Raw genomic sequence first — 269,206 nt, 5'->3', positions numbered from 1 at the left:
TGGTTAAGTGTCTGACTTTGGCTCAGGTCATGATCTCACAGTTTGTGAATTCGAGCCCTTTGTTGGGCTGTGTGCTGACAGCTCAGAACCTGGAGCCTGCTTCAGATTCTATGTCTCCCTCTCTCTCTACCCTTCTCCCACTTGCACTCTGTCTCTCTCTCTGTCTCTCAAAAATAAATAAACATTAAAAAGAATTAATAAAAATAAGGCATTTTAGAATCACCAAAACATGTTGAGGAGTGACAAAATGTCTAGCGATAAATGTATGTAGTATGTATACAAGTATACACGTACATGTATTTATATTAATATGAAATTAACTTGAGGGATGTTAAATAATAACACGAGGATGTTTATCCAATATTATCAATAGTCTCTTCTAAGTAGTGCAATTTAAGATGATTTTACCTTCTTTGTATTTTTCTGTATATTTAACACTTTTATTTACAGTAAAGATGTAGCATGTTTTCAAAAGTAGTAAACTTTATTTGTTAAAAAGAGGGATGATATTTATGGAAAATTGCCTAACACATAGGCATTTCCATTTAAAATTTGATTTTATATCCTATGTATATGTTTTAGGAGGTCTGTAAGGCCCCTAAAATTAGAAATAGTCCTTTAATTTACCTGTCACACTTAGCATAAAATCTGAGCTCCTTCCCAGAAACCCCTGCCTCACCCCTGCCTACAGTGCTGATGTGAGCCCTTCCAACTGTTCTGACCTCTCTCCAGTAGGCACACATGAACCCGTTCAGTCCTTGAACACCCAACCCCTTGTCCCCCATGACTCCGTCACATGGGCCTCCAACATTTAGCTACATGCTTAATAAATGAGGCCACCCCTGACTGCTTGATCTAAAGTAGTCTTCCCTCATTCTTCTTCATCACCTCGCTCTGTTTTGTTTCCTTCAGAGTATTAATTACCATATGAAAACCACTTCAGTTACATGTTTGTCCTCTTGTTTATAGACTGCCTTTTGCCACTACAATGGAAACCCCATGCGAGCAGGATCCCTGGCTATCACAGTAACTCCCCTCTCTGCTGTGCTCAGTCACTGACTGGCATTGGTAGCAGCTCAAGGGGTGACAGTCTTGGTGTGAACGTGGTTGTGGGACCAGAAGGGTGGATGCAGCCTCTTGACAGCTGATAGAAGAAACATCTTCACAACACGCATTGCCTTTTTCACTTTCAAAGGCAGTGGGAGACTTATCACATATTACTCAGGGCCTTCTTTTTGAAGACCCATGGGGAAAAAAATTCCCTCAAGAATCAATCCTGGGAGGAGTTGTGCTTTACTTGGGCAATTGGTTTGTGTATTTAACTAATTAAATAATTAAGAAAATTAATTAAGTAATTGACGATGTGATCTGAGTTCTCTGTTTTTGTAAATGTGTGCCTGAAACTTGGAACTGGACTTGTAGTCTATTTTTTGGCAAATGCACAGGAACGCCTATAAATATTTATGTATATTACTTGAACACATATTGGTTTTGGATCAATTTTACTCATGGGTTAATCTTATTTTTCCTACCTACCCTAATCCTTTTGCCCCATGTTCAACTTACTCATTTTTACGTTCTCTTCTTGTACTGCACACATTTTAATAGATCACATTATATGTTTTGAAATACAGTGTGGGTATAAGTGAATTAGTTGTTGTTTTGTTGTTTAATGCTAAGGCTGGTAACAGGGAGCCATGATTTAGCCTCAACCTTCAGCTTTACACCCACCCCACTCTCCTCTGTCACTCTGCCCTGATGCTCACCGCTTTCTTCTTGATCTTCCACTGGAGTCTACCACATTTTATTACCAAGATTTGCTTGTGAATCTTGCCTGCCTTAGAGAAGAGTATTTTGATGTAGCCCTATCAATTTAGCCATTGCAAAAAAGTAAAATCACTATGAATTACCAAGTGTCATGCTCAGCCAAACTTTCTGCCTTATTCCCTCTCCCACACCCTCTACTGCTAATGGTGGGAAACATTCACCATCCACTTCATTCATTTCCATATGGCTTGTAATTTTTATGGGTATGATTTTTTTTATCATTGGAGGGAAAAATAATAAAGAGAGATGAAATTCTGTATATGGGTTATCCTCTAAGAAGTTTTAGCCTTTGCCTCTCAACCATCATTATAATGGAGTTTTAGAGTATTAGCTAAGATGTATGCATACAACAGAGAGTACAAAAAAAAAAAAGCTAGTAATTTTTTAGTCTAGAGCTGAGAATAGAGGATCATAGTATGGACAAAATATCCCCCTACTCTGAGGTCCTATGTACACTAAATCAATGAGGACAACCAAATCAGAAAGAAAACCAAAAAGGCAAGAATGTCCTTATTGAAAGTGGAGTGAGTCCCATTACTAAACAGCAAAATCTGTTAATTACTGGAGAGTAAATGCATTTGACCACTGCAACTTTAAGGGAGAATTAAGAGAATCTGATATGTGGACCATTCAAGATTCATGTGAAATCAAGAGAACGAGCAGACATCTTATTTAGAATGATTGATGGCCCCTGCTGTGATGAGCAAGTGTGAAAAACATATGCCTCCTGGTTTTATGTGTTTTGCCTGCCAGATGGTGCCTAACCCTACCCCACCCCTGAACCTTCCCTTACTCCCACCCATGCCAATCTCTGCCGTATCCCAACCTCTCTCCCTAGTCATCCCCAGTCCCTGTAACCTAATCCCCCCTGCAGAAGTGGGGGTGGGAGAAAGGGCTGCGTGAGGCTCAGGTATGAAGTACAGATGTCTGTTTTGCATATTATTGGACAAAATTAAAAGCTTAAATTAGACTGATTTGTTTCCTAGGCTATATGTCAACAGCATCTAAATGTCACATACCTGTCTGTCTCTCTAGCAGGTAATCTTTCTCTCTTCATTGCCAAGACAGTTCCTAGAACATAGTAGGTATGTAATAAATGTTTACAAATGAATGAATAGCTAAATAAATAAATACAGGATCAACAAAGAAGGGAATGAAGTGAATTTGGCATCATCTGATCTCTGTAAATCCAGGCTTCCTCCCAGTGTTGAGTCCTCTGTGTAGTAGGCTGCTGTAGAATTTGCTAGAGAGTCACATCAACCTTCTCATTTTGTTATTTAGGAATTATATACCATTGTCCCTTCTCAGACAGCTGTGATATCACTGACTTCACTCTAGTCTTCCCGTACTGCTCCTCTTTTTCAAAAGATACCCCAGTGGAATCGGCGTCACATTTGCAATCACTTTCCATTACTCAGATTATAATTCATCTGGTTTTATAGGCCAAGCTCTCTTCAGGCTATGTTTTCTTTCACTGGGAATGAAATCCTCTCTTACATATAAATGTATACTTTTACTATGAAAGTAATGTAACTACATTACCAAGAAATCCAGAAAACAGGGATGAAGGGAGAAAAAAAAAAATCACTCCTAAGACTAACTCTCTAATACAACCACCATTAGGATTTTGGTAAATTTCCAATAATGTTCCCTATATGTTTGTTTTTACATAATTTCATATGGTTTCATTCAGTATACATACAACTATATTTCCTGACTTTTCTAACTGGTCAGGAAAGTCGAAACAACACTAATGACTTAGCCCAAAGGATTAATATAAGAAACTAGGTAAACAGGTATTGGAGCACTGAAGACACATAAAGGAGACTCTGAAATAAAACAGACATGGTCAGTGCAAGAAGCAGCTACTACCCCTAGGGCTGGAGGAACGAAGAGAAGGGGTCAAGGTAATCAGAACCTAGAAGCTTGGGGGAGGGGCAGCAGAATTGGGACACAAACCTCAGGGAGGGCACCCCACAAGGGCTCCGCTCATAGTTCTGAAGGGAGGGATGATGGGGCGTGGGCAAACAGAAACTAGAGCCAACTACTGGTGAAATCAACTGCCACTGTCCAGAGTGCAGGGCCACTGGTGGGGTAACTGATGAGACAGGAAGCACTAGGGAAGCCTCCTGCCCTTCTCCCCACTCTTGCCTTCATGCTCCCTCCAGGGCCCCCTATTGGGATCCAATAGGGAGCCAGCAGGCATAGCAGAAATGAGATTGTAAAGTTCTGTCTCCCAGCACCACGGAGCAAAGTGGGTTCCCAGATAGGAGACAGTAGCTTAGTAAGGAACCCATACCTTCAAAGGCTTTATTTTGGGTGTGACTACACAGCCTATATCTTAAATGGTTGCACCGTCTTTCACACGGTGGTTGTACCTCATTCACTTAATCATTTCCTTATTCCTGAACATTCCAGTTTATGGCCAAGATTTTGCTTTCGAAAGTATAAAGATGCAATGGATATGGCCAAGATTTTGCTTTTGAAAGTAAAGATGCAATGGAAATCGTGCATTTGGTTTTCCATTCTCTTAGGATAAGTTCTCAAAAGACTAATACTCTGTGTCAAAGGACAGGATAAAAGCGTTGTGACTCTAAGGCACATTGGCAAAATGCTTTTCAAGCCGGTCGTCTCAGTTTGTGCTGCTACCTCCAGAATGTAAAAATACGAGTAGCGGTACAAATGGCTATTGCCTACCACATCCACAGACGGTGCCCTCATTCCATTCAAGACATCGCCTTCGCTCCTGATTTTATGAACAAATAAACAAACGCTTTCTCATGTAGCTTATAGCAATTAAGATCCATGTCAACCCTTTTGCTAACATTCTAAGCTAGAATATATAGTGATTTGATATGCAAACTTTTCGGTATGGCTCAAAGGCTACCTTTTTGGTTTAGGCAACTCGGTTGAAGAAACTCCTTTCTTCCTTCTCTCTTCACCTTTAATTGTTTTTTTGAGCTCCTGCACCCCAGGAGCTTAGCCCTCTATAAGAACAGAAACTATTAGGAGGAGTCCTACCAACGTCTTGGCCCCATCTCTCTGAAAGCCGTGGGAGTAAGCAGTGAAAGCCGGGATCCATTCAGTTGGTGAGTCCTGAAGACAAAAAATAAAGAGCTTGATGTAAATACAAAACTCATGACAGACTATACGCAAAAGCCACTTTACCTTTTCCAAAGCATTTTGAGTCTTTACCATAATAGTATACATTGACGACACAATGATGTGTTGTTTGATTCTATACCTTTATAATATTCTTGGAATAAATTAGCAGGTCAAAAAATGTTTTTGGGTCTCATTGTTTTGAATTGGAAGACCTTGTATATAAATACAGACACACGCTGTATATCTACACACATATTGTAGTGTACCTACAACCAAATCTGTACATTCATTTGTAAATTTGTATTCACAAGCTCTTCCTCAGAGAGCTAGATTCTGGTAATAGATGACCATTTCCACTTCCTTTAATTAACTTTAATAAGACAGATTTCATGTAGCAGTTTGTTCTACTAAATCTAAGTCATCTCCTCTCAGCGCCCAAATTTATGACCCCTAATTTCAGCGCACCTCCTACTTATCAAAACCAGGAAAATGATGGCACGTATCTCACAGTGACTTACGGTGTGCGGTAAAGGTATTTTCTTTGTTTCATCCCTTGGCCCTGCAAGGTCCGTGGAAGTCTGTTGGGTGCTTTTCTTTTCTCTCAAAGGTGTGGAAGGGAAGTGGAGAAGACAGGCAGCAGCCTCAATGTGGCCCGTGGACCTTCCTCCGTGTGAGGTGTTGCAGGGTGTGGGGTACAACTGTGACTGCCTTATGGTCGTTCCCAATTTACATGTTAGACAACAGCAGAGCCAGAGAGTGGGGAGAGGAGACCATGTTTGTGGCCAGCATCAGGTTTCAGGGCTGCTGACCTTATCCCTGAAAGACAAATAAATAGAAGGAGCCACATTTGGAGCTAATTTTGAAGGACGGTCCCGATACTGCAAATACGTGGTTGAGAGGAAAAGCAGGTAGTGGGAGAAAATAGAAGCTAATTCACAGGCAAGCACCTGGAAAGGCCTGGAAAATGTGACACATGTAAAAGCAGGGTGCCTGAGAGGTGAGTGGGAGGGCGGAGGGGCAAAGCAGGGGTGACAGAAGAATTTGGGAGAGAGGTTAACACCGTTCCTCTGTTGACAAAGGACTCATTCTAGTGACATGCTTTGTTGTCAAAAACATTGTCATCAGAAGTAAGAAATGACATAAGGAACCTAAGAATGCACTTTGGGATGACAGCAAAGAGAGGATTATTAAGGAAAAGAAAAATCTACAACGCTTAGGAAAATAGAATCGAAGGAGTTGAGATGTGTTGAGTGTTTGGATAGTAAATGTAATGGAAGTGTTTGCTGTTATTGTTAGCAGCAGCGTCACATGGGCCAGTTGAGGAAAAGGCCGGAGGAAGGGGAAGGGTTCAGAGGGAGGACAGAGGATGGACAGCGGGAGGAAAAGCGTCCAAGTACGCATCTGTCTTAGGTCTCATGGGGTTCCAGGCCACAGGGTAAGTTGATAAGAAAGTTGGCCAAATATGTGCAAGTTCTGAAAATAGTTTTGGCAGTGGGCCCGGGCAGTCCTGAGCTGGTCCTCTGCCCGGATCTCTGGAAGAAGTGGGTCAGAGCCTACGGATCTTTTCAGATCACCTACTCCAGTCAATGCTAAAAAGATAATCGATCCAACTGGCCTTCTACAGTTTCATCCATTCTATCACCCAGCCCCTTCTTCCTGCCGCCTCCCTCCTTTTAACTTGGGACACAAACTTTTGTTCTACAGTTGAAGATAAAACATCTTCACATGTGAATCCTGAGAGTAGTAGCATCTTGCCTGAAACTTATGTTCACTGGGTGTAATGAATCCATCAGTAGCTGTGATCCATTCCTTTTTTTTTTTAATGTTTATTTATTTTTGAGAGACAGAGAGAGCACAAGCAGAGGAGAGGCACAGAGAGGGGGACAGAGGATTCAAAGCAGGCTCCCCAACATGGGGCTCAAATTCACAAACCATGAAATCATGAACTGAGCCAAAGTTGGACAGTCAATTGACTGAATCACCCAGGTGCCCTTAGCTGTAATCCATTCTTATTGGAACCTCAGAAGAATGGTAAAAAGCTTGGGCTTTGGTGTCAGACTTGCAGGAGCGCCTGGGTGGCTCAGTTGGTTAAGCAGCCGGCCCTTGATTTTGGCTCAGGTCATGATCTCACAGTTCATGAGATGGAGCCCGATAGCGGGCTCCGCACGGACAGTGTGGAGCCTGCTTGGGATTCTCTCTCTCTTTCTCTCTCTACCCTCACCTCATTTTCTCTCTCTCTCTCTCAAAATAGATAAACTTAAAAAAAAAAAAACAGACTTGGATTTAATTCCCATAACTGCCAATTGCCTGTTAAGTGACCTTGTGCATGTTGCTTAATCTTCATGAGTCTCAGTTTCCTCATCCATAAGATGGGGACAACAATAACACTCTTGGGATTGCTGCAAGGATTAAATCATCTATTATGTGTAAAGGAGCCAGCACAGGCTACAATTCCATACATACATAGGTGCAGCTGTTGCTATTATTATTCATATGGTGAGTGGTTTGGAAGGCAGGATGGCGCTGGCCACAAGAAGAGGAAAGGGGGGAGGAAAGGAATAAAGGCACTGGATTGGCATGAGGCTGGTCTGTGCAACTTCAGCTTTGTACAACTGCATCCTTGGATATAAACTCAACTTTGGTCATTCAGCTCTGTGATGCCCACCAATGTTGCTCATGTATCTCCTGAACATAATTTCATTTCATTTATTTTTTTTAAGTTTATTTATTTATGTTGAGAGGGGTGGAGGGGCGGAGAGGAGGAGAGAACCCCAAGCAGGCTCCAAGCTGTCAGTGCAGAGCCTGACGCGGGGCTCGAACCCACAAACCGTGATATCGTGACCTGAGCCGAAACCGAGTTGGACACTTAACCAAATGAGCCACCCAGGTGCTCCGAACATAATTTCACTTTAAAAGGGTTTTGCCCCAGAGGCATCCTCAACTGAGGCATGAGGCCTGGAGAAGGTAAGGTGTCAGAGTTTAACTCCTGGGCCTGCTCACTTCAGTCTCAAACTTCAAAAGGTCTGTGAGGTTTCTGAAGAAATGGAATTTTAGACTATTCGTGGCGTAAATACTGCACCTCGGAGGACCTTCAAGTCATTTGCAAACTTTTAAGCTAGCAGGCCCATTCCCACATCACAGGTTGGCACCGATTCCCAAGGCACCCGGCATCTCCTATGTGCTCCCGGACTGCATCCTAAAGGTTCTGCCTCAGTCCATCTTGCTGGCCCCTTCCCCTCCCCAGCTGGTCCTGATTGTCCCAGGTCACGGCCCTAGACCTGTTTCCTGCTCCTTTGACCTGTGGTCCCACACTGTTTCCATCAGGCTGACCCCTGGCTTCCTTCCTTCGATCCATTTTTCTTTTGTCCCTTTCTCACAGGGCTTCACGGCTGCTCTGAGCCGGGCTTCACCCTCTCCCTGGTAGGTGCTCTCATGCCAGAGTGCCTGGCCCCCAGGGTCACTCTGCCTTCAGCAACAGACCCCAGACCCACATCTCCTCTTATCCTGTGAGAAATTAGTTTTGAGCCCCTTGAAAGAACGGGCTGCCATGAAGACTTTAGAATTTGGTCATCACTGAAAAGCTAAATGTGCATCATGTAGCTAGAAAGGCCGCGTGTGCTTGAGAAATGATTTTCTCTAGGTGTGCACATGGTGAGCACCAGACCTCGCTCATGTGTAATTAGAGAACAGCAATACATAGTAGAGCTTTGCATGTACGGGAGTCAGCCCAATATTCAGAGAGAAAATAATTGTAATTGATTGATTACAAAAGGGCAACATAAAGATGATTTTAATGACTTTCTATCAGGTGACATGGTGTTCCAGCCAGGCCTTGTAATTACTTTCCAGACACCCTGTCCACATCCCAGCATATGTGGTCTTTTCTGAACCTGTCCACTTTTACAGATGAGAATGGTGAAGCACAGAGGTTCAATGCGTGCCCAAGGTCACGGTTTGTAAATGTTGGAGTTGGAATTTGAACCTAGATAATCTGGCTCCAGATTTCATGCTTCCAACCCCTACATTATGTTACCTCTCAAAAAAAAAATTTCATTCAAACATCTTGTAATAGTAATTATTTTTATTGATTTGCTTGCTTTATGTGATTCTACAAGGTGGGTGTGAGTTTGCTGGACAGGTGGTGCTGCCTTATTCAAAGCAGTGACTGACTGTTTTCAAATGCTAGAAGAATGAAACATTAAGGAGCCAGAAATGCAAGGGAGTGAATTAAGGCAGGCTGAGTATTTGCAAGCTAAGGACATTATGCCAAATATTTGATGGTTCAGAGTTCTAACCTCTTACCCATGTTTGGGCAGCTAGATATAGAAAAACCTAGAATTATCTGTCCCTGGCTTACCAGAACCTTCAATTACTGGATTTTTTTTTCTTTACCTGGTCTTTTCACAAAGACGTCACTATCAACAAAATACTCTGAGCAGGCTGTTTATTTGTTTGTTTGTTTACTTATTTCTTTTTAGAGCAACTTTTAGTGGCTGCCTTGAGTTTATATAATTTGGCCCCAGTCTCCTCCATCCAAATGATCTTTAGCATGAGGACCATGAGATGCTCCCCCAGCTTCCATTTTGTCCTTTGGACCATGTTTACTTAAAAACATGAAAAAGCATTGGTTCTGAAATTTTGTCCTTTGGACCATGTTTACTTAAAAACTGAAAAAGCATTGGTTCTGAAAAAGAGTTGATAATGTGTTCCCTGAATTTCTGGTTGAATACAATCTTTAGTATTGGTCACAATTTATTTTATTTTATCAATACAATTGAAGAGAAAAATATTCTGTGTACTTTATATTGAGTGTTATACGGACACAGGTGCATGTGTGTCACCTTTGTGAAGCTGTTTAATAACACAGGTTAGGGGCACTCAGCTAAATGGTGTATAAGGTCAACTGAATTCTAACAGCATCTTGAGTCCCCAGTAGTGTAAGACCTGGCTGAGCTGGATGATATGAGTGAATCAAAACTATGTAAGATGTAACCGTACACATGATGACAACATAGGTGACCACAACATAAGGCAAATTAATCAATTGCAACACCATGGGGTTCAGAGAAATATTCTCACTCAGAAATGGCAATTCCCTGCCAATGTCCTGCTGCACCCTTTTCCCAGATCCACAGCTGACAACATCGATCAGTCACAGTACTCTTTCCACTGAGCCCAGAATTAGCCTTAAGAAATAATAATGCCTAGGGGGCACCTGGGTGGCTCAGTTGGTTAAACGTTCACCTCTTGATCTCTACTCAGGTCATGATCTCATGATTCATGGGATCAAGCCCCAAGGTCGGCTCTGTGCTGACAGTGCGGAGCCTGCTTGGGATTCTCTCTGTCTCTCTCTCTCTGCCCCTCCCCACCCACGCACGCTCTCTCTCTCTCTCTCTCTCAGAATATTTTTTTTTAAAAAGAAACAATACTGCCTATAATAATATCTCTCTCCTTCCCTTGTATTTCCTTCTTGAATGGGAAAGAAAGGAGTAGACTCCAGCTACCAAGTGGGGCATACGCATAGGTCGTGCCTGTAAAAACAAACATAAACTGTCACATGTGTCACAGCAATGGAGAAGATTGAGAGTTTTGGTGGGGTGGGGCTGTTTTTAAGTATGCAAGTTTTCATAATATTCACTTAAAAAATTCTTGTGGCTTCCTTCGCATACTTTTGGAACTTTATTAGTAGTAAGAAATTATTGCACTTCTCACAACTTATTCCAACATACCAGGCTGTCGGGGCACCTCCACTGAGAACAGCTGCCGTGGAGGTTTCAACTCCAAAGTCTGCTCCAGACCAAGGTGAAAGAACAAGCTAACCACCTTAACACATCGCGACGTGACTATAACCCAGTCCAAGGCAAATTATCCCTTCCCTCCACGTTCCTGAATAGCTGTGCATGTTCCTCCTACACTTGGATGCTTACAATTCTTGGTTCCCAAGGCGGTTATGACAAGTAAGAGGGAACACATTGGCTTTTTCCTTTTTGGACACCCTTCCTCCACCCCCCAAAAATATGAGTAAGGCCGGTGTGGCCGTCCTCGCTAGCAGCTTCCCATGGCCTTATGCTGAGCCAGTCTTGGCGACGTCTCAGAGCACTTCCCTACCTCCCCCAGGGGAAAAGTTCGCTCCATAAGGGATCAGTGAAAAGTGAGATACTTCACTGAAGCTTCCCAAGGGTTGGGTCTGCTTCATCTCCACCATGTAGCACAAAGCCTGGCCCACAGCAAGTGCTCGGGAAAGATGTTGGAACAAGTGAATTCACTGATGAATGAAAAATCACTGAAGTTCCCATTGCACATCTCTGTTCCCCTCCCAGCTCTTCTCTTCAGCCACAGGGGACCTCGGCCTGCTCTCCTTCCTTCCCCTTCAAAGATTGGAGCCAGCCTTTCCTGCTTATAGGAGTCCCCTCTATTCCCCTCTTCTGCCCACCATCTAACACAGCTCTTTCCTGCTCCTCCACCCCCACACCCACCACTTTGCTCTGCAAAGGGCCCCCTCGAAGGGGCCTCCATCTTTCAAAAGCAGCCAGAAAATTGTAAAGGACAAAACACTCCCCACGCAACAACTAACATTTTCCTGTTGTGTATTTGTCATGTTTCTGTTCCCCCAGAGGAGTAATCTCTTTACAGGCAAGGGACAGTGCCTTTTACTTGTAATTCTAGTGGTCCATGGGGGGAGGGTGTTAGGGGAGGGTGACTATTACTGTCATACTCTGCACATGGAGGGTTCTTTCATGAGAGCTTTGTGGCTCTCAGAACACCACCACAGCCACCTTAGGGATATCGATACTGTGTAAAAACATGAGCGTGTTGGCAATTAGAGGGAATTAAGTTCCCACCTTATTTTCCAGTACACAGAAGGCCTCTTAAGAGAAGTGGGGTGTTATGGACTTAGTGTAAAGAGAACATGAGTTTCCTTTTCGTAAGACCTTAATCTAATGAGTATAAACACATTAATTTAGGCAGGCTTTGTCAAAGTTCCCCAATTCTGTCCAGTCACATGCAAAGAGGAATACAAAATTCCTATTTTGTTAGCTCTTTTATCCTTTTCTCTGACCTCTTCCCAGCCTCCCCTGCCCCTGTGTCCTTCCCTGCCCTCCCCCCCCCATATACACGCACACGCAGAAACAGAGGAAAGGTGTGTTAAAGTTGTCAGAGAATTTAACGCAGTCAAAATTGTAAGATTTATGGTTGAAAAGTCTATTTTTCTGTAACAATTTTCTACTTAAAAAGCCAGTTCCAAAGCTCAGCTTCTTTTCAAATGCACTTTGTGTGGTAATATCGCATATCTCCATTCCATTCCTTGGAACTTAATTTTTATTTGATTTTATTGACGCTGCTCGATTGGAATGTGTATCGCTTGAGCCCCCACGGAGAACTGAGCAGGTGTGAGTAAAGCAAAACATCTTTTGTTAATAGAAGTACACCCTGGGAGTTCATGGAGACGCTGTAATTCCGATTGCTTTTATGAAAATTCTGTAAATTCCCATGTTGTGAATTTCAAACAGAGCTTGGGAGACCAACAGTCTTTAATACGAGCCAAAGATATGGTTATTTCTATGACTGAAATAAATGTTCTGCTTTCTTTTTGCCAAAAAAGAAATTCAGGTATTTAATTAGAATGTTTAAACTGTAGAAAATCATATTAACTTTTGAGTTTGGCTCTCATAGCTAGAAAATGGAGATCTTGCTGTGATCGCCCTACCGAAAGGTGACTTTGGGTTTCCTGAGTAACTTCTGAAGCATGAAGGATCACTCATCCCACCTTCATTCGAGTCCAGAATGACTTTGCAACAGCATTGCCCATTTCCAGACTAAGTCGTATCTAATTTAGAGACCAAGGGAATGGGAACCGGTCCCTCAAACCTCTCAGCTTAAGAGGGTGATGTATTAACTCTCTGCATCCAGCCTTCCTGGATCAGCTGCTACAGGGAATCTAAGGGTGAGGCCAAGCCCAACTTTCTTCCTGGTTTGGGGCCAGACACATATGGTGTTGCACTCTCCCAAGCTGGAAGGAAAGACGTAAGCTTGGTATATTACAAAATTGCATGTGTCATTAGAAAAAGATGTCAGAACGCTTTATTTAAAACTTTGTTTTCTCAGGTTGTATTGCCCAAGTGTATCTTGGCATAGACAGCTTAGCTTCAAAAATTCCAAGATGTATAAAGAGTTTCACCTAGCTGAAGCTATTATATTTGGTTATTTGCCACTAACACCTTTTCCCCCCTTCATTCTTGCAGAGGAGTGAAGTGATGACTGAATTTCTACTAAAAATTTTGTTCTCTTCTCCTTGCAGCCATGGGGTCTATTCTTGACAGGATCATTTATCTGCTCCAAAAAGAGGAATGTGGAGTTCACAATGGTGTGGGACTTCTGGGGATTTCTTGGATAAGGCCATTAGAGTCAAAGCTGTCACCATTCCAGGACAACTTTTAGAAGAATTATCTAGCAGCCTGCCCCGGTAAACTTGCCAAATTGCTCGTACTTGGCTAGAAACCACGGGTACTTGAAGGCCTTTCTTTTCCCCTGTAGAGCAATAGAGTATCACTCAACAGGAGCTAAGCATACTCATGTGATGTCTCTGGGAGTTTTTCAGGCTGTGCATAAACCCCTGCAAAGGACCTGCTTCAAATGACATCTTCACGTCCACTTAGTCCCACTAAAACAAAGGCCACCTACAGAGAAACAGGTGTGCCTTTTGAAAGCATATGCCCTCCTGGTCTCCTATGCTCCTTGACAACTGGGTGGAGAAGTAACAAGGACTTAGATTATTTTTTTTCTCCAAACTTCTCCACCAGGCGTTTAGGGGGCATGGCTCTTCTTAAGTATAAAGATTTTGAGAGATTTGAGGATGCTCCCCTACGGCCTACAGACTTCTCTGAAAAACACGGTCTTTATGGGCAGGGGTGGAGTCTAATGTCCCAGGAAGTTCCCAGGCCTTGCCAATTACCTCAGCGCAAAGAAATTGAACTGGGCTGGATTGAGTGTTGTCACGTCTGTCCCCAGAAACCTGCTTCACTTCCAAACTACATTACCTCAGCCTTTCAAAGTTACCACAGGCAATGTTGGAATTTAATTTTGCTCCCCTTGGCCACGGTGCATAAGAACATTTGCTAGTTCCTGCCCATATCTTCTCTCATGTACTGCCCGTGATGGCTGCCCCACTACCTTTCCCAGTCCAGACAAGCCACGGGAAGGAAAAATCAGGGCCCTGGGAAGTTCAGTGACGGGTGTGCTGAGACTCTGGGAAGGAATCAGGGAGCAGGGACGTTAAGAGGACATTCACATGGAACAGGAAAGTCAAGATTGTGACCGGTGCTGCCTTCTATCCAGCAAAGGAAGAGATTAGTTATGACTTCTCATTTCTCTGGTACCTCAACTGTAGGAAAGAGCCCACCTAACCACCCAGATCCCATTCTAGTAGGAGTTGGTGTTCTTCCACTGTGTAACACCCTTCCAGCTCATGCCTGTCTCCCACTGACTGCAGAAATGCTGGGCTTAAATGTTTTTAAATTTTTATTTTTTTATTTTTTATTTTTAGAGAAAGAGAGCGCAAGTGGGAGAGGGTCAGAGAGGGAGAGAGAGGATCCCAAGCAGGCTCCATGCTCAGCACGAAGCCTGACATGAGGCTCTGTCACATGAATGGTGAGATCATGACCTGAGCTGAAATCAATAGTTAGATGCTTCACTGACTGAGCCACCCAGGCACTCCTGAGTTGAAATGTTTTAAAGTAACATGGTAAACAGATTCACATTTATGCCTAATCATCCTGCAGTAAAGTAATGATTATGTGTGTTAGGGACATTGCATGTGAGGTTTTTTTTTTTTTTTTTTTTCAATTACAACACTATGGCCTGTTCATGGAGGCTCAGACTTCATAGTTCTGGAAAACAATTGGATCCTTATTCTCATTTACCATCCAGGTGCCTGAATTTCTAGATAATAAAACCTAAACCAGTAGTTCTCCAATATTGACATGCAGAAGAATATTAAAGTTTTACAGTGTTTGCTAAAATGCAGATTCCTAGGCCTCACCACCAGAAGCTCAGACTTTCTGGGCACCAACCCTGGGTCACAGCCAAACATCATCCCTGGTGACTCAAGAATCACCTCCAATAAATCTGAGTCCCAGTCTTTCCTGTTACATCCTTTGTCTTTTTCATTTGCCTCATCATTTAACTGTATTGAGCCGAAATTGGCAACCTCCATGTTCCTACTTTGTTACATTATCTGTGTTTCTACACCCTAATATTTCTTCAGGAAAGTGCCCTCCAGCTCTGAGCAAAGTCTCTAGGGGCTTCTTTAGTCTTCCCCCACTTCCTACATGATGGGGACAGGGATCTCTCACTCCTAGTACCTAGTGAGTGGTTCTAGGATAAGGGACTTCCCAGGGATGGGAATGGGGTTGCTTGTAGGGGCTCAGCTTCCAGATGGCTATTCCCTGGGCTGTTTCTTTGCCTTGGGTCAATTAATTCTTTTTTCCCCAAGAATTCTTGGGTTTGTCCTATGGCTTTGATTTCCACTGTACCCACCTGTTTCTTGGGATCAAGGTTTCCTTCCTCCTCTGGCTCCTAAGCCTTGGGATCAGCCATAAATACCCTCCTACTCTCCAACTCCTGAAGTAAGCCACAATCCTTTAATCCTTTTGAAGTTGGAAACAGCTGGAAACAGGCTGAGGGTAAAAACGGCAAACAGAGACCCATGGATATTAAGTCCAAAGCGTCCCAGGGCACTTTTCTCCATCAGGCTTCTCGGCACGTCACTGGAGCTGAGGCCCTGATGTTAACCTGCACGTTCCTCGTTCACTGGGGGAGGGAGGCCCTCCCCACCCCCTTCGGCTCCAGTCCCAAGGCTGATGGTCCTCAGCACTGCTGGTCTCTCTGTTCAACGGTCCGTCTTCCTATTCCAGTTTATTTATTCATTTCATGCCCCGCCCCTGTCCCACCTCTCCAGGAGAGAAGGACATTGGGACAATGCCTATGATAGATTTCAGGATTCCCAAAGAACCTCAGAAAGATCCTTCATGTTTTAGAAAAACTGTCAGACTGTTTTTCCAGGATCTACTAAAAAAAAATAAAAATAAAATAATAATAATAATAAGGCTATACTCTCTTCCTCTCAGGAGCCAAGGCTGGTATGAAAGCAGGAAAAACACAGGAGTTTTGGGGCTGGCATCTGTAAGGGGCAAAAAGTGGCCGGAGTGACAGCGCTTGAGTGTAGGGGGCTGGGAAGCTTTGGTGTTTGTCCAGCATGCTCCTCCTTCCTTCATACTTCAGGTAACAAAAACTTCCTCACAGCTGCTCCTGCTTGATTCGTGCCCACGCCCGGGAGAGTTCGGCCTGCCTGATTCAGGGGTCACCACAAGCCCTCAGGCAGAAGCCCCAGCTCCAGAGGTAGCCATAGCAGAAGCAAGGGCAGCCTTTGGAAAGGCTGTGCAGGTTCCAGAGGGGAAGGCCTGGGTTCAAATCCCAATTTACCACTTACGTGACGGTAGGCAGGTATTTTAACGTTTCTGTGCCTTGGTTTCCTCATCTGTAGAAGTGAGGTAGTAAAAACTGTGGATTAGGTGGCTTAATCCACAAAAAGCGTTCAGAACATGCCAGAATATGTTAGACACTGTCTAAGCAGAAAGCCTTACTATTATCATTTTGCCACTATCTACCTCGCTGCTGTGCTTATGTCTCAGTCCTCCAAAGGATCCCCAACACTTGAATTCAAACTCATCCCCAGGCTCTTTCAGATGGTCAAAAGCAACATATTTCTTAGTAATTGCTTTGTAATTTTTCTAAAACTGGATACAATTTCTTTTTTTAGTTAAGTTTATTTATTTATTTTGAGGGAGAGACAAAGACAGAGAGGCAGAAGGAGAGGGAGAGAGAGACAGAGAGAGAGAGAGAGAGAATCCCAAGCAGGTTCTGCACTGTGAGCACAGAGCCTGATGTGGGGCTCAAACTCATGGAAATGTGGGCTCATGTCCTGAGCCGAAATCAAGAGTCAGGCATTTAACCAACTGAGCCACTCAGGAGCCCGGAAATGCATACAATTTCTTTCTTTCTTCTTCTTCTTTTTTTTTTAATGTTTATTTTTGAGAGAGAGAGAGGGAGAGAGACAGAGAGTGTGAGTGGGGGAGGAGCAGAGTGAGAGGGGGACACAAATCCGAAGCAGGCTCCAGGCTCTGACCTGTCAGCACAGAGCCCTGATGCGGGGCTCGAACTCACAGACTGAAAGATCATGACCTGAGCCGAAGCCGAACGCTCAACCGACTGAGCCACCCAGGCGCCCTGCCCTCCATGCTTTTTAAACTATTTTTTATTTTTTTTTTAAGTTTATTTATTTTGGGGAGAGAGAGGGAGAGAGAGAGCGACAGAGTGCAAGCAGGGTAGGGGTAGAGACAGAGGGAGACACAGAATCCAAAGCAGGTTCCAGGCTCCGAGCTGTCAGCACATAGCCTGATGCGGGGCTCGAACCCACGGACTACTGCAAGATCATGACCTGAGCTGAAGTCGGACGCTTAACCGACTGAGCCACCCAGGCGCCCCGCGTAAGATTTCTTAACACCATTTTGGTCACATTGGATAAGCTACCATGCAAATTGACTTCCGTGCAACTGAACAATAGGAAATAGCAGGACCAGGAAATTGCGTTGGTTCATGATCTTTGTCTGGGCAAGGGGTACTGCTATAGCAGCAACAGAATGATAACCTTCACCAGAAGAGGAAAAACAAAACAGCTTGACTGCCACACCAGCACTAGGAACCTATAAACTGTATTTTTAGGAAGATAAACATGGCTGGTCTCCGGGGCACCCTTCCCAGAGAAGTGAAGACCCACCCGTGTGGCTATCACTTTGGGGGAGGTAGAAGTGCTTTGCATACCCCTTTTGGCGGCCCACAACCCCTGCCCACCTGCTCTGTGGCTGCCCAGCCAGCTCTGTTCTAATGGAAATGTTCCCAGCACTGGCTCTCTTGCTCCATGTGGCATTTTCTAGACTCCCCCAGAGCTGCCCAACTGGGCTCCAGGGGCTATTGTTCCAAGTACCAATTTTTGTTTTTATTCTGCTCTGGTTACAAAATCGCATAGTTTGGAGTGGCCTGCTCCAGCCTGATTTCTTCAGGAACTCAGTTACTTCAGTACACCATTTTGCACAGCATAGTTTTGTAAGGAAACACATAACACATTAGAGCAGAAACCACTGTATTGTTATCATTACCTTGAAGACACATTTCAACACTGACTTTCAATGTGTCTATATTATCTTTGTAAATGGATTGCAAGTCCTTACTTTATTTCTTGAAATTATCAAAAGGAAAACTTAGATGGTCATTTGCCTGGAAATGAGATGGTGTTCTAAAATACCTTTTATCCTAGGCAGCACTGAGTCTATGTTGACTCGTTTCTAAGTTCAATTGGCATACCATCTAGACTTCAGTGTCTGAGCTACATAGTAATCATATTTTTATGAAACTGTTTTTATTTTATTTTTATGTCCTATTTGTCCGCTGTCATTCTTTCTCCCTCCTTCTTTCTTTCCTTGTTTTTCTTGGAGAGGAGGGCTTACCTTACTAAAGCCTGTTTCTTAGTGACTATTTTGTTTTTGGTGTTGTCAGTGTGATCCATCATGCTAAGGGGTTATTTTCTATTCCTTGAAAAAGAAATGATATGAACTTAGATGGACATCTGTCTGTCAATATTTCACATATAAGGCCTTAGTTACCTTGTCATGTGATGTGAGTCATTTGCCCTTAATGATGATATCAAATCAGAAAAGTTTAGCTGGTGTTCATGTAGAATATACCTCTTGCTACAAAACATATTCAGATTAAATCCCTTCTATCACATTTACTGAACACTTATTTTCTTTACACACGTTAGTTAATTTAAAGATCATGATAATATTGAACAAATGAGTAGCCAGTGTTGGTTTAATGCTACGTGCCAAGTATTCTTCTAAGCATTTCAGTGATATTAACTCGTTCAACCCTCAATTCACCCCCTTAAAAATGAATACCTTTATCATGCTTATTCTGCAGGAAAGGAAACTGAGGCACAGAAAGGCCAATGTGAAGTGGTATGTGGTGAATGAAGGTCATTGTGAGGCGGTTACGTGGTGAAGCCAACATTGAAAGCTAGGCAATGAGACTCAAGAGCCTGCAGGATAAGTGTGCCTGGCCCTCACCACCACGATCCTGTCCCAGCAAGGAAAGAACTATCATCCCCATTACACAGTCAAAGAAACCAATGCTTGGAGAGACAAAATACCCCATCCGAAGTCACAGATGTTCAGTGGTAGAACAGAGATTTGAACTAAACACGTAAGTACTTGGCCACTTCAGTCCTTCCTGAATTCCCATGCTTCTCTGTTATCTCAGACTCCAATACTGCATTAGATCCCCTTATCTCTTGAATATTTTTGAGACTTCAGGTGGAAAGGCCTCAGTGCCTTTCATTTATGACTCTCGAATTTGCATATATACCATTTATTTCTAAAGTGTATGCAGAAATAAGAATATCTGGTTTAAACAGGAAGTCTTTAGCAAAAAGGAATCAATTCAAAAGAACTCTCAAAAAAGTTCTCAAATGTGCAAATAACTTTTTTTTCCCTTTAAAAAACCTTCTGAATTAACTTGGCAGAAGACTGCACGAACCTGATAGCTTTGAGATTCCTCCCAACTTCTCTTTAGAATTCCCTCAAAGATAAACATGAAGATTAGAAGTGGAAACTAAGTCTAAGAAGACCATATGCAAAAGACAAGCCTGATTCTCCACTACCACTCCAAGGGTTGTATTGAGGAGCACATTTTTGGATAGAAAGTCACACGCCCCACAGCCAGAGCCAGAATAGGACAGATGCTCCCCAAGGAGACTGGACAAGCTTCTGGCTCACCATTCTGTTGTTGTGATACACCAGCTTGGCATTAGCAAGCAAAACAGATACACTCTCCAAATGTTGAACTGGGAAAAGCCACACTTCTGCCTTCCACCTACCAGTGTCTCCTTTTTATTTTCATCAATTTTTTCGGCTGTTCATCTATGACCAGAGTGGTGGTAAAAGGTGGGGTGGAGAGAAGGGACCAAGGGGCAGGACGTATGGGAGATACAGTTTCAGCTCCCACTGGAAGAAGCCATTTTCAGATAAAGGGGCCTGGTTTTCTGAGAAGAAAAGGGGATAGGGTTAGGCTGCTAAAACCTGACTGGAGTCCGGGAGACGTGCCTTAGATGAGTACTAGACTTTATAAACTGAGCTGGGTTCTACACATTAATTATATTCTCCGACCTGGGCCAGTGTCCAGGCCCCTGTTCCCGGGCCAGTACATCCTTCTCCGGGCACTGTGAGCTGAACCCTTCTCCAGAGTTGACAGGAACTGCCTCATGCCCAAGTGCAGGGGAAGATAAGCCCTTACCCCAGAGATGATGTTCAGCCAGTGACTGGCAGTACGCAAAAGGCTAGAGCCTTGTTCTAGGTGGGACAATGCTGTGTGGCAATGCTGCCCAAGGGTTCAAGTTGAGACTAGACTTCAGTTGAACCCATGGATTCACCTTGCTTCTTCCTCAGCCCCAGCATGGGTCCCTTCCCACCTTGTAGGCCATGTGTCTCCTGCAGGAGTTGTCACTAAATCACTGCACAACAGTCCCCATCTCAGTCTCTGTTTCTAAGGGACACAAAACCTCAATCTACTAAACTAATTAATAGTAGTTCTAGGTACACTGAATATCTTGTAAGTAAAGGTGATACAAAAACCCTTACATGGGTAGTTTTTTCTTGTTTTATAGAATTCAATTCAAAAAAAAAAAATGCAGAGCCAGTATATTTTGTGGCTCTTGAAATGCATTGCCAAATTATTTTTGATGAGGTTTGTCCCAATTGTACTACCTCCAGCAATGTTTCAGAGTGGAATTAACAACAAAAACAGCCAGCCCTGGAAACCAGGATTATTCCAAACTATAAAGGTTATCTTACTGCTGCTGTTATTTGTGTATCTCAGATTGCCAATGGGGTTGAATATCTCCCCGTATTTGTTTACTAATGGTTGATCTTCCTTAGGGGAATTTCGAATCTAAGAAGAAAATTCCATGCCAGCTTTCCACAAGTTTTGATGCTACGAGATTAATGTCATTGTGTGTGAGGGCTTTTCAGTTCCGTGTAAGACAATTCCAAGTTTAGAAACTGGGCAAAATCATCAGGACTGTTTTTCCTGTGTAGAAAGGTTAAAGTAAAGCAGATGTGAAACTGGCCTCAAATCTTTTTCTCATGCGGTATTATTTGTCAGGGATGTTAACTCTTGAAACTACACACAAAAGAATACTGAAGAAATAATTTGATGGTCATTAAAATTACCTTTCATGTCATTTTATTAATAAAACATACTTAATAGCATAAGCATAATTATAGTGAATGACCTCATTGGCCTTACTCTCTCAGCTTCCATGGCAAACCTTCTTGTTTTCCTTGTCCTGTGTCACCCCTTTTCTTCTTTTCCAGTGCCCTGAATGTGGGTGTTCCCACATTTTTCTGTTTTGGGGCCTTTTGTTGTCCCCGCTTTACATTTTCCCTTGGTGGTTTATTTACAGTGCGAAACTAAACTACCTGAGGTGATTTTTTCCAGACCTTTCCATGCCACTCATGAGTGTGAAATGCCTGAGGGTTCCCCACAAATTCAGCAGTGCTCCCACACAGACAGATAACCTCACAATAAGGACACACTCTCATCAGAAAGTGCTGCTCGCTAGGAAATGCCACAGAGATGAAATGAATGTTTCTACACAATTCCTACACCACCACCTGACCACTGACCTGGTGCGTAAAGACAGCTTGTTCTGTATGGGTCCCATGCTTGTTATGGGCATAAAATGAAAGTTGTTGGACAAATTAGGCCCAAAACTATATGTTTCTAGCCTGTGTCAGAACTGTAAATTACTATTTACAGCCAATATCTAAAACCTGGGACATTTTATATCCAATTTCTAGCATATCTTTTAAAAAAGGCTGATTCGAAGGGGCACATGTACCCCAATGTTTATAGGAGCACTATCATCAATAGCCAAATTATGGAAAGAGCCCAAATGTCCGTTGACTGATGAATGAATAAAGAAGATGTGGTGTGTGTGTGTATATATATATATATATATATATATATATATATATATATATATATATATAATGGAATATTACTCGGGGATGAAAAAGAATGAAATCTTGCCATTTGCAACAACGTGGATGGAAATGGAGAGTATTATGCTAAGCAAAATCAGTCAGTCAGAGAAAGACAGATATCATATGATTTCACTCATATGTTGAATTTGAGAAATTCAACAGATGAACATAGGGGAAGGGAAGGAAAAATAAGATAAAAACAGAGAGGGAGGTGAATCATAAGAGACTCTTAAATACAGAGAACAAATGAGGATTGATGGGGGGGTGGGTTAAATGGGTGACGGGCATTATGGAGGGCACTTTTTGGGATGAGCCTTGGGTGTTACATGTAAGAGATGACTCACTGGGTTCTGCTTCTGAAGCCAAGACTACACTGTATGTTAACTAACTTGAAAAAAATAAACCAGATATAACAACATTGGCTCAAAATTCCTACATGAGAAGAGTCTATAAAAGCCTGGTAATGGCTCCCCCGCTTTAAAATTTTTTTTTATGTTTCTTTATTTGAGAGACAGAGAGAGAGAGAGAGAGAGCGCACATGAGTGGGGAAGGGGCAGAGAAAGAGGGAGACACAGAATCCGAAGCAGGCTCCAGGCTCTGAGCTGTCAGCACAGAGCCCAATGTGGGGCTTGGACCCATGATCTGTGAGATCATGACCTGAGCCGAAGTCGGATGCACAACCGACTGAGCCACCCAGGCATCCCATGACTCCCCTGCTCTAAATGAAGCATGGACCTCCAGTTTACCACAGTCCCCTTGGCACCCCATTGCCTTAAACCTCCTCTTATTTCTTTGCCTCTTTTCTTGATACCCTTCTCTCCCTCCCTCCACTTCTATATATGCTCTTTCCTCGCCCGAGATTCTCTCTGCACATGCACCTATCAACTTACTCCTCTGTGTGGCACATCCTATTCAGTTTTAGAACTCTATTTGATGTCGCCTCTTCTGTATACCTTTTCCTGACTGTCCACTAGCACCACTACCTAGTTAATCATTAGCTCCTGTCCATTTATTCTGTGACATGTAAAAACCCAAATGTATTTATCTATAAATACAGGGCAAGCAAGTCATATCGAGAAACCAGCATGCAACACTCTGCGAGGGGCTGCATGTATACAATAAAATATATATATATATATATATATATATATATATATATATATAATCCAGGAAGCATGGAGTGCAGTTTGCAGAAACTGCTTGGGTAAAGCATTGAGGAGGGTGTTGTGCAGAATAGAGGCAAGGCTACTCCATTTTGAAGAAAGCTTTCTAGAGTAAGTAAGTGGCTTACTTGATCTGACATTTGAAGGACAAGGAGGAATTAGCTTAGCTAATAAGTTGAGGAAAAGTGAATTTTAGGAAAGGAAGGCATAATCTGAGAAGACACAGAAGCATAAAATACACAGTGTAGACAGGGAATTGCAACTAGCTTTCTATTGCCACAGATAAAAAAAAAAGTTCATTCCCTGACGTAGCAAAATATGAGGCAAGAATCGTTTTAACTTACTCCCTTTATTTGAGCCACAGTTTCCTTTCACTCCATTTAAAAAAATTTTTTTTTAACATTTATTTATTTTTGAGACAGAGAGAGACAGAGCATGAACGGGGGAGGGTCAGAGAGAGAGGAAGACACAGAATCTGAAACAGGCTCCAGGCTCTGAGCAGTCAGCACAGAGCCCGACGTGGGGCTCGAACCCACGGACAGTGAGATTGTGACCTGAGCGAAAGTCGGACGCTTAACCGACTGAGCCACCCAGGCGCCCCTTCACTCCATTTTAAATGGTAGAATTAATTAAATATCACAACTAAAATAAATAAAAGCAGCTGTATTTTAGGAGAAAATGTTAATTTTAACTTGAGGCCTACATTTTTCTTCTTAGTTGTGTGATTTTATGTGCATATCGGGCCTGCACTTGAGCTTTCTTTGGAAACAAGAGTTTGGAAGCAAGAACGCAACATAGGCCATTTTTAACATCAAGGCTATCATGCTACTTTGTTTTCATAGCCAGAAATATAAAAATTAAAGAAATATGTTTCACAAATAGAATCAATGAAAATTGGGTAAGGGCATGCAAGGCCTGCTCACTTATTTTGGGTAAAATAAGAATATTTTATCTAAAAGTTTTCCAAATTATTTTCTGGAAGTTAGAGCTAGATCAAATTTGATTCCCCAAATCTCCTCCTGGGGATCGTTTGGCAAAGACAGTATGTTAGTGAGTAAAAATTTCCTTTTAAACTTCCAAATGGAATTTTCTGCCACAATATCAGGAAAATATTACCTGAATTTATCTTGTAGGCAGACTAAATGACATTTTACATTTTTCTTTGAAATCACTTTGAAGAATTAAGTCAGAAAAGAGGAGAACATTCTTTTAACAATTTACTCTCCTATAGCTGGATTTTGGTTATAACTGCCTAAAGTATACTTAAAACACATTAATATTGGTGTTTACCTCTTAAAATGTCAGGTTCTATATACAAAATTCCAAATATATCTGCCAAATATGCCAAGCACCAATGAAAGTTATTACTTTCGAATGTTTTAAGTAATTGGTAGTTTCCTTGATGTTCTAAAAATAAGGCCCCTACATCCTTCAGCCAAATATATTTCCTTTTGATAACTAATAAACTTCAGGATGGAACATAAGAACTTTGCCATGAGCATTCAAATCATCATAAAGTAAAACATACACTCTAGTACTTTTCATGGGGTTGACCACCTTGATAGCGATATGAATAATTCTCATAGATTGCTGGGCATAGTTTTAGGTGCTTAGCAGTGAATAATTCTGATTTTTCCCCCCTAAGGAATTCCTCACTGTGAGTCCTGTGTTACTGGAGTAGGATCAATGCACATTCCTGTCAATTTTTTTAAAGCTCACTTGTTCAGAAGAATTTTGACAGACCTTCAAAGATATTATTAGGTTTAGTTGTATTCCAAAAGGTTTGAGAAACAGTTTTTTCTTCCATACCACCTTGAACCATAAGTCATGCATCCACACATGGTACAGCCCAGAGTTCTTAGGGGCAGTCACAAGATCCATGAACTAATGGTAAGAAAAGGCAATGATTTTTGATCTTTGGCAAAGTTCAATGTGTGATATTATCAGGAAAGACATTCTAAGGCCTGACTATAGAAAGGAACATTCTGGAAAAGTTTCAAAATATCCTCTCAGATAAACATTTGGCAGCATTCAGAAAGCATAATTCTCAGAGAATTTCTCCAGCATTGTGTAGTTTGGTCCTCGAGTGATTAAAAGGGGTGATTTAGGAACACTGCGTGGTTTAGTTGGTTAAGTGTCTGACTCTTGATTTTAGCTCAGGTCATGATCTCATGGTTTGTGAGATTGAGTCCTGTGTTGGGCTCTGTGCTGACAGTGTGGAGCCTGCTTGGGATTCTCTCTCTCCCTCTCTCTCTCTCTCTCTGCCCCTCCCCTGCTCATGCTATCTTTCTCGTTCTCAAAATAAATAAATAAACATTTTTTTTTAAATAAAAGGGCTAATTTATATAAAGTCTTCATGGTTATTACAATTTGTTCTTAAAATGTTCTAGTATTACTTAATATTACATGCTGCAGAGTTGCGCTCTAAAAAAAAAAAAAAGGCACCCATATAGAAATACGGTTTGTATGAATTTCATTTAAATGTCATTAAAGCTGAGACAGGTGCTATATGGTTCCTTTGAGTTGTGTTGTTAGACATAAAACACACTGAGGAAGTTACACGTTTATTTGCAATAAACCTAGATTTAGCCTTGATATATAAGTGAGCCTCATCAGATCTCTGTTTTGGTGGACATCTTCAGCTCTCTTATACAAAAAAAATTTTTTTAATGAAGAGTGTTTTCAAGACTGCCTAACTGATTCAGAAAAGTAAAGTGTTGCTGATAGCAGAAGATGACTTCCTAGTCTCCCCTCATACCTGAGCCCAATAAACAAAATATTTGTTCATTCTGTGCATACATTTATGTCAACGACCTAAAACATGCCATCTTTTAATGGAGACTGAGGTAAGATTTAAAATATTTTCACGATTCTCTGATTTCTTCTTTGCTGTTGGAATAAACTCCATTGTCAAACAATACAGAGATACATAAAGAGAAGAGTCATTCCCATAGTGTCCTTACAAACCCATCTCTCTGATGTAAATCAAGCTATATATCCACCCTATTCTTCATGCTCCCACAAACATATAGTCATATTTATGTTAACACACAAACATGTAGGGTTTTTATTTTATAATAGTATTCTTTGCACATTTTTTTGCAACTTACTTTATCACTTAATGGCTGGTCCAGCCACACAGACATATAATTCATTTTAAGGAACACCGAAAACAGATTCTGATTTGATTTGCATCAAGATGTATTAAAGTGGGGAAAGAATTTTTAATTATATTATGTTTTTATTTAGTAACATGGCATAAGTTTTCATTTATTGAGATTTTATGTCTTTCAAGAGAAAAAGTTCTTCATATAGTTATAATTTTTATAATTTTCATTATGATATTTGTTAATTTCATTTTTGTTTTTGTTTTTGCTATCGTGAAAAGGTGGGTTTTATTTTTCATTTGTATTTAACTGGTTATCACTAGTATGGTGAATTGTATTAGTGATCATTATCTACTCCCTCTATGGTAAGAGGATTATACTCCATGCTTGTTGAATTTAATTTGCAATACCTTCTTAGAGAGGAAGCATACTTCCTTTCCCAATTGGGCTGGCCATATGACTTCCTTTGGCCAATGAATATGAGTGAATATGACATAAACACACCCAAACAGGAGCTCTAAATTCAATTGTGAGATTTCACTTAGCCTTTTGAGTTTCTGCTTTTTGACATAGAAATGAGCAGGTAGGAGCTGCTCCTTCAGCCTAGCTCCTGGAATGAGAATATTTGTGAAGCAGACCTGCAACCAACCCATAGCTTAGAGAAGAATATCAGCCAATTGTCAAGAACTTGAAAGGTCTCATATTTTACCCCACTTTGAAGCTAAGGACTTAACTTGCCAGTTTCATGGATACTGAAGGAAGAACTTACTCCTGGGTCAGAGACAAAACTATCACAACAAAAGCAGCATCGAGAATGTCAACATGATTGTGTGGCTTTCCTGAGTTTCTGTTCCCACACTGGTGATGTGAAGGGGCTCAGATGGATACCTGAACAAAGAGTAGGTTGCATTACAGGAGAGGAACATGGAACTTGAAACCCCATCGTTTCATAGCAAGCAGTGATCAAGCTTGCTCTTTGTCCTAGAGGTAGAAATTATGTCCTCCCTCAAGGTTGCTCATTGCAAACACACCTGAGAAATGGCTGGGTAAAAAAATGATTAGGGTCTTAAAGGCTTAGCAGACCCAACAGGACATGTAGAAACATGAGACTCATGAAACAGTGTCTACCAACACCAACCCTCAGCCCCCAGGTAATGAAATTGAGAAATAAATGTTTGCTATTGAGAAATAAATGAAATTGAGAAATAAAACTGCCATATTAGGCTTGTTTTGTTACACAGCAAAGTTAACCAACACAAAAAGTACAGAGACAAGGCACTGATGTTTGTATATTTGTCTTATATCCTGCCACCTTACCTAATTCTCCTACTTAAAAAATAATTTACTAAAGTCTCTTGGATTTTCTAGGTATAATATCTTCTGCAAGTAAAGTGATTTCTCCCTTTTTTCATCCAGTGTTTATACTGATTATTATTGATTATTTTGTTTTCTTACCTTCCATATTAGCCTAAATCTCCAAAATAGTTTTGAATAACAATAATAGTAAATATGCCATTAATTAAGATATTGTCTCTTAGTTCCAGACCTACCCTTTGATATTTCACTTCTGATGCCAGAACCAGAACTCTGCAAACCATGTTTTTGCTTCTCATAGTGCTCCATGGTAAACTGCTGACAGGGATACTGCTGGGAGATCCCAGGCTGCAGAAGGAAGACTTGTTCTTTCCTATTTTTTTCTGGGGGATTCTTATTTGTTCCCAGTTCTCATGAGTGTCATCTCACCAATGCCTCTTCATCTTGGCAGCAGCATTTCCATCCAATAGCAGTAGGAGAATTCCATAAATGGTTTTCCAGTATGTACAGAAGCCATCCCATTGCACTCCCCTTCCCTTACTCAGAGATGCCAGGGGTCTGAGTTTCATTTTCACAAGGGCCCTTCTCTAAACTTCTAAGTTTTAATAAATCCAATCTCTCTTCTTGATCCCACCCAATCATAGGATGGTGGCTACTTTCTGCAATTACTACCTCTGTGATTCCAAGTTCTCTCTCTTTTTTTAAACTTTTTTTACTTTGTGAATAATTTGACACTTAGTGAATAATTCCTTATGTTAAATTCTCTCTGCTAAAATAACTGGTGTGATTTCTTCCTTCTGATTGACCCCTGATTGTTAAGTAGGTAGGTATTCCTATTTATTTTCTGATTTTAATGATGATAACTTTAACCATTCACTTTTTAGTATGTGGTTGCTGGGTTTTGGTTAACTGCTGTTGAAGTTTGTCAAATGTGTTTATTATATATTGACAAATACATTTTTTCTTTGTTAATGTACTAAGCTAGGTATTTTTCATAATGTTGAATCACCTTTACATTTATGGAATAAATAGCTAATAGTTAACACTTTTGTAGCACTACATATGCTCTAAGAACTACATATATATTAATTCACTTAATAAACCTACTTGATTATGGCTTATAATGACATTGCCAAATCTGATTGCCAAATGTTTATTTAGAACTTATATTCATAGCTGAAATTGAATAATAGAATTTTATATCATGTATTGCTTTACTTGTTTCCTACTATCTTATTGTCTCTATTAAACTCAAAGATCCTTGAATATCAGTGCTTTACCAATATTTTTCTCCTACTCAGTCAATATCACAATACCTTGTAAGACCATATGATTGATAATTATTGACATAAGGTATGGGCACCTGGTTTGCTCAGTCAGTTAAGCGTCCCATTTCAGGTCAGGTTGTGATCTCATGGTTTGTGGGTTTGGGTCCCACTTTGGGTTCTGTTCTGGCAGCTCAGAGCCTGGAGTCAGCTTTGGATTCTGTGTCTCCCTCTCTCTCTGCTCCTCCCCCACTCATACTCTATCTTTCTCTCTCACAAAAATAAACAAACATTAAGAAAAATGTAATAGATCTTAAAGTAAGTCTACTTTTTGAAAAATTAGCATTTATTCTGTAATAAGTTTTAATTTTACATCTTCAATATAAGAAATTAAAATATATAACAATAGATACATTTAATATTATTTCAACTAGATCTCTCAGGGCCTATGTGTTCATTTCAGAACGCTGAAATTTTGTAAATTGTTGCTGATGCTCTCTCCTTAAACATGCTTTCATAGAGTTTTTAAATTTTCCAACCCTTAATTAATAGCAATAATTACTTTTGCATATTTTCGGGGTACTGTGTTACGTTTTGTAAGGTAGATTGTCTCAGCATTATTTCTTTTCTCAGAAGATTAAAGACAAATTAGTAAAATATATGCATCAAGGATTCTTAATGTATGAAACCGTTTTCAACAAAATACTTTTTGTTTAGGTTAAAATTGGATTTCCATGGTTTGAGGCTTCAGGGCTTCTCCCACTTTGCTCCCATAGATTGATGACTTGAACTAGTCATTAAAGTTTATCATGTTGCCCTTTTAAGGTACTAGCTAAAGGATTTGGCAACTATTTTCTATGATTTAGCTTTACTTGATTTTTTTCCTTCAAAGCATCTGTGAATATGTCTTTGTGATTAAGTTAAAAGACAAGCCATGCTATGTTTTATTTGCGTCTTTTTTTTTACATTAAAAATTTTTTTAATATTTATTTTTGAGAGAGAGAGAGCATGAGTGGGGGAGGAGCAGAGAGAGAGAGGGAGACATAGAATCTGAAACAGGTACCACGCTCTGAACTGTCAGCACAGAGCCCCATGTGGGGCCTGAACTCAGGAACAACAAGATCATGACCTAGGCTGAAGTCAGATGCTTAACCAACTGAGCCACCCAGGTACCCCAATTTGTGTCTTTTTTAAATTGCATTTTAAGGATCTTCTATGTGCACAGCACAATACTGGGAGATAGATAAGTACAAATGTATTCTGTACCACCAAGGATCTTGAAATTTAAGGGAGTGACCAAATGCTGACTCAAATTTTATATTCAAATAATAGTGTAGGGCAAACGTTTTTCAATCCCAATAGCAATAGGAAAAACAACATATCAAAATTAGACAAGCATGTTGCTGAGGTGGCACTCTGAGGGTCTTTTCCCTATTTGTTTTTGTTTTAATTCTAGGTTCTAATTTTATGTGATTTGGTAGGTAATGATTGGGGATTTATAATCATAGTCATGAAGAATCTTTTTCTCACATTGTCATGTCATGTTTGGGAGCAGTAATGTAAATGATTGTAATCAGAATTTTTGTTACTACTATTTTCTCTTTTTACCTTCCCTACTATTCTAAATTTTTGCGTTCTAATTTTGATTATAAGGAATGATTATTATGTATCCTTTTACTAAAATGCAGTTTTCTAAAGCTTGGACTGGACTTATTTGAGAAAATACTCTATTTTAATGTATTATGTAGCCTGAAAATGGCCTCAAATACTTCTTGTCAGTTTAATTCAGTTTAATTTGTTCAATTCAGTTTAATTATTTACCTCAGCTTCTTTGGTATGTGTGTGTGTATGTGTTTATGTGGATCATATCCCTGATGATGGCAAAAACCTACACACAGTTCTGAAAACCACAGATACAGGGAACTATTTTGATGATATTCATCTAATTTTAAAAGTAAATTATGGCAGAGAACTATAGTTTGATCGTATTAAGTATAGTCTACATTACTATCCTATATTTTTATCTCAGCTTTTCATTTACTTCTAAATATGAGATCCTTCTTTTCAAAGGTTTTCTGGGATTATGATTTAAAGACAAGGAAGTAAGAAATACATATAGTTTATAGGGTGTTAAGTGACAGACATAGGAATCTACTTCAGGAAATTAAAATGGCAACTTGGGGGAATTAGTTTTTCTTTTAAATTAGGTTTATTAAGATATATAAATTGTCTCATTCACATCAATTACATGATATTTAAAAATACTAGAAAGCTTATAGTTTAAAATTTCACACTACTGACTCAGAGGTTTGTTCAAAGTTTTTCACCAACTGTCTGGAATGCCAACCAGACGATAAAGCATAAAATATACTAGCTATTTTTAATATGGTGTTAGCAGCCCCTTTATTATATTGCTTATTATACAGTTATTTTGTTTTTCTGATGTTTTTTGTTTTTTTAATTGATTTTTGTTGCTTGGTTCTTTAAAAAATGTTGATGCTATTTTCATAGAGAAAAAAAAAAAAAAAAAAGCATAGACCAAAGGAAGAAAGTGATGTTGAGCAAATGTTAATGGAAAATTACTTTCTTGGTTTTAAAATTGAAGTTGACACCTTTGAGTTGTCAGGATTTTTGGGGGGGGGTGTGTATTAGTTAATTCAAAATCTCTAAGATTTTAGGAAAATAATTGAAATCAGGAGATGGTCTTGAATGTGAAAAGACAAAAGATGGGGGAAAAAGTGTAAAGAGTAGAAAGGAGAAACTTTGGCAAATGTCTTTGTTCCACAGCAACATCTTTTCTGTTTTGAAAATAAGTCTTTGCAGGTGCGTTTCCTATCTTATTTTCCTGCTCAAGGAAGAATGTTGATCACTTTCTGAATTTACCAGCAATTGGTGTGTGCTGAGGGCTCATTTATTTCTTACAAAATGTCGCTAACCCATTCCTGTCCTCTTAAATTTAAAACAGCTGCTACCCACTGGCAGGATCTAAATCTTAAAAGAGACAGACAGAATTCCACATTCTCTGTACGCCTGTATTACACTATTGTTAATAATAATCTCTGTCCGTCAAGGTGACAAGGGCACAATGTGCGTCTACGCACATAATTTCTTTGTACGTATATAAAAAGCTAAGGCTTTTATTTTGTTAATAAAAACTCATGATTTAATTAAAAAAGAAACCTCTGACTGTTGCTGCCATTGGAAGCACTATAATTTAGTTTGCTTAAAACACTGCATCATTCAATTGCTGTTTCCTTTCTCTACAGTTATATTTTTTTTAATATTCTCTGTGAACTAGAATAGCTGATTTACTGAGCAAAAATAGCAGAAGGGTCCAAGCTAAATGTTAAAAGGTAAAGAAAATTTGGAAAAAGGGACATATTTTTAATTTTAAATTTATAAATTTATAATTTTATTTTCAGAATACATTTCATCATTTAGAATTTAAACTCTTCTCAACATTTATTTTGCAAAGAAGACAGTTCCAACGTTTCCAATGAATGCTTCACTGTTTAAAATATGAATTTTGACATAATCATAAATACCTGGATTTTCAAAGATAACACTGCTTTTTCTTGTTCATTTTTTTTACTTGCTTTTACATTGTTACCTTACCAAAAAAGAAATACTTTTGTGTTTTTCTCTTAGATTTTTCCTGCAGCACAACTTCAATTTCCATAAACATAGATTCATCTGTTTTGAAAAATGCTAAAGCTTATTTTCATGCATAATATAAATCACTGAAAGAGACAGTAAAGAATTCAAAAGGTACTTCATGTTCTACCAGAGTGAAATCCAAATCATTCTTCTCCACAGTGGATTCATGGCTTCCTGCAAGATAAGATCTCGTCCTGGTAAGGACTTCATCTCTAAAGAAAAGAGAACGTGATTTCTCAAGGGAACTCCAGTATCATAATTCATAAAATCAAATATATCAATAAGCACAGCTCTTCTTTTAAAATAGTCATCCAAGTCTCTGGAAACTAGAGTCTAGTGCATTGATGTTAAATTGTAATATGCTATAACAATGTAAATATGTAAAAGAGAACACAGTTAATTATTAAAAAGTTTTCATTCTCATGAATAAAATTAAAATGCCCAGTAATCCTTAATTAATACATTTAGAATCCCCTCCTTAGTGATGAGAATTAACTTTGCAATTTAATTTGACACTTTGCAGTGTGAAAAAGAAAGATAAAAAATAAGCCTCTTGGGAAAGGGAGGAAAATTTCCAGTCTCTAACTAACCAATCCAATTTAATCAGGTCTCTCTCCCCACCTCTTTCTTTCTCTGTCTTTTTTTTCCCCCTGAAATAATTGATATTTCTACCCCCAGTCTCTCCCAGTCCTCTCTCTCTCTCTCTCTCTCTCTCTCTCTCTATATATATATATATATATGTATATATACAGAACTAACTTTAAAGATCTGAGGTTTGGATTTATTTCATCTTAAAGTATTTGCCTGGATTTGTTGCCAGTCAACATGGTAGTCCAGAATCTTAAAAAGATTAAAAAAATATATAGACTATGTTAAAGGAGATACATGACACTCTAGATATACGAAACCATGAACCAAATACAGCAAAAATTTCCAAATGTTGAATACTTTTTACAGTGCCCATCTGATCTTGCTATATATTATTCATGTATTCACCAAAAATGTATTGCAAATCTATAATCCATGATGGCACAGGGCCCAGGATTCAGTCCCTGCCTAGAGAAGTTCATAATTTAGTAAAAGAGTCAGATAGGTAAACAAATAAGTTTCAGTATTAGATGGCAAATTCTTATATAAACAGTTATATGGTACTGTGGGGAGAAACATGAAGACTTCCCAGAGGAGGTGACATCTGACCCAGGGCAGAACAGAAGGATAAGCAGAAGGTGGGAAATTTATCCTTGGCAGAGAGAAGCTCCATATGCAAAGAAGTGGGTAATGGGGAATGAGGGGATATAAATGAATAAAGTTATCTGAAGGACAGAGTCCATGGTGACAGAGGAAGTTGGGGAGAGAGAAATGAATTAGAGCCAATCCATGAAAGCCTTTGTATGCCTGAGGAGATACTACTTTAGATTGTAGGCAAAGGACTGTAAGCAGAGAAATGACATAATCAGCTCTAAGATTATCAGAAGTCAGACTCCCTGAGAAATAGTCACAGAAGCCCTGAGATGTGCATGCAGCAACTCATATAGGGAATAGTTTTGGGAACAGTACTTCTAAGAGAGTAAGGGGAAGGAGGGCTGGGAAGAGGGGAAGTTGGGCCTTAAAGCAGATGCATCAGAGGCTGTAGCTGATCCCTTGTAGCTCTTGAGCCACAATGGCTGTTCAGAGTTGTCCTACCTTGAAGCCAGGCCACTAGGCCTCTTACCCACACTGAGAATGACTGGATGTGGGCTGTCTCCAGAGATAAGGGGTAGCCTTGGGCATGGCTGATTCCCGCAGATGGGAGAATGCCTGGAGAGGGACACAGCTGTGAACTATCACCAACCAACACGTCCAGAAGCTGGAACAAATGTCTCCATCCAGGGATCTGAAGAGGAGGGGGGATCTGAGCAATGTGTCACAGAAGCCACTGCAGAGGTTTTACGTTTTTGTTGGTGGTGGTGGTGGTGGTGGAGGTTTATTTTTTTAGCCTAAATCTGACCATACTGAGAAGGATGATCTCAAGTGAGGAAAGATTAGTTAGAAAGAGATCAGATGGGATTTTGTGGGGAAAAAAAAAAAAAAAAGATGACAAAGATGATGCCAAAGGTACTATGGTAATTCAGTTGGGGAAAGATAATTGTAACATAAATGGTGCTTGAACAACTGGCTATTAATATGGGAAAAGAAAAAGAAACTCAACCCTTGCTTCACACTATACAACAATCTAATTCTAAATGGATCATATTCTTAAATGTGAAAGCTAAGCTACAAAACCTGTGGAAGAAATCAAAAGAGAAATTCTTTGTGACCTTGGGTGAGTCCAACCTTTCTTAGATAGAACACTAGAAAATAAACAACAAAGGAACTGAAAGATTGACAATGCCAAATGTTGGTGAGAATGTGAAGGAACTAGAACTTTCATACATTACTGATGAGAATGTAAATTTGTACAGCCACCTTGCACAGCAGTTTAAAATTTTCTTACAAAGTTAAGGATATACTAACCACAAAATCCAGTCCCACTACAAGGTATTTGTCCAAGATAAAAGAAAACGTAAGAGTTGTATTCCAAAGCTTATAGGTGTTTAATCTATAATAGACAAAACTGGAAACAACTCAAATGTGTGTCAATGGGTGAATGGATAACATAGATTATAATATATCCAGAATATTGTATAATATACAGCAATAAAAAAGGGTTTGAACTACTGATACAACAATGTGGGTAAATCTCATAGACATTTCACTAGGTAAAAGATGCCAGACACAAAACACTATATTATTCTATTTATATGAATCTATTTATATAAAGGCAAAAGAAACACTGGTACTAGGGACCAGAGGAGGGGAAGGGACTGACCACAAAGTAGCAAAAGGGAACTTCCTGGGTGATGAGAATATTCCATAATATATGTGTTTTAAAATTGTTTGGTGGGAACATGGCTTTATTTATTGGTTAAAATTCATTGAATTATATATTTGTTATTTGTGAAAATTTTAAAGTTTATTTATTTATTTATTTATTTATTTATTTATTTATTTATTTTGAGAGAGAGTATGTGTGCGCACATGCAAGTGGGGGAGGGGCAGAGAGAAAGAGAGAGAGAGAGAGAAAGAGAGAATCTCAAGAAGCTCTGCACCGTCAGCAGTGTGGAGCCCAATTCGGGGTTCGAACCCACAAACTGCAAGGTCATGAACTGAGTCAAAATCCAGAGTCAGACACTTAACTGACTGAACCACCAGGTGCCCCCATCCTGTTTCTCCTGACATCACCTCTCTGCTTTGTATTCACTCTAAAGCATAGCTTTGTAGTTCTAATCAGATAATAATTAGAGCATGAGAACTTACATATGGCAATAAACTATTGTTTAAATATAAGGTATTTTCCTGCACATATATCAGTTTTTGTCAATCCACAATTTTGTTCCCTGATATCTGAGTCAAAAGAGCTATCACATTTCTTTAATTTTTCTAAATTAAATCCAACCTGACTTAGTTTCCACACTAGAGAGGTCAAAAATGCTATCATCTATCTATCTATCTATCTATCTATCTATCTATCTATCTATCATCTATCTATCTATCATCTATCTATCTTTCCTGGCTCCTATTCCTCCTCTTAGGGTTGTACATAAACCCAGAAATAATGGGGAAGAGCCTCAGCCCTTCAGTGCCTGGTAACTTCCAGTCCTGGTCATCCTGGCCCAAGGGTTTTCGTCATCCATTCACAGATATGAAGCCTCACGCCTCTGGATCACATTTAGCCTCAGGAACATCTGTATAGAATGCTAGGCTGGCATCTAGCTTCCCTGGCACACATACTCCCTAGGGCCCTGTGTACACGTGAGCCTCGGACAGAATCTACAACTGGTGTGAACCCCCTCTCAACAGCCCCCTTCCCCGGCCCCCAGCTGACAGTCTTCTCTCACCTTTGCAGTTGTTCTCCAAGTATGGATCCTGGACCAGCAGCAGCACCTGAGCACTGCTTTTTCATTTCAAAGTTTGTCAGGCCACTCTAATGTGCAGCCAAGGTTGAGAATCATTGTTCTAGATTTAAGAACAATGGTGATGACAGAGATATTGAGACTATGCATAATATAAATACATCTTAAGTATTTAAATGATTGAAATCTAGGAAAAGTAGGTTTTAAGTGAATTTAGAAATTAACACTTCAGTCTGTTAATTAGCTGAGAAAAGCTTCTTGGAAAAAGTGGGATTTGAGGAGTACAGGCTGCAGGATATTCTGGAGCTTCTCCTTCTTGCATGCTGGGGGATTACTGGAGCTAGGGTGCCATCTTGGACTGTGAGATGATTTTGGGAATGTAGGTCATGTATGACTGAGCAACAAGATGGAAAGAGCCTGAGTCCCTGGATAGGTGACATGGGCAAACTGGACCTAAATCACCTATGTCCAGACATTTTTATACAGGAGAGAAATAAACCAATCTAGTTCAAGCCTGTTATCTTGTGGCATTTTTTTTTTTGTTTTTTGTTTTGTGATTTGCAACCAATGTCAATAGCAGTACCCACCACATGTCTAGGCAAGAGAATCTCACCAAAATAACAGACTAATGAAATACTCACATTCTATATAGCCTCAGAGTTTACTTTAAAGTGTAATGTAAAAGTGACCGTGACTACCATTTGTGGTATAGAACAACACACGAACCTGATAATTAACACTCACTTCCCTCCTCCCATGTGTCACAAGAGAACTGAGAAGCCAAGGAAAGCAAGTTGCAGGCTAAGTGCGTGTTCTGCAAATCAGTCAGTACAACAGTCGCATATGCCTGGCCGTACTGTGAACTCTATTGCCTATTTTGCCCTCTATTTCTCTGAAGTATTTTTCTCTTTTGTTTAAATACCAAAAAGCAGTATCCTAATGCATAAAATACCAAAAAGCAATATCCCTAATGCACAAAAACACTTCTTCTCTAGAAGACATATATAAACATTGTGAAAAATCTATTTCTAAAGGAAAATGTGACTATTGACAATCATTTAGAGCATTACTGAATTTCTGGGCAAAGCTGTTCATTTTGCAGGTTTTATGATCTTTCTTAAGCTAGAGACTTAAATGATCAAGCCCTTCACTTTCAAGGTTCGTCATAAACTCAAGTGCCTTCAGGGGTAGGTTAAATAGTCCCCAAGGTGGGGTTATGGGAAAATGGGGAACATCTGCACCTCTGAACCAGGCAGCTTCACTCCAGTGATGAATGCCCTGGGTGACTGGGCAGCCGACATCATCAGAGCTTCTGACTTTTTGGAAGAAGTCAAATGCCTGCTTTTAAAATATGTCATCTCCTGGGGTGCCTGGGTGGCTCAGTCGGTCGAGCGTCCGACTTTGCCTCAGGTCATGATCTCCCAGGTCGTGAGTTCGAGTCCTGCGTCCAGCTCTGTGTTGACAGCTCAGAACCTGGAGCCTGCCTCGGATTCCATGTCTCTCTCTCTCTCTCTCTGCCCCTCCCCCACTCACACTCTGTCTCTCTCAAAAATAAATGAACGTTAAAAAATTAAAAAAAAAATAAGATGTGTTATCTTCTTTCTGATAGTCCACTCAAAAATGTAAAAACACAAATCAAACACCTCTGTGAGCTGAGTACCATTTCCAATTTAATTGGAGTTTTCAAAATCAGATTTTAAAATATTACTCTGATTTGGCCTTAGTATAATTGTTTTAATTGGTTAAAAACTGCGTGACCCCAACATAAAGGGCAAATAATAAATGACAATTTGTCAAGTGGAGAAGAGACATGTTGAGTTAATTGCCCAGGGGTACTATCATGTACCTTACAGCCAGATAGGACTTAACCAGGATAAAACTCAGAGATGGAGGTGGCTTTGTTTTCCCAGGCCAATGAGGTCTTGGGGACAACCACAAATTTTGGTGTCAACAGTGATGACTTTTGTCTCCTAGGTTACTCCTACCTGTCACTCTGCCCTGGAGACGAAATATCTTCTCCAACTGAATTCAAGAAGTCTGTCAAATGTTTTTTTATGTGCCAGGAACTGCATGGGGCGCTAAGGACACAAAGTGGAGTAAATCATGCTCTGTCTTCAAAGAATTCACAGCTTTGTGGGGGAGAAAGAAGCATAAAGAGTTTTAATACAACACACTATTTGTTATCAAATTGAAGATGCCATCAATTACAGGAGGCACCATTTGCTTTTGCACCTCTAAGAAAAAAATGAATTGTTGTAAAGATTAAAGGTTTTACAGAGAGTGCTGAGCCTTAGATCTAAGCAAGTGCTCAGTGAAGGTTGGCTATTATTACTAGCAGAGATAGTTAATGGTAGAACTTGAACTTGAAGAACGAGTAGGTCTTTTCTAAGAGATAAGGGAGAAAATAGATTCCAGGGAGGAAGAACAGTATATACAAAGACCCAGAGGTCTGTTTCTGGAATATTCTGCCTGTTGTGCTGTAGTAGGTGAGGTTTTTTTTTTCCCTTGAGGAATTGTAAATATTTTTGACACCCTCTCCTTTCTCCTGCATCTTTCACCCTTGCCCTCCAATCCCAACACATTCACAAAAAAAAGGCAGTTTGCTTCTTTCAACTTCATACTCAAAAGCATGCACCTGGCCCTGTACTCAATCATGAACTTGGCTCCTGGGAGCAATGACACTAGTTACTTGTCTTCCATTTCCCTCCATACTCCCCCATCCCACCCTCTTGTGGTTGGGGGAAGCCTTTGTCCAACATCTTTTGTTTAAAAGGATTAATTGCCAGCTCCCAGTGCCTGTCAGTTTCTTTTAGGGAACTTTATGCAAATAAGGCTCCAGGTGGCCTGCCCTGATTTCCCAGAGTTCCCCTGGGGCAACACTCTATTAGGACCTTCACTACAAATAACATTTATTAAGCCCACTGAAGTCTCTTAAGAAGTTACTGGACTTGAGCAAAAGTACTCAGTTAATAACAGAGTTGCTCCTGTTCAGTGTTCTGCTGTGATACGCTGCATCGTTGTTCAAAATGTTTTTCCTTTTAAAGGATTTTTCTTCTCAGTATTATTTCTATTAACACAGTGTCCCCTTTTCAATATTTATTTATTTATTTATTTATTATCTATTTTTTTTATTTTTTTTCAGAGAGAAAGAGCATGAGCGGGGGTGGGGCAGAGAGAGAGTGAGACACAGAATCTGAACCAGGCTCCAGGTTCTGAGCTATTAGCACAGAGCCTGACGTGGGGCTTGAACTCACGAACTGTGAGATCATGACCTGAGCTGAAGTCGGACACTTAACTGACTGAGCCACCCAGGCACTCTGACACAGTCCCCCCTTTTAAGAAAACAACTAGCATCTTGAATAAGAAAACCAGCCAGTCTTTAAATTTGAGTTCATCAATGCATTCATTCCTCCTTCCACACATAGTTCTTGAGTGCCTACTTAGGGTGTTCAGCTACAAGTTTAGAGGATTTGAGGTTGAACAAGACCAACATTGTCCCTCCTCTCACAGAGCTTACAGTCTAGCAGAGAAGGAAAATTAAAATCATTTTCAAGGCCAAGAGCAGAGACAGCTTAGGGAAAGCCTCTCAGGGGGAGTTCCTGAGAAGAAGAGACCAAAAGGTGGGGAGAATTAGCTAAATAAAGGGATGGGGGAAGACAGCTGATAAAATGAGACACGAAATACTTTGCAAACTGTGTGACAGCAGACGTGTGAAAGACTGTGTGGTTATTAATCACACGCTCCTCCATAGCTCTCCAATCTTTGTCTCAGGTCTCCATTCCACTAAGCTCCTTATCTCTGCTCCTTGCTCTGAACAATCTCTCTTTTATTCTGTGTAACTCTTGGTTTGTGGATGTTTATTCTATTGTTATTAGGACCCTTTTGGGCTTGCACTGGAGACAGGAGCATTTCTGGATACAAGAGTGACCTGATTATTATCTTGGCTGCCTGGAAAGAGACATCTCAGACCAGATCTTGGAGCTGAGACAGATGCAAGGGTGTGGCAGAATGGGATTTGGTGTCTCTTGATCTTAATTCTGAAGGATGAAATATGCATGGAAGTTAGGCAAGAGGTGGCTTGTAATAGTGTTTTTCAAACTTTTTTTGATTGAGACCCATAGTAGGAAATACATTGGCACAGCAACTCAGGATACACACGCATTACTGAAACAAGAGTTTCCCAAAGTATATGCTTTGGGGAAAATTACCCTCATTATGTGTGATACAATCTGATATTTTATACTTTGGATTCTGATTAGTGTTTTGCAGGATGGCAATCTATTAATGGTTATAAAATCAACTTACTGGGTTATGATGGGTGCCTTAAACAATGAAATAGAAGCATCCATGCAAAGACAGGCTGGGGAATAATGAAAAAGATACCTATGGAATCAGTCTTTAGGAGCTAGAATTTAGTTTTTGGACTTTCTGAGTCTCTGTTCCCTTTTTTTTTTTAAAGTTCATTTATTTATTTTTGAGAGGGAGAGTGCAAGCTGGAGAGGGGCAGAGAGAGAGAAGAAGATACAGAATCTGAAGCAGGCTCCAGGCTCCAAGCTGTCAACATAGAGCCTGACATGGGGCTTGAAACCATGAACCGTGGATGAGCCCAAGTCGGATGCTCAACCAACTGAGCCACCCAGGCACCACCCCCTGAGTTTCTGTTTCTTGTATTGTTACATGAAAGTTCATACGGATCGATGGTTATGGCTGTGGATTCTGGAGAATGGATTCAAATCTTGACTTTGCTACTTAGGGGCTGTGTGATGTAAGATACTTGACGTAGTATCCTGTACCCTGTTTGCCTTGTGTGTAAAATGGGAATAATAACAGCATTTATCTCATCCATTTGTAAGGATTAAGTGAGATAATGCAGTGCCGGGTATATATAAACACTCAAATAGTAGCTATTATATTTCGACCTTTTATTTTCCCCTAGTATTAAAGTCCAGCTTTTCTCAGTCTGTAGTGTAGGACCAAGGGAAGTGTTATGAAGTAGAGTGTTCTGGGAGCTAGCTTGCTAGGAGCAGCAGATATCAAAGAGAAAGAGCCATCAGGGGAAATTGAAACCCCAAGGGCCAGAGCAGAGGCCCTTAGTCCCTCTGGTCCAGGGCTTGAATGTCCAGGGCTTTATTTTCTTGAAGAAATACGTTCTTCTTACAGCTCCTCTCTCTAATATCAACACACTTTTGACCCTAGCTCCTGGCTTCTTATTTAGGTCAGATTCCAGTTTGTCACAGAAACTTGACTAAATCTGGATGTGTATTTCCTCACAAATTTTTACTTGATGTTCCCTGAGGTTCCTCTTTGTTTGGGTGCCCTTTCTGCTTGTCAGTCTTTACTTAGCCACATTACTTCTTTCCTGCATCTAGAAATATCGGAAGTTTTTGTGTTTGCTTTTGCTTTAAATCTTGAGGTAGCAAGAGAAAAAATAAAAACCAAAAACGAATAAGATGGGGAAAAAAAAAAAGAATGCATCCTGTTAAACCATCTTACAGAAGCAAAAGTATTCTATGTTAAAAACACGGAATGAATTTGATGTATACTTCTTATCCATTTCCACTCCAAAAAATGAGAGATGACATTTACTTGTGAAACACTCCCATAGACACATCTGGAATCTCAAAAGAGAATTCCAGCTTTTGGTATGATATACATAAAACATTTTATAAGTATGTTAACAATGAAATTTACAATTTCTTAAAATTGTTGTTTTGCAAAGAAAAATATCAGTATCATTATTTTGAAAATATGTAGCATTTTTCAAAACTGCTTATTTTTCTATAACTCTGCTCCCGGGGGGGGGGGGGATTTAGTGTTGTAATGATCATGTACAGACTTTACAAACTTTTTACGTTATTTGATAATACTTAAAACCCTGCATAAAAATATAGTAAGAGGTACAAATATTATCCACATCAGAAACTTTTCAAAAATTTCGATTTCTCCTGAATACACATTTTTTTTAACCAGCTCAGATATCAAGAGTTAAAGGCTAATAATATTCTCCTGTAATCTCTCCTTTCTGTGAAAATACTACAGTATTTTCAATGAGAGTTTCAAAGTTTTATTTACACTGGAGCTGCCTGGCAAAATCCCATGCCTGATCTAGCCATTTGTCTTGATTCCAAGTAAGTATTTAAGAGATCCTTGCTATCTACAATATTTCCACCTTGGCGTTTACTTCCAAGGCCTGTTTTTCCCATCCTTTATTTTTCTCCCAGGACAAATGTGTCTGAGCCACTTTTAACCATGTTTATTGTTTTTCCCGCTTATGAGAGCAATGTAAGAATCCTACAAGCCAGAGATAATCTGTTAATACACTGTTGTTAGTTCCTCGGGCATTTAGTTTTTCTTCTACTGAGTCATCTTTTAAGCATAACTGGTCCTTTCTAAGAGCAGAAATAAAAGCATTGACCCGGGGCACTGGAAGGTACGGTCACATGAGTGGGAGGCTGTGGAAAGTTTACACCCGCCAAGAAGTGTACATATGTTTACACGGAACCACCGTTTGTTACATTTAATAACGGTGAACGGTAATCCATAACTAGTTACACAGAGGCCAAACGGGTTACCCAGTAAGAAAGACACACTAAAACCTCTAAGGCGGCTCCGGGACAAGGCGGGGTAGGCGGGCGCGCTCTGGAACCAGCAGCCGGAGCCGGAGCCGGAAGGGCGGACTCGGAGGGGCGGGTCTAGCCATCGCGGGCGGGGCCTACCCAAGGCAGGTCCGGTTGGGGCGGAGCCGGGTGCGGAGCCGGGTGGGAGCTGGGCACGGCGGGAGAGCTGACTCCTCCCTCTCGAGGAGTCGCAGGCACCTGGTGAGGAGCTAACGACTGTTTCCACACGTGGAGAACTTTTAATGAACACGTGAGGGAAGGAGGCAATGTCTGCGGAAAGTCTACCTCACAACTCTGGCGTCCGACTCCAACCCCCAGGGCGACAGCTAGTTCGATGTGTTCCTGGGGTGGGGGTGGGGTGGTCTACGCCCCTTTCCATTAGTGTCCCCTGCCCTCGGCCACAGGTTTTCTGAGAAGCTTTCTCAAGCAGTCCCCGCCCCAGGAGGCGGCCACACAGGCCACTTGCGCCTGCGCCTGCTCCCGGCGCCACACCGCGGGGGCGGAGCCGCCGAGGAAAGGGGCGTCTCTCCCGCCGTCGCGCGCAGGGCGGAGCCGTGGGGGCGGTGCGGCCGGGCGCCCAGAGACCTGACCTTCCCGAACGCCGGGTCCCGTGACGTCACCTCGCCGTGACGCGCACGCTGTAGGAAAACTGTAAGTTTCTAAGGATTCCTGCAGCTCCCTGGGCCTGCGGGGCTCGCTCTGTTGCTCGCATTCCCGGTGTCGGTGGTGGCTGTGGGCGTTTGATCATTGGGCGATTGGGGAGCCGCCGAACGGACAGGTGCCCGCCCGGAGCGGGAGTGCACCTTCTGCAACGGGCGGGACCGAGAGTGCGGGGAGGCGAGGCCGCGCCCCGCAGGACAGGCCCTCACTTCTCCCCTGGGGCAGAGAGGGCTCAAGGAGCCTGCGACCGAGGACAGGGATGGAGGAGGGTCCACATGGGAGCGACCCCCTTTTTTTCCTTCTTTGATGAAGGGACTTAGATTCCCCTCAGCCCTGGAGTTTGACATGTGAAGTATGGTATGGAGGGTTTCTTCAGGGACTCCACATCTGGGCTTCTTTGGGGATTCTGCAAGTGACCAAATCGCTGAGCACCGGTTATAAAGATAACCACCTGCTGCCTCAGTTTCCTTTTTGTGTAAAATGGAGGTAAAGCAGCCCCTGGCCTAATTGGCATTCGTACAGAACCGGGGACGTTGTGAGAGCACGTGAGGTAACACAAGCATGTAAACTTGGTAGCTGAAAGCTTAGAAAGGCAGTCCTTATTCTGAGAACGTGGTGGCCAATGGCCATTTAACAAAGGTCTGGTAGGTAGGGATCTTTCACAGTTTTGCCTCCTTAACCCCCTGGCGCCCACTGATCATGGACAACACTTGAGTCTGATGGGCGATCTGAACTGTTGTCACTGAACTTAGTGGAACAGGGGTCAAGAAATGACTGGTATCCTTATCACAATGTTCTTGACAATGGACAAATGAGATCCCCTTGTCTGGGTTTTTCAGAGAAAGCTTTCAGCTTGCTTGAACTAGTGCATTATACTCGACACGGGTATACTCAGTTTTAGAGTTGTTGTGTCCACTTGGAATATCTGATGGTCATACTTGAATTTGAAAGTTTTGGCTTGCCAAGGGTTAGTTAGCACGTTATTGATGAGTTAGTACTGTAATACTTCTCAAGTTCAGGGATAAGAATTTGTTAGGACCTTTGAAGGGAATACTGTTGTACACATCACAGGGTGTATTTATTCCAGAGATGGAGAGATCACATTTCTGTAAATCCAGTTTAACCTCCTTTGAGAAGCCTTAGAATTAGAGAGCAGGGGTTTTAGTCTTTGTTCTACCACTTAATAACTTTGTGTCCAAGGACAGCTCACCCCAACTTGGGATTTTCTTTTCCTGTCTCAAATGGGAGATGATGGTGTATTTACTGTTGCTTTCTCAAGGAACCAATGAGAGGGTAAGTGTAAGGATGAAAGGGTTTCTAAGTGTGGTTATTGTTATTAAGAAACCTCCGTAGGTCCCCTAGCCTGGATAAGAGGTGTGTTCGTTCAGAAGTCAGGTTCTGAGTCAGCACTAGAAATACAGCAGCAAGCAACTATCCTGCGAGCTGGTGGAGCTCATTTTCCAGGGGGGGAATGGGCTACAAAGAATAAGAACACAGTATTATTTCAGACAGTGATTAAGTAGAGTGAGGTGAAGGAAGGTAAGAGAATGGCAGTGGGGGAACAGAGCAGGTGTAGATAGGGTCTGTCAGGGAAAGCCTTCCGAAAGAGGTGACCGTCGAATCCATGAAACCGAGAGGAAGAGCGTGAGGTAAGAACATTTCCGGCAGGGATCATAAGAGCAGTAAACACATGGACTCACTGTATTTGAGGTAGTCTTGTAAACACTAAATTTTTACAGCGAACTTACGAGGTAGGTACTATTATCTCCCATTTTTGTGGATGAAGAAACTGACACCCAGAAAGGCGTGCTCGAGGTCGTACAGCTTAAACGTATGGAATTTGGGCAGTTTGACGCGGAGTCCATGCTCCACGTGGCAGTCCTGCCGTGCCTCTCAGCAGGGGCAGCGGAGGAACAATGCTGGGAGGTGGACGCTAGCCTGAGGTGGCCAAGGCGTGGCAAGATGAGTGTACAGATCGCAGCAAGGAAAGGGGGAAAGTGGTGGCAGGCGGTGTTGGAGGACCAGGCTGGGTTTTGGGGGCCCTTGTAGGCTATGCTGGTGTTACTCTAGGTGTGATAGGGAACCACTGGGAGGTTTGTATCAAGGAAGTAGCATCTGATGTTAGTTTTCTTGGCTGGAGGACTAGCCGTAAGGTCAGGGAGTGGGGCCACTTGACCATGGGGAGGTAGGAGGGTGTCGTTCTGTGCTGGAGGAGAGATGCTGGTGTCTTGGCCTGGGAAAGTGGTTGTAGAGATGATAGTACGTGCTCGAATTCATGATATGCTTTTGAGGGTAGAGCTGCTGGTGTGGGCTTACATCTGGCGTGTGAGGAAAAGGGCGAAGTCATGACCTCCTCGGTTTCAGGCTGGGAGAACAGTGGTGCTGTTGAGGGAGCAGGGAGAAAGGGCTTGGCCGCAAAGGTCATGAATTCTGTCTTGGACAACTTTCAGATGCCTCGTAGACCCAGTAGTACCAGAGCTAGTAGTAATAGGAAGCACTATGTAGCCGTAAACTGTACTGGGCAGGGTTTTAAGCACTTTCACGTGTATTAATTAATTTCATCCTCGTAACAGTTATACGTGCTAGAGATCATTATGATCCCCATTTTACAAATGAGAGGACAGAGGCACAGGTTAGTTAAAAGTGGCTGGCCTAAAATCACCCAGCCTGCAAGTGACGGAGCCAGGATTCAAAACCAAGCAGTCTCTGGCTTCGGATCCACACAGTTAATGTCTGTAACCACCTATAAGTTGACTGGTTGAGTAGGTAGTTACAGACATTAACTGTACGTTTGATTTACGCATTTGGAACTTAGTGGAATGGTCAGAGCTGGATACTCAGCATTTACATTTCTGAAAAGAAAGCCTACTTTTGTGCCTCATCTAAGCCTTGGTTGGCGATGGAGTAAAGAACGCAGGCAGTTGGGCCATGCTGACTAGACTTTCGTTACTTTGCTCGGTTCATACGGCCAATATTCAGGATCCCCTTTCCATGAGGTTCCATGAGGGTGAGGTCTGTATGTTTTTTACTTCTCTGTCTCTGGTTCCTAATCCAGTGCCTGCCATGTAGTAGCTGTTAGGGATGACTTTATATGTAAGACATTTGATTAAGTTTTGGGAGTTCAGAGATGAATAAATCATAGCACTCTCCTTGGAGGAGCAGAGTGTGAGGAAAAACCTGTGGGAATAAAACCAGAGTAGACTAAATGCATAAATACATATTGATTATTTCATTCTGGCCTTCTGCAGCCCCCCCCATCCCCCACCCCATATACTTGAGGGATGGGGCATGAAGAGGGTCAAAGGAGCAAAAGAATGCCTTAGCAATTGCATGGTGAATTTGAGGCTCCTCTTCCACAAAAGAATTACTCATAATCTTGCATATTTTACTATATTTGCATTAGTTTTATTTGGCAACGGTGTAATTTTTACCAAATGAAATAAATTCTGATATTTTAGTATCATTGTGGAGTGATGAGTTTTTCCAGTTCTATTACCTCAGTGTTGACAGGACTCACTAGTGAAATAAGGGAGTTGGCTTGAGATGTTGCAGCTTGCATAATAGAGGGTGATGCAGGGGCTGTGTGAGGTATTTAGGCAGGTTTCCACTGGTTTCAGTGTATCACGCCAAAGTTCCACATATTGGAGTAAGTTTCAGTTTCTCTGCTGATGATCTCTTTAACACTGAGATATGTATATATATACATATACATACGTATATATATATATTTTTGTCATAGAAAGGGGATCTGGTGGTGTATGTCATAGGTGGAATTATAGATTACATCTCATATCTGGAATGTAGTAGAACCTAGAAACTAGAACAATATGCACAAAAATAAGTGTCTTCTGTAGATCTCTGTAAGGGTATACTATAACTTCAATACATTTGTCACAGTTTTATTACTTCCTATCAGGAGTTTTTGAAATTTGAACCATTCAAGATTATATAAAATTGCACCATGGTAGATTTTGGATTAATTTCAGAGTTTTTTCTTACAGTATATAAAATTATATCTTGTTTAGCTTTTTTAGCTTTCCATGGGAGAGTTGATCTGGATAACCCGGTTCACCATCACTCTAAACATCTAATTTTTTTTTTTTAATATTTATTTATTTTTGAGAGAGAGACAGAATGTGAGTGTGTTAGGGGCAGAGAAAGAGAGAGAGAGAGAGAGAGAGAGAGAGAGGAAGACACAGAATCCAAAGCAGTCTCCAGGCTCCGAGCTGTCAGCACAGAGCAGGGCTCAAACTTGTGGACCGTGAGATCATGACCTGAGCCGAAGTCGGACGCTCAACTGCCTGGGCTACCCAGGCGCCCCTTCACTCTAAACATCTAAACAGGAACCCTCCACAAATACAGATGTGCCATCTTGTTTTGCAAATTTTAAATCTGCTATTGTTGCTTCCCTAAATTTAATGGAGTTGAAATGATTAGTATTCCTTTATACCACAATCACAGCTGGCTTCCCCAGGAATATCAGATATGCATAAATGGTACAAAGTATCTTGAAGGGCCTGCTGATTGTTCAGCCTTAGTCACTTTTTAAGTTTAAACTTAGCGAGGGCAGGTTGATGGTTATTTAATTGTGCTAGATTGTGGTAAGTCTTCCTGTTTGCAGACAGAAGCCCCTCTTTCTAAATCTGACCATCCTCGATAACTTATACAATCCAGATTCTTAAAAAAAAACAAACTATATTTACATGAGCAAATTTAGAAACTACTACTTTATGTTAAGAGTACACATTTAAATATATGGAAATTGTTTCTTCTAGAAAATTATGTCTAGGCCAGTGATGATATGTAGTGGCCATTAAATATAATTTCTAAAATTCTACTTCTTGTAGTTTCTTTTATTCCTGCATACTACCTTCAACTTATATATGTATGTACATGTGTGTATATATTTATATTTTCTGTATTTGCAGTAAAAGCTGAATATTAGTTGTGTCCTTTTACTTAGCATTGTAAATGATTGAATATATTTAAATAATATAAACAATTGTCACTTAATTTTTTTAATTTTAGTTTTATTGTTTAAAATTTTTTATTTTAGAGAGCAGGGGAGAGGGACAGAGAGAGAGATAGAGAGAGACAGAGAGACAGAGAGACAGAGAGACAGAGAGAGAATCCCAAGTGTGCTCCATGCTGCTGCAGGGCTTGATTCCACAATTTTGGGATCGTGACCTGAGCCGAAATCAAGAGTCAGAGGCTCAACCGACTCAGTCACCCAGGTGACCCACGTGTCACTTAATTTTGATTCATTTGACACGTGGTTACTTACAGATTAATTGAGGCTTGATTTTTTTCACATAAACAATAATTATTATTAGTAAGTCTTGGTAGAGACTAAGCTTTAGTGACGGGTTAACCAAATTGCTTTTGCAAAAGAACATGCAAGGAGAAAATTTTAGAGGGGATTAAGCAAAAACAGAATGTTAGTGGAAGGGATAATTTAACCATAACAACCTGCCATACTAGAATTCTTAAGATGTTACTATCCTATAGATAGCATTTTTTTATTTGGTTCTATATTGCAAAAGTGTTAGTTTTAAGCTGCATTCTAGGCCACCAATCTATAGTGAGATAAATACTGGAATATATGCAACTATGAATTTAGCTCAGTGGATCTCAACTGGGGATGATTTTGTTCCTTCCCCCAACCTCACTCTTGGGACATTTGGCAATGTCTAGAGACATTTTTGGTTGTCACAACTGTGTGTGAGGTCATGGTACCTGTCATATAGTAATGGAGGCCAGGGATGCTCTTAAATATCCTACAAGGCACAGGACAACCCCAACAGTAAAGAATTATCCATTTCAAAATGTCAGTACTGCTGCTGAGAAATCCTGCAAGATATAACTTTTTTCTTTCTTTCTTTTTTTCTTTTTTTTTTTTTTTTTGGTGTTTTAGAGATTGAGGTGGTAGTTGCAAGTGGCAAGCACCTTACTTGAACAAAAGATTGTGTTCAACTGCTTTTAGTTTGTTGGAGAACTGAGCTAATTTGGTTCATTTATTGCAAGGAAAAGAATTTTTGTAGCTGATGGCTTTGTATTTTTTTTTTGTTTTGATTGCCAGTATGTCTAATGTTTTTGGTTTGTTTTCAGCCATGATTTTTTTTCTTGATAAAATTAATTTTGGCATTATGCAATCCTGGGTTGTATCAGATTTGCTAGTATGAGTCTCCTTCATATTTTGAATTAACTATCTCAGTTACGTGGTTGTTTATTCACTTCAAAAATCCTTTCACATTCATTTTGATTTGCGATTTTCATGAACACCCCATGAAATGTGCAGAGCATGCATTACCCTTACTATTTGCCAGATGAGGGAACAGATCAAATGATTTGCTGTATACATTACAGCAAGTTAGGAATGAAAGCAAATTTAGGACTCTCAGAGGTTTTGATGCTTAGGACATTTTTAAAGTTACTAGTTGTTGTTTTCTCATTTGATTTTCCTGGCTGTCCTTTGAAAACTGGTAACTTAAGGTCACCCAACTCATAATGTAGTTTTGACCATTTCCAGTGACCTATGCTGCTTCTCCAGGTATTCTCTAATAAGTATATTTGACAGTTTCTGGATAAATTCACCAAATCCATGCTTAACCTAAGTAGGTTTCTTAACACTATAAGGGAGGAAAATTTCTCCATCCTCTTTGGTTCTCATTCTGGGCCTAAGTATTAAACTGATATGACAGATTGATAGTCGAAAAACATACAAATTTTATTCAACTTACTTGTACATGGGAACCTTAGATGAAGACCTAAAGTAGTAGCCGGGACAGGAAGCTTTTATACATTTTAGACAAAGAAACAATAAATTTGTGAAGAATTGACAAGACCAGAGGAGTTTGGGCCAGGGGTAGTAAATGGTGAAGAAGTAACTAGGAAGATAAGGATTAGTTGAATAGGATTTCTTTGTATAGGTTTCTCCACCTCCAGTTCTCCCCCACCCCTCCCACCACCATCTCTGCTGATAAGAATACTTTTCACATGGGAGTTTTATCTTTTGCTTTCAGGAGGGAAAAAGGAGAGTCATAACGTCCTTGCACCTGCTGTTTCTTAAATATCTTTGATTCAAAATAATCAGAATATCAAAATGGCGTATGTGGGGGGGGGAGCATTCTGGTGTCCTGCAACACCTGTCAGATGTTCATGTTGTCACTTGAATGAATAGGTAATTCAGTGTTTGTAATCCTGTGATTGGACTTGAGTGGAAACTTCGCTGAATTTTGATAAACCATAAGGTAGTGCTACTTGCTATTTAGAATTTATTGTTCGAGCAGTCTGAGTCCAAAAGCAGACTGAAGAGATGGCTCTCAGCTGTATTTGAGTATATTTGGGTGAGGCAGCCTACTCGGCATGATTCATTTTGCCTTTCTGATGAGTGATGTATATTTGGGATAGTACCTCCGTTGGTTCTAATTTTTAAATTAGAAACCTATTATTCTCTTTAGCCAGTGCCATCTTCTATGTCACATTTGAGGCTGTTTCTCTTAACTTTTTCAAAAAGACTATATACTCAAATATTTGATGAGCTTTCATGTTTGAAGATTATTTGATGATATTCAATTCTTGATGTAAGTTTCAGTAATCAAAAAAATTTTTTTAATATCCAGAAGTGGAATTGGTGGGGCATACGGTAGTTTTATTTTTATGTTTTCTTAAGGAATCTCCATACTGTTTTCTATAGTGGCTGCACAAATTTACAGTCCCAGCAACAATGCACAAGAGTTCCCTTTTCTTCACAGCTTTGCCAATATTTATTATCTCTTGTCTTTTTGATGATAGCCATTCTAACAGGTGTGAGGTGATATCTCATTGTGGTTTTGCTTTGCATTTCTCTAACAATTAGTGAGACTGAGCACCTTTTCATGTTCCTGTTGGCCATCTGTATGTCTTCTGTGGAAAAATGTTTGTTCAGTTACTCTGCCCATTTTTAAAATCAGATTGTTTTAATGAAGGGCAGTTGGCACACAGTGTTTAATTAGCTTCAGGTGTAACAGCATAGTGCTTCTGCAACCCTATACATCGTGCTGTGCTTACCACAGTTGTCACTATACAAAGCTACTACAATACCTTGACTATATTCCTCATGCTGTACCTTTTATCCATGGGACTTACTCATTCTATAACCAGAAGCCTGTACCTCCCATTCCTTTCCCCCAATCTCCCATCCTTCTGGCAACCACCAGTTTGTTCTCTGTATTTGTGCATCTATAATTGGAAATTTTAATGTTTCGTATAATACATCCACTGGCTGAATGTGGACAATTGATAGAGTGAAATTGTGGGTCTTGGATTAAGAAGGAAAGGAAAAAGACCTTCGTCCGTGCAATTGTGTATTGGGCAACAAGGACTATAATTATATTGAAAAGGTGAAGATTTTCAATTTTCCGTAAAACTGAATTGTCCTGACAAAATATTTTTCTTATCTCCATGAAGAAAAATGCCATATCCAAGTGGACATAATATTGTATTACTGAGGGGAGAGACCACCACTGACGTGTAACTGAAGCCGGGCTGGATTCCATACTTGCTAAGCAAGGGAGAGCTCTATGTGCAGAATATAATCCTCCAAACAGGCAGAGATGTACGTAGATAGGGTTTTGAGGAAGCATGGAGTTGTAGGATTGGCATATTTTCAGTGAGACAGTTTAAGGATTGGCCAACTTGAAACTTGGGGTTTAGGGTCTGGCTGGTGCTGAGGAGCAAGTGTCCTGAAGCAAGGCAGTTGCCGCTCGGCTGACTTCCTCAGCTGAGTACTTACGTGGAAATGTTGAGTAGAGTTGAAGGGTTGATACATTGGGGCATATTTACAACCGGTTCTGTGATTACTTGTTCCCAGCTTGGGACAAGAGCCAAAGAATAATCTTTTCCTTTCTCGAAGCTGGAGAATAGGTACTTTTTATTTTCCACATTTGTGTCAAACATTTGTTAGCAATCGCGCTAATATACACTTTGATTTTGCTTTCCTTCTGAAACTTGTAAAAAAAGAAATGAGTGCAGTGAATGTAATTTGTTTCCTATCTACCAGTCTCAGGATTATATGTTATTTGGGACCCAGGCTGCTTCAAGGATTATTTTGATATATAGTTAAAAAGGTAATATGTTATTTATGGAAATACTTGACTATTTTAAATACTGTGGTGATAGCTGTTACTTTTATGTCTGTTTTTCTCTCTTGTGGGAATGTGTCGTATCATATGCCTGCCACAGTAGTCTTGATGGACGCTGAATTATAGATCTACAAGTTTGTTGTTTTGCTGTTGTTAGAGATACATGTAGAGGTGATTACTTTTTGAAAGTTAACTGGCAAATTCTTCTTATCAACATTTAGGAGATTTAATGGTTATATCATGTGTCTTATATAAGGTAGGCTGAATGATTTTAGTGTCTGTGAATCATTTTACCACAATTATATCATAGTATCATTTTTACAAAGTATTTTGGTTTAATTTTTATTTAGAATATTTTAATTTTTGGAATGAAATAAAGAGCTGTTTATGACAATTGGCTGGAACTGTGATATTTTTCTAAACTGATGTCTCACAGTAGTATTTTAGCTTTAAAAATGTTTTCCTTTGAGGTTTTAAAATAAACTCAGAGGGCATTCTTTATCCTAGAAGTTAGAAAAAGCAAAAGGAGTTTTTGATATACTTTCTATTTTGTGTTGAAGTTTTATTTAAAATAGCCTGTGTACTGTATTTACATGGAAAAACGTCATAATATTTTAAAAAAAGAATGGGTACTGCCACGTTTATATGCAGCCCTTATTTCCTTTCTTAACCTACAGCTGTTATCATACCTCACTGCCTTCCAGATGAGTATTATCCAGTGATAAAGCTACATTTATGATTTAGATAAAGCATTTTTGTGTGAAAGCTCTTTGAAAATGTGAAGCCTGATTCTTGTTTTTACCTATAGCACAAGTTTTTGACTTGCTATGATAGTTAATCTTAAGAGCTTAATCTCAACCCATTATTAAACTTAACATCATGTTGTTTATGAAGAGCTATTGTTTAATTGGTAAATGATACTCAAACATTTTTAGCCTCAGCATTTAAATTTTCTAAATCTATACTAAATAGGTAATTAAATTTCCTAGGAAAAAAGGTGTCTTTGATGCCTAAGCATGGTTACACTTTTGTTTCTATGTATGAAATAATGGATTTGAAATGTGGTTTTTCTCTGTGCATATAAGCCCACCTCTGGGAATAGGTGGGCTTATATTGCCTAGTGATATGATCAAAAATAGATTCCTAGGTAGTTGATAGTAAAATGGAAAAAACTGCTAATATAAATGGATATAAAATGGTATTTCGTAGTTTTAATTTGCATTTCTTTGATTACTGCTGAGGCTGAGCTTCTCTTCATTTACTTGTTAGCCATACAAATTTCACCTACAGTTTTCAGATTTAGCAAATAAAAATACAGGAAACCCTGTTAGATTTGAGTATTAGATTAACAACAAATACATTTTTCGTGTAAGTATATACCCTTGCATTAGTTGGGATATACATATACCAATTTTTTTATTGCTTATCTTTAATTCAAATATGATGGGGCATTCTGTATTTTATCTGACAACTTTACTTCTCTAAATTGTCTGCTTCTGTCTCTTACAAAATTCTTAATTGCATTTCCTGTCTTTGTTGTTATCTTCAAGAGTTCTTGGCATACACTGGATATTAATCCCTTGGTTTTTTTGGTTTTTTTGTTTTTTGTTTTTGTTAGAAGTTGCAAACATATTCTCCCATACTTTTGCCTGTTAGTTTTGTAGAGTTTTTTTTGTTGAATAACAAGTCCTTAATTTTGATGGAGTCAATTCTGTCAGTTCCATCTGAATTTTCCCATATTGTTTATATTTTTGAGATCTTAAGAAATCTTTCATCACTCCAAGGTCACAAATGTATTACCCTACTTTTCATTTCAACAGCTTCCTAGTTTTACCTTTCATATTTAGATCTTTAACACATTTGGTGTTTATTTTAAGGGAAGAGTATCAGGAGATGAAGTGAGAGAGGTAGTGGAAGGAGCAGATTGCATAAGGATGGTAGGCCATTGTGAGGACTTTGGTTTTTATGCTCAGTGAAATAGGAAGCCAGTGGAGGTTTTGAACAGAGGGTGCCACTCTCTGAACTCTGAAATATGCTTTAACAAAAATTCTCTGATGACAATTGAGAATAGATTGTATGAGGTATGGCAGAGACTATTGATTCTTCCTCAGTATCTAGGATATCCTTTTCTCTGTTAGTATTGGAACCCGTCTTAGAGACTGTATCTTCCTACTTCTTCTGACTATAGGAGATATCTGTGTGTTTAGGTTGGGGCCAGTTAAATGTGAGCAAAAGTGGTATGTGCAACTTCTTCAAGGTGAGGTGCTTGTCCTGTTCATCTCCCTACGCTGCCTCCACCTTCCTGTTGACTGGAAAGCTGCATCAACTAGAATGGTAACAACCACCTTGAACCCAGAGATAGGCAGCCTGTGATGAGGATGGCAGAGCCATCCCTCGTCAGCCTAGGTCCCCATATGACCTTGTGGAACAGAACCAACTACTACTCATCCTCCCCTAAGCACTTGCCTATCTCTTTACTGTTTCCAGGAAGAGAATAAACTTTCTTGTTTCAGTCACTGTATTTGTTGTCATTTTATCACAACAGCTTTCTTCATACCCAATTTAATGCCAAAATTGGTACCTGAAGTGAGGTGTTGCCATAATAAATAGCTAAAGTACATGGCACTGGCTGAGTGGTTGGTCAGCAGACGGTTAGGCACCATGTCATAGGCTGGAAAACTGGTGACCCCTGTTACGCTATGGCAAAAGCTTGGTGAAACTGTCACCTCTGATAACTTGGAAGGCAGTCAGTGTGTCTACCATTTTGTACCCCCAGGGAAGTGATTGGAAAGACTCCTAATGTGAGGCTGCTAACATAGGTTGACCAGCTGCTTTAGCAAGGAACTGCAAGAGGGTGTCAAGTAAGAGAACAATTAGCTAGTTTGCAGTTAGAGCTGGGAGGGGGTATGATTTCACTAAAGGAAGTTCTGTACGCCCATGGCCTATGCTTTGAATTAACTGAAAGGACAGTAATATGGGGTGTTGCAGGGTTGGAAAGATGGTTTCTTCTTCCCAAACAGCGAGAGGTTAGATTTGTTCTTAGGAGACTTCATTAGATTTTCTTGGCCAGAGAAAGGTGGAAGCCAGGCTAGGCAAGGATCAAATGAAGGATTTATCTTCCCACCTGAACCAGTCAATTAAGTTAGGTAAAGCTCCAGTTACAAATACAGAGTTTCAGTTCCCTAGAGCAACAAAAGTTTATTTCTTACTCATAACATGTCTGTGGCTCTGTTCCACCATCCTCTGTCACTCCAAGCCAAAGGAATAGGTTTTTGGGGACATTGCTGTTCTGTTTCCGAGGGAGAGGAGACTTGCAAAACCGCTGCTTGGAAGTAACAGGTGTTACTTTTGTTCATATTTTATTGGCCAAAGCTAATCGGGTGGCTGAGCCTGAAATCAGTCAGGCAGGAAGAACATTTTAAGTCACATGGCTTGCACTGATGTGAATGGGGTGTGGTGGTGTAATCATCCTGTCCTGTGAATCAGATGACCTCAAATTAGCTAACCTTAAATTGAGGGACAGAGGGATGGATCTGCCTCAGAGGTCAGCTAATCAAAAAGGGCAGAATTGACAAACTTAGCATCTACCACCAGATTAAATCTTTAGTTGTCCTTACTTTCACGTGGCACTGACTGAAGACAAGAAGACGTGGAGGATTTTGAGACGATTATGTTGCCACAAGTTTAGCTTGCCAAAACTTGTGATGGTTTCGCATTGTTTGACAACTAAAGCCGTCTTTGACCCCCAAATATGTACCCCCCGGGAAATAGGCTATTAGCTCTTTCCTGCCTCATTGGAGCACATACTCTCTTGTGTTCACTTCATAGATTGCCAGAAGGGATAATGGAAAAAGATATCTTCCAGAGACAAAGCCAGGCTTCAACAGACAAATGAACAAATGAGTCTCTCTCCCCACCAGGCACACAGAACCTGAGTTAAACCAAGGAACTTGGTTCCCTGGTAGAGTCGGGGGATTCGTTGCCATTCCTGTCCAGTAGTATTTTGTCATTGGTAAGAATACCTATTTGCCATTCTTTTCAAAATGACTTAATTGCATTAATCTTACTTGTATTCCATTGTATATTGGGTGTGATGGTGGTGGTAGAGAACAAAGTTATTTCTCTATTAGTTTGTGGGTCACTGGATTGGGACAGAGACACATTGATATCTGTTGAAGAGGTTGTGTATCACCCAGAGGTCTTAGGCTTTGAGCTGAATCCAGTAACTGGTTGGGACTTCAGGTTATCCCTTTAGAAAAGGAGAGGAATGTTTCAGAGTGGGAAGAAGGATGCACTCCGACCTCTGATATTTTGCTGGCACATAGTTCCTACACAGAAACTGTATTCCTTAGGCTTCTTGTAGCCAGATGAGACCACATATCTAAGTTTGGGCCAGTGGATGGGAGTGGAAGTGATGTGTGCAACTTCTAAGCCACATTTATATTAAACATGTGCTGTATGTCGTAGTCTTTTTTCCCCTGTCCCCATGGGCGAGGTGTAGGTGAGCCAGCTTCCATCATACAGACAAGGGCAGTGCCCCAGAGGAGTGACAGGACAGAAGAGAAGGACCCTCAGGAGGAACCTGCCCACCTTGCTGGGACCACTTGTCTGTCTCAGGCCTACTGCACAAGACAGAAGTAAACTCTGGTTTGAGCCACTACGTTCTTGGTTTTATTGTAGTAGTGTAGCCTATATCTTGGTTAATACAGATGGCAGTGATGGAAACAGGAAACAGGAAAATTAGAATCATTTTTAGTGATTTTTTTTCAGGTGAGGCTTTTCATTTATATATTCTTTCTGTGAAAGTTTATCTTTCAAACTGTCTAACAAAGAGTTTAGAAATAAAGAAACTCCTTTGAACATTGTGATTTCCTTTATATTTCGGAGGCGTATTTACATATTCATGTAAAAATCCTGACATTTTCACATGATACCAATTTTCTTTGTTGCTGTAGAGTTCTTACACTTGCACAGTTATTATTACATAACATTTGGTTTTACCATCCTATACTTTTATTACTGTTTGATGGGCAGCAGCAAGCAAGGACCTGCTGAGACGGGAGACTGCATTTGCAGCATCTCTGGTCCGCTTGGGTGGGGCTTTTATAGCAGCAATCTCCAGTGTGGTTGTGGGAGGGAAGAAGTAGGTTCTTAGATTGGTTTAGGAGAAGGACAAGCCAGCAAGAAAGTTAAGTTTAGGCAAGGGAGTGGGCAAAGCTGGATGATCAGATCTTAGGTTTATAGTGGATAGGAAGTGAAGCCTGGAGCATGGCTAATGGATCAGGAAAAAAATAGAGAGGGCATGAGGAAAAACTGGAATCTTCAACGTATTAAGATCAAGTGAGATTTATTTATTCATTGATTCAATAAATATTGAGTATTTATCTTCCAGACACTGTTCTCTGTGGCATGGCTACTAAGATCAAAACAGTGATCAAAACGAAGCACCTGCCCTACTAGAGCTTACTTCTACAGGGGAGATAGATAATACACATGAATATATGAAAATGTTAAAAAGAAAAATGAGGAAGGGTAAGGGGGTAGAGAGTGATTTAGATGCTATTTTAGATGATGTGAACAAGAAAAGGCTCTTGGAAGAGATGATCTCTGAGCAGAGACTGGAATGCAGTTAGGATACAGCAATGTGAAGAGCATCCCAGGGTATGCAAATAGTATGGCAGACAGAGCCCTGGCCCAGAGCTTGCCTGAGGAGTGGCCAGGTAACTGGGGAGCGTGAGTGAGGAGGAGTTGTAATTACTGAGGGCCATGATACTTTAGGGCTGCGGTAGGATTTGGGATTTTATTCAAGTGTCATGGGAAACCCATTAGAAAGTTGGAATCAGAGAAGTGACGTGATCTATTTTACTTTCCTGAAGGCTCATATTGGCTGCTTTGTGGAGGATTGATTGGCAACGGCAGGTAAAGAATCTAGAGAGCTAGATGGGCAAGCGACTATAGCCTATAAGTAGCATATTGGAGTTTAAGATGTCAGCAGTTGAATGCTTCTGGGTGAAGGATCCCCTTGCCGCTCTTATAAGCAGACACACCCACTCCACAATAGGCATTATTTTCAGTGGATACAGGTCTGACCCCGACCCTTGGCTTATGCCGCACCCTTTCCTGTTTTTGACTCTGCCCCTCACCAGCTTCATTATTCATTCTTCCTTTGGGTCCTCACTTGTCTTTCAGATGTGATGCACAGTGTTATGTTGTCTGCCTAGCCAAGACTTCCTCTACATTTAGGTTCTCAGACCTTTTTTTTGGAGTCTGATTTTAGTCTTCAGAGAACTTACCTGGAAGCCTGCTGTGTAAGACAGGTGAAAGCAGTGGAAACGGAAGTTGGCGGTGTTGTGTTCTGTCCACTTAGCAGCTATTCTCTGACTCCCTGAAGCAACACCGAGCCACCTCCAGGAAACCCCAGCCTCTCAGTTCACAGTGGAAAGAGCCCTGCCTTGATCTGTGCTTTTGCCTGTCTTGCAGCAGGCCATCTCTGGGATCACCTCCAGTCATACTCTCCAGGCTCAGCCTGTGCCTTCTGAATCTTTAGGCACCTAGCTAACCAAACGACAGTATGCATGCCCTCCATTTAAAGTGGCGTGTTGAGGACTCTCAAAACTATGAGGTAGGCATGGTACATCATCCCGAGTATTAGTTTTACTTGCGGTTATTTAATTTACTAAATTTGCACAGCAAAAATTAATGTAGTTCTAATCATAAACTATCTTTCTCAACAGATTCTTTTATTGACTCTAATTAAGAATGTAAACTTTTTGGGGCACCTGAGTGGCTCAGTCAGTTAAGTATCCGACTTTGGCTTAGGTCAGGATCTCAGCGTTCTTGGGTTCGAGCCCCATGTCGGCCTCTGCACTGAGCTTGGAGCCTGCTGCAGATTCTGTGTCTCCCTCTCTGTGCCCTCCCCACCCCTGCTTGCCCACACACACACACTCTCTCTCTCTCTCTCTCTCTTTTTTAAAAATAAGTAAACATTAAAGAAAAAGAATGGTACTGAGAACAAACTGAGGGTTGAAGGGGGGTGGGAGGGTGGGGAGGGTCGGTGATGGGTATTGAGGAGGGCACCTTTTGGGATGAGCACTGGGTGTTGTATGGAAACCAATTTGACAATAAATTTCATATAAAAAATAAATAAATAAAAATAAAGAATTAAAAGAAAAAAAAAGAATGGTAACTTTGTAAAATAAGAAAATAGACGTATTGGGGCACCTGGGTGGCTCAGTCGGCTGAGCATCTGACTCTTGATTTCAGCTCAGGTCACCATCTCAGGGTTGTGGGATTGAGCCCTACATTGGGTTCTGTGCTGAGTTGGAGCCTGCTTGGGATTCTGTCTGTCTGTCTCTCCTTCTGCCCCTTTGCCCCACTCGCTCTCTCTCTTTCTCTAAAATAAAAATGGAAAAAATAAAATAGATATAGTTTAGAGTGTAACATTTGTGTGAACTCTTTAAGGGGCAAAACACAAAGCCAAGAAATGTAAAGTTCGTGTGGGCCGTTTAGTGCCATGCCTTCAGCCTCTTGAGGGCTATTTGGTCCCTCTGCTTTGCATTGAGGATACTTTGATAGGCAAGGTTAGAACTACCTTTTTAGCTGGTTGGATTTGTAATTCTATATTACTGTTTTTATGTTTAATGGAGCTATATAACATTTTTTTTCAGCATGAGTTAGGAACTGGCTATGGTATAGACTCTGAATCTTTAGGCTTTTCTTGTTAAAGGTAAAAATATGAGTATTTTCTTCCTTTACTCAGGTTTCATTTTGACAGATGTCATTAAAGTAAGCACTGCTGCATTATAAAAAGGTCATCCCGGGCCACAAAATAAGTTTGACACTTTGGATTAAAAAAAAATAGGGTATCCCTTGCATTAAAATCTGTAATGTTTCTTGAGGGGGATTTTTAAGCAATAAGATAAATTTCTTTGTTTGGACTGTTTGCCATTAGGACATTGATTTAGCACTAGGGATTTTGTCTAACACTGCCAATTTGTAAGGTTAATGAAGGACTTGGTCATGTTCGCTGATGCATCCTGAGCATAGCACCTGCCATGTAACAGTAACTATTTTTTGAATGAATGAATGAATCATCTTTGAGATACCTGTGGAAATAATATTGTCTGGTTATTGATACAGGACAGCATCACAGTTGGATGAAGCCTCCTTCCTTGATGTGCTGTCACAATGTTGCTATGGCTCCTTTAAATTAATGAAAATAGGTCATAGCTGTAAGTTGTTTTTATTTATTTATGTTTTTTGAGTCTGCCAGTTGTCAAGTCTATTTAGTCATATAAAATACTAATTCTCTCAGTAAAATAGGGGTGGTAGCACAGAATTTGTTTATTGAGTGCGAGTAGCTGCACTAAGATTAGATGAGGTACATAGAGTGGGACAAAATGCATACAGGCAGATGAGATACCTGACAATGGACTTATATCCAGAATTTATAAAGAACTCTTACAACTCAGTGGTAAAAAGGACACCACAGTGAAAAAATGGTCAGAGGACCTGAATAGATATCTCTCCAGAGAGGACTTATAAATTGTAAATAAGCACATGAAAAGATGCTCAGCATCATTAGTCATAGGCTTATACACATCAAAACTACAAAAGAAAGCACTTTGTACCAACTATTTGCTTATAATCAAAGACAGATAATAACAAGTGTTGGTAAGATTGGAGTGAACATGCATACAGTGCTGGTGGGAGAAAAAGAGGCAGCCACTTTGGTAAATGGCTTGGCAGTTCTTTATAAGGTAAAAACATCGGGGCCTGGGTGGCTCAGTGGGTTAAGCGTCAGAATTCGGCTCAGGTCATGATCTTGCAGTTTGTGAATTCGAGCTCTGCATCAGGCTCTGTGCTGGAAGCTTGGAGCCTGGAGCCTGGAGCCTGCTTCGGATTCTGTGTCTCCATCCCTCTCTGCCCCTCCCCCGCTCACGCTCTGTCTCTCTCTCTCTATCTCTCTCTCTCTCTCAAAAATAAATAAACATTAAAAAAAATGTAAAAGGTAAAAACATAGAGTTACCATATGTTACCCAGCAATTCCATTCCTAGGTCTCTACCCAGGAGAAATGAAAACACACATCCGCATAAACATTTATACACTAGTGTTCATAACTGCATTATTCCTGATAGTTAAAAAGTAGAAACAACCCAAATAAATGTCCATCAGCTGCTGAACGGATAAGCAGAATGTGGTGTATCATTCACAGGATCCAGTGGAATATCATTCAGCATGAAAAAGGAATGAAGTACTGACCATGCTACGACATGGATGAACCTCAAAACATGCCACGTGAAAGAAGCCAGACACAAAAATGCTCTATATTGTATGATTCCATTTATATGAAATGCTGAGAAGAGGCATGGGGACAGAAGGTCAATTAGTGGCCGGGGAGGGTTGGGGAAGGGAGTTGGAGAGTGACTGGTAATGCCTAGAGAGTTTCTTTTTAGAATGAGGAAAATGGTCTAAAAAATTGTTTGTGGTGATAGTTTTACAACTCTGAATATACCAAACCAATGAATCGTCTACTGTGAAAGGGTTAATTGCATGGTATGTGAATTATATCTCTTTAGCTATTAAAAAACGAATAAGTGAGGTAATGTGTGGGAATATACTTTGAGCTACTTGAGAAGATATTATTGTAGTTTGACTGTAAGGCCTTTAAATAGTAGCAGGATGACTTAGATATTTTTCCTTGCTTGCAGGTCTGTGATTTTTATGCCATGACTCAACTTTATAAGGCTGTAACTCAGCAATATAAAATATTGAAAATGTTGAAACATTAAATGAAAACTGCTTGGCTTACTATTTTTATTTAATAGGATTTTCTGAATCTGTTAATTAGCAATAAGTAGAATGTCATTAAGGAATTAGGTTTTGAACCATAAAATTTTAGAGCTGGAAGAAACTTTAGAAGTCATGTATTCTAGGCCCCCTCATTTTGCTTTGCAAGTGAGAGAAATGAGTCTAAAGTTAACTAAGATGTCTTAGGTCAGAGAGTAAGTTCTAGAACTGAGTCAGTGCTCTTTCGCTGGGCTACCATTGTTTTTGGTGCTGTAATGGTAGTAGCACTATTAATATCTTTAGCAGCTATTTGAATACTTCTATATCCTAGGCATTCTGTTAGGTACTTTATGTATATTTTCTTGGTTACACAGTTTATGAAGTTGATTCATTTTACTTGTGTATTAGTTTGCTGTTGTTCTGTAACAAATTAACAAAAACTTAATGGCTTAAAACCATGCAAATTTATTACCCTATGGAAGCCCAGCATGGGTGTTACTGTCAGCAGGGTGGCATTCCTTTCTGGAGATTTTAGGGGGCATCAGTTTTCTTGTCTTTTCCAGCTTCTAGAGGCTGCCTACATACTGTGGCTTGTGGTCTCCTTCCATGTACAATGCCAGCGGTGGTGGGTCAAGTCTCACATGCAGTCTTTCTGGTTCTGACTCTTTGGCTTCTCTCTTTTCCCTTTAACAAACACCCTTGTGGTTACTGTGGGTCCACTTAGATATTCCAGGATACTCTCCTTATTTTAAGGTCAGTTGCTTAGTAGCCTTAATTCCTGTTTCCATGTAACATAACATATCCACACATTCCAGGGATTAGGATGGTAGATATCCTTGAAGGGGCATTGTTATGCCTACTGTGCCTGCCACAGTTTGTTAAGAGGTATTAGATCAGAAAGGTTAAGTCATTCAAAGTTGCAACATTAGCAAATGAAAAAGCCGGTATTTTATAAACTGTGACTGTTACTTAGCATATTTTTTATGACAGCATGGTCTTTTCCACAAATGCTGTTTGACCTGACAAAGTAAATTGGATGGTGAGCGGTGTCCAAATAGTAAATAGCTCTTTCTTATTAAAGTAAATGTGATTTTACTTTAATAGTATCAAGGTATAGGCTATATTATTATGGAACAGTTAAAAGCATGGTAGAGGAGTATATTTATTGATATGGAAATGTGTATGACTCATCAAGGCTTTTCAGTTCATTAACACCCTCCCCCATTTTTCTCTATTCATTAGTTCCCTTCTGTCATCAAGTTTTTCCTTATCTAGCCTAGCTGCCCCAATTCAAGCTGCACTCCGGAAGATTCCCTCAATTCCTTTGCATCTCTTTGATCTCTCCTATCTGGCAAAGCCTTAGGACTGGATGAGCCCAACTACCTGCTTGTTGATTTCACGTCAGGGATATACTCAGCAGTCTCAAAACTGCCGAGCAGTCTTCCCACGTGGCTCTGTTATCTTACTCCCACAGCATACCTCCTCCATTCTTTCAAACAGCCTACCCCCTCCCAGTGCCACTTGCCATCTTAGCTGTTTTCCATGGAGTGGACTGCTGTCGAGCATCGGTCCTTTTAGGAACACTCTTCTTTTGGCCTTTGTCACACCACCCTTTCCTGGGTTTCCTTTTCCCGTTCTGGCTAACCCTTTTTAGTCTTCTGTGTTGGTTCTTTCACTTTTACCTGACCACTGAAAAAGAAGTTCCTCAAGGTTCTTTTTTTTTTTCCCCTCACTTTGCACTTTTGGTTTTAAAAATGATTTATTTGAATATGTCTCCCATGTTTATTTCTCAGGCCCAGGTTTTATCAGCCTCAGCACTAGTGACATTTAAGGTGGGGTAAATTTTTGTTAGGGGGGCTGTCTTATGCACTGCAGCATGTTTAGCAACATCTCTGGCCTCTACCCACTAGATGCCAGTAGAACCGCCTCTATCCCAGAAGTGACAACTAAAAATGTGTCACACATTGCAGAGTGTCTCCTGGGGGGTAGAATCACCCCCAGTTGAGAACCATTTGGCTAGACTAAAGCTGTCTTGAGGATCTAAGGATAACACAATATTGGCAGCTCCTTTTGAACGTCTCCTAGGCATCTCCTACTTAACATGATCAAAATGGACTCTTGTTATTTCCCCCTGATATACTCTTCCCCCAGCTTTCCTCATTTCATTTATGGCCTTACAGGCCATTGGAGATACTTTGACTTTTATTCTAAGTGGACTTGGGAACTATCAGAGGGTGTGGGGCTAGGAAATGGTAGGATCTCACTTAGTGCAGATCATTGTTGAGAAGAGACTATGAGTTAGAAGCGTTAATATCTGTAATACCTGAAGAGTTCTCTTAAACTTAATGAGGAAAAAAATATCAAGACTTAGTACATAAGTGGACACAGAATTTTAACAGATGAGTAATACTGTTAGTTGTAAAAATGTAGGAATATGTTCATCATCACAGGTAATCAAAGAAATGCATTTTAAATCTGCCTTGAGTCACCCCTTCTATTCTCTTGAAAGTACTAGAAGTTAAAATAATGCCCAGTTCTGGTGAGCTTTTAATGAAGTGGGGCCATTCACGCTTACTTGTTTCTTATAGATACTCTCGGCCACTGCCGTTCCCTGAACATGTGTGATTTCAGATTCTCATGCCTTGTCTATATTGCATTTCCCCTTCTTCCTCCTGACTGCCTATTGACGCCTCATCTTTTGAGAGCAGCAGTCAGATGGGAGAGGCATCCCACCCCACTTAACACTGCTGGTGAGCCAGCCTTGATTTGCTGCCTTCAGCACTGCACTGTATTCCTGGGTATATGTGTCAACCCTTGCCTCTTGAGTGGGGGTTCTTGTGATTAGGGGGTGGTCAGTTGTCTCCGGGCCTGGCACACAGTGGTTGTTCAGTAAATGTTGAACTAAATTACTGAAATGTGATGGATGTTTTAATGAACTACAAGTATGTCAAGATGATGTGGTCACTGAAAGTGTAATTATGAGTGTATTCTATGGCAGAATTTTATAACAATACTAAGGTATGTTTACTGTAATTTAACCACATTTGAAAAGTAATATGTAAAACATGAAATTTTAAAGATTTTAAATTATAGGTAATAAATAATTTTCTTTATTACATAAAGATAACTTTGTAATCTTCATGCTAAAATGTATAATTTTTAAAGTCAGCTGGCAGACTTCTCTCACCCTCTCCTCATCAAAGGCTACACTCTTTGTCTTGTTGAGTTATCTGGTTTAACTATCAGGAAACAGGGTAGACCTCCCCAGACTGTGGGCTCACAGGGGTAGCTGCATTTATGTGAATGAATTAAGTCTCCAAGCATACTTGAACTTTTACTATGATTGAATGTATATAGGTTGAGAAGTATTTTCCTTTTTCGTGTTTTTTTTTTCCAAATGATTCCATCTCCTAGGTATATGGTGCTTAGTATTTTGGAGTTTATAAATGCATTCACATTATCAGTGATACGTTATACAGCTTTTGATGATGTCAGATATAAATGGTAATTGACTTCTTTTACATTTTTCGAGTGTCTACCATCTGTCGGTGACTGAGATACAGAATGCCTTCAGGGGAGTCCTTGTCTGGCAGGAAAGATGGGCAGCCATGATCATGTGATGAACATATGGTGGGGTGCAGGAGGAGGGAGAAGCAGTTATTTACCAAGAAAATCGGCAAGATAAGATGACTTTTTTCCCAGTGAGATGACTCTTGAGCAGGACTTCAGAAGATGAACTAGATTTTTGCCAAAAGGCAGAAAAAGGAAAGTATAAACAGAGAGGTGGAGGTGTGGAAGTATATGATGTGTTCACAAGCCACTGAAAAGCTTTAGAGAGGGAGATGACATGATTGTGTATTTTGGAAAGAAAACTGAGGTCCATATGCAGAATGATTGTTTCGAGGAGACACGTGAAGAGTGGTTCTCAGTCTTCTTCGCTTTGATTTTTGCATGCTTTCCCATATGATGTTTTTGTAATCATCCCTAGATTTCGATTGCAACATAGATAAGACAAGTTATATATTATGCACAGTTCTGGCCAGCCAACCATATGGCCTTTCTCAAATTAATAGCTGTATAACAGAGTGTCTCTTAGGAAATTCTGGATGAGAACCAGTGGATTAGAGGAATGAGATCAACTAAGAGGCCACTGCAATGTTCCAGACAAGAGGTGATGGCTTAAATCAGGGCAGTGACAGAAATGGATGGGAGGGAATATATATGAGACGTTTTCCTGTATAGACTTGGTGGACTTGAAGTGTGGGGGTAGGGAGAAAAAGGAATTACAGATCAGTGTTTCTCAGATTTTAATGTGCGCTTGAATTGCCTGGGGATTTTGTTAAAAGGTAGATCCTAATTCAGCATGTCTGGGGTGGGGCAGTCTTATGTTTCTAAAAAGATTCCAGGTCATGAACAACAAGCACTGTTGGTCCATGGACCAACCTTTAAATAACAAGGGTGAGAGAACTTGAGTGTCAGGCTCTAGTTTCCAGCTGGTAATGTCATTATCTGAAATGGGGAACACAGGAGAAAAGAAAGGTTGGAGTGGAGTCCTTTTGGGACATTAGGTATAAAATTGTAGGCACCTGGAAATTTGTATTTTTAACTCAAGAGAGAAGTCAGCCCTAGAGATACAAATTTGGGAATCAGGATTTCGTCGATTGTAGTAAAAGCTGTAAGAATGAATGACATTACCTACAAGAAAGAGGTAAGGGTAATATTAGAGTATATACTTACTCCCGTTTGCCAGAATTTTAATGCTCCATTTAAGTTACTTTATAAACTAGCAATGGGGAAGAAATTGGATAGACGGCCTCCTTTCTATGAACAGTGTGTACGTACAAATTTCAGGAGTGGAGAAGTCTTTGGAAAACTCCTTTATCTCTTGGTAATGACCATAGATCAGGTTAAATATTCCCTGGTCAGGTTAAAAATGAATTGAAGTACCTTCTGTTAGGTAAATTCATTTATACAAACAAATATGTATTAAACAGCTTCAAAATGCCAGCTACTTATCTACGCTCTAGGGCTAAAATAGTAGCAGATAAGATGTGTCACCCAAATGACGGATTATGGGGGAGATAAGCAAAGTGATTACAGTACAGTGTGAGAGATACTGAGGTGGGGGAGTACAGCAAGGACACCTGTGATTCAGTGTGGGGATGAAGAACTATCTCTTGAGGAAGTATAATTTAAGCTGAGAAGAGAAGCCTGAGCCAGATGACCTAGAAGATGTGGGGGAGGGCATGACAGCAAAGGCTGGGAAGGGAAAAGGCCCTGCAGGTTGAAGAAGGGCAGTGGGGCTGACCCACAGAGCATGTGGTGTGGGGAGTAGTGAAAGATGAGGTTGGAGAGGTGAACAGAGTCCATGGCTAGGCCCTTTCTCCTGGGACTAGGTAGAGGGTGGAGGGAGAAAATGATGTATTTTCTAAAGGAAAAAGTATTATTCTGCCTGGGTGTAGTTCAAACAATAGTCTTATGCATATGGTTTTATAAGGGTTTTATGGACTGGCCCAGGACCGGAATGACTCATAGTAACATTGTTTCTATAGGAAAAATGTTTTGGGCTTCAAAAACTGTCTTACAATTTAACTTTCAATTTTATTTTTCACCATTTGGGGACTGCTTGGATACACATACAGTTCTAGGGCTTTTTGTTATTTGTGTTCAAATTGCACTTTCTCTAGTGTTTATCTACATGGCCACAGTGTTGATTTTCCACAGATGTAGTTGAAATGTTTTCTTTTCTTGAACAGATTTAGAAAAGGTATGGAAATAAAAATAGAAACCTTTTAATACACTGTTTGCTTTTCAGAGTGTTTGTTCTTTCAAGTTAAAGGTTTCCTCTGTAAACTATATTGTGGTATGATGTTATATACCAAGAAAGTCGGAAAATTGTTACAAACAGAAAGTAAAAGACATTGGTATGATTTCACTGCTGAAGTCAAAGGGAATGCAGAAGGTAAACAAAACAAGGCTTAAATACCTAGCTTTTAAAAATACGTTAATAATCATGAGGTTATCACCATCATCTTCTTCGTGGCTAACTATTGTTATTGTGAGAAATACTAGATATTTTAAAGCAGAATAGAGCTGTTAAGACCTGTCCCTTTATAAAATAGATCTATATGAGCTTCATTTTGTTTAATAAATGAAACTTTAGTCTGCAAGTCCCTCAAATTCCCATGTCTCCAATAGGCAAAGTTAATTTTATTCACATCCATCTGAGTGAAAATGTCTTTCAGTATCAGAATGCTTTCAGCTGGCAAGTGACAGAAGACCCAATTGAAACTGAAAATATTAAGTTAATTTTATGATCTCATATAACTAGAAATTTGGAAGAAAGATGGTGTTATAGTTGGTTCATGTAGCAGCTAACTGCTGTCATGAGGCTCTCAGGATCTTTCTGTCTTTCTTTTCTAACATCTTAGATGAGTTAGCCTTTGTCCTCAGGCTTGTCTCCTGGTCTGAAGATGACAGGCAGCTTTAGTTCCAAGCTTTATGTCCTCGTATAAAAGAACCCAAGATTGTAAGAAATGAAGGTGTCTCTTGTCTTAGTTTAGGCTGTTGTAGAAAATACCAAAGACTGGGTGGCTCAAACCACAAACATTTATTTTGCTTTGTCCTGGAGTCTGGGAAGTCCAAGATCAAGTTGCCCGAACATTCTTGGTGAGGGCCTCTTTCTGGCTTGAAGACCACCACCTTTATGCTGTTTCCTCACATGGCAGAGGGAGAGTGCTCTCTAGTCTCTTTCTCATTTTATAAGAACACTAATACCATTAGTGTTCTTATAAACTAAGAACATCCTCATATGAGGGCTCCACCCTCATAACCTGATGTAACCCTGATTACCTCCCAAATACCATCACAGTGGGGATTAGGGCTTTAATCTGTGAATTTTGTCAGGGTGGAGGGAGGCACAAAAATTCATGCCATAGCATCTTTTTTATGTCTTTTTTAAGAGTGAAAAAACACTTTTCCAGAAACCTCTCAGCAGACTTCACTAGTTGAATTTACATCATATAGCCCATTTCTAAACTGGTACGTGGCAAGAGATATAGAAGTCCTGTGATTGGCTTAGACTAGTCAGGATTCGTGGCCCTCCTGACTTCCCAGAGAAGAACTAAATTAAGATTCTGTTGTCCAGGAAGGAGAGTGGACCTGGAAGACACCCACTGGTGCCTGCCATACCTTCCAAGGCCAGTTCCTCTGCCTGGGCTCTGAATCTTTTTCTACCTTTTAGAGGACTTTATTCCGTTAATCCTTTTTTTTTTTTTTTAACATTTATTTATTTTTGAGAGAGAGAGTGCACACAAGCAGGGGAGGGACAGAGAGGGAGGGATACACGGAATCAGAAGCAGGCTCCAGGTTCCAAGATGTCAGCACAGAGCCCGATGTGGGCTCAAACCCACAGACCGTGAGATCATGACCTAGGCCGAAGTCAAAGTTGGTGGCTTAACTGATTGAGCCACCCAGGCACCCCACTGTTCATCCTTTTTTAAATCACCTGTGTCTCTTCTCATTCTTTTAAAGCTATATTGAAAGAATCTACATGTGCTGTCTCCATTTCTCTTCCTACAGTGTAGTCCTTAAATTTACTGTAATCTGGATTCTGCTTAACCTTTCCTTTCCCTTTTGTCATCATCAGTGCCCACCTGATTGCCTGATTCTTCACCCGTATTACCGGTAGTGTTTGGCAAGACCATTGGTTCTGTAGGGTTAGCACACACCAGAATCATGTAGAGGGTGATTAAAAACATAGTTGACTGGGCTCCATCTCTAGAGTTTCTAATTCAGTAAGTCTGAGCTGGGGCTTGTACATTTGAGCTTACTTTTGATATTATTGATTTTACTACTACCTTTTTCCCGAGTTTCAAAACTCAAAATTACCTCTCAAACCTGCCCTTCTTGTTCTTCCTGTATTCTCTGTTTTATTGATGAATACCAGTGTCTTTTTTTGTCAAGTAAGAAATCTGGAACTCATCCTGGTTTTTTATTCTTCCTTACCCCCATATATAGTCAATTCATGTGTCCTACTCTAAATGTCCTTCAAGTACATCATTTTTGTCTCCATCCCTATTGTCTCTGCATTAGTTTGAACACTCATTTCTTTTCACTTATGCTACTGGAATGATCTCTAAAGTGCTTGTCATATATCCAATTGCATATTTTCTCTTATTTATACTTCATACTGTTGCAGAGTGGTTTTTTTTTTTTTTTTAATGCAAGTCTGATCATATTATTCCTGAGCTCAGAATTCTTTGGGCTGTTAAACCCTCCAGATAAAATCCAGACTCCACGCCATGCAAGCAAAGAGCTTCAGGATTATGTCTACCCACCTGTCTAGTGTTTGCTTTTTCTCCCCTCTTCTTTACTGTACTTCAGTATTGAGCTTGACTTAATTCTTCTCTTGGGCTTTTGAGCCTTTGCATGTTTTCTCTTTGCCTGAAACATTTCTCCTTCCCCCTTCGCTGCTTTGGTAGGTCTTGCTTATCTTCCAAGACTTAGCCCAAGGATGCCTCTGCTATTGCCTCACTTCCCTGGTCCCTTTCCTTTTCTATTCCTGGAGATTAGGCGTTCCTTTCTGTACAACCATAGAGGTATATAAATGGTACTCATTTAGTACTGAAACACTATTCAGTTCTGTAGGTTTATTGGGTACTTGCTCCCTCTAGGCTATAATTTCTATGAGGACAAAGATTGTACTTTTCATCTGTTTCCTAATATAGCACCTAACATAATAAGAAATGTTTGTCAAATGAATATTAAGGATCATTTTTACTGATAGAAACTGGTCATAAAATCAAATCTGAAAAACTTAGGACTCGGAAACAAACAGGAGGGTGACAGAAACACCTTAGACTTGATATATAGTTGGATTTGTTCAGGATGCTGGGTGGAATTTATGGTTCTTAGAGAATTTATAGGGGTTGGTGATAGGTTGTAGAAACCACATGAGTGATGTTCAAATTAGGTTACCTTTTTTATTTCCTGGAGAGTTAGGGTGAAATCTGGAAATAGGGCTGCTGTTAAGTTTTTGGGCATATTAAGAACTCTGCCAAGTAGGATAAGCACAACTGATTGCAAAATTTTCTGATATATATATCTACACATATATGCATGTGTATATATATATGATATGTATATTATATATGTGTGTATGTATATATATATGTATATATATATAAATAGGGAGTGTGTGTGTATATATATATATATATATATATATATATATATACACTCCCTATTTCATTGCTTGTTGAGAATTCTATGCAGATTTGAAAAAGTGATGGTTATTATAAAGCTGCCATCTCTGTTACATATAGATTTTATTTTCAATGTTTTAAAGGTTAGCTTATTTATCCACTATTTTTGAAAATATATATCTGCCAAAAATTTCATAGTAGTTGTATGCTCTAAGCTTGCATTGTCCATGTGGTAGCCATCAGCCACATATGATTATTTATATTTGAATTTAAACTAGTTAGAATTAAATTAACAATTCAATTCCTTAATCATGCTAGCCACATTTCAGGTGCTCAATAATTGGACAGTATAGACATAGGATAGAACCAGTGACTTTGAGGGGCGCCTGGGTGACGCAGTCGGTTAAGCGTCCGACTTCAGCCAGGTCACGATCTCGCAGTCCGTGAGTTCGAGCCCCGCGTCAGGCTCTGGGCTGATGGCTCAGAGCCTGGAGCCTGTTTCCGATTCTGTGTCTCCCTCTCTCTCTGCCCCTCCCCCGTCCATGCTCCGTCTCTCTCTGTCCCAAAAATAAATAAAACGTTGAAAAAAAAATTAAAAAAAAAGAAAGTGACTTTGAGTGGCATATTAGACCAGATGAACTTAACATATGTATCCAGAACATCCCATCCCAAAACACCAGGATACACATTCAAGTGTACATGGAACATTCTCCGGGATAGATCATTTGTTAGGCCACAGAATAAGTCTCAAGTTTAAGAAGACTGAAAGCATATCAAGCATATTTTTTTCAATCACAGCAGTGTAGAACTAGAAATTGATTACAAGAAGGAAACTGGAAAATCACACAAACACATGGAGGCTAAACAGCATGCTACTACACAACAGTGGGTCAACGAAGAATCAAAGACAAAATGAAAAAATACATATAGACAAATGAAGATGGAAGCATAGCAGTTCAAAATCTTTGGGATGCACTAAAAGCAGTTCTGAGAGGAAAGTTTGTAGTGATACAATTATAGATCAAGAAATAAGAAAAATCTCAAATAAGCAATCTAACCTTACACCAAGGGCTTTGAAAAAAGAACAAACAAACCCAAAGTTAGTAGAAGAGGGCGATAATAAGGATCAGAACAGAAATAAATGAAATAGAGGCTAAAAAAATAGAAAAGACCCATGAAACCAAGAGTGATTCTTTGAAAAGATAAATAAAATTGATAAGCCTTTAGCCAGACTTGTCAAGAAAAAAAGAGAGGACTCAAATAAGAAATGCAGGAGGAAAAATAACAACTGACACTGTATGAAGGTCATGACATCATGGAATATAAAGGATTATAATAGGCTACTGTGAAGAATTTTATGCCAACAAGTTGGATAACAGAAGAAACAGGTGACTTCCTAGAAGCATATGATCTTCCAAAACTGAATCAGGAAAAAAATAGAAAAATTGAACAGACTGATTACTAGTAATAAATTGAATTGGTAGTAAAAAATCTACCAACAAACAAGAGTCCAGGACCAGGTAGATTCACAGTTGAGTTCTACCAAACATTTAAAAAGAGTTAATACTGATTCTTCCTAAGCTATTTCAAGAAATAGAAGAAGGAAAACTTCCAAGTTAATTTTATGAGGACAGCATTACCCTGATACCAAAACCAGATAAAGATGCTACAAAAAAAGAAAACTATAGGCCAGGAATACCTGATGAACATAGTTGCAAAAATCCTCAACAAAATATTAGCAAACTAAGTTCAACAATATATTAAAAGAATCATTCACAGCGATCACATGGAATTTATTCTAGGGGTACAAGGGGAGTTCAGTATCTGCAAGTCAGTCAACATGGTTCATCACATTAACAAGAGGAAGGGTAAAAACCACATGACCATCTCAATAGATATAGAAAAAGCATTTGACAACATTCAACATCCATTCATGATAAAAGTCTTCACAAAGTGGGTTTAGAGGGAACATACTTCACCATGATAAAGATCATATATGACAAACCCACACCCACAGCTAACATTATCTCAGTTGCAAAAACTAAAAGCTTTTTCTGTAAGATCAGGAATAAGACAAGGATGTCTTCTGTTACCACTTTTATTCAACATATACTGGAAGTCATAGCTGCAGCAGTCAGACAAGAAAAAAAAATAAAAGGCATCCAGATTGGTAAGGAAGAAATAAAACTTCACTACTTAAGAGTGACATGATACTCATATATAGAAAACCCCAAAAAACTATTAGAACTAATAAATGAATTCAGTGAAGTTGCATGATACAAATTAATATATAGAAATCTGTTGCATTTCTATACACTAACACCAAACTAGCAGAAAAAGATATTAAGAAAATCCCATTTACAGTTGTGCCAAAAAAATACGTAGGAATAAATTTAACATAGGAGGTGAAAGACCTATATTCTGAAAACTATAAGACGTTGAAAAAAGAAATTGAAGATGACTCAAACAAATGGAAAGATATACCATACTCATGGGTAGAATTGATATTGTTAAAATGTCCATAGTACCCAAAACAATCTACAGACTCAATGCACTTCCTTTCAAAATACCAACTATATTTTTCACAGAACTAGAACAATTATAAAATTTCCAGCTCATATAATTACAATTTTTTTCTTAGTTATGTACTGCTGATATTTTTAATGATTCTTTGAGATTTTGTAAGTGCTAAGGAATACATTAGTGTGGTGGTGGGGGTATATAATAGTGATTAAAACAGATTTACTTCTTGCCTTCAGGGAAATTATACCATAATGGATGAGGTAAGACAGTGAACACATCAATAAACTATATAATTACCAAAAAAAAATCCCAAAATTTGTATAGAACTGTAAAAGACCTCAAATAGCCAAAAAAAATCTTGAGAAAGCACAAAGCTAGAGATACCAAGATCCTAGATTTCAAGATATACTACAAAGCTGTAGTAACCAAAACAGTATCTCTCACACACACACACACACACACACACACACACACACACACACACACACACACTGGAACAGGATAGAAAGCCTAGAAAGAAACCAAGCTTATATGGTCAATTAATCTATGACAAAAGAGGCAAGAATATGCAATGGGGAAAAAACAATCTCTTCAACAAATGGTATTGGTAAAACTGGATAGCTACATGTAAAAGAATGAAACAGGACCACTCTTAAACAATACACAAAGATAAACTCAAAATGATTAATGATTTAAATGTGAGAACTGAAACCATAAAAGTCCTAAAGGAAAGCATAGGAAGCGTAGGCAGTAATCTCTTGGACTTCATGGCCTTCACAACATATTTATGGGTGTGTTGCCTGAGGCAAGGGAAACAAAAGCAAAAAAAAAAAAAAAAAAAAAAGACTAAATGAGATTACACCAAAAAAGCTTTTGTACAGCAAAGAAAACTATCAAGAAAATGAAAAGGCAGCCTTCTGAATGGGAGAAGATATTTGCAAACGATATTTCTAAGAGGTTAATATCCAAAATATATAAAGAACTTAGATAATTCAATGCAGAAATCCCCCAAGTAATCTGATTAAAAATGGGCAGAGGACCTGAATAGACATTTTCCTAGAGAAGACATACAGATGGTCAACAGACACATGAAAAGATGTTCAGCATCAGTAATCATTAGGAAAATGCAAATCAGAACCACAATGAAGTATCGCCTCACACCCGTCAGAATGGCTAGTATCAAAAAGACAAGAAATAATAAGAGTTGGCGAGGATGTGGAGAAAGGGGAGCTCTTGTGCACTTTTGGTGGGAATGTAGATTGGTACAACCACTGTGGAAAACATTATGGAGGTTCCTAAAAAAACTAAAAATAGAAATACTATCCAGTAATTCCACTACTAGGTATTTACCCAAAGACAACAAAAACACTAATTTGAAAAGATATGTGCACCCCTATGTTTATTGCAACATTATTTATAATAGCCAAGATATGGAAAACCAGTATATGAATGGTTAAAGAAGAGGTAGTGTATACACAGTGGAATATTACTGATCCATAAAAATGAATGATAGATCTTGCCACTTGTAACAATATGGATGGACTTAGAGGTAGTACTATGTTAAGTGAAATAAGTCAAAGACCAATACCCTATCATTTCACTTACATGTGGAATCTAAAAAACAAAACAGACAAGCAAAAACCCAGAAACAGACTTGTAAATACAGGGAACAAAACTGGTGGTTGCCAGAGGGGAATGGATAAAATAGGCTAAAGGGATTAAAAAGTATAAAACTACATTTATAAAATAAATGTCATAAAGATGAAAAGCACAGCATAGAGAATGTAGTCAATAACATTGTAATAATGTATAGTGACAGATGATAACTACACTTAGGCATGGGGAACACTGTATAATGCATACATTTGACAATTACTGTTGTATGCCTGAAACTAATATAACATGTATGTCAACTATACTTCAATCAAAACTTTTTTTTTTAAATTCAGTTCCTCAGTCATGCTAGCCACATTTCAAATGCTCAATAAATGTATACAGATAGAGGATATTTTCATTATTGTTTAGCAAATAGTTTAGCCAGATGATTAGGATATAATCTCAAATTCCTATTTTTTAAAAACCCACAATGAGAAAAAAATGAAATCCTCCAGCAATGTGGATGGAACTGGAAAGTATTATGCGAAGTGAAACAAGTCAGAGAAAGACAGATATCATATGTTTTCACTCATATGTGGATCTTGAGAAACTTAAGGCCATGGGGGAGGGAAGGGGGAAAAATAGTTACAAACAGAAAGGGAGGGAGGCAAACCATAAAAGACTCTTAAATACAGAGAACAAACTGGGTTGATGGGGGGTGGGGAAGAGGGGGAAATGGGTGATGGGCATTGAGGAGGGCACTTGTTGGGGTGAGCAGTGGGTGTTGTATGGAAGCCAATTTGACAATAAATTATATTTAAAAAAATCCAAATATGACCCTTAAAAATATGTTTTTATTATAAAATAAAACATATGCTATAAGAAACAGTATAAAATACATGGTTTACTGAATTATTGCAATGCTGATAACACCCAGGTCAGGAAATAGAACTTTGTCCATCATCCTTAAAACTCTTCCATGTGTCCTGTGTCAATCACAATCCTCTCTTCTCTCTTAAGTGATCATTATCTGAATATTCATAATAATCACTTAAGTTTTTAAAAAATTATTTGTGGAGTTAATTAGCTTCCTTAGGCGCTATAGTTTGGTTTCAACTAAAATAAGAACATTTTAATTGCAATACAATTTCCATGTCATTAAATTAACCCATTTAAAGTATACAATTAGGTGGTTTTAGTGTAGTCACAGTATTATACAACCATTGCTACAATCTAGGTTTAAGACATTTCCATCACCCCCTAAAAGAAGACTATACCTGTTGGCAGTCACTGCCTATCCCTATTCTTCCAATCAACCCAGCCTGACAACCATAATCTACTTTCAGTCTATACATTTGCTTATTCTGGTTTTTCATGTAAGTTGAATCTTACTGTATGTGGTCTTTCACTTAGTATAGTGTGTTGAGGTTCATTCATGATGTAACATATATTAATATTTTAATTAATATTAAATTATTATTATTAATAATTTAATTTTTATTGTTGGATACTATTCCATTGAATGGATATGCCACATTTTGTTTATCCATTCATCAGTTGATAGACATTTGGGTTGTTTCCACTTGTTGGCTATTATGATTAATGCTGCTATGATATTTATGTTCAGGTTTTTGAGTGGGTGTACGTTTTCATTTCCCTTGAGTACTTACTTAGTAGTGGGAATTGCAGGGTCAAATGGTACTCTATCTTTTAGACTTTTGAGGAACTGCCAAAATGTTTTTCTAATTGACTGTACCATTTTTCATTTCCACCAGCAATGGAGAGGATTCTAATTTCTCCACATCTTCATCAGTACTTGTTATTTCTATTTTTGATTATAGGCATGAAGTCGTGTCTCATTGAATATCATATTGATTAAAAATGTATTGTGATTTTCACTTGCATTTCCCCAGTGGTTTATGATGTTGAGCATCTTCTCATATGTTTATTAGATGTTTGTAAATCTTCTTGGGAGAAATGTCTATGCCAGTACCATGCTGTGTTGATTACTGTAACTATATAGTAAGTTTTGAAATCGGGTTATGTGAGTCTTCCAACTTTCTTTTTCTTTTTTAAGATTGTTTGGCTCTTCTAGGTCCCTTGCATATCCATATGAATTTTAGTAAAAGTTTGTCAATTTTTAGAGAAAAGACATCTTGGATTGTAATGGGAATTGTGCCAAATATGTAGACCAATATGGGAGTATTGACATCCTAACAATATTGAGTCTTAACAGTTCATCAACCTGGCATGTTTTTCCATTTAATTGTCTTTAATTTCTTTTAACAGTATTTTGTAGTTTCCACTGTGCAAGTCTTATACTATTTTTGTTAAATACATTCTAAAGTGTTTTAATCTTCTCAATTAAAATCTTCCCTATTTTAATCTTTCTTCTCAATGGAATTGCTTTCTTAAGTTTATCATTTCAATTTTGGATTGGTTATTGTGGTTGTATAGAAAAAAAAGAATTTCTTGGTATATTCTTGTATCCTGCAACCTTGCTGAGCATGGTTATTCTAAAAACTTTTTTTAAAGTAGATTCCTTAGGATTTTCTTCACACAAAACTCTGTCATCTACGAATAGAGATAGTTATACTTCTTTCCAATCTGGATCTTTTTTTGTTTGTTTGTTTTTGTTTTTTTCTTGCTTAGTTGTATTGGTTAGAACTGTTAGGTAGAAATGGTAAGAAATAGGACACAATTCTCTTGTTTCTAATTGTAGGAGGGACACATTCAGTCTTTCATTATTAAGTATGATGTTGGCTGTGAGTTTTTGTAGATGTCTTTTGTCTGGTTGAGGAAGTTCCTTTCTATTCCTGGTTGTTGAATGCTTTTTGTGATAAGAGAGTGTTGGATTTTGGCAAATACTCTTTTTGTATTTATTGATATTATCATGTATTTTTTAAAAATTTCATTAATGTAGTATTAGTTAATTTAGTTAATATATTATTGATTGGGTTTCTTGGTTGGTGGGTATTGAACCAACCTGGCATTCCTAGGGTAAATCTTACTTGGTTGTGGTTTTAATCATTTTTACATATTGTTGGATTTGCTTTGCTAGTATTTTGTTGAGGATTTTGCATCTATATTCATAAAGAATGTTGGTCTATAGTTTTCTTATGTCTTTGTCTAGTTTTGGTATCAAGTAATACTGGCCTTGTGGAAGTGTTCTCTCCTCATGTATATGTTTGGTTGGTTTGTTTTGGAAGACTTCTTTAAAGATTGGTATTCTCATTTAAAGGTTTGGTAGAATTACCAGTGAAGCCCTCTGGGTCTGTACTTATATTTGTTGGAAGTATTTTAATTACTAACTCAATCTGTATTTGTTACAGGCCTATTCAGAGTTTGTATGTTTTCTCTGTCAGTTGTAGTTGTTTTTTTAAGAATTTGTTCTTTTTGGGGCACCTGGGTGGCTCAGTCGGTTAGGCATCCAAGTTCTGCTCAGGTCATGATCTCACGGCTCATGAGTTCAAGCCCCGCGTCGGGCTCTGTGCTGAGAGAGGTGCTGACACCTCAGAGCCTGGAACCTGCTTCAGATTCTGTGTCTCTGTCTCTGTCTCTGCCCCTCCCCTGCTCATGCTCTGTCTCTCCTGTCTGTCAAAAATAAACATTAAAAAAAATAATAATTTGTTCTTTTCATCCAAGTACTCAATTGGTTGATGTACAGTTATTCATAATATTCCTTTATAATAACTTTTATTTCTGGAAGGCAATAGTAATGTTCTTTTGTTCATTCCTGATTCTGGTAATTTGTGTGTACCTTTATTTTTTCTCAGTCACTCTAGCTAAAGATTTGTCAATTTTGTTGATCTTTTCAAAGAAACAACTTTTGTTTGCATTGATTTTCTTTTTTGTTTTTCTATTCTTTGTTGCATTTTTTTTTTTTTTTTTTGCACTTCAATCTTTATTATTCCCTTACTTCTGCTTGCTTTTCTGTGTACTCTTCTTTTTCTCAGTTCTTAAGATGGAAATTTAGGTTATTCATTTGAGATCTTCTTTTTTAACATAAGTATTTACAATGATAAATTTTACTTTAAGCACTGCTTTCTTTAGCTGTATCCCATAGGTTTTGGCATGTTGTGTTTTTGTTTTCATTCATGTCAGGGAGTTTTCCAGTTCCTTTATGATTTTTTTGACTTATTGGTTATTTAGCAGTGTATTGTTTTATTTCCACATATTTGTCTAGAATTTCCTTCTGTTACTGATTTCTAATTGCATCCTATTGTGGTCATGGAACAGTCTGCATGATTTTAATCACTTTAAATTATTGAGGCTGGTACATGACTTTGAATACAGTCTACCTTAGAGAATGTTTCATGTGTACTTGAGAAAAATGTGTATTGTATTCTTGGGTGGAGTATCATATAGATGTCTTTTAGGTCTAGTTGACCTATAGTTTTTTTTCAAATCTTTTATTTCCTTGTGTATTTTCTTCTTGGTTGTTCCATCTAATATTGAAAGGGGATATGACATCTTCCAATTTCATTTTTGAATTGTTTATTCCTTCAGTTCTTTTGTTGTTGTTTTAAAGTTTGTTTTTTCTGATTCTCATGGTTCTTGTTTGCATAGTGTGTCTTTTTTTTTCCATTTACTTTCAACCTATTTGTATCATTGAACATAAAATGTGTCTCCTGTAGACAGCATATTGTATATACAGTTTTACCCTTGAATGACACGGCGGTTGTGGTGCTGACTCTCTGCACAGTTGATAATTTACATAAAACTTTTTAAAATAATTTTTTATTATTTATTTTGAGAGAGAGAGAGAGAGAGAAACCCAAGCAGACTCCATGCTGTCAGCACAGAGCCCTATGTGGGACTCGATCCTGTGGACGGTGAGGCCATGACCTGAGCTAAAATCAAGAGTCGGACCTGTAACCAACTGAGCCACCCAGGCATCCAACACATAAAACTTTTGACTCCAAAGAACTTAACCTATTGTTGACCAAAAACCTTTACCAGTAACATAACAGACATATTTTGTATATGTTGTATATTATTTGGTATATATTCCAATAAAGTAAGCTAGAGAAAAGAAAATGTTGGTTGTTAAGAAAATCGTAAGGAAGATTTTTACAGTACTATAGTGTATTTATTGAAAAAAAATCCACATGTTAAGTGGACTTGTTCAGTTCAAACCATGTTGCTCAAGGGTCAACTGTCATTGGATGTTTAAAAATACAATCTGATAATTTCTGCTTTTTGACTAGGTTGTTTAATCCATTCACAATTAATATTATTGATATGGTTGGATTTACATCTGCTGTTTTGCTTTTTGTTTTCTGTAGGTCTCATGCCTTTGTTCTCTTGAATTCTTTTAAATTAAGTGAATTCTTTTGAAATAAGTGAATATCTTCCAGTGTGGTATTTTGAGTCCTTTAATCATTTTTAAATTATACATCTTGAGTTATTCTCTTAGTGTTTGCTCTAGGTTTTACAATATACATTTTAACTTAGAAGAATCTACTTCTCATTTTTACTTATACTCAGTAAAATAAACATTTCTCCTGTATAGCTCCATTTTTCTCTCTCCCCACTTTTTCCTACTATTATTATACATCTTCTATGTATATACTATAGAAACCCAACAATATATTGTTATAATTTTTACTTTATATAATCCTATGTCTCTTTTAAAGAAGCTGAGAGAAGAAAGGAGAACAAATATGTATTTATAGAGTTAGCTATATCAGCCTATTTTTCATTCTCTTATATTTCTGTGGATTTGAGTTCCCATCTGGTGTTATATCCTTACTCTAATACGACTTTCTTCTCACTTGCTTCCTTTATGCTGTTATTGCAAATATATAAAATTTCTGTATGTTATTAGCCTAAGAGTACATTTGTATGCATATTGTTTTATTGAATTACTCTCTAAATCAGTAAGAAAAAAAAGGGGGAATTAACTGAGTTTTCTATTTGATGTATCTCCTGACACTGATAGAAAGCTGACATCATTTAATTGTGAATTTCTTCTGCTAATAGAGCCATCAAAATAACAGCTGTCACTTAACTTTGTGTAGAGAAGATAAATTGTAATTAGAATTGAGAGGGAGAAGTTTAAAGAACATTCATTTGATCTAAATGAAAAGTCATTCTTTATAGAGTAATATGTAAAACATCTCCATCTGCTTTTCTTAATATGGTCTTCGAACTAGTCATAAGCGGGGGAAGCAGTATTGAATATTTCTTCCACCTCCATTCAAGGCTGAAGGAGTTAATTGTCTCGAGCTATTCCTGCCTGAGTGTACTTTTTTTTTTCCCCCTGAAACTGGCTTAGGTATTGTTTTTGAGAATGAGGTATGAGTTATAGCCCATCCAGAAATGCCTTTATGCTTAAAGTCTTTCAGATTTAACCACATGTTAATTGGCAGCTGGGTTCTCTGCACATGCATCTCATACTGCTCCACAAGATAATGGCAGAACCTAAAAGTGAAAACCCAGGCTTATTATACTGCTACCATTAAAAAAAAAAAAAGCACTAAGAAAATCTAAGATAAATAATACATTGAGTGGGACACTGAACAACAGGCATAAATTGGGACCATCTCAGGCAAACTGACACACACGGACACTTTACCAGACATGTAGTTTTTCAGAAATCTCCTAACTCTGGATTACCATTTTCCCATCAAAAGTCTGTGTCCTCGATATGATTCACTTGTTTGTGACTGTTTAGTAATTTGCACAGCATTATGTACATGGAAAAGAATGCGAAGCATTCTTCCTAGTCAGTTTTATTCATTTGGCATTTCTTTTTTTTTTCTGGTACATTTTCTGTTTGTCTTAAAACTTTTATTAAATTTTGCATGCTTTCATTTTTAAACTAAAGAGGTGTAATAAATTTAGTGAATTATATTCTCCCTTAAGTTAGTTATTGTGATATCTTAATAAAAATATACAGTAATTAAAAATTAAATTTGAGAATAAAAAGAAGGCAGTTTCTACATATGTTTGATAAAAATGGATTATTTGAATATGCTTATAATAATACTTTATATTCTATTACAGGATTAATTAAAAGGATTTACTGTATATCTTATGACTCTTTACTGGAGCCTTAGGAGATAGGTAAGAGACAAGCATATTTATGAAACATTAAATAATTTGATCTCATAGGTTCCTGACAAAGTGATTTATCTCTTTTTCTCCTCAGTAAAATGTTAGTAGAAATATTATGTTTACATGAATCATAGTATAACATTTCTCTAATATCCAATAAGTCATATTTTCCAGGGAGCCTGTACGTTTATTTTCTGTAGTATTTATAGTGAAGACATTTAATAAGACACATAAGCTTGGCACCTTAAAGCACTAGAAAATACTTAAAGCGCTGAAAATATAAAAAATATATATATTATAAAATAAAATAAATATATAATAAAATATATGATACATATAAACATAAATATAAATATAAAATATATAAGTATATAATATAAATATATGTAACTATAAAATATTTACTATATAAATAATATAATATATAAATATAAATATATAGAAGTATAATATAGATATATAAAATATATATTATATAATAAAATAAGATATGTAATATATAAAAATATAATAATTATTATTAGATTAGATCTTAGAACTGAAAAAAAAGGTATTAGTGAAAAAACAGGTGAAATCCAATTAAAACCTATAGCTTAATTAATAGCAATATATCAACATTAATTCCTTAGTCTTGACAAAACCGTGGCTATGTAAGATGTCAGCTTTAGGGGAAATTGAGTGAGGGAGATACAGGAACTCTGTTGTATCTTTGTAACTTTCCTGTAATTCTAAAATTATTCCAAAATAAAAATTCATTTAAAGCAGAAAAAAATCAAGGTTTATTTATTTGAAAATTATAGTTTAGAAGTAACTTTTCCCTGCAATAGTTTGAGGAATCAAAATTATTAGTTATCTTTTAAAAATCCAGATTCTGTGAATAGAGATACAAGGAAATATGTGACCATCGGTTTCACTTTTCAGTTTATAGGAGGTGTGGGATTTCAGTTTTTGGATATTGGCATGGTGTTTGTGACTTCCTTATACCTGATTACACACTTGCTCTTTGATTCTTTTAAGGTGCTTCTGTGGTCTTTGGTAGTTTAGTGTAGCACTTTGTATTAACAGAGGTAAGACCTGCAAATGGTTCCCAGTGCACTGTTTTTTCTTTTTCTTCTCTTTTCTTTAATGTACTATTGGAGGCAAAAAGACCAGTGATGGGACTCAGTTTGGAGTTGAGACCCTTCAGTTACATCTATGTAAGCTTCTAGGTCAAGTACTAGACACAGTTGACCTATTGTTAAGGAATATGAATAAAGATGAACAGAACTCTTAAATAGCCATTTCTGTAATTGAGCTAAAATAATTGATTGCTGTCAGATAATAGAAATTCTCAGTTTCAAAAATGAACTCTAGCAGTATAGCTCTTTTAGATTTCTATAAATATTAAAAGACTACAAGAATGGAACTCTGTAGTTTGCTGAAACTATTACATAACTTTTCATTAATAAAGATAAAATAGCCATGCTGGTCTTATAAATGGTTTCCTGCTTCTGTTGCCAACTTTAATGATTTTAGTTCAACTTAAATTTAATAAAGGGAAATAGAAATATATTATACTTGAAGGATGTAGACATTTAAAACAACAAAGCCAGGCCTGAGTGATCATTGCAGAATAATTATTAGGCTTGAAGATTTCTGTTTTGCTTGATGGTATTTATTTAGAATTGGTGTTATCAATCTTGTATTATTAGAATGACATCTTTACTTGTTTTTTGTGTAACATCCTTTTGCTAAATCTTGGCTAGGAAGTTCAGAAAAATGGAAGAGAGCTTTTTTGGGACAAGTTTAAATTCCATCGGTCATATGATAGTTCATACATAAAAAACAAACAAAAAAACCCTTTTATTATTCTTTTGTGCTAAAGAAGAGCATTAAAAGTAGTTTTTAGAGACCTACTTTACCATTCAGCTGCCTGACTGTTATTTTGTGGTCATCTAAAGTATAAATGTGAGTAGCTATTATGTATTGAGCACTTTCTATGTCCCAGACACTTTATTTATGATCTCATTTAATCTTCCCAAACACAAAAATAGTTTGAAATTCCTTTTCTAGATGTGGTGGGGAAAGTAACAATATCTCTAGGCTGCACCTGAGAGTTTGGTGCAGAACGAACGGGCGCTGAAGTGTGGTGTAAAGTACCTCCTGTTTGGTTCATAATGTGATCAGCTTCCAGGAAACTCTTAGTCCGTGGATACATGGTAAACTTTAGAGCACTCGACTCTTCTGGGTTAAAGGATGTCTGATCACACTGGGTGACCTAGAGCAGATTCCCCTGGGGTGACTAGCCTGGAGTACAATCTCTCGGTCCCTGTTCCAGCCTTGATCTGGCTCGTTCTACAGTTCCCTAACGTGTCAGTTGTTCTCTGTCACTTGATTAACTGCTGAGCACTCACTCATTGTGTGCTTCATTGATCACAAGCCAAGAACTTCTGGCAGCTCTGGGAAACATGATCTCAACCTGCCTCCTGGTCAGTGCTGGGCAACTAGAAGTTGTTAGTTGGGGGTGAAAATTTGGATCCAGAAGCTAGGACAAATGCCAGAGGCCAGAGATGGGGTAATGGAGCAGCTGACATGTTGAAATGCAGCTATCCAGGTTCAGTCAATAGGTCGGGACTCAGAAAAAGAGTAGGCATGTGACTTTGAAAGGTGGTTTTTGAAGATAATGATGACTGGGTGTGGACTTGGTGGATATAAAATACAGTCAACCCTCGAACAATGTGGGCTTTGGGGGTCCTGCCCCACCCCAAAGTCAGAAATCCACATACAGCTTTTGACTCCCTCAAAACTTAACTACTAATAGCCTCTTGTTGACAGGCAGACATGCCAGTAACTAAATAGTCGATTAACACATACACATATTTTGTATGTTATATGTGTGATATATTGTGTTCTTACAATAAAGTAAGCTGGAGAAGCTGTAAGAGAAAATGTTATTAAGAGAATTGTAAGGAAAATACATTTACAGTATGATACTGTATGGAAAAAAAATCCACATGTAAGTGGACCCCCCACAGTTCAAACCCATGTTATTCAAGGGTTAACTGTAATTCCAGCTGCTTTATGAAGAAGAATAAGAGTTACTTAACAACTTATTCATCGTAGTGCTCATTACACTGTGCAGAAATCTATCTCTCTATAACTTCCCTCCATCAGTTTTAGCTATGTCTTTCTGTAGTTCTAAGTCTCCAGTCTCTCTTACACTGGAAAGCATAAAATACACACAAAATTACAAAGTCTCTTTTGTTATCTTCTCTTCTTTATGGTCTCCAAAAGTTGGCATTCTTTAGGGCTTAGTCCTCGGCTGCCTTCTACATTTATTCTCTGTGCAGTCTCATGTGACCCCTTGTTTTAAATGCTTTCTGTTCTCCCAGCTTTATTTTTTTACCTTGATCTCTCCTGTGAGCTCTAGGCTCATTTCTATGCCTGCCTCTTCAACATCTATTTGAAAGTCTAATAAACATTTCCAACCTAACATGTGTGAAGTAGAACTCTTGAATTCTCCTCCCCAAACCTGTTCCTGTCTCCTCCTTCTTTATCTCAGTAAATGGTCCACACAGTTGCTCAGGCCAAAAACCAAAAGCCATCTTGAGTTTTCTCTTTCCTTCTTAACCCATGTCCAGCCCATCAGTAAGGTTTATACGTCCTGTCTTCTACATATATCCCAAATACCCCTGTATTGCCACCACCCCCTACTACTACCCTAATATAATACAACCTGTCATCATCCCAAGTTACCTGGATGATAGCAACAGTCTTCTAACTGGTCTTCCTTATCTCCTCCTTGTACCACTCTGGTCAGTTCTCCATATAAGAGCAAAGGTGGGGTTTTCTTTTTAATGTTTATTTATTTTTGAGAGAGACAGAGACAGAGACAGAATGCAAGCAGGGGAGGAACAGAAAGAGAGGGAGACACAGAATCCGAAGCAGGCTCTAGGCTCTGAGCTGTCAGCACAGAGCCTGACACTGGGCTCGAAGCCACAGACTGTGAGGTCCTGACCTGACCCAAAGTCGGATGCTTAACCGACTGAGCCACCCAGGCACCCAAAAAGTGGTTTTTAAAAATGTTCAACAGTTCCTGTCTGTTTCCCTGTTCAGAACCCTTGGGTGACTACCCATCACACTCAGGATAAAACCCCAAGTCTCACCATGTTCTACCAGGCCCTGTGTGTTCTGCCAGCTGACTGTATCTCCTACCATTCTCTGCCTAGCTCACTTTGCTCTAGTAAATTGCCTTTTTGCAGTTCCTTAAGTTCTCCAAGTTCATTGGACTCCACCAAATCCTTGTTACTCCCTGCCCTACACCCTCATTTCAACCAGTTCAGCCTCTAGCCTGATACCAGTGGAGGGAGATCTAGAGAAAACAAAATTACAGCGTACATAGTAAGTGAGGTTACACTAGAAGTTTTGCAGCTTTATTATTCCAAGTTTCTGTATTTGGAATTCCTTTCGAGTGGAAGAGGAACTAGAGATTTAGAGCTATGGAAAGACCTGGCTAGAAGCAATGGGAGAAGTTACAGAGAGATTTCTGCTTAGTGTAATGAATGCTATATTGCATAAGTTGGCAACAAGTACACTTGCTTAAAAGTAACACTGAGCTGCTCCACTGGACAGTGAGTTCTCCAGCACTGGCAGTGTACAAGTTGAGGCTGATCAGATTGAGACTCTACAAGTTGTGGAGGGAAAATGTGCTGGAGTGGAGGAGATGAGAATTCATTTGTAGATCTTCCCAACTCTGAGAGTATATGTGTTTTTAGAATCTTTTATTTTTTTCAGAACACTTACTCTCAGAGTATTCCTCAGATTCATCTGCCTGCATTTATATTGGAAGCTTTTACCAATAAAGGGTAAGCACTTCTAGATGAAGTTTCCAATATTTAAGAAAAAGAGGAACTACTATCAAGGTTGATTCCACTCGGATTGGCCAGGTCTCCATCTAAGGAAATTACTTTGAGTAATAATTTAAAATTTATTTTTTATTAGTTTTTGGTCTAAAGTAAACAATAAACACAACAAATTCCCTGATAGATTTTAGTTATTAAACAAAAGTTCACTGAGTCGCAGAAGTAAAGAGCATGATACTTGGAAATAGCTTTTTTTTTAATAGCCTTTGATCAGAGTTTGCTAGAAATGGAAAAGTCACCTCATTCTTTCCCTTACCTCAGAAACTCTTTGAGAATTAGTGATCGCGTGTGAATGTTTCATTGAGAGGGATATAGCCATTCCCTTACCTTCTCTTAGACAAAAATATGATTTAAGTAATAGAGAGCTTTGTCATAAGTGCTTTTAGTTAGACCTGAATAATGCTATTCATGCAAATTCCAGTTTCTAACCCTTGAACCTTGGAACTTGGAATTAATGACATAAGAAAGAGTAATTTTCAGAGTCTCTGGATACTAAAGTACTTCATGTTTGATTGCTTCTGGTAGCTAGGACCTAAATAATAGGATGGCACATCTAAAAGTTGCCTCCAGCGTGACACTGCTTCTGGCAGCACCAGGGCCTGTCCCACCCAGCATATGCTCAGCAGACCAGTATGAAATCAGCGCTATGATGAATACCCTGTTGTGACCAGGAAAGCCTGAACTCCTTCACATGCTTTCACCTTGAATCGCATTTTGTTTCTCTGTCTTCTCTGGGTTTCTGACTTTGCTGCCTCCTTTCCCATTTTACCTATCTCTGTCCTTTAGATGTGACTTCTTCCTCGTTACTGTATTGACGTTACCCAGACAAAACTTCTGCTCTGACTCAAAACCTACAATTTGGATTATGTCCTGTATTGAGATTCCTGTCTTGCCCTGAGCCAGGAATTCTCCTAGGAGGAGAGATAAACAGTAGTACCTACTTGATTGTATAGGTAGTGTGACCATTGCCTATGCATCTTGGTTCTTGACCTCCTGCATCTAGGCAATCAAGATTAAGTATTGCACCTGGCCTTAGCAGAAGACGAATATATCCACATTCCTTCTAAAACCAATAATGATGTGATAAAGAAAGGGAAGAAGCATTTCTTAAATGTAATACACTTTTCTCTGTCAATCTCATCTACCTAGAACAGATCCAAGAATCAGGGATGAGAGGAAAGAGGCTTTTTATATGCTACATTTGGTTGATATTTGAAAATTCAGACCCTAAAATGGTATATCAGGTGCACTTAGAGCCTCTTTATTTGCTAGTTTTCCTCTTAATTGCAAACATATAAATAACACAATGTTTTAAGTGCTTTATCTGTTTTAACTAACTTAATCGTCATGGCAATCCTGTGAGGTATATACTGTTATAGTCCCCATTTAACAGATGAGGAAACTGTCTTGGACAGGTTACATCATCACCCATAGTTAACACGGCTGGTTTTGTCAGAGCTGGGATTCAAGTTCAAGTGCATAACCACTTGTTACATTGATCTGTGAATTCTCTGACTCCTAACTCCGAAAAGCCTGGTTAACTGGTTTCTCAGACCACAGCAGGTTAGAAGTTTCAAATTTGAAAGAACACATAATAACCTAGAATTCCCACTTAAAAAAAATTTTTTTTAACATTTATTTATTTTTGAGAGAGTGCATGAACACGAGTCAGAGAGGGTTAGAGAGAGAGAGAGAGGAAGACAGGATCCAAAAGCAGGCTCTGTGCTGTGAGCACAGAGCCCAATGTGGGGTTTGAACCCATGAACCTCAAGATCATGACCTGAGCTGAAATCAAGAGTCAGCCACTTAAGCAGCTGAGCCACCCAGATGCCACCCCTAGAATTCCCACTTTAATGTGTTCCTTCTGGTAAGATAATTACTCAAGAACACAAAGATATGTGCAGGAGAGTTCTATATAATGTTATAGAAAAATAGTTAAAGCAAAATAATTGAAAATAATATGGAAGTTCAATAATAGAAGAAATGGATAAACTAGGGTCCTGCTTTTCAAACTTTAATATATATATGAATCACCTGGATATCTTATTAAAATGAGGTTTTGATTAAATCTGTGGTGGGGCCCAAGATTCTACACTTGTAACAAGTTCCCAGGTAATGTTGATGCCGATGCATGGATCCCACTCTGAGTAGCAAGGAATTTCAGTACTCTCATGTTATGTGCTTGTTAAGAACAGATCTGGGACCATGGAAAAGTGAATGGACACCTTAGATGCCTCACTCATCTCTTCCTAGTCCCATCCCTGGGTAAGAATCTTTATTTTAAAAGACCATTCAGTGACTCTTAGTTATGCTTGTAACATAATTCAAAGAAAATTCGAAAATGATACTTGTATTATTATTTTCACTTGAATTAAAAAAAGATATCAACTTGGCTTATGACAGTCTAGACTTGAGGAAACATTTGCTTCCTGCTACCCACATACATGTCTTCAACCTCCCCAAAAACATCTGCTCATTTTTTTTCCCCAGTAGATATATAGGCTATTTAATGGTTTAGTGAGGGCTTCAGTTCGGGCATCTACCAACACAAGTAGTAAAGGGCTAATATTTTTAAGAACAAAGGTAATGAAATAAATACTTCTTTTGTGCATAATTATGGTTTGGATATAGATAATCCTACTTTTTAATATTTATCAATATTATTACCTATTCAGCATAAGCTTCTTAAGAAGCAAAATCTATGTTTTTTTTGTATTAAATTCCTGGTGTGTGTGTGTGTGTATGTATATATGTACATACATACATACATATATACACACACGTGTGTGTGTGTGTGTGTGTATAAATAAAGCACCTTTTACATCACCTCCTCCTTTTTTAGTAAGGTATGCTAAGCAAGTTTTTAAAGGGAAGTCAGTTTTTAAAGGGAGTTTTTTAAAGGGAGGCCAGTTTTCCTTTCAACCTTTACAGTTCGGTAACCTGAATCTAGAAATGAAATATCTTTCACTGTGGATCAGGGAAGGAAGTAGTAAGGAGGCAGGATAGGGAAGTCTGATTCACTTAAAATCTCATTCTCCTGGAGAGGAGTGCGTTGGGCACAGAAAGCATTCCTGAAACCTGCATAGGGGTATTCTTGAGGATCTGGCTGAGCACCAAACTGTGCATGCAATTTGAAACCCCTAGAAGCTGGCAAGGGCAGCCTGTAAGAAATGAAAACTTACCAGCTCTTCATAAGAATGAACCCTAGAATAAAGGTTTCTCTACACAAGTCCTAAAAGAGCTTACAACCAACCCTCAAAAGAATCAGGTAACTTAACTGTCTGGCAGAAGTTTAACACTCTATAAATTAATACAACAAAATCTAGCACTCAGCAACATAAAATTAACAGTAAATTGCATCTAGTCAATTAATAAAAAAGCAAGAGAAAATTTTCATAACCAGGAGACAATAGAAATAGACCCTGAAATAACCGAGATGATGCAATTAGCAGACAAGTACATTAAAGCAGCTTTTATAAATATGGTCCATGGTCATAAGCATAATGAGGGGTGAAATACAAAATATAAAAAAGAAAAAATCAGAACATCCAGAGATTTAAAAATACAGTAACTAGGTGTGATTAAGTGCAGATTAGAGTTTTTGGGAGACGAGGTCAGTGAACTTAAAAACATACTGAGAATTCAATCATAGGATAGAGAGAACAAAGATTGAAAAAGATGAACAGCAACTTGGGGCCCTATAGAAGTACCATGAGTCTAACCTAAGTATAATTGGATTCTCAGATTTGGGGGGAGGGCAAGAGAGGAAAAAATTTAAATAAATAATGGTTGAAAATTTCCCCAGTTTGAAGTAAACTATAAACCCACAGATCCAAAAAATTAAAAAGACCCCAGACAAGATAACACACACACACACACCAAGGCACATCATAAGAAAATTGCTGAATATCAATGATAAAGAGAAAAATCTTAAAAATGGTCAGAGGGGAGAAAATATATTGCATACAAAGGAATAAAGTCAAGAATTTTAGGCAGCAGACTTTTCAGAAACTGTTCAAACCAGAATGCAGTTTAATAGCATGTTTTTCAGTGCTAAAAAATTGTCAACATAGTATTATATAGTTAACAAACATTTTTAGGAAATTAAGAAGGAAACAAAATAAGGGAGAAATAGCTTTTTTTGGTCTCAAAACTTGAGACAACTTATGACCAGCAGACTTATAAGAAATATTAAAGAAATTTCTTTAAGCAAAAGGAAAATGATACCAGATGGAAATTTGGAGTATACAAAGGAATAAAGAATCCCTGAACCTGAAATGGTTCATATGTGGATAAACATAATTTTTTTTTCTTTGCATTTTAGTTTTTTAAAAAGGTAACTGTTTGAAGCAAAAAATAAAACAGTGTCTATCTAATGGGATTTTAACCTGTAAAAATAAAATATGACAATAGCTCAAAGAATTGGATGGGAGAAAGGAAGCATGTTGTGGCAAGAGTTTTATATATGAACATGTAATATTTTTTGAAGGTAGATTAGAAGAGAGCGTCCACTTAAAAGGATTAGAAAAACAGTTTTAATTAATAAGAAACCAATGGTGGATATGAAATGAACTCCTAAAAAATAATCCAAAAGAAGATAGGGAAAAAGGGGAAAAGGAACAAAGAACAGAAGGGACAGATAGAAAACCTACAACAACATGATAGAACTACATATAACTGTATCAATAATCATATTAAATGATGTAGTCTAAATAAAAGGCAAAAGTTGTCAGATTGAATAAAAAAGAGTAAAGTCTGTGTTGTTCTCAAGAAAGTCTTAAAATAGGTTAGAAAAAGGGTGGAAAAATATATACAATGTAGGTTCTAATATAAGAACACTGGAGTGGCTATGTTAATATCAAAGTGGACTTCAGAACAAGTGATGTTAATAAGATTAAAAAGGGACACTTCATAATGATAAATGGACTGATTCATCAAGAAGAAATAATAACTTTAAATTTAAATGCAACTAATATTACGTTGTCAAAATACATGAAGCAGAAACTGATAAGCTGAAAGAATACATTGAGAAATCTTCTATTATAGTTGGACATTTCAGCATTCGTGTAAAATTGATGGGATAAGTACAAAGAATATCAGGAAGGCTATAGATGTGTATAACAACACTGTAAATTATCGTAATTTCATTGACATTTATAAAACATTCCATTCAAGAATAGCAGAATATACATTCTTTTTAAGTGCACATGGAACATTCATCAACATAACCCACCATATACTAATATATAAAACAAGTCTCATTAAGTTTAAAATGACGGAGTATGTCCTTTGGTCCCAACAATTAAGTTAGAAATCAATATCAGAGAGATATCTGAAAAATCCTCATTATTTGTAATTATATCGTATGCTTCTAACGCATTGGTTAAAAAAAAAGGGAAATTAAAAGTTGTTTTCAAGTGAATCAGAATTAAAACACGTGAGAATATGTGGGGTATAGCTGAAGCAGTGTTTAGACAAATGTTTAGCTTTAAATGCATGTATTAGAAAGAAGAAAGGTGTAAAATAAATGATCTAAATGTCCACTTTAAGAAGCTAGGAAAAGAAGAACAAATTAAAACTAAAGTAAGTAGAAGGAAGAAAATGATCAAAAAGAACAGAAATCGATGAAATAGAAAGCAGTTAATCAACAGATAATCAAGGAAACCAAAAGTAAGCTCCTTGAAAAGATGAATAAACCTCTAGCTAGTCTAATCAAGAAAAATAAAGAAGGAAGAAAACACACTAGTAAGTATAATATCAGGATTGAAAGGGGGAGGCATCATCACATATTCTATAGAAATTATAAACATATAGGGGTGCCTGGGTGGCTCAGGCAGTTGAGTGTCCAACTCTTGATTTTGACTCAGGTCATGATCCAACGTTTGTGGGATTGAGCCCCACGTCAGGCTCCACTAAGCATGGAGCCCACTTAAGATTCTCTCTCTTCCTCTGCCCCTCTTCCTCGCTCATGCGCTCTTTCAAAAAACAACAACAACAAAAAAAAAACACACATAGAAGAAATATTCCAAACCTCTAGAAATAAGTTTGACAACTTTGATGAAACAGATAAATTACTTGGAAGACAAACATTACTGAAATTGACTCAGGAAGAAATATAAAATTAGAATAGTACTGTATCTTTTAAAGAAGTGATATTTTAGTTAAAATCCTTTCCATGCAAACAAAGCAAACCAAAACCCCAAACCAAAATAACTCTACGCCCATACATGTTTTAACTGATGAATTCTATCGAACATTTAAAAGAGGAATAATTCAGAAAATAGAGGAAGAAAGGACACTTCCTAACTCATTTTAGGACACCAACATTACATTAATACCAAATCAAGATAAAGACATTACAAGAAAACTATGAACAGATATCTTTCATGAATGTAGATGAAAAATTTTTAAAAATTAGCAAATCAAATCCAGCAGTGTATAAAAACAAGTTTATTGTTGGGGTTCAAGTTTGGTTTAATATTGGAAAATCCACTAGTATAAGTCATCACTTTATTTTTTTAATATATGAAATTTATTGTCAAATTGGTTTCCATACAACACCCAGTGCTCATCCCAAAAGATGCCCTCTTCAATACCCATCACCTACCCTACCCTCCCTCCCACCCCCCATCAACCCTCAGTTTGTTCTCAGTTTTTAAGAGTCTCCTATGCTTTGGCTCTCTCCCACTCTAAGTCATCACTTTAACAGGAAAAATGGGAAAAAAGCTATGTGATCCTCTCAATCCTTGCAGAGAAAGCATTGGACTAAATTCAACAGCCATTCAGAGAACGAACCTCTTGGGAAACTAGAAGCAGAAGGGAGCTTTCTCAACTTCTACATATAACTTCTAACTAAAGACATCTACATATAACTTCTAACTAAAATCTTATTAAAGTCACAAGTTCCAATGCTTTCCCCCTAAGATAGGAAGCAAGCCAAGGATCCCCACTCCCCTCCTTATGCCTGTCAAACACTATAATGGAAGCCTCAGTCAGTGTAATAAACGATAAAAAGAAAGAAATGGCATACAGATTGGCAAAGTAGAAATGAAACCTCTATTTGACAAAACATGATCATGTGTAGAGAAAATGCTGAGAAACCTCCTGAATGCCACTAGAATTTGTAATTGAATTTAACAAGATTGCAGGACACAAGGTAGATTTACAAAATCAGTTGTATGTGTATATACTAGCAGTGAAAAATTAGAAATTGAATTTTGAATTTATATGGAAATTTAAAGGACCTAGAAAAGTAAAAAAAAAATAAAAAAAAAGAATTGACAAAGAAGAACTGTATTGGAAAGTTTTCACTACCTAATTTCAAGACTTCCTCTACATTTTAAAGCTTTCTCTTTAAAACTCCAGTGATCAAGGCAGTGTTGGCCTAAAGTAGACATATATTCATGGAATAGAATAGAGAATCCAGAAATAGACCCACACACTTACGTCAATTGATTTTTGATATTGATGCTAAGGTATGTAAATGGAGACAGAATAGTCTTTCAATATAACATATTAGAACACCTGGATATCCAAATGTGAAAAAATTAACCTTAACCCTTACCTCTTCATGTACAAAAATATCTTGAAAAGAATCATGGATCTAAATTCAAAAGACTAAAACTAGAAGAAAAAAAAATCACAGGAGAAAATATTTGTGAACTTGGGATATGCAAAGAGATCTTAGGACACAAAAAGCATGACCCATAGAAGAATGATTGACAAATGGGACTCTATCAAAATTTAAAACTTCTATTCTTCTAAAGACATCATTTAGAAAATGAAAAGGTAATCTTTAAACAGAACATATTCACAATACGTATACCTGACAAATGACTTGTGCTCAGAATATATAAAGGACTTTTACAACTCATTAAGACAACCCAGTTAAAAAATATATGCACAAGAAAATAATGAATGGCCAGTGCAGCACAGGAAAAGAGGTTCAACATCATTAGACCTCAGAAAACAGCAAATCAATACAATGAGATACCACTGTATATTCATCAGAATAGTTAAAATTTAAAAAGAGCAAGTGTTAGCTGGGATGTCGACCAATTCCACTTTCATATATTTTGCCATAGGGAAAGTTAAATGATAAAACCATTTTTTTAAATGATAAGACCATTTTAGAAAATAGTTTGGCAGTGTTATAAAGGTAAGCATATTATTACCATAAAATGCAACAATTTCACTTGTAAATATTTACCCCAAAGAAATAAAAATGAGTTTACACACACACTTGTACATGAATTTTCATAGCAGCTTTATTAATGATAGCCTCAAGCTAGGACGAAATGTCCTTCAACTAGTGATGAGATAAACACATTGTACTGTATCCATGCAACGGAATACTACTTGGCAATAAAAAGGGATAAAGTACTGATAGACATAACATGAATGAATCTCAGAAACATTTTGCTGAGTAATATAAGCCAGACACAAAAGAATACAAATTCCATAATTCAATTTACTGCCTTGGATTATTACATTAGAAATGTTAGAAAAGGCATATTTAATCTTTGGTGACAATAAGCAGACAAGTTATTGCCTGTAGCTGAGTTCAGTGTAATTGACCTGGATTGAGTATGAGAGAACTTTTTGGCATGATGAGTGTGTTCTGGATCCTAAGTGGTGGTGATTATATGGATATATATGTTTATAAAATACATTGAAATGTACACTAAGATATATTTTGTATATAAAATTTTGTATTTGTATTTGTATATAAACTATACTTCAGTAATGTTGTTTTAAAAAACATTCCACAAATTTTGAAAGTTATTTAACTAGTGAAAGATTAACTTCTGTCTAACAGTAGAAGACTTCTGTGTAAGACTGAAACTGAGTCAGCCTGACAAATCCATTTAGGTAAATCAGTATACACAATATAAGCAGTAATACATGAATTGAATACCTTTAAACCAGAAAGGAAAGTAAATGAATTCTCAGTACACTTTCTAGCGTATGATTTGATGTATTGGGATGGGACCCTAGCATCCTTAGAATTCACTGATATACTTTTCTAAATTCTTAAATTATATGTGTACAGCATGGTTTTAAGTGTATTGGTTGTTTCCCCTCGTGATCACATAGCTGACTAGGAGCTGCAGCCCTGCCCAGCATCATGAGAGTTCAGTGTTATAGTTGTTCAATGTTATGACATACTATTAACCTGGGAAAAGTCAAAATTCAAAATTTGAAGTACGGTTTCTACTAGAATTATTTATTATGTTGTCAACTCTTCTATAATTATTTTTTGGTTTAGTCAGTCAAAGGTTTAAAGATGTAGATCAGTAATTTATTTTGTTAATTTTTCCTTATATCAGTTTTTATTTTTGAATGTGTGTTAATGTATTATTTGCTGTCAGTATCTCAAGAGTTATACCTTGTGTCAGAATAATATGAGTCTCTTCCTAATTTTTGCCATGTGCTTTGTGTTTTAGCTGACATGAATATTACTACCTTAGTTTATATTTTCCTATATGTCTTTATACTTATTTATATTTTTTCTTTATTTTCATGATATTTTAGATATTTACTAAAAGTAGAGCATAGATTTCATTTTTTAACCTGGTGAGAACCTTTGTCTTTTAAGGATATTTTAACTCATTTATATTTATTGCTAAAATTAATCTAATTGGCTTTACTTCATTGATCTTGTTTAAAGCTTTCTGTTTTAAATTATTTTTTGTTTCCATTGTGTTTTGGACTTTTTGCTCTGTGGTTTAACATTTATCTTAGTTTAATTTGGTTTTGATTTTTTGAATTTGTGGGAATATTCACAGTTATTTACTAGTCAGCTTGTTTTCTAAGATGTCCCTGTCATTCCTATATCAAGTTACAAAGGGCATGGCACTTAGATTCTCATTAATATTTATTCAGTGACAGAAGCTGTCCTCTTGCTGCTTTGAGTCTTTGATAGGCTATTACCCTACCTTGAATGCTCCTAGTCATGTGGTGACCTCAAGCGGGTGTCAGCTCCATTCCCTTTCTATTGATAAGGTGCTTGTATGTGGGGCTTTCCCATTTTTTTCCCAATATACTTGAGGACTATTTAGGGGAGTAGGATCTTAGATAACACTTAGATAACACTTAGACTTGTCTTAGAAACAGTGTGGAAGGAAGAAGCCTGTAGCGGTTGGCAGGGGTAATATCTTTAAGAAAACAGTGATATTGAAGCTATTTTTAGAGATGGAAGTCTTGTCTTTCTCATATTTTGTTTTTTAGCAGATAATTATGTGGCTGGACTACCAAGATGTAGGGAGTGAGGTGAAGCTGAGAACGGCCTCTCCAGGATTGTGGGTCATGGTGAAGTTCTTGGCAAGAGTCTCATCTTAGTGTGGTATGTGGAAAGCACATGGGCTGAGGAGGCAGGAAAGCCTTTTTCCAGCTTTGGTTCTCTGTTTTTTTGTGTGACCCTGGCAAACCACTCAACTTTCCTGGGCCTCAGGCTAGGTCTGTTAAATGAAGAAGATGACTCGCTGGGATCCTTTCTAACTTTAAAACTCCATGACTGACCAGGGCACCAAGGATAGCAAAGAAGTTTCTGTTTGACAGCATTTTTATTTTTAATTTCATTAAGCAAGAAGTCATCTTAATTTCATCTTGCAAAGTCAAGAGGAATAAATCACTTATCTTACTACTTTGAGTAGGAGAGTTAGAAGAAGGGATCCTATGTGACTTGTGTATTTATGCTCTGACCTAATATTAGGTAAGTGACACATGTTGTGGTGGGGAGTCCCAATTATAACACCTGGAAGTAGTTTGGTAATAGAATGACTCAGAGGAATGTTAAATCACTATTTTTCCCTGAGAAAGATATTTATCTAGACTCCCAGAAAGTTACTACCTTTTACATTGCGATGTGTGCTTCGGATTGAGAATGCTGGGAGGTAGGCCCACTGTGTGATAATACTCAGACATCAGGCTAGAGATCACACTGAAGGTCTGTCATTGCTGGGCTCCTGAGTGGTAAAAAGGCTGCTACTGCTGAATTTATGTTTCATGAGATCAGCAATAGGATGCTGCCCGAGCTGGCTTTTTGTCATAAGCTGAACTGGGCATGGTCACAAGCAGGGTGGGCAGATAGAATTTTGAAATAATGAACATGTCACAGCTGTGAAAGAGTGAGGAAACCGTGCTGACTGAATACAATCTATACCGCAGTCAAAGGGTGACTCTTTTTGAAGAAAGGCTTTGTTCTGGCTCAATTCTGGAGGATGAGCCACTGACAAAGGCTTCATCCAGAGCAGCATGGAAAAGATCATGCAGCAGACATTGGTTGCTTCTCTTCTCTGTGGTCATCACTGTGAGGGGTTTTATTTCCCTCTCTACCAAGAGCCTCTAGGGAAAAAAAGAGAATTGTTTCATTTCAGAAATTTTGTTTTTTGTTCTAGTAAATAAAGACATGTCATGAATAAATTCAAGTAAAATTCAAAATAAACTAGAAGCTTGGATAAAAAATGCAGGTGATAGGCTTTTATAAAGTGCCATTGTATGGTAGACCCACCTAGGGATGCAGAGATCAACATTCAGTAGCCTCTGTCCTTAAGAACTAAACTTGAGTAGGTAGACAGATAAATGGCTAATACTTTTTTTTTCTTGGTAGAGGAAGACCATTATTACTGATAGTAACAACCTGAATTCTAGACTCTTCTGTGGGACACTGGATTCCTCTTCAGCTTGTACATAGAGGGGTACTGTATGTCTTTATCATGTAAAAGGTTATTCACCTTCTGTTTGGTGATTTGAATAAAGAGTTGCAAAACACAGCTCTGCAGGAGGAAGTTGATGTCATGGCCAAGGGCTTGTGAGGTTAAATTGCTAAGGGTATGTTTCATTTAAGTTTTTATAGAGCATTTGCTCTCTGAAAGGCTCTCTGCTAGATGTTGAGACTACAAGGTAAGATAGAATCCCTGTTCTCAAGACATTTATAGTCCAGAGGGAGATGAATAAATGGATAACTAGAGCACAGGGTATGCTGAAGCATTTGGAGGGAATAAATCATCAGAATGCACAGGAGAGAATGATGTAGGGAACTTTGAATGTGTTCTAATAGAACTAAACAGTCTCAAAGAACCTTTTTCCTCAATGGTTGCAGTGATCTGTGCTTAAATTTGTTTTTTTCCAAGAGCTATACATTTCTGATGGTAAGGATAATAATAACAGCCAAAAATTGTACAGTGTTTTACTCTGTGTCAGGCACCATGCTGGTATTTTATGTATAACAAGTTAAGTGATCCTTACAGTCGTCCTTTAAGGTAAGTATTTACATTAGTCTAGAAACTGAGGCATAGAGCATTCGAGTAACTTGACCAATGACAATTAGTATATAGTAGATCTAGGACTTTTTACCAAAGTTCGAAGTTCTACTGTGCAAAGTTAAGATGTTTAAAATTAAGAGCATCAACTACTGGAGGAACCATCATATGTTTTTGTAGGTATAGCAGCTTAATATTAATGAGTCATAGCTGAGCATCCAGGAGAAGAATAAACATTGTTGATACATGTGCTTTTCATTTTCTACAAATAAAGCTGTATATTATTATAATTATTATTGGAATTACCCTGTACCAGCTACAAATTATAAGTAGAATATTTTATTTGAAATTAGAGGAAGATACCTTTTGATCAAATACTCTATCCCATTAATTTACAGGAAAGGGCTTTCTTGAGTTTTGAATATATCTAAAGAGATTGCACAGCCTCCCACAGTCATGGAATCCCACAGCTCTTTGAGGTGGGGATTTCCTATTCAGCCCAGTGTCTCCTGGACAAGGAAGAGGTTACTTTCTCTATCGCTCATCCGTTGAGATGTGGGTCTCTTTTTACAACCCTGGAGGCCTTTAATTTATAAACTGGATTTGTAAATTGAAGGAGCCCAGGCTGGTTGGGTCTGTGGCACATGTGGCTTACCTCCATGCCTGAACCACAGGAGGCCTGCTATTTGCTGCACTGAGGGAGTTAATAAGAGCTCTTGTGACCTGGTTTGCCCACAGTTTATAGGCTCAAATCTAGATGATCTGAAGGAAAAAAGAATGGGATGAAAAAGTCTTAAGTTATGGTCATAAACTAGAGGGAAAGGTAGAATTTTGAAGCCAGCATCAGTATAACACAGACAAGAATTAGAAGTTAGGAAGAGCCTTGGAGGAGAGATTTTTAATTAGAGCAACACTCAGGACATTTGAGATTGTTATGGTGATTTTAAATAGGCAGCCCTTGGCTTTAAATAGAATCAAGGACTTGACTCTTTGTCTGTGGTTTATTAAATGTAAACACATAGCAAATTTAAGGGGAAAAGGTAGTCTTTTTATGTAGAAGTTCTGATTTATGGCTTCCTGGACTTTGAAAGACTCCTTGCCCCTTTATTAAATACATTGAGTTGTTCTAAAACTTAATAAAATATATTTTTCTTGCACAAGCAGGTATTTTTAATATAGCAATTAGGAATGTCACTAGGAAGATTATTGAAAGCAGTATGTAACAAAGTTCGAATGGTCTTACTAAAGAAAATGGGGTTTTAGACATCATTTGAATACATTAACTAAAAATAAAAGTAAACTTTTCATGTACTACTGAAATCAACCATGAGATTGAAGAAACTTACAAAGATATTTTGTGTAAATGTATTTTCTATTTTGCTTTTCAAAAACTGAATTTTATTTACAGATGGAATACATAACCTTGTTTAAAAAGCTCCCTTTGACCACCACCCTCCAATCCTCCCAGAGGTCATCATTTTGCCATTTATTCTTCCAAACTGTTTTTTTTAATATTTATATGCATATATTTATATGCATTGAACAGATGGTTATGTTTTGCATAAATATTTAAAAAATAATCCACAGAATGTATTGTTTGCATGTTCATTTGAAATATGGCCTTCCATTGTATGTTTTGTTTTTAATTCTTCAATAATGTTACTAATAGCTGACATTTATTGACTTGTTACTATGCGCTGGATAAGATATTTAGCATTTTTCATATAATTTAGTTTAATCTTCAATAAGCTTTAGAGGTAAGTCGAAATAGTTGGTTTTATATGAATAAATTTTCACCTTCATTATACCTCACATTTACATTAAATTACTAATGCCAATAGTTTATCATTCTTTTCTTTTTTTAATGTTCACTTATTTTGGAGAGAATGAACGGAGGAGATACAGAGAGAGGGGGGAATAGAGGATTCGAAGCGGGCTCTGCACTGACGGCAGAGAGCCCAATGTGGGGCTCGAACTCACAACTGTGAGATGGTGACCTGAGCCAAAGTTGGACGCTCAACCAACTGGTGCCCCAGTAGTTTATCATTCTTTAATAAGACTTCAAAAATACACATTTAGAATGATTTTTAAAAGTTGCTAAGAGTATAACTTATAGTTCTGTGAGTTGTGTTATTCTTATTCAGTCAGCCAAGTCCTTGGAACAGCTGTCTCTGCTAGGCCACAAGGCTGGGAATGTGAGGGTGACTCCTCACCTTTTAGGAATGAAGAGGTAGTGTGTGTCATATTTGACTCATTCTAAATGAAGAACAGACAACCCCAGACGTTTCCTCAGTAGTTAAGGATTTTAAAACCTATGCCTGTGACAGTGTCCTTATTTTGGGGAACAGTTACAGGATACAAGACCCAGGTGGAAGGAGGTTTGTTTTTGAAAGATGCTTTTCACTTTTGCCCTTCATCATTCTGAGAATTTTTATGGGAACTGGTAACGGGAGTGATAGTGAGTGGCTTGAGAGGGGAAAAGGGTGGTGCTTATTATGTATACCCTGATTTTGGAATTTGGAGGAAGATCTTTTCAAAATTTCATGACAAAATAAAAGAGTTTTTAATGAGTGGGATAGCTTTTTGGAAGAGCTTAAATCTCCGCTCTGCTGCTTAACTAGCTGGATGACCTCAAAAAAGCCACTTTATGCTGTTTCAATCATGTTAATAGTATCCACTTTATAAAGTTGTGGGGTTGAAATTACATAAAACATTTTATACATTGGGAAGTGCTGTACAAATGTGCAAATATTAGGTGATATTCTTACTGTTTTTATGATCATAACTCTTGTCAAGGCTTGTCTATGTTTTGCCTCTTTTGTTATTGCCTCTGTATTGAAGACTTAACCTGCTTGTTGCTTCTATCCTTTATTACTTGAAAGAGAGTACTCTATAAGGGCTCTGTGATTTTTCACGCAGAAAAAGAGACCTTCTTGCTGAGTCATTTAACAAATGTTGAAGGCCTAGTATGTATCAGTCAGCATTTCTTCAGGCCCAGCATAAGAACTGAAAAGATCATGGACAGTATCTCTCAGGAAAGGAGACACGCCAAAGGTCCCAATAATTATCATGTCATTGTCATTATACATTAGTGTTCACAGACATTTTTGATCTCTTTGTCTTCAAGATAAAAGTAAACACATGTAAGTTAACATCTCTCTACCTAAAAAGTATTTGTACTAAATTCTGTCGTAGCAGGGACATTGTTTGAAAAAAAAAAAACATCGAATTATCTTGCTGTGGTGTCTTTTTGGTTATAATACTTAAATTATTTTGAGATTCCCAAATAACATTCAATGAGGATATGAGGTTTTTATGTTTATCAGAACTAGACATGAGTAAACAATGGTTAAGCGCTACAAGTAAGCTCTCCTTTCCAGACAGGGAGATAGTTGCACTGAGGTTCCATTTAGTGCACTTCAGGGTCCTCAGTTAATGGGGAAGTGATCTTTACTTAAAAGCCCGCTCAGAAGTCTGGTTTCTTATTCAGAATTTGTTTATTATTTTTTTGCTCCCTCTCATTCCCCAAATGTTTCAACCAACATAAATGTTACAGCAACTCCAAATCCATGGAAAGGACAAGCAGCTTTAGCTTGTTGCACAGGTGTGGGACTGCCTCTCTGTAAGCCAGAAATTAGACATCAGATGTTTAAGGGAACTTGGAAGTCTGCAGTTTAAATCTCATTTGCCATCTGACTGATGTTGCCGTTTATTGTCCAAAACCACTACTGGTATAGGCTGTTTCTTGAAGAAGATGTATACTTTGGAGGAGGCACTTTGCTGGGGGGAAAAATCCTCTGGTTTTATTGTTCCTCTTCTGGATAGTTCTAAAAAGCTATAACCCTTTTGACTTTTGTTGGTGGTTTGCTTTGTCATCTCCGTGTTTACTTCCATTTATTTCTTAACCTACTGTTTGTGGCAAACCATCTCTGTCCTGAAGTTATACCAATGAAAAAAGTTAAATCTTACTCCAAAGTGACCTATGAAATTCCATTCCATATTTTAAGCTTAGCCCATTGGAAATATCACTTTTTTCTTTATTTAGTTTGCTGCCCCACCCCAGTACCTTACAGTCTGAGGGCCATGGGTGGGTTTGTTTGTTTGTTTGTTTTTAATTAATCTTTTAAACTCACCTGTTTATAGAAACTGAGCATTTCCTCTTTTCTGAAAGGCAGTTGTAGTAAGAGCTACTTATTTTCTTGAGATCCCAACCCAGAGGTCTCTAGAGGAATTTAGGATCTGCACAGTCACATTTGCTTTTTCAAATTAGAAGCAAGAAATACTTTAATTTGCCTTGACTCTAAACTGTTTTTTTAAATAGAGTTCACAATTAATTGAATTCTCTGAGCTTCTGGTTTATAATACTGAAGAACTTTTACATAGAGTAGATAAAGGATGGAGTAGGAATTTCTGATTCAGTTGCGCATTATTTATTGTGGAAAGAATGTTTTCCCTACAGACCAACTAGGAACAAGATGTTTAAACATAAGCCAGGGTGGAGACTTATTTGTTTGGTCAGCTTCAGAGGAGCCACGTTTCCCTACTTACGATGCGTCTGCCAACTATTCTGTCCCCCCACTCCCGCCTGATTCTTCATGTTTCTTTGGAATTTTTAGTTAGGACTCCGTTGGATAAGGCAGTGATACAGTGCACACGTGGCATTTAGAAAGGCTAACGGCAGTTTTCTGGAACAGCATACTTTTATCATGTCATGAATTTTTGCTGGTGTGTGTGTGTGTGTGCACGCACACGTGTTTATATAAAATGGCTTCTTTCCTTTTTCCCAGTCCCCCTCTGCTGTTGGTTTGTGTATTCACATAGCTGGCGGCTCCAGGACTCCATTTATCACAGGCAGTGGGAGGGGGTACAGAGATATGAAAGGGTTACTGTTCACATTTCCTGTGTAATTCCCTCTGATCTTACTGAGCTGTAGTTTCTTTCTTGATGTTAAACATTCCCAGGCTCCTATAACCTTCTAGCCTGCTTGCTCTGGCCAAGTTTGTCCCAGGTGATCATGTAGGTGAACCTCCTGTTTTTAAAGCTTAGAAATCTCTCCTTCCTTCGTGAGATGGGCTAAATGCTCATTCCTTTGCAATCCCAGAAGAAATCCCTGTGATTTAATGCAAGAACAGAGCATACCATATTAGTTTGAAAAATCAAATTCAGCAGCCAAGTTTGTTGTTAGATTAACTGTGTAGATTTTAAAATCTGATTCCTGATGTAGTATATTTCTAGTTAAATGAAAGCCCATGATCTATTAAAGATTGCATTTTTCCTTCTAAAAACACACTTGAAAAATGGGTTCTGGTTCTAAAAGAGTAAATTTGACTGTTACCATGTTACTTTTAGCTTGCCCGATTGCTAGATCATTTTAAATTGTCTCCGATATAAAGATGCTTAGCTGAAACTGTACCATTTCTGTCTCAATTCAATTCAGAAGGTTGTAGGGAGGGGTGCTGGTACTTGTTATTTTCTACTTTTTCTCTGGTTTTAAAAGTATATAGCAGCTCATTTTTATTCCACAATTTTTAAAATATACATTTTTGTGGTTGGCAAAAGTTTCTCTATTTTTGCCTTTTCCCTTTAGAAGAAAATGCCATGCTCCTGTGAAGCATAAGAATATGTCAGCAGCTGCTAAGAAATTGATAGGGGCAGGGTGTACCTGGGCCAGCACTGCCCTCATTGTAGGTAAGGAACATTTCTTTAGACACAGCTTTGGGTAAGTTTGCTTGTATTGCTTATAGCATATCTCTCTGTCTTCATTCAACAGCCTGGGAATCTTGGGGCTTGGGGACAGATACAAATGAAACAGTGTCTCTTTGAAGGAGTTTCTGGGATAATTAAAGCTTGCTGTTGTTTAGGTCAAAGTAAACTATTTGCGTTGCTTAGAACAGTGAGATAAAGTATTTTTTAAGCACCTTAACTATGTGTGATATGGTTTGACATGGAGGTAGGTAGATGAAATTTTAGATTGATTCTGTTTGGATCTGTCTTAAAGAGCCAACACAAATGTTTGATATGTTTCATTCACCTTTAGTTCCCCAGTGTCTGAAACAGAGCTCACCATGCAGTAGGCTTGCAGTAATGGTTTGTTGAATGAGAGAAATAGATTGCCAAATTACTTTTGTATATTCTTAAATGTTTTATATATGCATGATCACATACATGTCTAAAAATGTTTCATTTACCCTTTCTATTAGTCTCTAATGATAGAGCCTGTTCGGAGTCCTTTGTTATTAAGCAGTTAATTCCCTCAAAGCATTTTGTGCCCAAGGCCATAAAAAGTGTACGTGTACATCTTCTCGTCTAGCCATGACATTCCTATGTCATAGAAAAAAATGAGATTTAGTCATAAGTTACTTAAATTATAGGTAGTTTATGAACATTTCCTAAAACCAGTAAGCCCATTCACTATTCTCATAATGGAAAACCGCTTATATTTTCTCCTAAAGAATATCTATTCCTAAGACCGTCACAAAGCACTGAACAGTAATATTAATCATCAACAGATACTAATAGAATGTTAATAGAAACAGCATCGTGGCTGTATTGTGGGTTCTCTAAAGATGTGCACAGCCTTGGTCCTCCTACCTAAAGTCTTTCAGACTTTTCAATGAATAGAACACATACAGTAGTCAAGTTAAACAGCAATTTAAGGTACATTAAATGTAGTTATGTGCTAAGTGAGAGTCTTGAACAAGAAGCATGCAGCTTAGTGGAAGGAGAAATCATTTTGATTTGAATTAGAGAGTGGTGAGAAGTTTCACTGAAGAAGCTTGAGTTGGGTATTAGATAAATGATTGGTTTTTAGATATAAAAGAAGTGAGGCTAGGGACGCCTGGGTGGCTCAGTCGGTTAAGTGACCGACTTTGGCACAGGTCATGATCTCATGGTTGGTGGGTTCGAGCCCTGTGTCAGGCTTAGTGCTCACAGCTTAGAGCCTGGAGCCTGCTTCAGATTCTGTGTCTCCCTTTCTCTCTGCCCCTTCCCCGCTCATGCTATCTCTCTCTCTCTCTCTCAAAAATAAATAAACATTAAAAAAAAAAAAGAAGTGAGGCTACTTTACATTTATAAATATCCGTGATAGCTACCACACTTCTTGTCCCAACCGCAGTGAAGAAACAACAACCAAACAGCTTAAGTATTATGATGGAGACTTTTCTCCATTGACAGTTTATTAACTCATTTTTTTAGTGAAGTGAAATTTCAGAATAGCTTCCACTGAGGACATACAACTCTGTTAGTTACCATAAGGATCCCTGTCGGTAGTAAGTCCTCCCAAATTATAATTTCGGTGGTTAGACAGCATACATATTGGAAAGTTATCATTCATGATTATACTTTGGTAATAAAGGCTCCATCCAGTCTCAATGGCAAGTTTAACAGAGTTCATTGCTGAATTATATCATGATTTGAAGTCTAACATATAAGGAGATAGATCCAAATTCACTGTTTTTTGTTGCACAGACATAGGTGGCTATAGTAACTCATAAAAATCTAACTTCACCACAATTTTTCATTAACCTCTTGAAGATTCTTCTATGATAATGCAGTTACTGTAGTAATATCACAAATGAATCCAATTTTTTGGTTTTGTAAAGCAAATTAAAGTATGCATAGAATTTACATTGAGACCCTTTGATTAGATTTACTTGTTACTAACTATTAAAAGCAAACACTTTAGTGCATTTAATTTTACAGCCAAACTTCTATCTCTAGTTTTATTCTTTTACTGCAAACAGTCAAAGGAAAAACAACACAACAAAGAAATGAACCCAGTTTCTCTAACATAGTAAAGATAGAATCTTAAGACAGTCTGCTGACTTTACTTTTTAGTCTTTTGGCCATTAGCATATTTATATGGTTCTGTGCATATTTCTGCATATCTCATTTGTTGCTGCCAGTGTGATAAAGAAGGGAATGATGAAGGGAAACTATAACCAGTGCTTATTTCCTACACTATATTTTTGCCTCAATCTAGTGTCTTTCAAGATATCACTAGGTGATCCGTGATTAAAGAGTTTGGTGGTTAGCTAATGTTATGAAAGGTGAGAGCATCTCAGTGCATATTGATATTTTATTTAACCCACTGTTTCCCAGATCTACTTGACTTTGGAAATGCCCACTGCTTGCCTGACCGCTTGCTTGTCTTTCTTTCCTCCCTCCTCCTTTCCTTTTAGCTTCCTTCATTTCTTTTCTTTCCTTTTTTAAGGATGCTTATTAAAAATCTCCTATAGGACAAGTTTCAGGATCATTACTATAAAGTTTATACACACACTGTTTAGGTCTGGTGCTTACGCCCATTTTTTCTCTTAATCTCTACCTTTTCTAAAGCATAGGATGGGAGATAGAAGGAAAAAGAATAATTTTCAAGTCTTGCTAGCTATACTGATGTCATGTGTAGTGGGTAAGAGGCTGACACTCTTTTTGAAAACAAGATTTGAGATTTGTGTGAGGATTTCAAGAGTTCTTACTGTCTGCATCTTAGGTAGCTCTGAACAAACAGAATTTGCCCAAGCACAATAGAAGTCTTTGGGGAGAGGAGTAGGGTGGATTCAAGGTAAAATGGGGCTTTCACTTTTTACTATAAGTATTTATGTTTTGTTTGAATTTTTCCATTAATGTAAATTTCTCTTGTAATCTTAAAAACAAAGACTGAATTAAAAGATTTTACTAGTTGAGAAGAACTCTATAAAAGGATTACTTATTGCAAGCTTTTGTAAGGACTAGCCTCTTTGTTGTTTTCAAACTCACTTTGTTTAAAAACATACCAGAAATTGTAAGCCATTTTTTTTCAGAAACGATTATATGAAGTAAGGTAAATTTGATAGATAAAATTAATATACCTTGTCCTTGCCACCACTGTATCTTGTACATATTTCAATTGTTGCTGTAACTCACTGTGCCATTATTCTCTACTTATGTGTTAAGTGAGGGACTGTGCTTAATTGTTTCAGCGCCTAACTATGCACCATGCCTAGTATTTAGTAAGCATTTGATAAATGTTTGTTAATACGGGTGTGTGTTGGGGAAGACTTAATTTCACAGTTATTTCTGGGAGAATGCATTAGTGATTATCACTTTCAAATCTTAAGAGGACTATATTCCTTTGAAAACATTTTTAAAGTTTATTCTAGTTTTGTATTTATATCTGTCCTCTGTCAGAAAGAATTTAAGATAGTATTTATTCATTAGGACACATAATATAAAATAAAGTTTTAAATAAATAAATAAAATAACAAAATTGGAGGGCTTTGTTACTGCCCATGTGGAAAATTCAACATCAAGTGACAATGACCAAGACAGTATGTCGTTGGCATAATGATAAACATGCAGATTAATAAAGTGGAATTGAGAAATACTTATATTTTTGGTCCATCAATTGTTTTTTACAAAGGTGCTATTCTCTATTCATTTGCAATTGTTTATAATAGCTTTATTCATAATAGAAATGAGAAACAATCCAAATGTCCATCAACTAGTAAATGGATAAACAAAACACGGTATGTCCATACATTAGAAAACTCTTCAGCAATTAAAAAAAATTAAAATGGTGATATGTACTATAATATGGATGAACCTCAAAAATACTATGCTAAGTGAAAGATGCCAAATTCCACTCGTATGAAATGTCTGTAATAGAGCCGATCAGAGGAGTTTGGGGGGTTGCGGCAGGGACTGACTTCACGTAGACTTAAGGGGATATTGAGAAGTGAAGGAAACGCTTTGAAATTAGATTGTAGTGATGATCGCACACATCTGTAATTTGACTAAAACATCATTGAACTGTACACTTTCAACAGGTGAATTTCGTGATATGGCAATTGTACCTCAGTATTGTAAAAATAAGAAAGGTGATAAAATGGGACCAATGTATCTCATAAGATCCCCTATATTTCCTTGAGGTGGATCACAAATTTTGCTCTAAATTTTCTAAAGAGACCATTCTAAGATGAGATGTGTTTACTAGTGTTCACAAGATCAAAATTTGTCAGCATTTTAGGAGAAACTACTAATTGTAATTCAAAGAAAACTATATGCTTTCATTCATAGAGTAGCATATTCAACTCTGACCTCAACAACATCCTTGTAGTGAATAACTGAATACTCTCTTTTCTATAATTGTTTCTTAAACCTCCCTTCAGTGTAGTCTAGTGGCTTAACATCAAAGGCGCTTTACTAAGTACAATAATGCTGGGTGAATAGGATGGAGAGCGATAAAAGGACAAAGCCAAGAATGCTGCTCTTTGGTGGTATGTCTTAATCCAGACATGCAGTTTTAGAATAATGAATGGGTGAACTAAATAGATATGTAGCAGCCCTGCAGAAGCTTTTTGTAAAAAACGGAGTAACAGTTAAGTTTAGCATTTTACTCTCAGGCAAGTACCTGGAGTGTAATTATTCTCAGGTATAGGTTAGATATGGGGCCATTTACTTTAATAGCTGGATTGGGAGTATGATTGGCATCCTGTTAGGAATGTTGGGGAGACTGAGGAGGAAAAGTATCAGATTAGACTGTCCAGCATGTATGAATAGAGGTAGTCTAAAGAAATATGTGCTGATGGGTTATGATTCTCCCTTAGAAGTAATTTTGGCTGTTCTCCAGTACTTAGACCAAGGGATCATTCAGGTTCTGAAGACAGTGTAACATGGCCATAGGTATTAAACTTGGAATAGTGTGGTTTTCATTATAAATTTTCAAAAGTGATACATGTGTGTTATAAAAACATTCTAGCAATTCAATTCAAATATCAAGTATAGAATATGTAGAATAAAAAATTGAAGTCTTTCTTTTCTCTATACCCTTCTTTTTTTAATAAATTTTTTTTTAAGGTTTATTCATCTTTCAGAAAGAGAGAGACAGAGCATGAGGGGTTAAGGGGCAGAGAGAGAGGAAGACACAGAATCCAAAGCAAGCTCCAGGCTCTGAGCTGTCAGCACAGAACCTGATATGGGGCTCGAACCCACGAACCATGAGATCATGACCTGAGCCGAAGTCGGACGCTTAACCGACTGAACCACCCAGGTGCCCCTTCTCTATACCCTTTTTAAATAATATTCTTATTAATGTATATTTAAATTATTTCCAGTTTTAGCTTTTACAGTGCTGTGGTAAACATGCTGGCACAGGGCACTCCTCCATTTAAATAAATATTTGAATGCACACACACACACACACACACACACATACATACACACAATTGCGTGTACACATATTTATGTATATGTGTATATGTTCATATATATGTATATATTATCACTTTAGTAACAGCTATCACCTGTTCTATACCTCATATTTTATTTTAATACACCAGTATTTTTTACTTTATATTTTAAAATAATTTCTTTATACTACTACAAATGTTCAATTTTATATTTGTAATTCTGGTCTTGTTCCAGTCATGTAAAAGTATCTGAACAATCATTTGTTAAATCAACTAAAGGACAACTTGAGCCTGAGTCTTTTGGCTTTATTATGTAAGTACAATAGTTTATTTAGTAAGAAGAAAATGTTAATTGCAGTAACTTAGTTGAAGTTTCTTATGTTTGGAAAACACTTTTTTTCATTATTTTTTATTTTAGTGTTTATTTAGAGAGAGAGAGAGAGAGAGAGTGTGTGTGTAGGCATGTGAGTGGGGGTAGGGCAGAGAGAGAGAGTCCTAAGCAGGTTCTGTACTGTCAGTGCAGAGATACAGGGCTTGATCTCACAAACCCGTGGGATCATGACCTGAGTGGAAATCAAGCTTAACCAACTTGGCCACCCAGGTGCCCTGAAAAGTGTTTGTTTTATAATATCCTGAGAATGTTAGCCTTTTTATCTTTAAGAAATAATTTTACCTTATAATTAACTTTGCAAATTACTTCTGAATAATATCTTGATTTAGGCTTTTGCTTCCAGTTGGGTTGTAGAAGGTGGTGGCAGGACATTGTGGCCTCTGTAACAACTTAAATAAATTGCAAAAATCATTGTTGCAATGATCTGTTATTACATAATAAATTGCCCCAACACTTAGTGGTTTAAAACAACAATTGTTTTATATAGCTATGATTCTGTGGATTGGCAATCAAGGCAGATCTCAGCTGGGTGATTTTTCTGTTCTTTGTTGCATTGAATGACATCACTGGATAGTATTTAGCTGGTGGATGAATTGCTTTGCAGGATCCATGATATTTTTACAGATATATATGGTGCCTGGGCGGAGGTGGAATTCTGGACTTGCTTGACCTTTCTAGCATGGTAGTCTTAAAGCAGCCAGACTTTTGGCTGGGGGCTTGTACAGAGAATTTTCCAAGAGATAGGAAGTAGAAAGACCAGTATCTTAAGGCCTAAAACTGGACACTGGCACCACATCTCTTCTATATTCTGTTGATCAAAGCAATCCCAGTGTCCTCTCAGTTTCAGTGAGAGGGTTTATAGTCATCACCTCTCAATGGAAGAAGTATCAGAGGATTTGTGACCATTTTAAATTTATCACCATCTACCCTCTACCCACAAATTATTTACATTCCTTCTACTTTGAAAATATATTCAATCCTTTCCAAAAATGCAAAATTGTTACCCTACTGTGGCTGTAGCCTCAAGCTTAAGGTCCAGGATATTGTCATTTAAATCAGGTCCCAGATGTAGCTCCTTAGATGTGGTTCTTTGCAAGAGACAAGTTATTTACTCAACAAATAACAGAGAGGCAGACATAGAGTAACTGTGGTAAGCATTCCATTCAAAAATGGGGAAACAGGAGGCATGTAACCTTCACTGGTCCATAGTAATTTTGAAATTCTGATGTTGACAGTTTCTTTAGTAGAGCCATTCTTAATCCTTGAAAATGATTATCCATGACTTCCGGCCTTACCTATAAATTCTGTCATTTTTATTTTTCTATAAGAAATGGTTCATGTTTATAATTGGTGGTCTTTCCAGCCTTGCTTCCTGTTTGTAGAAGCGTGAGAGTCTAAAAGTGTATTTTCATTTTATACTCTCTCTCCTGCTTTCAATCCAATTTCACATAATTCTTTTAAAATCATTATAAGGCATTGATGTGTCAAATTATAATCCACACCTTTGGAAGCCACACCCACATTTGTTTTTAAGATAGGCTTTTTTTCTACTTGAGACTGAGAGTCCATGTGTTACAAAACAATACCCATAAAATTCTTAGAAGCTTTTCTATTTGAAAGAGCCCAAAAGGCATACTTCTAAGATTCCTAGAGGCCTTTTATCTAGAAAAGATAGTCTAAGAAGCACATTCTTAAGAGTTTTAGAACTGAATTAGATACAACTTTAAATTATTTTCCACTTCTACTACAGTATTTTTAGAGTCATACTGTAATTGTTATCCTGAAACCATGCTTTACTGGTAGCAAACCCTAGACTTCATATTTACTCTGAAGCTATTTCTTTTCAGTCTGGAGAGAATGGGGATGATTATTCTTTTGAAAGGGCAAGACCTGGCTCCTTTATCTTTCCTCTAAATTCTGCTTGAAAATGAAACAATTCTTTTGTTAGCTCATCTTTGTCTATGTATACGTTAGTACACACAGCTAAAAGAGACTAATACTTTGAATCTTCTGCCTAGAAATCTCCTTACCCAAATCTACCACTTTATTGGGTATATTTTCTCTTTTCTATGTTATGCAAGTAAGTGTTGCATACCACTGTGTAAGAGGGTTGTAATGTCCTTCTGTTAATGTGTTCACTAATGTACTTCAAGCTTTTATTAACAGTCTTCTTGAGGCTCTTCCAGCTTTTGCTTCCCACCTGGTCCCAAAACCAATGCCACATGTTTTAAGATTTTTATTATGGGACCCCACTTCCCTGTACCAGAATCTGTTATGGTTCTCTGTTTCCATACCAAATTATCTAAAAATTTATAATCTTAAAACAATAACCATTTTGTTGTACCTCATATTTGTGGGTAATGAACAGGGAAGGCTCAGCTGGTGGTTATTCTTCACTGTGTAGCATCAGCTGAGGTTAGTTGGTGGGCATTCAGCTGTAATGTGGGCTGGTTTGGAGGGTCCAAGACAGCTTTATGGTATTTTGACAAGGATCACTCAAAAGTTAGTTTTAGCTAGATCTTTGAACCAGAGTGCCTGCACTTGGATTCTCCAGTATGACAGTCTTACCATAGTTAGACTATGATGACAATAGCACAAAAGACGGGAAGGAAGAAACAGATATATCCTGCTGTAAGATTCTTATACATGACGTGGTACGGCATTATTATAAGTCAAATTGTGACATGTTAGGGGCACCTGGGTGGCTCAGTCGGTTGAGTGTCCAACTTCAGCTCAGGTTATGATTTCACAGTTCATGAGTTCGAGCTCTACATCGAGCTCTGTGCTAATAGCTCAGAGCCTGCTTAGGATTCTGTGTCTCCTCCTCTCTCTCTACACCTTCCCCACTTGTGCGCTCACTCTCTCTCTCTCTCTCTCGCTCTCTCAAAAATAAACATTTTTTAAAAATTGTGATATGTTAAAGGTCTATATTTTAAACACCAGAGCAACCATTATAATTCTAAAAGAAACAGGTATATCCAATAAGCCAAGAGTGGAGATAAAATGAAATAGTAATGATAAATGAAATGAAATAGTAATTCCAAACAAGGCAATAAAAAATGGGAAAAGGAAACACAGAACAGTTTGGGACAAACAGAAAATAAGATGATTAATTCAAATTCAACCATATAACATAATTACATTAAGTGTAAATGATCTGAATACTGTACAGGCAGAGATCATCAGGCTAGATAAAAAAGCAAGACCTGCTAACTGCATACTTTCTACAAGAAACCGTCTTCAAATATGAACTCACAGATTAAAAGAATTGAAAAAGATATACCATGACAACACTAATATTAAGAAAACTGGACTTCCTGTATTAATATCCAACAAAATAGGCTTCAAATCAAGGAATATTACTAGTGATACTGAGAGATATTTTCTGCTGATAGAACAAACTCATCAAAAGGATATCATAATTCTAAATGTCTTTGAGCCCAATAATGGAGCTTCAAAATATTTGAAGCAAAAACTAACAGAAAAGAAAGGGTAAGTAGACGTGACTACAGTTATAGATAGTTTTGAACACTTCTCAGCAATTGATATAGGCAGAATATCAATTAAAATATACAAATCTGCAACAACACTTAATGAATTGGACTTCATTGACATTTATAGAATACTGCACTCAATAATAGAATGCACATTCTTTTCAAGTATATGTGTGGAATTTTTATCAAGGTAAATCATTTGTCAGGTCATAAAACAAGATTTTAAAGAATTAAAATCATATAGAGTATGCTCTCTCACTATTACTGTATTGAATTAGAAATGAGTAAGTGTGGAATATCTAGAATTCTTCCCCAAAATATTTGGAAATGAAACAACATACCTTTAAATAAACCATGGTTTGAAGAGAAATAATAAGAAAATATATTTGAACTGAATGAAGATGAAAGCACATCATACCATATTTATGTAGCTTAAAGCGGTGCTTAGAGGAAAATCTATAGCTTTAAAATATATTAGAAATGAAAGGCCTAAAATTTTCTGAGCTTTCACTTTAAGAAAATGGAAAAATAAAATCCAAAGTAAGTAGAAAGTAGAAAATAAGTAGAAATTGATAAAAGAGAAGTTTACAGACAAATAATAGAGAAAATTAATGAAACCAAAAGCTGTTTTTGCTATTTTTTAACAGATCAGGATAGTTGGCTTTCTTTTGTGGTAGTTCAGTGATTTTAGAATATTCCTAGATATATGAGGTTAAATTCATCAGTGTCTTAAGGTCTAGGTCCAGAAACTGGTGTCATGTCATAATCACCATATTTTATTGGTCAAAGAAGTTACAGAAGTGACCCATATTCAAGGTGAGGGAAGGGCATATATGCCTATTTTTCAGTGGGGGGAGTTTTAAAATATTTGTGTTACTCTTAACCACAGCCATATTTATTGAAGATCTCAGAGAGTTGTGAAAGCAAAGACGACAAAATGAACTGAGATTTCAGAAATGGAAGAGCCCGTATGAGCTAAGAATACTGACAGTCATTTTTCCTAAGTGTATTTGCCCAAAATGGACACTGGCTAAAGATCAAGCTTGCTATGGAGGTAAGACTTTACTAGGGGAAAGAGAAACCATTGGTGTTTTGATGGTCATATAGTCTGGCATGATGAACTGGAAAACAGAGTCCTCAGACATACAGCTAGCTTCCCCCATGGGTTGTTAACTGAACCTTGGGGCAGGAAGGGAGGCTAGGAAGTTGAGGTGGAAATATACAGAGAAATTTTCTGTAATCTCATAGTGCTTAGGAGAGAGTCTACATGGGATGGTGGTGGGATGCAGTTGCTATAAACCACACAATTGATTTCATATTTGAGACATCTTATACCAGAGTAAACTGATCAAATTGAAGAGATCATCTCCTCACCCTACCTGTCTAATATAGGAAAAGATGGGCCCTCACTGGGAAAAAATAATACCTACCACAGTTTTATGTTTCTTACATTCACAGTATTAAGAATACACTAAAAAGTTATATGACATGTGAAAAGTAAAAATCTATCAAACAGTCCAAGAAAGAAGAGAAAATAGAAGCAGATCCACCAATGGCACTGATAATAGGAGTTATCAAACAATGATTTTATCGTCATATGAATATATAAAGGAAATAAAAGAAACAGCTAAATAGAGGAAAAGACAAAGAATGGCAACAGAATGGTGGGATCTAGAGCTAAAAAATGTAATCTGAAATTAAGATTTGAGTTTAATAGTAAAGTAAGCACAGTTAAAAAATAAACAACTGGAATTAGTAAACTGAAGGACAGTTCAATGGGAAAATGTACAAGGTGAAGCATGGGTGGGGGGAAAGAATGGAAAGAACAAAACAGGTTAAGAGACATATGGATTGAATCATTTCACCTAATCTACATATCATTGGAGTACTGGGAGGAAAGAAGAAGCAAAACCAATATTTGAAAAGATAGTGACCAAAGATTTTCCAAGCTGATGAAAGATAGCCATCCACAGATTCAAGAAATACAAAAAAAAACTTAATGAACTCCAAGCAATATTATATAAAGAAAACCATATGTAAGTATAACATAATGAAACTCAGGAAGGGCAGATATAAAGAGAAAATCTTAAAATAACCCAAGGAAAGAAACCATAGTAACTTGAAAGGAACAATGATAAGATTGATGGCAGATTGTTCTACAGAAATTATTAAAATCAGAGAACAATGGAATAACATCTTTAAAGTTTAAGTGCAGAAAGGAAAAATACTGCTAACCTGAAACTTTATGCCCAGCAAAGTGTTTTTTAAATGAAGACAAAGACAGTTTTAGACAAAAGGTGGGAGACTTTATCACAGGTAGAACCATAGTACAGTAATACTAAAGGAAGGTATTCAGTCTGAAGAAAAATGATCCCAATTGGAACCATAGAACTTTAGGGAAAAAAATGAAAAGCATAAATATGTGAGTAAATATAAAAGATTTTTGCCTATTTAAAGCCATAATAACAATGTCTTTCAGGCTTAAAACATATGTAGAAATAAATGAAAACAGTAGAACAAATTGCAGATAGGTATAAATGGAGTTAAACCAATTATTGTCTTGTATAGGAAGTGGTAAAAGTCAAGTTTTGTAATTCAAGGAAGTATTTGTAATCTCTATGATAATTTCATGAGAAACTACAAAGATGTTTGAACAAAAAGCTAACAGAAACAATCCTAAAATTTATATGGAATCACAAAGGACCCTGAATAGCCAAAGTAATCTCGAAATAGAAAAAGCAAAGCTGAAGGTATCACAATTCCAGCCTTCAAGTTATATTATACAGCTGTAGTTATCAAAACCGTATGGTAATGGCACAAAAATAAACGCATAGATAAATGGAACAGAATAGAGAACCAAGAAATAAACTCATTATCTGGTCAATTAATCTTCGATAAAGCAGGAAAGAATATCCAATGGGAAAAGACAGTCTCTTCACCAAATTTTCAGAAAACTGGTCAGCTACATGTAAAAGGATTAAAGTGGATCATTTTCTTACACCATACAGAAAAATAAATTTGAAATAGGTTAAAGACCTAAATGTGAGAATCAAAACCATAAAAATTCTAGAAGGGGGCATAGGCAGTTATATCTCCTTTGGCTGTAGAACATTTTTCTAGATATGCCTCCTAAAACAAGGGGAAAAAAAGCAAAAATAAACTATTAGGACCATAGCAAAATAAAAAGCTTCTGCACAGCAAAGGGAAGAATCATTAAAATTAAAAGACAGCCTACAGAAGTGGAGAAGATACTTGCAAATGACATAACCAATAAAGGGTTAATATCCAAAGTCTGTAAAGAACTGATACAACTCAACACCCAGAAAACAAATAATCCAGTTAAAAAATGGGCAGAAGACATGAACAGACACTTCTCCAAAGAAGACACCCAGGTGGCCAAGAGACACATGAAAATATGCTCAATATCACTCGTTATCAGAGAAATGCAAATCAAAACTACAGCGAGGTATCATCTCAACCCTGTCAGAATGGCTAAAATCAACAATATAGGAAATGGCATGTGTTGGCGAAGTTGTGGAGAAAAAGGAACCCTCCTGCACTGTTGGTGGGAATGCAAACTGGTGCAGATTCTGTGCAAAACTATATTGTACACCTGAATCTAATATAACACTGTATGTTAACTATATTGGAATTTTAAAAAATGCTAACAAGAGATAAAATGCAGTAATAAAAATTTATTAATTAAAAGAAGAAAAAAGATTAGATGGAATGAATATAAAACCAATAAGGTATTTTAAATATCAGTATCTGATTACATATACATAGGTTTAGTCCTCCAACTAAAAGCCAAAAAGTTTTGAACTACATTTAAAAAAAAGACCCAACTATATCTAGTTTGCACAAGATATATTATATAGAAGAATATAGGAAGAGAGGTACACTGTGCAAACACTAAAAGAAATCTGATATATTAATATCAGATAAAGTAGACTTTAAAGCAAGAAGTTTTATGGAAGATAAAGGGAGAATTTTATGATGATAAAAGGGTCAATTCAATAGGAAGACAGAATAGTTCTAAATTTGTATGTTCCTGACAATTTAACTCCAAAATATGTAAAGCTAAAATTCACAGGACAACAAGGAGAAATCATGATTTCACCATCCTATTTGGAGAATTTAATAACCTTCTTTGAACCACTAGATATAATAAGCAGATTTTTAAAAATCATAAATGTTATGGGATGTTTAACAATACTGTTAACCAACTTGACGTATTGCTGTTATAGAATGTTATTCTCAACTCTTGCAGACTACAATACACTACAAGTGTACAAGAAACTTTTACCAAAATAGAACATATGCTGAGCTAAAAAGCAAATCTCAACAAATGTAAAAGATTGAAATCATATATGTTCTACAGTGGAATTAAACTAGAAATAAAGATTTTTTTTTTAATCCTCAGTTTGTTTGGAAAATAAACAGCATACATTTAAATAATCCAGTACCGGTCAAAGAAATACAACCACAATTAGTATCTAAGCTGTGAGAGAACGTTAAAGTGGTGCTTAGAATATGTAGCTTTAAATGTTTATGTTTAAAAGGTTGAAAGCCAACCATCCATTTTTTCATTTCAAAAACCTAGAAAAAGAAGTTCAATTTCATTCAATAAACTGGAAGGAAGGAAATTACAAAGAAACAAGGCATTCTATAGAGAAGACTGACAAAGATTAATAAAGTCAAAGTTGTTTCTTTGAAAATATTAATAAAATGTATAAGCCCCTACTAAGTAAAAAGGAGAAAGCTCAAATTAACAATATAGATATAAAAAGGAAACATTATTAGAGATCCAAGAAGTATCTAAAGGGTAAAATATTCTGAACATTATGTCAATACATGTGACAACTTACATGAAATGGACAAATTCCTTGAAAAATACAATTCACCAAAATGACACAAAAAAAGTAAAAAATGTGAATAGTGCTATATCTTTTAAAGGCATTGACCCCATAATTAGAAATCTGCATCTCTAATAATGTTCTTTAACCTCATTAAGTCTCAGTATTAGGTCTTTGTTGAATGTTTTTAGAAAATTTAAAACTTCACTTTGGCTGACAGGTTCTACACTAAACTCACTTTCCATATAATTAAGGTTGATTTCCATTCAAAGGTTTACATACCTTTTGTTGGAGTTTTATACCATATATTCCTTCTTCCAACTTCTAAACCAAACCCTTTGAGAAGTAGACATGACGTAACTCAGTTTAGAATAAAAATGTCAACTTTATGTGGGTGGAAACTGGGTAAAAGAGTGTGTTTATATCTGCATGGAATCTTATCCCTATTCCAACTGGATTGACTTAACTTGCCCTGTTGAGTTTACCATGTAGATGACAGGAGAATGTATGTGGGTTTGGGCAGGCAAGTTCTAAGAGAAAGTGAGACTGGTGTCATATGTGGCCAGTCTTTTGCCCTGTCTCACCAAACAGATAAAGCAGAGAAAAAGAGAGTCAGAATGGTGTTTTGTTACCTGTCATCCTGAGTGAAGCCCTACTCTTATGCTCTTTTTTTCCCAAGGAGTCAAACCTACCTTGTTCTCGTGGAACCGTAGTTCTACTGCCGACCTGCTTCTAGTTCCTTATGTCATCTGGGTCCTGTGCTCTATTTTGAACAAGTTTTTGTAACTTTTGTCTTCCCCAGAACTCTTCTTTCCTATCCTCCCAAGAACTTTAAACCTGCCTTTTGTGGACACTGCCAGTTTTTGCACAGCCATCTCAAAAAAAGTATTGAATTCTTCCAATTCTAGATTTTTTTTCCAAATGTTAATTCTAGTACAATTAACATACGGTGTTCTATTAGTTTCTGGTTTGCACTATAATAATGTTTCAACATTTTTATCCATTACTCAGTGCTCATCAAGGTAAGTGTACTTTTAATTATAGTACATCTTGTGTATTCATCTATTGATGGATCTAATTCTAGAATTTAAAGGATAGTTGATATGTTCCTTTGCTCTCTACTGTCAATTCAGTGATTAGTGTGCCACCTTTGTGTATCAGTTCTTTCTCTTCTAACTTACACTGCCACCTTTCTAATTCTTGGTATTGGTTCACTTCTGTCCCTCTTGGGGCACTTATTATATCTTTCTTGATATGGAGTTGTTTGTGTTTGTCTCCTCTTGTGGTTTGTGGGTTTTTTGATGACAGAAACTCTCTGTTATGCAATTTCATCTTTCCCTGTTCTCCATGATATTAGTACTGAATAGGGCTTGATTATTGGCTATATTAAAGAATTTGGTGTCAATCAGTCTTGAATATCTAATAATATATTTTTCAGAATTTTGAGGAGATTGACATAAAAATATATGAAGGAAATGTATTATATCTCCTATTTTAGAAGTCTTTGGGCATAGCTTGAGATTTTTATCTTAGGTTCTTAAATTATACATAGTATAAGTAATGTCAGTTTTATAGGACTTCATATAACTCTTTTATAGTCTTTAAGGTGTAATCATATAATTGGCTTCTATAAGCTACCTATCAATTCTTTCAATTTCATTACTTCCATTACGTTTTTTTTTTCAGATAAAGATGAATGCCATGTCTCATCCAACACTGAAAATTTGAAGTTTAGAAGACATTTACTAAGTCAAATCACCTCAAGTAAGTCTGATCTTATCCATTTTAACACAGCTTAAGATTGATTTAACATCTAAAGAATTAAGTCCAGTATCTGTGACACTTTGAACTCTCAAATTTCTCAGAATATCTTAGAGTTGCCTTGTATGTTGAATTACTGGTCTTGGAAAATAGTGGAAAGATTATTTCTTTGTAAATGTCATATGCTTACTAAAATTGTAATGTTTAAACTCGTGGTATCATTTTAAAAGTGAGATTAACACCTCAAAATGTTCCTTTATTTTTCATTAAGTCTAGTCATTAGGTCTTGACTAAATGTCAAACGTAATGTTTTTAAAAGTTTTTTTCCCACTAAAACTATGTTTTTCAGTTTTTTTAAGGTTTTGTATGGCTTTTCTAAATGATTTATATATTCGTGATCATCGAAGGGAGGTATTTAGTAATGAACTAGTGCTTAAACCTTAAATGTTTATTTATTCAAAAACTTAGCTTTAAAAGTCATCTTGACCAATGTCAGCTAATATAATTATCTCTTGATGGTCTTCTGTCTTCATTCACTCTTCCTCCATCCTGTATTCCACTGCCAGATAGATCTGCATATAGAACTCCAATACTTTTAAAACACTTTAATGGCTCCCCACTCACTGTTGGATGGAATCCATGTTCCATTGCGTGGCATTCGAAGCCCTCTACCCAGCTCCTAAAAATATCCTTCACCTTAGCCAACTGGACTCTTTTCTGTTCACTGAATTCTCACCATTCTTCATGCCTTTGTGGCTTGATGTGTACTGTGTTTGTTACTTCATGTTTTTTCTGGGATGTCCTCTCCTTCAATCTTACCCTGTCCTCTGCTTGTTGAAATCTTGTGCAAATCCTCCAGGCTCAGCCCAGGTGCATGCTCCTCCATGAACTTTCCCTGATTGATCTAGCTAGAAGCACTAGCTTTCACACACTCTGTCTCCGTCTCTCTCTCTGCTGACTTCATCCAATATTTTGTTTTTATCACTGTCCTAGCACATTTTACCAGGCAGCTTTATTACTTGTGTTTATGTCCGTCTTATCTCCCATCATAGGTTGTGAGGACTATAAATAAAACCAAACTTCTTGTTTAATTTTTGTTTCTCATGTCATTCAGCATAATCTTAATAGTTCTTGGTAAATATTTGCTTAATAAATTAGTAATGTGCCTGGATTTTTCTTTTATCATCTGTCTTTCACCCTTATAGTCACATATGGTCTGTATTCATGGCAGCTATTTATTCCTGTTCTGCACTCTTGGCAGACCACCCACCCCCCCCCCCCCCACTCTGCCATCTTATCCTAGGAAAATACTGACCATAGTGTAAATAACAAGATGCAGTCAGTTCCTAATCTAAGAAAAAAACTGTATTCCAAAAGTTCATATCTAATTCTGTTGTTTGGAATGCGGAAAACATTTTTTTTCCACAAAAACAATGTTATAAATAGTGGTTAGATTCTCAGCCAGGCCTCCCAAGACTATTTAACTCATATGTACCAGTGGTACTTTAACCACAGGCAGCTACCATGCATAATACTGTTTTACAGAGAAGTTTTAGCTTGGAGTGTGGAATCACATCTCCCATGCCCTAGAAGCAGGATAGTACCTTTCTGGGTTGCTCAAGACACAGGAGAGCCTGAGCTGGAGCTCTGGCAGTGGCTCAACATATCACTGGATGCTCTCATGCCAGGAAGTTTTTGGCTTTCAGTATTTGCATAAAAGACATTTATCTGTAGGTTACTGATACTCTCATGTCTCCTAAATTGAGGGCAAGGGAGCATTTGCTCTTCTGGCCTCCCTACAGTAGTTCATTGTAAACGACTCTTCAGCTGTTTGATCGTATGGGTGGGTCATTTTAAGTACCGTATTGACATTTTACTACTTCTCCCTTTCTGTTGTTCTATGAACTTAGGAGAAATGAATATATAAACATGGAAAGTACTTCTGTCTATAGAGAAAACACATTTATAGGCATCAACCAACCCTGTGTTTGACATCCTATCAGATTTTGTGGACAAGTAATTATCATTTCTGTATGGGTGTAGTGATGCTTCCCATGAAAAACCCATCAGTGTATGCATCAACAATGCCGAAGGTTGATAATTTATGTTGTCAGGCTATAAGAATACACTTAATAAATTTTGGAGACTTTAATATGTTTAGTCATTGTAAGCTTTGAGCACATGAGTGAATGTCTGCTTTATGTTTAATGCTGTCGTAGGTGCAAAGGGCTAGGGAATGAGAACCAAAGATACTAGGAAAAGTTGACTTTCCCTCTAGGAGCCAGAAATACAGGGAGTGAAGTATGGAAAAAACACTCGCAGTGCAAACAATATGTTATTAATTGCCATAAAGTACTTCATGAATGTAACACATGCCCTTGGGGTTATCAGAATGGCAATATCATTATGATTCACAGTGGTTATAAAGATGGTAGTGGGATTTCAGTTAGTCTTAGAGGAATGGTAAAGATTTAAATTTAAATAAAGAGCTAAGAGAGGAAATGATATTCCAAGTTGGATTAACAGCATGATGGAGAAATAGAGGTACAAACAAACAAATCAGCATTACTGGCTGGAACAGAAGCTTTAGTTAATGTTGGGTGAAATAATAGGTGGGAAAATTATACCAGTGCTTCAACCCTGGCAGTGAATAAAAGTCATCCACGGATACTTTTAAAAATACAAGTCCCTAGATCTTTCCCCAGAACTAATAAATAAAATTTCTGGGGCACAAGATGTACACCTGTTTATCTTTTAAACCTCCCCGAGTGGTTGAGAACCACTGAATGAGAAGGATGGGCCAAATTTAGGAGAGCCATGAATGCTTTGCCTTGGAGTTGGGCCTTTGTGTCTCAAGCAGTGGGAAGCCCTCAGAGGTTTCTGAGACGGGTGACATGATGGAATTCATGTTTTGCCAAGATAAATGATTCATCAACCGCATGTGAATGGAAGAGAAATAAGAAACAGCTTGAATTAGAGCAGTGGTGGCGGGAAAAAAGAGAAGGTCACATTTTTAAGGGTACTTAGATGTGTGGGAGTTGGCGATGTCAGCCTTGACCTCAGCATGATTTGTTTTATAAACTGATTATACAACTTCACCCTCATTAATTTGCTCTCTTTTCTCTTACAACCTGGCAACTTAAACAGTAATTTCAGCCAGTTTGCATTTAATGGAAGGAGACCATTGTCTACTCATGTACACGTCTAACTCATAATAGTAAGTGAAGTTATGTGTATGAGGAATATAACCTTTAACATAATCATTATAAAGCATTTAATAACCACCCACATATGCAATAACACAACCCCAGTTCTGCAGGAGTGTGCCAAGAGCTGGAGTCACAAATGTAAGACAGCTATTGGCACGTAATTCCCTAGCATTAAGTTGAAATTGGAAGAAATATTCTAAATCATGTTATGCATTTTAATATTTTTAGCATCGGATTTGCTAATTGCTTAGCTTTTGTGGTAGTAGGCCTGTGAATGCCTCTTGACATTAGCAGCTCTGAGCTTATGCTTCCCTCCTGCCCACATCCGCAGCCCCCTTAACTTCTTGCCTCTCTTTCAGGCCCATCCCCACCTAGTGTCGGTCATGCGTGCCCCTACTTCATTCTCACCCAAGTGAGCCAGAGAGAGGAGGTACAAAGAAGATAGCATTTAAGTTCTTTTGTGGCACTGACTAGCCATGTGGTCCTGAGGAATCTCTTTCCTGGCTGATGTAGGACATGATAGCTATTGGGATAAGCTACTTTTGGAGTCTCAAACAGTTCCATTAAGTTGGAAGTATGTCATACCTGTTTGATATGTTTTGAATATTTTGTGTTTGGAGACAATGAGCCATATTTATTACATGGCAGAGAATGAGTTCAAGGCATGATGTTTTGATGTGACCTGCCCCTTTAAAAACAAGACTCAAGATCATGGATTTTTTTTTTTTTTAAACCACTCTCTTGGCCATTATATAATCACACATGACAACAACTTCTGCTATGGTCTTCTTTGTCTGTGACAATGAGCTTATCGTTGTGCTTTCAGTATCTGCGTATCCCCTGAGTTACTTTTCTATAGTTATTTAGGGTTTCACCAATCATACAGATTTTGAACCAGAGAATGGACGATCTACTTAGATTTAAGGGATCTTGTAGAAGAAAGAGAGAAGGGAACTGGCATTTGTTCAGTGCCCACCCTGTGCTATGGTCTTCACATGTGTTTTATAATTTTAACTCCCATTTTACAAATGAGAAACTTCAGATTTACAGACATTTGAAAGATTTATCTGACATCAGAAATCAAAGGCAGTTTTGGGGCACCTGGTTGGCTCAGTCAGTTAAGCGTCTGACTTCGGCTCAGGTCATGATCTCATGGTTCTTGGGTTCAAGCCCAGCGGTGGGCTCTGTGCTAACGGCTCAGAGCCTGGAGCCTGCTTCAGGTTCTGTGTCTCCCTTTCTCACTGCCCCTCCCCTGCTCACGCTCTGTCTGTCTCTTTCTCTCTCTCTCTCTCTCTCTCAAAAAAATAAATACATAAATAAACATTAAAAAAAAAAAAAAAGAAATCAAGGGCAATTTTGATCACAGGTCTGGCTATCCTAATGGCTAAACAGCCTGGTCTTAGAAGTCTGCATGACATATTTGTGGGAAAGGTTACTGAACTCAGAATCAGGAGGTTTGAGTGCAGGCTTTTACCTCTGTCACTAACAACCTTGAACAAGTTATTTAACGCCCTCAGCTTCAGTTTCCTCATCTGTCAAATGTGGATAAAATTGGCTTTCCTGACTATTTGGGGTTTTGTGAGAAATATCAGCTAGTGAATTTCAGTATGATTTTATCAGTTTGAAGTGGAAGATTGAGATATTTTTAATTCAAGCAAAAATAAACTTTAAAAGCCCAAAACATTAAATGAGATGAACTTGGGCCGATTTTGCAGTATTTCACTTCTTAACTTTGCTCTACAAATTTTCTAAAATAATGTTTGTCAATTTTCCAGGTCTCAAACACTGTAGTGTGCCAAACTGCATCACTGAATTTAATATCTCAATGTAGCAGAGAGAGTCCTGGCAACATATCAAGTACTTCCTTTCACTTACCAGCAGCAATCATTAGTTTCTATACCGTATCAAATAGGTCTGAACTCCTGTAGATACTGAAGCAATGTTTATAGCCAAGGAGGACTCAGAAGATTCTAAGGCTACTAAATAGTAGTAGACCTATTGGGCTACAGTTGATGTTAACGTAATCAGAACAATTCTTTATATTTTAGAAGTTTTTCTAACAAGCCTGAGTAATAAGGTCACATTTTGTAGAACTGATTTCAATTTCACAAAACTCGTTTTCAGAAATGTTTCCAGGTTTCAGGACGACTTTCACAGGTTATAGGATGGTGAATACTGAAAGGCAGCTCTGAGCTATTGCAATCCACTTAGGCTTCGTTCAAATATACACATAAGAGATAAGAAATTTAGGAATTATAAGTTATATGCTTGCGTTATAAACACAGTGCTATAAATGAAATGGCAGTGAATCTGAGATATACCAAGATCATGTCCTAGACTTACCCAAAACCTTTACCCAGTAAAGCTCTAAGTCCCTTATATATCAGACTGACAAAAAAAAAAAAAAAAAAAAAAAAAAAAAGCAAGCCTTAGGAAGGCCAGCTGACAGAATAGAGGAATAGTGTTAGACTCCAGGTACGGATCCAGAGGAGTGCATGTGTTCAGTCTTGGATTCAAAAGTGTGTAGGATTCTTCTGCATCTGCTACACTCTGTATCTCAAAGAGGGTTTCCTAGTCCTACAGCGCTGACTTCCACATGGCTTCTCACGTACCCACACTGTGCCTGCTTCCTAGATCTGGTAGCTGGATGACTCCAGTTAGGGCCTGGTCAAGTGAAAGTGGTCAAGGGTAAGTGGACAAAGTAAAGAAAACAGCAGAGATTGTGGTCAGATTTGGTCCATAGATGTGTCCTGTTTGCACAGTGTTTGTTTTAAACATGAATTAGTTATTAACTAGTGTTATTTTAACTAGTAACTAATTTAATTTGTTTTTAACTAATGTACAAATCCACTTTCTGGGTTCTTGTGAAAATTGAACTGTTCATGTGACAGTGATCAGCTAGAGCTGAGGGTAGCTTAGCTGCCCCAACTGGATGGGAGGCTGGGTTTTTCATTCTCACAGCCCCAACCCTGGCTGTTGATTTTCTTTACATAGAATTCAGAGGACAGTTAATGTTATTCCTACTGTCATCTGTATGAAACTAGGAAATGACAGATTGGTAAGATGGTATATTTCAATACAAGGGAAAGACAGTATGTTGGTTTCCCAGGGCTGTCATGACAAGGTACCATAAACTGCGTACCTTTAAACAACAGAAACGTATTCTCTCACGGTCCCTGAGGCCAGAAGTCTTAAATCAAGGTGTTGGCAGAGCCATGCTCCCTCAGAGACCTCTGGGGACACTCCTTCCTGCTTGTTGTAGCTTCTGGTAACCCCATGCTTTCCTTAGCTTCTGGCAGCATAACCCCAAACTCTGCCCCATCATCTCATGGATGTCTTTCCTCTGTGTCCCAGTTTTCCTGTTCTTATAAGGACAGCTATCATATTGCATTAGGACCCACCCTAATCCAGTATAATGTCATCTTAACCTAATTATATTTACAGAGACCCTTCCAAATAAGGTTACATTCACAGGTACCAGGGGTTAGGACTTTAAGTTAACATTTTGTGGGACACAATTCAAACTGTAATAGGATGGCATATTTCTTTGGGGAGTGCAGAGCAATAGTTTAAGAACAGAGATCCTTGAGGCAGAGTGCTTGTATTCATATTTACAACTTATTTTCTATGTGATCTTGCACAGGCTGCTTACCCCTCTCAGTGTCTCCATGCCCTCGTCTATAAAGTGAGGATAATGGTACCTACCTCAAGGAGTTGAAATGAGTGCAAGATCACTTAATACATATAAATGATTTAGAACAGTGAATGGCACATACTAAGTGCTCAATAAACTGAACTATTACTATCAATTATTATTAGCTCCTACTCATACACAGTTTCTTTACATAGAGAGAGTATCAGTGCCAAAAATCTATTATTTATAATTCTATGAAACAAATCATGGATGAACAAGGAGCAGTAGATAGGAATGATGCATGAAAAAGAAAAACTCCCAGGACTTGAACCAATAAAAAAAGAGAGTGAGAGAGACTGAATTTTAGTAAGATATACTCTTTAATGCAAATAAAGTAATTCTAACACATTTAGAATGCTTAGCTTACTCATTTTTTTTAGATTACCTGCATGGCCTCTAAATGTACTCGAAATCACTAAAGACGCAGGCAGCGTCTTCAAACCTAGAGCCTTAGACAATGACCATTGGATTGGTGAACACTGGACTGCAGACAGTAATGGGGAAGTTATACCAGGGAGAACATCCAAGGAACACATGACTTCTAAGCATCCCCACCTGTCTCCTTGGAGGCATGTTATTACCATCTTCCTTCCCAAAAATACTTGGGTTGAAATTATCCTTGTTTCCAGTCCCTGGTCAGAGATTGAGGCTGAATAATTATTTGAATATCAACCAAACTTTTCCTCCTAATGGAACAAATATTTTGAGATATATTATTTTGTTTTTCCACATAGCCTTTATGTAAGATAACCATGCAACTTGAGTTTTTTTAAAAACTGATGGAGAAGGTTTAAAGAAATGACAAGACTTCTTTAAGTACCTGGAAGAAAATCATTCTGTAGGCTAGTGACTCTGGGGTTTGTAATACTACAGAGTATATATGCCTCCTTCTCAAAGATCCTTCTACTCTGGAAACATGAGAATATTCAGATAGAAGGGACATACATATATGTTACTTATGATTGTGATTTTATTTTAATAAAAGAAGTTAGGCTGTTTAATTTTTGGCAAAGAAGTGGTGTTTTATAGTTCAAGTGTTACTAATTTGGAACATTTTGATTAAATGATGAATTCATCAGGACTCCTTTGGTTGCAAGTGAAAGAAAGCCAGCCCACGCCAGCTTATGAAAATAAAAGGAACTTAATTGTTTACATAGCTATGGTTTCCAGAGGTGCATCTGGCTTCAAGCATGGTTGCAGCCAGGAACTCAAATGATCTCATCTGGACCCTTTTTCAGCTCTGCTGGTTTCTTTATTCGTCATTATTCAGACAGGCATATAACCAGTAAAATGACTACCAGCAGCTTGAGACTGTCATCTTCCTGGTTTAGCAATCTCAACAGGAAGAGAACTTGTTGAGCCGCACATCTAGCGATTGGCCACAGGGAAGATATGGATCAACTCAGTTTGGCTCCACATGTGGTGAATAATCACTGTGGCCCAGGGAACGGAGTATTCTGGTGGGCCAGCCTGGGGCGTGTTCACCGGTGCTGCCACAGACGTGCATCCAGTGACTGAAAACCCCACGGGGTCTCAGGGAGTGAGGGAGTCTTTCTCTAAATGAATTAGAAGAAGAGATTTGGGAATGTGTACTGAGAAGACCAAAACTGTGGTAAATTCAGCCATTACAAATGGTATGTGAAGTAACTCAGAAACTGTAACTTCTGATTTTACAATGACGTGTAAAGAACTTTCCACCTTCTCCTGTTAAAATGTCCATTCAAAACAAAGGAAATAAGAAACAAAAATTCCACCTTTTTTTTTGATAAAAAGTGGGTGACATCAGTACTTCTCATAAATATGAATACAGAAAGTGTATGATACCATGACTTAGTGGAGTAGAGGAAGGTGAAACCTAAGCACCTACAGAAGAGGATAGTGTAAGGAAGCAGTTTTACCTTATAGAACCTTAGAAGGTTCTGTAACTAAAGGTTAGGCTGAAGGAGGAGGTGAGGCATGGCACTAGAAACAGATGACCAGCTGAAAGTCTGTAAAAGGACCAGCTGGACACCCAGGTCCTTGTCTCACCCCAGCCAGATGAGTACCTTCCCCCAACCCAGAAGATGGGGACACAGGAACAGTGAGCACCAGGAGCCAGACTTCTAAGTACCAAACACAGTGTTAGAGGATTTTCCAGAGAAACAGAATGATCCCAGAGAAAGTCCCCGTAGGGGTTCCCCCACAGAGAAAGCCAGCTTGCTGCCCTGGTTGCTTTTCAGTGACACTCACCTTCAACAAGCTCCCTTTCCCCCCCCCCCGACACAGACAGAGCTGCCAACTTGCTCTACTAATAATTTAATAATTTACACTTAAGTAGGAATAGACAGCCAAGGATCACCAGATATTTAGGGATGACTCCAATATGACAGAGATAAAATAAACCCAAAGGACACAAAGGAAGCGCTCTGATGAGACAGAAACTATAGAGACAGCAGTAAGAAACTAAAGAAACAAACTATAGGGGCACCTGAGCAGCTCAGCTCAGGTCATGTCATGGTCATGAGATCAAGCCCTGCTTGAGCCTTGATCAGCTCCGAGCTGTATGGAGCCTTCATGAAATCCTCTCTCTCTCCCTCTGCCCACTCCGTCCCTGCCGCTCTTGGTTTTGCACACACACACATGCTCTCTCTCAAAGAAAAAAGAAAGAAAAAGAAAAGAGACAGGTCTTTAAAAATGTGAGAAGGTTTTTGCATAGAAAATAAGTCTTTTTAAAAAAGGAGAATTAAAGGAAAGGAAAATTAAAGAATGGGAAATAACTCCCAAAATTAGAAATCTAAAGGCTAAAAAAAATTCACTGAGCTGTTGAAAGATAATTTGAGGAAGAAGTCATTAGTGACATAAACCAGCAGGTCCAGTAGCAGCCCACTAATACAAGAGAAAATGGGAGAGAATCATCCAAGAAATAACATAAGACAGTTTCCTAGAACAGAAGGAAAGATAAGTCTTCAAGTTTCAAGAGAAGGAAAAAATTGTCATATGTAAAGTGTTTTGAATAAAAGCAAACAAGAGACTTCTCAACATCTGTGCTGGTATGGAAACATCTAAATGTGTGAAGACTTTTCTTAAGGGGTAATTTTATCATAAAGAAAGCATTTCTTCCTTTACCTGAGACTTGTCAAATATATCTAAATAGACTCCTTAAGTCGTTTTTAAAAAAATATTTCACTTATAAATCTTCCATCATTTAAACTTACTTAAATTTTTGTATATTCTGAGGTACACCTGCAAATTTCTGTCAGATTTGAGGTATTTTCACGGTACTTAATCTCATTTTTCTTCTTTTGCTTCACTAATCCACTCAACAGATTATTAGAATGAACTTTTCCCAAGATACAATGGAGTTGATTAGTCCAACATCTATAGTTTCATAGTTTATAATCAGTGACAATAAATGTGATTAATTTAGAAACTCACTGATGGTACTCGGGTATGTGATAGCAGGACTTGAAAAATGTTTGCCATTTTTTTTCTTTGTCCCAACATACAGTGATTTGAAGTTAACAGAATTTGGGCCTTACTCTCTTAAAATGTTTGGCTTTTATTTTTATACGTGAATAATATAGAATAATAATATATATAATAATAATAATATACGTGAACTAATAATATACTAATAATATACGTGAACTAATATAGAATATTAGTTTTTATCTTTTTTTTCTCAGTGAAGAAGGCAGAGTCCCAAATGGTATTTTCTTCCAGAAAATTAAAAAGGACCTCACAAGTTGAAATTTAGCAGATATATTTTTCAAATTTTAATTATCTGAAAAAATAATGTTTTTAGGATTCAGTGAATATTCTTGTTGACTGTATGACTGATAAAGTATTTTATTATGGTATCATTAGATTGAAAGTTACTCCAAATTGCAATTGGTTTTTAAAATATTCTCACTTTTAATCTGGAAATACTATAAAAGAATTAAAATGTTTAGGTACAGTGCACTTTCTCCTTTCTTTTTGGATTAGTTTCTAAAGCCTAATGAAATGGAAGGCAAGTGTCTTTTCTCAGTTTAAAAAAAAAAAGTTCTATTTTATTCTTTAATGTACTATAATGAAACCAAAATAATATAGAAAACTCAAGACATGAAAGAGTGCCAGGATGGTTCTTGCCAATATAACTTTTTAGAATTGTGCTGAGTAGCTTTTGCTATAAAACTAGACCAGCTAGTTTATTATGTATTCTCTAGGTAATGACATTTTATAGAGGATTTTGTAGTTCTTTTGGGTCAGCAAGGTCAAGAACTTTAAATTAGAATTATTAGAACTGGAAGGCATCCTCTTATTCACTTTCTAATTGAGGGAACTTAAGTCCTGAGAAATCATGATTTACCCAGGGTCACACAGCTCATAGTGAAGGTTGGAAGAGAATCATGGCCTCCTGGCAGTCAGGTCAGTGATCTTTGTAAAAGACTTTTTGGATTTATTCTTACCACCATCATGTTATGTTTCAGCACCCATAACTTATTGTACTGGGCCCAATTAGCAAATTAGAAGTTTATGTTTAATCTCCTAACGCTGAGGGAACATTTAGAATTAGGAATATTGACAATAACAAAAGCAGGAAATGGCAAGAAACATTTTGAAGAAATTTTTGCGTAGGTTAGAAGATATCCCTTGATTACACTCTGGTCCTGGTCTCTAGAGGGAATTCCATTGTTCATTATTCTCTAGGACCTAATTCTGCCTTCCAGAAGGTTCTTTCTTGTTTGTTTTTTTCCAAGGTCAACTCATGTCGACATTGGGGAATATGTCCTCCTTGGAGGCTATGTAACCTTTATTTCCTACTTTCTGTCCCTGCAATTTTGGCTGCATGCGCATTGTTTTAAGGGTCAAAGGCTTATAGGCAAGGCTTGTGGGGTTTTTGTCCATGTTATTTCCTCTGAAACTTAGTTGGCTCTGATCTATCTTCTTCCAGTTAATTCCATGTGCTAGTAATAGAGTGACTACATGTCGAAGACTGGCAGAGAGTTTTAGTTTATATCTCTTGTGCATGGTGAGTAATAATGCCCTTTCACTCTGAAAACTATCCCAGTTTCGACAATAAATTAATATGGTCACTCTAACCAAAAAGTGCACCAGAAAATCCTATTTTATTCCTTTGCTTCCTTAACCCTATTCCTCCCTCTCTCAACTGTCTGGGTGCTGTACTTCACCAGATCTGCGGCAAGTCTGACTTCCCTCTGTTTACCTGAGAAAACCTAATGGACCATTTTTGCTCAAAGCTTTTCAGCCTTCTTTCTTACTGTATGAAATCCAGAAATAGTCAGTGTTTCTAGCCCTTGGAGCCCCCAAATTTCTGGATTCTCTGTTCCCTCTCCTTTCCACTCTCAAATCTCTTTAGTTATTGCCTGTGCACCTTTCTTTCTTGTAAATTCTCAGTGAGAGCAGAAAGTAATATTGTTATTCTAGTATTCTGTTTTCCATCTCCTTTTCCCCCCAGCTATACACTTGGTAGATACCACTGTGCCTTTGAAGCTATCTTAGGCATTTAAAATAATTGAGGTATACTTTACATTCAGTAAACACACAGCTCTTAAGCATTCAGTTCAGTGAGTTTTGACAATCGTGTACATCTGTTGTAAACCACTACCCCAAATAAGATCTAAAATACTTCCATTACCCCAGATGTATGTCTCTTTCCAGTTAATTGTCTGCTTTGCTCCCCTGAAGGCAACCACTTTTTTTTTACTTCTATCACCATGGGTTCCTTTCAGCAGGCAATATTTTTATTAAGTGTTTTGTGACTACACGACATAACGATCTTCCCATCCTTTACTCAGTTTCTTTATTTGCTGCTGTGTGGCTGCTAAGCAGTGGCCATATATTTTAGTTTTTTTGTTTGGTCTGCTCCCCACTCAAAGATACCAGTTTTCATGTTAGTGAAAACTACTGTAATAAATGGACTCCAAAAAGTATAATAGGTTAAACCTAGTCAAAGTGTACTTATTGCTAATAACCGGTGTATTGAAGGCATTCCTAATCGGAAGGTGACTTTCTGTAACGTGGGCCTCTGAGGCCTCCAGCGGTTAGGGAAAGAGCAGGAGCACACACCTCCCATGCTGCAAGGTTCAGGTTGAACCTGAGAACCGACCTTCAGCCACTTGCACTGACATCCTTCTGGGGAGGACTGTTCCTAAGACCACTATCCATAAGTTACCTGGGGTACTTGGGGGAGGGTTTAGAAATGTCGACTCTGGCTGGGCAGCCACTTCTCAGTGACAGCTGCACACTGTGACAGGGGAGAGTAAAGTCGGGACGATGTTGTCTACAGGTTAACATGGTTAATGTCACAGCTTCTATTTTGTTTTAGTAACATAATACCATTTTGCTTTTCTTTTTTGTCTTCATGTTACTTCCCTTGCTTTCTTTGTGTTGTACTCTTTTATGCCTTTTGAGTGAACATTTTAGCATTTGAAAATAAAAACAATGGTATTGCTATCTCTGTGGTAATGTTCAAAGTAAAAACAACTGACTTATTTTTAGATTTTTCTGATGCAATTAAGATTATCTGTGGTCATCAACAGAGACAATGGAGTCTTTTTAAAAAATTCTTTATTTTAATTCCAGTATGGCTATCATACAGTGTTACATTAGTTTCAGGTGTAACACTGAAACAATACAGTAATTCAACAATTTTGCACATGACTCAGTGCTCATCAAGATAAGTGTACTCTTTAATTTTTTTTAACATTTATTTATTTTTGGGGCGCCTGGGTGGCTCAGTCGGCTAAGCGTCCGACTTCAGCTCAGGTCACGATCTCGCAGTTCGTGGGTTCGAGCCCCGCGACGGGCTCTGTGCTGACAGCTTTAGAGCCTGGAGCCTGTTTCAGATTCTGTGTCTCCCTCTCTCTCTGACCCTCCCCCGTTCATGCTCTATCTCTCTCTGTCTCAAAAATAAATAAACGTTAAAAAAAATTTAAAAAAAACATTTATTTATTTTTGAGAGAGAAAGCACGGGGGGAGGGCAGTGCTAGAGGAGGGAAGAGGATCTGAAGCAGGCTCTGTGATGACAGCAGAGAGCCCGATGTGGGGCTCGGAACTCATGAATGGTGAGATCATGACCTGACCTGAAGTTGGACACTCAATTGACCGAGCCACCCAGATGCCCCAATAAGTGTACTCTTTAATCCCCATCTTCTATTTCACCCATTCCCCCACCCACCCACCTCCCCTCTAGAAAATGTCAGTTTATTTTCTATAGCTAAAAGTCTGTTTCTTGGTTTGTCTCTCTTTTTTTCCCCTTTCTTTGCTTGTTTTATTTCTTAAATTACATATATGAATGAAATTACATGGTATTTGTTTTTCTCTGACTGACTTACTTCACTTAGCATTAGCATTATACTCTCTAGCTCCATCCATGTTGTTGAAAATGGCAAGGGGCGCCTGGGTGGCTCAGGCAGTTAAGCGTCTGACTTTGGCTCAGGTCATGATCTCACAGCTTATGGGTTCGAGCCCCATGTCAGGCTCTGTGCTGACAGCTCAGAGCCTGGAACCTGCTTAGGATTCTGTGTCTCCTCTCTCTCTCTGCCCCTCCCCCCACTCACACTCTGTCTGTCTCTCTTTCTCAAAAAATAAATAAACATTAAAAAATTTTTTTTTGATAAAAAAAGAAAATGGCAAGAGTTCATTAGTTTTTATGGCTGAATAATATTCCATTGTGTATGTGTGCATGTATATGTATACATGTGTGTGTGTGTGTATCACTTCTTCTTTATCCACTCATCTATCAGTGGACACTTGGGTTGCTTCCATAACTTGAGTCTTGTAAATAATGCTGTGATAAACATAGGGGTACATATATCCTTTTGAATTAGTGTTTTTGTATTTTTTTGGTAAATACCCAGTAGTGTGATTACTGGATCTTAGGGTAATTGTATTTTTTATTTCTTGAAGAACTTCCATTCTGTTTTCCACAGTGACTGCACCAGTTTGCATTCCCACCAACAGTGCACAAGAGTTCCTTTTTTTTTCCACATCCTCACCAATACTTGTAACTTCTTGTGTTTTTGGTTTTAGCTACTCTGACAGGCGTGAGGCAATATCCTTATACTTCTGATTTGCGTTTCCCAAATGATGAGTGATGCTGATCATCTTTTCATGTGTCTCTTAGCCATCTGGATATCTTCTTTGGAGAGATGTCTTTTCATGTCTTCTGCCAATTTTTAAATTGGATTATTTGTTTTTTGGATATTGAGTTGTTTCAGGTCTTTATATATTTTGGATACTAACCCTTTAACAGATATGTCATTTGCATGTATCTTCTCGCATCTAGTAGATTGTCTTTTAATTTTCTTGGTTCTTTCCTTTGCTGTACAGAAGCTTTTAATTTTGATATAGTCTCCATAGTTTATTTTGGCTTTTATTTCCCTTGCCTCAGGAGACGTACCTAGAAAAAATGTTGCTACAGCAAATGTTAGAGGAAATAATTTAAGTCAGTAAAAGATAAGGACCCTGATATTACTTGTATTCAATATAGAATAGAATAGAGATCCTACCAGAGATCCTAGCCAGCAGAATAAGGTGGGGGCTGGGGTCATAAAAGAAAAGGTGTAGGAGCGGAGATGAAGAAAAAAGCGCTGTCATTATTGACAAATGATACGTAGAAAATTTCCAGAACTCTATGGCTAAATTCCTAGAATTAACTAGAGAGTTTAGCAAGGTTTTTGGATGCAAAATTAGTATAGGTAAGCCAATTAAATTTCTGTAGACCAGCCACAACAACAACAACAACAACAAGACAGAGAATATAATTTTAAGAACAATTTATTGTGAAATAATTAACATCCTACATAGCCATGCTCTACTTTTTCAAAACTAAGTTGACACTGGTACAATAATGTTAACTAACCTATGCCTTTATTTGGATTTTCCCAGTTTTTCTACTTACACCCTTTGTCTACTTCAGGATCAAATCCAGGTAGCTGTATCTATTTAATCCTAATCCAGTTTGCAGCTATTCCTTGGTCTTTTCTTTTTAGGGCCCTGTCACTTTTGGAGAGTAATGGTGAGGTCTTTTGGAGACTGGACCTCATGATTTTATCATACAACATGACATTACTAGTAGTGTTAACCTCGACCAGTTGGTGAAGGTGGTATCTGCTGGATTTCTCCATGGTAGTTACTATAGTAAACGTAATTTTAAAATTACACAGTTTACAATATAGAATGTAATATACAACACAATATAAATAACATTTGGATAAATCTTAACAAATAATGTCTATGACCTTTATTGAGAAAACTATAAACTTCTATTGAACATTAACTATGATCCAATTAAATAGAAACACCCTATTAATGTATTGGGAGACTGAAGTTTGCAAAGATGTTAATTCTCTTAATGCACTTAGAATCAGATTCCTAACAGATTTGGGGGGTTTTAACATTACTGCTACTCACGCTATTATTATTTTTATTGTTGTTGTTATTTTGGTGATACCTAACATTATAATCCTGGACTTGAAAGGTGCTCAACATCACTCATTATCAGGAAAATGCAAATCAAAAGTACAACAAGGTATCACCTCACACCTGTTAGAATGGCTAAAATCAAAAACAAAATAAATAACCAGTGTAAGGAAGTGGAGAAAAAGGAACCCTTGTGCACTTGTTGGTAGGAATGCAAACTAGTGCAGCCACTGTGGAAAACAGTAAGGAAGTTCCTCAAAAAGTTAAAAATAGAATTACCCTAAGATCTAGTAACCGCACTAGTAGTTATTTACCCAAAGAATACAAAAACACTAATTCGAAGGGGTACATGTACTTGTATGTTTATAGCAGCATTATTTTTCAAGAACCAAATTATGGAAGCAGCCCACATGTTCACTGATAGATGAATGGATAAAGAAGTGTGTGTGTGTGTGTTTGTGTGTGTGTGTGTATATACATATATATGTATATATATATAATGGAATATTATTCAGCCATAAAAAGGAATGAAATCTTTCCATTTGCAACAACATGGATAGAGCTAGAGAGTACACTGCTAAGCGAAATAAGTCAGAGAAATACAAATACCACATGATTTCACTCATGTACAAAATTTAAGAAACAAAACATATGAAGAAAGGGAAGAAAGAGAAGAGACAAACCAAGACATAGACTCTTAATTATAGAAAACAAACTGATGGTTACCAGAGGGGAGAGAGATGGGGCATGGGGCAAATAGTGATGGGATTAAGGAGTACCGTTGTCATGATGAGCACCAAGTGATGTATGGAGTTGTTGACTCACTATATTGTACACCTGAAACTAATAGAATACTATGTTAAATATACTGGAATTAAAAACTTAATAAATAAATGAAAAGAAAGAAAAGAAAATGTTATGTGATTATGTTCACAGTTGTAAAAAAGACATTAGAATTCTATAGAAAATTATATTTTAAAAGGTCAATCAATAGAATATTGGTGTAAAAAATTTTTTAAAGAAGATGATCCAAAAATTACAAAGATACTCCTGAAGAACAAAGTGTTTTTCCTCCTTATTTAATGATAATATAAAACTAATAATTAAACCAACGTGTTGTATAAGGATATAAAAGTTGGTCATTGGAAAGAATAGAAAATTCAGAAACAGATCCATCTATATATAGAACTCAGATTTCTTTTTTTTGTAATTAATTTTTTTTTACATTTATTTATTTTTGAGAAACAGAGCGAGACAAAGTGTGAGCGGGGGAGGGGCAGAGAGAGAAGGAGACACAGAATCCAAAGCAGGCTCCAGGCTCTGAGCAAGCAGTCAGCACAGAGCCTGATGCGGGGCTCAAACCCACGAACTGCGAGATCATGACCTGAGCTGAAGTGGGACGCTCAACCCAGGTGCCCCTAGAACTCAGATTTCTGAGAGAACTGGTATTGTAGATCAGTGGGGAGAGATGGATAGATTTTTCAGTAGATGATGCTGAGGCAAGAGATTGCTCAGATGAAGGAGAATAATACTGGGTTCCTATCTCACATCATATACAAGATGGGAAATGGTTAAACTACAACTTTTAAATTAATTATAAGTAAACTTAAAGGTAAAATTTGAAGCAGAACTCAGGAAAGAAGTTGAAGAAAAAAAACAAAACTACCAAAGAAATGAAAACATAATTGGAAGGAGTGCAAGCAAAAAGATGGTACAGTAAAATAGTGAGGTCATAGAGATTAGAAATGAGAGAACTGAACCAAGTCAAATACACAGTCGAAGAATGACATAACACCTTGAGATTTAAAATATTCGTGCTTGTAATAGGCCAGAACTGCATCATTTATTAACTTTTCTCATCCTGCTGAGTTATGTACCAGAAATCATAAAGTGATCTATAAATTATTGTAATGATGTATCTACTGATAACTCAATTGCTCAATCACTGGTTGAAAGCAAAGAATGGAAACCACTTGACTTGCAGAGGGATTTATTATCACTTTGTCAGTTCAGGGAAGTTTATCAAGAAAGCTTAACTAATAAGACTTGCCAAATGATTAAAACCTATTACTAGTTTACAGAGACACCTTGTCCGACCCAAAATAGTTAGAAAGCGTTGTTTAGAAACACTATTAATTTTAATACATATTCTCCAATATACAGTAAGATTTTAGAGAAATTTTTTGTCTTAACATATGTCTGAAATGTATTTTTTATCAAAACCTTCCAGCTATAAATGTAGATCACTCAATCTAAGTAAAATGATTGTCATTTAATCTAATTGACAAAGCTAGTCTTCAGTTTCAAGTTTATCTTTCAAATCAGACTTCCTCTGTGGGTAAAAGTCCAACTTGACTTTTCAGCTCAAATAAATATGTTAATGTATGTCTCCATGACGACGATCACACAGCTGAATTCTAATTCTAATATAGATAAATAGATAAGGCACAGAGCCTTACTATGCGTTGCCTGGAGACAGTAAGATACTGCTGCCTTCAATATTTCTTTGCTTTGTGTTTGCTGAAGTCTTCCAAAGTTGCGATGATTCTTTTACAATAATAAGGATACAGAAGATGTACGGTCCTTAAGTGAAAATGCCCTCACTACTCCTTCATTCTGCTATATATCTGAACTTATAATATACTAGCACAGGCCCACATACTCCATTTCTTAATAAAATATATGTTACTTGTATATATACACGATGAGGGAAGAACAAATCCTTGTACTGCCTCCATTAAAGGGAGGATTTCTATGTTTGACATCCTGGAGAGTTTTTATATTCCAGGGAAATGCACTAGATAGGATTAGTGAGTAGTATGCATTTCTTTTGTAAAGTGGGAAAAATGACTGTGAAGGAGGGGAAGAGGAAATGAGAAAGAGACTGACCTTAGCTGCAGGTACATTTCCAGAAAGATCAGTAGTAGAAAAGATGGAAGCTGAAGATCTGGAATTTGATTGCCTTAACACTGTCTGTGTGCACATATCTCTTGGGAAGTCTTCATGTAGCCCCAGTGTACCTCAGTTTGTCGACTACTGATACAGAAGACAGGCAGAGAGGATCCATTATATATATAATTGTACACAGAATACCCAAGCTAATGAAGCAAAACTAATGCTTAGAGATTAAGCTTTTCTGAAATAAAAGACAACTGGAATCTGAAGATTGAAAGGGCATAGTGTGTGACTGGGCCTTTTTTAGTAAAGTTGCTGGACTTCAGAAGTCAAGAAAGATTTTGGTGGGGAGCCAGGCAATAGGTCAAGTTATTTATAAGGCAGGAAATTATGTTGGCTTCCGATTTCATTCAGTGCAAGATTTCATACAATGGAGTATACTTAAAAGATTTTCAAGAAAAGAATAGGTAAGAAAGAACTGATCTATTTCTCAAGAAATAGGAAAGAATCGTGACTTTCCAGTAGTCTCATCATTGATAGAAAGGATCTGAGACAACATGTTTGAGAAAATCAACTGCATAAATATACTTGTTTTGCTACTGGTTTGACTTCTTAAACATAAGAATGAAGCCATAAGTTTTCATGATACCAGTCTCCAAAAGTTAGTTCATGATAAGGTAGAATCTTAGACATCAACTTTGCTGATACTATACTATGAGTGGTGTTATCAAAAATCTTCCCCAGAAAGATTTATTTGCTTTTTTCTAGGCAAAATAAATCAAATCTGTAAAAGACCTTGTATGCTTAAGTTAGGAAAGGTCCAAATATGTTTATGTTGGTGAGGAAATAAAAAATATACCACCACTGTCAGTTTGGAACAAAACTACATAGTTTGTGAGCGGTGGTAAAAAATAAGTATCCTGCATTCCTTTTTGAAAAGCCATCTGAAGAAGTAAAACATATATATTTTTTCAGTTGTAAAGAGGTTTAGTGTCTAAACCAAGTTTTCTACTGCCTATATACTCTGGTATTTCTCTTCATGACTTCTGTGGTTGACAGCAACAGATGACTAAAATGGAAGTCTGCAATAAGTTTATCTGCAAGAGAGCTGACGGTGCTCTTTGCTCCTGATACTACAGCCAGGGTATTGGACATTTGAGCTGTGAATTGGGTTCTTCAGTTTGATTACCCAGAGGATGGCAACTCACATTCACAGAGCAGATAGACCTGCCAAGTAGATGATGAAGGTTTATTAATTTTACTTCTCTCAGAAGTAAAAAGGATGGTGTAGCAACTTCTTGAGAATAAAGTGCCTATGAAGGAAATAAAAATCAATCCAGAAAACTTAAGGATATCTAGAGGAAAAAATTAATAAATAACTAGAGTCATTTTTAGCCTAAGATCAGCAATTAAGAAAGAGCTCAAAGGTATTTTGTTTTCTACCTCATTCATATATGATGAATGATGAAGAATCATTTGATTTGAGTAAGTTACCTTTACCCAATGTGTTATATCTTTTGGTCTTGCTGTGAAACCATGAATAAGATTTCTTCAGAAAACGTAGAAAGAATTGACCAAAGAATTGCTAATGAGTTAGGGCTCTGTGTCTCGCAATTGCCTAGGTAGAATTCAGAGCTTATTTCAATGAGAAAATGTCCATTCTTCAGTAAGGTAGAAAGAGACCAGAAGCAAAAGAAGAGTGCAAGCTGGCCAGTGGTATTAATAATGAAGAAAGGGAAGAGGAGGAGAAAGAGTGAAACAGATGAAGGGGAAATTGGAAGAAAAAGTGGTAAAAACAAAAGGCCTCAAACTGAGTCTGCTCCTAATACTGATGAGGCACAGAAAATCAAATCACAGAAACCAAGTAATGATACATTTTAAGTGAATAAGAAAACAGTGTTTACTGATGAAGGGAAGTTGGTTCACCATTGACCATCAATGTAGAAATGTATTGTGAAAGATACCAAGGAAGAGGATCATACCAATACCAACCTTAATAAAGCAAAAGAAAGGTTTTGGGTTGAGGATAAATTTGACTAAGAAAAGTATATGAAGAAAGCTAAGGCAAAGCATATGGAGAAAAGACTTTAAAAAAGAGAAGCCAAGAAGATGGTGGAGAAGAAGGACCCTGAACTCATCCTGTCCCACATTTACAACTAGATACCATCCACATCCAAGACAATAAACTGGAGGGTGATCTGAAGACTGATGGAACTGTGTGCACAGATAGGGCAGAGAAATGGGCCCTCATAACAGAGACATAAGGAACACTAATCCCCATAGTATTTGGCTTTAAAAGCCAGAGAGGCTGAATTGCAGGAGTTTGTAAAACCAGTGGGACTTGGAACCTGGAGTTTCAGTAGTCAGTGGACTCAGTAGTGGATGAGCTAAGAGGGTGAGTGGTAGTTGGGTCTCCACCCTTAAAGAGATAGCAGCCTGCATAGAGAGGCAGCATAAAAACAGTTAACACAAAGCCAGGGGCAAAGAGGAGACAGATCTGTTTATACTGATTTTAGAGCATGTTGGGGGACATCTTTGAAAACGAGAGAGCTGGCAGACACCATTTTCCTCCCTGCATAAACACAGCCATCTGTGAGAGGCAGTGCTGCACAGACAACAGGTACCTAACCTGCTAGCAGCGGGCCACACCCATGAATTCTCCTGAGGACTCACCCACTCCACGCCTGCTGCCTGGACCCTGGGCTCAGGGCAAATGTTGTTTAAGCCCTGTGAGTACCCTGCCCAGCCGCTGATGCACAGCTGCCAGTGTGCATTTGTATCCAGCCACTGCACCATGCCCGGTCTCATCGCCTCACCCCCGCCCCGCCCAGCTGCTCTGGTGCACAGACCCCAACTGCTACAGCACTTCAGGAGATTCAGCATTGGACTAGTGGCCCAGTGTAAATTTTGCTAACATCACTGCTCCACTCCCAAGTTCCCTGACAGGTAGAACCCCTCAGAGCTGGCCTGCCTGGGTCCTACTAACACCACAGAGAGCAAGAACAGCCACAACTGGTAGAGAGTCAGTGCAAACGAGTGCACTGAAAGGAAAAGTGACTCAGACACAACAGCAGGGTGTAGACAACATACATAGGATACTCTTCTAAAATGCCAGGTTCTGGTGAACAGGGAACATTGCACTGCAGGGCAATCCAGGACCTCTTCTTCATAAAGTCACTACTTTCAAGAGTAGAAGGCATAGCTGACTTTCTTAACACACAGAAACAGAAGGAGAGGCAGACAGAATGAGACAGAGAAAATTATCCCAAATGAAAGAACAGGACAAGGCCACGGCCAGAGATCTAAGCAAAACAGATATGAGTAACATGACTGACAGAATTTAAAGCAGTGATCATAAGGATAGCCACTGGACTTGAGAAAAGAGTGGAAGATAATGAGTGAAACCCAGAGATAAGGAATAACATAGCAAAAATAAAGAGCTCAATAAACAAAATGAGAAACACGCTTAATGGAATGAACATCAGGATGGAAGAAGCAGAGGAACGTATTAGTGACCTAGAAGACAGGGTAATGGAAAGTAATCCAGATGAACAAAAGAGAGAAAAAAGAATTATGCAAAATGAGAATGGACTTAGGGAACTTAGTGACTCCATCAGACATAATAACATTTGTATTACAGGAGTCCCAGAAGAAGAGGATAGACAAAAGGAGGCAGAAAATTTAATTGAAGAAATAATAGCTGAAAATTTCCCTAATTTTGGGAAAGAAACAGATATCCAGATCCAGGAGGCACTGAGAATGCCCATCAAATTCAACAAAAGCAGACCCACATCAAGACATAGTGTCATTAAATTGGCAAAATACAATGTACATAAAAATATTAAAAATCAGCAAGACAAAAGAAGTCAGTAACTGGCAAGGGAAAAAGCATAAGGCTAGCAGGAGAGTTTTCAACAGAAACTTGGCAAGCCAGAAGGGAATGACATGATGTATTCAAAGTGCTTAACGGGGGAAATCTGTAGCCAAGAATACTCCATCCAGCAAGGCTATCATTCAGAATAGAAGGAAAGGTGAAAAGTTTCCCAGACAAACAAAAACTAAAGGAGTTTGTGACCCTTAAACCAGCCCTGCAAGAAATATTAAAGGGGACTCTTTGAGTGGAAAGGAAAGGCCAAAAGTGATAGTATAAGGATGGGAAATGCAAAAGTAGTAAAAGTGAATATTTCTGTAAAAAAATGAACCAAGGAACTCACACAGAAGAAAAGGATATAATATATAATAGCATATACCTAAAACACGGGGAAGGGAGGAGAAAAGAACAGGTTCAAACTTAAACAGCCATCAACTTAATATAGATTGCTATGTGCGGAAGAGGTTATTATGTACAAACCTGATTGTAATCGTATATCAAAAGCCACTAATAAACATGCAAAGAATAAAAAAAAGAAATCCAAATATATTACTAAAGAAAATCTGCAAAATGAGAGACATGAAAATATCAGAGAAGATCTTCAGAAACAATCATAAAACAAGTAATAAAATGGCAGTAAATACATACCTATCAATAATTACTTTGAATAGAAATGGACTAAACACTCCAGTCAGAAGACATAGGGGTGACAGAATGAATTAAAAAAAAATCTCATCTATATGTTGTTTATAAGAGACTCATTTTACACTAAAGACACGTGCAGATTTCAAGTGAAGGGTTCGAGAAACATCTGTCATTCAAATGGATGTTAAAGCTGGAGTAGCAATACTTATATGAGACCAAATAAATTTAAAAGTAAGACTGTAACAAGAGAAAAAGACACTTATATATATAATAATAAAGGACAATCCAACAAAAAGAACAGTTATAAATATTTATGCACCCAACATAGAAGCACGCAAATACATAAAAGACTTAATCACAGACATAAATAAATGAATTAATAATTCAATAATAGTAGGGGACTTTAACACCCCACTTACATCAATGGACAGATCATCAAAACAGAAAATCAACTAGGAGACAATGTCTCTGAATGGCACACTGGAACAGATGGATTTAACAGATAATTCAGAACATTCAACCCTAAGACAGCAGACACGTTCTTTCAAGTGCACATGGAACATTCTCCAGAATAGCTCACATATTAGCCCACAAAACAAGCCTAAACAAATTCAGGAAGACTTAAGTCATACATACTATGCACCTTTTCTGACCACAGTGTTATGAAACTAGAAGTCAACCACAAGAAAAAAGTCTGGAAAGACCACAAATAAATGGAGTTTAACACGCTAATAATCAATGAATGGGTCAGCCAGGAGATAAAAGAAGACATAAAAAAGTACGTGGAAACAAATGAAAATGACCACATAATGGTCCAAAACCTTTAGGATGCAGCAAAAGCACTTCAAGAGAAAAGTTTATACCAATACACTCCTACCTCAAGAAGCAAGAAAAATCTCAAACAACCTAACCTTGCACCTATAGGAGCTAGAAAGAGAACAAACAAAACCTAAAGTCATCAGAAGGAAGGAAATTATAATAAAGATTAGAGCAGAAATAACTGATATTAAAAACTAAAAAAACCACAAAACTAGTAGAATGGATCAATGAAATGAGCTGGTTCTTTAAAAAAATCAATAAAATCGATATACCTCTGGCCAGTCTTACCAAGAACAAAAGAGAAAGGATTCAAATAACACAAATGACAGAGGAGAAATGACCAAGACCACAGAAATACAAATAATTATAAGAGAATATTATGAAAAACTACATGCCAAAAAATTGGACAACCTAGAAGAAATGGATAAATTGCTAGAAGCATATAAATTACTAAAACTGAACCAGGAAGAAATAGAAAATTTGAACAGACCAATAATCACCAAAGAAATTGAATCAGTAAATAAAAAACTCCCAACAAACAAAAGTCCAGGTGGCTTCACAGGTGAATTCTACTAAACATTTAAAGAGTTAATACCTAATTCTTCTCAAAGCTATTACAAAAAATAGGAAAGGAAGGGAAACTTCCACATTCATCTATGAGGCCAGCATTATCCTAATACCAAAAGTGAATAAAGACACCACTAAAAAAGAGCTACAGGCCAATATCCCTGATGAACACGATGTAAAAACCCTCAGTAAAATGCTAGCAAACTGAATCTAAAAATACACTTAAAAAAACTATCACAATCAAATGGGATTTATTTCTGGGTTGTAAGGATGGTTCGATATTCACAAATCAATCAAGGTGATATACCACATCAATTAGAATAAGGATAAAAACCCTATGATCGTTTCAGTAGATGCAGAAAAAGCATTTGACAAAGTACAACATCCATTCATGGTAAAAGCCCTCAACAAAGTAGGTTTAGGGGGAACATATTTCAGCATTGTAAAGGCCATATATAAAAAACCATAGCTAACATCATCCTCAATAGGGAAAAACTGAGAGCTTTTCCCCTAAAATCAGGAACAAGATAAGGATGACCACTCTTACCACTTTTATTCAACATAGTACTGGAAGTCCTAGTCCCAGCAAGCAGAGCAAAAAGAATAAAAAGCATCCAAATTGATATGGAAGAAGTAAAACTTTCACTATTTGCAGTTGACATGATAGTATAGTATATAGAGAGAGAAAATTTAAAAGACTCTACCAATTTGTGTAGAACTGATACACAAATTCACTAAAACTGCAGGATACAGAATCAGCTACAGAAATATGTTGCATTTCTATACACCAATAATGAAGCAGCAGAAAGAGAAATTACGAAAACAATCCTATTTACAGTTGTACTGCAAATAATAAGATACCTAGGAATATATGAATTTTCACCAAACAGGTGAAGGACCTGTACTTTGAAAACTACAAAACACTGATGAAGGAAATTGAAGATGACACAAAAAAACAGAAAAACATTCCATGCTCATGAATTGGAAGAACAAATGTTGTTAAAATGTCTATACTACCCAAAGCAATCTACACATTTAATGCAACGCCTATCAAAATACCATCAACATTTTTAAGAATTAGAACAAACAATACTAACATTTGTATGGAACCACAAAAGGTCCTGAATACCTAAAGCAGTCTTGAAAAAGAAAAGCAAAGCTGAAGGCATCATAATTCCAGACTTGAAGTGGTATTAATAAGCTGTAATGATCAAAACAGTATGATACTGGCACAAAAATAAACACATAGATCAATATAACAGAGTAGAAAACCCAGAAATAAATCCACAGCTATCTGGTAATTAATCTTCAACAAAGCAAGAAAAAATATCCAGTGGGAAAAAGGACAGTCTCTTTAACAAGTGGTGTTGGGAAAACTGGACCACTTTCTTATACCATACACAAAAATAAATACAAAATGGATTGAAGATATAAATGTGAGACCTGAAACCATAAAAATCCTGGAAGAGAACACAGGCATTAACTTCTTTGACATTGGCTGAAACAGCTTTTTTCCAGGTATGTCTCCTGAGACAAGGGAAATGAAAGCAAAAATAAACAATTGGACGCACCAAAATAAAAAGCTTCCACATAGTGAAGAAAACCGTCAGCAAAAGTAAAAGGCAACCTACAGAATGGGAGAAGATACTTGCATATGACATATCCAATAAAGGCTTAGTATCCAAAATATAATAAAGAACTGATATAGCTCAACACCCTGAAACCAAAGAATGCAATTAAAAAATAGGCAGAAGATGTGAACTGACATTTCTCCAAAGCAGACGTCTAGATGCCCCAAAAATACATGAAAAGATACTCATCATCACTCATCATCAGGGAAATGCAGATCAAAACTACAATAACATATTTCCTCATACCTGTCAGAATGGCTAAAATCAAAAACACAAGATACAACAGGTGTTGGCAAGGACGTGTAGAAAAAGGAACCTTTGTGCACTGTTGGTGGGAATGCAAACTAGGGGTAGCCACTCTGGCAAATAGTATGGAAGTTCCTCAAAAAGTTAAAAATAGAACTACCCTATGATCCAGTAATTGCACTAGTATGTATTTACTCAAGAATACAAAAACACTAATTCTAAAGGTACATGCACCTGTCTGTTTATAGCAGCATTATTTACAAGAGCCAAATTATGGAAATAGCCTGCCTGTCCATTGATAGATGAATGGACAAAGAAGATGTGGTGTATATATACAATGGAATATTACTCATCCATAAAAACGAACAAAATCTTGCCATTTGCAACAACAGGTATAGAGGTAAAGAGTATAATGCTAAGTGAAATAAGTCAGAGAAAGATAAATACCACATGATTCACTCATATGTGAAATATTAGAAACAAAACAACAAAGGAAAAAAGATAAACCAAGAAACGACTCTTTTTTTTTATTTTAGAAAGAGAGCGTGAGTGTGGGAGAGGGGCAGAGGATTTTAGAGAGAGTGTGTGTGAGTGTGGGAGAGGGGCAGAGGAAAGAGAGTGAGAGATTGAGAATCATTAGCACGCTGAGCGTGGAGCCTGATGCGGGGCTCAATCCTAGGATCGCAGGATCATGACCCAAGCCAAAACCAAGAGTCAGATGCTCAATCAACTGAGCCACCCAGGCACCCCGAAATAGACTCTTAATTATAGAAAACAAACTGATGGTTACCAGAGGGGAGGCGGGTGGGGAGGTAGGTTAAGTAGGTCATGGGGATTAAAGAGTGCAGTTGTCATAATGAGTACCAGCTGTTGTATGGAATTGTTGAATCATTATGTGGTATATCCAAAACTGATATAACATTATGTTAACTGACTGGGTTTAAAATAAAAACTTAAAAATAAAAGGAAAGCCAAGAGGGATACCTTTAGGGTTGGTGTGATGAGGAGGAAGAATTTGATCCATTCACCTCAAATCCTGATAAATACAAATGCCTGAAGAATCAGTGAAGATATGGAAAATGAAATTATGGATACCAGAAAGAAGCAAAGAATGGGGAAAAGAAATAATTCTGAAGTGGAAGAAGTGAAACAAACAAGTTGCAATAGAAAGAAGGCCAACAGGGAAACCTAAGAGCCTCTGGATACAGGTCTGTCTTCGGCAGAGGACAAAAAACTGTTACATCTTCTCAAAACTCAAAGCTAAATACCTCTTGCTTTATTCTTCCTGAAATCCTTTGTCATGATTATATGGGTCAGAAGTCAAAAAAGAGTTGGCTTTGGAATAGTTAGGTAACAAAGAGTCTGTGCTTAAAAGATCTAGATTCTAGACAACCCTAGACAGAAACGATTATATATCTAACCCCCTTCTTGACCTATCACAGAATATATTCAAAATGAGAGTGGATTAAAGAAATTTCCTTATCCATTTCCAGCATGTATGCATTTGGACTCTATCTACTTCTTTATTTTACTGCCAAGTTGTAGAATTCTTGTCACATTTTTAGAAATTCTTATCTTAATATAAAGAATGTACTATGTACTATTAAACAGAATTGCTCAGAATTTTGATTTTTTTAATATTTCCAAATAATGGTGGAGTCCTAATAAATAATGAGTATTTTTGAATTGAGATTATTAATAATAATCCTATTTTCCATTTTTAAAAATATACAATAATTAAGAATACATTAGACAAATGACCTGCAAAATACGTACATTGGAAACAATAAAACATTACTGAAAATTAAGGAAGACTTGAATAAGTGAAGGGAGATGACATGTTCATGGATTGGACTCTCATTTAGAGGACAGTTCTCCCCAAACTGATCTATAGATTGAACATAATACCTACCATATTCACACAGGCTTTTTAAATAAAATTGGCAAGGCAATTCTAAAAGCTATATGGAGATGTCAAAGATTGAGAATATCCAAAACAATCATAAAATCATAGCTGGAGGCCTTGACTTCATAACATAACTATGCACTACAGTAACCAAAACAGTGTGGTACTGCTATGAGGATCAACAAACAGATAAATGTAGCTGAAGAGAGAGGCCAGAATAGACCCACAGTTATTTTGTCATTTGATTTCAAAGATTTAAAGCAACCCAATGGAAAGGAAGTTCTTCAAGAAATAGTGCTGGAACAACTGTATATCCATATGGAAAAAAAAAATCTTAATTCCTACCTTTCACCATGCACAGAAATTAATTTGAGATGGATTATATTACTAAGTATAAAAGGTACAACCATAAGGTTTTTAGCAAAATCAGGCACTACTTTATGACTTTGGGGGTCATGTAATACTACTTATCAATAAAATGAAACAAAGTACTAATACCTACAACAACATGGATAAATCTCATTATACTAACTGAAGTCTCATACAAAAGAATATATACAGTACAATACTACTCCACTTTTATGAAGTGCTAGAGCAAACAACTTTTATGAAGGAAAAGAATAGATTGGTTGTGTCTGGGGAGTGGGGGAGGAATTGACTGGGAAGGATTATGAAGGAACTTTCTTTGAGGTACTGGTAATGGTTTGGATTACAAGGCATATGCATTTGTAGAAACTTATGGAATGATACACTTAAGATTGGTACATTTTATTTTATGTAAATTTTACTTCAAAAGAAAGAAAAAAGAGCTTTAAAAACATCCCAGGGAGAGAGGCACCTGGGTGGCTCAGTCTGTTAAGCAACCAACTTGATTTCGGCTCAAGTCATGATCTCCCAGTTCCTGAGATGGAGTCCCACATTGGGCTCTGCACTGACAGCGCGGAGCCTGCTTGAGATGCTCTCTTTCTCTTCTCTCTGCCCCTCCCTCATGCGTGCTGTCTCTCTATCTTTCGCTCTCTCTTTCTCTCTTAAAATAAATAACCAAACACTAAAATAAAACGATCACAAGGAGATACTATTTTATATCCACCAGATAGGCAAAAGTGTTGGAAAGGAAGTAGAGCATCCTGACCTCTCTCACCCTTGCCAGTGGTAGTGTTAATTGTATCAACCATATAAAGCAGCATGTCATTATCTAATAACTCGAGCATATAACAACCAGACAATTCCATTATGAGGCATAGAAACTCTTGTAAATGTATACAGAGAATATATATTACAATATTCCTAGAAAACTGCAAAGAACTCAAGTATCCATTAGCAGAAGGCATAAATTGTCCTATATTCAAACATACCATCATGGATAAATCACATGAGCATATAAGAATACTCATAATATGATTCCAACCAATATAATTTCACCCAAAATCTTTAAAAATTACATAATATGTTGACTAGGGATACATTTCTTATAGGGGAAAGGAAAGACAACAAATTTAGTATATATATAGGATGAAGACATGGCAAGGAGGATTAGAATAGGAATGAAAAAGGCCATAAAGGCGACTTCAAAGTTACTAGTAATGTTTTATTCCCTAAAGTGGCTAGTGGGAAGAGTGCTTATTTTATTATTTTTCTTTATAACTTATACATTAACATATTATTTGCTATATATTGAATATTTAATAATTTCATGAGAAAATATACATTTTAAAGTTAAATAATCTAAGAATTTTTCATTAGCAACAATATAACATGCAAAAATTAAGAAGTGAGCCATTTATTCAGATATTTATCAAATGCCTGTACACAGCCTGGTTAGGGATGTGACATTAGTTAAGTCCTCATTTGGAGGCTACCATTTTGATAGCTGTATCTTAAAAATGAATTTAAAAGCCACTGAAATCTAAAGTGATTATAATCTTACACAGGACCAGCTTTAACCTCACTCCCCTAATCCTACTCCAGGGGATTTCTGAAGACATGCTTTTATGAATTGTAATGTCAGTTGAATGCATCATTGACCAGTCATAAATATACCTTATATTCAGGTCATGGAGAATCTCTCCCATAATTTATTTTCTTGAAACTTAGCTATGATAAAAGTTGTCAGGATGCTGTGGCTAACACGTAGATCTTACTGTTCTTTTGTTGAATCTTAAACATTTTTGAGGGATTTATAGATTTTTCATTTCAACATTTCCTGCAAAGTCTGTGAATATTTTTTATTAAATCAACTTCCAGAAACTGAAGGTTGAACTCTGTAGCTCTAACGTGGTCCTGAGTTTGTAGCTTAAAATTAAAAGGCCTTACCCCCAACCCTTTATTCTTTATAAGTATTCAAACATTCCTTTGGATGCCAAATAATAAATTCATAGTGCTACATATCCAGCAAGATGACAGTCTGGTTGCCTATATGAAGTACTTAAATATACCCAATTGCAATTCCAAAGCCTTATTGCTTCATTTATCACAGGAAGTGCCAGAGTTCTGAAATATTTTGTAAGAAAGCTACTCTACTTGCATGAATTCTCATAGGAATGACCAAGAATATTATGCCAATTCAGTCCTAAGTATTGAAGTTAGGATTCTAAGGAACGTTTAATAGTATGATTTATTTTCTTTCTTAAACTTTATAAGGCACAAAACAAGATCCTATCCTTTCATATTGCTTTTTATTTTTAAAGCATCTGAGTGATGATAAAAATCTCAGTTTAAGAACTGTCAGATGATTTATGATATTTCATTTATTTTTCAAAGGATTGGGGTGTCACCAGTAAGCCTATTAGAATTGTAGGTTTAAAGTTCTTCAATTTTGAAAAAGACCAGCTGCATAAACAAGTGTGTTAGCTTTGTAATTTAATTCTGTGTAATTTTTTTTAATACTTCAAAGTACCAAAAGGAAGCAGTTCTTCTTAGGTCATAAATACTTGTTTATGTCATTATGATCTCAAACTTTCAAGTAGATTTCAAGTTCTACTTTTTACAATATTAATATGTTTTTATTGCATTCTTTAAAACCTCAAGACATTTCTCCCTTTGTCAACCTAAATCTGCCTTTCTTCATGGGCTGACACCAACTGAAGTGGAATGTAGATAAAGTGGAGGAAGATTACTTTTAAAAAATTGGAATTTTGTAGTCATGGATAGACAATCTAATAACCATCTTTGAGAATGCACATCTTAAAGCTATTTTTATTAAACTTCTAATTTTGGGATAATTGTAAATTCACATTTAGTTATAAGAAATAATAGGTACCCCCATGTAATCTTTACACATTTTCCCAAAATGGTAACATCTAGACTACCATGCAGGTGATACTTTTCAAATACATGATACAATTCAAATCTTACTCAGATTTCTCTAGTTTTACTTGAACTCATTTGCATAGGTATACATTTAGTTTCTATGAACTTGTTATCACATGGTGTAACTTCTTGTATCTACCACAGTCAAGATATAGTCAAGGTATAGAACAGTTCCATTACAAGGATTCTTCATGTTGCCCTTTTATAACCACAGTCACCTACCCTATTTCCCCATCTCTAAACCTGGCAGCCACTAATTTGTTCTCTATTTCTACAATTTTTTTCATTTCAATGCTATGTAAATGGAATTTTAGAGTAAATAATCTTTTGGGATTGACTTTTTATTTAGCATCATTCCCTTGATATTCATCCAAGTTATTGCATGTATCAGTAGTTTTCTTCCTTTTTATTGTTGAGTGGTATTTCATCAAAAGCATCTTTGATTTTTAGTTTTCACACACATGCACACACATAAAATGATAAGAGGTGATTAACATAGTTCAAAAGTTTTTTTTTTTAATGTTGCAATTAACCTATTAAAGTTATAGCTAAGTTTTTAGTGTCCTTTTAGTCATTTAGATCGGATTCATCTCTGTCTTCTCATACAAAGACCAGATGAATTGCTACCTGTATACTGCACATATATTTCCAGTAGAAAGAAAAAAAGAAAGAGAGATAATTCTGTGTCCTGTGAATAACTTATTTTAATAGAAACTGGCAATATAGGAGAAAATACACACACGTATACATATATGCATGTAGGAATTCCTGTCATTTATGGCAACAAATGGATGGATGGATGGGTCTGGAGAACATTATGCTAAGTGAAATAAGTCAGAGAGGAAGACAAATATGGAATCTTTGTCTACTCGTAAACAAAGTAGAAAGTAGAAAAATGGCTGCCAGGGATTGTAGGGGTATAGTATTGACATTTGCTGAAAGAGTAGAAAACTTAAACGTTTACATCAGAAAAAAGGGGGTGGGGTTACATATATGAAGTGATAATGTGTTAACTGACTTGATGGGGGAGATCCTTTCACAATTACATTGTATACTTTAAATGTCTTGTAATTTTATTTGCCAGTTATACCTCAGAGCTTGAAACATAACATTTGTGATGTCTTAAATGCTTTCATTGAAAGAATCTTCTGGTGGTTCACATATTATCTTACATTTTTATTTATCCTAGAAGACCTTTTTTCACCAGCAAGACGTTTCAAATAGCTTTTTAAGGACAGAACATGTATCTAAGCAAGCTGTTCAGTGTGTTCACTAAATAAGAAGTGGAAAAGTGCTAGATATTGCACCTTTAATGACACTGTGAGACACATTGTATTCAGGGATTTTTAATAAAATTTTATACTTTTTTTGCAAACCTTTACTAAATAGAGAAATGCTCTTATCTGAAATAATAATGACACCTACCTTTTTGACCTGCCAAGAGAATTACTTTCTCTTACCCAGTTAAACTTTATATTGATTTAATGTAGCTGAGAAGTATGAATCATAATTGACATATTCTATTTATTTCTCAGTTCAGATTTTTTAAATTATGAAAATTTCTATTTGCTGGGGCCATGTTACTACTCTAAAATTTTGATACTTTTTGTAGTGATTCCCTTGTATGTTTTCAATTCTAGAATATATGAAATCTTAGTCTTGATTTTTGATAAGAGAGATACTTTGAATACAATAGCTTAAGTTTTAACTCTGTTAATTTAGAATTGGCTTAAGAAAAACAGGGTTTAGGGGTGCCTGGGTGGCTCAGTTAAGCAACTGACTTCGGCTCAGGTCATGATCTCACGGTTCGTGGGTTCAAGCCCCGCATCGGGCTCTGTGCTGACAGCTCAGAGCCTGGAGCCTGCTTCAGATTCCGTGTCTCCTTCTCTCTCGGCCCCTCCCCGACTTGTGCTCTGTCTCTCTCTCTCTCTCTCTCAAAAATAAATAAAATGTAAAAAAAAAAAAAAAGAAAAACAGGGTTTACACAAAAAGTCTTTAAAAGATACTTTAAAAATTATATTTTATTAAGAATACTCTGGGTGAAAGAATAATGTGTTTCCAAAAATATAAGTATATTTTACAGAAATACAACTGAAGATTCTGTTTAAACCAATGATTTTCAAAGGGGAATGCTGTATTACTACTAAAAGATAAAGTTCCTCTCTGCTCCCTTTGTAAGATATGATTCTCCCTCCAACATATTACCAAACCCATGCTGAGAATATTTCATACTGAATAGATTCTTTTATCAGTCTGATCAGATTTGGAAGTGCCTACTGCAGTCTTCTGTATCTTTGTCTCTTTTCCCACCTGTGTTTATAGGAGGCTGGAAGGGGAGAAAAGGATGTTTTGATATTACCAGATTCTTCTACACATACTGGAGATACACGTACTGGAGAACTAGAGGAATCTGGGCATTTGCTGAAGCATAGTCCTCTAGTCTCTTCTTAAGCAACCATCAGCTCTTGCCTTCATTAACACTAATGTTCTTCATCTTGCTCTCTAGAGATTCCTTACTGCCTGTTATCTGTGACCACTTTAAATATGATCTTTCCTCTTTCCTGTGCCTATAGCCTCAGTTGAATCTTCTTTTCCACCCTTGTACATTGTAACTGTGCTCTAGGAAAGCCTTAAGTCTTTCTGTATCCAGAGTGTCTGCATGGGTAGACTACAGAGAGCTCCAGGACCTTGCTTCTCCAAAAGTGCTTAGTTGAACCTAGGGAGCCTCAAAAACTAATGGGAAAGAAGATCAAGCCAGGCACACTGTGACTAAGAGTGAATATGCCATTTATTCTGCCATTACCTTTATTTGGGCATGAAGACAGTTTCAGAAATCTCTTTGCATCCCTATTGTTATGTGTACCATAGTTGTGTGGCTATATTGTGCTGTGGCTATCAAAATTAGAGGAAGATATGTAACATATTTTTAGATTCAAGGCTGTGGTCCATGATGGTTACTATGACTGCATGTGGCCTTCATGATATACAAATACTGCTTTTTGTTTTTCTCCTAAATTTGATAATTCAATTACATTTTCTAAGAATTTGAAGAAAGTCAACAGATTTTATTTTCTTGACATTTTGAGACGTCACATAATAAAAATATCAGATAATTTTTGTGCATTGATGTGGTTGTCACAGTTTCAGGTTTGCTTTCTAAGGCCTACTTTAAAATAGTCTTTAATAGGGGCACCTGGGTGGCTTAGTTGGTTAAGCGTCTGACTTCAGCTCAGGTCATGATCTCATGGTTCATGGGTTCAAACTCCATGTCAGGCTCTGTGCTGACAGCTCAGAGGCTCGAGCCTGCTTTGGATTCTGTGTCTCCCTCTCTCTCTGCCCCTCCCCTGCTCACTCGCTGTCTCTCTCAGAAATAAATAAACATTAAAAAAAATTTTTTTAAATAATTAAGTAAATAAAATGCTTTTTAATAGATATGACTTCCCAGAGTGTAAATTTCATAAGTGAAGTTTCTTGGTCATAAAATTTATTTTGGCTGTATCAAGTGATAGGATCTTTCTTTTAGAAAGTGCTTGGGCAGACTAAATTTTAGTATTAGTTGTTTGAAATAACATTTTCACATTTCACTATGCACTCCATATTAATTATTTTATTTGCAGGGTGTTTGCAATTAATTAGGAAACCTAGAACAGCTACATTATTTTTTCCTATTTTGCTGTTTCTTAGAGTTTTAGAACAGATGTGTTTAAGAGCAGATCCAAATTGAGAACTTTATTGTGCATACTTCTTACTATTAGGGTAATATTAAATGGAACAATGTACATGTAAAAAGAAGAGCACTTTCTTGAATGCATCAGAACAGCTTGGGTTCCATTCCAACACTGTAAATTAACCAGACCTAGGAGATATGTATAGAATATTCCACTTAGCAAGAGCAGAATATACATTCTTCTCAATGCATATGAATCATTCTCCAGGATTTCCCAAATATCCTTCTGTTACTTATTTCTAATTCTATTGTAGTCAGAGAACATACTTTGTTGGGCTATAAAACAAGGCCCAGTGAATGAATGTGAAAAGGATGGAAATCATACAAAGTATGAACACAATAGAATACAATCAGAAATAAGACTGCTTCGGATTCTGTGTCTCCCTCTCTCTCTGCCCCTCCCCCACTCACACTCTGTCTCTCTCTGTCTCTCAAAAAAATGAGTAAACATTAAAAAAAATTAAAAAGAAATAAGGAACAGAAGGATATTTGGGAAACCCACAAACATGTGGAAATTAAACAACACATTCCTAAATAGCCAGTGGGTTAAAGAAGAAATCACAAGGGAAATTAGAAAATACCATGGTATAAATTAACCTGACATACAACATATCAAAATTTATAGGATTCAGCTAAAGAAAGCAGTGTTTAGAAATGTATAGCTATAAATGTCTACGTTTTTAAAAAAGATCACAAATCAGTAATTGAATCTTTCACCATAAGAACCTAGAAAAAGAAGAGCAAACCAAACCAAAACAAACAGAGAAAATAAATAAAGGTTAAAGCATAAATTTAAAAACTAGAGAATAAAAAGTAGAGAAAATCAATGAAAGCAAAGGTTGGTTCTTTAAAAGATCAATAAAGCAGACAAACCTTTAGACTGACCAAAAAAAAATAGAGAACATTCAAGTTACTAACAGCAGCAATGAAAGGGAGTCCATTACTACCGATCTTACAGAAATTAAAAAAAAAAAAAAATTATAAAGGAACACTACAAATGATTGTATGCCAAATGTTATCTGGTGGTTTAGATGAAATGGACAAATTCCCAAAAAGACAAAAACTACCAAAACTAACTCAAGAAGTAGAAAACCTGAACTTATAACAAGTGATTGAATTATATTTAATAAGTTCCCACAGAGAAAAAAAAGGCTCAGTCCACATGGTTTTCCTTGTGAATTCTATCAAAGATAAAGAAAAATTAGTATCAGTGCTTTACAAAGTCTTCTAAAAATTAGAAGAGGACAAAATACTTCCCAATTCATTCTGTTAGGCCAGTATATCCTGATGCCAAAACAAAGATAACACAAAAAAACTACAGACCAATATTCCTTATGAAAACAGATGCAAAAATTGTCAACAAAATACTAGCAAACCAAACCTAGTAACATATAAAGAGGATTATAAACAAATGCCTGTGGCTCAGTTGGTTAAGCCTCCAACTCTTGATTTCGACTCAGATCATGAAGCCACAGTTTGTAAGATTGGTCCCCATGTGGGGCTCTACACTGACAGCAAAAGCGTACTTGTGATTCTCACTCTCCCTCTCACTCTCTCTCTCAAAATAAATAAACATTTTTAAAAAAAAAAAAAAAAAGGTCAAATGGGATATATATCAGAAATGCAAGATTGGTTTAACATATGACAATCAATCAATGTAATATATCATATTACTAAAATTAAAAAGCCACCTGATCATCATTTAATAGACACAGAAAAAGCATTTGACAAAATCAATGTTCCTTTTATGATGAAAATACTCAACAACGTAGAAATATGAGGGAACTACAAAAACTCCACAGTTAACATCACACCTACCAGTGAAAGACTGAAAGCTTTCCTCCTAAGATCAGGAAGAACATAAAGATGTGTTCTCTTGCAACTTGTATTCAACATTGCATTAGAGCTTCTAACCAGGGCATTTAAGCAAAGAAAAGGGGTAAAAAAGCATCCTAAGTGGAAAAGAAGTAGTAAAACTTTCTGTATTTGAAGACGGCATAATCTTGTTTATAGAAAACCTTAAGGAATCAACTGAAAAAACTGTTAGAATTAATGAATGAGTTTAGCAAGGCTAAAAGATACACAATCAGTATAAAAATCAATTGTATTTATATACACTAGCAATGAACAGTCCAAAAGTGAAATTAAGAAAACTGTTATAATAGCATCAAAAAGAATAAATACTTAACAGTAAGTTTAACCAAAGAAATACAAGACTTACACACCAAAGTTTAAAAACGTTGTTAGAGAGGTGCCTGGGTGGCTCAGTCGGTTAAGTGTCCGACTTCAGCTCAGATCATGATCTCACGTCTCATGAGTTCGAGCCCCATGTCGGGCTCTGTGCTGACAGCTCAGAGCCTGGAGCCTTCTTTGGATTCTGTGTCTCCCTCTCTTCTCTCTGCCCCTCCCCCGCTCGCACTCTGTCTCTCTCAAAAATAAATAAATGTTAAAAAATTAAAAAACGTCGTTAGAAAGTAAAGACAAACAAATTGAAAGACATCTTATGGTTTTTAGATTGAAGTATAGTTGATATACAGTATTACGTTAGATTCAGTTGTATAACATATGCTCACCATGATAAGTATAGTTACCATCCGTCACCATAAAAGTTACTACAGTATTATTGACTATATTCCCTATGCTGTACTTTTCATCCCCATGACTTATTTATTTTACAACTGGATGTTTCTACCTCTTAATCCCCTTGAATTGGGAGACTTAACATTATTAAGATGGCAATACCCCGAAATTAATCAACAGATTGAATGCAATCTCTATGAAATCCCAGCTGCCATTTTTTTTTTCTGTAGAAGTTGCCATGCTGATCCTAAAATTCATATGGAAATGCAGGGGACTCATAATAGCCAAACCAATCTTGAAAAAGAAAACAAAGGAAGACTCACACTTCTCAATTTCAAAACTTACTATAAAGATAGAATAAACAAGATAGGGTAGTATCAACAAAAGGATAGATATATAGATCAATGGAATAGAATTGAGAGTCCAAAATAAACCCTTACATCTATGGTAAATTGATTTTCAACAAGAGTGCCAAGACAATTCAATGGGGGAAAATAGTCTTATCCACCAGTGTCCTGGAATAACTGGGTATCCACAGGAAAGAGAATGAAAGAGGACTATATTCAGAACTTAACTCCAAATGGAGCAAAGATCTATGTAAGAGCTAAAACTGAAACTATATAGAACTCTGGAAGGAAAGCATCTTTAGGACCTTGGATTAGGCGATAGTTTCTTAGTTTGACATGAATAGCAGGAGCAATAAAAGAAAAGTAGGTAAGTTCAAAATTAAAACTTTTATGCTTCAAAGGATACCTTCAAGATAGTGAAAAGACATCTCACAGAATGGGAGAAAGTCATATATTCTGCTAAGGGACTTTGCACTGAGAGTATATAAAGTACTCTTACAGTTCAATAACAAAAAGAAATCCCAGTGTTAAAATGAGCATAGGAGTTAAATATTTCTCCAAGAAAGATATACAAATTGCCCGTGAGCACCTGAAAAGGTGTTCAACGTCATAATCATCAGAGAATAGTGACTCTAGTCACTTCATACCCATTAGGATGGCTTATAATAAAAAAAAAATGGGCAAAGGTTTAGTAAGAATATGTAGAAATTAGAAACCTCATATATTACTGATGGGTTTGTAAATGGACAGCTACTTTGGAAAAGTCTGGCTATTCCTCAAAAGATTAAGCAAAGTTGCCCTGTAACCCAGGCTATATCTATATAGAATATACACATTCCACTCCAAGTATATACCCAAGAGAAATGAATATGTCTACACAAACACTTGTACACAAATGTTCATAGAAGCATTATTCATAATGGCCCAAAAGTGGAGACAACCCAAACATCCATCAACCGATAACTAGTAAACAAAACGTGGCACATCTATATACTGGAACACTATTTGGGAACAAAAAGGAATGACTGGTGCATTCTGTAACACTATGCCAAGTGAAAGAAGTCAGACACAAAAAGGCCACATATTGTATGAATCCACTTGAAAATTTCAGAATAGGTGAATCTGTAAAGACAAAAAGCAGGTGAAGGATTTCCAGGGACAAGCAGGGTGACTGCTAATGGGTATGAGGTTTCTTTTTAGGGTGATGGGATATTCTGGAATTGGATGGTAGTGATAGTTGTATAACTTTGTGAATATACTATAAAACAACCAAATTGTACACTTTAAAAGCATGAATTTTATGGCATGTGAATTATATCACAGTAAACAAAGTTTACATCACAAATACAGTAAATTGCACAAATTTACTATATCACAAATACTAGTAAACAAAATGCTAGTAAACAAAATAAATGTTAACTGAGCTCCTCCTAGGCATTCTGTTACTGTGCCAGATGTTTAGGGTACCAAACAAACACAAAGGGATATGACCCCAACCTTCTAGAACTTCTTTTCCATTGAGGGTGCTTGACATTATCTGAGTAAAATTACAGTTGTTGTAAGTGATCTGAGGGAAAAGGTACAGGGTTCACGGAGATTATTAATAGGAGTATCTGAGCCAGACTAGGTCAGACAGTTCTAAAGAGTTGATATTGCCTTCAGATCGGAAGACTGAATCCAAGCTATCAAGAAGAAAAGAAGCACCACAGGGAAGGGAACCAGCGTGTGTCAAGACTCTGCTGCCAGAGCCACACTGTGTCCAGGACACCGAAAGAAAGCTAGTGTGGCTGGGACACAGAAAGTGAGTGGGGAGGGTGCAAGATGAAACTGAGAAGCAGGCTGAGACTGGACTGTGCAAAACCTCACAGACGTGCTAGAGCTTCTCATGGTTTCCATCCTGGGATCGCATGTTCTTATTTATATTTTGAAAACACGACTGTGGCCATGTTGGTTAGAGAAGGAGCAGGGTTGGAAACAGCTACAAGAGTGTTCAATTCAGTGGTCTCTGAGGGAATGATACAGCAACTGGCACCTCATAGTTGGCAGGGGAGATGAGGAGAAATGGATGTATCTAAAGGCTTTTTAGGAGATAAAAGTGACACAATTTGGTGAAAGCCTCGATCTGGCAAGTGAGGGAGAGAGGTGTAAGGCAGGATTCCTATATGTTGGACTTTTCACTGAATGGGTTGGAGGGCCTTTGCTAACCCAGAGAGATTCCTTCAGGATGTACTTTGTTACCAACAACTTCAAGTACCATGAATGGATTTTTTTTTTTTCCGTTAAGAAAAAGCTCTTTCTTACCAAGGCAGTCACATAATATAGAACTATGTGTTTCACTAATAGCAAATACGTTGGGAAAGTTTAAAAAATGAGAAAACTAGACAATTTTTTTATATTTGCCAGATGAATTTTTCTCTGGGAGTCTCTTTTGTCCTAGTCTACATCCTCAGTGTCTTAAATGTACTTGACCTTGCTGATGATTCCCAGTGCTGTAGAGATCATCTGTCACTTAGGTTTCTTCATTTTGATGTAAGTAATGGAAATAGACTCTGAAATAATTTTTTGGCAAGTAACTACCTTCCAGTGAGGAATAATTGGAATGAATTCAGTCTTAGCAATTCTTATTTCCTTGGCCAACAAAAGTCTTAAAATGTCAAGTTCTTCAAAGATGTTTTTATTCTGCAGTTATGTAGAGCGGTAGTGTTTTATTATAATTTCTAAAAGCCACTTTGGTAAGTTAAGACTACACTGAAATAAATTTTAGTCTGTGCCCTCAAATTGTTTTTCAAATGAAAAACTGAGATTTGGAATGTCAGCATACAGAACCAAAAGACGGGTAAAGGCCTGGCAAAGAAAAGAGATCATACAAATGGCTTGTGATTTAAGTTAAGTTGTATGGTAACTGTTGTAAGAAAGGCACTCCCTTTTTATTAGTGTTTTATCGCTAATGTACAAGTAATGAGAGAAACATTATAAATCTGTAAACGCCCTTGTTTACAGCAAAGCTTGAGGCAAATTTAAATTAGGAGAATCAAGAGTCATTTAGAGAAAATCATAACAACCTGTCTTTTGCACCCTCTTCTGGGGCATTTTCACTAATGTCTGTTCTCATCAGCCAGCAGACACACAGGAGGGAGTCAGAAACTATTGGTGCTAATTGTTCCATGAGAACACTGAAGCTTGAATCCATTTGAATCAAGTTTCCATTTTTCTTGCCATCAGTATAAGCTCAACCTTAGGATTAGCTAGCTCTTTACTTATCGGCATTAACTGTATTACACTGTTTTCCATATGTGCTTATTCCATTGTGTACTTGAATTTCTGAAAATTGTCATTGAAATGGGAGCTCTAAGAAAAGAATGGGCAAATTTTTGAGGTTGGGGCATTTGTGGTTAACAACAGAACCAGACAGTGCCTGTCTTGAAACTTCAGCTTCACCATTTACTAGCTGTATGAGCTTAGATAAATTGCTTAACCACTCTGTGCCTAGTTCCTCATATATAAAATGGTGATCATAAAATATCTATGTAGTAAGTTCAAAATAAATGTTATTTGCTGCCACTGTTGTTACACCAATAAAATAGCTAAGCCCAATCTGAAAATTAAGATGTTATAATTCAGTTATGGTTGTTGTTTTTGTTGATTTCATTTGTTGTTTGGACTTTCTTGGTGGACTAAGGACAAGGTTACATGGCTAACAAGTGGTATAAACCAGGTTTATTAAAGAGTTGGTTGAGGTCAGGAGTTAGTAAACTATGGCTTCCAGGCCACATTGGGCTTCTTTTTGTATGGCTTGCAAGCTGAGGATAGTTTTTGCATTTCTAAATTATTGAAAAAAAATCAAAAGAAGACCGTGCTTTGTGACACATGAAAATTATATAAAATTCAAGTTTCAGTATCCATAAATTAAAAAAATGTTATTGGTTCATGGCCACATTTATTCATCTATATTGTCTGTGGCTGCTTTCATGCTACAGCAGCAGAAAGGAATAGTTGTGACAGAGACCATAGGGCCCACAAAACTGAAAATATTAACTATATGGCTTTTTACAAAAAAGTTTTCTAATGGCTGGCTTGTGGGGTTATTAGTTATATTGGTTAAATGAATGAACTCCTGCCTTTTATACTGTCTTGCTTTAACAAAAGATGTAAGCTTGCATAAGAAAGCATATGACTTTAGTTAGTTATCCTTGTGGCCAGAGAAGTTTTGTTTTGTTTTGTTTTGTTTTGATTTAGAAAAAGTGTAACTTTCCATTTGTGTTAAAATTGTGTTGAAAGTAGATAGTTCATGAGTAGACTTAATTCAACTGTAGTAGATTACATAAGTATAGACATGCCAGAAACAATACGTATTCAGTAAAGAGTATTAAGATTTGGATTTCTCTCAAGAATTGTCGAAATGGAAGTCTGGCTGCATGTGTGTGTGTGTGTAAGGATCGTAATTCTTTCTAAAAGATTCTTGAAATAAAATGAATTCCGAGAGAATCTGAATTCTGAGAAGTAAAGTTTTTAGTGATAACATATCATAAGACTATAGTATTATAATCCCATTTCAGAAGTTACTTGTGGTTATTTTTTTCAAGGCTTTGGCTTTGTGACTCAGAGCGCAGTATTTACAAGATAGCCAAAACTTCTGGAGTCTTTTGGCAATTGTGCTTAGAGAACATATGCTTTGACCAATGATTGTCAGACCAATGATTTAGGCAAATAACTTCTTCTTGTATCCTTACGCTATTTTTAACTATGATGTGGATCCTTTTCGTTTGGTTGGTTACATAATCTTTATTTAGGATCTGTGTTGCCCTTGAATATCTGTAAATCTTGCAACTCCTTTAAGTTAGGTTTATATCTTTCAAAGTCTCTTTGTCAAATACTTCTGGAAGACTTCTCCCCTGGGGCTAATGGAAACAAGAGAGACCTGGACCCTGCCCTTGAACAGTTTTGAATCTTTGAGGAAAGATAGACATTAAATCAATATATAAGTATGATCAGCGTTGGAGAATTAAATTGTGCAATGGGAAATAGACTAATTGAACCTAAACCATGGGAGAATTTTAAGAAATTACATCTAGTGTCCCTTTTATTGATGTAGGCACAATCTACTAATTGCTTTTATTATAGATATTAAATGGTTGATTGGTGAACCTTGTGCATTTGATTCTGACAGGAAATTATTTATTGATAGTAATGATTGCTGTGAATTTGGGATGAGAAAAATACAGAAAGTGATAAAAAGACTGTCACTTATTTTGTTAATTTACTACTTGACAATCAAAATATCCATTTGTCTCTCTTGAACAGATTTGTGTTTTTAGAGTAGAATCTAGGGTTTCTTCCTCTCTTTTAGAACTGTTATTTATTGATTTTATTATTAAAAAGATGGTAATGTGATTATGTATGCACTGTATAAATGAATGTGTACACACGCACACACACACAATGTACAAAGAAAAAAGGGACGTTCTACTAGCCTGTCTCAGATAGGATGAGAGTGTACCCACTGTTCGACAGTTTGCTTCACTTAAGGTTATTTCATCGACATTTTTCTGTCAGTGTTTATTGAGAACTACCTGTCTCTCTAGATCGATTCATCCTTTGTTGATCTTATTGTTGATACTGTTGTTTCAAGTAGTATATCCACAAGATAAAATATTCAAAAGATTTACAAAAGAGTACACAATGGGAAGTCAGTCTCCCTCCCAAACATGCCTGCCTCCCACTTCTCTTCTTTCCAGAGTGGCTACCCTTAGCAGTTTCTTACCCTCTACAATCGTCCTTTTATTTTTATATGCCTTTGCTTAGTCAGACTAAAATTAACTCCCTGCCCAGTCATTTATAGGGAAACTGAATGCTTAGTGAATTTACAGCAGCAACCAACTGATTCTGTAATACCAGTGTTTGAGATTGTATACTGAAAGGAGAAAAGATTTCTCACTAGTTGTGTTTCATTTTTGGATTTCATGCAGTGTGATTGTTAGAGAATATAATCTGTAGGTGTATAATCATTGCCAACATTTTATTTAGATCCTTAAACTGTAACTGAATATTCCCAGGAGAAGGCCCTGCATGCGGGCGGAGAATACTGCCTCCCACCCACCCTCATCCCTGTCTGCTTGTCTCACTTCCATATTGTGAATACAGACCCAAGTCTTGAGGAGCCCAAGCATAAATGGGCTTGCTGCTTTAATCTCAAAGCTAATTGAGGGGTTTCTAGCTAAACTCTGAGACATCTGTGGCTATTTTAATCTAGAACCTCATGGGTTAATAACTTGATTATTTCAACTCAAGTTTGATAGTACCAGAGCCTGGGGAGTGGAAAGGGGGTGGCAGTGGATTGAAGGAGGGACAGACTTACCCCTGCCAGAACCAACCTGGAGCTGAGAAGTTATTTATTGAAGTGCTTTCCCTGTAACACTAGGTCTTTTGTCAGCTGCTAATACAAAGGTAGCCTCATGAACAAATCTGACCTAGAAACCCCCTGCTCTCTGATACACTTACCAGGGAACATGGGGTGATAAGTGTTTGGGGAAATAGAAATGAACGATATCCAACCTTCAGAGTGGCTATGTTCATAGCCTATGGCCTGAGGAGCCCTAGTCTAGTACTTTCCGTTTATAGGCAGTATTTACTTTTGTACAAATTATGTTCCTCAAAAAAAAAAAAAAAAAAAACCATAAAGAAGTGTGTGATACTATAAAGGAAGATATTCTGTCACCAGAGAACTAGTAAAACATTATATAATTCCTGATGCATCATTTCTTTGGTCGTAGATGTATGTCTAGTATAAATAATGTATATTCTGTAAATATCCTTTAATTCTATTACTTTTTCTCACAACTGAACACATATATGCCTGGCTGAAATCCACTATGCTTCCAATAAAGATTAAAGATTTGCCCACATAAAACACCCTGAATGATTGCCATTTTTGCCTACATTTATGTTGTTTATAAGACTTACTCTTCTTAATACTAGTATAACCACATTTACTTTTTTAAATGATGGTAAAAAATAAAACACATAAAATTTATCATCTTAACCACTTCTGACTGTACAGTTCAGAGTGTTAAGTATATTCACATTGTTGTGCAAACAATCTGTAACTTTTCATCTTGCAAAACTGAAACTCTATACCCATTAGACAACAAATCCCCTTCTCCCCCGTCCCTCCAGCCCTTGGCAACCACCATTCTACTTTCTGTTTACATAAATTTGACTGCCCTAGATACATCATACAAGTAGGATCAGACAATATTTGTCTTTTGAGACTGGCTTATTTCAGTTAGCATCATGTCCTCCGGGTTCATCGTATTGTAGCAAGTGTCAAAACTTCCTTTTTTTTTAAGGTTGGATAATATTCCATTGTAAGTGTATACAATGTTTTGCTTATCTGTTCATCAATTAGTGGATACTCATGTTGCTTCCTGGCTGTTGTGAATAGTGCTGCTAATGCACATGGGTGCACATACATCTCTTCAAGATCTTGCTTTCATACCTTTTGGATATATATCCAGAAATGGAATTGTTGGATCACATGACAATTCTGTTTTTAATTTTTTGAGAAACCACCATACTGTTTTCTAAAGCAATTGTACCATTTTTCATTCCCACCAACCATGCACAAAGGCTCCCAATTTCTCCACATCCTCATCAACACTTGTTATTTTCTTTTTTTTTTTTTAATCATATCCATTCTAATGAGTGAGGGGTGACATCTCATTGGGTTAGATTTGCATTTCCCTAACAATAAGTGATAATGAGTACCTTTTCATATACCTGTTGATCATTTATATATCATCTTTTGAGAACTGTCTTTTCAAGTCCTTCGCCCATTTTTTGATCAGGTTATTTGTTGTTGTTGTGGTTGTTGTTGTTGAGTTATAGGAGTTCTTTATATATTCTGTATATTACTCCCATACCAGATATATACTTTATGAATATTTTCTACTGTGTTGTAGGCTGCCTTTTCATTCTGCTGATTGTTTACTTTGATGCACAGTTCTTAATTTTGATGCAGTACATATTTCCATTTTTATTTTTGTTGCTGTGCTTTTGGTGTCATATTAATCACATTTACTTTTAATCTTTTGGGCCCCACTAATTTTAATTAGTGCAGAATATAATGAAACATTCAAATAATTACAAAATAGACATGGCTGCCTCCTCAAAGTGAACGCTTGGCTGTCAGGGAGTGCAATCATGAACTAACTTGAAAATTGTTTCATCAGCTCCTGTGAAAATATACATGTCTGAAGTACAAAGGGAAATTTGGGATGTGGATCCATATACTGTAAAGATACAGGTTAGGGGAACATGGTCAAATGCATGAAAACAAAAATGAGGGCGGCATTCCTCATCATTACCTCTGACTCGGAATCCCTGCATATCCACAATAAGCCATTGTAGAAACCCTTGCAAGAAAAAATGATTCTCTGTTAGTCTTCTGATTCCCTGTTAGCATTCTGATTTTCCTCACATCTTTCTGATGTGGTACTTCCCCAGAGTCAGTTAACACCTCTGGACAAAGACAATTAGAAAATTTTATGCTAAGGTTACCTTTCAAATTTAGAGAAATAAAAAATGTTCTTAAAGTATTTAATTTTAGTGCCCTTAACTTTTAATAAACTCTTGCAGCTGATGGGCAACAAAATCATTTAACAACTAGTCAGAAGTCATTGAGACTATTGAGACTATCACCGATGCACAGAAAGTCCCGTGTCATTACTAACTGCAGTAGAGTGTATGAAGAACACTCTTAAAATGTTTTCTATATCTTCTGAGATATTTAAAGAAACTGGAATTTAAGAGATTTTTTTTTCCTTCACATACCATTTCTCCTTTTAAAATAATGTTGCCATTGTTCCTTGTTCCTCCCACTTCCTTTTTCTTTCTTTTGTGATCTCTACCTATTCATCTTTCCCCCAGTTCTTTAGTCTCAGGCAGATGTTGATAGCCCTTCTTCTTGCCTACTTTTCCTTCCCGCCCACCCAAAGGCATCATTCACTGTCCTCGGCCCTCCTCTCTCCTCCAGCACTGGTAGGGATTAAAAGAGCCTAACAGAGGCTGCGTGGGGAATCATTCCAGCTTCAGGGCACTTGAGGACACACACAGCGAATACTTCCCGCTTGCCAGGTCAAGCGGCTTCCTCTCCCACCCAGAGCCCAGGCCCGGTGTTGGTAATGAGGCAGGAACCTGAACTACCAGGAAACTATTAAGCTTTGATGTTGCTTCTGGACCATGTTGTCCTCCAAACGTCTAAAGCAGTTTGAGTTGTAGAAATTTCAGCAGAAGAAGAAGCTACTGAGATATCCCCCTCACACACTTCATTTTCTTTTGGGTGTAAATAAATAGTCATAGTTGCCAGCAAGTCCCCAGTTCACAAAATAGGAGACATATTGGACCACAGAAATCACGTGGAGATAAACTGCCCATGACAGATAGGACCGTTGGCTCAGTGTTCTGCCCATGTGAAGTTTTTACTTCATAAATAAAGCTCTGTAAGAGATAGAGCATTTTATGCAAAAAGATTCCATGTATGCTTATTAAACTTTTTAGTTAAGCTGTAGGTGAGTGAAAATTCAGGTTTTCGAGTGGTTACTTTGTTCGGCTAGCCCTCTGGTGCATCATTGTGCTCTATGAGAGGATGCCGTAATCTCATTTGGGAAGTTTTATTCATTAACAAAAGCTACCAAGATAAATTTAGCTTGGGTCACAGTGTTTAATTTAATAGTATTACAATAATAACTACCATAATTAGTTTCAGATTTGCCTTCCTTCCCAGAGGACGAGATTTTTTTTAGTTTTCTGATGCCTATTTAAAGCATGAGAATGACAGGAAAATTAATGTCATGACCTTTATAGCCTGTTTATGGTTTTCTATGTTGTACCCTAAAGGATTTAGGGAGTAGTATACATCTAAAATAAACCGCTTAGTACGGACAAGTAAAAATTGGGTTAATTGGGTTCACCTGATTCTCAGCTGGTAGCACCTTAGTCAAGACATCATTTCATATTAGACAAAGGAGCACCATTTTTACACTATAAAATTATCCTTTAAAACTATACCTGTATATTCCGTAATGTCTTGAAAAGAAAAGCATTTTTAAAAGCCTAGTTTTTCAGATATGTAGGAGATTTTCTCCCTGATATTTTACCTGGTTTGTCTTTTTCAATTAGGAAATCACTTTGTCATTTCGTGGCAGGAACGTACAGACGCTAACTAGTGGGCGATGGTCCATGACATTAGTACCCACTTCCTTTGGGTGATGCTGGGCAGCATTGCTTTTTCTTACAACTAACTCTTTTTTCCTTTTCTAGTCTGTGAGAGATTTTGCACAATCACCTTTCTAAATCCTTGAGATGTGAAATTTGGTTTGCATTTTATTGTCGGTGTTTGTATATTTCAACAAAGAGCAGTGTTTTTATATTCAACTGGAGTTGAGAAAAATATCTAGGCATGCTAGAGTCTTTGAAGCTTTTGGATAGTTGACTGAAAAATTCCTGTGGTGATTTTTGCAAATCATGGTTTAAAGGCACTTTCATACATTGTTGGGTAAATCAGTATACTGTAACTTCTTTGAGTATGATTTGATAATATCCATAAAGATTTTAAATCGACCTAAGAAATTATTTACTATGCTTTCATCCTACAGATGGACTTGTACATGTTAGCAAAGATATAGGTGTAAGAAGGCACACTGCAGCTTTGTTTGTGAGAGCAAAGGGCTGAGAACAATGTCATTATCAGCCAGTGGGTGGCTGGTTAATAAGCAGTGGGTCTATGCAGTGAAATACTCTACAGCCTTTAAAAAGAATGAAGAGGATCCGTAAGTGCTGATATGGAGAGCTCTTGAAAACATATTAAGTGAAAAAAGAGTAGCATGTATAATCTGCTCTGATTTGGAGAGGGGAGAAAGAGGGGTAAAATGTATTTCTACACATGTTAGCTTGTATATACACAGACTATTTCTGAAAGGAGACCCACATAGATGCAAAGAGTTGTTGCATCTGAGGAGGGGAATTAGGGTTACAGAATGAGAGGGAGGCTTGTTCATTTTTACTCAGTTTTTTCCATGTTGGAGATAATCATTTTATGATAACCTAAGTATTAGACAAATGCCATCGGGGGCATGGAATAACAAAAATTTAGCTGATGCTGAAGAGGTAAATCTGCGAAGAGAGTGCTCCAGGGAAAAGATGAAGGTTTGAATTATTTTAAAAGAAAAATCACGAGAATCATATAAGTGGCCGCTCACACACCCACAAGAACATAAAAAATATGGATGAAGTTAGCAGGAAATCGAACAGTGATGTGTTTTCTTTTTTTTATTGAAACAGTCATTGTAAAGCTAATTGATGGGATTCTAACTTAATGCAGACACGCCATAGAGAAGGAAGAAAAAGCTAAAGATGGGAGCAGGGCTGAGACAGAAATGGACCTTACTAGCAGGGCTGCAAGGAGGTGAGACAGGAAGAGCCGTAGGAGACAGAGCTAGAGTGTGGTGACGAAACCAAAGCTCCATGGTGCTTTGCAGCCGGTGAGATTTAGGAGAGAAAAAGAATGTGAGAAATCCAAAATGATCTTGAAATTATATCAATTTTCTGCCAACCTGCTTTGTTTAAAGATGATTGTATCACTGCATGTAGACAAGAGAAGAGCAAGAATGGTGGAGATGTGATTATTTCAAGGTAATGAATTAAATCTAAACTGATTGAAACACTGCCAGCCAAAATGATCCAAGAGAGTGAAATAATGAACAGTTTCACAATGCGTATCTATATCATGAATGTGTAAATGACACCGTCTTTATTTTATGTATTTATTTTACTGATGACTGTCATTTATTACCAAATGGTGTACTTTTATGCAGTGACTTCATCCTCATCATGATGGTAACCTCACTGGCCGAACAACTTCATTCTTTTAGCATTGAGAATCCAGGCGGGAAATTCCAAGGATGTTCTAGTTGATGTAGAAACACCCAAATATTTTTCTTACATCAGTATCTTTTACATTTTAATAAATAAGTAATAGAAGGATGCCTGTTTGTGAAAACTTGCCAAAACTTGGATCTTTTCAAATATACTAAAATGCACGGAGGCCTTTTAACAGAAGAGCCACAGCATCAACATATTGCACGTATAGATAATGCTGGGAATCATTGTTTCCTAGGACTTGTTATCTGTAGGTGATGACACTTAAAACAGTGTTGATCTATCTGAAAAGCTCCAAGCCTTGTACTTGAGAAATTGAAAGTAGGACATTTTTTTTAATAGTTATTGAAGATAATTTTTAAGTCATTTTAGTAGTGTTTCAGTCCTTCTGAAAACAGAACCAGGCAGTCTGTCAATGATCAAAGGAAATTTACTACTGAAAAAAATAACTTAGATAATTATCTGTCACTTTAGGTTTGGAAAAGTGTAATAATGGCAAAATTAAAATGACATTACCTCAGATTTTAAATTTCACTATTCATTAAAAATATTACTTAGAATTTTAGAAACTTACTATTGCAAACTAAAAGATTTAAGTGGTATGAAAAGCACTCAATGGAACCGTAGAAGTATTGTTAATTAATTCCTAGCACTGTTGTTTTTATAGGACTACTGACATTTATTCATTCAATAAACATTTGTTAAGCCTTGTTATATACCAGTCGCTGCTAGGTTCTGGAAATACCAAGGTAAATATGCCATTGTCCCTACCATCAGGAAATTCATAAAATTAAGGGGAAAACACACAGACTTAAACAGATATTACTGCTAATAGAGAGCCAACGTATGTTGGAAGATAATGGATAAATCAACAAAAATGTCTTGAACTGGCCGGGTGGACACTGCAGAAGAAGTTGAGTAGGAAGTATGTAGCAAGATAGGGGAGAGAAGCATCATGGAGGTGTATGAAGGAACCTGTTTGGCCAGCTTCAGAGATGCAGCTCTTAACAGTAGTGGGATGACCACACAGTCCAGTGTGTGGAAGGCTTCATGTGCTGTGTGAAAGAGGTCAGGCTTTATCTTGTGGACAACCGGGAGCCACTGAAGGACTTGAGGTCTAGGAAAAGCACGATTAGATTTGCATTAAAAAGACCATTTATGGGAGGTGCCTGGTTGGCTCAGTAGGTGAAGCATGGGATGCTTGATCTCAGGGTTGTAAATTTGACCCCACATCGGGTTTAGAGATTACTTAAAAAAATAATAATAAAAATTCACAGACCACTGGGTAAAGATGATGGTTGGAACTCAGTTGAAACACTGGAAGATAATTTTTTTTCCAGAAAGAGCAAAAATGAGAGAAAACATAGGAAAAGGGGGATAAAAGGTATAACTGTTCAGAGAGGGTAGTTCTGGGCCGGGGGTGGGGGGGGGGGGTGCCGAGGGGGAGGGGGGGTAGGAAACAGAGAAAAGTAAATTAGGAAATCTCAAAAAATAATTGAATAACCCAGGGTCTGAATATAGGGGTTCCCAGGTTGAAAAGGCCCACCAAACATTTGGCATATGGATGAAAATATGCTGAGATACTTCATTGTGAAATTTCTAAACATTGTTTCCATAGAGAAAAAATGAAAACAGACTGCATCCAAAGGATCACAGATAACTTTGGATTTGTTAACACCAACATTGGAAACCAAAAGACAGTGGAACAACACCTTTAAATTTCAATCTAGAGTTCTATACTCAGAAAAGTTGTGGGGTACCTGGGTGGCTTAGTTAAGCATCTGACTTCAGCTCAGGTCATGATCTCATGGTCTGTGAGTTCAAGCCCCATGTTAGTCTCTGTGCTGACAGCTCGGAGCCTGGAGCCTGCTTTGGATTCTGTGTCTCCCTCTCTCTCTGCCCCTCCCCTGCTCGCTCTCTCTCTCTCTCTCTCTCTCTCTCTCTCTCTCTTTCTGCCTCTCTCTTTCAAAAATAAACATTAAAAAAATAAAAATAAAAAATAAAAATTATTAAGCAAAGTTTTGTTGATGGAGAGATAAAAATAGGGATAAATCTTCATTTTCCACAGTGGAACATCAGTAAGTAGATACTGCCTAAAACAACAGTCAAGAAGTAGGGTTGTAAGTATGTTATCCACAGATATGGAAAAGAAATACTGGAAGAATCAGTTCTGAGAATTCAAAGTGCTCGTCTCTGGGAAATCTAATGTACAGCATGGTGACTATAGTTAGTAATACTGTATGGTTTCCTGGAAATTTGCTTAAAAGAGTAGACCTTAAGTGTTTTCAGCACACACACACACACACACACACACACACAGGTAGCTATGTGAGATGATGGGATATGTTCATTAACCTGATTGTGGTAATCATCTCACAAAGCATATATATGTCACGTCATTGTATTGTACACTCTAAATATATACAATTTTATCTGTCAGTTCTACTTCAACAAATCTGAATAAAATAGAAATTTTTTCATTATAAAGGACAAAGAGAAAGATAGTTCTAGCTCTATCACAAAGAATAGGCTGGAAAGATGGAAGCCTGGAAGCCAGGAGGTAGGAAGACAGTTTAAGAGGCTGTTGTAATAGCAGCAAGACCTGACCTAAGGCAGTAGTGGGTATGGAGCAGAGGCGATAACTTTGAAAAACACCTTAGAGGAAACAGGAGCTACATTTCATCTGCAGGTAGCCAAGAGGAGATACGTAGTAAACAGAGAACGTTTCGCCCTGGAACCTGGGAACTAGAAATATAAATTTAGAGTTGTAGTTAGAGCCACAGGAGTTGGAAGAAATTATATAGAAAACCTGTGAAGGGAAAAGAAATGAAGGCCTCAGGCTAGAACATATTTTCCTGGACAGATTTTGATTGAGGTGGAAAAATGCCCTCCCAAACATTCTGCCTTGTTCAGTCGTATGTGTAGCACATGTGAAGGAACTCTAGTATACGAGCACTTTATGAGGGTAAATGATTAGATATTATGGTTGGAAATAATGTTGTTTGTGTTTTGAAGTATAATCTGGTATATTCCCTTTTTTCTTCTTGGAAATGCCAAAGATAGCAATAACCATTTCTTCGTTTTTGGAAGAATCCTGGAGAACTTTATTAACATAAAAAACACGCTGTTTTTTGAATAGTTTTTTTTTTTTTACAATGTATTTTCAATACATAAGACCTAGTTTAATGTTTTATTCAGCCAACAAGTTAAGTATTATTATCTCTCCCTTCCTAATTTGGGGAAACTGGAACAGAAATAAGATAAAATGACTTCTCCAAGGTCACACAGTAAGAAGTTTTAGTTAAAAATGTACATCTCCTCAGTTTGCTGATCCTTTTCCACTTTTAACTCATTACATTGCATTTAATTCATTGAGATTGGGCTGGAACATGGTCCTGAAAATTAAGGGTCATTCTAGTCTTTTAGGGGTGTTTGGTTTGAGGAAGAATAGTGAGCATCTGGCGAGAACACGTTAAAAACACAGCTAAAAACTTAGGGGATGTAGGACTATGTACTTCCAAAGTTTCCCCAATTCCAAGTAGAAAAGAAGTTGCCTTGGAGGGTCTTAAAATTAGTTCCCAGGATGACTCTGTAAAGCACTTGACTGTGTCAGTGGCTGACATTCAGAAATATCTGAATTTAAAGAGGGGCTTTCTTACTGAACTCATTAGCAGTATGCAGCCATTTAGGGAAGGAAGGAGATTGTCAAATATTAATACATTATATTAATGAAGCACTAAGAATTTCCTAAATGGATCCAAATATATTCTGTAGATCCTCTTTCAGCTTTTCTAATCTTTTAGTACCAATTTGAGAATTTTATTATTTGTTTCTAAAATAGGACAGAGACAAGAGCCTTTATTACAACTGAGTGAATGATGAATGCTACTATTAGTCAGAATTTACATACTATAAGCTTATATTATTTTAACAAAATTGAACCTTAAGGTATTTGGGTCCTCTTATTTATGTAAAAATCTCAAAAAACATGAATTCAATCATTGTTTAGAAGAGGTAGCTTTTTAAATCAATGAAAACCTCTTTGGAAAACAAACAATTAATTGCTTATAAAGTTAAGCGTACATTTAATATACCACCCAGCAATTCCACTCCTAGGCTTTCACCAAAGAGATGTCTACATAAAGACTTGGACACGAATATTTATAGTGGTTTTATTCATGATAGCCCAAAACTGGCAACAACCCAGATGCCCATCGGTGGGTGCATGAATATCATTCGGCAAGAGAGGGGAATGATTTGATGCACACAACATGAGAATTCGTATTGTTTGACTGATATGAAATAATATGAAATTCTAGAACAGGCAAAGCTAATTTATAGTGACAGAAAGCATCAATGATTGCCCGGGCCCTGTAATGAGGGGTGGGGTTGACTGTAGCGAGCACAAGGGAACTTCTTCAGGTAATGAGGGAATTTTCTGAAGTGATATTAATATTTTATATTTTCTTAAAATATGTCTGGGATCTGTTTCAAGTATGGTATGATGTGTAAAACAGAGAAAACTACCTTTGAAAGAAGAATGTATTACTTATAGTCCCTTAAGAGGAGGGGCATGCCATCCAGAGTGGCCACATTGGGAAGTTCTGGCATTGGTCAGGAGGCAGAAGGAGCTATGGGAAAGCATGGCCTGGAGCCTTTACTGTGGTTTTCCTGGGAAAGACAAGGCAGGGCAAGGTAAACAGTTAGGATTGGCTAGTTTGAATGATTTCAGTAGCTCCAGGCTTTAGGATGGTCCTAGTCCTCTAGCACCTGGCCCTGGGGTGATTTAGACCTGGGAAATTATGGGCAAGTTATGTGACAGCAAGATAATGGAGGTGGTTGGGGATGTGGACTTTGTATATGGAAGGTGTGTTCACAGCGGAGTTGTATGCCATCTCCAGGATTAGCTAGCCCTGAAATGGGCACTCGGTCCTGCCAGCCAGGCCCCTAATATGAAGCAAGAATGTAATACTACAGTGGCGTTTATGTTTATGTATATGTTTGTTGTATATAAATTGTATCTCAATTAAGTTGATTTGAAAAGTGAAAAAAAAATAGTGAAATATAATGGCCACATGAAATTACTTAAAACAAGCTAGGAAAATTCATCACAAGTGCATTAAATTTTTTCAAACAATACCTAAGTATATAAAGGACAAGAGCAGTATTGAATACCTCACAATTATAAGTTCATTCATGCAGTTCCTTTTTCTCCTCCTCTGTGTCATGACCATTTTCAGTTCCATAATACATAAGAAAGTTGGCTTTTTCAGTTATACATTGTCTGAGGTCACACAACCTATCTCAGTCCTTTCCTGCCACGTTCCTAATGTGTACATTATGTATTCTTAGGTCTGATTTAAAAAAAAGCATCAGTCAGCTTCTTCCTCAACTTTTTCAGTGACACAGTTTAAATATGTCATGTAGCATGTTCTGGAATAGGTTCCATGGCTGAATGTCATTAATCATGAGGAAGTTCTTCTTTGTTTCACTGATTTTCCTTCAATTCTAGTGTCCAGGACAAAAGCATTCTATGTAGTATTTCCATTGACCTGGTTGACCCTTGTGTGTGTTGGGGGGGGGGGGGGGCATGAGACTATAGATGCTGGCGAGGATGTGGAGAAACAGGAACGCTCTTGCACTGTTGGTGCGAATGCAAACTGGTGCAGCCGCTCTGGAAAACAGTGTGGAGGTTCCTCAAAAAATTAAAAATAGATCTACCCTATGACCCAGCAATAGTACTGCTAGGAATTTACCCAAGGGATACAGGAGTACTGATGCATAGGGGCACTTGTACCCCAATGTTTATAGCAGCACTTTCTACAATAGCCAAATTATGGAAAGAGCCTAAATGTCCATCAACTGATGAATGGATACAGAAATTGTGGTTTATATACAGAATGGAATACTACTTGGCAATGAGAAAGAATGAAATCTGGCCTTTTGTAGCAACATGGATGGAACTGGAGAGTGTTATGCTAAGTGAAATAAGCCATACAGAGAAAGACAGATACCATATGTTTTCACTCTTACGTGGATCCTGAGAAACTTAACATAAGACCATGGGGGAGGGGAAGAAAAAAAAAAGAGGTTAGAGAGGGAGGGAGCCAAAACATAAGAGACTCTTAAAAACAGAACAAACTGAGGGTTGATGGGGGTGGGAGGGACGGGAGGGTGGGTGATGGGTATTGAGGAGGGCACCTGTTGGAATGAGCACTGGGTGTTGTATGGAAACCAATTTGACAATAAATTTCATATTTAGAAGAAAAAAGGAAGGGAGGGTGGAGAGGGAGGGAGAATCTGCATGGACGAGAGCATGAGCGTGTCTATGAATTTAGGAATCAGACACACCTGGGGAAATTAAGTTGGGTCATCCTAATGATGTTGCATGTGTTACTTAATTTCTTTGAGCCTCAGTTTCTTGACTTGAAAGATGACAACTGCTGATGCTCATGTGAGGATAAGAGAGATGTGTGAATTAACTTACCAGCATACAGTAAGCACTCAGTGCAGAAGAGTTACAGTGTAGACAGGGTAGGTGAAGTTGTCATCTGTGGATTCACCAACTCTGGTTCTAGCCTCAAACCTAAAACCTGTGCGATCGTCACTGTCCAGTACTTGAAAATCAAAAGTCACGGTGGAATCAGAAGTAGAGGAAGGCCTGAGAGGCAAGCAGCTACCCAATCACATTATTTTAACATACAAAGAGGAGCCTGTTAAAATTACCAATGGTGAGGTACCCAAGACTTTATTACCTTTTAAAATATTTTCATATTTCAAGTTCTCCTGGCCAAATTTATTATATTATAGCATTTATCTGAATGACACTGTATCAGGCAGGTGATGTATGACATGTTTATTCTCTGGGAAATAGTTCCCTAGAAATAATTATCTAGATGAACATCCACATTGCAGCTCTGTTTGGTGCCCATATACACACAAAGGAGAATGCACTGAAACACACATTCACACCATGCGTTAATGTTAATAAGCTTGTTGAGCATGGAGTAAATGACTTTTACTTTTTCTGTAAGGTTCTTTGTCTAAATTTATTTTTAAGACAAGGTAGTATAACAAAGACCAGGTGCTATCTGCCTTAGGTTCCCTCAACTAGGAATAAATGGGAGATTTCCATTTCCAGAACCATCAAGCTGTCACTTCTCAAGTAACCAATTCACCTAATTTTCATTTTTAATCAACTCTTTAAATATGACGTATTAACTAAAATTAAAAGTAATCATGTGAGTGATTTATAGGGCATATTGTATTAAGTCATGCTATAATTTATGGCATTCACTGTTTGCATTCATTTTTTTCCCTTTCAGATAGATTTTTCTGCTTAATATATTTTTTGGCATTCAAATAAGAAAAGTCAGCTTATTGCTTTGGATTCTGTGTCTTCCTCTCTCTGCCCCTCTCCTGCTCAACGCTCTGTCTCTGTCTCCCTCTCTCACACACACACACACACACACACACACTCACACACACACACACACACACATAAATAAGCAGTAAAAAAAAATTATTAAAAAGAAAAGCTAGGTTTTAATTATCAGAGAGTATATATACTGTGAAGGACACACTGCCTGCTAGTGCTGTATCAGGGTACCTGGAGTAAAGATGCATATTGACTTTGCTTGTATGGTATTTGAAAAATACTGTTAGGTCCTGTATATTTTTAATGCAACCTTTCCTCTAGCACATTTTTGTAATGCGCTTTTGTTTCTAATCAGAAGATGCAAGATTATGATTATTCATAAGTTTTCTTCACTTAGCATTAGGCATATTTATTACATAATTTATTCATTTACTATAATTAAAGTATAGAAATAAAGACAGCAGTACTTTATGTTTATGTGGCAGAGGAAAGCATTAGACTCCATTTGAGCAAATTTTCGACTTCAACTGCCAAAATATTGGGGGTACAGGTAAAATTATTTTAATGGCATTCCATATATAGCATTCCAGAGCAATAATATAAAGACTTTTTTTTCTTTTTTTCTTTTTTTTTCTTTTTTTCTTTTTTTTTCTGATAGCAAAGATACTATTTATTCACTAGAGAAACTTAGATCTCCATAAACATAAAAAGGAAAGTGAATAGCAATTAATCCCCACTCAGAAATAACCCCTTTTAATATTTAGTAGCTTTCTCATGCATATATGGGGGAGAAATATTGAACCATACCTCTCTGCAACCAACCCCTTTCATACAAAAATGTATGATAAGCATTTTTCATATTTTTAGTATTTTAAGAAGCATTGTTTGTAATAGTTTTATTGTAAAAATGTATCCTAATTTACTTAGAGGTTTTACATTTGGTGTGTATGGCACCCTAAAGAATTCTAAAAAGGTAATAAAAATGATGATAATGAAGATGGATGGCAATATAGCTTTGCACATTATCATGATGACTTTCTGAAGTGGAAGAAAGGTCAGAATCAAAAGGAATGCCGAGCTTTAAGGCTTAGGATGCATATTGCAAAAATACCCCTTAGAGTCTCCATGTGAATATCACTCCCCATTAAGTAGGTTGCCTTGTTTTGTTGGTTTCTTTTGCTGTGCAAAAAGCACAACTTTGGTGTAGTCCCAATTGTTCATGTTTGCCTTTGTTTCCCTTGCCTGAGGAAAAAAATGTTGCTTAGGCTGATGTCAAAGAATTATTACCCATTTTTCTTCTAGGAGTTTTATGGTTTCACATTTAGGTCTTTAATCCATTTTGAGGGTTTGTTTTGTTTTGTTTTGTTTTTGTATGGTGTAAGAACCCGACCCAGTTTCAGTCTTTTGCATGTAGCTGTCCAGTTTTTCCAACATTATTAATTGAAAAAACAGCCTTTTCCCCATTGTATTTTCCTGCCTCCTTTGTCATAGAGTAAATGACCATATAATTGTGGGGTTTTGTCTGGGCCTCTGTTCTATTCTGCTGATCTGTGTGTCTGTTTTTGTGATGCTGCCATACTGTTTTGATTACCATAGCTTTGTAGTATAGTTTGAAGTCTGGAATTGTGATGCCTCTACCTTTGTTCTTTCTCAAGATTGCTTTGGCTCTTTGGAATATTTTGTGGTTCCATACAACTTTAGTATTATTTGTTCTAATTGTGTGAAAAATGCTGTTGGTATTTTGATAGGGATTGCATTGAATCTGTGATTACTTTGAGTATTATGGAGATTTCAGTAATATTAATTCTTCCAGTTCATGAGCATGGAATATCTTCTCATTTGTTTGTGTTGTCTTTAATATCTTTCATCAGTTAAGTTTTATAGTGTTCAGGTAAGTTTTATAGGTCTTCCAACTCCTTGGTTAAATTTATGCCTAGGTATTTTGTTCTCTTTGGTGCAATTATAAATAGATTGTTTTCTCAAGTTCTTTCTTCTACTTCATTATTAGTGTATAGAAATACAACAGATTTCTGTATATTGATTTTGTATCCTGCAACTTTCCTGAATTCATTTATTAGTTGTAATAGTGGAGTCTTTAGGATTTTCTATACATCGTATTATGTCATCTGCAAATAAGGAAAGTTTGACTTATTCCTTACCAATTTGGATGTCTGCTATTTCTTTTTCTTATCTAACAGCTGCAGCTAGGACTTCCAGTACTATGTTGAATAAACATGTTAAGAGTGGACATCCTTGTCTTGATCCTGATCTTTGTGGAAAAGTTGTCAGGTTTTCACCATTGAGTATGATGTGTAGGTGTGGGTTTTTCATATATGGCCTTTGTTATGTTGAAGTACATTCCCTCTAAATTGACTTTGTTGAGGGTTTTTTATCATGAATGGATATGGTATTTTGTCAAATGCTTTTTCTGCATCTATTGAGATATTAATGTGGTTTTTATCCTATGTCTTGTTAATGTGAGGAATTATATTGATTGGTTTGCAAATATTGAATGACCCTTGCATCCCTGGAATACATCTTACATGATTGTGGTGAATAATTTTTTAATGTATTGTTGAATTTGGTTTGCTAGTATTTTGTTGAGAATTATTGAATCTATGTTCATCAGGGATATTGGCCTGTAGTTTTCTCTTTTTGTAGTGCCTTTGGTCTAAAATTTTGCTTATACTTTTTGCTTTTATGTTATTGGGGATGTTGGTCTGGAGGTTTCTTTCCTTCTATTGGCTTTTTATCTGGTTTTAGTATCTGTATAATACTGGCCTCATAGAATTACATTGTTAGAATTCCCTCATTTTCAGTTTTCTGAGAATATTTGTATATAATTGGTATTATTGCTTCTTTATTCAGTAGATTTCATCAAAGCAACTATTTGGGACTAGTATTTTCTTTGAGGGAAGATTTTTAACTAAAAATTCAATTCTTTGAAAATATAGTAAGTCTCACTTCTTTTTTTTATTTTTTTAATTTTTATTTATTTATTTATTTTTTATTCTCAAGTTAGTTAACATACAATATAGTCTTGGCAACAGGAGTAGAACCCAATGACTCATCACTTACATATAACACCCAGTGCTCATCCCAACAAGTGCCCTCCTTAATGTCCATCACCCATTTAACCCACCTTCCTACCCCAACCCCATCAACCCTCAGTTTGTTCTCTGTATTTAAGAGTCTCTTATGATTTTAAGGCTCACTTCTTGAGTGAGCTTTGATAGTTTGTGTCTTTCAGGGAATTTGTTCATTTTATTTAAATTATCAAATTTATTGCCAAAATGTTATTTGTAATGATCCCTATTTTTAATAGCATTAGTGTCTGTAGTGATGTCACCTCTCATTCCTGATATTGGTCATTTGTGTCTTCTTTCTTCTGATGAATTAAGCTAAAGGTTTATCAAATTTATTGATATTCTCAAAAAAATCTGCTTTTTATTTAATTATTTTTATCTATTTTTCTGTTGTTCATTTCACTTATTTACTCTCCTTTTTTCCTCTCCAATCTCTTACTTCTTTTTTTCCACTTTGGGTTAAATTTGTTTTTTCTGGTTTTTAAGGTAGAAACTGAGGTCATTGACTTGAGATCTACTTTATTTACTCAAAGAGATGCTTAGTAGTCTCAATTTCTCCCTATGTATTGCTTTTTGATACATTGTATTTGCATTTCACTCAGTTCAAAAGACTAATTTTCATTTTGATTTCTTCTTTGAACTCATAGGTTATTTATAAGTATGTGATTTAATGAACAAATATTTGGAAATTTTCCAGGTAGTATTTGTGGGTTTTCTTTATTTGTTTTGCTTTCTACTTTAATTCCATTGTGGTCAGAGAGCATATTATACATACATTATATGACTTGAATCCTCTTAAGTATATTGAGACTTGTTTTTATGGCCCAGAATATAGTCTGTCTTGATAAATATTTCATGTGCTTTGAAAACAATGTGTATTCTGTTATGTTGGGTGAAATATTTTATAAATGTCAGTTAGGTCAAATTGACCTCTAATATCTTTAGTGATTTTCTGTCTCCTTTATTGATTATAAATTATTGTATATTTCTCCTTGAAGCTCTGTCAGTTTTTGCTTTATGTATTTTGAAGCTCAGTTATTTGGGATATAAACATTTGAGATTATTGTCTCTTTTTGATGAGTTGACCTTTTATAATTATGAAATGATCTTCCTTACACCTGCTAACATTCATTGCTCTGTAATCTACTTTTTCTGATACTAATATAGCCATTCTACCTTTCTTTTGTCTTGTACTAGCATGATATATCTTTTTACATTCTTTTAATTATAATCTATTTGTATCTCCATATTTAAAGTGCCTTTCTTACAGGCAACATATAGTTGAACCTTGCATATTTATCCAAGCATTATCTTTTATTATGATATTTAGATCATTTGTATTTAATATTATTATTGATATGATTAGATTTTAATCTATCATCTTGCTCATTTTTTTCTGTTTTTCCCATCTGTTTTATTCTTTTTTTCATTTTCCCTTGAAAAACTGAATATTTTTATGATTCCATTTTTGTATTGTTGGCTTTATCTCTAAAATTCTTTCTTTAGCGACTTTAGGTATTGCTTTCAGATGTATAATATATATGTTTAATTTACCATAATCTACCTCCCAGTGATATTATACCACTTCACTGATAATATAAGAAACTTAAAATTATATACTTATATTACTCCCCTCTCAATTTTGGTCATATTGTTACCATATATCATTTTTACATACGTTATAAACCCCACATTGCACTCTGAATTATTTTTATTTAAATAGTTATATTTTTAGGAGATTTAAATATTAAGGAAAAAAAGCCTTGTATGCTTACCATGTGGTTCCCATTTCTAGTATTTTTCCTTCCTATATATAAACCCATACCCTAATCTAGTGTTTTATTCTTTCTGCCTAAAAGACATTGTTTAGCATTTTTATAGTGTAGTGGACTTGTAATGAATTCTTTCAGCTTTTGTATTTACAAAAAAATCCTTCATTTCTCCTTTATTTTTTTAAAGATACTGTCTCTGAACATAGAATTCTAGATTACAGGTTTTTTTTCTTACAGTATTTAAAGATGCTGCTCCACTGTCTTCTCACTTGCATTGTTTCCAACAGGAAGTCCTCTATACGTAAGATGTGTTGGGAATGCCTTTAAAAAACTTTTTTTTTCCCACTATTTTTGAGCAACTTGGTCATAATATTCTTTGGTATAGTTTTCATGGGTTTTTGTGCTCCAGGTTTTTGAGCTTTTTAGATCTGTGTGTTTATAGCTTTACTCAAATTTGGAAAATTTTCTGCCATTATTTCTAAAATGATTTTTTTTTTTTGTCTTTCCATCTTTCACCTCTCCAATTACTGATATATTTAGGCTGCTTGAAGTTGTCCCGTTGCTCGCTAACCATTTCTCCTTTTCTTCTCTTTTCTTTTTTTACTCTCGCCTTCTGAGTTTCATTTTAGAAAATCTCTATTACTGTGCCTTCAAGTTTGCTAACTTTTTTTTTTTTGACATGGCTAATGTGCTATTAATCCCATCCAGTGTATTTTCATTTTGTATATTATAGTTTTCATCTCTGGAAATTTTATGTGGGTCTTTTTAATATCTTTCCTGTCTATATTTAACTTTTTGAACATATGAAATAGTTATTACTTAATTACAGTTTGAACTTTGACCACTAATTCTAATAGCTGTGTCAGTTCAGGGTCAGTTTGATTATTTTCTGCATTATGGCTCATGTTTTCCTGCCTCTTTGCATGCTTAATTTTTAATTAGACGTTAGATATTATGAATTTTACCTTGTTGCGTGATGGATATTTTTGTAGGTCTGTAAATATTCTTGAGTTTTGTTCTAAATGCACAGTCAAGACACTTGGAAATAGCTTGTTCCTTTTCACTCTTGCTTTAAGATTTGTTATATGAAACCAGAGAGGGGTGCATGGGTGGCTCAGTTGGTTAAGCATCCAACTCTTGATTTCAGTTCAGGTCATGTTCTCACAGTTGTGAGATTGAGCTCCATGGTGGGCTCCACGTGGGTCTCAGCACTAGGCATGGAGCCTGCTTAAGGTTCCTCTCTCTCCCTCTCCTTCTGTCCCCACCCCCTTTGCATGTGCTCACACACATGAGCTCTCTCTCTCCCCCCTCTCTCTCAAACAAACAAAAGAAACCAGAGAAATGCTTGGTGTAGGGCTTAATTAAATTATTTCCCTTTACTAAGGCAAGACCCTTCTTTGTGCTCTACTTGATGTCCTGTGAATTAGGGGTGTTTTCAGTCTGGCTGGTGGGAATAGGCAATATTCCTGCCCCACTGTGAGTGTTGAGCAGCTTGGATCTTCTCATGATGAAAGGTAGTTTCTTCACTTGCATGTGCTGAGCAGTACATGAGCAAATACTTGATGGAGACCCTCTTTATTGCTGTTTCTCTTTTTCTTTCTAGAGGTTTTTTCCCCATTACTCTGGGACTCTCCACAGGGTTCTCCCTTCCTACAACATTGCTCGTCTCATTTGTTTCCTGTTTCCCAGGACATCAGTCTTTTGTGATCTGGTGTCCAGTGTTTTGAAATACTGTTTCGTATATTTTGTCTATATTTTTGGTTGTTTCAGGCAGGAGGACAAATCTGATCTCTGTTACTCAGTCTTGGCTATAGCAAATGTCATGCCTTTTAATTTTGGCTAATTTTCTATTTAAAAGCATTTAAAATTCTGAATAGAAAAATTCGTGTCTTTACCTTCATGGCTTCTGTGTTTGGTGTCATGCTAGAAACACTTTTGTGTTTGATGGCTTATAAGATATTTACCCATGTTTTTTTCAATGTATTTAATTGCCTTATTTTTATATTCAAATAGTTCGAGTATATATTGTAGACTATTTGGAAATATCTTGTATTATAGACAGGTTGGAAAATAGCTCAGTTAAAGGCAAAAACAATGTAATGCCTCAACAAACACGTTGCCAAAACATATCTTAACATATTGCCTGCCATGCATTTTGCAATACCTTTGTTTTTTATATAGTTGTAATCCTACAGTATATGTCATTTAGGGTGTTCACTCAGTGCATTTTCCATTATGCTACATAATCTTCATAATTGTATCTTAGTGTCTGAATTATATGTCATCAAATGAGTATACTGCAACTATACTACCTTTACCTATATTGTTAAACATTTTAGTTATTTCTTCTTAAGTAGAGTATACGAAACATAATTATCTGGCAGGGCATTTTCAGGGAATCTTAATTTTGCCAACTTTCACATTTCCCTGGCCTTCATTGGGCAGAGATGCTGATATAATTCCTCTCTCGTGGTGTCATTGCTTCCCTCTCTAAGCCCATACTAGTACATTCAGTAAAATCCTGTCTGTATAAAAATGAGAAGGAAATAAAAGCATTAGTTTCTTCATAGTTCAGTCCATTTCTTATTACTCTTACAATTATAAATTGGAAGAATTTTTAAAGAGCTTATAATTTATATTTTTCATTTGTATGAACAAGGCATCTGAATTGTTTTCTAATTATTATTTGTGTTTGGTTATTTTTTAGGGACATTGTTATTCAAGTCAAAAACATCATAATGCAGAATTTTTTATCAATACCACCAAAAGATCAACAAGGTAAGATGAACCAAGCTGAGAAAAATGGTCATGTGTATGTTATAAACAGTTTTAATTGATACATTCAATGCCACTGTCCTGACCAGAGGTAATTTATTTCCAGGAACTAAGAACAAAATCCTAATTATGTAGGAAAGTTGATTTCCTTTGTTAAATTACTTAAGTGTATAAAAGGACATGTATCCTTGACTGAGAACTTGAGAGCGGGTCATCTCAACCCACACAAAACTCAGAACCCAGCCTATTAGCTGGCACGTAGCTGGTACCAGTAGATGTCAAATGAAACTATGGAGTATTGGCTTTGGTGAAGCTGAATCACATGTATCTTAGAAGACAATATATATATTCTTATACACATGCACATACAACAGATATGTAGAGGGAGGGGATATTTGACTTGTTTTTTCCCATAGTCATTTCAAAAGAAACATACGAAAAACCATTCCCCAGCCCCATATGATTTATAAAAAAGAAAATCGTGGTTTTTTTAAGAAGAGCTCCTGGAGTTTTCAGAAAAGCAGTTTACAGGTGGAGATAGAGTCTTTTCTGAATGAAGAGCAATTAAATTTACTGCACTGTAAAGGGCAAATTCCAACCTTTAGGAAGAATTCAAGTCTTTCACCTGCCCCTACATGCTCTCTTCTACACAGAAGAGAAGTTTTGATATGTTTGTGAGAAAAATAATGTCTTCAATGATACAAAATTAGGCTTCCTTCATGGAAGAGAAATAACTTAGCCAATGGAGGGAATTTGCTATAAAGAACCCTTAACAGAAGCAGACACTCTTTGATCTCTTTACCCAAAGGAAAGACAGTGTCATAACTGTGAAGAGCACTGAGTCTGGTTTTGACACTCAGGTCTACCACTGATTTGCATGTCTTAGGTACATCACTTGACCTCAGCTTTCTCATCTATAAATCTTTAAAGTGAACATAGTAAGTACTACCTTATAGGTCATATAGAGATTAAAGGAGAAATATATATAAATCACCCAGCATATTCCAAATTACATAGTGGGCTCTTCGTCGTTGTTTTTAATACCTGGTCTCCCTGTATGTGTGGAGGCTGATGCAGTGAGATGAACATGGCTGCCTCGTGCTTCTGGTGCCTACTGGCCGTAAAAGGCCACGCATGATCCAAGGTGACCCAAGGGACGTAAACATGGGGTAGACTTCTGGCTTAGTTCTCATCCAGACATTTGGCCAAAGGGATGGTAAGATTGTCTGAAACTCACACAAGATCCGTCCACAAACATGAAGATACGAAAGGACATGGGATGAGAGAGACGAGAGCAATCCTAACTAGAAATAAAATGTGTGCATTTCCTGTGAATGTTTTCTGGTTTATATCCTTTGGAAGATTTCTGCAGTGGTAGGTAGCTGATCAAGGGTTTGGAAATTTAGTGTCCTAGTTGGTATCACCTTCTTCATCTCAGCAAGATGTGTGACTGCTTATGAGGAAGAACGCTGGGCCAAATGTCAAAACAGCTGCCCTCCTTTCCCTCATCTGCTGCCAACCAACTGTGGAAATTCAGACTGGTTATTTTATCCCTAAACCTCAGTTTCCCTGTTAGTAAATCCAGGATTACTAGACATTCTTTTCCATCTCTAAAAGGTTGTAAGTGTGTGTGAATATCTAAGCAACAAGCTGCTTGGTTTCTGGCTGATACAGGGCAGTAAAACATGTCACCACGCACACCTCCTGCCTACTTTGTTTCTCATCAAGGCTTGTTTCGTTTGTTTTGTTTTGTCTACCTCTCGAGCTGTTGCCTAAGCATAGTTATACCTCCATGGACTTGGCCAGAAAATAAGACCCTTCAAGCCTAGCTAGGAGTTCAGTAGCTCTAGTAAGTACTTGGTCAGTCTTTTCTGGGACCAAAGATGCTTAAGCCTCCAACCCAGAATTTAACAGAAAAAAAGAATAATGAAAAGAGCTCAATTAATCAAGTGCCTCCAAGGTAATAGTCACTCTACCCACAACTTTACATCCTTTGTTTTATCTAATCCTACCCTAAACTAGGTATAATCTTTAATCTAAAGGTTCAGGGAGATTGGTTACTTTTACCAAGATCACCAGTCAGTTAAGTGACTGAGCTAAGATTTGAACCCAGATCTACCAAAATCCAAAACTCACTATTTGTCCCCTGTGTCACACTGTAAATCTATAAAGAATGTCTCTAATTCTGTTTTTAGATGATCCCTCTTTTTCTTCTCTGATCAAACATACTAGTTTTTATTTCTGTCATCAAGTATAATCAATTATGTGACATGAGGAATGTGTTGGGCACATGTCATTAGTTAAATGCTGAGTACTTTATTTAACACACCATGGATGGCTACCTATAAAGTATGATACTTTTAAATTTCAGACTTGTAAACACACATGCACACATACATACTAATGTATGAAGTTCGGGGTAGAATATTACCAGCAGAGTTGTGGGGCTTAAGAAAATCCAACGTATCACGTACTATCTCCTATTATTTCAGTGGTGGAAGCAGCTTTAATGATCACCAGTGTAATACTTAACGAGGAGCTATGTCAGATCCTAAAGATTGGAGAGATCCAAAATAAATCAGACATCCTGTGCTTTTACAAAACACAAAATCCTATTAGAAGAGCAGACATATATATAATTAACTAGAATAACGCGTGACAGATGATGTACTGGAGGTGAGTATGACATACTTGAGAACATGGATGAAGGGATACTTGGGTAGGCCAGAAGTTTTGAGGCTGACATTTTGGTTAGGAAACACAACAGAAGGGATGATATTTGTGCAGGACATTAACACATGTGTAGAAGACAACCACGTGGAATTTAGGGGTCAAAGGATATAGGTTTAAAGTTGGGAAAAAACTAGAGGAAACTAATTAGAAATTCTAGTGCCTTCTATTTAAATGTTTTCTAATTTTGGATAAAGAGATTTAATATTGTAGTATTACTCTAATGATAATTTGTACTGTATAAAAAGCTTTTCCATTATAATTTAGTGTCATCATTATTCCTTTCTGTGTGAAGGTATTATAGAATCTCCAGAAGTTCATTAGACTTATTTCATTACAATTTTCTATCTTTTCATACTTTCAGGATTTGGGGGTAAGATTTATGATTTTCCCATAACTTTCTGGTTTTTTGCTTGATATTTTCAAGTGATAAAATAATAGAAATATCTTTTTGTTTGATATTTTCAACAATAAGATAATAGAAATATAAGGGCAGGTATTTTGTGTTAGAAAATAGCAAATTGTAGCAAATAATAAACCATGTCTTTGGAAAAAAAGGCACAAAAACAACAGGAAAAGGCCATCTACGGTTGTTGGTAACTTCTACTTTAAATTTGTTGACAGACAAAACCACTACAGTGACTGAATATTCACAGGAATTTACTTACTTGCCAGATAAGGAACCTCACACAGATGTGCAGCTTTGCCAAATGGTTCTCTCACAGGGACAGTTTATGTTTGCTACGTACTATAAAGAAGTTCACTGTGGTGATGCCAATTAAGGGTTGAAGTTTGCACCTTGGAGAAGGCAGGATGAATTTTAAGTCTCCACATAGTTAGTTAAAACAAGTCCTGCTGTTCATTGGACAGGGAAGAGTCTTCATTTAAGCCCAGGGAGGGTCAGTTTTACTGGAGTCATTCAAAATTCTTAGTTATCTGCCAGCTTCACAATTCAGTTTTGCCATTTACTAGGCAAGTCTGCTGCAAGTAGAAAGGTCTTCTTATACGGGTCTTCTAACACTTTTCTCAGCTCTGTCTTAACACATTTGCATTGTTTAAAGATAATTTTCAAATTGTGAGTGCTATTTTTATTCAATGAGACTATTAGTAAAGGGGGGTGAGAACACAGCAGATGCTTTAGGCAAGAGGGTCTTAATGACCCCCTTTGGAACCACTACAGTTAGTTAAGTACACACTGTCAACCCCTACTAATTGTCAAAATCTGTACAGTATTTAACTGCAGTCATAGCCATTACTGTGTATCATGTGAATTGAGATTTGGATCTGAAAATAAAAAGCAGCCCTGGATTTTCTGAGTTTAATAAAATACTTTTAAAATAATTATAAAAATATAAAGACTTAAAAATATATATGTGCAGCCAGACATAAACATTCTGGTATTAGTGAATGTAGCATGTTAGAACTCAAGGAACACTTGGGGAAACTAGTGAATATTCATATTTCTTTTAAGTTTAGAAAAATGATCTTATTTTAAGCTCCTAGTACTTTATAAACTTCTTGATGAATTTTTTGTCTTTGGCAGCCTTGAAAGCACTTTGGCATGTAGTGGCTTCTCATATATACATTAAATTTTGTGGAAAATGCTTTAAACTCAATTTCATCTATGGCTTAGATGCTGTGAAAACATTTTAATCTTTGCTTCTTGATGAGACACCAGGGTGGAGTTTCCAAGTCTGTGTGTTCATTTAACAAATATTTATTGCCTTTGGAGAGGCCATGAGCAAAGAGCACAGGGGGAGAAAGGAAACCCAAACTAAACTCTACTATTACGGCTCCATTTCAGTAAAGCTTGCAGCCTATCAGAACAGTTTTCTTTTTATGAGGGTTTAGCCTAAAAATGGTTTATTATCTTATTATCTAACTAAAGTTTGACTCATTCCAACATGGTATTAAAGCTGCTTCTTAAGCTCCTGTCCCATTTTTGTCTTTTCTTTCCTTCTCCCCCGTCTTTCTCCCCTCCCAATCTGGTGAAAGACGGAATTCTCAACTAAGAGCTGGAGCATTGAGGTCTTTTTTACCCTTCCCGCCTTCTTTTTAGGCTCTGTGATCTTGGCTAATACAGTGAGCCTCAGTCCCTTCATCTTTCAAATGGGGATATTAATTCTTGCTCTAGAATAGCCAAATGAGATAAGGTACAGTTGATTCCCATCATTCACAATTGGCACGTTCTATAACGTCACCACAAACACTGAATTGGCTAATACTGAATTTTTGCTCCACAGCATTGGGGTTCCTGTGAGCTTCTGGTCACAACACATTTTCATTAACTATTGATACAGAACATAGTTTTATGTTGAGTCCTTAACCTTGAACTCACAGACACAATATTATAACTCTTGCCTGAACAAAGCTTATGTAACACATGTATTTTTTTTCTGCGAGGCACGTCGTCTTCTTACACTTAGGAACACTGGACAGCACAGCAGTACTATGCTTAAGGACTATTTTAAACAGTGAAATCACCAACCAAAAGGAAAAAAAAAAATAAGAAAAATGTGACACTGTAGACCACGAAAATGATACTTGTCATTCATTGTAAGGGGAGAGCTGAAACAAGACAGAGCATCAGCCACTGCTGAGAATGTGCACTTGAAGTAATTCAATTTTTTCCTGCCTGTGCATGTCCACAAATGGCCATGGAGACGTCATCAGTATGGATTTGAGGGCTGCAAATAAATTGTAGCGAGCTGGCAAATTTGCACATACAGAATCTGTAAATGATCGACTGTATATGAACACTTTCACCTTTTAAACTCTTAAAGCACAACCTATGTCTCAGAATAATTTGCAGAATGAGTTACATTTAACTCAGTAACATTTAACTCAAATATAAGAATTTTGTGCAAAGTTGATATTATCAGTGTCAAGTTAATAAAGTAATAAATATATTATTTGGCAAGAGACCCCAAGTTCTTAGCTCAGTAAAGCTATGAGTACAACTATTATCGCAAATTGTTTAGCTCTTCAGCCCTCACATTTAATGCACAGCAGCAAAGAGAACCACTATAATTTGATGCTTTGCATTTAGTGGTTAACATGCTTTGTGACCTCATTATTGGGGTGGGGGAGACATTCCCTACATATTACCAAAATGTTTTATTTCCAAATATGTGACATTCGTATGGAAACATTTCGATCTTAGTGGTGTAAATGCTGTTCTTGGATTTTTGGTACCATTTTATGTTGCAGACCAAGTACAAATTGACATTTTCAAGCTGGTTTTGGTTAACTACTTAATGTTGGCAATTGGAACTTTCCAGTGTAATAACCTCTACAAAATATCACTATGGATTAATAGTATGTTATGCTGTTGACAGAAGTACAAATGGAAAACACACACACATACACACACCTATAGAAATTTCCTCATAGAACAAGATGGAAATGACCTGCGTGGCCTAAAACTTACCAGGTAGATGTTATAATGGAAGTTACTTTCCTATTTTGAGATAAAATGCTAGAGTTTGGAATATCCTTATTAGTAAATGAGGTTATGAATATTTTTATTGTTTGAAATAGCCGTATTTCCACCTGCTTAAAAAGCAGGCTACTAATCAGATAGTCTGCTCGGGCATGTATCAATGTCAGTGTGGCCATTTGGCAGCAGAGTCTCTCAGAAACTCCCAATTAACCATGCAAATATATTTCATAGCATCACATTCCACTTTGTCAGAACCCCTGCTGCCTTTATATTATTAACATAAATGCAGGTGCAAATAGCATTTATGTTCTTTGATAGAAAGCAGTTGGAGACATTTCACTGAGGGACATAACACTTTCAGATTGTGTACATCTGTTCAAATAATGTATCCAGCCCCAGTGACATGAACACAGGGATGGAAACATCTGCCCCTGAGACCATTTGCCATATAGCAGATGCTTACATCTTTATTTATGCAGATGGCTGGTGTGATGAGTTAGGCTGGGATAAAAGCAGAGTTTGACACAGGTATTTAGGATGCTGTGCAAGCCAGAAATATAGGCTAGGCATTTCATGTTTGTAAAGGTCTAATACTATTAAGAGAAATGCATAACTTTTTTAATGCTTTAATAGAATGAATATACTGTTCATCCGTAAATTACTTGGCATCAAAATCCTAAAAGTGTTTACAGAAATTCCAACATCCAACTTACACTAGAAACAAAAACTTATTAGTTTCCTTTCGATAAAATAATTTAAAATGATTTTATACGACCAAGAAAATCTCATGATGACATTTCCTAAAACCGGGGGGAAATACAAATGCCATTAGTTTAAATATAATTTATGATATATTCCATGAATATAAATTCAAATTAGGTAAAATAAATTTCTGAAGTGTTACACCTTTATAAGATTTTTGTCAAGCATTTTATTATTTAATCTGTATTCTAGCATTTCCAACTACTGATATTTAAATTATAACTGATATTTTTATTAGGATAAATTACTTTTAAATGCTTTTTTTCAAAACTCTGTCCTATAGATCTACCATATTACATTCTCATTGGAAACAACAATGAAGGAAGTAAAAACTGCCGGAAGTAAGACATTTCCAGATTTTATCTTCTGTTCTCATTCACACACACAACAAAAATATCACAGAATCTCAAAAGAGCTGGGGTATTAGATTTCATCTAGTTCAGCAGTTCTCAAACTTTTTACTTTCAAGACCCCTTTATACTCATAAAACTTTGAGGACTCTAAAGAACGTTTGTTTATGTCCGTTACATTATCCATTGGTATTTATCATATTTGAGATTATAAACTGAAAATATATATATATATATATATTTGTGAATTCATTTTAAAATAATCATTAGAACTTAACATAAATGACATATTTTATATACTTAGAAACTGTTAGAAGACTGGCCTTGACTTTTGTTTAAATATGTTTAAAGTCTGACTTCATTAAAAATGTCTGAGTCTCAGCACTGGGTGTTGTATGGAAACCAATTTGACAATAAATTTCATATATTGAAAAAAAAAATGTCCGAGTCTCATATCCAGTTCTACATTCAGTATGTTGTGATAATGTCCTTTATGTTGAAGTGTTTGTAAAAAATCTAGCTTTACAGTGGCTGGAAACAGAAGGAGGAATATTAATAGCCTTTTCAGATAATTGTGTATATTTTTCTTCGCTACAACACCAAAATGGGTCCAATAACTATAACTGACTTTAAACCAGTCAGGTAACCCCTTAAACTTTAGTTGAGGTGTGAAATTTGAAACCATGGCAAGGTACTCCTTGTATTCTGTTACTCTTTGGCCTTACACTTGAGTGAGTCATTTACCCATCCATGTAACATCATCTACTGGGTATTTGGGAGGTTGGGAGGCGTTTACTGAGTTTGCAAATCTTCTATTCATCCTTTTATCCAGTATTCTAAAAGTCCTATTTGTTAATGGAACCACCATCCTCCTCTGAAAAATCTTAAAGCATTTGGAAGCTTCAACCTCCTGGTGATGGATTCAAGTTTTCCAAAATTCTAACTGCCACTTGAAAGAATGATTTTTATCACTGGCAACGGTTACCGTCAGATGTTTTTTCTTACAGTGACAGGCTGTGTTCGTTCACTTTTGAGAAAATGTCTGTCAGATACCTAAGCTTGACCATGCCCTTTGAACATGTGTCTGTCAGATATTCTTTCAAGTAAAAACGGTATTCCATGACAAAAGCCACTAGTTCAGCTTCACAGCTCAGTGGCACAGATGCTTTTCCTCGAGGCAACCATCTTCCTTCCGTGTGCAGCATAAGTGCTCTATGAGCGTGAACCATTTCATCACACAGAATTATAAAACACGTAAGGATCATGGTTTTTATAAAACTAAAATTTCAGACTGCTTCCGTGTTGTACTGAGTGTGTTGGCAAAGAACATGGCTAAGTGGACAGTTTGCTCCCACTGCCTGAATTCAGGCTAAGGTGCCAGAGCGGTTTTACCTAATTATCCCCTTTGCCCTATCACTGACTGCAACGTGTGCAGAGGTCAGCACACTGGAAAACACAGATGACATCTTACTATCAGTATGAGAAGAGAGTGTTGGGACCGTTCCCAGGGTTTGCAGGCCACACTTTGAGAACTGATGGTCCAATATAATCCTTTCTTGTTAAAGGGAGCAACTAAAGGGCAATAAAGATCATCTTGCTCAGACATTTTCTGGTAGCAAAAGGAAAAACCAAAGCCAGACCTCTGCTCTCCTTCTTACATGTCATTTGTTTGCTTTTCCCTGAGGAGTTCCCTCTCCCTCCACTCCACCAAAAAAAGGAATATTCCCCAGACCAAACTATAGGCCACGACACTGATGTTTAATCAAGTTTATTAAAGAGGTAGTACTTGCCACATAAGAAATTCAGAAATTCAACATTTTTTAGACTTTTTCATTCGTCCCAATGTTCGTCAGTTACTTCAGTTTTAGAAGCAGGTGGTATGGAATTAGAAAATGTATATTATTTCTAAAATTGTAAAAGACCTTTGTAATGACCTTTTTCTTCATTTTTGCACATTGCAAAAAAGTGTCATTAAATTTATTGTGTAATTGTTCAGCTTTAAAAAAGTTATTTTGGTGTGAGCCTGCTTTGCTCACCAAAGGTTCTGTAAAAGAAGGCCACCCATGCAAAAGCCTAGCTTTTAACATCCAGGACATTGTGAAGGGAATCACTTTGTACTAACTGCCTCTCAACCACGCTATGGATTCCTGTTAAAAATAGAAAGCTCACTGAGGTGCCTGAGTGGCTCAGTCGGTTAAGTGTCTGACTTTGGCTCAAGTCATGATCTCACGGTTCATGGATTCCAGCCCCATGTCGGGCTCTGTGCTGACAGCTCGGAGCCTGGAGCCTGCTTCAGATTCTGTGCCTCCCTCTCACTGCCCCTCTCCTGCTCATTCTCTCTCTCTCTCTCTCTCTCTCTCTCTCTGCCTCTCAAAAATGAATAAACATTAAAAGAAGAAGAAGAAAGAAGGCTCATTCTCTCTCTTGAGGGTTGCACTCTCTGATTAGAAAAGGTTAGTCAAAAAACACCTTTATTTTCTCAACATAGATATGGATTATGTGGCACTCACCAGCCACTGGGGGAGACTGACAGATAAGTGGATAAATTGCAAAACACTTCAGTAATAAGTTCAGTGTGATGGAATGGAAGGGGAACAGTTTTGGTGTCAGACAGACCTGGGTTCAAATCTAACTTTCACTTACCAGCTTTGCGCCCTTAAAAGAAATATTCAGTTTCCATGTCTGTGGATTGGAAATGTTAATATTAAGAGTTGGTGGTGGATTAAGTGAGATATAATAGATTAAGCACCCAATCTGACTCCTGACAGAAGGACATTTTAGTACTTCACAGTGGAATTTGGGGTGTAGGGGATTGAAGGATGGATAGAAGTTGATGAGTAGAGACAAGGACTATATATACTAACTATTAAGTTTTCTCATGAAGAAAAAAAAGAAGATAGGGCAGTATCTTGAAGAGGAGATAGAGCCCAAATAATCTTTATTGGCATTTTGGATTTTATATTTTTGTGTTCAGCAAGAGCAAAAGAGAAAGCAAGACAATACAGTTGAGAGTTATAGTTCACTTGTTTAGTAAATAACATATTGTGTGACTACCATGTACCAGATACTGATCTCTAGGGACTGAGGTCCTGGCAGTGAACTAAATAAACTCCTGCTTTCTTGGAGTTTATATTCTAGCAGGAGACAGATAATCGAATCACAGTATAATGAAGGACAGTTAAAACAGAGAAAGAAACAGCGGTGACTGTATGGGACTGAGCAGGTACTTCTAGAAAGGAGTCAGGGAAGAATGGAAGCTCCCTGATGGTAGAGGATCTCTGAGCCAGCATGAAGGGTATGGAGAGAAGCATGGGACACAGAACAGGGTTGGGAATACTCCCATTTCCTTATTCTGAAGTGCACATTTTTTTTCACATTTTAGTGTCTCAGGACTTGAGGTGGATGAGTTGTATATTTAGAGTGATAGTGCTTCTCCCTCCTTTCCCCTTATTCCAGAAGAAGTAAATTTATTTGTGTTATAGAATTGACATATGAGAGTTTAGAAAGAGAAAGAAGGAACAGTAAATGAGTTCCTACCTGATGACTTCTCTTTTCTCCATGAGGTCTTAGTCACTCCAGGCTGCTATAGCAAAGTACCATAGAATAAGTGTCTTATTATGAACCACAGAAATTTATATCTCACAGTTCTGGAGGCTGAAAGTACAAGATCAAGGTGCCAGCATGGTCAGATTCTGGTGACAGCTGTTGGGGAGGAAAAATTTTTCTCTACCCTTTTTGATTCTTTGGCTGATCCAATAATTAAATTAACATAGGACAGGAGAAAAACAAATTTAGTTACGTATGAATGGAGGCCCCACAAAGACAATAAGACCCCAAAACAAGTCCCATAGTTGAGGCTTATAGGCCACCCTGAGCTAAGGAACAGGATGGGGCCTGGGGCTCCAAAGGGGAGGATGGTAATTCATAGGATAATAAATAGAGCAGATATTTGATAATTAGATATATGCCATGCCATACAGATAAGGCATTCGGATAAAAGTTCTGTCTAGTAGTAGCGCTCTCTCTAAGCCAGGCCCCCTAGCAGAATTCTTTTAGGTAGTTAGGAAGAGGTAAAAGTTTTTCTGGAGTCTTCTGGATCTCAATTATGTTCAGCTCAAAATAATTCATTTACCAAAGTAGCATATTTTGGGGTCACGTATTCTGTTCCCCTTTATAGCTCCCTTCTGGGTTGCAAACTGCCGTCTTATCATTGTATCCTCACATGGCCAAAAGAAGGCAAGAGAATTCTGTGGGGTCTCTTTTATAAAAACATTAATCCTATTCATAAGGGTTTCACTCTTATGACTTATTTACCTCCCAAAGGCCCCACCTTTTAATACCATTACACTGGGGCATTAAGATTTCAACATATGAATTTTGGGGGAACACAGACATTCAGTCCATTGCAAGATCAGTGCCAAAAATCATTGGTGAGAGAGACGGGAATAAGGTGGGAGTTGGGTAGAGGAAGAGTGCCTTGGAAAAGCAATGGGAGAAACCTGAGCTAGCCCCAGTGAGGAACTGAAGGGAGTCTATTAGGGATTAAAAAAATAATGATAATAAGATTGTGGACTAGGTCTCCAAGTCAACACTGGAAACTTTAAATTTGTAATGTTTCTCAGTGTTCACAGTGGTTGGATTTCTCAGCATTAAGCAGTTAGCAGTGGGAGTGGAGAGTACAATGTCAGGCCAGGTGGGGTAGGTGCCGTAGGAAGACAGTCGTGTGCAAAACCCACCATATACTAGGAATGTCCATGGATGGTCAGCCACTACACCAGCTCCAGAACCGGGGCAACCTGCGTGCGCACACATACAAATATGCAGTGCCTTGAGGAAAAGGGAACACAGGTGGACCACATAATCACTGAATCTCTTCAGGGAAGATGGAGAGTTAACTCTTACATGTTTCTGAGGCATACATGTGAGTATGCATTCCTTCAGCCACACTTCGTCATTGCCATCCGTGTAGTAATAAAGGTGTTGATGGAGGAGAAGCCAGGCAGAATTCAAAAGGAAAGGATTCCAAAGTGGTCCCACAGCTTTCCAACTCTGATGATTTCACTCTCTGTAGTAGCTCACATCAGCATCTGATTACCTACCTTAGATGTATCTCAGAATCTGTATTTGCTAGTTAGCTCACATACAACCTATCTGGTCAGCTCCACAAAGGTAACCACTGCTGACCCAGTTACCTCAGTACCTGTGGGTACCCGGTGCTTCGTTTCCTCTTTTTTAATTTTCTTCAGTGTGTCAGTATTAGACGTGGTGTCTCTATGTTACTCAAGGTGCATCTTGACTAAGAAATAAGTGACAGTCAAGATTTACAAGCAGGAGTTTTAGGGAATAATTATGCACATGATAAAGGAATATGTAGTCCTGTGTATTTGCACTTTCAAATCATGAGCTATTTGACATAAAGGCTGAGGTATAGAGGAACTTGCAGCAGAAAGTGTTATAAGTCACTGTGAGTTGAAGATAAATCAGAAGTGAAAATAAAACATCTGTAAAACTGTGCCATAAAGCAGTGGAACAATTATTTCATTTTTTAAAGAGGCGGTTTGCATACTCCTTAAAAATGTCCATTCTATAACATAAATCTACTTTTGAAATCACAGTATAAAAATAAGAGGATCTTTGTGATTCCATTCCCTTGCTTTTAACCATACTGGTGTTGAAACATCATGATCCTTACCACATTGGTTTCATAATCCTGGTATTTTGACCAAAGGCAAGAACCTTCTGCCTGTGTCCTCGTTTAATTGTTCCAACTGACTGCACATTTGCATGGTGAAACCTTATCTTTCTGTTTATCCCACTAAGGAAAAGGTTTTCCTCACCAACTGTCATCTTGTTACTCATCCTGGATACTTAACTGTTCCAACTGATATTAAAATATAAGATTAAAAGGAAGGGGCCCATTTTTAATTTGTTCATGGAAGAGTTCTTGCCATGAGATATCTTAGCAGCTTCCTAAAGCTCTTTCACAGGAGATGTTTCCTCGCTCACCCATTGTGTTGAAAAACAACTGACTCGGAAAATGTTGGAATCTCCTGGAAAGACAGTGTGCACAGGTATTTGCTGTGAGTGGTAGAACATCAAGTGAAATGATTTGCTGCTTTTACCTTGATGAAGTTCAGTTATCAAGGTCTTCTGAATTTCAACTATGTGACCCAACTGAATCTTAATAATCCTAATAATATTAACAACAAGATGAAGAATGAGAGAATGGGGTTAATAAGGCATTTCAAAAATTTCCATTTGTCTTGCTTTGTGTCCCCCCGTAGGTCATTAGCTTTTAGTTAAATTTTCATGCTACTTAGTCATTCTTAGATTTGGGTAAAGATACAAAATTGACTGTTTTCTAATAATGAATAAGACCTAGGGCATGTTATCATTTTTTGGCCAAAAAGATTAATAACTTTGTATTCCTAAATGTATTAAAAATTAAAAGATTTCATATAGTTTTCAACTGCTTTTCATCAGAAGTACTGGAAATCAAAAAGTCCTCCCAGAAATAAGGACTGATAAAAGGACTGATAATTAAAATGGAGAAATTCATTGAAATTGAGGATACTTAAAATGTATTTTAAATGATAATGCATTTTAAATTTTCATTTCATCTGGGACACGAATTATATGGCTCAAAAGAATAATAAGTTACTTGAACTTAACAAACCGTATTGTATTATTTTTCCTTGTATTGCCATTAACATTTTAGTTATTTAGCTTTTAAGTTCTTCCATAAAGAATGCTTGTTTCCTCTTGCTTCCTGATACATTTACGTGTCTAATTAATTCAGTTTTGTGGGCTCCTCTTTCAGTGCCCAACTTTTCTTTCTGTATTCAAGCTATCTTAAATTTCTTTCTTAATGATTTCCTCAACAAAATACTGAAATCTACAAGAACGTGCTTTCAAAATTGCGGTTGACTTGCGCATACCCTCTGTGAGAGTCCACTTATTTTTCCTCCTGAATCAAACAATCACATGGCCATTGCTCTCACAGCCCTGCAGACCTGTGGCCAGTGTCCCCAGTTCTCCCCTGGGCCCCTTCCCTTCCAGGGCTGTGGAGACCTGGACTCACCCCCACCCCTGAAAGGTCTACTAGGGGAGCTATTTTCTTCCCAGGCAGTGTTGAGAACAACAGCAATTAGCATCAATACTCAGTATAAACAAAAGCAGGGAGGAGTGTCCCCACAAAACAGCTCTTTAAAATGCACATATGTTAACTCCTATTCACTGTAACTGTTCATCTGATTAGCACTTTGTCAATGGGATGTGTAAAACTTAGGGACAGGGAGTAAGAGAGGGTGATAGGATTGATCAGATGTAGGGAAGATTGAGCTGTGGTAATAGGTGGCTGGAGAAAGGGAGGAAAAAATGCTTTACAGTTCTAGTAGGACCGTGATTCACAAGTTATAGCCATTTCTTCCCTCTTTCCTTCATTTACCTCTCAACAAAGAAACATCAGTTTAAGGATTCAGTACTATTTCCATATGATTAGCATTCAAGATTTGTGCTTTTTTTTTTCTACCCACCAAAAATAACTCAGGAACCTCATGCTTTTTGTCAAGAGAAAGTGCAAAGCTAATGTCTGCTGAGTACCTAACTGGTAGGCACTATCCTGGCACTTTTCCTGGGTCCTTTTTTCTTTTAATCCTGTCCATGACCTTTGCAGCGAGATATTCTTATGCCATTTTTGTAAATGAGAACAGTTAGGCTCACTGGGAATGACTTTCCCAGCCCACGAGACAGAGCCAGGAGTTGAAACCACATCTGACACCAAAACCATGTTTCCACTAGATACCGTGATAGTGGCCATAACTGTGCATTATAGCTCAGGCAGCATGTAAAGGTGGAAAGAGACCTTGGAGGCAGCTGGGCCAAGGCTTGAGTTCCAGCACTGCTACTTACCAGCTTCGAAACCTTTATCTATAAAACGTACATACCAGTAATTTCTAACTCGGGTTTTTTTGGTGGAGATTAAATGAGATAGTGCATGTAAAGAATTCGATAAGTGCCAGGAAATAAAGAAACTCTGGTGCTCCAAAAACAAGAATTCCCTTTCTTGCAGAGCTAGGTAGTGAATTCACTGTTTGTCAAGACAGCTCTCAAAGGTGTGTCCTGAAGGGAGGATGCCTGGATATCACTAGTGGTGTTACAGGAGGGAAGGAGAAGGCCTTAGCTATCTTATCTGCATAGCTCTGCACAGCAGGGAAGTGTGCAAAGAGAATGGACAAAAATGGGCTCCGGATACAAGATCTGCGATTAGGAAGTGCTTATTTCCTTTGTATAGTATCAGATTGCTAGAGATCTGGGTCCTAGATGTACTGACTCAAGGAGGTCTTAGTGCTACAGATAAGTGGACTAGAAATGGCACCCTGAGTCTGTAGACACAAAATACACTGGTGCCTGTTGCCAGCGCATGTTACGGGGCGCTCTGTAGTCACTGCTCCATAAATTCCTGTGGACTCTCGCTGCAGTGCCTGGACGGCGCCCTGGGGAGAAGGTGGGCAGTAGCTAAACGTGCTTATAGGTTTTTCAACAAAATAAGCTGAGCTCCCTTGGGTTATGAGGCATTTCTTTTATCTCCTGCTTCTCCAGGCTTTTACCATATTTGTTTTAACCAGAGACCATCTTGGGACAACAGTTTGAACCCCAACTGGAATTTCTCATTAGAAAGCCAAGTGAGAGGGAGAACAGGGATGCCAACAAATAAAATTAAAAATAGGGTCTTTCAGTTTAATAAAATTAAAACCTAAACAATGTCTAAAAGTTTTGGCACTTCTGTGGCTAAGACTTTGGCAGGACTTCCGTTCTGAGCCTCGGTCCAGGGAGCCGTTTCAAGAGCAGGGGCTCTCGTCTCTGTGCCCAATCACTACTCCATGCTGAGCGGCAGGCCGGTGGGTCGAACAGATGGGGTGATGGAACTGGGCCCAGACTAATGAAGGGACGAGTGGGAACAACTTTTGAGAAGCCACAGAGCAGGCCGTGGTTCTGCCAGTGGAAAGGAGGGGGTGAGTTGTGGGCAGGCTTGTAGAAAACTGCCTGCCCTCGTACGTATTCCTTAGTAGCATCTCTGCCAGCCTTGTCGTGAGGCAGTGCGATCGGGCTAGCTTGCATGCTGACACTGAGTACCATTAGCCCTCATTCTGCCCTCTGGGTCTCTGCCTGTCAGACCAGTCCTCTGGTGGTGACGGAGGACACACATTGATTGCACTTTCTCCAAACAACTATTATCTGGCAACTCTACTGGACTTGTCAGAGGCCTATGGATGTTAAGGGCAAATTCGCCTTAAAAAAAAAAAAAATCTGCTTTTACCTTCAAATGACTATTAATTGTTCATGAATTCTCTCCTAACAAGTGGGCTTTCAGAAAGTGTCATTTAATTGTAATCGAAATTTTGGGATATGTATGACAAGCCATTTCTATTTCAAATTTCCCCTTTTGTCTCTGCAAAATTCAGAGATACCACTGTATTTTGGAGTTAATTAGGAAAACTTGGTATATAATTTAGCCCCTTTGAGGAGAGAATGAAAGAGAGGAAGTTCATTGCTTCATATCGGAATGGAGATCTGCATGGTGTGGACTTTAGCACATTACTTAAGTCCTCAAGTCTTATTTTCCTCAATCTGTAAAAAGGGGACAATAATATTTATTTGCAAAGCTTGTGTGAGGGTTCAATTAAAAGACCTAGCACAGATTCTAGCCCTAATAAGGACTCAATGCCTCCGTGTTTCCCTTTAATCCACGGTTCTATCGGTTTTTCACCAACTGTAAATGTCACTTTTCAAAATAGTTTTTTTTTATACACTTAACGTAGTAAAAACAGCCCATATTTAAAATCCTAATATTAAGTTTCACGTTGTATAATTGCACAGAATTAATTTTACTGAGTGCACCTTTTATGTTTTCAGTTAATAAAAGTCCATGTTTAGTGCCTGAGAGTCCTGTGAGTCTCTTTAACAGTGTTATGGGAAATTTTGCAGGATTTCCAGAAATTATGAATGTCACTGGAAATTTCTACCTCTCATTATTTAGTGCACACTTCTTTGAGATCTATAATTCAGTAGGTGACGGGAAGGGTTTGTAGATCACACCATCTGGGGAGGCCTTGTAAATGTGTGTGGACCAAACCACTGTAGTAACTGCATTGCCAAGAAAGACTTCCTACAAGCACACATCCTAGTATTTCGGAGCTTTAAAAACTTAACAGCATTTTCAGCTTCTCTAAGGACTCCTATTGTTCAAACTACTTTAAAAAGAAAAAAAAAATTCAAACCTGTGGTTATTGTAGCATAACTGACCTTTATTGCAGATCGCCTCGTTTTCTCCTGAAGAGCCTAGTGTTTGCAGGAACAATTCTCAGGACTCCCATTGTCCTTGGAAAGTAATGAGCTCTAATACTTCTCAGTGCTTAACTTTGGGGGGTAGTTATGCACGGCCTGTCGGATTATTAGATTACTTCCCTTATCGTTAGCAATTCTTGTCCTTAAATAGGCAAGGAAAATAAAAACAGAAGACACCGTGTGTAATGTAGACACAGTCATTTATGCAAAGACACACACTTACCCACCGTGACTGTCCCCAAAGGTACCCCTTTTAATAACAGATTCAAAAGGGAAACTTCATTTTCCTTGCATTCATTCAGCAGATAGGTGTGAACTTCCTGTGTGCCAGGTGCAGAGAGTATTCGGTGGGAAATAAGCACGTGTCCTATCCTGACCTCTTAGTTTCCTTTGCCCCCAACCCAAAGGCCACTACCGATGCTAGTTTCTTTTGTTTACTTTTAGAGATATTCTGTGCCTGTAAGGAATATATTTGTGTGTGTACCCCACTGTTTTTTTAATCTAACACAATAATAATAATCTATACATCTCATATCTTGGAGAGTATTCCAGATCAGTCTACCCCACCTTTCTTTTTCACTGCTGCATAGTATTACGTTGTATGGTTGGATATTTACTTTATGAGTACCCTGTTGCTGAACATATTTAAGTAATTCCTAGGGGTTGTTCTTCTGTTTTCGGGCCTTGCCCTCGTTCTCCTGCCTTATACATTTCTTCTAATGCATCACTCCATTCCCTGTTGTTCCATCATTAATGGTTCTGGTGGTGCAACACCACCTTCACAGACACCCTCACCCTTGTCTGTACTTCCTGATAGATCCAGGCCAACATGAGTAGGTTACATTTATCTAATAAGGCCTTATCTTTCACCCCAAAGATTTCTTACGATTATCTTATAATTGTTGATCATGAAGGCAATTGATCAACTTTTCTACCCCAGGATCCACTTGGTTGAATTGCAGCAAACTTGAGAGTTGACTCTATTTGGCAGTCATCTTACCTGTCACTTATGACTCTCATTTCCAGTCGCCCAGGCTGCTCACTGCTCAGTGTTCTCCCTTGCTGGCACAACCAGTTACCCTGAGGGGTTCCCTTCACTCCCACATCGGAGTTGGCCTCCTTTTCCTTTGAATGGCACTGCTCTTCCTGTGTGATTTTATTTCCACTGTAACGTAGAAACTTTTGAAGATCGATCATCAAAGCACATTAACTTTAAATGCATCATAATTAGCTCGCTCCCTTTTGGATGGCTCTGTAAAATATATCTAGTTTCACTTCTGGAAACCTTAACTGTCAGAAGGTTGCTTTCTTAGATTTGGTCATAAAAAATAGGAAGCCCTTCCCAACTTAAATCTTCAGAGACTTCGAAGTGACCTTGACCACTGGTTGTTGCTTCAGCTGTACCTTCTGGTCTTTGTTATTTCTGCTCTTCTTCATGTTGACATCACCGTCCTCTGCTTCTGTGGTTCAGTTTTTCCATTTCCAGTTGTCTCTTCTCTCTTCACTCCAATCCCTGCTGTGCCCCTCTATGGATGTCTGTTTTCTTTAAAGCAGTTTCTTTTTCAGAACTTGCTTGTTTCTCTATTTTATCTTGTACCCGAGCAGCATAATTTACTGTTCCCTTACTCCCTCAGATGGCCAGTCAGTGGGCCTCACCTATTCTCTTTATATTAAAGGGTTTTAGGGGCACTCACGGTTGCTCAACTGGCTGGACATCCGACTTCAGCTCATGTCATGATCTCATGTCTGTGAGTTTGAGCCCCACATCAGGCTCTGGGCTGACAGCTTGAAGTCTGGAGCCTGCTTCAGATTCTTTGTCTCTGTCTCTCTGTCTCTCTGTCTCTGTCACTCTGTCTCTCTCTCTCAAAAATAAAGAAACATTTAAAAAAAAAATTTTAAATGAATAAAGGGTTTTATTATGGTGCTAACCCATTTTCTTATTTTTTAATTTTAGAAATTTGGAAATGTTAAAGGTCACTTTTAAATTGTGGCCCTCTTTTCTTCTTTTTTTTTTTTTTTAAGATGATTTTCTAAGCTCAGTCTATGAATTCTTTATTTCAGCCATTAATCACATAATTACCACTTACAAATTCAACAGATAACTGTGACATTTCTGCCACATGCCTAACACTGTTCTGGACCCTGGAGACATGGACAAAATCTCTGCCCTCCACGTCAGCGACGAAAGGCAGTGGCCCATGATGTAATCTGTAAGATGGAGTAAATGCGCTACAGAAAATTATGACTGGAAAGGAGGGAAGTTCAGAACAGGGGTAGTTTTAACTCAGGTAGTCAGAGAAGAGCTCCCCAGAAAGAAACCATTTGACCAAACTTGAAGGAAACGCTGCAGCAAGTACTGGGCATTTATCTGGAAGGCGGAAGCTCATCCTGGCAGTGAACACGGCAAGTACAGACACTGAGAAAGCGGGTGTGTGCACGTGGAAGGAACAGTGAAGAAGCCACTGCGGCTGGAGCATAGCTTAGCTAACAAAGGAAGTCAGTCAGAGAGGTTCCCAGGAGCGGAGGGCATGAGGCTTTTGAGGCCATTGCAAGGACTCTGACTCCGGCTCGGAGATGAAGAGCCCTTGGACAGTTTTGAGCAGATGAGTGAGGTGATGGGTCTTGTGCTGTGATGTATTATTCTCACATATTATTTCAAGAGGATTTACAACTGATTAAGGACAAAGCAGCTTTTCTTCCTGTTCTTTTGTACTCAGTCCGCTGGGAGTATGCAGTAGACGTTTTCTCTTCTCTTCCTTCCTCAGCCTCGATTTGTTGTGTAGATTCCAAGACCATTACTATTGTTAATGTAATTATTTAATAAGCCTTGTCTTTAAGCAACCAAAAGCTATCAATAATGTTAAGCTTTCTGTAAACTCAATCCCAATTTAACATTTATTTACAACTGACTTCAGCACTTCTTCCGCCAAGATGAGAAGACAAGGCTAAAAATGGAAGGCATTTACATTTAAAGTCTATAGATAGAGAACCAAAAGATAAATAAAAGTACGTGGGAAGAAGAAGCAATCTGTAACAGACTGTTGTGAGATGATGGACCAGTTCATTCACCCATGAGCTTTGGGGTAACAAAGCTAAAGAGGGTAAGAACAGATCCCACGGTTCTGACCTGAGTTTTCCCATAGCGCTAGTCTTTTTCCTTCTTACCCTAATGCAAGCCACCATGTGAAACATGTTTTTAACATACTTTTTCTTCACCGAAGAGGGATTACTTTCTAGAACAAGCTGATCGGTATACATTTCAACCTTATTCCTACACTGCTTACTCATGCGAGGAGTGTCATTTTTGCCAAAAGAAACAACCTTCTGCTAAAATTGTTAGTTCAGTAACTGTAGACATTAAAATTTAGGCTGATTTAAAATTTTTGTCTGTTTCAGTAGATGGAAGTAGATTGCCAGCTTCCTAAGGTAGAACTTGTGTCTGTTCATCTTTGTATCGTTGGGATCCCTGGAAGAGTTCTTCAGTCCTTCATCCACAGCTCCAGACTCTCAAAAGCCCAGAAAACAGAAAATGTGATCAAAAGTTGGAAACCAAAGCTCATTCAGAGGCAAAACCTGAACAGAGCAAGACTATTTTAAAAACCCTCCGTTTGTCCCACTTTTTGCAAATACTCCTATATTTTACTACAGAAGTGGTGGTAGGTTTAAATTGGACGCTCTGCAGACCCGGCTGGGTGTTACTTAACATTTGGCTTGTGCATCTCGTTACTTTTCTAAAATTTGAAAGTGTAAATTGCAAAATACATCTGCCCCCAAAGGCTTTAGAAAGGGGATGTGGGCCTGTCATAGCCAATCCCTCGAATAGTGTAGGTACCTAGCAAGCGTGAGTGGGAGTAAAGTTTGGCTGAAATGAGGAACTTAGAAAAGGGGAACTTTACTGCCGCCAGGCCTTCGGCCTTGAGGTCTCAGGGAATAAAAGATGATTCAGTTCTTAGAAGCAGTGCATTGAAATGTTGCCTTAATTATTCTCTGCGAATAGTTGTACTTGGTCTTCAGTTAACCTAGTAAATAAGGAATTGGAAGTGTTATTATATCAGTTAAAATTGTACCTATTGGTGTCCTAGCAGGTGCTTTTTACGTGATTCATGCCTTTTTTATGTTGTCTCTGTATCTTATCATTTTCTATCATTTTGTTTTTATTCAACATTTTTTAAGGTGTCACATCAGCTTTTTTAATGCTGGTGATTTAATTGCAAAAGCACACATAAACAGTTTGAAAGGTGTGAGAAGAAATTCACAAGTCACACGGGAAACAGCAACAAAGCTAGCATTCAGTGTGGAAATTCCTCCACTGTGCAAAACAAACTGCACCGGCCAGTGGGTCAAATGGTGCGTCCTGAAAGGGAGTGAGAAAGGAGCTTGATACAAGAAACATTTGTTTCCCACTGAAGATACACTGGGAAATATGGATCTGAATTAAATAGAAGCTTTATGCTCACAAAGCTTAAGTTTAATAGGGAAAACAAGATATGTCTATAAAATAAATGAAATACACAGCAGAATATACCAGAGGACAGTCTCTGCAGCTCGGGAGGGCGGGAAAGGAGACCAGGAATCGGAAGTAGGTACATGGAGAGGATGGACGTGGAATATGGAATGGGAAAGACAGAGTCCAACTTTCAAGAATCTCTGTGTTGAGTAGGAAAGACACACAGATAAATTACTGTGGAAAGTGGTAAATGTTATCCTGGGGGCTTTGGAACCATAGCAGAGAATAATCCGTCCTTGGGAAGGTCAACGGGAGTTGACTTTAAGGCTGGGTGTTGAGGAACACAGGCATTTGCCCAGAAGGCCAAGGGTGAGCCTTGGAACGCATCACAGGCAGAGGAAATGATGCTTATTTGCACTCTCCACAATAGGACAGTTACACCAGAGTGACTTTTTATACTGCCATTGTCATTGCAGGTGAGTCCAACATCTCTTCTGGAACAATTCAGAGTGGGAAAGGTTTGCAGAATAAGAGTCAGTTTAGGACCATTGCGCCAAAAATCATGCCCAAAGTCCTGACATCCAGAGTGCTGCCGTGCCCTTCATCATCACTCTCTGATCAGGTGAATCCAGGACCCTCCATCAACGCCAAGCCTCTGGGGGTGCCCACCCAAAATTACGCTCTGATGCAGGTTGCTGGACAGGAGGGGACGTTTTCTCTCGTCGCTCTGCCACATGTCGCCTCCACTCAGCCAATCCAGAAACCCAGACTGGCGCTGCCTGAAAATCTGAAGCTGCCTATTCCTCGATACCAACCCCCAAGAAATAACAAAGGATCGAGAAAGAAACCCACTCGGAGTTCCTCTGAGAGTGGTGCTGGCATACCTCCTGCCCAAACCCAAACGTCCCCCTCCCCACCTGACCGTCCCAAACCCCCACACAGACCTGGGGAATCAGAGCAAGTGCTGTCACTAGACCCAGGCCCGTCCAGCATCAGCATGGCGGCACTGACCAACCATGGTGGCCCCGGAGACTCTCCACCCCCAGGGACCAACGACCATGGAGATCTGAACCCTTCTGCCACCCCGATGGTATCCACACCAGAAGAGCCCTCAGCCAAGCCGGGCCTCGCAGTGACTCCAGGGAAAGCAACCTTGGCGAGTGAGGAAACCTGCAGTAAACCTTCTCCCGTTGCCAGTGGGAAACGGAGAGAACAAGCTGATCTTACAAAAGCCATGACCATTTTATCACCAGCTGTTTTCAGCAGTGCAGTTCAGCTGATCTCTCCAGTCCCCAGAGGTAAACTGCCCATCCTGCCCTATGCCAGAGGGAGAACAGTGGAGGTGTGTGGAGGCCAGTCAGACATGAGCCTCACAGATGGCTCTGTGCCCGGGCTCAGGGCAGCCTGTGGTAAGGCATCCTCCATCCCAGAGGGCTTTACTGCAGCCACCAAGATGCTCGGCAAGACACCTGCTCCACAGAGCCCCTGTGAAAGTACCTTTTGTGCAGCCACCAGACCAGATCTCAGCCACAAAGCAAAACTCAGTGGTGGGGCAGCAAAGAGAAGAGTAAGAAAACGAAAAGTACCAGATGAAATTTTGGCATTTCAGGGAAAAAGGAGGAAATGTGTCATTAGTAAGTGTAAAGATAGTAAAGAAAGAGTAAAAGCCGATCCGCAAGAATCCAGTGACCAAAAACCAGGGTCTCTGAAGAAATACCGCAGCATTATGCCCAAGCCTGTGATTGTCGTGTCTGCTTTGGCTCCCCTGGCTTCTCCTGCAGGCGTGTTCCAGCCCCAGACACCAGGCAGCCTCGGGCAGGACATGTTGTTAAACAGTCCCCTCAGCCCTAAGTATCCCGGCTGTAGGCAGGATAGCGGCACCTCCCCAAAGCCCGGCTCTGCGCTGAGAAACGGACTCTCGGGCATTAAGAAACCGTGGCACAGGTGTCACGTCTGTAACCACCACTTCCAGTTCAAACAGCACCTTCGTGACCACATGAACACACACACTAACAGACGGCCTTACAGCTGCCGAGTCTGCCGCAAGGCCTATGTACGTCCCGGCAGCCTGAGCGCTCACATGAAACTCCATCACGCGGAGAACCGTCTGAAGAAACTCGTGTGCTGTGAGTTTTGTGCGAAAGTGTTTGGCCACGTCAGGGTCTACTTCGGCCACCTAAAAGAAGTGCACCGGGTTGTCATCAGCACGGAGCCTTCCCCCGGCGAAAGGCAGCCGGGGGACATGTCAAAGAACAGAGGCCTGACCACGCGAGGGCCGGAGGGACCCGTGGAGAGGTGAGTGCTAAGGGGACGGAGGCCTGGCAGCAAGGGGTGCTTGGATTTGGAGAACAGGGCGGTATTTCCTCTTCAGAAAGATGGGTCTGTAAAAACATTCCTCAGATCAACATTCTGGAAGGTCGTTACCTCTTCCTCCATGTCTGTGAAGAGTGATCTCATTTCTCGTCGCTTTCTGAGCAGTGATGATTTTTTAATTCCTCTAATCCCAGTTAGCTGGGGCACAGACACCAGTTTGCGGTATGCTGGGGTCACAGTGAGAGAGGATTTTTGCATCTGAAATAGGAAATATCACTGTATATAGTTCCTGGTACCCTCTACAAGTAATGTTCCCAAACTTGTGGCCACAGAATTTATATCTAAATGTCATTGTTTGCCCCAGAATATAGTCTGACCCATGGTAGGGACTCCGCGTCCCCCATATTGACCATACTTTCAGGTCCCAGACCCAGCCCTCTACATTTGCACTAGTTTTCCTGTCAGTCCAGATTAACATTTCCCGTGTCATCATTGCCTTGTGCGGGTACTGATTTCTGGTGTTACGAACAAGCGGGCTCTGTAGTTTGAAAGCCTGGCAGTCTGGGCTTAGAGCAATGGGTCTGCCAGGGAAACCCCAGCAGTCCACCTGCTTTCCACTGGATGATGGAGGGAGAGTCACTGAAATGAACTGTCATCAGCACCATGAAGATTAAACAATTCTAAGTTTAGGTTCTCTGTCCCTCATCGTTCTTAATCGTCCTAATTGTTCTCAATACTTTCTATTCAGTTTTGGCTTCTGCTCCCACCTTCATTTTAAAATCAGGGGTGCCTGCCTTTTGTCTTTCTGGCTTTTCTAGAGTTTCTCTGCTTTTCTTCAGACGTTCCTATCCCCTGAGATATGTCTGTGCCTTTTATTTTATTTTATTTTATTTTATTTTATTTTATTTTTAATGTTTATTTAGTTTTGAAAGAGAGAGAGAGACAGAGTGTGAGCAGGGGAGGGACAGAGAGAGGGGGAGACACAGAATCCAAAGCAGGCTTCAGGCTCTGAGCTGTCAGCATAGGGCCCGGCGTGGGGCTCAATCTCATGAACCGCTAGATCATGACCTAAGCCGAAGTCAACACTCAACCAACTGAGCCACCCAGGCGCCCCTGTCTATGCCTTTTATTAACGCATCTAGCAGCCTCCGTAAAGAAACCTCTCTTCTGAATTGTTTTCTGTAGTACATTTTGATGTTTAGGTTAACTGTCCAAGCTGCATTCAGTGCTCAAGGTTAGGAAGGCCAGCAGCGAGTGGGTGGTGTGGCTGAACAAAGCGGGTCCCTATGGTGCCTCACTTGGTACTACCTGACTCTGGAGTAGATAACACCTAGCTGGTAACCAAAGAATAGTTAGCTCCCCTGGGGGAGAGATAGAAAGGGAAACACTCTTTCACTGGAGGCTGGTAGCTTGAGAATGGTGTGACCCCAACCGGGAGTGACAGTCGATGTCCACCGTGGTCTGCGCTTCCCATGTGCCGTTTCACCCGTTCCTCGTCCTTTGCCTCACTGGGTGTGTTCTGGATCCCTAAACAAGAAGTTCCAGATATGTTTTGCGTGAAATCTTACACACACCATTTTCCCCCTTTTCAGGGAAAACAAGTCAAGCCTAGAAGAAGACCTCCTTCTAACCCAGGCGGATGAAGTCAAATTACAAATCAAATGTGGCCGTTGTCAGATCACTGCCCAGTCTTTTGCTGAAATCAAGTTTCATTTACTTTACGTTCACGGAGAGGAAATTCAGGGCCGGCTGCAAGAGGAGATCTTACCGGGAAGCACAGGAGCTCAGGAAGAACTGGTGAAACACACCGCTCCTTTCAGGAAACAACATCCTGAGAGAAGGAGGCTACTCAAGCGTGCTCCCCCTGATGAGGACTTAAATGCATTTCCTAAGCTGAAAAGGCAGCTGTGCCTTCATCATCACACTGATGTGGACAGGTTCAGGAAAATGGAGGGAGCCCAAGCGGGACCCAGGGAGCCGCTGCCAGGGGCGGTCCCCCGGGGCTCTGTGAGTCCCAGCCCCCACACCCTCCTCTTTGGGGACCGTTCAGGCTTTAACTGTGTCCTCTGTGCACAGACGCTGGCCAGGAAGGAAGAAGTCCTCCAGCACTGGGAACAAGAGCACAACTGTGAGGACCCTCCCAAGCTGTGGACGATTTTAAATGCATTCTCTAGCCAGGGGGTGACCGGACCTCCCGGGGAGACTGAGAAATGAAATCTTGGGGGTGGGGGTAAAGAGAATGCTGCTTGCTTGCTCTCTCTTTCTCTCAAAGCCCTGCATTTTTATGGTGGTGCTTAATTATAAAAGTCAGACAAATTAGGATCAGCATTAATGAGCACAAGTGATTTTTGTACATAGTTTTATTTTCTTACAAAATATATATATATATATATATATATGCCTTTTGTGTATATTTTTCTAACCATATGCAGTTTTACTTTAAAAGTCTATGTACTAACCATTAATGTCTTAGACTTTGAGAATAAAGAAAAAGACCAAAATTTGGCAATTGAAATGTAAAAAATTATATAGGCTGTTCTTCAAGTACAGTGTTCAGCGTGTTTGAGCGTGCGCATATATCATTTTGTTCAGCTGTTTGCTGTTTAAGTAGACAGACAAATGTGAGCCAGGCCAGTCTCAGCCACACGTATGGTGTTGATATTTATCAAATTCTCTGGTGTATTTGAATAGGCTGTAGAGCAGTACATTTAATAAGGTTCTCATCTACCATAATTTAAAATTCCATGTTTCCTGGATTTATTCCATTATTTTTGCTATTTTCTTAAATGTACGTTGCCTTGAAGAGTAGATGTTGGTAAGTCTTACAGCTGTAGTGTTCCATATCAAAGTAATCAAGCATTTTTTAGTACTTCAGCTAATAAAAAACCACTTTTTGGTTAAAAGTTCTTCTCAAATAGTCTTTCGGGCCAGGAAATTTACAACCTGGAAAGTGTGCTAGACAGTTCAGCCCAGATGGCTAGGTGTCTGAACCGCTCTCCCTCCCTCCCGAGGAGCTTCACAGGGTCATCACTAGCTGATCAATTTTCGATGCAACTGTGCCTTTCAAGCCCAGGGTTCTCTTTGAAAGCCAAGAGTAAATGATTGCCTCTTAAATTCCTGGGAACCAGAAAAGTTGCCACTTGGAGCTCCTGGACATCCTGGCTGCAAAATCATTTTCTTAGAATGGGGGAGTTTAAGCAGTCGTCCAGCTGAGGTTCCAGCCTCTGGGTGAAAGTACTGTGCATGTGGCCAGCCCCGTCTGCCTGAAGCACGGCCCAGGCGTCGTCACAACATGTTTCTGTGCTACAGGAAGTTGCCGAACCAGGAAGAACTGAATTCGAATTGATAAGCTAGTGGGTTTTAAGTCATCTTTTTTTTTTTTAATGTCTTATTTTAAAAGAAAGTGTTCATTAGCACGATTTGGCTCAAATTTTCCAGAAAGTCAATTCTTGACTTTTTGCAAAAGTTTTATAAATTTGAGACTATGAGGGTAGGCGTGGAAATCTCTGAAAGATTTTGCTGCCGTGGTGTGTCGATCATCGTGCTTTACCCAGTTTGAAAGAGATCATATCAGACCTTCACTGTTTGATATTTTTAGAACCAGGTTAGTAATGAAACCACTTTACCATTCAGTGCAGCACCTTTTGGGAAGATTGGTCTGAAGGCACTAAAAGTGAGATCAACCAAGAATACTACTTGAATTCAAACCATGAAACTTGAATTCAAACTATAAAATAATTCGTAGACTACTCAGTCCTCAGATACTAAGCAATATTTCTGAAATACTAGCCAGTCGGCCAAGGCAGAGGAGGGGGTCTGGAGTATGTACAGAGGCAGAGTTGTGGGGGAGAGTGCCCCCACACAGCAAGTAAAGGAAACTCTGAAGTCCACCAGGTTGTGGAGACACCTGCCTACAGCCAGTGTTTTGCCTACAGCAAAACACCGAGGGTATAGACAGCCTGTAAAAAGTAGAGACTTATGAATGGAGCACGGGCCCAGGTAGGAGGGTGTGACTGGCTCATGATTAGGTGCCCTGACTGGATCCCCTTCTCATCAGGGCCCTATACCATAGGTTTGGGGCGGGGGGGCAGGGGGGTCAGCACTCATCTTTAAGAAAGCTCTTATTATGAGAAAAGGAGATGTGCAGTGCAGAGGGCCTCACTCACTGGATGCCTATGTGTGTGGGTTCATTCGGAATAGAATGTTCTAGTTCTCAGCTTCTAGAAGCACTCCCCTGTATTACAGTGGGAAGGGTCTTGCTGCCACCCAAGATAAGGGGCTTCTGGCCCTTAAGAGCACTTCTTCAGCTGGGGTGGTACGGAGAGGGACTCCTACTGGGGAGCAGGAAGGAAAGAGAGGGTCATTCAGCTAAAGAGGCTCTGGGAACAGCTCAGATTGATAAGCCAGTGGGTCTTCATTGATGAGCCTTCCTTGGACACAGACATGTTGTTGGTATGGTCCCAATCTACATCCTTGACCCACAGGCAGTGAGGTGTAGAAACGTGCTGCTCCGTGTGACCCTCAGAGCATTACCTGTCCAGGACTCCATTCCCTCGTGTGTGCACAGTGAGTGATGCTCCTGCCTTGGGCCTCGCAGTAACTGGGGGCTGATATTTATTATGTTTCTGGCCACCCTTGGAGAAGAGGTGAATTAGACCATAGAAAGACCATTTAAAACGGCTCAGGTAGGCTCTTCCTGTAAGCGGCCTGAGGTGATCTCTGAAAATGGTCCGCCATTCACTGGACCCAGAAAACCCTACAAAATCATGCAAATGAAGAGATTCAGATCTTCATGTTCACTTTATACGCATGTATCCAAGGTCACATGACAGTACCTGAAAGTACCTGCGAAAGATGTCACTTTGCAGAAGCAATGTGTGCCATTCCGTTGCTACAATGGTGAATTTGGTAGTTGTGCCCAGGCCAAACAGTGGGGCTGGACACAGGGTCAGTGGCCCAAAACGTGCTGAGTTTTTACTGCAGATGCTTTAAAACCGCAGAGTAATGCTGAACTTAAGGGTTTAGATGTAGATTGAGCTCATCCAGGTGAACAAAGCCCCCCCCAAGATGTAGTGGAGAATTTACAGGGTTCATGGTGGGATTAACCCATACATGAGCTCTCCCTGCCACGCTAAGACGATCCTTACTGAAAAAGAACAGAGTATTCCTAAACCAGAAGAGGAGGTTGCAAAAAAAAAAAAAAAAAGGTTTTGCTCAGAAGAAAAAGACTTCCTGGAAGAAACTGAAGAAACAAAAACCTATGGCCTGGGAGTAAATTCTACATAAAATAAATGCAAATAAAAGTAAAAAAAAAAAAATAATACAGTTTTAAAAATAAAGCAGCTCACGTAGGTCTCAAGTCCAGAATTCAAAAATGAAAACTCTACTGAGAACCATAGAAATTTTCATCTTTGCATAAAAAGTGTATTTTAATTTTTCAGTTATCAAAGTAGGATCTGGAGTACATGGAGGCTGCCAAGTGTTTCTTTATACAGAAAGTGGCATTCAGTTATTTCCATTCTGGGCTCTACTTTGGCCCTCATGTTCCTCCCTGAGGCTGCCCCTTCCTGGCCTGGATCTGGCCAGCACCGCAGTGCTCACGCCCGGGGTCTTGAACTTGACAGTGGACTTGTCCACTTCCCACACTAGACCATAAGCCTCTGGAGGGCGGGGATTGTGTCTTTGTTCAGCACGCAGCCCCAGAGGGTCCAGTACCTGATATGGAATAATGTACAATAAACATTTGTTGAAAAAATGGATATGTTAGCTAAATACAAATGGAATTGGCACTTCCCTTTTTACGAATAAAGCCAGCTTCAGGAATAACCAAACTTACAGCTAGGAAGGCATAGAGGCAAATTTGGTCTTAAATTCAGCACACTCATTTTGCTTAATGTCTTTTGCTTCTTGGAAAATTGTCCCAAAGCCAGCAAAATGGGACTTTTTTCTTTTCTCTTGGCCCTAAATTATTTCTGAAAGTTACAGCATTTTAGATTTGTATTGTTTTATTAGCTGTCATTTTTATTCATGTCCCCTTTTGTTACTCTCTCTTTCTCTGGACCTCTTCCTGGTTTAGCTCGACTATTCCTCCGTTAAGCTGTTCCTCATATGGAAAGTTGTCTCTTCATCAGCACGCCATAAATAATCAAACCTGGGCGCGTTCCATTACCTTCTCTGGCTCCACACTCCTGCCTCCCAGCTGCACGGCTCCAGTTTTCTGTGGCCCCAGTGACATGATTGTTGGCAATAAATGCTCAACTTCATTTATTTATTAGAATTCTCGGATCTGGACTGGTTTGCTCCATTCAAGCTGCTGACATGCTTTGTTAGATACATATTTTATGGAGTCTCCTCCTTTCACTGAGCTCCTGAGAAACAATGCCCCGGTAGAGGTGAACTGGGATTTAACAGAACAGGCTTTTAGCTTCAACTTTATACAGACTTCCCTGACATTAGACAATCAGCAGCTTATCTAGGCTTGTGGTGCAATCCAATATATATTTTAACTATATCCATCTCTTCGAGAATGTTCCTTTTGAGGTGAAATGTTTATTGTATCTCCTATTTGGTCATGGTTATCACCATAATAAAACTATAGCCACAGTTTTGCAAGCATATTTTAAAGTTGTGTTCAGCGTGCAGACGTTAGCTTAGTGGTACATCACATTTTCCATACTCTGAAGTGTGAAAATGTTTCAATGTGTTGCCTAACCCTAGGAAAAATCGCTATCTATCGAAGGAAACCAAATGTGACAACTCAAGAGAAACAAAGATTATTTGTTCTAATTTTGATATGAAGCTAATCAGGATTTTATTTGTTTGTATGAAACTTGCCTCCACCTTCAGAATTGCTCTCCTGCTCCTCCTGCTTTGTTACCTTAGCAGCAAAGAATTCACCTATAATAGGACAGCTATATTACCTCTTTAGGTATGTTCTAAAAAGAAAGTCACAAGCAGTTAACATGATAGATCATTTCTGACAAGAAAAACAGCCACTAAGCACTACTCAAGTAACAGATTTCACCTTGTATTATTAAACATGATTTTAATTTCCAACTAGGAGTCTCAGGTAGAGACCACCAGATCTTCTATAGGCTTTTGCAGAAACAGCAGTGAGTGGGATCTGACTACTTCCTGAGTTGCAACGCAGATCTTAGCACAAGAATTTGGCCATGGAAGAGGCCCAGGTAGCTCAAACATAGGACCTTCATAACTATCCCAAAGCTGTGTCTGTATCTGGAAGTAATATTTAGGAATATGTTCATAGGAAACTAAAACACTGCCTTTTCCTAGTGTAATCCAAATTAAAGCACAGTTCAGTTTTTCATAAGATATTCATGGAGCCAAGCCTTTTGGACAATGGTTACACCCAAGGAAAGCTAAAATATCCAAGAAGATGAAGTCTTTTGAATGGGGTTTATTCTTTCTTGAAGTAAAGAGTGGGGATGGGGGAAGCAAGAGGGCAGTCCTGTTGTGTCAGGATGTGGCACGAGGAGGTTTTTGATGATGAAAAGCCCCCACAGGGCACTATGAGGGTAGCACGCCTCCTGGATCCAGTGCCCACAGAGCAAAATGACAGTAATATTTGGTACAATCACAGTGGAGCAAATGAAATCTGACATATCAAAATCTAAAATGCACAGACCTCTTGATCCAGATACTCTGCTTCTGGGAATGTGTCCTATAGATATCAACGCACAAGTGCACAGACGGGTGGATGAGGATGTTCACTGCAGCACTGTTGATAATCAGTAGAAAATGTACACAACTGTCCACAGATCTGGTTTAGCAAAACTGCAGCGCACCATATGATGGAATACCATCTAGAGGAAAAGATTGATGTAGCACTTTATGAGCTCAACTATGTAACGTGTGAAGGAAGCAAGGTATGGAACAGTGTACAGCACACGCTTGTTTGCTATTTATTTATTTATTTATTTATTTATTTATTTATTTATTTATTTTTATTTTATTTTTTAAAGGAGGAAGTGGGGCACCGGGGTGGCTCCATCAGTTAAGCATCTGACTCTTGATTTTGGCTCAGGTCATGATCTTGCAGTTTGTGGGTTCGAGCCCTGCGTCAGCTCTGTGCTGACAGCATGGAGCCTACTTGGGATTCTCTCTCTCCCTCCCTCTCTCTGCCCCTCCCCTGCTCGCTCTCTCTATTTCTCAAAATAAATAAACTTTAAAAAGGGTTTTTTAAATAAATAAATAAATAAATAAATAAATAAATAAATAAATAAATGGAAGAAGAAAGAGACGAGATAGATGTATTATTATAGATGCTTGTGTGTGCATAGAGAATTTCTGGAAGGTCATGTCAGGAAAGGGGTACCAAGAGATGGGAAAGAGGGACACACTTTTGCATTACTGAAATATTTTGCTACATTTTATTTTTTCCAATTGAAAAAAATGGCTTTACCAGATTAAGGTGTAGCTCTCCTCTTTCCAGAATGCCTCAGCCAAACTGTGAAGGAAGAAAAGTTTGTCTTACCCCTCAGCTTTGGGGCACACACAGATGTCCTCAACTTTGCCCTGCTGCCTAACTACCAACAGATAGTTATCCACGGTGAGAAAACAGCTTTTTAACTTAGTGTGCATGTGGATCCACATACAGATGCAGATACCTATAATCCAGATGAAAATTTGACTTCATAAAAATACAGTGTACGTAATAATGCACATTGCATTTCAATATGTTCTAACATTGTTTAAAGGCTAGCTATTTGATGAGGTTCCAATCGTTCAGTTTTGCTTTGATTTCCCTTGCCTTCAGAGATAGGTCAAGTAAAGAAGTTGCAGCAGCCGAGATCAAAGAGGTTGTTGCCTGTTTTCTCCTGCAGGATTTTGATGGTTTACTGTCTCACACTTAGGTTTTCATCCATCTTGAATTTGTGTGTGTGGTGTAAGGAAGTAGTCCAGTTTCATTTTTCTGCATGTTGCTGTCCAGTTCTCCCAGCATCATTTGCTAAAGAGACTGTCTTTTTTTCGTTGGATACTTTTCCCTGCTATGTCAAAGAGTAGTTGGTCACACATTTGTGGGTCCAATTTTGGGGTCTCTATTCTATTCCATTGGTCTATGTGTCTGTTTTTGTGCCAATACCATACTGTCTTGATGACTACAGCTTTGTATTGTAGTAGAGGCTAAAGTCTGGGATTGTGATGCTTCCAGCTTTGATTTTCTTTTTCAACATTACTTTGGCTATTTGGGGTCTTTTGTGGTTCCATACAAATTTTAGGATTATTTGTTCTAGCTCTGAGAAGAATGCTGATGCTATTTTGATTGGGATTGCATTGAATGTGTACATTGCTTTGGGTAGTATTGACATTTCAACAATATTTGTTCTTCCAGTCCATGAGCATGGAATGTTTTTCCATGTCTTTGTGTCTTCTTCAATTTATTTCATAAGTTTTCTATAGATTTCAGAGTATAGATCTTTTACTCTTTAGTTAGATTTATTCCTGGATATTTTATGGTGCGTGGTATAATTGTAAATGGGACCAATTCCTTGATATCTCTTTCTGTTGCTTCATTATTGGTATATAGAATGCAACCGATTTCTGTATACATTGATTTTATATCCTGCAACTTTGCTGAATTCATGTATCAGTTCTAGCAGTTTTTTGGTGGAGTCTTTCAGGTTCTCTATGTAGAGTATCATGTCATCTGCGAAAAGTGAAAGTTTGACTTCTTCTTTGCCAATTTGGATGCATTTTATTTCATTTTGTTGTCTGATTGCTGAGGCTAGGACTTCCAACACTGTGTTAAACAAAGGTAGTCAGAGTGGACATCCCCTTCGTGTTCCTAATCTCAGGGGGAAGACTCTCAATTTTTCCCGAGGATGATATTAGCTGTGGGCCTTTCATATGTGGCTTTTATGATGTTAAGGTATGTTCCTTCTATCCCGACTTTCTTGAGGGTTTTTATTAACAGAGAATACTATATTTTGTCAAATGCTTTTTCTGCATCTGTTGACAGGATCATATGGTACTTATCATTTCTTCTATTAATGTGATGTATCACGTTGATTGATTTGCAAATACTGAACCAGCCCTGCAGCCCAGGAATGAATACCATTTGATCATGGCAAATAATTCTTCTAATATACTATTGAATTCGATTTGCTAATATCTTATTGAGAATTTTTGCATCCATGTTCATCAGGGATATTGGTCTGTAATTCTCCTTTTTAGTGGGGTATTTGGTTTGGGAATCAAGGTAATGCTCGCTTCATAGAATGAGTCTGGAAGCTTTCCTTTCATTTCTATTTTTTGGAACAGCTTGAGAAGAATAGGTATTAACTCTGCTTTAAATGTCTGGTAGAATTATCCTGGGAAGCCATCTGGCCCAGGACTCTTATTTGTTGGGAGATTTTTGATAACTGATTCAATTTTTCACTGGTTATGGGTCTGTTTAAATTTTCTACTTCTTCTATTTTTGAGCTTTGGTAGTGTGTGGGTGTTTAGGAATTTGTCCATTTCTTCCAGATTGTCCAGTTTGTTGGCATATAATTTCTCATAGTATTCTGTAATAATTGTTTGTATTTCTGTGGTGTTGGTTACGATCTTTCCTCTTTCATTCATGCTTTTCTTTATTTGGGTCCTCTCTCTTTTCTTTTTGAGAAGTCTGGCTAGGGGGTTATCAATTTTGTTGATTCTTTCAAAAAACCAGATTCATTGATCTGTTCTACCAAATCCCAAAAAATGGATTCTATTTTGTTTATTTCTGCTCTAATCTATATTATTTCTTTTCTTCTGCTAGTCTTGGGCTTTGTTGCTGCTGCCTTTCCAGTTCTCTGAAGGCAAGGGAAATAAAAGCAAAAATGAACTATTGGGACCTCATCAATATAAAAAGTTTCTGCACAGCAAAGGAAACAATCAGCAAAACTAAAAGGCAACTGACAGAATGGGAGAAGATATTTGCAAATGACATATCGTATAAAGGGTTAGTATCAAATATCTATAAAGAATTTACCAAAATCAACACCCAAAAAGCAAATAATCCAGTGAAGAAATGGGCAGAAGACATGAATAGACACTTTTCCAAAGAGGACATCCAGATGGCAAGCAGACACACGAAAAAATGCTCAATATCACTCATCATTGGGGAAATACAAATCAAAACCACAATGAGATACCACCTCACACTGGTCAGAGTGGCTAAAATTAACAACTCAGGAAACAACAGATGTTGGCAAGGATGTGGAGAAACGGGAATCCTCTTGCACTGTTGGTGGGAATGCAAACTGATGTAGCCACTCTGGAAAACAGTCTGGAGGTTCCTCAAAAAATTAAAAACAGAATTACCCATTGACCCAGCAATAGCACTACTAAGCATTTATCCAAAAGATACAGGAGTGCTGATTTGTAGGAGAACATGTACCCCAATGTTTATCACAGCACTATCAACAATTGCTAAATTATGTAAAGAGCCCAAATGTCCATCAACGGACAAATGGTTAAAGAAGATGTGGCATATCTATGGAACACAACTTGGCAATAAAAAAGAATGAAATCTTGCCATTTGCAACAACATGGATGGAACTGGAGGGTATTAATGCTAAATGAAATAAGTCAGTCAGAGGAAGACAGTTATATATTTTCACTCATATGTGGAATTTGAGAAACCTAACAGAAGACCATAGGGAAAAGGAAGGAAAAATAAGTTACAGAGAGGGACACAAACCATAAGAGACTCTCACATGCAGAGAACAAACTGAGAGTTGATGGGGGTGGGGAAAATGGGTGATGGGCATTAAGGAGGGTACTTGTTGAGATGAGCACTGAGTGTTGTATGTAAGTGATGAATCACGGGAGTCTACTGAAGCCAAGACTACACTGTATGTTAGCTAACTTGACAATAAATTATTAAACAATAAATGAATAAAAGAAAATTTACACTCAACCAGAAATAAATGAATAAGTGAATGAATGAATGAATGAATGAATGAATAAATAAATAAATAAATAAATAAATAAATAAATAAATAAATAATTTGCTTCACACTAAATTGATTTCATGACCCACTAAAGAGAAAATACAATCTGCAATACACTGCTGTAGACCTCAGATTTTCTGTCCCCACCCCTATGCCATCTTGGCCTTTCTGGGCTGTCACCCAGTTGCTCAGGTCCATGCTGCCATATTCTCTCTTCACGAATATGCATCTGATAGGCCTTTGAAGGGTGACCTCAAGCTAAATGAATGACTAACTAGGGATTTCAGACACCCTGTGGCAAATACAAAGGCCTTTGGTGCCTCTCCAGCAATGCCCTGGTGGCTCTTGAATACCACTTTGGAAATGGACAAGGACATCATTTAGGAATGAAGAGACATTGCTGCCTAGCTGGGATTCACCCCAGAAAGGCACTGGGGTTGCAACCGGTTTATAAAGCTTCACTTGACTAGAGCTGCTGACTCGGGGTTTGGGTTGGTTTTGCAACTGTCTCTCATTTCTTACCCTCAGTCACATAAAGCGATGTGGCAGAAATCTAGTCCACTGAAGAAGATACAAAGTCTGATAGCTTTTGAACCAACAGCCTTCCTCCATGCTCCACCTGCTCCCCCTTTCCTGTCCTAGGCTAAGAAGCCCACACTCGCTAGTTTTCTGAAGATATAAACATGACTACTCCCTCTCCTCCTCCCAGACTCACTTCCTAGAGAACCTTCTGCCGTTTGCTAGGCCTGCAGTATAACTGAGTCACAGTGGTAGAACATGGCCAAAGAAAGGGCCTCTTGGGGTTCAAAGTGATCTTTATCCTTCCATTGTCTCTTCAAGGAGATGTTCTGGCATTAGGCCGAGGCTCTAACTGATGCAAACAAACGCTAGTGCCCCCCACCCCGTGTCAGACATGCAGCGCCACTGTGATGAGGAAAATTCTGCTTTTCGCTTGGCTGTCACTTGGTCCAAACCATTCAGAGGTAACACCTAGTTAATTCATCCCCCCATGTGTATTCCTCAGAGGTCCCTCTTTTTCAGTTTCTGTGTTGGCTTGAAGAAAATAGGTCTGGTTCCCCTTTTTATAGCAGCTTAAATGGGTCCCAGGTTGCCAAAAAAGTGTTTATGGAACTACTCACAGGTCCTCTGGGGATATTCCAAATCAACACACAGCTCCTGAGTGCGCAGGCTCACATGAAGAAACACACACCCAGCATGCCCTCTCTGGGGGTCACTGGCCTGCACAGTCAGATGGGTTTACCTAGGAGGTACTGCAGCTACACTGTACTTTTCCATATGCACATGGACAGAAGAGAGTTTGGCTCTCTCATTGATAATAAAAAGGCCGTAGGAGAGAAGAAAATTGGCCGGTATTAGCCACTGATTGGATGTTTTCATTTGGCTTTGGTTTTCATCAGTGCACTGAAATACTACTTCAAGCATGAGCTCCATCTAACATGGAAAATAACAATTACAGCAAGAACTGTTGTTAACTCCAAGGGCCTTATTGTTGAAGAGGGGATTCTTATACCAGTTTCACAAAAGCCTCATGCTCTTCCGGGTCCTGCGGGATTAATTGGGGATTTCAGTCCAGGTACAGTTGGGAAATTTTCCACATCACAAAATCCATTGCCATAATGGACACTAATTGGCCTCGTTGTGGCCAGTCCCAGAAGAGAAAGCTCTGGACCCCAATACTGAGCAACGCGCTAGAAAGTTGAGACCGTAGGTAGAAAGGAAATCATGCTGTTTTGACCCACAGTTTGCTTTCTGTGGAAAGGAAGTGTTTGGGTCTGCAGGGTCACTGGCAATCCATTCAGAAACAGCAAAAGGCCTTCTAGTACAACAAGGAACTTAAAATAGGTTCAGTAAGACGTCCAGCACAGGCCAGCATTAATAGTCTTTCAGGGAAGAAGCCACTGAATTTCAGTTGCTGGCAGAGCAGATCGAGGGGGTAGATGAAAGAGCTAATTCTCCTGAAGTGACCATATGTGACCATGTTGCAGAAAAACAGGCTAACTGCTGTCTTTTGAGGCGTTGTGGCTGGGAGGTGCTATATGCAGGGACCCCGTGAGTCAGGTGACATGAGTAGTTGTGAGGTCGGAGTTAAGCCTTTTGCACTGATCGGAATGGCACCCAACTGTTAGCTAACACCTGCCAATTTCCCAGTAGGTGCGATCAGACGCTGGTGCCAGTACAGCCAGCCGCGAGCCCTTAAGTTGTCCTGGTATTTTCTGTCAGATTCATCGCCGACATCTTTGAGAAAACGTCTTAAGTGGACAATTCTTTCAGAAGACCATTAAAATAAGACAGAAAAGATCAACAAACACTAAAAAGTCTGTTGGCTCTGTAGGATGAAGAAGCTTCACCCCTCCCCATGCGCTGCCGTATTTCTCCCCTTTCAGGCCAATATTGACGGTGTAACCGTGGTTTTACAGGCCTGGACACGTACCTGCTGTCCAGGGACTATGGACGCAACTAGCTCATCTCTGGGTCTGAGATGCCCCCGGACCTGACCTGCTTCCCCACTAGCAGCCTTCCATGCCTGCCTTCTGCTCTGGTGGCAGGGCCCCGCTCTGCTCAGCTGGGCTCGCCCTCAGTCTGCCCACCTGTTCACTTGACCCCTTGCACGTGGTCACTAACGAGGGAGCCATTTCGTTGGAGGTCCCTGCTGTGCTTCCACTCCACCCACAAGGAGGGCTGTGCCCTCCTCCTCCGACAGTGACACGGTGTTTTATCAGGCCCCAAAGTGGGAGGGAGGCCTCAATTTCTTGCAATGACCTTTGATCCCTTGCTTACCCTCTGTTTCTGCTCACCCTTGAGCAGGCCAGGTTGGAGGTGGCCAGGGAGGCTCTGTGGGCCGCTCAGTGCCTTGTGCGGCCTGGAGCTCTGGGCTCTCCCTCTCACCTGGTTGCCCAGCCCCTCTCGCTCTCGGAGCACAGGTCAGTTCTCATAAACCTCTAGACACCTTGTCCAAATCATCCCGCTATGAAAGTTGAGAAAACCCGCTAAGGATCTTGGTTTGCTAATTAAGTTGTGCTCCTCAATCTCCAGGGCCCTGTGCGGTTTCTTCCAGAGCTTGATTAGCAACTAGTTCAACAGAGGAAGGACCGGTAGGTGGTAGACCGCCAGGGCTCCCGCTCTTGACCAGCTGAAGCAATGAAAGGTATGCATTTCCAGGGCAATGGAAGTACTGACCCCACTAAGCAACTAAAAACGCATCCCTCGAACGCTGAGGCAAAGGCTTCTAGAAAATAAACGGATGTTCCCTTCTCCAAAGTAGAAACCAGCACCAATTCACAAAGTCAGCCCAGGATGGGTTTCTCCCAGCCACTAACAAACGCTTCCAAGGTGGTGAGCGGGGCACAGGCCCACCAACAATGGCTGATTTGATTTATTAGTGGAGGGAAATTTGGAATTGAACTTTACCGTTGGGATTCGCTTGCATTTGAAAGCATTGCAGTTAGTAGTTCATCTTTCAACACTGAATGTATTTTCTCCGCTTTTCTATCTTTCTGATGAATTAAGGGCTTATGTAAGGTGAGGGCTTGAAAACATTAACAGCTGAATCTCTTAGTGGCTCGGCTTGCCAGATATGGCTGGATGGAAAAACACAGGGACCAATTTTACATTGTTTCTTCACCGATTCATATCAGCCGTGAACTGTGAGGCTTTCCCAGTTCTACAATGGGTGGATAATTGGAGTTCCTTGCCCTCCAGTTCTCCAGGCCATTATGAACAAGGTCTGCTAATTGAATTCAGTTGTTTGCAGTTTTAAATGCTCCGTGTTTTCCACAGAGCAAGAATATATTAAACTCATTTCATCTGTCATCCAAGAAGAATTGGAGCCTGAATTTTATTACCAACTGACTTGTGTTCACCTTTATCCTAGATTTTTTTTGAAATGTTTACAATGTAATTAAAAACAATCAAGTCAAATTATCTATTTGAATGGGTCCCTTTTGGGAAAGATTAAAGACAAGAAAAGGTGCCTACAATTACTTCATTTTTGCTGAGCATTTCTGCTTTCCCACACAGAAAGACATCCTGCATCTGGCCACCAAGAGCATTTTGTAACGTTGCTGGTCATATAACAATGACAAAATATTGTAATTAAATGTTCGAATGCTCTCTTTCATTTCTCCCATTACCAACGATCCTGGAACTTGATCAACTTCAGCCTTGTAGAAAGAACCTGGCTCTGGTAATATTGTTTCTTGCAACGCACACCTCCAGGGGAAACTATGATCTGCATTCTGAAGTCAGAACCAATTAAACTCTTGCATTTTTCCCACTGCAGCCGTAAGATGAGCCACATTTTTCAGGCATGGCTCAAGCAAGCATGTCAGCTCTCCGGGGCTCAGTGCCTTTTGCCAGCTGTGAAAAAGCATTCCCCAGGAACAGTTGCAAAACAGGGAAGAAAAATGATCAAATCCACAAAGGCAGGGGACATGGGGCCAGTTGTGCATGCTTCCCCAGCACCGGGGCGGCCCAGGCCTGGTAAGGAAGCCAGTTTGACACTTTGATGTTCACAAGGGGGTGGGGAGCTAAGACGTGGCGGAGCAGAAAATGAAACCTCAGTTTTAAACGTCAGAAGGGGGAGAAAGGCTTCCCTCAGAACTGGGTTTGGGCTGATTGAATGCAGGAGCCAATCCTTAGATAAGCTGTCAGATCAGAAATTGGCAAACAGGGCCATTGATCAAGTCTCCTTAGTTTTAAAGTTAGTTTTAATGATTCCCCAGACAGTTTATAGAAACGACTTTAATGTCCTGAGTTTCTCCTCTAGAGAGTAGAAGGTTGTGTAATTTTACTCCATCCGACTTTCCCCCTGACTTTGGTATTAAATAAACAAACAACAACAACCAAAACCTCCAGGATAATTAAGGTGGAGCAAATGAGTTGTCAGAAGAAAACTGCCTTCTCTTCCCAGGAGGATTGTTGCCAGTCTGTTTGCTTTGGAGGATTGAAACAGCTCTGCCCCACGAAGCAATAAATGCAAGCCCCAGGTTTGCTACACAGAATGTTTGTTTTACAAAGGAGCTTGTTTCTTGCATCTTCCTCTGGGACCTAAAGAACAGGGCTTTGACATGTGAGGTAGAGGCCAACCTCTTTTATCACAATTAATTTACAAAGTAGTCAGACATCAGCTTTACAGCATCAGAGATACCACAAAGGGCAAAGCCACTGTGATGAAGTCTGAAGGAGCCCACCAGCCCCTCACCAGTTTCCCGACATCCCGGACTCTGGGCCTGCTTGGAGGTTCCTTACCAATATCTGCTCTGCTCAGTCTGCTCCTCTCTTTTCGCCTTTTGCTCCTCACATATGTCCATGAATTCATAAATCTTTAACATGGGCTTCTTCTAGACATTTCCCCAAAGTTCAGCAAAACATGGTGGGTTTTTAAAAAATGTGACATAAGCAGGGCACCTGGGTGGGTCAAAGCCTACTTGGGATTCTCTCTCTCTCTCTCTCTCTGTCCCTCCCTCCCTCCACCCCTCCCCTGCTCACTCTGTCTCAAAAATAAATAACCTTAAAAAAAAATGTGACATGAACAATAATTAGCTCATTCTTTCTCATTAATGCTGTCTCATTTGTAGCCACGCAGAACATGGCAGCACATCCTTTGTATTTACAAAGAGATGTTACATGTGGTTTCAGGATCCTTCTCAAGATAATCACCTTCCAGCTGTGTGCCAGCACCACCCTGGGGTCAGAAGGGAGGTCGTTGCCTCCTGAGCTAAGTGAAGACAGCCTGAGGGGCTGGACAGAATGTGCCATCCTCCCCCATATCTGAGTTGTGGTCTGGGAAGGTTCCAGACTGGCAGCCTCAGTAATGCGGTCCCCGCATGCGCCTGAACAAAGACTGAAATACCACCTAATAGCCTGGTGCAGGAGGAAGATAGACCATGACCTGTCAGCCAGGAGGGCTCCTGCTGGGGACCCTGGAAGGGAAGTGAGGGAGGCCAGGTTGCCCCAGGGCACACAGAGAGTGCTGGGTCTTGGTGACCGTGTTCCCAGGCTGTCACATCTGCAAACGGGGACACATCCCAGCTGTCCCTCAGCCTGGAGAGCCAGACCCACCCAAGACCTGAGGCTCTTGCTAGGCCAGCACCCTTCAGCTCCAAATTGGCCACCTGCAGGCATCACTGGGCAAGGGCTCTGGGTCTTAAGAGCACCATCAGGAATTAAAGCATGCAGAGCACTGTGGGTGAGGGGGGAGTTCAATCAAGGGGTCAGAGAATGTGTCAGAGGAGGAAAAGTGAGTGGACAAGATGGGGGGGGGGGTGGGTCTCTGGAGAGGGTCGCGGTGGCCTAACGGGAGAGGCCAGCTGGAAGGAAGCCAGCCCAGGCAGGGCCCTTCACGGGCTTGGCTGCAGGCTCAGTCCAAGGGGCCAGTCCGGGGGCACGGGGGGGGGGGGGGGGGGGGGCGGGAGGGGGTCCAGGACCAGAGGTAGAGCCTCGGGGGCCCGGGAACGCCACCTCCCGCCGCTGCTGGGCCCACAGGGAACCACAAAGGCAAACTCTGCTGGGCTCAGCACTGTTTTCTAAAATGAGGGATGTTTACACTAAATCAGATTCTCCATCTTGGTGCTTCGGGTAAAAATCCTGTTATAACTTCTAAAACCCAGTCGGATTTATGACTGGAGAGGTCTGGCTGTGTGGGAATTGAGCTGTTTGTGACACCGGCCCTGCCTCCCTCCCTCAGCCATTACCCAGCAAGGGGCCAGTTTCTGCTCAACCCCCCACCCCAACCCCCCCACGAGCCTGGCTGAAATGCGCCTCTCTCCAGACTGCGGAGATAAAACAGGATTTAAAGGCAATGCATTTTCTACCCGGCAACCTTATCTGGATTGACTGCTCGGGGTTTTCAGCTAAGTGCGAACGTGACGGATAATTACCGTCGTGTGTTACCTGAGATTACAGGCTTGTGTTCCAACTAATGACACCGCGAGAACCAAGCACTTGTTAATATTTAATCTGTCTCTTGGCTTAACAATTGGATAAACGAGGTGTGTAATTACACAATTATAAAAGACATTTCGGATAGGAATGGTACTGGTTTCAGTACCGAAGGGGAGAGCTGCTAGAAATCCACCACCAGCTCATTCCAGAGACATGAGCAAAGAAGACCGTTCGAAGGGGGGAGATCTCCCTTACGAAATCGTAAGCACAGATCTCAAATGCGGTTTGCCCATACGGACTCTCGCTCTGCCTTTGGGGCTGTCAATACTGAACATCAGGCCAGAGGTTGGTTGACGTCCCAGACAACCGTCCCTCCCTGGAGTGTTTAATGGGCCCCAAGAGGCAAGCTCCAGAGGTCCCTTAATTGCAACCTAAAGGTGAGCCCTGTGTAGGGGCCGTATGTGCTGGCGGGTTTGGGCTTGTTGATTTCTTATTTTTGGTTGACGTTTGGGAGAGACTGAGCCAAAACCCAGGACGGTGAACCTTCTTGGGGCTGTTTCTCCAGCCCCTGCCCAGCCCCCACCCCGGGTGGCACCTTTCTACCAAGGAAGCAGCCCCGTCCTGCCCGCTGTCGATCTACTGGCAACTGCCCTGTGGTCTCACTGGGCATCTCAGGTGCTCACAGCTCCTCAGCGGAAATGAGGGGCCCGGGCAACCAATTAGCTGAGCATTCTTCCCCGGCCAACACCTGGAAAACACAGTCAGGAGCCCCTTCAAAGTGCCGGGCACATTTTAGCACCCAAACTCAGAGCTGTTATCCACCAGGACGATGGCAGTCCCGTGACACGAGTCCCAGTGCAGTGTGTGGGATTTATGAAGATTCTCATCCCTCAAGGGTCATTTGTCAAGGCTGCAAAGAAGCCTTTTAAGAATCACCTGTATTCACGGTGGCCAGTGACCCACAGCACATAATTAGCAACGAGGAATGCCCGTCCCCAGCTCCCCTGTCTGGCGGCCCAGCCTCCGTCTCCTTCCTCCAGGGCCTGGGTCCCCAGGCTTCATGGCCTTCATTTCTTTCTGGGCTGCAGGGATGGATTACGTCAGAAGCCCCTTTTGCGCCTCACCTACGTTGCAACATCCAAGAGGCTCTCCGAGATGGATGACGGAGGGCAAGGAGCCACAGCTCATTCTATGGTTCAAATGTCACCCCCTCTCGGAAGCCTTCCTCAGCTTCTCTAGACAGAGCCCACCTCCCCTTGCTCTGGAACCCTAGGAGCCTTGCTCTTAATACCATCTGAGCTCACAGTAAGTACTCAACGAGCACTAGTAGTAATTCTCAGCCAGTTAGCTTTCTACGGTGGTTCCTATATCGTTCCTAAAAATCAAAGCTTCACACTTTACCGTCCCTTCTCAAAAGCTGAGAGAAAATTCAAAAACACCCAACATGAACTCCTGTACCTAACAGTTTGGCGAATGAACTGAATGCACAGTAAAGTTGTGCACCTCTCGCTGTGACAACATCAAGGATGTCCCATCAGTACTCCCTGCAGGCACGTGACATATGCCAGCATTACTGACATGTCCCTGTTACAGCAGGTCCCATGACCAAGTCCTTTGGCCTGGCTCACCGCAGACACGTCATAAGCAAGTCCACCCAGAGCAGGCAGATCATCAGAAGTTTACATGTAGAACCGTCTAGTTCCGTAGGTTTGGGTGTCGCATACGAAAAGAAGCACATTAGGTAGAAACTCAGGGATCTGGCATGGGAGCATCTCTTAACACCTTGCACTGAAATTGTTGGGGATACTAGAGAAGTATTTATTTTATTTATTGGGGTTTTTGTTTGTTTGTTTTTGAGAGAGAAAGAGTGAGTGAGCAGGGGAGGGACAGAGAGGAAGAGAGAGAATTCCAAACGGGCTCAATCCCCCAAACCAGGAGATCGTGACCTGAGCAAAAAATCAAAAGTCAGATGCTTAACTGACTGAGCCACCCAGGCATCCCAAGAGAAGTATTTAAATCATAATACAGTGGTGCCCTCTCATCCGCAGGTTCACTTCCTGCAGCTTCAGTTACCCATGGTCACCTGGGCTCTGGAAGCAGGTAGAGTTCTGGCTTATCATCAAAGGTCAATAGTAGCCTGACACCATGTCAAGATGCTTATGTCATTCACATCACTTCGTCTCGTCACATAGGCATTTTATCTCACACAATCACAAGAAGAAGGGTAAGCACAGTACCATCCATAATATTTTGGAAGCGAGACCACATTCACATAGATCTTATTATGGTGTCTTTTTTTTTTTAATTTTTTTTTTCAACGTTTATTTATTTCTGGGACAGAGAGAGACAGAGCATGAACGGGGGAGGGGCAGAGAGAGAGGGAGACACAGAATCGGAAACAGGCTCCAGGCTCTGAGCCATCAGCCCAGAGCCTGACGCGGGGCTCGAACTCACGGACCACAAGATCGTGACCTGGCTGAAGTCGGACGCTTAACCAACTGCACCACCCAGGCGCCCCTACGGTGTCTTTTTATAATTGTTCTATTTTATTGTTGTTAATCTTACCATGTTCATTTATAAATTAATCACAGGTATGTGTGTATAAGAGAAAATATAGCATATGCAACGTTCCGTATTATCCGTGGTTTCAGGCATCCACTGGGGGTCTTAGGACATGTCCCCCATGGATAAAGGGGGACCACCATAATCACTGTTAACTACTTGGCAAAAGCAAGCAGGTGAAAAAGACCAGTCCCCAGCGGAGACTTCAGGGGCTGATTATAAGCCTGATCATGCAGCCCTTTCTTAAACACAAAAGTGAAACCCTCCAGTGTCTCTGTGCCTCAATTAGGTGTCTGGCCAAGTAAGAAACCCAGCAGAGAATGGTGCCAATGTCTTTGTAACGTGTCCGCGTCATCCTCTCTCCTCTCGTCATGCCTCCCCCAGTGCTCAGACTTCCTGGTCTTTCTCACCAGCCTGGCGTTGAAAGGCAGTTCTCAGCTAAGTGAATAATGTTGGGATGAAGCCAAGGCACTTGAAAGTGAGTTAATCCTTTCCCCATCAAAATCCCCAGCAACAATCTGGGTTTGTTTAGTCATTTGGTACTGGTATTTCATGGCTTTTTAATAAACACTAAGGGAATCGCTCACTTTGGCAGTGGCCAGTGTGACCGTCATACCCAGCCGCATAGTCACTCTTGCTCATAAGGGACAGCTCGTACCCTTCATATTAGAAAACGGTCTTAACTCTGCTCGGTTGTCCAGAAACTTGGATATAATTCTAGCAACATGTTTAGCAGCTAACGTGTGCCAAGCACTGGAGTAAGCTCTTTACATATATTAGCTCCTTTAAATCTCACTATGTCCCTCTGAGGTATTTTTATTATGCCCCCTTTACAGATGAGGGGACTGAGTCACTGAGAGGTTAAGTAACTTGCTGTCAGGTAGTTGTTACTGGATTCAAACCCAAGAGCCTATTGTACTCAAGCCCCCTCAAGACCACCCTCTCTCCTGAAGCCGCAGGAGACTCCGTTGGTCTGCAGGTGTTTCCAGAGTCTTGGTCTCTGAGCAGGCAGAGGCCCGGATTGGGGATCAGGGAGGAAAGAGCTGTGAGGTTTCTGTCACTCTGTGTCCCCAACCCCTGTCATCTGACCTGAGGTAACCCAACATTGCAGACATACTGCTCTAGACTGGCCTTCACCTCTGCCCCAGGTGGTTGTGCATTCTTGCACCTGCCTGCAGGAAGACTCCAGTTCTGGGGCATGCACCGTGCCGGGAGGAAGAGGAGGGATAAGGGCGAAGGAGGAGGAGGGAAAGAGGGAAGAGAAGAGAGGTGGTTTGCAGACCAACCTGCAAGCTTTCTCTTCCAGTCTTGAGAGGACAGGGATGATAGGAATGGTTTCTCACTTGTATCATGGAGCTTTGTAATTTTTCTCTTCCTGCTGATTCTGGAGAATAAACTCCCTGGGCTTTCCTGAGTAATTTTCTGCAGTAATTTGCATTTTTGATGATGGTACTTTGAAGTAAATATCCTGTGGGGTTTTCTTGTGTGTATTTATTTAAACATTAAACCTTGCTCACTTGGGTCATTTGTTATGTTTGCTATTATGTTTGTTAGAGTTGCTATTTCTAGGTCTCTCTCTTTCTCCGAGACCATGCGCTTCTTGAGGATGTATCTTCTGCATCTCTGTGGCCTAGTTTTAACTTGGCACATAGGAGGTGCCCAAAAAGTGTCTGTTGGTCAGGTGACTGGATTCATGGGAGGTCTCAGATTGAAGGGGCAGAATGGCAGAGGAGAGTGCAGGGCTCTCTGGCAGGCATGTCGAAGAGCCTGTGGCCTCTCCTGTAATCATCCCAGACCTAAGCGCTCAACCCCAGAACCGCTGGTGACGCACAGTCAGGCCGAGCTGGTGTCTCTTTACCCCCTCTCCTTCAGGGCCCCCTTTCCTTCATCCCCTTCATCCCCATTTCAATTTCCAGCCATTCCTCCCTTCCAGCCTTGCCCTCCGGGCACTGATCCTACCCTAGAACACTGCACTGGCCAATGTCATGTACAGATGTTTATCTCAGCTCTTCCAAATTGTCCGTCTGCACCTTTTAAAGGTCTGGCGTTATTTGCCAAGGTCTAGAAGTAAAGCCATTTTGCAATGAGCTTCCTAGTGATCGTGTAGTAGTCAGGATAGGTTGCCAATGACAGAAACTCAGCTCAAACTGCCTCAAACCAAAAACCAAGGGGAGGGTGGGCCAGGTACTGAAAAGTTGAGACAGACAACCACTTCCAGGTGCCCAGATGATGTTATCAAGGCTCCATGGCTTGTTCTACTCTTGGTTTTGTGGGGTTTATTCTCCGAATAGACTCTGCACGCAGAGACAAGACGGACACTGGCAGACGCAAACCTACCAAGCCTTGTATCTCACAAGAGATATGAGAAGGGGAAACAGCTTTCCCAGTTGGCCAGCAGAAGTCGTGGGGAAAACCTGGGGGACCTGGCCATGGGTTTGGGTCATGTAACCGTTGCTGCCGAAGCTTGGGTCACATGCCCACTCTGGGTCTGGGGTGACGGGAAGGGGTGGGGAGAATAGAAAGAGCCCCACCCAAAGCCAACACGAGTGCATGCACCCTGGAGAAATGGCTCCCCCGAGGAAGGCATGCTGGACAGACAAAATCAGATGATCCCATAACGTGGTCCCCTGAGTTTACCTCCAGAACAAATTTTCTGCAAGAGGATTTCATCTCGCCCAACCGAAGAGAATCCCAAAGACTCCTGTTGGAAGGCCCCGAGAGGGCCTCTCCACGTGTTTAGTGGGCAGTAAGCAGAGGCACTGAATGCATGAATCTTCCCTTATGGGTGGTGCAGCTTTGGTGTCTGGTTCTCCCAGTGACATGTGGCTGGAATGACATACTCCACTGAGAGAAAAGGCTGGGCTTGGGGGAAGGGTCTGAGGTGACACCACTTCCAAGGCCCAGCTCCGGCCTGGCCAAAGTTTATCAGCAAATTCCAGTTCCTCTCTGAAGTATTGATTAGGTTTTTTCAAAGGCCCCTAGGACTTTGGAAATCTTCCCCAGCACTGTGATAGGGACCCGAAGTCGCTCGTTCAGGGAGCCTTGCCCGGGCGCGGGGCTGCTGTGGGCTTGGGTGCCGCCTCCCCGGGCAGAGCTTATGCCAGGCACCTCGTCTGGCACGGAGGTGCCTCCTCTGGGGAAGCAGAGGCTTTGCAAGCCCCCCGGGGCCCGCGTGTACCGCGGGCCATGCCCTGAACCAGCCACGCCGCGCACTTCCTCTCCCCCGCGTCTCACGCTGCCTGCTCAGGTGAGTGTCACGGCCACCCTGCCCACACGGGAGGGACGCACAAAAGTTCTGGAACTTCCCTAAGAGCACACAGCTGGTAAGTGAGGAGGGAGCCCGGGTCTGTGTTACTCAGAGCATGGCTTCCTGCTGGCTTTCTTCTTGCGACGCTTCTTCAGCTGTGGGCGCAGACAGTCCTCTGAATTCAGGCCCTCGGTTCTCCCGCAAAGTCCCCACGGCCCGCCCTCCCCTCGGAATCCAATCCAGGTCTTAAGGTTTGACCTCACGTTGCGGTGGGATCATGATTCACCAGCGGCAGAGGATGACGGGCCGGGGCCCCCGGGGCCCTGGGTGAGTGCTGCCTCACTTACCTTCTCCTCTAGTTCCCGACGTTTGCGTACACACACTCACACGTACACGCGCATGCACACTCATACATGTGTCTGTATGCACATCCACATCCACACACATGTGCCACGTGCATATCCACAGCCACTCACACACACGTGTGCTGGCAAAGTGCACGCCCACAAATGCACACCTTACACGTACATGCACTCACACAGACACACATACTCACAGGCATACCACACAAACACGCACACACTCATACATGCATGTATACTCATACTCTCACAGTACACACATCTGCACCCACACATGCACACGTATGCATGTGCCCACTCACATGCACAAACATGTGCACACTCGTGCGTGCGTGTGCATTCACACACGCACGTGTTCACACATGCATACACATAACACTGACTCACACGTGCATGCACACACATGTCATTTCTGTCCCACGCCTGGGAGGCACCAGGGCCATCCAGGTCCGTATGGCCCCGGTGTGCATCCTGTCCCATCACCGTCCCTGTCTCTAACAACTTCCAGCGGTACAGTGCCGCTCCCAGCCCTTGACTCTTTAGGGTAAGAAGGGAATATAGAGATAACGTGCACAACCTGGGGACGTGATTTGTCCTCAGTCACACAGCCAGGGGTGGAATCTAGGTCCTCGGCTTCCATTTTGTAGTTCTCCTTTCCTCTGTCCCACACCCCCTCGTGCATAAGGACCTAAATGCACCGTGTGTATTCCTCATAGACCTCTGGCCACAAGGCAGCCGTGCAGCAGCCGAACTCAGCAGACGGTTGGGGGCTTGGAAAGCAAGCAGGCCTTGCTTCCTGCCCGCAGCAGGAGGCTCCCCACTCTGGTGGCGCCAGAAATCTCTGAAGGAACTTTCAAGTCACCCGGGTGGATCACACCCTGACCCTCACGCCCACCTGGCCTGCTGGTGATCCGGAAGTGCAGCCAGGGCTGATGACCTCGGCCACAGGCCTATGGAAATGGTGTTCCCCATCTGTGCCTGCATCCTGTCCCTCCCTCGTGATCGGCCCTCTACCTGCAGCTCCTGAATGTTGCCACGCGCCAGGCAGGGCTCACAGCCAGAAGGGAGGGAAACCAAAACGTGGTTTCTCCTGCACCAAATAAATAATGGGCTTCGGGAGAGCAAAGGAAAAGAGGAGTGACAGTCTGGTGACAGCGTGGCCGAAGGGGGGTGGGGACACTGAGTGGGGCCTGGACGAATGAGCTCGGGAAGAAATAGTCCTGCAGGGCTTGAAGGCAGAGCGCTCAGACCCGAAGGGTGCTATGGGCATACTCATGTGGGGGGCAGGCTAACCTCGGGGTGCAAGATGAAGTGTCTAGGAGGCTATGACATTAGTCCAGGCCAGAAATGACAGAGGCCTGGCCTGAGGGAAGCACTCACTTCCTCCAGCAACAACGCCTGGATGCAGGGGAAGAACCTTAGGCAAGACAGGTGGGCTTCCTGCCAACAGAGTGCACCTGGAACATCACTGTCCAGTAGAATCTGCCACAAGGTGCAAGGCCTCTCAGTCTGCACAGCCCCATCCGGTAGCCACCAGCCACACGGGGCTCTTGAGCGCTTGCGATGATGTAAATGTCACTGAGGAACTTAACCTCAGATTTGATTTAATTTTTTAATAATTTAAATAGCCGCACGTGGCTTGTGGCTACCATATTGGACAGCACCGGTTGGAAGGGTTGAAGGTGGGTTTGGCAGGGATCGGAGGAGCTGTATGGATGAGGACACCATTAACAAAGCTGAGCCGTTTCAGAGGCTGAGGGCAGAGGAGGAGGCTGACGGGATGAGGTTGAGGGAGGTGACTGTGGGTCACCCACGTGGCAAGGTCATCCTTTTCCTTGGCATTCTCTTTCCTACCTGTACGCATCCCTCACAGCTCAGTCAATGCCCTCGTGGAAGAATTCAAAAAGTCTGGTAGATGTTCAGAGTGAGGAGGACCCCTCTCTCTGGCTTGGCGGAGTCCCAGGACCTTCCCAATGTGAGGCCACATAGCTGTCTTTCTCCTCCCCATGGCCTGCCCCTCTCTGCTTCTGGGAAGCCAAGCCAGTCAGCAGTGGGTTCACCAGAGCCATCAAATATGTGCTCAGCTAAAAATGTAAAACGTTCCAAGGAAGCAGCTCAATACATTTCAGCAGCTAGGACCCTGGACTAATCGGTGTGCTGTCTGGTTTCGCATGGCCTCCATATTTACCTCCACTGAAAAATGCACCATGACAACCCCTGCATTATTTATGCTCCTTCGGACACAGGGCTCTTCCTGCCACAGCCTGCCCCTTAACAGGCCAGGGATAGAGGGAAGAGCTTAGGAAGAGAGAGAGAAATAACCCACATCACTGAAGAGCCGACTGAAATAACCCACATCAACCCTGAAACTCGCCACAAAGAAGCCAGATGTGTCCCATTGATTGAAGAGGGTGGAAGCCAGCTCTGCCCCTCCCAGTTAACCAGCAGGATTTGGTTCCATGCCTGAGGTCCCTCCCAAGCTGCTCCCCCCTGCTCCTCCCTCTTTCTTCTCCTCCCCTCCCATCCCCTCCCTCCTTTACTATGTTACTGTCCCCATCTTCCTTCCCTATCTTCTTTAGAGAATGTTAGACAACAAACGTTGGTGGTGGAACCTCCCACACACCATTACTGCAAGCCTCTGCTTCTTCACAGTGAAGTCCTTGGACTAGATTCTCTCTAGACTGTTCCCCATTGCCATCCAACCCCTCTGCTAGAGCCACCACGCCATTCACCGGCCCCAACGCTGGCTGCTAGCTATTAGAATATGTTTCACAGGGAAAATTTTCCAAGAATTCCTGAAAAACTATAAATCACTAGTCCCCAAAGAATCTAGAAAATTTTCTTCAGCTCTTCAGTAAGAAAAATGTCACTGCCATAGTCAAATCATTTATTGGCTTATCGTTTTCCTCCCCATGCTAGACTATAAGCACTTTTGTTCTGCTTCACGACTATGTTCCTGGAGCCGACAAAGTGCTCAGCATAAAACAGAGGTTAATACATATTTACTGAGGGGCACCTGGGTGGATCAGTTGGTTAAGTGTCTGACTTTTGATTTCAGCTCAGGTCAAGATCTCACGGTTCATGGGATCGAGCCCTGCATTGGGATCTGCGCTGAGAGTGGGGAAACTGCTTGAGATTCTGTCTCCCTCTCTCTCTGCCAATCTCTCTCTCTCTCTCTCTCTCTCTCTCTCAAAATAAGCAAATAAACATTAAATGTTTATATATATAATATATATATTTATATGTAATGTTTATTTGCTTATTTTGGTTATATATATATTTGGTTATATATATATTATTTGCATATATATATATATATATATATACACACCTACTGGGGAACGGAGGAACCTTATCTTCACTTGGGTCAAGTTCATCAGCTTCATGCATTTGAGACTATGTTGTATATTTGAGACATGGTTCTCCACACAAAATGCTGTGTTGTGATCCTACTTCTGAACTTGGGTAAACTTGAAAGAGTCAAAGAGAAGCCAGGCCCTTAATCTCCTGTAACAAACAAAAGGAGTTTGCTTTGTTAACTCTGGCCATCCATGATGGGCATTGCTGTCCCATTCTCCTGGGTGGGAGCGAATAAAATGCACTTGGCAGAAAAGGATATGCGTCTGCAGAATATTTGCACAACTTCCAGCAGGAGTTAATAAGTCACACTAACAAACTTACTTCTGGGACTTTTGCTTTAAAGCTTCATCAGGCTTTCAGTATAGAAGACCCCCAACAGGAGGCAAATACTCATAAGGGGAATTGCTTTTGAAATTGACCAGGACTTGATTAATGATAAACACAGCTCTAGTGAGTGTTCAAGGGTTGCTTTAGATTGAACATTTCTGCTCGTCTTTTGGAGTTTGTTCCTAAAAAGAATCCCAAGATATGTTAATGGAAGCAAGACTCTGAATAAAAAGGTCAATCCAAATTGCACTTAATCCAGTGCAGTCACTTTCTAGGCTGGAGATGGAGGGCATACCCAGAGAGGGGGAAATGGGAAAAGTGAACTAAGTTGGCAGGAACAAACCATTACCAACCCCAGCTCACTTCAGGAAAAACAGGCAGGAGAGTGAGAGCAACTTTTAAAGCTGAATTCTCTCAACATGACTCAAGGGTCGTCTTTCCTATGCCAATTTTCAGTCTGTTTTTATAGATGGATGAATGGGGGCTCAACAACACAACCTCATGCTGAAATGAAGGATGAACACATCTCCCATATCATCTGAGCCCAAAGTCGAAAGGGGCTCTTCACCAAAATCTAGACAAATATTGAATGCATGTCTTGGAAAGGGAGATAATGTCCAATTGGTCTCTTTTATAATACGCGTGTGTATGGGCAGGGCAGGGGGAGGAAGTGGGATTTAAAAATAAAACCGTCTACGTCAGAGACTTGGATTATAAAAGCATAGGTTTTTCTTTCAGGACTCTCTGAAGTTGGAAAGTATGAATTACATACGCTCATTAAAACTTTTTATGTTAAATTCAAAGAGTAAAATTAGAAGCCATGTTAATGATCCAGCCATGCAACAACTGGCCAACAGATGTTGGAGCCTTCTGGTTAAGAGATTACATGGTTTGAGCTGACAGTTTACTGTATGTGTCCCTGGCACCGAGGAGGTGTAACAAACATATTATCAGACACAGAAAATATGCAGCCCCAGAAAAAAGGGAATGCGCAAATCTGACCGCCTGAGACACTTTCATTTCAAAGCTGCACATTTTCCCACTGAACCGCTATTTCAGAGAGGTGGAGTTTGGGTTTTTTGGGGGTGTTTTTGTTTTTGTTTTTGTCTTTCCTTCAGAACGAAGAGTTAATCTTGTCCAAGTTCGGAGCCAGAAATCTGTCATATTAAATCCCAGTGAAGCCCAACATTCTTTCCGACTTCCTTACTCACAATGTAGCTGAGTTTTCCAGGGGTCCACAAGCTGTCATGCACAATGGAGCCGTTCGTCACCGCTTCGGAAGGCTCTGGGATTCCAAGCTGGGGACAGGTCTCTTGCTGGTAAAACTGCTTGGAGAACTCAAGGAAAGGAAATCTGAACGACTGGGAGGGACTTGGGGGTTGTTCTGGTTTACACAATACAGGTAGGTCACAGTTTTGGCCCCCTGCAAAGGCGACCGCCCACTGGTGGGAAATGTCCCAGGCTTCCAGCCTCGGATTTGATGCCTACCCCCATCAAAGCTGTAAACTATCAGGAAGAGGAAAAGCTGCAAGTGAGTCGTGAAAGGGGAGAGTGTTTCCCCAGAAGGGAGAGAAGATGCACTGGGGATCCCCCCGCTGGGGGATGAGTGTAGGGAGATCTGGCGAATGCACCCCTTTTCCTCGTGTCCTCTGCTTGGTCTGAGCTTCCAAGCTCCTTTCTCCTTTCCAAACTGCTTGCAGCAATGTAATTCTTTCTTCTGGGGACAGGTGGGGCTCCGCTGTTTTCCCGCTTTCCAGGGTGTGCCCCGTGGGTTACCCAGGGTGGGCGGAGAAGTGAGGCCACTCTGAAAGATCCTGTAGCAGACACAGCTGCCTTACCTCAAAGGGAACTGGTGGATCCCAAGAAACCAGCCACGAGGTAAAATTCGGGGCATCCACAGCTTCCACACACACACCCCTACAGAGGTTGTGCCCATGCTAGGGATGTGCAAACAAACGGAATGTACCCAGACACCATTCGGTGAATGCTTAGCTCCCCTAACAAGCATGTAAGGATTATCTACTGTGTACCAAGTTCGGAGCTAGCCACTGGACAGAGACGGTGGGCCAAGGCCAGGCCTTGCCCTCCAGAAGTTTGCAGGCTGGCAGAGACACACACAACACCAGAGGGTCCCGCCTGCTCTGCGTCTGGGTGAGGCCAAGTGCTTCTCACCTGCCTGCCTGACCTTAGTGTCCCAGCCTGTCACCTGCCAGCTTGGGGTTAGCAAACCTCTAACCACTTCTATTACCTGACTGCTCCTCAGGGTGGCTCCTGGTCTCCAGGCCTTCCTAAAGTGGGCCTTCCTAAAGGGGGTCGAAGGCCCACTTTACCCTCCAAGGTCTGGAGAAGTCTTGTTCGTAGCTGCATTGGTTGGTCTGCTTGGCCTTTTGCCTACTCCCATAGCCTTAGGAGATAGGCTCTCACCCTATTTTGTCTCGTCTATAGGGCTTTTTCCCAGTTAGGAGCATCATTAATGGCCTAGCAACCAGGCACTACATGGGGCCAGAGTGGGCAGGAAACTACACATTGACCCACATGGACACACATGCTGCCAGCCAGAAAGACACCAGCATGTGCAGTGTGGCCCCCAGAGCCAACCTAGATTCCAGGTCCGAAGGCCAGGTCACTAAAAGTACAGAATTCGCCACTCTGAACAAAACTGGTCCCTGTGACTCCCTGATAGGCAGGGCTGATAAGCAACAGGTCAAACTGGCTTCCCACCAATCCCCCGATACCCATTCCTGGGTTTCCCAGGATGCTCCCTGTGGAAGAGCTGAACTGGCTCTCCCCCCTGCATCAAACCCTGGGACAGAGCTTCCAGAAGGATCTCTCAACTCCCCATCTCCCTCTTCCTTCTCTCCTGGCCTCTCCCCACTGGGCAGCTTGAACTGTAGAGCTGGTCAAGTTTCCTCTGGTCCATAGTCACATTTCTAATCCAGTTACCTAGAGATCCCTCTAGATTCTTAGATTGTCATGTTGTTCTAGAGGAAGCTTTTGGTCTCCTCACTCCACAGTGAAAATTGACAAGAAATCAACATATCTGGTGTCTGGGTTTTGTTTTGTTTTGTTTTGTTTTGTTTTGTTTTGTTTGAGCATGTGATTAGAAAGGATGTAGGTACCGAACCTTTTCTCTAGGGAGGCAGTGTCCCGGTTAAGGGCTTGAAAGCCCAACTCTGTGATATACTGGCCATGTGACCCTAGGCACTAGCTTTACTTTCCTCGTATTATTTATTTATTTATTTAAAAAATTTTTAGGGGCGCCTGGGTGGCTCAGTCGGTTGAGTGTCCGACTTCAGCTCAGGTCACGATCTCGCGGTCCGTGAGTTCGAGCCCCGCGTCGGGCTCTGGGCTGATGGCTCAGAGCCTGGAGCCTGCTTCCATTCTGTGTCTCCCCCTCTCTCTGCCCCTCCCCCGTTCATGCTCTGTCTCTCTCTGTCTCAAAAAATAAATAAAAACGTTAAAAAAAATTAAAAAAAAATTTTAATGTTTATTTATTTTTGAGAGAGAACACAAATGGAAGAGGGCCAGAGAGGGAAACACAGAATCGGAACCAGGCTCCAGGCTCTGAGCTGTCAGCACAGACCCCGACACGGAGCTCGAACTCACAAACACAAGATCATGACCTGAGCTGAAGTTGGATGCTCAACTGACTGAGTCACCCAGGTACCCCTACTTTCCTCATCTTTGAAATGGGAATAATAACTGTCCCTGGCTCATGGGGTTAAGTGAGTTAGTACGTGTCAGGTTCTTAGAATAGGGCCTCCACACATAACAAGCCCTCGCTGAATCCCGATGGCTATTATTATTCCCTGCATGAGAGTGATGAATGGGCAGAGCCCTCCTGCCTAAGCCAGGTTGGAGCCATAGTCAGAAAATAGAAAGTTTTACATTATTTAAGCCTGGCCATTTGCTTTCCAGAGAGCCCTGTGTCACATTAAACTGCAGCATTAAGGGGTCAACTGGAGACCTATTTTGAGTTCACCGAAGGAGCTCACTCTCTTACATTTTCCTTTAAGTCCAGCTTCACAAGATGTACTTGGGAGCTGCAGGAATGAAGATAATCCCATCCTGCGAATTAAATCCAGGCCTTGGAATCCAAAGATTGTAAGGCAGCTGGACAGACGGAAACTGCACACATTCTGGCATTTTCTTTTCATCTCCAGACTCTGTCATACATCCTCAGGCACCTGTCACTCCCGAGGCCATCAGGCATAGCTGGGAGAGATGCAGCCCATGACTGGAATCTGGGTTCCAAAGACTCAGGAGAACCGACAAGCAAAGTCCTCTGTTAAGGGAACACAGGTTAATGGCCACTGTTTTGAAGACCCCTGAGCTGCTGTCCTGCTCAACCCTCCCCTGGTTGCTGACCGGAGGGGACTTGGGGGGCTCAGGGCGCAAACTGAGCCTGTGACCTCATAGTCACACCTCCCTGGCCCCAGGGACCAGCTCCGCCACACGGTCAGGAGGCCTTCTTCCCTGGAAGGAATTCTGAATTTTTCTGGGTGTCCGTAACGACTAAAATGCCTGTTTGCATTTTAGTCATTTCCGTTCCCATATGTATAAAATTTGGGAGCTGAGAGCAAAGGCTGGAGCCGCTGGGCCCACGTGCTTCAGCCTCCTTCGATGTAGGAATGCGGGGCAGAGCATAGGCTTGAGGTTCTGGCTCACATTTTTTCCCTAATAAGTGTTAAAACAAAAACATAACTATTAAAGCAGTGTTTGTGTACCACCTAGGCTCACCCGGCCTGCCTCAAATATACCACCATACTTGAGGACGTCTTTAGGACCACCAAATGGAGGGGACTAGAGACAAAACAAGGCCCTGCCCAATCTTGGCCTAAATGGAATCTTCGTGACTTGCTGATTCCCACAGCCCTGGGCCAGGTCCACCTGAAACCTTCCTTGCTTTCTCCAGGGTCCCAGCTCCCATAGCTCACAGGCCTCTCTCCTGCCTTCCCTGGTCTCCTGGCAGCTGCCCACATCTGCTGGCTCATGTACCTCTGCCTTCATGGCCTCCATACCATCTTTCTGTGATCCCCTCACGTCCAGCCCAACCCACATTTAGAGATGGCTCTCTGTGGGCCACCTTAGAGACACAAAGGGGAATGGAACCCAGCCCCAGCCTCGTACAAGCAGCACTTGGCTATCAGGGTGGCCCTCTGGCCTCAGCCTCTGCCGTCACACTCCCAGAGTCCGAGGCAAGAACTCCCTGGAACTGTGATTCCAGATGTGAAAGGTCTTGTCTGCTCATTCTGAGAACCAGACAACAAGGGCAGATGTCCTCCAGCTTTAGGGATTTCATTAGATTCCCTAAAGCTGGGGCTCCGTCAGCTGGTCCCAGAAATTGGGTTCCATGGAGTTCCAAGTGTTCCTTGTGATGTTCAGTGAAAAGCAGGCTCTGTGATCAAGGAGATTTGGGCAACACTGAAGACTACTACTGCTTCTTGGAGTACTACAGCCTTATTAGTTTACATAAGACTCTAAGAAATCCTACAGTAGACAAATTCGTTTAGCCCAGCATTTCCCTGATTTATTTGATCACACAATCCTTTTCTTAAAGAATACAGTTGGAGATGGTGGAAGACACTGGATTATATTAAGGTCCTTCTACCTCAATACCTCCCTCACTACCCCCACCCCCCACCCCCTATACCTCTTCTCCTCTGGTCTGGTGGTGAGCTCTCAGTCAAAATTTGGGACAGATTGAGTGATTTTTCAGTGAAGGGTAACAATTTCTGATAATTGCATGTTAGAGACCTTCCTTCCCCCTCTCCCATAAGAAACTTAACCACAGGGGGAAAAAAATAAGTTTCTGGCCTCAAATGGAAGTAAACAGCTGGAGCTGATGAATTCCAGAAGCGAGTATTCTTTTCTCCTACAAGCATCTATGAAAGAGAGACACAGAGAGAGAGAGAGAGTGACCACAGAGGCTATGTAAATATAATTATTTCTAAGTAGAGTACCTTCAACATTTTCCATTAGGTAGCAGGGAGGTCATTGCGAGGCCAGCTGTCCAAATATGGCTGCTGATTCCCCTGAGTCAGCAGAGTATATAAAAAAATGATCTTTGGGGCAGAAATTTCTAACCACACATTCTAGTAAGTATCTCCAAATGTATGGGATATTAAATTTAGGGCTGTGGTTTTCAACTTTTTTTTCAAAGCATGAAAACCCCTTTTTCAAAGGAAATCTTACTCAAAACCCTTCGCACAACCCCAGGCCAGCCCCTGAGGCTTCTTCAGGAAACCCCTGGATTCTAGTCTGGAAACAGGCCATGCTGCTCAAAGCATTGTGCTCAGACTAGAAACTTCTGCATCACCTGGGCACTTGTGAGAAATGGGGCATCTGGCTCCATCTAGACCTGCAACTCTGAATCTACATTTTTCACACTGTCTCTTGGGGATTTATGGGCACGTTAAAATGGAGGAGGCGGACCTAAAGGATTTACTCCCAAATATCCCTCCTCTAGTCGATCTTCCTAAATTCCCAGATGAGGCTTCTTGACAATGAGTCTGGCATTTAGGCTCCCAACCGGGCTGCAGCTCCCAATAGGGTAAGCCAGTGGGGGCGGGTCCTCTGCATTGAATCTGTGCCCCTTCCCGCCATGGAAACACTGGGGAAAGTGAGGGCTGCTTAGAAAGAGACAGCAGAAGCAGTGAAACTCAAAGACTCTGGACTAAATTTCCTGGGTTTGAACTAATACTCCACCTCCCCTCTGGGGGGGACCCTGGCCGGTAAATTAAGGCTCTGTGTCTATTTGTCCCCATCATCTAGCAGGGGTGGGGGGATGATGATGATGGTGAGGAGGATGAGGCTATGCATTAAATGAGCTGATGGGCTAGGAGCACCTAGAATCTCTAGGTGTTTGGTCAGGGCTTTCATTCCCGAGTCAGTAAGAGCTAGCCCCATGCAAGGGGAATGTGCCAAGGAAAACCTGGGTCTGTCAGATTAAATATGGGCCCCACAGGAGTCACCATCAGGTTCTTTCAAATAATCTCACCACTTAAGCACGATTGAAAGACCAACTACTCCAATTTCAACTTTTTGATGTATTGGTAACTTCTGTTTAGACTTAGTTTCAGAAAAACCTATGTTTCTATCGAGGCTTCTCCATTTATTAGTTCAGTGATCTTGGGCAAGCTCCCATGGCACTTATCTCATTTTCTGCACCCAGGGTGGAGACGTAATCCCACCCGGTCAAGCTCCCAGGGATCCTGGAGGCTGTAAGCCTCCGGAGCTCACAGCAGAGGTGTGCAGGGGTGATCCATTCTTTACCTCTGACCTCCGAGAACTGCAGAATAAAAACACACAGAGGGTCCCCTATCCTTCCAGGGGAGGGCTGGGGCAAGAAACAGAGCACAAACTAGAAAAGCATTCAAAAGAGGTAAGAACAGGCAGGAAGTGTTATTCTGGCTAGTGCCTCACCCATAAACGCTTTCTCTTTATTCTAGAGGACACTAGTAAGAGTCACCTGCATCCCAGCCCTTGCCCCTCACCTGAAGATAAAGGTGAGCCCCTCGCCCCCTACTGGAGCTGTGGACCATTTGCTGAGGGAGCCCCAGGGCGGTGGTTGTTGTATACCCTGAGCGGTGAGCCTTGCTGAGCCTGTGTGCGGGCCGATCCCAGGGATCCCCACCCCCAGTGGGGGTGATGCTGGTGCCTGGAGGCCTTTCTGCACCACACTCAGAGCCTCTGAAGCCTCTTTGGGTTTTTGGCCCCCTGAACTGCCTGATCTCAGTCCAGAGATTCGCTCTTATACAAGAGGAAAAAACAAAATAGAAACGTCGTGAAAAACAGACACAGGGAATTCGGTCACCCTAGAAATTCTAAGACATGAGCAAAGCTCTTGTTTAGCATAATTTTAATTCAGGACCACAGCAAGGTCTTGAAATATGTAGGTGGAGAAGAAGAGTCAAGATGGAACGAATGGCAGGCGGGAAGGAGGTCAAGGTGATCCCTGGCTCTGGACGGTCAGCTAACCATGGTTTCTGCTGCACGGGGCACCTGCGGGCCTTCTGGTGTGGTGAGCGCGTTTGACCTTCTTTTTGATCTGGGAGTTTGGGATCCTGACATGGTAACTGAAGGAGGCCGAACCTCTTCATACAATTGAGCCCCGAGCTGCCCGCTCCCCACTTTGTGAACTTCATCATCAGACTTCCACTTCCTTGATTTTGATGTCAGCGTGGCATTTACGGGGGGTGGAGCAGGCACCAGGTTTTGCCCTGCAAACACACCTCTAATGATGAAAGCTGGCCTTCCACTCTGCAGTAAGCCTTTAAGCCACTTAAAAGACTATTTTTACTCTAAATGCCTCTTTCTGTAGACAATCACCAGCCACTGGAACTCACTTACACCTTGGAGCAGCGGAATGCATTTTAATTGAGTTAGTAAGAGCTGGACAGGAGTGAAGACGAAAGGCCCACTCCTGTGCATGAAAGGTGGCTGCATGAGCCGAGGGCAGCAGACGGCCTGTCTCCCGGGAGCTGGGGGCAACAAGCAAAGAGACCGATCCTGAGTGAGAAGGAAGCTGTCATCCGGCTGCTGAAGGCTGGAAGGGAAGGGGGCTTATCGGTGGCACTTGGGTTTAACCAAAAAGGGAACAGAGGAAAACAGAGTCTCGGTGTTGTGGAACGAACCGTGGTCTTGAGATTGGCTTCAAAGCACGTTATTTAACCTATTTCCTCATCTGTAAAATGGGTGTAATGATCTCCGCCTCCCAATGTTGTAATCAAGATCAAAAAAGAGGAGGTTTCAAAAACCCGGAAAGTACTACGTGCATATTACTCTTCAAAGGCTGCCACTGATGGTGTGCTGGCTGGGGGTGGGCGCTGTGCCAATGATCGTCAAGACGTGGTCTCTGTCCGTGTTTGCAGCAAGCCTGAAGGGGAGCCCGGTTACCCCCATTATACAGATGAGGAGAGCAGACGTCAGTTAACTTGCCTGAGGTCGCATGGCTGTGAGGTGAGGGCACTGAGCTTTGAACGCAGGGCTGTCTGACTGCGTTCTTCACCTTGGGGAAGGTGTGTGCTTCTGTGCTGTCCTAGTGACTGCATAACGGGACACGCCCACATGCCATAGAAACAGTAGCCCATGTCCACAACACAGCCCTCTCCTCTGCAAGGCTGCCCCCCTTACGTCTGCCCCTGCCCTCCCTCCGGTGCCATCACCTGGCAGTGGCAAGGGGCTCTGCTGTCACTCGTTGTGCTGGCCCGAGCTAGGGCTGCAGTAAGCTTGACTTGTGAACGTCTTTCTTCCTTCCAGAAGCATGCTCCCGGCTTGGTTAGACTTCAGGTGGGACCAGAGAGCTCAGAGTGATTCTGACAGCTGACAGGACGTCTCATCCAGCCCCTGGCACGCCGCTTGTTCCTTTGTGGTCTCCGCTTCCAGAGACAAGAATGCCAACCTCCGTCACATCCCTTGTAAGCACAGAACACCCCTTTGTCCCAGTGCTGGCTGTCAGCCATTCCTGAAGCACCCACTGAAATCGACTTCTTCCGAAGGAACTTAGCATGAAGAGACTCTCATCCCCACCCTCTGTGCAAGGACACTGGGAAGTGACCTCCGTCTTTTTCTCTAGGCAAAACATCCCTGTCCCCTTGTCTTTGGGGCTAATGGGGCCAAGCTCTCAAGGAGCAGAATCAGCAGATTTACACAAAGACTGGTTTCAGTTTCCGGCACCTGGAGCTCCTCTCCTTGCCCTGTCTGTCCCCAATCTAATCCCCATCCTCACCACCTGCCTGACTGAGCGACATTAACCAACCTCTCTAAGCCTCAACCACCTCATCTGGAAAATGAGGATATTCGCACATGGCAGGAAGGTGGGAGGACTGGGGTTACCGCAGGCAAGGTGCCCGGCTCGGTGCCCGGCTCTAAGAAAGCTTAATAACTAGGAGAGGCTGTCATTGTCAGGTTCGTTATTATATTGTTCATTATTATGTCACCGGCAATGAAGATGGGTTTCGCTATAATTGTCTGCCTCCGTTGCTGATTCTTCATCTGCGTTTACAGGCCCCAGTTCCTAGAAAGTCTGGACGTTCTGAAACCTGAACAGGAAACGTATCAGCCCTCCCCCTTTCCAGAGCCAGTGAGCATGGGAGAACAAAGCCACCAGCTGTCACCACACTCCATGGCCGGGTGGGAGGTGTGATTCCAGGGTGACTGAGTGTCTCCTGTGTGAGGGGAAGATGCTGGGTGGGAGGCGGACAGAGAGAGAGAGACAGAGAGACAGAGAGACAGAGAGAGAGACAGAAAGATTTGCCCACAAATAAGTGCATGAGCGGGCCTCAGATCTAGTGGAACTCCAAAGCCCAGGCTCCTGTTCCCTCCCAGCCCCTCTAGCTTGTGTGATCTGCCCTCACAGAATCTGACCTCATGGAGCCTGTCCCCATGGAACCTGCCCTCATGGAGCCTGTCCTCATGGAAACTGCCCCTCACGGAGCCTGCCCTCATGGAGCCTGCAGTCCTGGAAGGTATCATGAAGGGCCAGGCCCGGCCAGGACTCTTTGGGACCAGACTTGGGGAATGTTCCAGAAGCAACCATATATTTGCCATATATTCGTTTTTCTAAGTGGTTTCTAAAAGAAACCACTCTCAAATTGGAAGCCAAAGGTCAGGGGTCGGAAGAGAAGAAAGCCCCAACAAAGAGAAGGCTAACAAGAAAGAAAGAAGGCGGACATAAGGTGGATTCAATTAAATGCGAGCTTTAGTTTTGGTCAAATTGTAAGTTAATTCCTGCCTCCTAGACTATTTAATTAAAGGCAAATCCCACAGGCCGCCTGTTGTTTTAACCGTTTTTCTTCTCTGGTGGAGACCCTGGGACTCTGCCGAGGGAGCACAGAGCAGTCACCCGCGATCGGACTCTCCTGGGGGAAATGAGGGAGAAAATGAATGATAAACATCTTGTCTTCAGACAATCATAAATTTTTCAATACGAGACCCCAAAAGCATTAGATTTTCATCCTTAATTTGAATGCAGCCCACCCGGTAACGGCACACGCTAGTTTACATTCCCCACCTGTGCGTTTTATTTTCTTTATGGGGTCAAGAAGGAAAAAGGAAGACGGACCTATCCCTCATTCTGTTTGTGTCTGCACAGTGTGACTGCCGAGGTGATGTCCTTTGATTAAATCACAGTCTCCCCTCCCTTTGCTCCTCACCAGGGAGGGACGCGGATCTGGTTCCTGCCATTCGTCTGCACGACGACGGGACGATGACTGCGTCTCTCTCCTGTTGTTCGTTCTCTAGCCGCTTGAGGCCTGAAAGGCAGTTCAGTGAACCGGGACGTCCGTGCACAGCCTTAGGAGCTGAAGCCATCCTGTCAGGTATCCCTGGGACCCGGGGACCAGGACCAGTGGCCACAAATTTGGCTCTTGTGCTGCTTCACTTCAGATTAGTAGCATTCTCGAGTCAGCAGTGAGCAGCCACTGACCACCCCAAGTGGGTGGGCTAAGTTTGGATTCTAAAGGGCATGGCCCCACAGCATGTTCTGCTTGGTCATCCTGTCAGGCAGTTTCGCAGGAGCAAGCCTCCTGGTCAGTCCTCATGGCAAGCTGTGCGGCCAGACCGATCGGGCCCTCTGGCCTGGCCCCTCTGGAAGGAGCCGCGCCAGCCCCTGGACCTGGACTCCGGGGCTCTGCCCACTGCACCGCCTTGACCGGCTCCACTCCTGCGTGGACACGATTTGTGCCACGTCCTCGCACCGTGCCGTACTATCTTAATAATTTGTGTCACATCCCCACGCCGCCTGTAGTCTGCTCTTCGCTCGGTCTTGTTTCCTTAAATGGACTCAGTTTTACCTCAACTAACTAGTTTATAAGGAAATTTCTTTTTATGATGCTAAATGGGAAAAATAGTGCCATTCGTGAGCTAGAGAAGATAACCTTAAAGAGTGCCAGAAAAACCAAACAGGGTCATCAAAATTGAGCTGGTGCCTGTGAGTGTCCCTAGGCCTGGGGTTCACTCTAATCTCCAAGGGGGAGATTAGCCAGCGTGGAGGGGTGCTGAGGACCCACTGGCGCGGGACAGAGGCACCCCCTGACATCGCCGGGTGAAATGGAAGGGAATGGAGAAGGGAGCTGTTTCTCACCAGAGACTCGGGGTTACTGGCAGGGGGCTGGTCTCTCTCAACTCCTAGTGCTGGGATGCTGTCCATAGGTCATCATCCTGGCCCTTCCTTTCCCCCTCAGACACGGCAGCACGGCCTCAGTCCTTCCCACCATCGGGACCTCCTTGTCATCCGGTTTTGTGGCCTCACCATGGTCGTCATCATACTGCACCTTCTCACGGCATTCGACTCCCCTCTCTCTTCTCATAGAAACCCCTTTCCGGGTTTCTGGCACTGTAGCCCTGCCTTCCAGATCGCTCCTCCCTTTCACCACCCCTCACCCCCAAAACACACACTCTGGGCATTCTTCCCTCTCCCCTTTGTGTGCGTGCTGGTGCACCAAAGGATTCCGAGCCCATTAGACAGTGCTACGGTCACAAGGACCAAGAGACTCACTGACCTCTGTCTTTGGACGTCACCTGTAGGACTGTGCTCCAGGCGGACCAGCTGGGCCAGAGACGGTGGAATTGGTGTCGCTTTGCTGGGATCTGCTTCCTGGTGTGACCGTGTGGCATCGCTGCTCAGACAGTTGGGAAAGCCCCAGCTCACGTCCTGTGCTTTTCAGAGGGGCAGATGGGCAGAAATAAAGCTCCCGAAGGTCTCCCATGAGGGGACATTTGCGCGGTTGCAAAGCCACAGACAAATGCCCCCACAGGGCAGGGCCCCAACCGTCCCTACGCGCCCTCTCGGCTGCCCACGAGGGACCCTCATCCTGCCTGGTGTGAGGACAGTGGGTCAACAGGTCAGGGCTCAAACCCAGGCCCCCGTGACTCCAAAGGCCTGGCTCTCTCACTGCGGTGTGCACCGATGGACTGGGCACAACGTCCACATTTTCACACCTATTGAAATGCGACCCCTCTCAGATGAGCTTGTGCTGCTCAGGAGTAGATTAACTCCACTGTTCCTTGTCCAACGGTTTCTTTTGCGAGGCTCTCCTCGGCCCGTGGGTCTCAGGCTTCCCTCAGAAAAGAGAGGAATAAAGGCCAGGTCTGGAGACACAACTCCCCCCTTTGAAACTGAGACTTTGGGGAAAAAAAACAAAAAACAAAAAACAGCCAAGAGAAAAAGATGCCTTTTCCCCTCGGGGGTGAGTGAACCACGGGCCAGGAGCCCGGTGTGTGGGGTCGGATGGGTCCGGAGGATACTGTTGTCCACAGCACACTGTGGCACGTACCTTCATGGCCCCATTTCCCCTCCGCGCGCCCGCCTTAGCCCGTGATAGCGTCGCCTCAGCTTAGCCCGGGTGAGGCAGGCGGGGCCTCTGAGAGGACACAGCATAGCCCCCAGGACTGTTGGACCTGGTTGTGTGTCCACCTGGCATATGGAGATGGGAAGGAAACCGTGACGTTGAACGGCCCGATTTACCCTGACTTTAACGAAGCAACTCTTTGCCACAAAGCGCCGTCGCGGTTACTTGGCTCTGTTTCAATAGATCGTGTCACCCTTTGCTCTCGGAGTTATTCCAAAGCTGTTGTGGACAAGGGTCCAGAGCCCAGTTTTACAAGTTCGTTGCTTAGAGGTGCAACCGTGCGTTGGCTCAGCTAATGCTCAAATCTTTGGAGGAGTTGGGAAGAAAAAGATTAAAGTGACTCTAAAACCACAAACTATGTTCAAAATGTATTATGGACTTAAATTTGTGGGGTTTTTGTTTTGTTTTGTTTTGTTTTGTTTGCCTCATACAGCTTGAGGCAGTGGTTTCAGAAGAGTCTGTTGTTTGTGTTTAAGGCTGCTTTGTAGAAATAGTCCATTTTCAAAGGTCCTGGTGGTCACAAAACAATTAGCACGGGTCCTGCTTGGGCCCCGGGAGGAGGCTGGTGCTCTGGGTGATGCAGGCAGGGTCGGAGGCAGGATTGGAGCTGCTGGACTCCGGCCTGGGTGGGGATAGGGCCGCCAGCGTCAGCCCAGAGGCCGAAAAGCCGGAGAGCCCCAGATCCTCACATACGTCTCGCCTGCCTCCCTAACTTCCAGTTGAAGAAACAGAGTCCTAGGGGTTTATCCACCTTTGTCCTGTTTCATCCTAAAGAGTTGGCACTTCAGCGTGACCTTTTAGACACAAACGTCATGCACTGCCTGGACCTTTTGAGTCTCCAGGGACTTCTGAGTTCCAGGTGGTGCTGAGCGTGGAACAGTATTGTGAGGCTTGACGACGGCAGGAGGTCTCCGATTTCTGTTGTTGGTGACAAGACCTTGTGCTTTTCGAACTTCTCATCCTCTGTGTTTAGTGGGTGGTGAGACAACTGTCACCCATCCTCCTGGGAATACGTCTGGTTTAAGCACAGAGGCTAAGCCCTTCCAAGCCAGGTGCCATCCTCTATAGCTTCTCTCTTTGCCCTCATGGTAAGCATACGCAATACATAATCTGGATTGAATCAAAAGTCCTGGACCCAGTGTTACGGCCTCAGACATCTGTGCCTGGGGGAAGAAATGTAAGAAAAGCAGCCAAGTGCCTGGGATAAAGGTGCTCATTGCAAACTTGCCATTTTAGCCTTAATGAGAAAATTCATACACGCAAGGGCAGCACGAATCCCTTCAAGCCTGCGTCACGTAGCCCAAGTTCTGCCAAGTTCAGGCCTCACACTCGGCTCAGAGGATCTTTAGCACCCATTTCTAGCCACACATGGACCCCAGAGGGATCAGCTTCCTCCTGACGCTTGAATTTCAGTCCAGCCTCCGACCTCAACTTGGCTTGGAATTCAAAACAAGTTCCGGCCTTAGCATGAAGATTGGAAAACTGTCCATGTAGAGAGAGTCAAAGAGTTCACTGAGTCCAGAAACTTCTACCAGAACAACTGTGGAATGTTTAAAGGCTCAGCACTGGGCTGGGAGTCAGCACACCTGAGTTCTAGGTCTGCCTCCCACCTGTAGAGGTTCGCTAAGGCTGCTCCAAACAACTGGCACAAATCAAGAGGCTAGCATAACCTCAATGGGTTGTCTCGCAATTCTGGATGCTACAGTCCAATATGACGATGTTGGCAGGATTGGTTACTTCCACGGACTGTGAGAGATTTTCCCCAAGATTTGGGTAGTTTGCTGCAATCTTTGGCCAATCCTTGGCTAGAATCCTTGGCTTAGTGAAGCATCACCCCAATCTCTGCCTTCACGCTTACATGGTGTTCTCTCTGTGTGCACATTTGTGTTCAAATTTCCCCTTTTAATAAGAACACCAGCCATGTTGGATTAGGGCCCAACTTAATAACCTCATCTTCACTTAACCAATTGTATCTACGATGACGCTGTTTCCAAATAAGGTCATGTTCTGTGGAAATGGGAGGAGGGGTAGTTAGGAATTCAATATATGAGTTTGGGGGGTGAGGAGACACAAGTCAACCCGTAACACCACCCTACATTTTGGACCTTGGGTGAGTGGATGAATACTTCTGAACCTTATTTTCTCCATCTATGACGTTGCTAATCTTTAAGAGTCTTTTCAGATTTAAACTCAGCGATTCTAAACGCCTCTCAAGTATGATGGTCTAGTTTATTTCCTTTCTTAACAGTTTTCGAGCAATTCTTTTCATTGAATGTCATTTTTTTATAACACTTTATCTAGGCTTTAAGAAACGTGTCACTTTTTTTTTTTTTTTTTTTTTTGCCTTTGACCATAGTTATTTGCATGGTGGTATTAAATATTTTTAATGATCCATATGTTAGGGCCCCAACCTAGCAAATGGCCACTAGTCGTTATAGCTACGTTGGGACTTGCTGGAGTGTACTGGTGTGTACTGGCCGAATCCTAGCCCTGGCCCTTTCAACATGGGCCTTAACTCTCCTTTTCGATGTAATGTTCTTCTTCCAATTTTTTTCTGATATTAAGATAAACATGTAATCATTATTGAAAATTGTAAGGAATACAATGCTTCAAACCTAAAATACCTCTCCTTAGTCATACACTTTAGTATTGAAGCGGGTTTTTGTGTGCATTCTCCGTTTTTTATATTTCATCCTAGATATTTTCCTGTACACTAAATATTTGTTGAAAACATGACTTTTATTTTTGCAAAATATTCTATTCTATGGATGTGCTACTTCCATTTTTAAATGTTATAAATCACCCTGTCTCTGACATAATGTTAAGTTACGATAAAATTTAATTTTTGTGCATGTCCTAATTGCTTCCTTAGGTGAAGCTCTTTAGTGTGGAATTACTGAAGCAAAGCTGATACATATTTTAAATGTGCTTTGTAAACTGCCCTCCAGAACAGTGGTGACTGGTTCCTGTCACCAGCGGCATCTGAAATGACCTTCGTTTCCTATAGGGATGTTCATTCTTTTCTTACTGATCTCCAAGAGCTCTTGTTCTACTTAAGATATTAGATCTCCTTCTATCAAACATATTGAGAATATGGACTCGAAACTTCTTAAAGTCAAGGTCTGTGCCTTATTACATGTGAATCTCTCATAATAATGAGTTTCGTGACTTGTGCACAGTAACATGCAATCAATGTCCAAAAAACATACAGGAATGATATCTGCCATTATGAAGCATCTACTATAGGCAAAGGAATATAAATAAATACAAAATCCAAAATGAAACAAATGCTACAAAGGAGGCAGCATATAACCACTGTAGGATCAAACAGGAGCATGTGATCAATTCCAATCAGAAGAACTGGGAGGTCCAATTTTATTTAGGTCTTGAGTGTGATTTCTTAACCAGAGAAGACACTCTAGGCTGAAGGATCAGCATAAATACAGCACATGGCATGAAAATGTCTCGTATGTTTGAGAAAGAGAGGTATTTACTGACTCCCAATGCTAAGAGGGCCCTAAAGGCTATAGAGCTTTACATGGACAATAGGGCCAAGTGGAAAACCTGTGACTTTGACTTATGCTTAGGGAAAATGGTGCCAGTAGCTGTGTGAATGAAAGACAGGAGAAGAGAGAGACTGTTAACTTGCTTTAAAAGAAACTTTGTGGTACTCCAGCTAAGATGGTGACACAGAAGACTCCCGAATTTCCCTCCTCCCATAGACACACCAAATTTATAGCTACACACAGAGCAATTCCCTCTGAGAGAGATCCACAAACTAGTTGAGTGACTCCTACCTATTGGACAATTGAGAAAATACCCACATTAAAAGGAGTAGAAAGGGCTGAGACCCACCTCTGGCACAGTACCATTCAATTGAGAGGGTATTCCTAACTCCCAGATTCTCCCTGAGGATCAAAGGGTTTGACCGATACATCTAGTGATCCAACTTTTAAGGCTTCCACCTGAGGGATGGGCCCCTAAGTCACCTAGCTCTTAAAGCCAATGGGGCTTTCATTCTTGAGTCCCATAAGAATATAGTAAACAAAGAGTTGTTAATGGGCACCTGAACACTCACTGTAGCTATCACCCCAGGGCTCAGTGCAGAGGGAGTAGACAAATATGCCCATTTCCCAGTCTTTCCTTGGAAGGGGTTTGACTGTATACTTTATAAGCTGCTATTGAGAGTCCAGCTTCTAATCATCTTGTCTCTAGGTGATGACTATGATCCTCCCCCTTCGGGACACTGACAAGTCTTGGCACACTCTCAACTACTAGAAGTCACTAGAAACAATGTCAGCAGCTTGAACAATCACAAAATTTGATAGGCAACCAGGAACTCAAGCCAAGCTGATTGATGAGGTTCTCTCATGTGAGACCAGTCTGTCAAGACCAGGAGAGGTGGCTGTTTTATCTACTGCACAGAAACAAACACAGAGAGTCAAGGAAAATTAAAAAAAAAACAAAAAACAAAAAAAAAAACAGAGGAATGTGTTCCAAAAAAAGAACATGATAAATGTCCAGCAACTGATCTTAATGAAATGAAGTTAAGTGATCAGCCTCCAAGATAAGGCAGTGGAACTCATCTAGAGGGAAAAGAGAAAAAAAAATGGAAAGAATAAAGATTCCTTAAGGTATCATGCGGCATCATGAAAAAGATAAATATATGTATTATGAGGAAAGAAAAAAGATACAGAAAGAGACAGACAGCTTATTTAAAGAAATAATGGCTGAAAACTTCCCTACTCTGGGGGAAGAAACAGACATCCAGATTCAGGAAGTCTAGAGAGTTCTGAATAAGAAGAATTCAGAGAGCCATACTGGGGTACCTGGGTGGCTCAGTTAGTTGAGCATCCAACTTTGGCTCAGGTCATGATCTCACACTCGGTGAGTTCAAGCCCTGCATCAGGCTCTGTGCTGACAGCTCAGAGCCTAGAGCCTGCTTCGGATTCTATGTCTCCCTCTCTTTCTGCCCCTCCCCCACTCTCTCTCTCTCTCTCTCAAAAATAAATAAGCATTAAAAAATTTTTTTAAAAAGAAGAGAGCCATACCAAGACACGTTATGATTAAATTGTCAAAAGTTAAAAGCAAAAAGTATTAAAAGCAGCAAAAGAAAAGCAACTTGTTACATACAAGGGAAACTCCATAAAGAATATCAGTAGATTTTTCAGCAGAAATCTTGCAGTCCAGAAGGGAATGGGGTGATGTAGTCAAAGTTCTGAAAGAAAAAGAAAAAGAAAAAAAAAAACTGCCAACCAAGACTACTTTACACAGCAAAGTTGTTCTTTAGAATTAAAGGCGAGATAAAGAACTTCCCAAACAAAAACTGAAGGAGTTCACCACCACTAGCTTGGCCTAAAAAGAAATGCTAAAGGGTGTTCTTCCATCTGAAATAACAGGACACTAACTGGTAACATAAAAATTCATGAAAGTATAAAACTGGTAAAGGTAAATATATAATTAAATTCAGAATACTCTGATATTGTAATGGGGATGGGTAAATAATTATATATACCTCTAGTATAAAGGTTAAAAAGACAAAAGAATTAAAAGTAACTCTAACTACAATAATTTGTTAATAAATGTACAATATAAAGATGTAAATTGTAATCTCAAAACACAAAGTGTGCATGGGGGTATGTAAAAATGTAGAGCTTTATATGCATAAAAAGTTAACTTGCTATCAACTTAAAATACTTTGTTATAAATATGTTACATGTAAGCCTCCTGGTAAGAACAAAGCAAAAACCTACAGTAGATACACAGAAGATAAAGAAAGAATCAAAGCATACACTACAGAAAATCAGCATATTACAAAGGAAAAGAGAAAGAGAGGAAGAAAGGAACAAGGGAATTACAAAGAACCAAAAAACTAATGAACAAAATGGCAATAGCAAGTCCATACCTATCAATAATGACTTGAAACATAAATGAACTAAATTCTCCAAACAAAAACCAGATAGCACCTGCATAGATAAAAGAAAAACAAGACCTAATTACATACTGCCTACAAGAGATTCACTTCAGCTTTAAGGACATTATAGGCTCAAAATGATAGATGGAGAAAGCTATCCCATGCAAATAAAAACAAAAGAAAGCAGGGGTAGCTGTATTTATATCAGACAAAAGAGACTATAAACCAGTAACTGTGAAAAGAGACAACGAAAATTATTAAATAACGATAAAAGGGTCAATTCATTAGGTGTATGTAACTACTGTACAATCTATGCACCCAACATCAGAGCACCTGCATATAGAAAGCAAATAATAACAGAGCTGAAGGGAGAAACAGCAGTAGTAAAGTAGACTTCTAACACCCCACTTTCAACAATGGATAGATGATGCAGACAAAAAAATCAATAAACATTGGACTTAAACTACATGTTAGGGCAGATGGACTTCATATCAGACACACTAGATGTATCAGACTTTTCCATACAATGGCAGCAGAATACACATTCTTTTCAAGAGCACATGGAACATTCTCTGAGATAGATAAGATGTTAGGCCACAAAACATGTTTTGATAAATTTAAGGAGATTTAAATCTCATCTATATCCTTCTGACCACGATGGTCTGATACTGATACCAGAGATCAATTAAAAGAGAAAACTGGGACGCCTGGGTGGCTCAGTCGGTTGAGCATCTGACTTCAGCTCAGGTCATGATCTCACAGTCCATGAGTTTGAGCCCCGCATCGGGCTCTGTGCTCACAGCTCGGAGCCTGGAACCTGCTTCGAATTCTATGTCTCCCTCTCTCTCTGCCCCTCCCCCACTCATGCTCAGTCTCTCTGTCAAAAATAAATAAATCAACTTAAACAAACAAACAAAACTTAGGGTAGGTAGCAAAAGCAGGTCAAAGAGGGAAGTTTATAATAGTAAACACATTAAGAAAAAAAAAAATAAATCTTAATGAAACTAACTTTATACCTCAAGGAACCAGAAAAACAAGAATAAACCAAGCCCAATTTAGTAGGATGAAGGAAATAACAGAGTGGGAATAAATGAAATAGAGATTAGAAAGACAATAGAAGAGGTCAATGAAATTAAGAGCTGATGTTTTGAAAAGATAAACAACATTCACAAGACTTTAACTAGACTCAGAAAAAAAGAGAGAAGACAAATCAAATCAGAAATGAAAGAGAATACATTGCAAACGATAAGCAGAAATGCTAAGTACAAAAGAAACTACTATGAACAATTGTTTGCCAACAAATTAGAGAACTTAGAAGAAATGGTTAAATTCCTAGAAACAACCTACCAAGACTGAATCATCAAGACTGAATATGTGAATAGACCAATTATTACTAAGGAGACTGAATCAGTAATCAAAACCTGCCAACAATGTCCCGGACCAGATATTCACTAGTAAATTCTACCAAACTTGTAAAGAAGAATTATTGCCAATCCTTTTCTAATGCTTCCAAAAAACTGAAGAGGAGGAAACACGTCCAAACTCACTTAACAAGGCCAGCATTACCCTGATACCCAAACCAGACAAGGACACTACAAGAAAAGAAAATTATAGGCCAATACCATTGATGAACATAGACACAAAAATCTTCAACAAAATATTAGCAAACCAAATTCAACAGTGCTTTAAAAGGGTTAAGCATCATGGTCAAATGGGATTTATTTTTGGGATGCAAAGATGATTCAACATTCACAAATCAATGAATTTGACAAACCACATTAACAAAAAGAAGGATTAAAATCATATGATCAAATCAATAAGTGCAGAAAAAGCTTTTGACAGAACTCAATATTCTTTCATGATAAAAGTTCCCAACAAATTAAGAATAGAAGGAACATACCTCAACATAACAGGCCCACACTAACATCCACTCTAAGATCAGGATCAAGACAAGGATGCTGAATTCTTGCCACGCTTCTTCAACATAGTATGAAAGTCCTGGCCAGAGCAGTTAGGCAAGAAAAAGAAATAAAAGTAATCCAAATTGGAAAGGAAGAAATAAAATTGTTTGCAGAGGACATGATATTATATATAGAAAACCCTAAAAACTCTACCAAAAAACCTGTTAGAATTAAATCAGTAAAATTACAGTATAAAAATAACAATATAGAAAAATAAGTTGCACTTCTATATATTAATGACATACTATCAGACAGAAATTAATAAAAGAATTCCATTTACAATTGCATCAAAAGAATAAAATACCTAGGAATAAATTTAACCAAAGAGCTGAAAGATCTGTACAATGAAAACCAAAAAATGTTGATCAAAGACATTGAAGAAGACACAAATAGGTAAAAAGATAATCTGTGTTCATTGATTGGAAGAATTAATATTGTTAAAATATTGACAGTACACAATATGATCTACAGATTCTGTACTATCCCTATCAAAAGTTTCATAGCATTTTTTGTAGAAATATATGAAACAACCCTAAATTCCTTTGAAACCACCAAAGACCCCAAATAGCCAAAGAAATCTTGAAAGGAAGAATGGAGTGGGAGACATCATGCTTCCTGATTTCAAACTATATTATAAATCTACAGCAATCAAAACAGTATGATATCAGCATAAAAACAGACATGTAAATCAGTAGAACAGAACAGAAAGCCCCATAATAAACTCATGTATATATGAGTGGTCAGTTTTCAACAATGGAGCCAAAAATGTACAATGGGGAAAGGATTGTCTGGTGTTAGGAAACTGGGTATCCACAAGCATAAGAATGAAACTGTATATGTCTTACACCATATACAAAAATCAATTCAAAATGGATTAATGATTTGTCGGTTTTTTATTTTGGAGAGAGAGAGTGCAAGTTGGGGAGAGGGGCAGAGGGAAAGAGAGAATCTTAAGCAGGCTCCACGTTCAGCGCAGAGCCCAATGTAGGGCTCAATCCCACCACCCTGGGATCACAACCTGAGCCACAATCGGGAGTTGGACATTCAACTGACTGAGACACCCAAGCACCCCAGATTAATGATTTGAATATAAGACTTGAAACTATAAAACTCCCAGAAGAAAACATAGGGTTTGAGTTCCTTGACATTGGTCTTGGCAATGATATTTTGAATTTGACACCAAAAGCAAAGGTAACAAGAGCAAAAATAAACATGCGTGACTACATCAAGCTAAAATGCTTCCGCGTAGCTAAGGAAATCATCAATAACTGGAAACAGTAATCTACAGAACGGGGGAAAATATTTACAAACCATATATTTAATAAAGGTTAAATATCCAAAAATATACAATGAGCTCAAGTTACTCAATAGCAAAAATCAAAAACCCCAACTGAAAAACAGGCAGAAGATCTGAAGAGACACTTTTCCAGAGAAGACATACAGATGGCCAACAGGCGCATGAAAGAAAATATTATGTACGTACGATAGTTAATGACATTGAGCCATGAGAAAGAAAGAAGTCCTGTTATTTGTGACATCACAGATGAACACGGAGGGCATTGTGCTAAGTGAAATAAAGCAGACAGGGAAAGACAAACACTACATAGTATCACCTAGATGGATAATCGGGAAAAAACAAAAACAAAAACCATTAAACTCATAGAAACAAAAACTAGAATGGTGGTTGCTAAGGCGGGGAATAGGGGAAAACTGGTTAAAGGGTATACGTTTTCAGCGACAAGATCAATACAGTCAGAGAATCTAACGTAGAACGTGGTGACTACGGTTGATAATGCTGTACTGTGTAGTTGAAATTTGCTAAGAAAGTAGAACGTTAAGTGTTCTTACCAAAAACAAAAAAATACGTGAGGTGATAGATGTGTTAATTAACCGGGTAGGGGGAATCCCCTCGCAATGTATATGTATGGATATCAAATCATCATGTCGTGTGCTTTAGGTAAATACGTTTATCTGTCAATTACACCTCAATAAAGCTGAAAAAAAAAAATATCAAGAAGCCTTTGTGACATCTGAAGCTTGCCTCCGGTACCGCATCCCTGCTGCCGTAGTTCACAAGCCCGGCGCTTCTCGCGGGGAGTTTACGGCGGTTCTAGCACACTATTGTTCCCCAGCTCAAACCTAAAGGTGGATTTCCTGTGGAAGGAGCTAATAAGACCTCTGTGGATTTGCAATCCAATCTCCAAAGCCCATCTCAAACATCATCTCCTTTTTTGCCTTTTTAAAAAGCAGTTTCACTGACACTGAAATCACAATACAATTCTTCTGGCTGAAATATATAATTCAGTCTCTTCTAGCATGTTCAGAGTTGGGCAACCATCACCACAATCGATTTTTTTTTAATGTTTATTTATTTTTGAGACAGAGAGAACATGGCGGTGGGGACGGGGGGGGGGGGGGGGGGGCACGGAACAAAGGATCCTAAACAGCCTTCCCCTTGCCGATAGCAGTGAGCCTGACGTGGGGCTCAAACTCATGAACCACAAGATCATGTGATCCATGAGATCGTGACCCTAGTCGAAGTCGAACGCCCAACCGACTGAGCGACCCAGGCCCCCCGTTCACGATCAGTTCATGAACACTTGCATTACAGCCTGGAAGGAATCGGGCCCCTAGCCATCGGCCCTCTCCAACCTCCCCATCTCTCCTGGTCCTAGGCAACCACTCGCTCTACTCTCTGTCTCTAAGGATTTGCCTGTTTTAGACCTTTCACACAAATGGATCGCACAGGGTGTGGTCTTTCGTGACTGGTTTCTTTCACTTAGCATAATGTTTCCAAGGCTCATCCCTGGTGTGACGTGTGTCAGCACCTCATTCCTATTGCTGTCTGCATAATATTTTGTCGTGCAGCTCCACCACATTTCGCCGATCCATCCATCAGTGGACGGACCTGGGGGGTTGTTTGCACTTTGGGGCCATTATGAATAATGCTGCTGTGAACATGCAAAACCTCATCTCCTGTGAGGTTTTGTTTTACCCTTCAACCAAACACGGTTCTCCATTTTATGTGACCCCCACAGCTCGGCCCCTCTCCCATGATGCTTAGCACCTCCAAACGCACACCACAGTTATTCACGGGCTCCTCGTAAACCCCTGCTGGAGGCTCAGTCCCAGGAGAGAGTTCACTCCTCTTGTCTCTTAGCTTATTTTCCGCCTCTTGTCCACTTAGCTTGGTGGCTGGGGAATAGCGGACGATCCTTTGTCGGGGGCTGTAGGAGGGCAGCCTTGTCTCTCCACCTTTGTCTTTGAGACAGGCAAGTTGAAATGTCTATATGGAAAAAACCCAAGTGGGCCCTGTTGCAAGTAACCCTGTTGATTTGTTTTTCGAGTTCTTTCCACATTCCAGAAAAAAGAGAATCATCCAAATGAAAACCAATGCCATCTGCTGTAAAATAACAATATTAAAAGAATAGGGAAACATGGTTTTACCTGCCTGCCTGATGAATTGGGTCAAAACGCCATGGAGTTAAAAGTAGTTGTTCTATTATTAGTGACCCAGTTCATAATACTCAGAAAAACACTGTTTTTAGGCTTAATCAAACTTTTAATGAGAACTTTCAATGTTTAGACTCCAAAGAAAACCGTTTTTGGGGGGGATATGATGTAATTGAAATGACTAAGGTGTGAATTATGAATTTTACACAAGGGCACTTCTGTCCTGGCTCCAGAATATGCATAGGTCCAGAAAAAATGTGTTTTGATGGATTTCAGATTTTTCTGTAATTACCCTTCCTCCAACCCCCCAGTGACACTTGCCCAAAGTGGCTCTTCATGTCTCTCTCTCTTCTGCCCCCCTTCAAAGGGGTTGAGAAATATAGTCACAATAAGATATAACTGACACTCAAGTCCCATGTGTAACCACCCTAGGGAGCTGGCCTTTTTTATAGGTTTAGGATCCCTTGTCACTAGAAAGCCCCCGTCCCATGTAGTCTCAGTGTCCTTTCTTTGCCAGGAACCACCTTATCCCCCTCCTTCCTTTATGTTGTGTCTTCATCTGAATCTCCTTCTGCCCCCGCCCCTCCCTGAGTGTCACGGACAGGGGACAGGGAAGTAGATCTGGGGTCACAGCGTTTACATGTGGACCTGCCACTTTCCAGCCATGTGATTCTGAGCCAGCTGAACCTCTCTGGGCTTCAGCTGCAAACTGGGATAACAACGCACCTTGTCCGATCATGGGTGAAACCTGGCAGTGGGTGCAGGGGCCGAGCACAAGAGAGGCAGGCACGCTGTGCATTCCCTCCTTCTGTATTTCTAAGAGACAGGTAATTACCCTGACATCTGAGTTTCTAGGGAACATTTAGTTTATACCCTCTTGCGTTCTCGACGATTGTCCCTGCGGGCAGAAACCCCTCCTGTTCTGACTACCTGTCTCCCCCAGCCCCCAGCCTGAGCACCCTGAAGATAGAGAGAGGGACCTTTTGCAGACTGGATGACAGATGACTCTCTTTTCCTCTGTCCCGGGGAGGGGAACCACTGCTTAATGTCACCAAACGTGAAGAGTATTGGTACGGAATGACCAAAGCCACCGCCTGAATCAATTATTTTCACAGGACCTAGTGTGTACACATTCTTTCCCACCCTCCTTTTATAGCCAAGAGGGGAAAAATTCCCTAATTCATCTGTGTGCCGTTTCGTGCCGCTTCGAAGAGAATGAAAATGATAAACGCGCTGCGGTTCCTGCGGAATAAATAGTTCTTGTAAAGCCAAACTAAGTAAGGTGATTTGCAATATGGATTTTTCCCTCCGAGTTATTAGAATATGTTCAGTCAGCACATTCGGCCTCTGTCTCCAGCGATACATTAAATTAACGGCACTCACCTCCACCCCAATCTCAGGGTGTGGGTGGCGCCTTGCGTTTGTCTTGGCAGGTCAGGCTGCGGGCAGCAGGGGACAAGGAGAGCAGGTTCGGGATGTGTGTGGTCGCAGAGATGCTCACTGGCTTACTGCTCCCTTGAGGACATAGCCAGCAGGAGCTCTGGAAGCCACTGGAAGGTGGGCATCCGGGGGCCACGGTGCCTCCCTCCAGCCTGCATCTCATGTGGATGCTATTCCCACGGGGTCCCCACAGTGCCTAGCACACAGTAGGTGCGCTTGTCCGACCCCCTCTTCCCAGCAGGTCTGGCCCCAGAGGAACCAAGTGACAGTGTGAGAACCCTTACAGGACCCGGCCAAGCTTCCAGAAACGTCCACACGCTAGAGTCGGGCTGGGCACCTAAAGCATTGGGGGAGGGAGCCAAGTACAGTTTGCAAATGTTTAAACAAGAAAACCTGATGTAATAGTTCTGCTTAACTCTAAAGTAAGTCCCTCTACAGCTAATTATGGGATGTCTAAGATAAAGAGCTCACATGCCAAGGCAGGGGGAGGGGCAGCGAGGACATGGGTGTCTGCTCCCCTGTGTCTCTGAGTGGGGTGCCTTTGGGCTCTGATCACACCGTGTTGATTCACTTAGCTCTTTCCACCTTCTAGCATGACTGTATTCTGTGACAAATTGCTGGTTCCGCGGGCCAGTCATGCGCTTTCCTTTGCTTTTGCTAAAATGACACAACAGTACATACACAGTGTCACACGTCCTACTGGGAAAAGCAATGCCTCCAGATCTGAAGCATCTCATTTAATAAATGAGTCAGGGAGCTCACCTTGTACCTCCTGGGCCCACGTGGGTTTTGCTATATTCCTGTCCTCAGGATCCACGGACACGAGGCCACCCTGTAAGCAAAGGTATTTTTGTGTCTTTGGATGCCGTGCCATGCGATCTTTTCCCCTTGTACCGTGTCCTCCGTTATCACAGCTATTGGGTCAACACCCCAGAGCCTTCCAACCTCTTCGTCAATAATATGCAAGGGCATAATCCAGAATCTTTACCTCATCTACAGAAGTTTACCATTTATTTTTTTTTTATTTTTCATCCAAGCTCATTTACTTATTTTGAGGGGGGGGGGGAGAACATGCTTGTGTGAGAGTGGGAGAGGGGCAGGGAGAGAGAGGGGGAGGAGAGAGAGGGGCAGGGAGAGAGAGGGGCGGGGAGAGAGAATCCCAGGCAAGCTCTGCCCTGTCAGCACAGAGTCCAAGTCGGGGCTCGAACCCATGAACCGTGAGATCATGACCTGAGCAGAAACCAAAAGTTGGACGCTCAGCCGGCTGAGCCACCCAGGTGCCCCTAAAAGTCTACCATTTATATCCAAACTTTAGGAAGCCTTCTTCACACCATGAGGCCTGGTGCCAAGTGTCCTTGCCGGGAAGCGAATCCTTAGTCGTGAGTGAAACCCCCAATTCAATAAATTCTCACCTTTTCAAGCTACTCATTCCACCCACTACAGCTGAGAATCTTCTTAAATGCTGCCCCAGAGGCCCTGGGCCGCTCGCATTGTACTTTGAGTCGCTAACCGGCTGTCCTGAGCCTATCAGGTAACGACACCGGCCAGCTCTGCAGCCCTCACCATCACCGCTGCCTCCACAGTGATCAGATGCCACAGCCGCCCATGCACCCCAGTCCTTCCCTTCTCCCCACGCTTCATCCAATCACAGGCGACAATCTAAGTTAAGACGCTGCCGCCCATCACATGTTATCACCACCCACTTGCCGCATGGCCGCCACTACTGGTGGCTGGTATGCCTTTCCTGCAGGCATAGGAGACGCCCAGAGAGGGGCCTACTCGAGAGGGAGGTGACACTGTAGGAGCCTGAGGCAAGGTATGGTCACGTTGCACCCATCAAAGCCAACCAGCCTCCACGGAACCGGTCTCTGCAGCAGGGGCTGGATCACAAGGTGGGGGGGCAAGATGATTTGAAGTGATGCTTGAAGGTGTCTCAGATGGCTTCCTGTGCTAATGGGGAAATAGGTGATCACAGACAACATAACGCGTTTGATTTAAGAATATCTTTAGCATTTCATTTCTATAACATCTACCTTTAAAAAAATTTTTTTAATGTTTATTTATTTTTGAAACAGAGAGAGAGAGAGAGAGAAGGAATGTCAGCAGGGGAGGGGCAGAGAGAGACGGAGACACAGAATGCGAAGCAAGCTCCAGGCTCTGAGCTGTCAGCACACAGCCCGATGCGGGGCTCGGACTCATGAGCTGCGAGATCGTGACCTGAGCCGAAGTCGGTCGCTCAACTGACTGAGCCACCCAGGTGCCC

General features: G+C 39.5%; 1 protein-coding gene across 23 annotated transcripts; it reads left to right on the top strand.

Moving 5' to 3' along the window:
• The first annotated feature begins 43,326 nt into the window (after positions 1-43,326).
• ZNF438 (zinc finger protein 438) lies at positions 43,327-214,499 on the top strand. 23 transcript variants are annotated; one of them, XM_053225466.1, is made up of 9 exons: positions 43,327-43,794; positions 83,052-83,111; positions 105,854-105,954; positions 111,667-111,744; positions 116,206-116,370; positions 121,859-121,936; positions 187,665-187,735; positions 210,287-212,105; positions 213,716-214,499. In XM_053225466.1, the coding sequence occupies exons 7-9, from the start codon at positions 187,696-187,698 to the stop codon at positions 214,335-214,337; spliced, it is 2,481 nt and encodes an 826-aa protein (XP_053081441.1). In that variant the 5' UTR covers positions 43,327-43,794; positions 83,052-83,111; positions 105,854-105,954; positions 111,667-111,744; positions 116,206-116,370; positions 121,859-121,936; positions 187,665-187,695; the 3' UTR covers positions 214,338-214,499. The 23 variants fall into 23 exon arrangements, with proteins under 23 accessions (XP_053081441.1, XP_053081445.1, XP_053081447.1 ...); XM_053225470.1 differs by lacking the exon at positions 111,667-111,744 and adding an exon at positions 98,234-98,348; XM_053225472.1 differs by lacking the exon at positions 111,667-111,744 and adding an exon at positions 90,199-90,268.
• Positions 214,500-269,206: the final 54,707 nt, after the last annotated feature.

This window comes from Acinonyx jubatus, chromosome B4 (assembly GCF_027475565.1).
Source record: "Acinonyx jubatus isolate Ajub_Pintada_27869175 chromosome B4, VMU_Ajub_asm_v1.0, whole genome shotgun sequence".
In the NCBI taxonomy this organism is placed as follows: Eukaryota; Metazoa; Chordata; class Mammalia; order Carnivora; family Felidae; genus Acinonyx; species Acinonyx jubatus.
This window is presented reverse-complemented; position numbering and strand designations above follow the sequence as displayed.

Excerpts from the sequence above, each read along its gene's own strand:
- ZNF438 (XM_015074733.3), top strand. The coding sequence starts at position 187,696 with ATGCAGAATTTTTTATCAATACCACCAAAAGATCAACAAG. Across the intron at positions 187,736-210,286 it reads ACCACCAAAAGATCAACAAG|GTGAGTCCAACATCTCTTCT; the intron begins GTAAGATGAACC and ends TTGTCATTGCAG. Across the intron at positions 212,106-213,715 it reads CCGGAGGGACCCGTGGAGAG|GGAAAACAAGTCAAGCCTAG; the intron begins GTGAGTGCTAAG and ends CCCCCTTTTCAG.